Source organism: Zootoca vivipara, chromosome 1 (assembly GCF_965207765.1).
Source record: "Zootoca vivipara chromosome 1, rZooViv2.hap1.1, whole genome shotgun sequence".
Classification (NCBI taxonomy): Eukaryota; Metazoa; Chordata; class Lepidosauria; order Squamata; family Lacertidae; genus Zootoca; species Zootoca vivipara.
Window position 1 is genome coordinate 102,284,478 of NC_142582.1, and position 288,358 is coordinate 102,572,835.

The 288,358-nt window shown below is 41.7% G+C and overlaps 3 protein-coding genes and 1 pseudogene across 17 annotated transcripts; 2 read left to right on the forward strand and 2 right to left on the reverse strand.

Moving 5' to 3' along the window:
• The first annotated feature begins 1,528 nt into the window (after nt 1-1,528).
• On the forward strand, nt 1,529-5,117 carry INSM2 (INSM transcriptional repressor 2). Its single transcript, XM_035097270.3, has one exon. The coding sequence runs from the start codon at nt 1,560-1,562 to the stop codon at nt 2,901-2,903; it is 1,344 nt and encodes a 447-aa protein (XP_034953161.2). The 5' UTR covers nt 1,529-1,559; the 3' UTR covers nt 2,904-5,117.
• RALGAPA1 (Ral GTPase activating protein catalytic subunit alpha 1) lies at nt 5,071-136,460 on the reverse strand. Of its 15 annotated transcripts, none has more exons than XR_015950508.1 (43): nt 135,918-136,460; nt 116,889-116,999; nt 115,765-115,814; nt 113,682-113,739; nt 112,493-112,536; nt 112,093-112,270; nt 110,495-110,610; nt 109,265-109,403; nt 107,387-107,595; nt 105,771-106,010; nt 104,628-104,816; nt 103,222-103,359; nt 101,413-101,561; nt 100,259-100,388; nt 98,211-98,448; nt 96,127-96,288; nt 88,844-88,984; nt 82,590-84,161; nt 80,741-80,865; nt 80,208-80,424; nt 78,687-78,863; nt 77,649-77,801; nt 76,865-77,058; nt 76,650-76,748; nt 76,406-76,561; nt 73,260-73,388; nt 70,837-70,962; nt 69,286-69,344; nt 68,651-68,759; nt 59,239-59,349; nt 56,023-56,091; nt 54,981-55,115; nt 53,825-54,008; nt 44,207-45,071; nt 42,201-42,272; nt 40,462-40,585; nt 38,327-38,482; nt 30,842-31,000; nt 29,408-29,535; nt 15,769-15,893; nt 14,737-14,767; nt 8,496-8,560; nt 5,071-6,219 (listed from the first exon to the last, which is right to left on the reverse strand). XR_015950508.1 is itself a non-coding variant. In XM_088671873.1 (42 exons), the coding sequence occupies exons 1-41, from the start codon at nt 136,021-136,023 to the stop codon at nt 14,760-14,762; spliced, it is 7,650 nt and encodes a 2,549-aa protein (XP_088527999.1). In that variant the 5' UTR covers nt 136,024-136,460; the 3' UTR covers nt 5,071-6,219; nt 14,737-14,759. The 15 variants fall into 15 exon arrangements, 11 of the variants coding, with proteins under 11 accessions (XP_088527999.1, XP_088528050.1, XP_060128871.2 ...); XR_015950509.1 differs by having other exon boundaries at nt 8,446-8,560; XR_015950506.1 differs by having other exon boundaries at nt 40,462-40,600.
• LOC148687692 (short transmembrane mitochondrial protein 1 pseudogene) lies at nt 68,254-68,638 on the reverse strand (annotated as a pseudogene).
• Nucleotides 136,461-142,381: 5,921 nt separating the features above from the next.
• BRMS1L (BRMS1 like transcriptional repressor) lies at nt 142,382-167,647 on the forward strand. The gene is made up of 10 exons (XM_035109197.3): nt 142,382-142,819; nt 150,269-150,359; nt 153,433-153,560; nt 154,697-154,776; nt 158,521-158,617; nt 160,834-160,917; nt 161,864-161,928; nt 162,095-162,134; nt 162,736-162,862; nt 164,795-167,647. Exons 1-10 carry the CDS (start codon nt 142,684-142,686, stop codon nt 164,916-164,918), a joined length of 972 nt encoding a protein of 323 aa, XP_034965088.1. The 5' UTR covers nt 142,382-142,683; the 3' UTR covers nt 164,919-167,647.
• The last annotated feature ends 120,711 nt before the right edge of the window (nt 167,648-288,358 follow it).

Below are 288,358 nucleotides of genomic sequence, written 5' to 3' on the forward strand. Positions count from 1 at the left end.
CAGTAGTCAAGCTGTGAGAGAATCAGAGCAAACCGAATTCTTAAAATGACATTCTGCAGCTGAAGTTACTTGCATAGCAATTTGCTATTCTAGAATACCAAACTGTTAGTGGTGCTAGTGGTCACTTTGAAGAGAAGGAAAGAGACTTTCTACATTCCCCGAGGTCCTGCATTTGTCAAGGCTGAAACCTGGAACTGAAAACAGATTCTGAGACCCAGCTAAGTCCTGCTGGCATTCGGAGGGATGACAACTCAAGCCCATGTTGGAAGCAGTCCTTCCAACCCCCAAGAAAGAAAAGAAAAGAAAAGAAAAAAGATCCGCAGCCTTCTGTTTCTCCAGCAGCAAGCAGGGTTGCCAGAAGCACGACTGCAGCTGCATGGAAATAAATGGGCGGGGGGGGGGGGAGCCGCTGAAGAAAGATGTCGTCCCCGTTTCTTCCCTGGGCTCCAGATCCCGAAAAAGAAACCTACGGCTGCTGCTGGACAGCTCCCCGGCTGCTCCAGTTAGAAGACTCAGATTAAGTTGTCCTAGGAAGATACCCTGAGCTCCGTGGCAAAGCACCTCCTAGCAGAGTCGCGGCTGTTTCGGAGCTGGAGAAGCGGCTTCCTTATAGTTTGCCTTTTCCTGGAGAAACGGGATACCCAAACAACGGCAGCGGGTTGGTCGAGGAACTGGCAAGATACTTTCAGGGACTTCTTTTCAATAAATCGAATCAAGAGAATGATCGTTGTTATCACTAATTTTGATTGCGAAAGGGTTGCCTTGTTGTCTATTGGAGTCCCCCACCCGCACCCCCCACCCATAGGAGCCAACTCCCTCTGGCCAACACCCCCCCCCCCAAAATTGAGGGAGCCGCCTCCCCAAAGTTGAGGGCCATTGCCATTCAAGTAGTGGGTGGGGGGCTCCGTCATTATGCCCCCCCAATATTTTATTCAAGTTGGCACCCCTGCTCCCACCCCAAGAAAGGAAAAGATGGAGATTGGCCTGTTTGCTTTTTTGGGGGGGGGGAGAGAAACCAAACTACACCTCAAGCCTACCCGCTGGCGAAGAGAAGAGGCTGAGCTCCCCCCCCCTCAGCCCTTCCACGCGCGAGGAGCTGGGACCCCCTGGAGTAGCGCTTGCTGAGGAGACTTTCCCCCGCGCGTTTCCCGTCTGAGGCAAGTTCCAAAGAAGGAGGCTCTGCTTGCCCGGGAAGGTTAGGCAAAAAGGAAGGGCGCCGGGCCGAGAGGGTAGTTCGGCGCGGCCAGGCGCCTGTGAAGGCCGCTGGGTGGGAAACTCGCGGGGAGCGCTGAGGTAAACGGCCCCACCCCCACCTCCTCGCGCAGGCTGGGAAAGTAGCCTCCCTCCCCCAGCTCCGATCTCCCGCCTTTTCCAGTCCGCTCCCTCATCCCCCCTCCCCGCCCTCTCCTCTCCCCTCGCCTTCCCAACTCCTCATTGGCAGCCCTGGGCCGGAGAAAGGATGACGCGCGGACGCCCCAGAGGTGCCTGAGGTATAAACTCCCGTCGGGCACGCGGAGCCGCCGGTGGAAAGGGAGCGCTGCCGTGGGGCGTCGTGGAAGATGCCGCGGGGGTTCCTCGTCAAGCGGAGCAGGAGACCGGGGGGCTCTTATCGAGTGCGCCCTCCTCCGGGACTTCCCCCCGCACCTAGCCCCGCGGAGGAAACGCCCCGCGTCCCGGCGCCTTCGCCCGAGCCTCCTCCACAGCAACAGCTGCTGCCTCAGCCGAACGCCCCGCTGGCGGCCGTGTGGGGCGCAGGCACCTCGGACAGCGCCGCCGCCTCAGCCGCCGGAGAGTCTCAGCGCTGCGCGCGCTCTCCCGCCTCGGCGGAGTCCTTCCCTGTGGGGCCCGCCTTGGCCGCGGCGGAGAAGCTGCCTCTGCTTCCTCGCACGCCGCTGCCGTTGCCACTCTCTCTGCCGGCCACGTCGGCGCCGCCGCCTCCGCTTTACCCGGCGCTCAAGCGGGCGCCCCGCGCCAAGGCGCCTCCGGCCAAGAAGCCCAAAGCTGTGCGCAAGCTGAGCTTCGCCGACGAAGTGACCACGTCGCCCGTGCTGGGCTTGCGGATCAAGGCGGCGTCCGAGGGGGCGTCCGAGGGGCCCCGCGGGGCAGGCCCCCCGCTGCTGGGCGAGTTCGTGTGCCAGCTGTGCAAGGAGCCCTACGCCGACCCTCTGGCGCTGGCGCAGCACCGCTGCTCGAGGATCGTGCGCGTTGAGTACCGCTGCCCCGAGTGCCACAAGATCTTCAGCTGTCCGGCCAACCTGGCTTCACACCGCCGCTGGCACAAGCCGCGCCCGCCCTCGGCGCCCGGCCCCGCCCAGGACAAAGAGAACAGCCGCGGCCAGGCCGGAGCGGATCAGCACCACGGCGCCGCGGACAGCTCCTGCTGCCGGGACCCGCAGCCTCCGCCGCCGTCCCGAGCCGTCCAACAGCAGCAGCAGCAGCAGCTCTGCCCGGCCGGCGAAGCGGGCGCCGCCGACGGCTCCAGCCTGGGCGCGTCTGGCGGCGAGCTCTTCCTGTGCCCCTATTGCCACAAGACGTTTCGGCGCCAGGCGTACCTGCGGAAGCACCTGGGCACCCACCAGGCCCCCGGGGCGCTCGGCTACGGCGGGAGCCCGCCGCCTGCGCAGCAGATCACGTTCCCGTGCCACTTGTGCGGAGCGCACTTCCCTTCGGCGGACATCCGGGACAAGCACCGACTGTGGCACGCCGTGCGGGAGGAGCTGCTGCTGCCCCTGGGGCAGCCTGAGGGCAGCGTGGCGCACGGCGAGCAGCAGATCTTCTCCTGCAAACATTGCCCCTCGACTTTCTTCAGCTCGCCCGGCCTCACTCGGCACATCAACAAGTGCCACCCGTCGGAGAACAGGCAGGTGCTCCTGTTGCAGATGCCTGTCAGGCCGGGCTGCTAGATTGGGGGGGGGGGTGTCAAGTGAGGGGGTATGTGTCACCGACTCGAACTGCTTCTTTACCAGACTTGAACTATGAAATTGCCAGATGCTCAGACTGACCGATTCTCCAGTTAGCGGGAACCGATTTAGACGATAAAAGTCTTTTGTCCCCTAAACCTTGATCCTCAATCCCTGATGGTGGAGACTCGAACGAATCCTATCCGAACTGTAATTCCTATGGAAAATCGCAGTGCATAGCCCAAGGAAATCACCAGACTTTAGAAGTACGTCATGCCAAACGTTTTTAATGTATGAACACAAATTAGCCTTGCTGCCTTATGAAAGGGTAGAGTGCACTGTATATTCTGTGAATCCAGTTTCCACTTACTTAAAACTTGTCACTTCAACAAAGGGAAAGGGAAAGGAAGCCAACCGTCTATTTGAGGGGGGGGGGCGAATCACCCCTTCCACCACAGGACTGAAAAATGTGACATTGCTTTAAGTGTGGGTGTGGGGTGGAGAGACAATTTTCCGTGTACTCAAAATACTATAGCCAAACCTAGAGCCATCTGTGTGCCTGCTTGTGAGTAAAAGCTGTCTAGGGAGAATGGGGGCCTGAACGATTTCATTCCGGTCACTCCTGTCCCTAGGATCAAAGTACATTCCGACATTGTATTTAACAACAACTAAAAAATTAATTCTTCAGGAGAACTAGTTAGCCCTCATACTTAATTAGTGAAATCTGCCTCTCCAGCCTCTGAGGGTTTAGAGAGCTTAATTTGCTGTGAAGTGTTTTATTTGTTGTATCTTGTATTACAACATTGTCTGATATTTGTAGAAAGTCAGCGTGCAGTCCTATTATATATACATAGAAGTACATAAATATATATATACACACACATAATGTGCAAAGTTCCCCTTGTCTGCTCTTGCTCATTGCTGGCTATTAAATTCTGGATTGGTGATATTTTTGGTAGTTTATTCTGCCTATTTTCTGAGCATCTTGTTCCACTCTTCAAGTTTACAAAAATATGATATGCACAAGGGAGCGCATACAAAAAGAGAGAGCAGGAAGCAACTTTGAAGTCCAAAATGTTCAGCCAGAATTTCAGGATTCATGAAAATTGTTCAATTAGTCTCTTTCTTTTTAACAGCCACCCCCATCCTACATGGCAAACCAAAGAGCTTCAAAAACAGCTTGCACTAACGCATAAGGATCAGTTGTTAAATGTACAAGTCTAATAGTGTACTGGATTACTTGAGCAGACATCTTTTTGGACCCCAGCCTTCAATTCTAGTAACCTTTTTTGAGATTCTGGTAGTCAATTTACTCTCCAACTTCTTCACTGATACACTTGCTGGAAGTCCACTTTTGCAAACCTGTCTGTAGATATGGCGGAATTCTTATTAATTTTGCAGAGTCCTTTGTAAACTGATACTTATAGCTGGATTTAACTGTTGTACAGAAGTACTGATCAGTGGAAGATGAGATATGGAAAGGAAACTTCATTTTAAGTTTTATTTACCTGCTAGGGTAACATTAGTGAAATTATCTTGAAACTTGAAAAATACAGCATGCTATGTGACCAATGATTTCTACATACTTAACTTTTAGGAACTAAGTTAGATAATAATATTACCTTAATGGAAACAATTAAAAGCCATTCTTAAGAAAGTTCCAAAGACACATTTTACTGTCAGGGAATTGTCAACTGCTTCAATTTTAAGCTGCTATTATAATGTAGCTATTTGAACTTCAGTTCTACTTTGGAACCCAAACAGGCTTTCATTATTATTTTTGCAAGGATGTTTTCAGCAATATTAATTCAACATTCAATTCTTCACTTTGTACAGCATTATCAATCCACTTAAGCATAATTTATTGAGCCAAAAAGTAAGAATTTAGGCAAGCATTATCTTGGAACTACGAAGTGGGACTAAGGTGGCAATCCTATATAACTTACTTGGAAGTATCACAGAACTTAATATTTATGTGCAGGATTGCCCCGAAAAGGGACTGTCAATTAAACTGTCAATTAAGAAGCTTGCTGTAAAAGCTTTATAATCTTACAACCAATTGATGAGCCATTCCATGCCTGCGCTCCACTCTCCTCATGAAGCGAATAATACTGTGATTGAGTTAAGCAATCTTTCCAATATTTGCAGTGGAATACAGAGTATACACAGGTGGTAAGAATAATTTTATTGTATTATTAAATAGCATGTCTTTTTTCAACCATTACAAATTTGTATATACTACACGGTGAACAAATACATCAATATATATTTCTATAGTTGCCCAGGTGAAGGACAGATATTTACACATGCAGTTAGTACCGGTGCCATGCTACATTTTGTTAGAGCAGAATATGGCGAACAACATAGTTGTATTTTTTCGGTATGAAAATACGTCTGGGGGTAGTGGGGATTTGGAGTGGAATGTGTTTGTGCATACATCTGCCGCTACAAGGGCACAGTCCCTTTTTTCCTCCAGTAATGGTACATAGCTCAGAGCAAATGACTGACATGGCAAAGTGCTTGAAAGTATGCATATCTTACAGATAGACCAAGGGACAGTTTTCAGAAGAGAAAGGCTGACAGTGGCCATAACTCGCATCTGGAAAGCAAATACTAGCAGGAGAGTAGAAAGCTGTTAGCATTTCAGCACTGGGATCTTGCTGTGGTGCCTGTCCAGCAGCGAATGACAGTAAGAGAGATGGTGATGGGCCTCTGCTCACTTGAAGGGGTTTAATTCTTATCACATACATTCTCTGTACATAATTCTGTGTATCCTAGTGACCTTTGCTGAGGACTCCAAAGGTGCATCTTCATTTGAATAGTACATTCATTTGCAAATGGTACTTTTTATTTAGAGGGTTGTACAAAAAAACAGATAAACATGCCTGCAGTCTCCAGCCCCAGGTGTGGCTAGCAACAGACCCAGAGGTTAAAACAGGGTCTCAAAAGGAAAGGTAAAATGGGTGCAGAAATGACCCTACACTGACAAATTATGGAAGCAGGAAATTAGATAAAAATATTCTAACGAAAGCCAATATATTTTCAGTTTGAAATAAAATTCCAATATGATTCTCTAAAATAAACAAACAAGTGGACAAATGTGGGACAAATATTCCATACAGAGGGGAGACAAACATCTCAGGAAAAGGGGCTGCAGACTTCACCCATTCTTAGGTCTTGTTGGCTGAGCCAGAGGAGCGCCGTAGTTTCATCGACATGCGGCTCTTGCTAGTCCGGGGAGAAATGGGGAAGGCTAGATCGGGCCCGTCCATCTGCGCTGCTGTTGGAGCTTCGGACGCCTGAGTCTCTGGGTAGGAGCCTATGGGAAACAAGACGAACCCCATGTATGAGAACAATCTGCTGGTGGTTACGAAAGAGCAAGTCCCCAACAAATACTTGCCCCTTCTTTAGACATAGAAGAAACCATACTAGCTCAACTGCTACAATCATTAACAAACCCATTCCACTCTATGTGAGTGGAAGGCTGATGGGAAATCTAACTAAGCTCTGAAGGAAGGTCAGAACAAAGCAAGAGGCTGGGGAGATGCTATACAGGACTGAGGTTGGGACCCATTTTCTACTTAACACCCTCATCACATGAATTCCTACAGGATTCAACAGGGCAGAAGCGTGAATAGATCATGCTAGCTGGATGCACTGCATGGTTCGGTATCTTTGTAAAAGGAACAAGATGAATCTGAGACAAAGCCTTCCCACAGATAGCCCCCCCCCCAAATAAGTTGCAGGAACAGCAGCAAAGGAGTTAGGTTGATAAGATTTATTGCAGTGTCCAGACTTCTATGAGAGATGCAAAACAGGTCAGTGTTTTTCCCCTAAGCATGCTCCGTGTTCAGCCTTCAGCTGCCAGAAAGGAAAGACAATTCTTTCTTAAATCTACCTAATGAATGAAGCTGTGGAAAATGAATTCTTGTATTCTCTCTCTCTCTGTGTGTGATTATATATATATATGATCAGATACTTGTTGCCTATCAAATATACACTGTCAATTCCAGCCCTACATTTAGACCCCTTTAGCTATATTTTAGGAGCTACATACATTCCACTGGTTCCCTATTATAAATGAAAACAAAAAAGTCCAACCTTATTTTAGTACTATGCATGTATTTGGACATACAGTTTGTCCCCTTGCCCTCAGAGAAAAGCTTTTGTTCTAGCGGATGTCCACTAATGAAAGAGGGGAAGCAATTTTGGCTGATTCCACTTGCATCAGCTCTCACTCTGCTCTGCAGCTCTCTCTCTTCCCCCCCCCCTCCTCTGGAGCTGATTTTCAGGGAGCGCTGAGGGATGCAGAAGGGAGTGGGAATCGGCAAAAATAGCCTACCCTCTTCTATTAACATAGGCATCTGCTGGAAGTAAAGTGCTTCTATGATCACAACAGCACCAACTGGATTCCACCAGAAGCCAATTGCTTTTAAGGGACTTTACACACACAACATCAGATTCATAGCCAATGGCAGTACAGAAGTCCTACCGGGCCAAAGTTTACAACAATTTCAACAGGATTCCCAAGTAATTGAGTTAGTAAATTAGTAAGTAATTTATTATAGTATTTAAAATTAAATATTTTCCTCGAAGGACATATCCACGACATCTTCATCAGGAACGGTATTTTTCGCTCAAGAACAGTTTATTAAAATTTACACATAGGTCAGAATTCAAAGAACCCTATGTGCAAGTGGAAAGTCCCATTCACAAGGAAATAAATGGCCAACCATCCCCTTGCAGCCAACTCCCGACCTATTGCGTCAAATCTTCCTTTGAGGTGCTTCCTAACCTTCAAGAGGCATAGTTTCAGAGTCATGAAGGGCTGCAGTGGGAAGGCCCCCCTCTGAAAAATCCCTGGGGTGTTCCATGTGTGACATGTTTGGATCCTATAACATTATGAATGCTTCTGAAGCATTTGGATAAAATTACCACTTTAAAAATAACCTGAGTATTTTAGTATTACTACTACTTTGTGAAAAATGCTTTGATACAGAAAACCACTTTTAAGAAAATGTTTTCACTATCTCCAAAGTTAGAACAACAACATTCATGTCCGAGTTCCTGCTGAAGGCAGATAAATCTCAGGACACATTTCTTGCTTTCATTCAGCTAAATTTCCTAAAGAGGTTACTGCAAACCATCATGGCTGGGTCAGAAGTCTAACACTGCTTTTAAAGCACACTGCCATAAGCCTGATCTAATAACTCAAATGCTATTGCGTCTGCTTTGGCCAAACACTTTCTGAAACTGACAAAACCTCTGTTTTTTGCTCTCCAAATGTGTGTGTTTCTTTTTATGATCCAGGTATAGCAGCTCCAAACATTCTGCTAACCGTAAGAGTATAAAATTTATTGCACCTTCCAAAAAACAAAAAACCCTAAGCAAAAAAGTCCTCTTCCCTATAGGGAAAGGCTGTTTTTTTAACACACACACCCCATGTTAATAAATTCTATCTTGTTCTAGTTTTACAAGGAATCAAAGCATTTCAAATGATGAGGTAGAGCGTAAAAAATAATTGCTGATGCTCTGCATAGCATACCATTCACAGCTAGCGTGAAAGACCTTCCGTTTCAAGCCTTTGCCCTTTACCTTGAAGTGGCCAATGCTTTCTAGTGGTGGTTTGGGAAGGAGAAGAAATATCACACCATTTCTTTCTTTGTTGAGAATGAAGAAGTGATGAAGGAGAGGTGGACAGAAGTGAGGAAAAGGGGGGGAAAGATAAAAAGATAACAGGTGTGAGACGGGAGACACGGACAGCAGAGGTTGGAGGGCATTTACAGATGAGTACAGAAAGGAGAAAGTTAGAATTTGTTATGTCCTAACGGTGCATGCTAAAGGTTAAAGAGGGATGCATTAGTATGCAAAAAATGAACCTCAACAATCAGGAAGAATACTCACCGACTACAGGTTACAAAAGAAGAAGAAAAAAGGAAAAGGAAAAAAAAGAAAAGAAAAAAAATAGTTCGATAAAAATAGTTCTGATTCAGCAGGCTCATTGCTATAAATAACACAACCATAAGGGCACAAACATTTCTTTCCATTTGTGAATCATTTACACATCTCTACTAAAATTATCTGGGATAAAATACTACATGGCAACAGTTGGCTTCTCCTAGCTAGCCGGTTTCCCATGAAAAAGAAATGAAGTTCTTCCTAAAATTCTTTCCGTAGTGCTAAAGCATATTCCACTGAGCAAAACTCCACTGAACAAATTCACCAACTTGCAAAAGAAATACAGATGCTAAAGAAATACTTAGTATGGTTTCTGGACACAGAATAATTTCTTTAACTTGGCAAGTAACTGGAAATAAATGATAATGCATTTAGCTTTAGTGAAAATAGGAGCCAGGTAAGTCTGACATGTACATGCAGCACAATTCTAGGTAAGTGTACTTGGAAGAAATTCCTACAGTGTTCAGTGGGATTTACTTCAATATAAGTGTGCACAGGATTGCAGCCTTACTGTATCTGAATTTTGTTTGATAGCAATTGGTGAGTAGATTAATACTGGGTTTCTTTTTTCCTTCATAATTTTTGTTTCACGTGTAAGGCATTTTTGGTTTCTCTCATGTAATGAATGTTCACTTTAATCCCAAAGCAGGTGATACTAACGTCAATACTAATGAACATAAATACAAACAAACCTTCAATTGATGAAAATGCAGAACTAGAGCTTAAAAGTGCAGTAGTGATTAATATGGAAGTTGACAAATATATATATTTAGATCACCTGCTAGCCTTCAGTTTTAAACAAGTAGGGGAGTAAACTATTATATTTGCATTCCACCCATCTTACAAGGAGGTGATAAAATCCACTATCGGAACACTCCTGAGCTCTAATTACAAAAGGGATAAGAATAGAAAAGAAAGTATGTGAGGTTTCAGTATATCAACATTTAGAATGTTATAAACAATACAGACCAGAGCTAGGAAAGATATAAAAAGGAACTGAAATACAAAGGAGGATAGGTTCTTTTACTTAATAAAGATATACTTTGGTGCAATTTGTAAATCACTCAAGTGGTGTGGTTGCAGCTCAACCATGCCTGAATTGAACAGTGCTCTTAAAACATCTGAAATAAATAGTGCAGAGTAGCCAGGATTACATGGGCACCCATGCCATTATGATGCCTCTGTCATTATGTCATTCAAATTACTGGAATGGCTCTGGATCCAGCCACAGGGAGGCAGAAACCACTCTGCTCAGTTTATGCATGCATTTACACAAGCAGAGCTGTTTAGATAAGGGGAAAGTATGACAGCTAAGTGGCCATGATAAAGATTATAACAAGTACTGTGGAGGAGGATTGCTTAGCAAATGTTACAGAAAATCAACATCACTGAGAGGAACTTCATGTGTAACTTTTGCATTTGACATGCATACATGCAATTTCGCACTGGAGTTCACGTAACTGTCTGCAGATGCATGCCATTAGTTCATCATTTCTTGTGGCAGAAAACACCTGTTCCCCACACCATACACACAAATAAAATTTAAGACACAAACTTGAATGTGAGCAGGTTTCAAAATGAAATGTCTCTCAGATTGCATAGATTAAATATTGCTGGGGACATGGCATAAATGCAGTGCTTTCTCTCTCTCTAGAAAAATAGGTGACTGTACGCATCATGAAGTTGTGTCAGTAAGTACTGCACTTTTTAACAACAACAAAGGAGGTGCCAATACTATGTACCATTGAGTACCACCTAAAAAGCACTGCATAAATGACTTTTAAAGAGTGACCTTGAACCACGATAACCAGAAATATATTCTGTACATCTCTGATGCCAGGGACTGGGGGAACCTGCCCTATTTACGAACATCTGAGTGACCAATTACACGAGAACAGGCTGAGCTTTATGGACCTCTGCTCTGATAACACTTTTCTTATCACCATGTAATACTAAGTGGTTGCCAATTCCTTACTTAGTTGCTTCTTGCTTCGGACATGCTTGAACAATCACACTTATGAGTGATAGTAATGGGACTTCCTCTTCCTCCTTCCACTGCAGCCCCTCACACCTCCCAACCACCCAGAGCAGATTTTGGGGGCTACGCAGGGGCCTGCAGTCCTACTGTGCAAGTGGAAGTCTGTTCTACTTGTGAATTGTTGTTGTTGATGATGATGTTTAGTCGTTTAGTCGTGTCCGACTCTTCGTGATCCCATGGACCATAGCATGCCAGGCACTCCTGTCTTCCACTGCCTCCCACATCAGGGTCTTTTCCAGGGAGTCTTCTCTTCTCATGAGGTGGCCAAAGTATTGGAGCCTCAGCTTCAGGATCTGTCCTTCCAGTGAGCACTCAGGGCTGATTTCCTTCAGAATGTATAGGTTTGATCTTCTTGCAGTCCATGGGACTCTCAAGAGTCTCCTCCAGCACCATACTTGTGAATGGATAGAATTAACTGTCACCGTATATCAGAAAACATTCAGTATTGTGTTGGATGTCTAACAGCTTTTAGTTTCAGCTAGGTGGTACTTGTATGTATGTATGTATGTATGTATGTATGTATGTATGTATGTATGTATGTATAAACCCAAACCCTCAAATACATGAAATAGTTAACTTGTTCAGTGTTGTATAAGAAACTAGATGGGTTGAGGAGGACAGGTCACAAAATACAGTTTGTTAATTCACTTTTAAATACTATTTTACAAACAGTTGCTTGAATTCAAATTGCTTGAATTCAATTTATGTGATAGATAAGAAGACCATATCATCACATACAGAAGTCAACATTTTAATGATGATGATGATGATGTACTACTTATACCCCACCCACCCAACTGGGTTCACCAACAGACTGATGACTGGTGTTCAGAATCCTTATTCTTATCCATTTGTTAACATAATAGTTAAATAAATATAGTGCCAGTAAACACATTGTCTCATCCTCCCTGGTGACAGGAACTCATCAGCAGTTCCTACTCTAACCTTTGTAAATGTGTCAGCAATGTGTGCAGGCTGGCAGTCCACAGTTTATAACCACAGTTAATTACAATTAATTGTACTGAAAGTTGCAGCTCCATCTTAAAAAAAAAGGCATACAAATGCCTCTTGGATTTTGTGCATATTTACTAACGAAGGGAAAGTGATGTTTCCCTTGATAAAGTCAGCCTGCACTCCCTCCTATAATTTCATTGGTTGCAGCTCAATCTTTCAGTTTGTTCAACAATTATCTGCATACAATTTAGAAGAAATACTTAGAACTATTATGAAGTGATAATTCCTGAGGTTATTTTTGTTGCTCTTTGAAAATATGTTTACAATTATGTTTGCACCTCATTTTCTGGGGAATCTTACAAAATTATCTATGCATGCAAGTAATTTTGCCAGAATGGGAGCTCATCACTTAGCATACTCCAAAAGTAATTTAGAAGGAATAATGTCGTCTCGGTTTATTACAACCGATAGATTTAATTAAGCTGCAATCCCATACACACTTACCTAAGAGTAAACCCTATTGAATTCACAGTGAGATTTATCTTTGAACAGGACTACGTTGTTAAATCTTTTAGGGTTGCATTTTTTAACCTTTTATTTTCTGAGGAGAATAGTTCTGGCCATCCATCGTATTTTTTTAAAAAAGTATTTTATATGATAAAATCTGTCCCAGCAGCTGATTAATAATCTGCCCAAGATGTTTAACCATGAATCTATCATTAAACCAATTTCAACCTCTTATGATTTCTGAGTCACAGTTTCCCCCCACTGCTGATACCTCAATATTTGACCAGCATAGTTCTTAAATATTTGCCTTCCTTTGTTTCAGTAATTTATTTAAGTAATTTACACCTTTCGTTTAGTATATCTGAAATAGTTACACGGTCATACCAGGCTGTAATACATCTGACTGTTTTGCACAGGTTTATCACCCCAATTGACACTTGTATTTCTAATATGATGAGACAAACTTTGGGCACCTATATGTCTGGGGGGAAGAAGTGTTTGGAGATCCCTCCAGTGGGAGACTGGCATATTTCCTATTAGGTCTCATTTATATGGTCTCCAAAATAATTGGGCATATTACATAAAGGCAGGCAAATGGAAAGATGATGAAAAATATTTAAAAAATAAGAAAGCCCTTCAATAGTCAAGAACCTAAAATTTATTAGGACTATGATCTACATTACATTCTTTTTCCAACTTCCCTGTTCATGGAGAGATGTACTATCTGACAGAATATTTCTCATACATATAAAAACCATACTACCTCCAGAAGAATTTTAGCCTTATTACCCTGACATGTCAACACAAAAGAATGAAACTGAATCCACAAATTCTTTGCATCTAGAAGGCTCCACATTCAATTCCTGGCATCTCTGGTTAATGGATATTAGGTAACAAGAATGGAGAGACTACTTGAGGCCTTTACAGTTGCCGCCAAATAATACTGGACACGATGGTCACTGAGCTGACTCAGTGTAAGTACTCCATGCTCTTCGAATACCAATATTTAGCTACAGATGGCAGCTTCCAGGTATTTCTCCCATATAAAAAAACAACCAACCAAACAAGCAAAAGCCACTGTAACATTAAGATTTAAAAAACAGGATGGCAATGTCATTTTAATGCATTTTTAACAACAGCCATCATTATTACTTATCAGACAGCTGTTAAAATGTTTTTAAAAATAGTTTTTTAAAAGTGCCTCTCGAATTCAGAAGAGGAGATAGAGAGAGGATCACTCATTCATCTCTCCAACTCAGCACTTTACAACTGATCTTACTGAGAAGCTATTTCAATCCATCTCAGAAAATATGCACCTGAGCATAAATTGTGAGGTACTCTATTCACTAATGGAGGAAGGCAAAAGCTTATGAAAACATATTTCTGTCTCTTATACACAAAGAAGCAGGTACCATAAAATTAGCTCTGCAGTAGAAGTGCTACATACCACTTGGTCAGAAGCCTTTGCAATCGCTAAAACACAGATATGCAATTTTGCCTGTTTAAAATCAATTGGTGGATTTAATTAAGACAAAATAAGATATTAAAAATTACCATTAGGACCTTTTTGCATGACTTTTGTATTTTTAACTACTGCCTTAATTTTATTTTTATTCATGAATGCTGTTGTTGCTTTTCACTCAGGCATTCATTTTATTGTGCTCCTCTGTTTCTATTTCCTTTCCTGTTCACATTCAGGTAAAAATGATCAGCACTGGAAGGAAGTAAAAACATATGGATTTGGAGCCAAAACATATTTATTTATTTATTTCCTCTAAATCATATGTGCAAGTCCAAATATAGCTTCATCAATCCTCTTCTATTGGTGTCATTAGATTTCAATCTATTTTTTCTGAAGAAAACTGCTCTGAGTTTTTGTCTCTATTGCAAGTAGGTGAGTAATATCAGTGGTAATATTCTAATTTCTACTTCAAGACAGCGTAACAGTTTGTCAGCAACAGTTATTTCTCCCTTTCCTTTCTCTGTTATATTGAATTCTAAAAGTATGTGCTAACATCAAAGAAAAGCAGTACAGGGTACAAGGCACACCACTGTCATCCAGTACTATTTGTTCATGCTGAGAAACAAAAGGTCAGACACAATCGAGTGTTACTAGCTCAACAGATGTCTCTCCCATTAGTTACCTTAATCCCAGAACCACAGTGTTAGTGTTTCATGCAGACCTGGGGTTAGTAAAGGCTAAAACTTGGGGGAAAAATGTAGTGGGAATTTCTCAATCAGTGTGAATTTCTCTTTCTTTTAATGGTAGAAAATAAGGGCAATCAGGAAAGTTTGCAAACAACGTGGTTACAAGCTTAGAGCTTTAGTAAAAGATTAATAAGAACAGAGGGTTTTTTTTGTGTGGACACTTTGTCTTACCTTCTGATAAACAGAACTGATATTTAATGATCTAAAGAGGGGAAATAAAATAAATGATATAATCATCAGGAGTTCAAGAAATTATTTGTACAGGTAGGCCTTGAGTTATTCTAGATACCTTCAGTGATTATTCTAGATTCTTAAGGGGCAATCCTATGGCAAGAGTCACTGGGATGAGTAGCTTCAGGTACAGCAGATCTCTGGCTCAGCCGACTGCTTCCCAGTTCAGACAGGCTCAGCTGGCAATAAGCCCCCAACCTTGGCTCAGCAGAAAATATGCTGTTACGTAACTCGCTCATCCTGGTTCAGTTGGGGCTCAAATAGCTGAGATGACTTTGGCTGAGCCAAGGCTGATATAAGTCCCCCCAAAGGGGCATTGCGGGGGTGGGACCAAAGAGCTCCAAATCCTTAGTCTGTTCAGCTCTGTCATGTGACTTTTGCAACCTGGCATAAAGCACAATGGTTTTCCTACTGTCTTCTGTTGAATGGCATTTGGATCTGCTGTAACTTTATGTCGGCTTAACTTACACCGACTTGCTTTTATGCTATCTTCTTGTGCATAGGATTGCTCCCTGTGTGATTGTTTTATTAGTAAATGAAAATGCAGCATTGTATATAGAAGATTTTAAAAAAATTATAGGGGAAAACGACTATGTAACCATTCAAAGTTTAAAATTAGAAAGTGGATGATAACAGCAAAGCTTTCATGGTCCCCAAATGAAGACTAAAATCAACCTTTCTTGAAGATAAAGTGCATCAACTAGGCTTAAATATCAGTCTTTAGATTGAGGAATCAAAGGCATCTAGGAACATTCATAAATAAAATGATGGTTTATTATAGATCAACAACTGAATAGTTGTATGTGAGGGCTCTAATTTGATAGATGAAGGATAGAATTGTATTCGCCCAACATGCAGCTTCCTAAGCATGGAAATCTAAATAATAGTATTTTTAAATATCTGTAGTTTGACTAGAAATACTGCATTTTAAGTGTTATCAAACAGAAATCTAGGTATTTATTGCATTCTTACCGGTTTCAGAGGGCAAATGGTGGCAAGGTGCTGGACAGAAAACCTGAGCTGCATAGTCCTCAAAAGTTGAAGGATCAAGATGGTGCTGGACAATTGTTTGCAGATATCGTGCTCTTTCCTCGTAGCTAATTTTATCCAAAAGTTAAGGATCAATTTAAAGTTCAGAATCAAGCAACTAGCATGACATTCTGGTCAATGACACAACCATGTTGTTTCCTTTTAACCAATCTATTTATGCATATATTAATTTTATGATTCTAATTCAGAGGGTTATCCCTACCTATTCTGAAGGCTGATATATAAGAGAGACCCCCTGTAATTATACAATATTTTAAATGAATATGTTCAAAGGATCCCAATACTCCACCCTAAGTTCTTGCCTCTCACTTGAGTGTGCATGTGCAGTATCACACCATCTTTCTGTACTGATCTACCCATCCTCTTGAACCTAGAATACATTCGTTAAAACTCTTTATTGAGTTTGACCGAGTTCAAGGTTCCCCAGAAGTTCTTCCTATATGACTAATAACCTAATATATCACCCTTCTGAAGCTGCCCAAAAGAGAGTGAACCCTTATATAGGTTCTGGAAGGGCTAAGCCACTGTCCAATGGAGATCAGAGTCACAGCAGAAACTAGAACAGCATCTTCAGCTCATGCAGAAGACTTTAACAGGTATTATTCAACTTCCCATTGCTCATACAAGAGCAGCTGAATAAAAATGCTGGAGAGGCATATCTCCAATCCCAATGGTGGTCATGGTTCTTGCTGGAAGCAACCTCCACTATCAAAGATAACACTTTGATAGTAATTACACAGAACTGAAATGTGAAAAACCTTCTGGATGCACCTCTGGTCAAAGGAAGCAAAGTAATTAAAACAAGTGACCGTGCTTCTCATACTTCCTCAAATGGGTTGCATGTTATCTCATAAACATGGGTTGTTGTTTTTTATGAAGGGTTTTTTAAGATAACATGCAATGATTTGAGGAAGTATGAGAGAAGAAGCAAGGTTTCAGTAAATACATGTTACAAAATAAAATCCCCAGAACAGCACCCAACAGGGTCTTAAAAAAAAATCAGTGCTCTCAATGTTAGATTTTAATATCGAAATCTTAGTACTAAAAAAAATATCGATTCAGTACAAAAAGTCCATTTTGATTTTCACTTAAAAACAGCCTTCCCCATAATTCTCAAACAAATTAAACTGTTCAGATAAACACCTAGCTAAATCTGTGTATTAGGAAAAATAACTGGTCAATTATACTATTGAAACAAGTAGGTATATTTGCAAAATGGCCATAGCATCCCTGTACCAGCTAAGAAAGTGTCTGCGGGACATCGACAGCAAAGCATTGTACTTCTTCCTTTTCCCCTACATCCTCTTTTGCTGATAATATTGACAAGAGACCAGTATCTTGAAGTGTTGTTGCTTTTGAAGAACCCTCTCCAGGCTTCTTGTTCCAGAGGGCCTGATTTTACCGTTAGCACAGAGAGAGTGAGAAAGGGAGAGAATATTTCTGCTGTTCATGAAAGCAACTATGGAAATGGTTGTCAAAATGTAGAACAGCAGGCAGCAACATACAATTATCAAGAAAAAAATACCATGCTGACTTTGTGTCATAGGCTGATTTAGTGGGATTCGAAATCAGTTACTTTCCTCATACAATTTGTAGAAGTTGTCTTGCTGTATTCATTGGATTATTAATCTTTCTAAAAAACGGATTTATTTATTTATTGCATGCTGCTCTTTCAGCTCTTTCTATTGAAGCTATGTCTTCTAATGTCATTTAAATGCATTTCTTTCAGAAGGTGAGAAACACTTTGCAGGAGTTCCATTTACTTATTTTTCTTTTTACAAATGAGACCTATGAAAACTCAACAAAGAATATTCCCCTCTTTAGAGGAGGAGGAGGGGCTGAGCTCCCCTTCCTGGAAACTATCAGGTGTGTGTACCCACATGTGTTCAAGAACCATGGAACACAATTTCTGTCCGCCTTGGGGGAGGAGACAGCAATCCACTTTATAAGGATGCCTGGCATCAGTGGCAGCAGGAAGGGGAAAACTGGACTTTGAGCACATGCACCCAATCCTTTTGGTGACATAAATAAATAAATAAATAAATAAATAAATAAATAAATAAATAATAATTTGGCTGATGGATGGGCAGCATGGTTTGGCAGCAAAGGGGCAACTTCCTTTCATCACTAAAAGGCACTTGAAAGGAAGGTGGGGAAATCTGGCTGCAGGAAGACATGCCTGTTCACCTGCAGAACATAATTCATCTCTGCTCACAAATCCCAGTGGGTGGGGGCTAACATCTGCACTCTACCCCACCCTTTTCATTGTTAGGGACATTTCCTGGTGATATGAAGAAAGCATGCATGAGCAATAAATACAGTACCTGTGCTGGCTTTCAGAGAAAGGTCAGAGATGTTTGTGCTCATTTTTCTGCACAGATAGAGTGTCACTAAAAGATGGGTAGCTACCCTATCTTACCTTGCTTCTCTCCCTTCGCCCCTCACAGACTTGTGACTTTGGAAATGGGTCCATGATTTTTTATGGTACAATTTGAGCCCCCTTGGCTTAAAGCAAATCATCCCCAATAAAGCAGCGTACTCATTCACTACATATCAACTCTTTCTTATGCACCATAGCCAAATATTCTTCCTACCATTGACCTTTCTTGCAACCAAATGAGCAATTCCTCCCTTTTCCACCTTGAAAAATACCCTTCTTTGATTCATATACCCCCATTTGAAAAGCCTTGACTTATCTTTGGAATGGGGAACTAACAATGGGTTGTAAGGAATAGTATAAACATATTAGCTTCTTACTGATGTACAAATATTAAAACTAATAAAGATTCTCTCATGATTATATATTTTTAAAGAAGAAAACATACTAAACCCACACTTTTGTCCATTGTATTTCAGTAATTAAGTGGACTGTGCAGTGACAATCATTGTCACACCTAGGATGCAAGTGTGCAAAAAAAGAAAAAAGAAAGAAAGCAGCTTTGACTTACAATAGGTAGCCAAACCCAAGCTACTTCTATTATAGATCTTCATCAGATTCATTGCTTATGCTCATCTGTCCCCTTAAAACAGGGTTGCAGTCCAAAAATTGCTTTTGAAAACACCATAAATAGCAACATTAGGACACGGAGGAATAGAAAACCCCTTTGTTGTGAAGGTTCTTAGGTTGTGGGACATACACAAGATTGAGCCTTAACACAGGAGAGTAATATAGCACAGTTTTTAAGAGGCTGTATATAAGTGGTAGAGGATGAAACTGATGGTTGAAGTCTAAATAATACTACATATCTCACAACTTGTTGAAAAGCACTTTTTTCCATTGGGGGAGATTCACAGCTGCTGAATTTTCTGCAGTTAATAGAGTCCTTTGATTCACAGCAGTGCCCCTTGCACAAAAAATACTGGCCTTTGTGTATTACCAGAAACTAATTTTCTATTTGGCTGAAAAGGGAAAAATTGGGTTATTGCTTCTCCCTCCTACAGAGCTTTTCATTATGCCTGATGCACTCAACTTCTAAGCTCTTCTGAGAAAAAAAAATAACTGAAGAGGCAAGAGGTAGAAAAATGAGCTTGTTAGCACATTAGAAGTGAAGTATCTTGGTGGGCCCCAGAAATTCCCAGTGGTGTGTTAACTTATCACTCTATGCATGCTGGCACTGATAGTCTCCCAATTGAGCACTCTCTTTTCGCACCAAAGGTGCTGCCAGGAAGCAAAGGCTGAAGGCCCACAGGAGAACAGCCTGCTATCAAAACAAGCTGTTTTTAAAAGTCTGTTTGAATGGGTAAAACGCTTTATGAAAAGCAGGGTGGAGACACCTACCTACCTTTAAAATGCTCCTGTTTCAGAGGTCTCTAAATGAAACCTTTTGGGTTATATATATATATATATATATATATATATATATATATATATATATATATAGTACGTACACACAAATAGGACAGAAGTGAAGTTATTATTAATATTAGTATTATTATTATTTTTTAAATTTCTATTCTGTCCTTCACTCGGAAGACGATAGGGCGGTTTACAACGTGAAAATACAAAATGAGAACATAAAATGCATAATAAAACCAAAACTAATAACCTCCCTCCCAGAAATATATCTGAAAGGCCAATGCCCTTTCAAAGTCAATGCCTTTGATGTGATTGTGTTTGCACCTTGAGCTCCAAAGAAAGGATGTACACAGCCCCTTGGGAGTTGCTGACTATCTTCTCTTACAGAGCAAAAATGCTTTGGAAAGCTTATCTTAAGAGAAGACAAAATACAATGCTTCCTTTCTAGCATTCAGGAAAAATGGGCAAGAAATTTGCAACTTCTCCCCTCATAAGTTTCTGGGCACTCTGTTGGTCCAACAAAACCCTTGCATACTGGAAAACCTCCATTTAAGCACCCAAAACACCATGGCCTTGAAGTACATACCGGTATGAAGGTAGCCAAAGTCAATCTTATCCTTATTCCACACACTTCACATACTACAACCTGAACAACAAAGTGGGTAGCATTACAGATTCTACAAGCCATCTGTCTTGTGACCTTAAGTTCAGAGCTTGACTTCATGTGCTGCTTTGGGATGCTCTTTTAGCTTGTAGCTGGTATAGAAAGGCCTGTTTATCAGCTGATGGGGAAGAAGCATATTTTTGCTTTATAGTGTGGGGTTGCATTTAATTTAAACTACCGCATTGGTTTATTGTCTGCTACAAGCACAAGACGTGCTGAAAACACCATCTCAACAATACCACCCGTGCTATACATTTTAAAAAGCAGAAGCTGGCATATAAGGATGTCCAGGAGGAAAATAACAGAGGAATTTTCAGGAACCACTTCCAACCAGTGACATTTTCTTTTCCAAAGATTTTCCAGTTCCTGAGTATCTTCCAAAAGTGGGACTGACCCAAAATATTTTGCTGCCTGATGTGGTGAAGCAGTTACTACTCACCCCCACCTCCCCTGCATCAATGCACACAATACCCAATCAAATTACTTTGGCCCCTGAGGTAGAAAATCACCAAAGGACTCCGCTCCTTCCATAGCAGTAAAAATACAACAATAAATTAATTAAACTAACAATTTGCTGCCATTTCATGATATCCAAAATCAGGTGAGATGGTCGCCTCACTCTGACTAATAGTACGACTGGCTCTGAGTTTGGGTATAATAGCAACTTGTGAAAGAAGTAACTTGTTAAACAATGCTTGTACGGTAATAATTCACATCTCTCTTTCTATCCTCTGCTTCTTTTCCATACAAGTGATATACACCAAATTTTATTTGTTTTAGACATTTCTAAAACTCTCTTCATAAAATTAATTCAAATACAATTTAAAATCCAAAATGCAATGATAAAATATACAAGAGGAAATCTTTTGCATCCAATCAACAGGTGATATTTTTTTTTTTATTTAAAACAATACTAAATTATATATACACAGGCTGCAATCCTATACATACTCACCTCAGGATAAGTCTAATTAAATTTAATGGGACCTCTTAGTAGACACATGCATAACTGCGCTATTATACTTGAAAGCAGATGGCCTGGCTATTTCATTTTTGCTAAGTGTTTAATTATGCATTTTCAGCTTCAGGAATCCTATTGACTGAATAGATGCTGAAATAATTGCAATACTAAATTTAACAAATCAGGAAGCAAACCAAAATCCTATCCAATGTTTTTTTTAAAAAAACACAATACTTCTGTGATTGTTTTAGAAATGTAAATATTATGCACACTTACCAGGGAAGAAGCTCACTGAACTCAGTGGGCGTTACTTTTGACTAAACTTGCATACGAGTGGGCTTAAAGATAGTGCTCCTAAACGAATTTTAATTCTTGCCTCCCAGAGAAATTTGTCAGAAAATGATTCACTGTAGTGGGTAGCATTACAGTGCTAAGAACCTAAGTTTTGAGATGAATTCTTTTAAGAATAGCCTGACATCATACAACAATGACAAGTGTAGTTCTGTTTTGTTTCATCAGGCTAAATAGCTAAATCCTTCAGGCAGGGTTTGTTACCATCCACGAATGAAAGTTTTAACCCAACTGTTTCTAACCAACTCAACTGCTGGGCTGCAATCCATTCCTACAACCGTATTACTAACTTTATATTGTTTACACTGAGTCTCAATTAAGATACAAGCCTGACACCTGGTACTTCTTCATTTTAGTCCCACGGGCTGTGAGATAATTCAAAATCCATAACAGGTGCCATGGCAGTACAAATGGAGTCCCATTAATAGATGCTGGTGTCAGATAAAAATCAGAACATATTAAGACGTAGCTACTTGACACATATTTGTGAGGGGGGAGGTGGTAGTAAAAATATTCCAGTATGTTTCACAGTTCCTTTTTAAAATTAACTTCTTTTATCACAATAGGTTTTATAACCACAGAACCTAATCCCATGCCCTACATTATTATCTCTATGAACCAATTTGGGCTGCAATCTGAAATAACAAATTAGCAAGTAGTTCTATTGATTTAATTAATATGAATCACATGAGTATAAGTGATTTTAGGACTGCATCCTAAGAAAACAAAAGATGCACACAAGGTTACATAAACCATTGAAATATAAATTGAAATAGAAATTGTTTTCATTTAATAGATTTGTTAGCCACTGTAGACACTTGCAGCATCCCATAAATTAAAGGCCATGAGGTGAAGGAGATTGGCAATGCTACCAACTGAGCCTGCTTTGTCAGTAAGGACTAAAGGCAGAAGAAAAATGTGCTACCCAAGCCCAACCTGTCAAGCTAACACAAAAAGATACCATGACCAATGGTACTGAAAGCTGCTGACAGCAGAATCAAGGCTGTTCCTACCCTATAAACAGGTCAGAAACCACACTGAAATGGATCTAAAGAATCTATTTCATGACTGCCTGCACCTGACTTTGCTTAAGAATGGTACAAAAGAAACTGGACACTAAGGGTTGCAATCCAAGAAAGTCATCCTGTTCATGCAAGTACTTCCATAACAGAAGTTCCCCTCCCTCTCCTCACCCAGGCACCCCAAATCTGCTACAAAGAGTTTGGCGACGCCTCAGAAGAGATATTGGGGTGGCCATAAAGATACAATAATAAATATCAAGGGCCATAGGGCCCAATTTTGATTTCTTCAATATAGGTCCTTTTCAAAAAATACCTTTTTCAAGGCAGTAGGAACTACTCCTTCCTTCAAGGAAACAATGATATCTAAGGTCTATAGAACAGGTGTGGGGAACTGGATCCTTACCCCTGCCCCATGGGCTAAGTTTTGCAGTTGGGTGGGGCTGCCTCCCTGTCAGTCACTTAACATCAAAGTGACACCAGCTGACCCATTCCATACACATCCCTGCATTTTACAAGCCCTGACATGATGCAAAGAGTTGTGCATGAGGCTTTTCAGGTGCTGCTGGTAAACTTCCTATTATTATTATTTCCATTTCTATAGCACTTTAAATTTTAAAGGTGGAAAAAACTCAAAGCAGTTTACTACGTACATTAAACTATTAAACAAAACAACCCAGAATGAAAAATTACGGAAGAAAGTCAAATATAAAGTTTTGGCCCAGCTGCACCTGTTGAGCAGGTGAGTGTGGCTCACCCAAAACAGCCTCATGGGCCAAACTAGAAGATCTGGTGTGCCGAATTAAGCTTGGGGCTAAAGCAGGCATGGCCAAAGACAGCCCTCCAGATGTTTTGGGACTACAACTCGAATCATCCCCAGCTAACAGGACCAGTGGTTAGGGATGATGGGAACTGTAGTCCCAAAACATCTGGAGGGCCAAGTTTGGCCATGCCTGGGCTAGAGGTTTCCAACTGCTGCCATAGAAGAAGCTCAGTGACTCTTTCTTCCCCCAACTTCCCATCTGGGTGAGCTTGGCTGATTTTCCCCACAAGAGCCTAGGTAGAGCTGAAGGCTGCACTGTGAAGAGGAAACTTCTCCCATGGCTCAGACATTTGTAGGGCAGTTATTGGCCTTCACATAAGGCAGAAGTGTGCGTTTGTGTGAGTGAGAGAGCGAGTGAGAGAAGGGGAAATATGGCTTGAAGAGTTTAAAGTAGGTAAAAAATGAGGATTAAAAAGAAGACTTGAAGAGATTTTGCTTCAACTAATCCAAGCCACACAAGTATTCTATTTTATTGAATATGCACACTGACAGAAGACCTTATTTGTGGGGGGGAGGGATCAAAAATTTTACAGTGGGCAATTACTTAAGAGCTATCTGTATCTAAATGTGCAATAATTTGATTACATTTCTATTTAATATTGTAATGATCAAGAATACAAAATAGTGATTTTATTAGGAGAGAAAGCAGTAACAATGCACAGCAAACCATCATTTAGGACTGTGTCACAGTATCTATGATAAGCTGCATATTGGTTTAAACTAATGCACTATATGCCTCCAGGGAACGGCAGGTTCAGAGACTGGATTTTAACATCAGAATCTATCCATTAATCTTGACTTAAATATAATCTACCCTGCTGTAAAAGGAAGAATGGGCATTCAATGAATTACCATTATGAAATACAGCATTAATATATTTTCTCAATAATTTGAGCAGAAACTGTACTTTGACCACTGCTTACTCTTTCTAACCCTCTAAAATATGGATGACTAACCTGTGGATGTTGTTGGACTAGAGTTCCCACACCACTGGCCATGCCAATGGGCCATGAGGCTAATGGAAACTGGAGTTTAACAATATCTAGCAGGTTCCAGGTTAGCTACCCCAGTTTAAACCAAACAGATGGAGTGGATGTGAAACGTGAATATTAGCACAGACTATCCAAGCTCTGCCACTAAGCATAAAACCGTATGAATTACAGTTAAACATGAGTAAATCTATGTAGGCTTAATCAGATGATAACTTTGAACATCTGTGCTTCTCCCAAAATATGTTTAAGGATCTTGTGTGAGCCAACTCCAGAGGACCATTCCCTCTACCACAAATATTTTATTGTTTTCACTTATTTCTGCAAGAAGCAACAATCAGTATTCAACATTTTCACATGAAACTGAAGAGCTGGGAGATTAAAGACCAACGTAAGAACATAATTAATATTCTACAGCTATAGATTCAGAACTTCGCAACAGTATTTGCGTTTAACAGGTAGCACTCTATGGATCCTTCTGTAGGTAATGCAATGGCAAAACCAGAGTGTAAACATTTAAAGGTTAATCTACATTTAATTATAAGGCTATTAATGGAACTTTGCTCCACTCACAAAATCCTTATGCCCTGTGTCCTTTTATGATTATTGTAATTGGTTATTATCGTTTATGTGTGTATGTGTATGTATAAAACGATTAACATACTTTAAAAGCCTTATCAGGCAGCTGTTGAAGTATTGCGCTTTTTTTTTTTAAATTAAAAACTGGTAGCCTCTATGGAAGAACAGTGTAAATATATCAACTCGAGATATTTCCCCATCTTCCTTGGAGCACCAATTAGCAAAGCGACCCCCTTTCCCCCTCCTCCCTAAAGCTGTCAAGCTGTTCAGAATAGTTTGTAACATGACAATAGTACTATTGTGAACAGGGTCTGGGCTTCCTTCCCACAGAGAGTTAAAACGGGCAGTTCCCGTTGCCCATGATTGGTGTCCAGTGAAACAATACACAGCCAGGTTTTATCAGCTCCACGCCAAAAAAGTGAAGCCAGGGAACCCAAGCCTTCATATCATGCTGAAACATATGCCAACCCGGCTGGCCCCAAAGGTTTATCGCTGAGAATCAGGATCCATCATGTCCCCTGTGAAATTTCACCTCACATACCTTCTGTGAAATGCATGGCTTTGCTGAAAATTGAACCTTTTCACAATTAGCAAGAACAGATGGATGGATGGAAACTGTGGTTTGACAACCAGAATTAAAAGATTTTAAAAGCCCATACTGGTAATAAGTAGAACTGCTTCAAGCAAAAGGGGTGAATCTGTGACCTTTGTCCTTTTTTTAAAATATATGATTATGTTAAAAGAAATACACTTTTAAAAAACAAACATCAAGTTCTAACAGCAATATTAAAAGGCAATAACAGTATTAAAGCATCCTATATTTTGCTGAAGTTTTCATGTGAAAAGTAAAATGAGCACCAATGCACATTTTAGATTATTCAAATGCTCTTAAAATGGTGCACTAAAATGCAGCACATTCATAATACATTATTTAGAAAATGTTCTATTCTGTTTTCTCTAAGCAACACTGGGGCAAAGCAGGTGTAATGATTTCTCATACAGTCAGTATTTTCCAAATATTGTGCCATTCCACCCTCAAAAAGATTTAAAACTAATCTAGTACAACCTTCAGTCTCGCACATTTCACTTTAGAAAAACCCTTGGTAATTGTAGGGATATTTGGATGTGGTGTTTAAGAAGAATAAACATTACAAAAACATGTTGAAATAAGGTTGTTGCTTTTTACACACACACAGACACACAATGCTTAGCAATGGAGCAAAGATTGCAGATCTCTACTTTGTGAATGGCAAATTAGATGAGTACAACGAATCAATTTTACTTCATTTTTTTATTCTTTAAAATATTTTGCTTTCTCAATTGAAAAACAAACAAACAGATTTTCTGCTTGTACAGCGGGGAGCACTCTGTGATTACTTTATTTATTTCTACCTATCTAAAATGTTTCATTCTGAGCACGAGCCATGGGAGACTGGGGGGGCGGGGGGCAGCAGAGGGGAGAGAATACAAAGCATAAAACATTTACGGGGCCCTTACCCAACAGTGCAGCAAGCACACACATACGGATAATCAATGTAGAAATCCCTAAATAATTGTAACAAGGCATAGGTGGACAATCTATATGGCAAGCATTAATACAAGAGTTTAAACCAATCACAAATGTCTACTCAATCAGTAGTCTAGTGCTTAAAATCAAAGGCATTTAAAGTGATGCTTAGGAATTAGTCATTATTAAAAACAAACAAAAAACCCTGCTCTTTCAACAGGTAACTAATAAATGGCTGAGACCAAGCCTACACTACACCTAAGGACCAATTGTTAGGCAGAACACTGCCTACCCATGCTCCCTAGTGCTGTATTTTACCTCTAATTGCATGATCAAGCCAATAAATTGGTCTCGAGGGACAAAAAAAAGGACTATAAAGTACCTACCATGACAAAACTGGAGGCTGCAAGAAAATGCACTTCAGAAACAAGTAAGGCATGACAAGACAAATGAAGAAGCGGTTTCAGAGCCTGAAAGACAGTCATCAATACTGACAGATTACTGTAATTCTGGCTGTCAGGGCGATCAATTTAGGCAGCATATGCCAATCAATATACTCTTGTAATTTACTGAACAGCATTAGGTACATAGTTAGCCAAGATGTGCCCAAGATAAGTCTCATACTACTTTTAATGAGCATAAATCACACAATTTATGCTTTGGAATCTCAGAACTATTTAGTGGGTATAAAATAGCTGACAGATCTATATAATTATTGGCACAAAGTAAGTCTAAATCTTTTTAGAATTTTCATTATTCTGAGGCTTACTATGATCACCTGTGATTCTATTTTCCCAAATTATCTCTATTTCTAGGTAACTGTGAAAAAGATATTGGTTATCAGTGTTTAAAATATATGTTTACAACTGCTTCATCTGCCCATAGTATTAAAAACCCACAGTGTTTCAATATCTGTTTTATAATCATAATCAGATGTAGAAATTAAAGCAAAAGAAAAGGAATAAATTAGATGAGTCGCTCAGCAAAAGCTGCAAGTAAAAACTCTTGCATGTGACAATCAATTATCAGGATGGCCACATATTAGGTATCACATTATGTTTAAAAAGATAAAGGTAAGGACCCCTGAAAGTTAAGTCCAGTTGCGAACGACTCTGGGGTTGTGGCGCTCATCTCACTTTACTGGCTGAGGGAGCCGACGTTTGTCCAGGTCATGTGGCCAGCATGGCTAAGCCGCTTCTAGCAAAATCAGAGCAGCGCACGGAAACACCATTTACCTTTCCGCCGGAGCGATACCTATTTATCTATTTGCACTTTGACGTGTTTTTTCGAACTGCTGGGTTGGCAGGAGCAGGGACCGAGCAACGGGAGCTCACCCCGTGACAGGGATTCGAACTACTGACCTTTTGATCATTGCTTTTGTTTTTTTTACGCATTTTGTGCTCTCATTTTGTATTTTTATGTTGTGAGCCGCCTTGTGATCTTTGGATGAAGGGCGGTATACAAATTTAATAAATAAAATAAATAAAATTGTGGGGGGAAATTAGCTTATTAGCAAAATTACTTGAGTTTTAATAAGATAAATGAAGTTGAGCAGATTTACCAAACTATTTTATGTGGCATTACTAAGGCATAGACAGGTTCCTCTAAGAAGGTAGGTAGAAGGAAAAACACAACTCCACAGATAAGCAGATACATGCAGGTGTATTTTATAATGTATGTTGGTTATTTCTAAGCAACTTTCTCTTATGTTTTAGCTCAGCAAGAAGAAGAAGAAGCACATCCTGGCCTCCCTTTACCCATCTCATTCATCAACAACATGGCAGATAATGTCCTCCCATACCCATTTTCCTGGAGTCACCAAGTGAAATCCAACAGCGTTTGTGCGCGCGCAGATAAGCTTCTGCTGATGCACTAGGAATTCTTCTTCCTCTCCTGCCCTGTGCAGTCTTTTGAATGCATCTGAAATCTGCTCTGAAGATCAGGAGTTGGATGCAGATTTGGGGGAGGGGATGCTGTGGGGTCTGTGTGTGTAGATTTTTGTTTGGGGGCAAGAAGGATGATGAAGTTCCATTGTGAGAGTGGAAGTCTTCTCACTTGAGACCAGATTTCTCCCATTAATGTGAATGCAGTCTTACTGCTGTACATAGGGTGCAAGACACCTGCCTATTTTAATCAACATTTCCTTTACAAAGTATACGGTATTGGTTTTAAATGAACTGACCTCATGCTTTCATTTCAATGTATGCTGATTTGCTATTGAACACTTCCTGAACAAAATAGTACCACTGTTTCCAGACTTCTCTACAAAAAATATGCAGTCATGTTGGTGTTATAACAGCTTAACATCCCATGTGTGTCAAACAATCATGCACAGACCTCTCCTCGGTCAACAAAAGTACAGTTTAGAATTATGAGAATGAGTGTAGTCTTCCCTAGTAACCTTGTTACTCTGGCATGGGTGTGAGGAGTTTAGTGGTACATCTAAACCAGTTCACTCTTTCTTTGGTGGGTGGGAAAACACTGCAATTCCTTTTGCATCAGAGAATTAAAATGGCACAATCTTTTCCCCCAATGACAATTTGCCTAACAAAAGGAGAAGGCTATTGTTATAAAATTAGTATTACAGGACAAAATATGTCAACAGTACTTCTACTACAAACCTATCTTTAAGTACTGTTAATGCATTAATCCAGTTGAGCTCTATATTTTATTTCGACTGAATATTTTGTTACCCTTGTGCTTTTGCTTTTTGTTTTCTTCACAAATCCCCTGCACTTATTGAACTCTTCAATATCAATCATGGGGTGAAGAATAATCCTTGATGGATTTATTGAAAATAAGTCCCACTGTGTTCGTGGGGTCTACTTCCGGGTAGATGTGCACAGGATTGTAGTCTTACTTAAAAGGATACAAGTTTTGGTATAATGGAATGAGTGACTTCAGTGCTCTGCTTGCGTTTATAGCTGTTGCACGAACCATAATAGGAAGAATTTTTCCATTCACAATAGCACCATCAAACAATGGACCAAAGAATGGGACCTGAATCATGAAATTGAGAAAGCCGGCCATTAAACCATTCTTTTCTACAACAATTAGCAATCAGCATTAACAAAGGATTGCTCAGCTAGATCATTCGTCTCACCTTCAGTTAATCATAGTAGTTATTCAAAATACTCTAAGAGTTGCTGCACCTTATAAAAGTATACCGATATGATCACTTGATATTATCAGCAAGAAATAATCCTTCTCCTTATTTTGCTTTAATAACCATTTGAATAATTTACCTCATTCAGGCTTAGTTTAATGCCAAAACCAAATAATGATCACGAATGCCATGTTCTTGAAGGTCAAAGTCTGAGTGAGACTAGAGAAGGGGAACATTTGCTGAAGGGATATGATTAGTTTGAAAGAAAATTGCTAATATAAGTTTACGGCCCGATGTTCATTAGAGCAATCTTAACATACAACTAATGAGCAAGCAATCACAATCACCTGTTGGGATATAGATGCATGATGTAAAAAAAGAGTCCTGATTTAGCATGGTATGGCACACATTTATGCTGTATGCATCTGCTAAGTATATAGGTTCTGACCCAGGAATATACCCAACCAGCACTGGATTGGATCTATCCGGTCACCGAAACGATGGTAGGTGCTATCATGTTACAGCCCAAACCATTTGTTGAATACTGTGCCAAGAATCCTTCTCGTCTTTAACATTCCTGCACAAATCTCTGACATCTATGCACAGAAGCCTGGTTTAGACATACATTTCTCAGCTGGCTAAACAATAGTGTAGCAGCAAGGAGTGAGCATTTGGGCACCGTGCTCTCCTTTTACTTCTTCCCCTGCCTCCTCCTTTCATCGGTGCACTGGTCCTGGTTAGTTTAAACTAAAGTCTCCCATGATGTCTGAAATGGGAAACTCTAATTGTAAATTTACTAACCAGGACCTTAAAGCACTATTTGAATGCAGTTCCCCTTTCTACTTCTTACACAGGCCTAACACACCGCTCGCTATATACTAAATGGCGTAGTACATAATTCTAGAAGCTACTATCCCCTTGGGTTATAGCCATTTGGCTCTGCTGAGACACCAGCTCCTTTGGGCTTCTCCTCCATGAACTGTTTCCATCTAAGTTGATAATTTTGTAACACTAACAACTAGGGCAAGAAATTGCTTATTTTCCTTTTCTCTCCCCATCTCCTTTTCCTCTTTTGCCATTTTTAAAAATATTGTAAAAGTCTAGGCACTGCCTTGTTTGTTTTTGCTCTTATATAAACCACTCAAGAGATTATCCTGAAGAGCAGGGTAAAACTACATTGAATAATAAAAAAAAGCTTACTTCTGGTTTTTTCATAATCTGGATACTGAACATATAATTCTTCATTGGATATATAACAATGAGCACATCTCCGAACTCAGTAGGAATTATTCCTCTTCTGTAATCTCGCGTATGTTCTGACCAGACAATGTGAACTTCATCATTTCCTAAATGTCTTAGCTGAAACAAGAAAAGTAATAAACTCATAAATACAGAATACTTTAGGTGGTAAATTATATTGCAAAAGTATGTAAGAATCTGAAAAATCACTAAACTAAGAGTATGGAACCCATTTTAGATTGAAATCAGACTCATTTTAAAACTGGAACAAAAAACTATTTCAAGATGAGGAGAGACCTTTAAAAATCAGACGTGTCAGTTTTAAACAATCTAGTTGCTCACAAGTTCTTCAGCTAAATATCTCATTCATTCAGTTTAATTTGTCAGCTTTCACTGTTTACCTATCATGAACTAATGGAGAAAATACTTCTCATAGACAAAACCTTTGAACCTTAACTCTAGCAGTGAAATCCTACACATATTTACTAATAATTTACTAATAAGGAAACCACATTCTCTCATCAATGGGATATTCTCCAAAGTAAGGATTCCAGCCTAGAGCAGTTTGCATTAAATATTGTATTTTAGAATGTTGCCGTTTAATTGATTTCACACTCACAAGAATCATAACTGATTGTCACCTATTCTAAGAAAGTCTCCAGCGCATACAATTGATTTCCTAAGGTCCTCTAATGACTGACATAAGACAGTTTCTTGCCTTAACAATTACAAAACTTTGCAAGAGTTATTAGGTTTGTTATGAGCATTCTTATCCAAAATATGGAAGTGAAACAATTTTGAATAACAATGATTTGTGAGTTGAACTTTGCTTCTAAGAATTAAAATTTTACTAGTCTCTCTCCCTCTCACGCATAACGTGTGTGTGTGTGTGCGTGTGTGTGTGTGATCTCATGAAACCAAATGTTGGAACATTCAGGTTACACAAAAGAAAGTACCTTTTCACAAACAGCATAGTTGGAATTGATCCTTGCCAGCTGCATTCAATGTAGAATTTGCATGTTTATATAATAGGGGATGAGCCCCACTTGTACCGCTCAGCAACTCTGCCTACCCGCCAACGCCTCCCTTTACACCAGGGGTCAGCAACCTTTTTCAGCCGTGGGCCGGTCCACCGTCCCTCAGACCATGTGGTGGGCCGGACTATATTGTGTGTCTGTGTGTGTGGGGGGAATGAACGAATTCCTATGCCCCACAAAAAACCCAGAGACACATTTTAAATAAAAGGACACATTCTACTCATGTAAAAACATGCTGATCCCTGGACTGTCCGTGGGCCGGATTGAAAAGGCGATTGGGCTGCATCCGGCCCATGGGCCTAAGGTTGCCTACCCCTGCTTTACACCTTGCCCAATCCTTTCTCGTGTTATAACTCGCTCGCTCGCACAACCCTTAAACTTTCTCTCCTTCATTCCCCTCCACAACTAGTGACGAGGATGACAGTGCTGGCAGTGTGGGGAAGATGCGGGTGAAAGGAAGACACGTGGAGGCAGCGATAGGGAGAGAGCATGACTGGTGCTCTGGGAAAGAAACAAAGAAAAGCTGCATTCTAAAAAGCAACCTCTTTTCTCTCTGCCTCTTATCAGCAGCCGACTCCTTCACCCTCTGGCCTGACCACCCTCTGGCTGGTGCTGGCAGGGGGAGCAGAGGAAGAACCTGTCTCCCCTTCATTCTCTCCCCCCCCCCCGCTGGTGGCAACAGGGTGAACAGCAGCACAGAAGAGCAGGATGTTTGCTGGGGAATTGCCCTGGACTGTCTTGGCTGTTCCATTGGGATCCTGGTGCTGGGGGTAGGGAGATTTAACCCTTTGACCTTCCTGTGCTCCTGATCTCAGTCGAGCCCCCTTTACCCGCTATTTGCATTAGAAAAAAAAAGCCTTCCACTGGAATTTTCCCGATGCAAATATCAGGCACAGGTTCCCTATATGGACTGGGACTGCAGGGAGGAACAAATGCTAAAAGCCCCCTTACCCTGGGTTCCAAGGTAAGATTTAAGGTAGCAAATGGAATTTTATCAGCCCAGGCCAAAGGGTACCTCCAGAAACTTAAGAGGAAGAGAAGGAAACAATTGTGGAACTTTCTGCCCCAGGAGGTTCACCAGTTGCCCTATTTACTAGTTTTCAGAAAGCAGGTTTTATTTCACTTTGTTTTTATATGATGCTGGTGGATGTTTCAATCTGCAGTTATTTAGTCTAAATCTGACTTGTATGATACACAAGTTTTTGTGTAGCTGTTGTCACATTACTAAGTTTTTGTTTTTATTCTGTGGCAATTTTATTGATTCTGTAAAATCAACAACACTTAATAGCAACATCAGCAACAAGAAACAAAAACACAAGCATCTTACAAGATGTTCAGATGTTGAAATACTCAGTGTTTGGGGAAGATTGTTGAATTTGTTGTATTTGTCTTCTGGACTGCGGCTGGGTACTATCTAATTGTGGTTGTAGTCAATGCCTCTTTGCCCTGACTAAGTACAATTTGGCAACAAAACAGGGCTGCCTCTGCCACCACCACTACTACTTTTCTTTTATAACTTCTCTTTTCACCATTCATAGTTCTTTCTGCAGGAAGGGTTGCTACCATAATGTCCAGTGTCTGTGACTATTGTAGGTAGAATGGTAATATACAACAATGAAGATTAGTTTAACTATTTCTTCTGCTACAGCACAGGGTTACAATTTCTACTCCATCACTGAACAAACCAACAAATTGGAAAAGCAGAGATATCTGAAATTTCATTTTAAAAAATCGAAATACTTTAAAACATTCTTACTTTATAGCCATCACCATGTGTCAGCTTTCCTAATAAGTTTATGTTAACTGAATACAAAAGAAATGTGAAATAAATATAACCAGAAGGGACGATCAAATCTAATTTGATACATTAATGTCATATGCTGTACATGTTACAATACCAGCCAGAGTTAATACTAAGCTGCAGGCTATACTGAGATTTCCAAATGGCAGATTGTTCTAAGTGATACGAAGTATAATTGAAGTAATAAACGATAGTAAAAGCAAAGAACACTGGCAGGAAGAATTCAAGTATTTACTTAAAAAAATTAAACAAGTTAGTTTTGGAAAGAGAAGACAACTGAAATAATGCAGGGCTCAATTTACAGAAAGTTCCTTTTATTTATCTATTGCATTAACCCTTGAACTCTTGCCAGAATTACCAGTAATGTGTAGAACCTACTGATCTAAAGAACGGATGAGAAAAGACATTACAACTTCCTGAAGGCCCTGAACTAGCTAAGGGTTTTGCTTTTGTAATTCCAGTTCTGACTTCAGGAAGCCTTTCCCGTGCTAAATTGCCAATCTCCTTTTAATACCAGGGTAAAAGGTAAAGGTAAAGGACCCCTGGCAGTTAAGTCCAGTCGTGAACGACTATGGGGTTGCAGCGCTCATCTTGCTTTACTGGCCAAGGGAGCCGACGTTTGTCTGCAGGCAGTTTTTACGGGTCATGCGGCCAGCATGACTAAGCCACTTCTGGCGAAACCAGAGCAGCACACGAAAACGCCGTTTACCTTCCCGCCGGAGCGTTACCTATTTATCTACTTGCACTTTGACATGCTCAGATATGCAAGGCATGTAGTTTACTTCTAAAGATAAAATCGCTTATACTCAAGGGTGGTATTCATTTAAGTTTTACTCGTAAGAGGCCCATTAAAATCAATGAATAAGGTTCATTAATTTCACTGGGTCTACTCTTAAAAAAACTTAGTTGAGTACCATCCCAAGTGTGCATGATTTGAACCAGAGGTCCTGATTCTCCACTCAAGGTGTGTGCAGACTGATTGTGAATATTCAGCAACTAGGGAAGCAATTTTTTACATGAATGATTCTGTCTTCACTTGTACCCTGTTATTCAAATCTGATAACTAGGCTGTCTAGAATTCAGCCCCATCGAGTCTCTAAAACCTGAAATGTACATTCAATCACAGAGTCCTCTTAAGAGTCACCATTTGACTGTACCTGAGTAAGTTTTATCCATGCACCTTGGAAACAAGATATTGCTTATGCAGCTTCACTAGCTCCTTGTCTTTAGCTGTGTGAGCAGTGAAAAAGGCTCCAGCTTCAGAAATGAAGCTATGCTTTCATAACCTTGTGTAAGGAATTTGGAGTGGATGATGCAGTGTATAGAAAAGATTACGGGCTTGGATGGCTAGGCAGCAAACACACCCATGCTCCTAAATTGCAGCTGATATGACTGAGATGGATAGTCTTACGGTTTTTGGCTGCCTCGTGTGGTGAGCCACTAAACCACAGGTTGGAGCATCTACATGGGCAGTGAACTATAGAACTAGTTTGCCTACCTAGTATGGCCACTGGATCCTCATGGACAAGAAAGCAGGAAAGATGTTTCCTGCTCCAGTTAAACCTTGCAGAAATAACAATGTATTTGATGGGTTTCTGTATTCTTTGGTTGTTTTTTTGATCCTGTCTTGTTCTTTGAGTCTTATCTTCTGGCTTCAACATTTAACTGTGAATTCCTTTCTCCTGGTTCATGACTCTGAGATGAGTCATGAACCACTACTTATGGCTCAGCCTTGACACAATAATTTTCACAGGAGAGTATCATATATGAGATGATATACGAAAACCCGGCCTGTGGTGTTAGATCTGTGATGGCTGTTCCACAGAATGAAAGGAAGGGGAGAAAGACAATTCCATCCTTATTCAAAGATGAAGCTCACTAGAAACTACTTTATTATTACTATTTTAAGGAAAAGTTTGACTGAAAATGTTTCAAAAGAACAAATATGGAAGCAAGAATGCTTCTATATCTATGTTATTTCTTAAAAATAAGGACTGATTTTGCAGGCAGAAAAAAATATAAGAGCATAACCTAGAGTGCACTGAAATCAATGTTATACTGAAATTAATAGAACTTATGCCTTGGATTAAGTCCCATTTATTTCATGAAGAATTAAGTTTCACCCCCAGTTCAGAATTGCTAGCTACAAGTAGAAGCTGTGACCTACACACAGTCATAGGCCACTGTCTACAACTTAGCTCCAAAATGTGGAAAATAACCTACATGAACATCTAGTACATGGGGAAAAGGGGCCAAAAGTAAAAGCTTGGCTTCATTTATGGTAGCCCATTCATGAAGTGTTGCACAACAGAAGCTGCACAGGACTGGTTTGGATTATAAGAAAGAGCCACAGTGAGCCTCAGGCTTGTATGCTTCCTCCTCCTCTGGCACAACAGTTTGAAAGAGTTTGTAAGTTTTCTCCTCAGTGTTAGACTGACCCTTGACAAACTGGTTAAACTTAACTATGATTAGTTGAAACAAGCCAGATTCAAGCCATTGTTCCAACTAACCAGAGTGAAGGTTGATCACAGCTTAGGGTTTGGATGACATGTTGAACAGAGGTCATTTTGAAACACAGAAATGTAAAATCATCTAATGGCTATGCCAGAGGAAGATGGTGCAAACATACAGCAAACTGAGGCTTGTTCTTGTAAGGTTAAACCATGGTTTACTGTTTCATATCTTAATGCCAACCAAGGCCTGAATGTACTTTATGAAGTGTTGCCTAGATTGGAGAAGGTCATTTTGAACAGTTTAAAAAAAATATTTCAGGATACCAATGAAAATTTTTAAAGAACGAAGTCTATAAAAAATAATAATACAGAAAATTATTTACAAGATGAACATAAAATGAAGAGTCATCAATAATTGAAGCTAGCCAGAGGCATAGCTATTTCTCTACACTAACTGTTGACGATCTAATTCAATTACAAGTATTAAACTCCACGCTGAGGTCAACTGGCCTCACTTCCTCCAATATTACACTTCAACCAGCGCCCATTAATGTGTCTGCTGAATGGATTAGCACATCTGAAGATATATGTACAGAATAGAGGGGGCACAGTTTAATGATAGCCAATTGTTCATTTGTAATAGGGCAAATGTTCAAGGTCTCAACTTATTACCACTAATGTGGAATTTATTAAATTTAAACAAGAAAAAAAATACCAATGGTGCAGAGCAGTTTATTCTTAGGGGGTTTGAAGATAGCTGGTACTTGCTGATCATAGAGGTTGGATGCAAAGACATTTAATTATTGCATACCTATATATTTAAATGTTTCACGTTACACATTAGATGTTAAGGATGAAGGATGCTTCCTCTGGCTACTCTGTGGGACATCAATTTCTAAATATCCTGGATTTTCCAGTTTTATGATACCTTGGAGGTCGATAAAGAAATGGGTGGATAGTCTGGAAACAGTTCTCTTTCATACCTTTAAACATATGTTGCTTCAAGCAAGTTATACTGACCAACTTAGCATATGACCCCCTCAGCTGACAGGTATAATTAACTTGTTGAATCCTATCCATGATCAACATAGGGGATTGCAATTATTCCTCATGAAAATTCAATTCAGAATGGGGGGGGGGTTAATGTTTCTGCTTGTTATTATGCTATGTATCTCTGTATTTTTATACTGCAAACTGCCCCATGATCCTCGGATGAAGGGAGGTCTAGTACATTTCTATACCACCCTTCATCTGAGGATCACATGGTGGTTTACAGAATAAAAACTGTGTGTATGATAAAGTCTGAGTTGATTAAGACCCAACCTTGTCCTTTGTACATATTCCCTATCACTACGACAAATAGCTGAGCGAAATCTTTAGATGGGCCCCAATAGATCACTGAGATGGTTGAACTTAACTGTAGCCCTATCCTAGAATCTCATGAATTGAGGAGTAGGGCTGTGCTTGCAGGACATTCCCCCTCTTTTGCATTGCTATCATTCAGCACTGCCACCCTCCATATATTGGGGGTGGGATCTGAAGAAGAAAGCCTGCTCTGCAGCACATGTGTAGACTCTCCTATGTGATTTAGAACTCTAAGTCATTGTGGTGGCAAATAGGGCAGGAAACAATATTCATACCACCCTTCTTTCGTCTTCCAATATATGTGGAAGTCTTACACTGCTAAGAGCAGCAGTGTGTGTGTGTGTGTGTGTGTGTGTGTGTGTGTGTGTGTGTATCTTACATATATCTTACACATATCTCTCTCACACACATTAGGAATTCATGTGTGAAAGAATAAATTCATGTATGCATGCTCAGGGTAGAAAGAAAGGACATCCTTTCAGTGTAATAGCTACAATGCACTACAGGGGCCTCTCTTATTGAAATGATCAGCTGAAACATGTAGGATCTTTGTACCAAAGCTCCTTTATGATAGGAAGCATCCTTTAAATTTATATCAGACTAGTATACTTCTTATCTAGAAGCACCAAGATACTGTATTGACTGTGATGAAATGTGACAGAATTGATTTGCCAACAGGTATGAACAGCCAAAAGGGCAGTAGGATCTCGAACCCTTGAAGAAATTATTTGTTCTTTATTCCCTGGTCTTATTATCAACCTAAAGAATAAGGTAATTTCAAAACACCTACCTTTTTTGTTAAGGAGTCATCTGAATCAGAAGGCATTCTAGTTGATACATGAAACATTACTTCTACAGTAGAGGTAGCAAAATATGGAGTGGTCAATCCAGTGCTTTTGTTTTTTTGCAACCCTCCCATAAAACCACAATGGTTTGTGAGGTTCACCTAAAAAGCACAGAAATCACCATCACATTAGAAAAAGCTTAATATCATGTCCCACACGTGCCTCTCAGAAAAGCATATAAAGCACTCAGATGTGAACTGATCCATTGTTACCACTTTACTGAGTTGAAGTACCAAAGGATCCTAATTAACCAGAAATAAATAGAAAGCCAACCAACTCTATACAAGCACAAGAGCACCCCAACATACTTGACACATTAGTACTTTCAATTTCAGAGCCTAGAGGAAAGAGGTTTTAGGAAGGAGGATGGCAAAGTTGTGGAAACACTATTCTATGGCATGTTTTAAATGTGAATTCTATGGTGCCAAATGATTATTCCTATTTGCACCATTAACACATGTATAGAGACAGAAAATAGATGGCATGAGGCCTGCCTGATGGTTTAATATATCCCATTTGGCAAGAAGACAAGACCTAAGAGGCCAATGAAAGGATCACCTCCATGTGCCCGCAACAGGGCATGCCGTCACCTCATTCCGAAGGAAAAAGAATATATCTTATTTTAATACTGAACATATACACAGAAAAAGAAGAAATGGGAAGAAGAAATCCTTGGGAGCCATTGACTAGAACTGAACCTAATATTTGTTCAGCAGGCATGCTACTAGTTGAAGACTTGCCGTGTAATTTTTAAGGTTCTGTTGGTGGACTCTTTACAAGGCACCAAATGCAAATTGCATGCCTGGGTAAGGGACCTTGATTTCCCCCAGCATGCACTGACATAGCACTCTTGGTCAGGCCCAAACACTTAATGTAGATTACTACACTATATGGTGCAGATACACATTTGTGTGTCAACCTGTGTAGATGGGATCTGTGTGGGATGCAGATGTGGTTTGCCACAAAGAGCAGGGGACACTTCTTGGACACTCAGGCAGCTCTTGCGTGGCCACTGCAGAGTGTTTTTGCATCATTGATTTGTTTACTCTTTTTCTCTCTCCTAAGGCATGTTCCTAGCCATGCTCCTGATTACAGAGTCTGTATAATTCTGGCAAACCTTCAAATACACAATCACCCTGTATCTAGTTCTTCCAGGATTCATTTGGCCAGTAAATAAGGTTTCAGTTTAACTATCTGAGAACTTGGATGATTAAAACTATTAAGCTTTGAGGAACTTGAAAGAAACAAGGGGGGGGGTAGGGGACGGGACATGACACTGTAACCCTAGAGTACTGAAGAGGACTTTCCTCTGGTCTAATCTCCTCTGCAGTTAATTCCATCGCCACATCAACATACACTCAATTAAGTGTTCTAATGGCTGCGTTCAACTCTCTGGCTGTTGCCCTGCTGGTTCTTTCGTTCATGGCATGCAGTGTGCTACCTCAGGTTGCACTAGCACTTCTAGGTGCCAGAGATCCCAGCTGGAGGATAGCTACCCTTCAGCTATCCTCTTGTTACCCTATCTAGGGATAATGGTAAGATAGAGCAGATTTTCTTCCTACAATTACATGATGTTTTGGTCCTAGATTCTGAACAATCAGGACCAGTAAGCCAATCAGATACTATCTTCCCACCACTGGACATGAACTGGCAGATTTCACAGACACAATTGCTGGAAGTTACAGCATATTTCTGAGAGATTGTTAGAATGTTTGTGAAACCAACTTCCTCCTATCCCCAATTTCTCATATCCCACCATCCAATCAATAATTTTAAGGGGAAAGTGATCTGGGGAAGACTATGCATTCTTCCTTTTATATCACTTGGAGAGTCCTAATGGAGGGGGGGGGGGAATCCCACTTGGATAGCAACTGGCTGGTATCCTCGACTTTCCATTCTCCTGAAAGCTCTATAAACAACTTGTGAACCAGGCAGAATATCAACTCCTGGACAAATGTTCTAGCCTGCAGGCCACAAGAGTTCTTTCTCACCAGTCTTCGGATGAATTCCTCAGTTGGTACTATTACAATGGTAACATACAGTCAACCTGAATTAATACAAAGAACAATAAAAAAGGTACCTCCCAACCAAGGCCTGCTACAAAATCCTCATAGGCTTGGCTTCCTCCAGTATTAGTAAGGATGGAGTGTTTATCCTCTTGTCCCTCAGCAACATAAAATACTGCAATTTTGTGCGTCTCTCGGCTGTAAGACACAGGACTGCAATTACATAAGAATGCACTCTGAAGTCACTAAAAGGGGGCGATAACTGCGAAAAAAGCAGTGCTAGTAAGTCTTAAATGCTTTTTCTTCTAATATTTTTACACATCACTTCCTTTTTTCATTGAAGGTAGGTATGCTTATTAGATAGGTTTCCTGTAAATGCCTGCCTATATACAGCAAGCCTGCAACTTACAACGTGGTTACGTTCCAGGGATCACACCTAATGCCAAAATTGTGTATAATCAAAACACACTGGATTCAATGGTGGGTGGGACTGTTAAAGTCTTTCCCCCTGGGTGCATGCCCCCTTTCAATTTTTTTGCCAAGTTCATAAAACTGAACACTCATGTTAAATGTACTGTATTTTTCCGTGTATAAGAAGATGTTTTTTGCTTTAAAAAAAAAGAGGCAAAAATTGGGTGTCGTCTTATACATGAATGCAGAAGGGGGATGTGTGATTAATGGCAGCAGCAAGCAGGAGATTAGCAGCGGCGATTGGACGGGTGATTGGTGGCTGCAGCAAGGCCTGCTGATGATTGGCTGTGGCAAATGGGTAGGCGATTGGCGGCTGTGGCGAGGTGTGAGATCAGCAGTGGTTGTGGCAATAATTGGCAGTGGTGGGCAGGTGGGTGAGTGATTGGTGGAAGTGACCTCCCCCCCCCAAGCTAAACAACTTAATTTCTAAATTTTGAGTTAAAAAAATAGGGGTCATCTTATACCCGTACATGTGGGCGTCTTATACACGGAAAAATACGGTACTTAAGTTCATGTCTCAGAATAATGGTTCATATGCAGTTGCAATAGACAAATTAGAGGGTAACAGAGGTGTAAGGAAAATGCTGAGAAAGTTAAGAACTCTCTGAATTTACTCTTACCCAGGTTTCCTCAAACTCGGCCTTCCAGATGTTTTTGGCCTACAACTCCCATTATCCCTAGCTAGCAGGACCAGTGGTCAGGAATGATGGGAATTGTAGTCTCAAAACATCTGGAGGGCCGAGTTTGAGGAATCTAGTTGGCAGATATGAACACACAGATTTCAAAAGCAATTCCCCATGCATAGTAATTATCATTGAAGATATGAGTAGCCAATATGCTGAAATGCTACCTGTTTTGTTTATTGGTAAATTGTTCAATAAAAGTAGACTCTTAAAATAAAATAAAAACCTTTAGTACTCCTTAATTTGAGCAACTGCTCTCCAAAGGAATTATTCAGTCCTGAGGGAAATAGTTCTTCCATCGCTTCTTGGAATACTTCACCTGCAGTCAGCTCCATTCCCTTTAGAGCAATGATGACTTAAGCAATGACTTTATTCCACAGCTAAGAAATTAACTACTTTTAACTCTTTTTACAGCTATATGGCTTAGACCACCAATAAACTGAATTGAATTAAAATTAACTACAGTGCTAGAGGCATTGGCACCTCAATCCTAAAGACAATTGTTTAACAGTAAATCCTGATTTAAATGGAAATTGATAGACTTCGCACCCTGATCACAAACACCATTTCTTGAAACACATTTCTTGAAACTACAAAAGCATTTTCAACAATGAGATGATTTAACACAGATTAAAAAGAGTTCATAGCAGGTAACTTGCCATTGTCTTGAATCCAAATTTCTAAGTTCTCGAAGCAGCTTTTCATTTTTTTTCAGAAGATGAAAGCTTCTCCTAGATAAGGAAATATAACAAATGTTTTCATTGCCTGTGCAATGACAGATATAGGACAGCACAAGGCATTTTCAATTCCATTCATGCAATCTCCTACGGTTTTCTTGCCTTTTGTAAGACATTTTCCATATCAAAGATGAATAGATCTTTTAAAAATAATATATACATATAGTTATTTTTTTATCCCAGGTGGTCTTCTGCATCCTTGTTAGTGACTTGAACATAATCCCCACTTCATTCCCCTTCTTCCCATTTAATCTGGAGGGCTGAACAGGACTCCCTTTGGAGCACATAAAACCTGCTCTTTAGTAGGCCAGGCGATAACTGCTTAGTGATAAAAAGGTACTTCCATGCCAGCCAAAAAACACAACAAAAAACACTGAACTGTAGGCTGCAATATAACAGAGTAAGCAAAGCCGAGAGGTTCCCCCAGATTAGCTATAGAATTTTAAAAGCCTAATGATGTTACTGTAAAATAGCTATCTTCCACTTACTATTTGTACTTCTGGCACTGCTCATAAAACCTGTGAGCGGAGGACTCCTAAGAACAGTGCCAACAAAAGAGAATAGTCTGCTTTGACAAAAATAACATGTCAAGGAAAAGGAAAAGAAAGCGGTGGATCTGCTGCAGAAATTTTAGCTCACTCTCTCATAAAAAACAGTATGTTTTTAAATTGAGATTTCTAGATTTTTGTTCATACACTGATCCCCCAGGGAAATATTGTCCACAATAGATGGTTTAATAGATGGTTTAATTAAGTATCTGCTAACTGTAGTAAAACTCTTTCATTTTGGAACCTATGCAAAAGTACATAATTGTAAATGGAAAAAATGCTTTAAAATGTTTATTAGCTCTTGATTCATAGTCAAGATAACTATAAATCAAACAGAAGAAATGGCTGTTTTTTGTCTGCTGTGTGATTTCTGCATTCAAGGAACAGTCTGCAAAATTTTCTTATGCCATGATTTTACATATTGTTCCAGAAGCTAACACATAACCCCTCCTTAAAAATAATGACCATAAAAACAAACTGCTGACCCAAACTTTGAAATACGATCAGTCTTGACTAAGAATAAAATATGTTAAAGGTGCCATATAGGAGTTCAGACTAAGAACAAAGAAGGCAGTCCTCTATATAAATCCTAACCAAACTCTGTGAGGGGGGAATCAGTGCAACACAAAAAGCAAAATGATCTTCCTTCCTCTGCTGTCTATAGGGAGGCATGAAAATGATTTTCTGCCAGTCTGTTGCAAGTTTATCAGAACACTTAACTAAATTAAGCATTGTCAGAACATTTAATATCACTAAAAGCAATTATAAGCTGCCCTTTAACAAGACAAAACACAGTTAAATTTTAATGCGACAACTGTGGTGATGGTCACAACTTAAGATACCTTTAAAAGGAGATTAAATAAATTAATGGAGGAAAATGCTATCAGTGGCTACTAGGCATGACGGCCATTATGCTCCGTCCAGAATCAGAGGCAGCAGTTGCTGGAGAATAGCAGCAGCAGAAGGTCCTCATGCCCAGATCGGTTGACCACTGTGTGAAACAAGATGCCAGAATAGATAGGACTTTGGTCTCATCCTGCAACGCATTTCTGTTTTCTTCTTAAGACATTATGAGGCTACAGTACTTCAAAAAAAGGCAGCCCTGTATCTCCTTCTCCTTCTCCGCCCAGCAGCCCCCGCCCCAAGGTAACCTCTCATAATACAAAACATGCCGTCTTTGATTTACGCTACCCTTGCTCATTAGCATGGGAAAAGTCGGTGGGGTCAGGGAAGTGATGCTCTGTATTAGTTGAGGAGAACAAATGTGCTGCTGCTCTTTTCAGCAGCCACCACGTTTCTCTTATAACGTCAACTTCAGTTCTGAACAGTACAAACGAATGAGTAACTAGTCTTTAACAGTGAATAATGTTATCTTTTTACCTTTTATCCCAAGAATTCATTCCCAGAATACTAAGAAGCAATCTGCAATAGTAAAATGATGAAGAGGGCTTCTGTGGAGTTGGCTCATCCTGCTCCATAGCCTTCATATTTAAGTCATTGAAGTGCTTTTCAACAAAATCTCTCTCTTCCGTATGTTGCTTAAGGATTGCATTAATTACATCATGTTCCTGCTTCTCTGAAACACACAGAGGTTGAAGGGCAGGAACATTGAGCGATACACCTGTCCTCTGTAAGCACTCCGGGCTAGTGATTCCTACATATTGCAAGAGCTCATCAAGGACATCCTCTTCGTCCCTAATTGTGTCCCATGTTGGTACAGTCTCTCTACATCTTTTTTTTACCTGGAGTGCAATTCCATCCTTTACGCATACTTCTTCTACATACACAGTAGGTTCTGACACATCTTCTGGATTCTCTTGATGGGGTAGTGAGAGGACAAAAGAAGTTGGTTCAGATAAACCACAAAGAGGTGGAGGTCCATACAGAATGGCAGAATCCCAGGAATATTTGCCAGAGAGATCACGCACTATAATTCTAACATTTGAATTAGCTGATGCAAGCCCAGCAGACAAACCGCCTCCAGGCATGTTTTCTTCTGCTCGGATTTGTATACAGGAAACTAAAGTTGTTCTGTTTAACACAAAGAACTGCAGGTTGGGATTCTCAAAGAGCTCAGGAGAAAGTTCAAGGCTTTCACTGTAAGGATTGTCGTTGTTTTCACACACTTGACTCGTGAGCATAGCAGGTCCTCCACTCATGGGATAATGGCCTAAATGGTTTACCAAATGAGTGATCACAGTGCGAGCTGCCACAGAGATCAGTCCTTGTTGCATATGAGATTTTACTGAAAAACAAAGGGCAATAGATTAAGTTATATAGATTTTTTTTTAAAAAAAATGCTGGTTATGCAGAAAAGGAAACATTTCAGTCCGAGGAGTTCTGAGATGACCTGCGTGAAACCAGAGAACAATCACAGTGAAAAACACATTCCCCTTGGGATCATGTGCACTCTCAAGCAACAGGAACAAAGAAGAAAAGAAACACTTCGATGATCCAGTCTTAGGATTTCTGTGGCAAACAATAAATGCAAAACAGGCAGTGTTATGTCAATGATGCTGTTATTATTTATCATTTCAGAAGTGCCTAAACTTTACTAAATACCATACTCAGTCCCTGCTCAAGGATTACAACTGAAAATGCACAGCACAAAAAGAGAATGGAATGGAGAGAGAGAGAAAATCCACGCCCCAATTCTTAAAGTTACATAGCTGTTCTTATAATGGTTGGTTGGAATAGAAACAGTTCGAGGAAATGAAGCGCCAAATGGCAGCTGGTCTCTCACCCGAGCCAATTTCAATTGCCAGGATGTTTGTGTTATGACAACACAACTTTGGGAATGGTCACGGTTAATACATGTAGCGTAATTATCACCGTCTGTTCTCTCTACATTTCCTTTCCTTCTGGCTTAGGAATGGGTGGTGTGGTAAAGCGGCAGCCTCCTGGCAGCAGCACCACTGCCACATACCAGGACAGGGGTGGGGCAGAGGGGCAGTGAAGTTGGGGCAGTGCAGGTGCACCTGATAGGCTTGATGCCTTGCACTGATGCCTGCTTTTGCTTTTACCGTGCCCACACTTGCACCACCAGCAACTCAGGATAACATTTCAAATATCTGATGAAATGGACTCTTTCCCATGAAGTCTTATGCCGTAATAAATTGAGCGATCTTTAAGGTGCCACAAGACATGTTTTCCTGCAACGCTCCTAACGCTTCAGAATATCACTCTGCTGGTACCATCCACTTGCAGAAGACTTTTAATGGCACCAGACCATTTCCCAAAGGTTCCATACAATGCCTATTTAGATGACCATAAAAAATGCATCTAAATGATTATTAAACTACTGATGTGATGAAAACAATGTTATTTATACAGAGACCAAATTCTATTATTTTATTGTTTAATGACTTTATATGTTGCCCTTCAGGGCAAAGCCCTCCCAAAGAGATAGAGAAAAGAGAATTAGTTTCCTATACATAATAATAATAATAATAATAATAATAATAATAATAATAATAATAATAATAATTTATTATTTATACCCCGCCCATCTGGCCGGGTTCCCCCAGCCACTCTGGGCGGCTTCCAAAAAAACAGAAATTCTAAAATACAGAAATCCATCAAACATTAAAAGCTTCCCTAAACAGGGCTGCCTTGACATAGCAGGATAATTCACTTTATACACAAAAGCAGGGACATTATGCTTCCATATAATTTACAGAACAACCCACCAGGCAATGCTTCTAGTAAAGACCCCCAGTGACCTTCCTTTTACCCATCTACCTGTGAACCATTCTGCCATGCCTACATACCAATATTGTTTTTGGCACCTAGGTCACCCTACCCTGGCTCCACCTCCCTCCAGGAATATTCTGATGTCTCAGTCTATGTAACTTTATTCTAATGGATGGAAACATTTTGGAATTTCAACAGCACTTTCTTAGCCAGTGTTTAGACTAACTGACTTTCTGTTATCCAGAGCCCTTCCCATCTACACAACACACAGTAATCCAAGAGGCCATGGAGAATTATCTAAGAACAACAGAGGGGCTTCTTCATCCTTTCCCTCCGATGGCCTCAGTAATGATAGTTGTTAGCTAGAGGGAAGGAGGCTCTCAGCTGGAGCTGTACCAAAGAATGCTTCTTTTCCTTACGGTAGCCCCCAGCATTCCTGCAAATCGCTTTCAGAGAGTTGGGGAATCATTCCGAAAAGATTCTGCACACAAATAAAACAGCTGAGGCTTTGTGCAGAGAGTTCAGGAGGAGGAGTGGGACCTGGATTCAGCTCTTGTCCCTGACAAACAGCTGATTCACAGGATTTTAATATTGCTGAAGGGACACTGCATGCATGTGCTCCTATGGATTCAGATAAGGTTATGCCAAGCAATTCCCACTTTTTGGAAATTTTAATTTAAAACTTTGTCAAACATTTAAGCAGGAGTAACCAATTTGATACTCTCCAGAATCTATGGACTACAACTCCCATCATCCCTGGCTGAGGTTGATGGGAGTTGTAGTAAAAAACAGCTGGAGCGCTCCATGTTGCTTACTCCGATGTAAGATATTTGAATTTAACAATTAACTGTAACACAGAGATTATACTAATGGTACACTTCTAGGTTTCACAAACAGCTGTTTGAACCCTTGAATCCAAATGCATGGTGCCTTGAAAAGCACTGCCCATACTTCCATTTTTATGTACATTCTAATAGCAGACCTCTTGTTCAGAGGTCCCCAGATTATGGCCAGTGGGCCAGATACAGCCCGATGGACTGATTTATCCGGCCCATGGCGCCCCCCGCCGCCTGCTCTTAGCAGCGCAGCACAGCGCGTCGGCACACTTCTGGGTCGCTGGAGCACCGGAAATAGCTTGTGCATATGCGCAAGCATCATTTCCGGTTCACTTCCCAGTTGGAGGGGGCCTGTGCGCATGCGCACAAGCAATTTCTGGTGCTCCGGCGACCCGGAAGTGCGCCGGAAATAGTGTGTGCAGAGGCGCATGGGCACACGCTCCTGCGTGCTCCCCCGCCCCGCTGCGGAATCGGCGCTTCGGGCTCCGGCCCGAAGCGCGGTAAGTCTGGGGACCCCTGATCTTGTTGATTTTCTCCAATGATAATTTCCAAAAACTATGGGTGGCAAATTGCAACAAGGTTTCTTGCTTTATTTGTGCAGTTTGTGCATATTGTCAATGCATGACAGCTTCATGAGTCCATCTGATTTTTACTTTTCAATTTTACTTTTCAATTGAGTATACAAGGTTATTCAGAATTTGATTAAGCAAGTTGCTATCTCCATCCCTTCCTCAGGAGACTCATCTCTGTCCATATATATATCCTGAGGTCAAACTATTATAAGGTGGTAAGACCAAAACCTCACTTGGATGACAGAAAGGCACAATTGTCAAGCCAATTCTATGATTCTTTTCTTTTCCATTTTAAGCACTGGTTTCAATCAATGGAAACTATGTACTTGGGGTGGTTCCTGGAGATCTCTGTTCTTCAGATGTCACCCACTGATTTTTTAAAAAAGTGCAGCTCAGAGAGACAGCAAACACTTTGTTGTTTGTTGTTGTTTAGTCGTTTCCGACTCTTCGTGACCTCATGGACCATAGCACGCCAGGCACTCCTGTCTTGCACTGCATCCCGAAGTTTGGTCAAACTCATGTTCGTAGCTTCGAGAACACATTCCAACCATCTCGTCCTCTGTCGTCCCCTTCTCCTAGTGCCCTCAATCTTTCCCAGCATCAGGTTCTTTTCCAGGGAGTCTTCTCTTCTCATGAGGTGGCCAAAGTATTGGAGCCTCAGCTTCACGATCTGTCCTTCCAGTGAGCACTCAGGGCTGATTTCCTTCAGAATGGAAAGGTTTGATCTTCTTGCAGTCCATGGGACTCTCAAGAGTCTCCTCCAGCACCATAATTTCAAAAGCATCAATTCTTCGGCGATCAGCCTTCTTTATGGTCCAGCTCTCACTTCCATACATCACTACTGGGAAAACCATAGCTTTAACTATACGGACCTTTGTAGGCAAGGTGATGTCTCTGCTTTTTAAGATGCTGTCTAGGTTTGTCATTGCTTTTCTCCCAAGAAGCAGGTGTCTTTTAATTTCGTGACTGCTGTCACCATCTGCAGTGATCAAGGAGCCCAAGAAAGTAAAATCTCTCACTGCCTCCATTTCTTCCCCTTCTATTTGCCAGGAGGTGATGGGACCAGTGGCCATGATCTTGGTTTTTTTGATGTTGAGCTTCAGACCATATTTTGCGCTCTCCTCTTTCACCCTCATTAAAAGGTTCTTTAATTCCTCCTCACTTTCTGCCATCAAGGTTGTGTCATCTGCATATCTGAGGTTGTTGATATTTCTTCCGGCAATCTTAATTCCGCCTTGGGATTCAGCTAGTCCAGCCTTTCGCATGATGAATTCTGCATATAAGTTAAATAAGCAGGGAGACAATATACAACCTTGTCATACTCCTTTCCCAATTTTGAACCAATCAGTTGTTCCATATCCAGTTCTAACTGTAGCTTCTTGTCCCATATAGAGATTTCTCAGGAGACAGATGAGGTGATCTGGCACTCCCATTTCTTTAAGAACTTGCCATAGTTTGCTGTGGTCGACACAGTCAAAGGCTTTTGCATAGTCAATGAAGCAGAAGTAGATGTTTTTCTGGAACTCTCTAGCTTTCTCCATAATCCAGCGCATGTTTGCTATTTGGTCTCTGGTTCCTCTGCGCATTCGAAATCCAGCTTGCACTTCGGGGAGTTCTCGGTCCACATACTGCCTAAGCCTGCCTTGTAGAATTTTAAGCATAACCTTGCTAGCGTGTGAAATGAGCGCAATTGTGCGGTAGTTGGAGCATTCTTTGGCACTGCCCTTCTTTGGAATTGGGATGTAGACCGATCTTCTCCAATCCTCTGCCCATTGCTGAGTTTTCCAAACTTGCTGGCATATTGGGTGTAGCACCTTAACAGCATCATCTTTTAAAATTTTAAATAGTTCAGCTGGAATATCATCACTTCCACTGGCCTTGTTATTAGCAGTCCTTTCTAAGGCCCATTTGACTTCACTCTCCAAGATGTCTGGCTCAAGGTCAGCAACCACACTACCTGGGGTACAGCAAACACTGTTAAGGGCTAAATGTTAAAAACCAGGGAGTAACTATCTCCGAGACTCTGGTTGACAGTGACACTGAGAGGCAGCTCAGTCACCCAACCCTCTTTTCCCCACACTGCTTAATTGCTCACTGTCTTCTCACTACATCTGCACTGGCATAGTGCTATTCATACCATTTACTCCTATGTATGACTGGCATCAGTTATAATAAGTTTCTATAACTTTTGGATTTTAAAAGTGCTTAAAGCCCATTAATATATGATGAAAATAAAGGTGCCAGGAGTCTTCCTCAGTGCTGGCTATTTAATTTTTTATAATTTTTATAATTTAAAGTTATAAAATATTACATTTTATGTAACATTAAAAATAACCGAGCACACTCAAAAAAAAGACAATCCCAACATACACAGCAGAAACACGCAAAAAATTACAGAAAGCAACACTGAAAGGCACCCAGTAAAAGAAAACAGGAGGGTAAAAACAGCATAGCCCTACACTTAGAATTCAGTTCTATGCCCATTTACTTGGGGATAAGGCCCATCAAGTTTAGAGACTTAATGGAGCAGCTCCCTGCATCTATTTGTGCTATCCAGAAAGCATGACAGCAGCACAACAAGCAGCACAACAACCCCTCCAAAGTGGCTCCTGCTTGCTGTTTATTTGGGCGCACTGGAGCACTCTGCACAGGTGGGGTTTCCTCAATAGCAGTGAAGTCCGCCACACCCCGTCCCTTCCAACGGAGGCTGGCAGATCTGGACAGGGTTGGGTGGACTGATACCTCCACCTTATCTAACCCACACCAATCAGGGGTTTGGATTGCTGTGCCTCTTCTGAGTAGACACCTGTTACATTTTTGCCATTAACCACCAGCAGACTCAAACTGCTTAATGAATCTTCTGCCATGCATGTATCATGAGTAGTATGATTTGATTTACTATCAGGTAGAATGACAGGCAGATGCAAAGTACGTATGTTCTTATTCACGTAGTTAAAAGGTAGCAAGGGCTCAAAAGCAGATGTGCACAAGCCTTTCTGTTAAAGAAGACTTGTGCATCTCTGAAGCTGGAGGACAATTCAAATGAAATGTACTTGCCAGTTTAGTAACTGACAATCTGCTATCCTTTCAAGGGTGGCTGAAATTTACTGCTTGAGGCAGCACGTTTCATGGTGGGACCAGCTCTGCTGCTGCTGTTCCATCCTTTTCGCTGATATTAACTCCTAGAGTTTCACATGTCTATCGCACCATGGGATTCAATATACCTGTTACTGGGTTTCAATGAGTTCTTAACAGTTATTCTTGGGTTTCAAGGCATACTCATCTGGAAGAAGCAACAGTATGCTTCACTTAGTACACCTACTAAAGCTCTTCCTTCTATTTGTCACCATGTCCACTTGCCCGTTTTGTAGAAAAACAGGGTAGCTGAAATTTCAGAGTAGTGCCTCTCAAAGCACTCTGCATTACAAGAGCTTTTGTCCTGGAACACTTTCTGCATAAGATAAAGCAGATACAGTACAAGCATCCAAGCCATAGCTGTCAAGTTTTCCCTTTTCTCATGAGGAAGCCTATTCAGCATAAGGGAATTTCCCTTAAGAAAGGGGAGAAGTTGACAGCTATGATCCAAGCATCAAGGAAAGTAGACAGACACAGGGAGGTGATGACAAATCCAAACTAGGATGCCTACTGCCTTGGATTCTTCAGCTTTAGTATCCTATAATGTACCTCAGTTTATTGGAAATGCAGCAAACTACCTTTCCATATGCCTGAAATCCGTACCAAAGCTCAGTCTCCTACAGGCAAGGAAGTGCTATATTGAAAAGAGAAATGAGACTGGATCTCTCTCTTTCATGACATCTTCTTCTATTACTGAATGTTGGAAATCCCAGTGGGCTTGCATCAACTGGGATGTCTTGGGACTGAGCTATCATAGAGTCAACAAGACATATATTGGACATCTGGGGTGTTGAACTGGTTCAAAGCCCTGTACCTAGCCACTATTGCCACATATCCAGGATGTGTTTCAGAATCATACATTTCTGTTGTCCAGCAATTGCAACAATTGATGCCCTGATGGACCCAGTAAATGGTCAGTCACACCAGGCAGCTACGGTAAAAATAAGGGTGGGGGGAGAAGGGCTGACCAGAAAGAGGGGAAAACAAAGAGCCAGGGCTCCATTGTGAGCCTCCAAACATCTAGGGTTGGGTCTTGCTTTCTGACATGATTTTAGCCCTGAGTACTTAAAGCTTTCTTTTCTCAATCACTCTTAAGAGTTTCAGGAACTACAGATTGATGGGGAATAGTGAAAAATACTTAGGTGATATCTAATATGAGACATACTCAGACGAGACCTATTGAAATCAATGGACTTGTGTAAGAAGTCTATTGATTTCAATGGGTGCGCTCTGAGCATGAGTAATGTTGGATATCATCCTTAATATTTAATACTGCTAAACCAGCACTAAAATCCATGGAACAGAAATCCATGGAACAGTAGCTCATTAATCTGACCCAATTTCCTTGAAAATTATTTTAAATGGAAAAAGTTAGACTACCTTATATAAAACAACACCACATACATAAATTTAGGACTTTAACAAGAAACCAGAAGCATTAGTCCTGTGGGGAAATGTACAAATGAAGGATAGCAATGCTAAGGTTTTGTGCATGAGACATTCATTTAAAGAGTGGGAGGGGGAGCTATTCAAGGTTGTCTTTTCAAATTGCCAGATTAAACAAATCACACAGCATTTGCTGCAAACCCATAATTACACATTATTATAGTATACAAAAGCAGAAAGGCACAAAAAGCTACTGCAATTCTCTACACTTGCAATGGAACATGTAGGGGAAGTTAATTTTGGCAAATACTTTAAATATTAGCTTTGCATAATATGTATAGGTGAAACTGTAATTAGGGCAGAATGAATCCTTCGATGTTTCTTTCATTCTGACCCTGCAGATGATTACTCTTTGCTAATAAGACCACAGCCATTTGACAAAAAGCCAACTACAGTACCTTGCTTCATTCTTCAGTAAATTTAATAATTACCGCTCCTCCTGCCAATAGTTCTCAAATCAGATTTGTTCAATCCAATACTGAGCTTATTAGAGGACAGCTCTGTGTTCAGAATTCTTTGGCCAAAAAAGTACTTGAAGATGATGAAGCATGCCTTAGACAAGGGCACAATGATTAGCCATTTTCTCCACATAAAAAAAACAGCACGGAGTCACTACAGACCACAAAATCACCTGCTGTTAGCACACAGCTGCTACAAAAAGGTTCTGCATTTATCTAGTCCTTAATGCCACTAAGGAAGCCTAAAGGGAACAGCTTAATACAGGAGGAGAATGACACTACACAGAATATTTGGTATCAGTATTAAAGCCTATCTTTTCCAAATTTCTGTCCGCCAGGACCATTTGATATTTGCTAAAAGAAAAAAAATTCAGCTTAAAACTTCTTGCAACCTTTATTTCAAGGTGCTATGTTTACTGAGGAAAAAAAATACTCCTAACATGGAAAGCTCTTCAGGAAACAATGAAGGTTCACAAAAAAACATTTCTTTACGAATATAAAACAAAATGTCAACTTTATATTAAATTGCTCTTATCGTAACTCAACTATTCTGTATCTGGTTGTTTGGGAAAGATTAAGATAATTCCTCTAAAACAAAAAAATATATACATAATGCTAGTTGTTTGCAATGTTGCACAGAGGGCAAAAGGACCCATTATTAAATGGATTTTTATGTACGTATTTTAGTAAACAGAGTTGCAATTGCTCAAAATTACACTTATTTATTCCACATTGATTTAGCACTATCTAGAGATTATAATGACATTAGATGCAATATAAAATCCACACTTCAGACACTTTAGTATTGGAAATCTACATTAATTGGTCAAAGGGAGGTGTTCATCAAGGCTAACAGACCTTCTGTGACTGGCTGGAGTTTTGAAGACCGTTCTGAATCTGGAGAATGTAATGGCTCTGGCTCCTTCAAACTTTCCAAATGCATAAAAGGATCATAATCAGAAGATGCCAAATCAGATAGGCTCACAGGAAAATATTTGGGGTTGCTGAAGCACTGAGATCCATAAACACACCCATGGAGGACCTAAGAATAAAAATGAAGTTTAACATAAAAGTATCAAGAAATCAATCAAACAAAAGAAATAAAAATAAACAGATTGGACACAGTAGTTAGTGTGAGATGCTTTGCTGGAAGTACAAAAACAAACATGGAAAGCTGTCATCAGTTTCATCTGAATGGGAGGAAAGGCCATAACAAACCTATAATATTCTTAGGAAGCCAAATTAAATACCCTGATAGGACCATGGAGGTCTTTTTAAATGCTCCAAATTTCTGTTTTTACTATGATGTTTCACAGGTCTGCCATTAGATGTAATTTAAAATACACACTTTAAAAAGACATTTCACTATTGTGATATGTACTATAGGTACTGACAATTATTCTACCCCAATTGCATGTGCTTAGATTTTCAAAATGCTCTTCATAAACAGAGATATGAAGCCCACATGCAGCCACTTCTCTCCTCCCTTTGTGCAAGTAAGTGAACAAACCATCTCCCATTAAGTAAGTGAACAAACCATCTCCCATTAATTCCAAAGTGGGATACTATATTCAACAGCTTCTAAACAAACAAGGATATGAAGTCAACAATAAACCATGGTTTGTTAGGGAGCCATTAACCATAGTTTCCCAGTTCAGACTTCCCCCTGGTTTGTATGAAGAGAGGAACAAGGCTGCAGTATGCAGTTACATACGGAATGGTCATCTGATTATGACCACTGAGGGAAATTTTACTGTTTATCTGAAGTGCTCTTTTTCATATTCAAACCCTTTCATGGCTAGGAGGTTGGTTCTTGGAAGGATTGTCTTTTTATGTGACAGTCTTCTGAAGCTGCATATCTGTTTGGTATTGTTAATCTGTTTTGCTTGCTTCTTCCAACCCTTTTATTCTTCTTACGTTGTTAGTAAAAACTTTAAAGATTAAATAAATAGTAACACACCTACACCATAAATCAAAGCAGGGGAAAGGGGGGGGGGAGAGCAGCAGCAGGTACCTTATATATGCAATTGAGAACAGATTTTTCCATTTTATCATTTTCAGATCCTGAAGTGTGAACAGGTTGCAACAGTGTCTTTAAAGGCAATGCCATTATCCAGTCCAACAGACAGAGAAGTAGAGAGACCACCAGCTGCAACAGAAGGATTTCTAAATTACAGCTAACCATAAAGAGCATAGCTGCCAAGTCTCCCGTATTCCCCGGGAAACCCCCGTTTTTCCAGCTGTCCCCAGCCGGAAAAACGGATTTTTTTGTTTTTCCCCGGTTTATTCTGACGCGGCGGCCATTTTGGAACTGGGCGGAGCATGCTCAGAAGCTACTTTTGATGCTGCTTTGCCCAGTTCCAAAATGGCTGCAGCGTGACTTCTGGTGCGGTGGCCATTTTGGAACAGGGCAGAGCAGCATCAAAAGTAGCTTCTGAGCATGCTCCGCCCAGTTCCAAAAAGGCAGCAGCGCTACTTCCGGTCTGCCACTTCTGGTCCAGTCCCTTATTTCTCAGACCGGAACTTGGCAGCTATGATAAAGAGGAATCCGCTTACTCTCTGTTTTCCTCCTTCCTTTCTTAGTCTCAGCATTAATCTAGCTCAATAGTAGCACAGTACTTTGTATATTATGTCCAACTGTTTTGGGGGGGGGGCATATACGCCAAACGTACATGGCATGAACACACTAAAACGTCATCTATTTGAGTGTCATTAGGAGAGTTCAGCACAACACTTTTAACTTTGAATGGAAGGCTACCTAATACTTTGCTAGACAAAGAAGAAACACAGATACATTATGTGGCAGTCTGTATATGTTTTGAACACTAAAAAAAAAGGTTATAGTTTCTTGCAGGAACCAGTCACTTCAATGAGTCTTTATAACTATTGGATGGTATCCACACTATACATGAGCAGAAAACTCCAGCAATAGGCCATCCCACTCCATTCTCTCAACTACAGCCCTTGAAAACCCTGGATACAATCCACTTTCTATTGTAAAGAAAACAAATGGCTGGGACCAGCGATATACTTAAGAAAGATGACATAATTCATACCCTCTTGTCCTGTTCATAAGAAGAAGCTTCTGTACTGGGCAAGAGATGAGTGATGGTTGCTATCAGGATCTATGGGAAATACATAAATATTTGCTGTAACATTTCTATCATTTTTAGACTTTAAATAAACCCTTTAATCCATTGGCAGGCATAAACAGTTTTTGGTAGTTTTTTTTAAGTCTTTGTATTTTAAAACTTTTTCTTAGGTTTTCAAGAATACCGGTACATACATAAGCAGAGGAAGTTATGTACTGAATAAAATAAACTGATACAATTGCATTACACTGTTATACTTCCCTCCACAAACAAACATACCCAGAACCACTATAATAAACAGACAGACAAACTAATTGAAACAGAACTAACCCCGTCCCCTGCAACCAACACTTTGGTTCCAAGTGTCATGAGAATGTCCCATTACTCTTCAGAGTAGTGTAGCAAAGAAATAATGATATACATACAATGAATACATACCAAAACATATTAAATCTATCAAAATAACAGTTTACTTCAAGATGTTTAAATCCTCCTATGAAGTCATTTGCCTTTTGATCACTATATCGGGTCACTATATTTAAATACATTTCCACATTAAGAACAGAAGAATGTGAGAACCCTGATGGTTCAAACTCAAAGCCTACTGATATAGTCCAGTTATCTGTTTCCTACACTGGCCAACCAGTTGGTCTGCAGAGACATAAGGCCTTGACCAAAATGGAGGTAGAACACACCTGCCATGACTAGTAACCACTGATAAGTCATGGCATCCCTGAATTTGTCTAACAGTTGCTGGCCATCAATACATTTTGTGGAAGTGACTTCCACTTGCACTGTGTACTTCCTTTTGTCTATCCTGAACCCCCCAGAATACAGCTTCACTGGATGACCCTGGGATCCAGTATCAAGATGAGAAAGTTTCACCTTCATTATACTACCCATAATTTTACACATCGGTCTATTCCCACTTTTCATTTTAGTTTACTGGGGTATAGAAAATGTCTATTGTGTAGGGATTTATGATGGCTGTCCTTGCAAGTAAATTAATCAATGCAAATTGTTATTTTTCAGCTGTTATACTTATTACATTAGTACAGACAAGGCAACAGTGTTTGTTCCAATTCAGAGTGTTCCCACTCCACCATCACTTAGCTAGTCATTTGTTAAGCTCTTTGAAGTCTTAGGCTGCAGTTGTGAAGCTGCTTAAGAGCCTGAGTAATTCCAGAATCGAAGCCTTTAATAGTTGCTGCTATCAGTACTGGCAGAATTGATCTTTAACCACATTTGCTCAGAAGTCAGTTCCCTTGATTTTAGCATGCACTTAGAATTGGTGTTTGCTTTATTTTATTGCCTTCAATTGCTTGGAGCAAAATCCGTTGCACTTCACTGAAATATATTGAAATATTCCTTTCTCATGCATGTTATTGTGCCCAAACATATTTATCTGTTTCTACCAGTGAGATACTTTATTTTTCAAAAAAAAAATTGCATTCTGTTATGGCACCTGCTTCATATTTCTCTTTTGGGTGAGATTTAAAATGTGAGGCCATTAGAGTAGGTGGCCGTAACAGTGTGTTTCTTATCATTTATTTATAAAATTTATACACTGCTTGATTGTAACAAACAAAGAAACCTCAAAGCACTTTACAAATATATATATATATATATATATATATATATATATATATATATATATTTAAATCAAGCAGCCCCCCCCCCCCAAATCAAGTAAATAAAAATGCTTAACTAAAAGTAGAAATTGTAGAAAGATTTTGGCAGATTTTTCTGCGCACTTGGGGGCAAAAGAGAGTAATTTAAAACAACTGTTGTTGAGACATTTCATTCCAAATCTGCTAGACTAAAGGCAGACAGAGGATGGTGACAGGTGGGTGTCCTGCCTACCCCCAACGTAAATCCTGGCTGCACCCACACTGGCAGGCTGCATAGTAGCTGAGCCTGCTATTCTCCGTGTGCACCAACAGTTACGTTAAGAAAAACTATTCCATGCCCCATCAAATTGATCAGGATTTAAATATGATAATGTAGGGCACAGACATTGGATTGAGGCCATATTGCTTAGCATCTATTTAGGTTTTCCTGGAAGGAGCTCTATGTTATTAGTATTCAAAGTGGCAATGAGGATACAGGAAGTGCTGATGAATATACAGAAAGAGTGATTTAAGGAAGCCAAAGAGCCAAACAAAACTGCTTATGAAAAGGGAGATTGAACACAAATATACCATTTAGGTGTTCACATGTTCATTCCCAAAGCTTCGGTGCTGATAAGAACAACTTTTACAAGATGATAACATTTGTTGTTTGTTGTTTAGTCGTTTAGTCGTGTCCGACCCTTCGTGACCCCATAGACCATAGCACGCCAGGCACTCCTGTCTTCCACCGCCTCCCGCAGTTTGGTCAAACTCATGTTTACCCCAGGAAATAAACTGCCTGATTAGGCCACCAAAACGGACTTTGGACATGCCTGCTCTAGGAGATCTGGATAGAAAGGATCTGTTACTTCTTGTCTGATACTTCAAGATTGTGGAATTGCCTTTAGAAAGAAGACACAATGTGCTACTGGTTATCCTGCAGCAACATTGCACCCTAGGGCAGAATTACATGTTGCATATAGTTCTGTGGTCTCTCCTCTCCTGTGGTTTCCACCAACTGGTATTCTGAAGGATACTGGCACCGTCTGTGGAGGTAGGTTACATTTCAATAATATATACTGTACAGCGGTACCGCAGGTTAAGAAGTTAATTCGTTCTAGAGGTTCGTTCTTAACCTGAAACCGTTCTTAACCTGAAACCGTTCTTAACCTGAGGTACCACTTTAGCAAATGGGGTCTCCCGCTGCCGCGCGATTTCTGTTCTCATCCTGAAGCAAAGTTCTTAACCCGAGGTACTATTTCTGGGTTAGCGTAGTCTGTAATCTGAAGCGTCTGTAACCTGAAACGCCTGTAACCCGAGGTACCACTGTATAATAAAGTTAAATCTTGTTTCATTTCATTCCTTTAGCTTTCCCCCCACATTTACCATCACCTACACTCCAAATGAAGAATTATAAACAAAACACCCCTCATTTGGGTGTTTTCGGACAACTGAAAATCTGCATGGCAAAAAAACCTGACTTTGACCATTTGAAAAATATTTTACTTCATATTTCTAAAGCGAGGATTATAAAGCTAAAGTTCCATTTTTTCTTCATGTTTATACTTACCTGAATAATTTTTAATGGTGAATCTGCTTGGTACATTTGTAGCCTCTGTACATAATGAATCAGCATATTAAGCATATTGCAAGCAACATGTGCAACCGTTTTATTTGGAAACTGTAGAAAAACAGAAAAAGTTATAAATGCATGGACTTCAGTATTAGCACACATCATGTGATGGACTAGCATCTCATGACTGTTACACATTCGGAGGAGAATTACACACACTCAAAGCATTTTTTTTATTAAAAAACCCCCAGACTTTTGTCAAGGAAGCAGCACAGCTTTAAATCTGAAACAGATTACTTTACTTGGATCAAAAACCTTAATAAAAAAAAACCCAAATACAGTCAACAATTGTGGATTGCAAACAACCAGCAAAAGGTCTGAGGTTTGTGCTGAAAAACAACAGATTTATTTGAATGAACATGTTGTATTTGCATGTGTTGTGCCAAGATTAAAGGTAAAGGTACTCCTGACCATTAGGTCTAGTTGCGGATGACTCTGGGGTTGCGGTGCTCATCTCGCTCTATAGGCCAAGGGAGCCGGCGTACAGCTTTTGGGTCATGTGGCCAGCATGACCATGCCGCTTCTAGTGCACCACAGCAGTGCACGATTCTGGCGAACCAGAGCAGCCCACGGAAACGCCGTTTACCTTCCCGCCAGAGCGGTACCTATTTATCTACTTGCACTTGACGTGCTTTCGAACTGCTAGACGGGCAGGAGCTGGGACCCAGCAATGGGAGCTCACCCTGTCGCAGGGATTTGAACCGCCAACCTTCTGATCAGCAAGCCCTAGGCTCTGTGGTTTAGACCACAGCGCCACCCACGTATCTCTGTGTCAAGATTAGTATTTCCACCCCCCCCCCAAAAAAACACCAAACCACCATGTTATGTGGCCGAATTTTATACAAAATCTGCAAAATGTAAAATATGATATAAATTAAAAAATTAACAAGTGTGGTCACAATATTTTGTTCTTTAATTGTGTAAATATGCCATATAATGGAAAACACAGGAGCTCTCGGGCATGGTACGCAAAGTGTATTTTTAATGCATATGACTGCAGGGCCACTTTTTCATGTCTTTGCAAACATGAGATTTGTTGCTGGCCATAGCCAGCACCCCTGAGGGATAGCTCAGTTGGTAGAGCATGAGTCTCTTAACGTGGGTTCAATCCCCATGTTTGGTGAAAGATTCCTGCATTGCAGGGAGTTAGGCTAGATGAACCTTGTTGTCCCTTCCAGTTCTATGGTTCTATGATTCTATGAACTTACGCTTGGGCTTGTGTAGACATTAATGGCCTCATTCACATGTCATATGAAACCACAGTTTGTGCACTGCGTCCTCCTTTTTCCTACTCCTGCACACCAGGGAGCAGTTCAGAAGCTGTTGCTTCTGCTTAACCATAATTTGTCCTAGTTACAGGTAGGTAGCCGTGTTGGTCTGAGTCGAAGCAAAATAAAAAAATTCCTTCAGTAGCACCTTAAAGACCAACTAAGTTTATATTTTGGTATAAACTTAGCAAAAGTTTATTACCAAAATATAAACTTACCAAAATATAAACTTAGTTGGTCTTTAAGGTGCTACTGAAGGAATTTTTATAATTTGTCCTATTCAACTAGACTGAAAAAGTAGGGTTAACATAAACTATGGCTAGCTGAAACAATCATAGTTAAGGTTAATCGTGGTTCTGGGCCTAGATGACATGACTAGCTATGATTGACCAAACTAAACATATTCCAGCTGTGTGAAAGAAGGGGAAGCTCACTACAGAGAGTTCCTGCTCACTTCTGTTGCACTAAACTATGGTTACACGTGGTGTGAAAACACTGCCATGGAATGAAATGGCCTTAAGTCCCCCCCCCCTCCATGGTTCTGCTGAATTTGTGAAATAGCTAAGGTAGAATTTTACTCAGGGATTTTTTTTTTAATCTATAGCTTTTGTATTGTGAACATTTCACGTTGGAGATGGCAGCAAAGGGTGATGATTAAATACTGTGGAAACTTGCTGTAAAAAAACACACCCATGCAACTTCCACCTCTTTCTGAGTTGTAAGACCATAACTGGCATCGTAAGTGCCATGCTGAAGCACTTGTCTTAACGACAAAGCCTCTTATGATCTGCCAGGGGATACTGAGGAAGTGGTAAAGCAGAATGCAGCAGGCAGAATACACATTGTCTGCTGTCTGCCTGAGGGCTTGGGTGGCTTCCAACTTATTATGATGAACATCAAAGAAAAATTCAGACACTCCAACAAATCAAATGCAGATAGCTGGAGGTGTTCTTTGAAAACAGGCTTTACAAAAAAGCCAGACCCTGTACATGACAGACAATAAGCGAAGTAGTTGGAAATGTTCTATTGTTGGATTTATAGGTAAGTACCACAAATAGTAAAAGGGACGCAGGTGGCACTGTGGGTTAAACCACTGAGCCTAGAGCTTGCCAATCAGAAGGTCGGCGGTTCGAATCCCCACAACGGAGTGAGCTTCCGTTGCTCGGTTCCTGCTCTTGCCAACCTAGCAGTTCGAAAGCACATCAAAGTGCAAGTAGATAAATAGGTACCGCTCCGGCGGGAAGGTAAACGGCGTTTCCGTGCGCTGTTCTCGTTTGCCAGAAGTGGCTCAGTCATACTGGCCACATGACCCAGAAGCTGTACGCCGGCTCCCTTGGCCAATAACGTGAGATGAGCGCCGCAACCCCAGAGTTGTCTGCGACTGGACCTAACGGTCAGGAGTATCTTTACCTTTACCACAAATATGGACCTTGGAAGCAGACTTACATACACAAATTGTCAGCAATTACATGCCACCAATTTGTGGGAAGGATGTTTCATTCTGTGGGAAGCTCAAACTGCATGCAAGAGGCAAATGTATTTTCTGGTAACAAACAGTAGCAACATTTACTATGTTACTTATATGCTCTGAATTTAATAGCTACTCCTTTGCACAAAAATATTCAGGAATTATTCAAGGCAAATATTATCAGGTTAAGCAATAATTTTATTTTATGGAAATGATTCTCATTCAGAAAAAAGAGGGGGCAGATTTGAAGTACCCAAGAACTGCCTAAAACAGGGTTTCTCAAGCTTTCTACCCCAGGGTCAACTGAGATGGTTGAAAACTACAAAGGCCCATCAATCACAAAATAGTGGCAGATGCAAGTAGTATGACATAATTAGCTGGCAATTACTTGTTATAAGAATTTTTAGGTCTTAAAGGTAAAGGTAAAGGGACCCCTGACCATTAGGTCCAGTCGTGACCGACTCTGGGGTTGCGCGCTCATCTCGCATTATTGGCCGAGGGAGCCGGCGTATAGCTTCCAGGTCATGTGGCCAGCATGACAAAGCCGCTTCTGGCAAACCAGAGCAGCACATGGAAACGCTGTTTACCTTCCCGCTGTAGCGGTTCCTATTTATCTACTTGCATTTTGACATGGTTTCGAACTGCTAGGTTGGCAGGTCTTATATATTTATAATAAATGTTCATAAATGTAACAAGCAAACACACACCATATATAAATATATAAACCACATGTCTAAAATGCACAGGAAAAGTCCTAAAGCCATTCTGACTCTTTCAGTCACCTCAAATATTTCTCTACAAGGTCGAAGGAAATGCAGAAACCTCCCCATTGCGGGCACACGTGCTAAACTCTGTCTGTAGCGCCTGCCCTTTCCCCCAAAGAATGAGACAAGAGACCAGAGTATGGGTTCAAATTGGACACAACTTTACTGAGCCTCAGAAGTGGGAAACTTGGCATATGTCTTGGCAGGGAAGCCTCTCAGCCCGTCTGGCTGAGGATATGCAGGCTGATGAGGTGCAGTGGGAGGGGACTGTAAAGCACAAACTTACACAGCATGCCCTTCCACTAACCTCATCCCGTGAGTTTGACCTACATGCCGCTGCTCTAGGGCCGGGGACTCCTGGTTTTGCCCTTTAACAGGCCCTGCAAGCGTCACCGCATGGGAAGGGAGCATGAATGCACCCCCCCCACACACACACAACTTGATGATAGACTAAAGGATACATTGCCAAGGCCTAAAACTGCCACCCGAGGCCCCTAAGGGCCTCGTCGCCAAGAGTCCCACAACTGAGAAACATTCACCCATGCTCTGCCATCAAACCTTGCTGTCTACCTAGTCCCTGAGGACTTGCCGCAAGTCGTGCAGCCAGAGGTCATTACCAAATGGTGTCAGGTGCACTCCATCCGCCCTGAATATGCCGGCTGCATCTGCCCTGATGGTGGGGTGTGGGATAGAGAACCCGCCAATCAGCCGCATGGGATTTCGCATGACCCTGTTGATTTTTTCCACCACATAATTGATGCGAGAGGGATTGGAAACCCCTCTCCAGTGCAGGCAGGGGAGGAGATTGGACCAGCCGTTGGTCATTGCTGGGTACAAGGCAATGCCTTTTTGTTCAACTAGATCATTTCCCCCCAGGTGCAAAATCAAGACTCTCGGGGGGCCATGCGCTGCTGCGGCATTACTCAGCATGGGCATCAAGCCCAGCCAATGCATGCCCCAGTGGCCCATCCAATAAATGCGTACCTTGGGGTGAATGTTAAGGTTAGGACCCCCATTGTGTGACCAGGCATGCTCCGCTGCCCAATGGGCAATGCTGTGCCCCACAATCCAGATCTTCCTGGAGAGAAGAAACCATGTGAGGCCTGGCTGAAAGGCTCAGCCTCTTTTCTTTGGCCTTAAGCTCCTCCCTGGCCGAGGGTGGGTTGAAGGCCAACCTAAGGAGGTGGGAGGCACCTGTCCAGGTAAGCCCCCACTTGGTGCCGCAAACCCCGCCCACCTGTGGTGAAGGGAGGGTGGAAACTGTCTCTGTCCTCACAAATCCTGCCTCAATGGCACATTTAAGGTGTGAACAGGGTGAGCCTGTGACCTGGCTCAGGAATTAAGTATTATCATTACAAAAGAATGGCCAGGCTCCTAGATAATCCAGTCAAGTGACCATTAACAGGTAACCTGGCAGACAGGGTAAAAACAACGCACTCAGATTTCTGTTGTAGATCGCCTTTTCTGTAATGTAGGTATGATGTATCTGGGAGGTGGTCTTGGGCTACACCCCTTCTGTGATGTAAGTATGATGTTTCTGGGGGTGGTCTTGGACTCCAGAGCAGGCAATTTAAAATGTCTATGTAAGGGCGGGCACACCTTTGTTCTGGGTCCTCCTCCTCTTTCCTGCGTGTGGGAGAGCACCCTGTTGCAACAGTTAATAAAGATCAGGCTTTCTGGCTGTTTTGCTTCCCAATATTCTCTGGTTGGTCTATGTTATTTTCTCCTAATGATAGAGAACCTACAAAATGACTCTATATGGGCTCTTGGGTACCCCATAAGGGGAAAGGAGCAGTTTTATTACTTATAGCGTACTGATGTGACTTTCTACTGATACGTAATCCATTTTTGGAAAATAGCTAAATTATTTGCCACAAGTGTTTTCCCTGTAGCAAGAAGTTCCATAGCTTAGCATTCCTCGAGCCAAGTACTGTACAGAAATTTGCTCTGGAGGTACTGTGACTCAACCTCCCAATTTTAGACAGAAGTTGCTGGTCCAGAGGACTTAAGTGGGGAAGGCTTTTTCCTTCACATGCCTCTTGAAGTATTTTTACCCATCTCCTGTAATTTCTCCCTATTCTCTTCTCACTGCACCTTATTTCCCCACACCATATGAGTTTCTTTCATCCCTCTTCCCTGGTCCTTTTACACTCACTTATTCCTCCTATAACAACCTTCCTCTTTTCTTCACTTGCCTTCTATTTCCAGTTAAATGTTTTATTAACTATTAACCTTTTATCTCACTTTCTAATTTCCCTCCACACTTCCTCTGACTTTCTTCCCTTCTCCCCACTGAATGTCTCTTCTCTCCTGGCCATCTTTACCCAGCATGCAAAGAGCTGCTGGGGCTGCCGTTAGTATAGTCAAAGGCAATGACATGTCTAAGGGACAGGCAGGGAAGTGAGGAGGCACTGGGCAAGCTGTGGCTTTAAGACCCAGGCTCCGGTGGGCCCTAGATCACTGTCTGAGAAACAGTGGTCTAAAAGAGTAAGCAGTGTGAATAAGTAAGTAAGATTGGGGGCGGGGCTTAGTGCATATTAAGCACTTATATGCGTTCACCTACAAAAAAATTAATTTCCTAAATTATAGCTACAACTGAGGAATCATAATCTTAAAAATCAGGCTGCTCATATAAGCTTGGTTTGCACCACCGTGATGGGACTTGAATAGTTCAGCAACATCTGAAGAGCCAAAGTTTAGCCATTCCTGCCTCAGACAACATATAGGGCTATGCTAAGTTCTTGCTCTTAGAATACATTGCACTTGCACTGAAGCTGCACATTTTTACTTTGCTGCAGGTGTGATGTCAAGTTGCATAATATATGGGGAGTTTTATTCAGGGAGGGGACATGTTTTGACCCTAATCTTAAGGTAAAGTAAAGGTACCCCTGACCGTTAGGTCCAGTCACGGAGGACTCTGGGGTTGTGGCGCTCATCTCGCTCTATAGGCCGAGGGAGCCAGCGTTTGTCCGCAGACAGTTTCCGGGTCATGTGGCCAGCATGACTAAGCCACTTCTGGCGAACCAGAGCAGCGCACAGAAATGCCGTTTACCTTCCCGCCGGAGCGGTACCTATTTATCTACTTGCACTTTGACGTGCTTTCGAACTGCTAGGTGGGCAGGAGCTGGGACCGAGCAACGGGAGCTCACTCCGTTGCGGGGATTCAAACCACCGACCTGATCGGCAAGCCCTAGGCTCTGTGGTTTACTGCAAATCTCCATGATGGAAGGTTTCTGAAAGTTCTGAATAACCTGCCTTTAACATCCAAATCAGATAATCATTTAGCTAGAAACGTTCAACTTCCTGCTCAATAAAGGAAATCTAACTACAGCATCAAGCTATAGTTGGAGCATCCCCAACAGATGGCAATCCAACCATTGCTTCCAGTGAGGGAGGTAACACTCCCTAGGTAATTAGTCCCTATGTCTAACTGCTCTTACTGTTAAAAGCTTCTCCTAATGTCCAACCAAAATCTAGCTTTTGCACCTGTATTTGTGACTCTTTGTATTATGAACCTATTCAGTGGGTTCAGCAGAGAGAAGTTAAAGAACTTACTTTCTTGATAATGGTGACTTTTTGTCAACGGTCCCTTTAAAAAAGCCTCATGTTAAAATACTATGCTCTGTTCTATTATAAAGGATTTCTTTTATTAGACACCAATTCAAGCTCCATGTTGGTCCACTGGAGTCAATCCATAGAGCCAGTGTGCCTTTCTCTAGCCTAAACTTTCAACAGTGGTTCAGCTTCACCCGTTGCTTAAAAAAATGGTTTGAGCAATAGAGTTTTTCTGTAGCATGGATGAGGTTTTGTAGTCACTTAGAACCTGAGCTATTTTGGAGCGGCACATAACACAGTCTCTAACTGCAGGGGTTGAGAAGAGCAATTAGGATCTTTGTACTAAGGCTTTCAAGGTGGTTGAGAGACAAAAGTTGTGACTTCACACTGTCTAGAGGAAATAAACACTGCCTATACTTTGATAGAGCAGCTTGGTTGGAGTTCAGAAAGTGTTGCTGCATCTGTGTTATAAGCCTGCAATTTGCTTTTGTCCAGTTCAATAGTGTGCGTACTGCACTTGTCAATACAACTGACAAGAAACATAGTATCTGGTATCTATACTCAATTCATGTCTCTCTGCAAGAAAAATAGCCAGCTCCAAGAGTCTTTGAATAATGTGTGATCTGGTTTCCAAATAAGAGTCTCAATGTGTGATTCTTCTGGGCACAAAACTGTATTTGTGAACTTTAAATCTCTGTTAAAAAGAAAAAAAATGGCATCAATTATTCCCCCTTACTCTGAAGCACCTAAAAGAAGTGTGCTGTATTAAGGTACTACACTTTATATTTTAAGCATTCATACCGGTATTTAAAATTACTTTAAATTAAACCATTGCTTTGTAACAGCCATGAGACCTGGAAATTTTGGATAAAAATTGGCACAGTTTTAGGTCCACCCCCACCAAGCATGTAAAAGTAATTGGGATGCTTTTGTTGAATACTATTGTTGGAAAGGGAATTGAAGAGGCTGATGTAGAATCTTACTTATATTCTAATCTTTGGCTGTAATTTTATGCGCACTCACCTGAAAGTAAACCCCACAGAACATGTTGGGAATTACTTCTAAGTAAACAAGTGTTACAATGTAGGTAACCTGCATATGAATGTGATGTTAATATGCTTTAACACACTTCCACACAGTTCAGAAGGACTTACTGTCAAGTGAGTGTGCACAGGACTGAAACCTTAGTAGTTATGAGCAGAAACCAGCCAACTTTTTTTGGGGGGGGGTTGGGTGGGAAGAGAGGAGGATTTTTATCTGTGATTTAGTATGTTACAAATAGGTTGTACAAAAAATACTGAATTAATTTTAAAAATACCATTAAAAATCTTTGGACGCTAATTTCTGACGCATTTCAATTTCTTTCATGAGTCATTGCTACAGCCAGACCATTACTGATTGTCACACTGGAATAATTAATTTCATTACTCTACTCCAAAATCAAATTAATACCAAATAGAAAATATTATTGAAAACAAACACTGAGAACAACAGTCCAATCTCTCAGTCTCTCCCTGCATGGTTCTTCTTATTACACATGGGGTAAAAAGAAAAGAAAGAAAGAAAAAGAAGTCAAATATCCAGAAAGTGCTAGAAGGTCCCTTGGATGTGGTGACACTTCAGCATGAGGGCAACTTGGTTTTTCAAGACTACACATCTGGAGGAAATCCAGAAAAGCCACATGAAGGTTTGGCATCTGCGGCCTAGGGGCAAAACTACATGATCTTCATTTAGGGTTGCCAGACTCAATAGAGGACAGGACTTCTGTGCCTTTAATTGCCCTGCTCTCTTTTGAGTCTGGAAACCTTAAAGAGAAACCAGCAGACCCTTTGTTTAATTTCCAAGCAAAGGGTCTGCTGGTTTCTCTTTAAGGTTTCCAGACTCAAAAGAGAGCAGGGCAATTAAAGGCACAGAAGTCCTGTCCTCTATTGAGTCTGGCAACCCGATTTTCATTTAATACAGAGACGGCTAGGTAAAGATCATTTGCCGTTCAGAGACACCTTTCCAGCTTCCATGTCTCTCTTGATGTCTTCAATCTTCTTTGAAATGTTTGGAACATCATAGTTCTGTGCCAGATACATCTCAACTACATTGCCAAGTGCAAAACCAACCAAAAACTGAAACATGGTGCCTGCGCGCAGCTGCCTTTTTCCGCCAGCCAGCATTTATCTATGTGAGCCCTAGCGCCGCCTAGAGATCCTTCTATGAAAATGAGAAAAGAAGGCCGGAAAAGCCACAGGGTGCACATGAAACACTGCACAGGGTTCTTTAAATCCTAATGGTTACATGCTTACTTTTAATGATGCACAGATCACATTCAGAGCTTCCTTGATCTGAGGATGATGAGATTCATGCACCAGTTCCTCACATATCCATATGCCAAGGCTACAAAGAGCAACACATCTGCAAAACAATGTTAGATAGCAATGTAAGCACCGACTTTAGCCAAGCTAAAACTAATGTCAAGGGAGTAGAAAACCTGTGGTATATTGAGAGTTTGTTGAGGTAGGATAACAGTGCAACCCTATGGTCATCTAATTAGATGTAAACTCCACTGAGTTCAATTGAACTTATTCCCAGGTAAGCCTGTTTAGGATTGCAGCCTTAGAGAAGCCATCTCTTAATGTCTAAACTAATATATATGGTGCATGCCACTGCTTTTTCACTGGTTTGCTTCATTAACCATAATCTACTGCTACTTCCTTTTAAAAGGAATTTAAAAGGATTTTAAGAATGCTTATCTATCTCCTTCTCAGATATATTCTCTGGATAACGCATAATGCAGTTGAGCAAAAGCAAATTTGAAAGAAAACCATGATTCAAATTAACACCAAAAGTCAACCCATATTGTGCTATTTAAATAATTTAGCTGAACACACAAATTGACCTATTTGCTTGAGGATCTGCAGTGATCCTTCTTTATTCATACCTTGCCGGTCCAGATGGCTCCTCTCTGGCAGAACTTAATACCGTTTTGATGATCAGTTCCTAAAGTAAGAATGTTCAAAGTCAGTCATCCAAAAACCCCTTAAATTTAAAATAAAGCTTTATTATATGATAGGAAAAGTTCACAGAAAAAGGAGAGTTACAAAACTCTCTACATTTGTTCATACTATCATACTATTTGTTCATACTATTTGATCATACTGTTTCCTTAGAGACAGTATCCAATGGAACAAGGAATCCAAAGTTGTTTCAGCCATACATCCCTGCTGATTGCCTTGAATCATCCAGCTTTGGGTACCATATCATGCCTAGGTGCACAAACATCCACTCCCTTACAGTGAGGAGCTGCTACTAGCCGCTACTTTATCAATACATGAATTGACATTGGGTATGTGCACTTCCCTCTTTTCAGAACAGAAAGGAGATCAGAATCCTTTGCTGCTGTTTTTAACTAACCACAGGGCAAATTGTGGTTAAAAGGTAAAGGGACCCCTGACCATTAGGTCCAGTTGTGACTGACTCTGGGGTTGCAGCGCTCATCTCGCATTACTGGCCGAGGAAGCCGACGTACAGCTTCCAGGTCATGTGGCCAGCATGACAAAGCTGCTTCTGGCGAACCAGAGCAGCACACGGAAATGCCGTTTACCTTCCCGCCGAAGCGGTACCTATTTATCTACTTGCACTTTGACGTGCTTTCGAACTGCTAGGTTGGCAGGAGCTGGCACTGAGCAACGGGAGCTCACCCCGTTGCAGGGATTCGAACTGCTGAACTTCTGATCAGCAAGCCCTAGGCCCTGTGATTTAACCCACAGCGCCACCTGCGTCCCAAATTGTGGTTAGTCTTAAGCAATTAACTGAAATTAACTCGGAGGACCAGTTTCAAAAATGGTGCTGAAGGTCCCCTCCTCATGCAGCCTTCCCAAAGCCAACTGAGCGAGGCTCTGGGCTTTGGGAAGGAGGCACAAGGCTAGCAGGGTTCTAGTGCCTCACTTACCCAGCTCTGGGAAGGCAGCGTGAGGGCTTGGGTTGGAAGCATCAAATGTTGCTGAGGGCCACCAAAAAGGCCTTGAGGGCTGCATGTGGCCCTCAGGCCATGCATGGACTATTCTGCTCTACAGAGAGAGTCTGCTCCCAGCATTTGGAACTCCTTATCAAGGGACATCTAGCTAGTCCCATATTTGATGACCTTTTGCACGCAAATACATTGTTTATTTACATATGTCTTTTAGCCCATTAGCTAACATACATGTTGAAATTGGTTCTTTTTGTTGCTTTTACAGATGTTTTTTACCTGCTTTGTTCTTATGGGTTTTTTTAAAAAATCAGGCACTATTTTCACTGGATCTGTTAGCTGCCTTGACTATGGAAAGGTAGGATGCAAATTCAGCAAGCAAACCGATAATTATTAACAACAACAACAACAACAACAACAATAAATAAGGCACGCATAGGATTGTGCTAGGAGCTGCTACTCAGCTGAAAACAGTTAAACAAGAGAAAATATATGCAGACTACACAGTATTTCAAAACCTACCTTAACATCTGTAAACGGAGAAACAACTATGTCAGGAGTGCTTGGGTGTAGAGCTGGGAGTTCACAATATAAATTGGGAAAGCAAACCAGAGAGCCTAAGAGAACTTGTGCTTCTACTCTTGGTGCCTGAGAAAAAGGGAAAGATACAAACAGATGATAAAGTTTAGTCTTCATCTTGAAATGAAATGTTTTAAGCACAGGTCTCTTGGGGTATTGCAGTCATGAACGGACAACATGAGTTGCAAAAGGGCCATGTAGCCCTGGCAGGATTTTGAATTACACAAGGAGCCCTTACAGCAGCCGCAGCCGCAGCCGCAGCAGCAGCTTATTACTTGTGCCTTACCCATCTGGCTGGGTTTCCCCAGCCACTCTGGGTGGATCCCAACCAAATATTAAAAACACAATACAGCATTAAACATTAAAAACTTCCCTAAACTAGAAGAGACTTCCTGCTGCAGAACGTTCCCTGGGGTTGAGAAAGCTGGCCAGAGCCATGAGCCATGAGCCAGTGGGATGGGGTAAAGCCCTGTTCTACTTGTATTGCCATTCAATCACCCAAGGACCAGAATGATGATGAGCTGGTTGCAGTGCTTCGTTGGCTCATATGCTGGTGATGTGTTTGACCTGCTGGGTACGCCTCCGAGTTACTTTTTTGAGAATGAAATTGCACTGGGCTGCCTTCAGGTATTACAGCTTATTGTTATTTGTTAGCTATTCAGTTTGATAGTTTACCTTATGCATAGCAGTTTCTAGGTAACTAGGTAACTAGTTAAAAGCATGCACAACATAACAGCACCATTTTCTTACGTTCGTCCCTTATGCTTGCCTTTCACAGACCTTTCCTCTTTTATTATTATTATTTATTCAATTTATACATCACCCTATACCCAGAGCTCACAGGGTGGTTTCTGATGTTTGATACCCTTACCTCTCCCTTTCCTATCTGCATGTAATATTTAAATTTAGATTGCACGCTCCCTAAGGCAAAGGAGCACAGTGTAAGGCAGGCAAATTTGCAAGTAATTGGATGTATAAAACACCGTGTCAAGAATGTAAACAACCTGTACATCATCTAATATACAGCTTTATAATAATACACTTTTTTAGTAAATAAATATAATATGCTAAGTTGCTTTTAAGGTGACAAACTCCCTACTGAGAGAGACTTTAATTGGTAAACTTTGTACCCAACATCCTAGTAACAAAAAATCATAGCTATATACAAAATTAAGCTGTATATAAATGGACTGTTGGACTCACCCAAATGGGGCTTTTAGCTAGTGTCCATCCATTAGGTGGGATCTAGCACCACCTCATGGCTAAAGGTGAGTGGGATAGCAAGAGTGGAAAAAAGACTCACAGACCCCAGGAAGTGGGGATACAAGCAAGAAAATAGACCTCCTTCCCTCTTTTTAATTATAGCAAAGGAAGGCTAAATACAGACATCCCCCCACGTGTGTTCTACTCATGTGCAACTACATGGTGCCGGGAAATAAATTTAAAACAGAATGCCAGGAAATGGCGGGAGAGAGCCTAAAAAGGCTGTCAATGAGGTCAGAGGAAGTCCCAAAGAGATTGAAGGCACAGTGGGGATTTGTTTAGGCTGTCCAGCCTCCCCACCTAACAGCTGGCACATAGGGTAGCACAGCCGCCGCCGCAGCCACTTTGCTGCATGGCCTCCAGCTGACCCTAGAACTTCAACTCTAGTTGAAAAAAAGAGTTGTGTGGAGAGACAGCAGGGGGGAAATAGGTGTTTGGAGGCTTTTTAGAGGATGCTCCCCACTTTGGGCAATTTTCGCTTATGTGCATGGGGCCCTGGAATGTAACCCACACATAAGTAGGGGGACGCCTGTCCTGGAGACCAAAAGGAAAAACACTCATAGTGAACACAAGGAAAAATCCAAAAGGAGAGCTAAGACCACAAATCCATCGCAGACAAAGGCAGGAAATGGACAGGAATCAGCACCGGAAGGGGTTATATATGCCTCGACTCTGAGTTGCACATCCTGTTTCTGGATACCAGGTGGTACTAGATCCTACCTGATGGATGGACAGACACCTACAGAAAATCTAACAGCAATTGCTGAATATAATTAACCTGGGCAACAGCTTAGGACCAGGCTATCTGAGAGAGCACTTCCTTCTGTACAAACCAGCCCAGTCATACAACAAAAAGAGGGCCTTCTCTGTGGTGACCCTCCCACTGTGGAATGACCTCCTAGAGATATGTCAGGCACCTATGTCATACCAGGGTTTTGAAGCACCAATCCTTAGTACTGACTTTAGTGAACTCTGGTATATATTTTATTGTTACTTTGTTGTACTGGTTTTATTTTGCAAACTGTGTTGCTATTTTTCACAATGAAATGTGGTCTGTAAATAATTTTAAACAGCAGCAATAATTTTTGTTAAAAGAAACTCACATTGAGAAAAGAGGATGCTGCCACTCTACCAGCTGCGACAATGAAGTCCATGATCAGCGTGGTGGCACCAGGTAAACCAAGTGAAAAAAACTGAGGAGAACAGTGCTTGATGATTGTATTGACGATATCCTTGGAGGAAAAGAGACACAGAACTGTTTAATAGACAGATTGCTTGCAACTTCCATTATGGATACTCTGTTAAATAAAAAGACTAACGGAAGGGCGAAATAAATAGTATGAAACCCCGTTTTGAGAATGTCAGTGGCAGCATTTGGAGATTGTGATAATCTATGTTTTATTCTGATGGGAATAAATCACAGCAAATATTGGGTTTCCATGCCCCCACTTTCCCCTTTGGTGTGGTTGCTTCTGTTTTGAATTAATCACAGTTTAGTGTGTTGTCTCCATTCTAAACTGTTTACACAGTATAGGTATGAAGGAGTTTATTTGAAACAAACCAGTGTTAAGATTTAGTCACAGGTTGTTGGGTTGGGATGAAACAACAAGCTGTGTTCAACTAAAAACGGAAGCAAACGCTTCCTTCAGGAGCAGGAAGGGTTTGCGTGCTACACAAGCCCAAGGCTTGCCTACGCTCGTATTCTTAATGATAAACCATGGAGGAAATCATCATGATGTCCAAGTGCAGCCAGGGAGTCAAACTGAACCTGAATGAAAAATAATTTCCCAGTGAACTAGAATAAAACTATTACCCAAATCTAGCCACATTTATTCATAGGATTTGCAGCTACATTGGAACTTGTCAAGATGTGAACATTCTCTCAAAAATATATATTCATAAATATATTTATTATTTATACCCCACCCATCTGGCTGGGTTTCCCCAGCCACTCTGGGCGGTTTCCAACATAAATATTAAAATACACTAATTTCTTAAAGATTAAAAGCTTCCCTAAACAGGGCTGCCTTCAGATGTCCTCTAAAAGTTTGGTAGTTGTTTTTCACTTTGACATCTGGTGGGAGGGCGTTCCACAGGGCGGGTGCCACTACTGAGAAGGCCCTCTGCCTGGTTCCCTGTAACTCATTTTTCACATGGTCGAGTCCTTCCCCTGCCCACTTCCCTAAGATTCTTAAGAGGGTCTCTTCTCCAGTCTTCAGAGAGTAAGTAGCTGGAAGTGGGGAGGCAGAAAAAGGTCCTCCTTTTCCTTCCACTCTGCAGTTTTAATCTGAAATCTTATGCGCAGTACTGCACACAGAGCTCAGAAACTGCTCACGCTAATGAAATTCCCTGTCACAAAATGTGCCCCAGGACATTGGGAGTTTCGAACACTGGTCGTTCCTAGTTGTTGGCTTTAAATCAGGATTTATTCTGTCAGAAGGATACTGACAAGCTGGAACATGTCCAGAGGAGGGCAACCAAAATGGTCAAAGGCCTGGAAACGATGCCTTATGAGGAATGGCTTAGGGAGCTGGGTATGTTTAGCCTGGAGAAGAGAAGGTTAAGGGGTGATATGATAGCCATGTTCAAATATATTAAAGGATGCCATATAGAGGAGGGAGAAATGTTGTTTTCTGCTGCTCCAGAGAAGCGGACACGGAGCAATGGATTCAAACGACAAGAAGGAAGATTCCACCTAAACATTAGGAAGAACTTCCTGACAGAGCTGTTCGACAGTGGAATTTGCTGCCAAGGAGTGTGGTGGAGTCTCCCTCTTTGGAGGTCTTTAAGCAGAGGCTTGACAGGCATATGTCAGGAATGCTTTGATGGTGTTTCCTGCTTGGCAGGGGGTTGGACTGGGTGGCCCTTGTGGTCTCTTCCAACTCTATGATTCTACTGCTTTTATTGTGCTTTAAATCTGGTGCTCATGTTTTACTATACTTTTACATTTTACTGTCTTTTTGGTGTTAATTGCCCAGAGAACTTTTTTTATTAGGTGGCTTTCACAAATGTGCATGATGGGAATAAAACCCAAATTTGTCTTGAGGGTGCAAAATGATTAGTCAGAAATGCCTCCAAGTTAGAACTGACCATCAGAGAAAGAAGAAAATGAAAGACAGTAAAAAGCAGTACAAAATATTTAACAAATGGGAGTAGAGTTTCCTTCTAAAGTATTTGCTAACTCTAAGAGAAGATGAGTAAGATTACTGGAACCAATGTCTCCTTATTTGCCAATGACCCTTAGATTTCAGGGAAGGTATCTTATTCAGCAGTATGACAGATTCTTGGCAATTATACCCAAAAGGCATAGCTTTACCAGAACTATTATAAATTGGTAATTAGATTGTTTTGCAAGGAGTTGAAACTGTGAGTATGAGACAAAATCTTGCATGAATAGTCACTTAAGATACAGCAAGACTGCCTATATTCAGGTTTGCTGAACAAAGACTCTGGGCTAGTTCTCATGAACAGCATATGAGGTGGCAAACCTGAGTATAGGCTCTACTACTTTAGACTGTAGGTGTGACTCTTATGATTGGTTTTTAATTATTTCTGGAGGAGCATTCAATCACAAAAAAGGGAGATGTCAACAAAAAAAATTTTTTTAGAACACTGCACCCTGATAGCTCATTGGTGTTTTTTTTGTGTGTGTGTGTGGTTTTTTTTTTTTGAGTGAAGGGGTATGGACCCACCTACAATCCAAAAGAGTGCAGCTCAAACACAGATCTACCATGTCATCTTCTGTTTGCAAGAGCTAAGTCTCTGTCTCTAAAGCAATCGTTTTCAAAATACAGTATTCTTCAAAAAAACCTGTGCTTTCCTTGGAAGCTTATCAATGAAGAGATCAAAAGTGGCAGGCAAGGGTCCTGAAACGCAGCTTGATCAACACTAGTGATCTTTCCCTGAAACATGTAGCTACAAGAACTAGTTAGTGCATTCTAAGTTTACTCAAGAAAGGCCCAGCCAGTAGCCTGATACTATGTACACTGTAACACTCCCCAGCTTCTTGTACAACATACAGAGTTTTCTTGCCAGAGGCAAGAAGCATGTAGAAATGGTTTTCCGATATTAGAAAGTTTGAAAACCACTTCTTTAAAACATAATTTACAATGAATGAAAAAAACTCCAAGTGAGGATTACATTTGCAAATTCTCAAAGGCATACTCTGCAACACGCTTTTAATTTTCTGGGTTCACGACTGCTCATAAATGCGCTTCAGAATAAAGTTTACATTATTGAGGCCCCTTACCTGATCAACATGAAGTAGTCCACAGTGCATTATATTGTAGAAATGAGTTAAAAAGTCCCTGTTTGGAGAAACGTCTTGTCTCCGCTTCATTGTATTACATATGAGTTTATAAGCATGTAACTTGCCTTGTTTGTACTTATCAGTCAACATGGTTGCCTAATATTAAAGAATGAAACCACAATATTAATACTTTCATAAGCTACCCCAATTTTCAATTTCACAGAATTGGCTACACTGTGTTTACCTTGAATAGCCATGGAGTCAGAATTCGCAATGGAGGAATTAGAACTGGTGGAGAAGGTGATGTCATGTTATCAGCTGAAATGCCAAGATTGTCTCTAATCTGAAATTATTTAGAAATACAATGCAAACTTGTGTGAAGATGAATTTGCTGCTTCAATTCTACCTTAAAATACTTTTTTAGGCTGAGCGGCTAAAAATATTCAGTTCTCCAAATACCTTAGCAAGATTTTGCCAGAGTTCACAAAGGTAATCAAAAACTTGAGCATGTATTTCAGGGTCCATAATGGAATTGACATCTCCTAAAATTCCTAACATTCGTCTCCACATTACAGTAGCTACATCTGCATGCCATCCAGTGACTGTTCCTCCTGCCATCACACTGCAGCATTCAGATGGAAAATCACTAGTTTCTGTAAAAGAAGGAAAAACAAACAAAACTTCAGGCCAACTATTATTTGGAGGTAGATTAAGAAGTTAAGGGGGGAAATGATGCGAGGTGTGCAAGAACTTCCATTTGTGCAGTGAGGCTTTCCTCCTTCCTCATGGCCCCCTGGCTCTAAAGGGGTCAGGAAAACCCCCAGAGAACCACATGTGGGGAAGGAGGAGGAATCATTCCATCTGGCAAGCTGAAATGCTTGTGTTGACAGAATGACCACAACAGCAAGATGTTGAATTCCTCCCAAGAAAAACCCATTAATATGTTGCATCAAAATATATGATAGCCAGGTAGAACAGAGCAGTTATGGTCCCTCAATCCCCCACTGTGCCACATTTACCCAGCTTATTTAATGTATAAATAGTCCATGCTCCTGCTTTAATCCAACAGGAGAAATTTACTTTCTCCCAGGAGTTAGAAACATAATTAGTAAGACAAATTTAAAGAACGGCAAACAGAAAATACAAGTACTCTTCTCTGAGACTACCCGATAGTGAAAACAGTGAGCACTGTATAGGAAATGAAATAAAAGCTATTCTTAAACTTTTCTATCTAAGATATTGCCTAGGTCATCTGGTGTCTGTAAAACAGAGTGGTGGAGCTTCTCATCCAGCTGTAGATCTTTCTGTTCGTTGTGATCTGCACTCAGAGTGGCAGGTGATGGTGTCTGCGACCGTGATCCAAGAGCAGACTGGATTGGTGATGCACTTTCAGAACCTACAAATGAGATTTTAGTTCTCAGAATAAAAAATGCATTTACTCAGCCTTCATTCTGATTTGCAAGTAGCATACAAAGCTCAACAACAACACAACACACATCTAAAAATATGTTATTAGTAGCACTTTGGACACCTATACAGTCAAATTTAAGTTGCTGGTACTGGTAAATCCATAATTTTATCTGTTATAGGAATTTCCAAATAGCCTATGCATCAAAAGTGGGGCCAGCAACAAAATATCAAGCCCCTGGATGCTTACTATATATGCTGCTGAGGTCTTCAGCAGGCTGATTTCCTGCTCAACTTTGGGGAAATTTAAAAGCTGTTTGATGGTTTATAGGGGTGACAGATGAAGAGAGAAAAAAGGCTGGTATGTAGTTTTGCCATGCGCAGACCTCTGGATCATGGCTACAAACTCTACTTGATATGAAGAGGTCTATTATTCCAGAAAACAATATTCTGGGATTTATTAAAAATTAAATTTAACTGGCAAAATGTGCCCCATAAATTATTTTATTCAGATCAACTTTATAGGCTATATCTTTCACCATTTCTAAGAGGAAGGCTGTGAAAATGAATGTCTTTAAATTGTTTAAGGTACTCCAACTCGTCTTATTGCTGCCACAGAATAAAATGGCTAATCTTCTAGAAATGAGTTAAATACTCAGAAATTTCACTCCTCTGCTTTGCAGAGGATTTCTGTATTTTAGTGTTTTGTTGGAAGCCGCCCAGAGTGGCTGGGGGAACCCGGCCAGATGGGCGGGGTATAAATAAATAAATAATAATAATAATAATAATAATTATTATTATTATTATTATTGCAGCAGAGGAATAACCCAGTCAGATGGAAGGGATACAAATAATACATTATTATTACTATTACCTGTAATAGTTGCTGCATCAGCAGATAGTGGTTGTTGATTAAGACTGCTGGTCTCAGAATCAATATGGAGTGTAGTTAGACTAGCAACTTCCTGTTCTTCAGCACTCTGCTGAAGTCCTGAACCTGCATCAGACTCTGCAGAAGTTATTGTGCCACCTTCAGGGCCAAAGCTGAAATCTACAGAGAGAAATATATACATATCTGAAGGGCCTAACTAAACGCATATAGGTAAAGGGACCCCTGACCGTTAAGCCCAGTCACGAACAAGTCTGGGGTTGCGGCGCTCATCTCGCTCTATAGGCCGAGGGAGCCGGCGTTTGTCCGCAGGCAGCTTCTGGGTCATGTGGCCAGCATGACAAAGCCGCTCCTGGCGAACCAGAGCAGTGCACGGAAACGCTGTTTACCATCCCGCCAGAGTGGTACCTATTTATCTACTTGCACTTTGACGTGTTTTCGAACTGCTAGGTTAGCAGGAGCAGGGACTGAGCAAGGGGAGCTCACCCTGTTGCGGCGATTCGAACTGCTGACCTTCTGATTGGCAAGCCCCAGGCTCTGTGGTTTAGACCACAGCGCTACCCGTGCCCCTTTTAAAAGCATAGACCTTATCAATTTCAAAAACATAGGATTTCCCTACAAAGGGCATTCTTGCTACCTTTCATCTTGTGTTTAATGCAAGTGAGTTGTGCAATCATGTGCAGATTCCAACAAATCTAAGCAACATGATCTAGTGTTTTGGGATCTTATGACTAAACAATGAGGCAGAAGAAATTCTGGAGAAAACGTTTCTCCTTCCTAGAAAATAATAATCTTCTACTTTGCAAAGGCTTTGGCAGCATGCATCACACACCCTCCTGAGAGGCTTTTATCTGTGTGTGCAAAAATAATATGATCAGGGTTTAGCCACCAACTGGGGTTGAACTGTTATTGGACAACTTGGACAGGAATCTCAACTAGCGAATCAAGTTGATGCAAGCTATTACAGCCCTTTGTAGCTTTACTAGGTATATAGTCTAAAGTGCTAAAGAGTTCTTATTCTGCCTGTCCTAAAACAGGGAGATCTTCCCCACAGCCACATCAAAGATCAATTATGAAGGTCTGGATCTGCTAAACTAAATGCAATGAGATCTTGTTGATGATGCATCCAAGTTGTTGTAGGGAGAACAGCGTGAGGGACATATTCATGACCCTGAGGAAACCATCACAGTGGAAAAGAAGGATTGCAAAGTGGAGAAGTTCCTTCCCACCAGCGTACATATAGGGCCAGGGTTGCTAGAAGGTTGTACTGTTGTCTGTTGTTTCTTTCACGGATCTAGGTCTACAAAAATACCTGCTCCCAAAGTTGTGTGCTCTTATAAAGTGGATGATAAGCCAAACACATTCCTTGTGGACTTTGCTCCAGATCACTTACAGAACCTGTGCACATTCACTGTTCTCATTTTTTCTGCATAAAGCTGTCTATCACAAAAAAAAAGTAGGGGAGGTATTATGATTTTAGGGGAAGCTGGATGTGGGAATACTTGCTTTCAAATTTTTGGCCATCGTACTGGAAGGCGCTGAAGGAGTCTGAATGGCTGTCGGAACTGACAAGGTCACTGCTGCCTGCACTCGCAGGAGATGTCCACTCAGAAGGCACACCTGGGTCATCTGCAGGGCGCATTTGGCTCTGCTTGTTCAGTATATCGGGAAGGTCTTTTGGAACTTCTAAGCTTCCTGGACTGCTCCCTCTTCTGGTCACATTCTAATTGAAGAAATATTACAATTGGAGAAAGAGTTTTAGAAAACACTTTTACAGCCAGAAAAGGTTTTCATGTTTGCTATTTCAGAGGCAAGGGCTGTACAAAACTAAATGATCCAGCTACTATTGATTTTTAAGTCTAGCTCTGTTTCCATAAAATAACATTCACTGCAGCCATTTTCATTTGAGGTTATCAAACTAAGAAACATCACTAACTATTAACATTTTTACAGTCATAATTAACTGGTGATCTTGTAAATTGCTTAGCATTAGAATTATATCTTATATTTCAGGACAAAAGAAAATTGCAAAAGCTTACCAGAGCACTACCACTGCGCAGTCTTTCAGCTATAAACTCATCCATGAGGTCAGGAATATTTGCATTACTACTGCCATTATCACTACCAAGAGGGTTCTGCTTTGGGCTCATATCCTCTCTATTGGCTAAAAGCAAATGAATGACTGTATATAGTAAAGAACAGTTTAAATAACAAAATATTTTTTAAAAGCACAGAAATAAACCAGTAAATACAAAATAATGCCATGCAGTTAAAAACACCTTCTCCCATAAAATAAATTTAGTTTTAGGAATTAGTAAGTCTATCCTCACCCTTCAACGCCCCCCACCCCTACCCATCACCACTGAGCAAGTGTTAGTCAATTTCCAGTGTGACGTTTAAAAGAGCAAGAAAGCTTACAGATAAGCACTACTTAAAGTTGTTAATGCTTGCTTTAAGCACACATTCTTCATTCCTCCATATCACCAGATGCATACCCCCCCCCCCCAAATTCTGCGGGTGTATGCTAATGAGAAACATATAAGTAGAATGTATCAATGAAATATGTTTCAATGCAGTACTGTAGACACAGAGTACACTTAAATAAATTAATAAACAATGAAAGATGACATGATTCAAAAATTAACAGAAGACTTAAAATGGTCAGTGGTTTATGATCAATATTGCACATAATTACAGTGTTTTAATTCTGTTACACTATTGTGTTATTTTACCTTGAAGGTTTTATTTTTCTTGTTTATCTGAGGTATAACATGGTCTTGATATTAAAACCTTGAACTATTAAATTTCAAATTTTCATTCTATATACTCCTAGAATCCAGACTGCACATTGCTTTTAAAGAGAAACTTTTACTAAATAGCATATTGAAACAAATTAGCCAGAAAGAATCTACATTACTACCCAGTCTACTGTGATATGCTTACAAAGACTGCCCTCAGATGGCATTAACATCTCAATGCAGGATGCATTACAGAACATTCTGTTAATCATGCCAGCATACCATGTAAAAAAACAAAAAAAGCACAAAAAACCTACCTCACTGCTGAAAGTTAATTTATTGTTCTTTTAAAAGTTACTGAACACATGAACTAAGATGGTGATATTAGGATGACAGCCAGCCTTGCCCATTTTGGTTAATACATAGAGGCTCACAGTTAGCTCAAGGAGAACTATCATGGTACCTTTATGCAATTCCATGACCCCAGGGGGGGGGAAGGAAAGCAGTGATAGATGTTGCTAGGAAGTCAGTGCATCCATTCCAGTGAATGCACACAGAAAGCACTGAAGCATATTTTGAAATAGCTCAAATAAAAATGACAAAAATCCACACCAGATTGTTTTAAGAAGATAGTCCAAACATTAAATTTTGAAACCTACTTGTCTCATTTTCAGGAGGAGGAGGAAGAAAAATTAACTGAACCTACAATTGGCTCAACAGCAAGAACTGATCACTAGGAAGATAAATTGGAGATATCAAAACCAATTTTTTCCCCTTATTGGAAAGCATACAAATGCCAAATATATATTGAAGACTGGCTTTCAAGGCTTGCCAAAAGTACATGATAAAGATAGGATCCATTGGTAGGTCATTTACTATCTCTTCCTCTTCCCTACTCTTAAAGTGTTCAGCAGCAAAGTGGTTCACTATTATTTTAAGAAAAGGATAATTAGTAATTTAACGTTTATCAAAGTAACTTATGCTGGAGGGGGGAAATTCAGCTGGCCATATGCGCATGCAAAACCAAACAGGAAAAGCACTGATCATCCCAAAGCCTTTTGATTTGCTTTATAAGAGCTTGCTTCAGGTGCATCAAGCCAAACTGGTGCTGCCTTTCTCCTATTGTGCTCTGCACACTGTTAGTGCTCACCTGCAGCTTTCTTTCCAAAATAGCCCATTACATGACTGTACAGATCCCTCAGTGGAGCCTCTGCTGGCACTCTGCTCTGCCTCTGTGGGGAAACATTTGCCTTCGGCTTCGAAAGAGCATGTACAACAGATTTATAAACACCACCCAGGGAGCCCTGCTGTTGTCCCGACTCCTGACTCGGTGGCTTAGGTGGGCTACGGTTTGACATTTGATTTATTCCAATATTTTCCTTCTGCAACATGAATGCTGGAACATCTCCTGATTCTTTAATTTGCCTACTATAAGCAGAAGTTGTACCGGCTGTATCTAGAGGCCTATATATTCCAGGTTTGACCAGCACAGCCATTGTGGATGAGCTGGTGCTTGTGTTGCTGCTGCTGCTGCTGCTGCTGCTGCTGTTGCTACTGCTCCCGCTACTGAAACCACTGAGTTTACGAAGTCTTGCTTTCCAGGGGGCCTCCTTGTTTTCTAGAGGATTATAAAACTGAACTGATTCAGTAGATGGCCTAAAAGTAACATGGACACTGTTTCGCTTTTTAGCTGCTATTTTCATTATTTTAGCCTTATGGGTTACCGTTTCAGATATGCTTCTCTTAGTCGGTGACAGTTTGCTCATGCCAGTAATGTGAAGCATTTCAGGGTTAACTAAGGCTTTATGTGGCATTTTCTTTGCATGCATAACACTTGTGTTGGTTATTTTTTCATTAAAGAGGGCACTTCTATGCTTTTCAGCTAGCACTGCTTCCACAGATACATCTACATCAGTGGCAATTTGTCTCAACAAATACCTCTTCGTTTCCTTTTCTCTAGGGCTACTTGACCTGGGATCAGGCAGATTTTGGATGGGCTTATCAATGTTTAAATGTTTAGCTTTATCAGCTTGGCTTCCTGTAGAACTGTCTACTTGTGTAGGTGCAATATTACTTATAAAGCCACTTTGGTTTTGCTCCAATTGCAGTTCTGCATTATCGGCACTTTCTGCCACAGTGGTACTACTTGCACATGTAACAGTCTGGTCTGTATGCTCTACTCCATCCAATGGCAATTTATCATTCCTACTTATTCCTGCATCAACTTCATGAGAAGAAGGCTCATGCTTATCTATCTCAATGCTACTGCAAAGTTCTTCGTTTTCCTTAAGATATTCTCTCAGAGAGGAAAGAAGATCATCTTCACCTTCAAGGTCAACATACTGGTTTTGTTCAAAGGCTGTATCTGCAAGTTCTACTGGGCCTACCAAATGACAGAGATGGTCATAAATACTATCCCCAACTTCCAGAGAGGACTCTCTGCTATTTGTATCAGTAACATGACTTTCAGTGGATCTACATATTGAAGAGGCCTCTGTGGAACTCTGTAAGCTTGGAGCATGATGGGATGAATCGTCAATGACAGGAACTGCACCTTTGACTCGCTCAACTGTGAATGGTTCCAGGATGTCAGATGTGCTGCTACTTCGTGGAAGTGTCTGCTCCTCATTCAATGCATCAAAAACTTCACTGGGCGTTTCCTCACTCTGTGAAAAATGTCTGACGCGAGGTGGGCGTGGGAGGATTTGAGCATCATCCATGTCTGTAGAAAAAGTATGTATTTAGGAAATCAAATAAATAAATCTAATATATATACTTTGTTTGTTCACTACTGCAAGGTAGTGATATGCTTTAAAAAGAAGTCCTTAAGAACCATAAAATATTCTCCACCAAAAACTAAAATGTTGTTAAACACATATACACACACACACACACACACGTGCACATACGTGCACACATATTGCTATCTAGTACAGTGTGAGATATGAGTTAGACCATCAGAACAGTCTTAAAATATTAACATGCATGGAAACAGAGCAAGTTCATGGGAGATATGGAAATGCTGTTAAAGCTAGGGCTGTGCCAATAAATTATACTAATTCATGGAATCAGAAATAATGACTTATAATATAGCCTATTTGGGAAAATATGTAACCCAAGAACTGACAATATTTCTAGCCACAAGTTGACTCAATATATTGAGGGAGCTGCATCATCTTTAATTATTAAGTAGATATTTCTCTCTCTCTCTCTCTCTCTCTCTCTCTCTCTCTCTCTCTCTCTCTCTCTCACACACACACACACACACACACACACACCTATGTCCATAATGGGTGATCCCTCATTCAAGTGAAAGAAAGCAGATGGTTCCCTAACTCTAAAAGGCTAGCAACTACAAATGAACAAACAAACAAACAAACAAACAAACAAACAAACAAACAAACACATATTTTAGTCTCCAATTGGGATCTTCTGAAGCACCTCTTAAAATTGGATACTAGTTTCTTATAAGAACCAGAAAAATCTAATATGATGATCCAGAGGAAGTCTGACAATTACGAATCCTACAGCTGACTTATCTTTATTTTTTAATGATCAAAATGACAAAAAATGAATCCTATCGAAGGATCCATTGTTCCCTCAGGATGAGCTGAACTAGCACTAAGAATGGGGGCGGGGGCGGGAATACTTACAGGTAAGAGCCCAGTTCACCTTTTCCCTTGGTGTTTTAGAATTCTGCTGAAAGCAGTATACCCTCTTAGGAGGTGAGGTGAGAGAAGAGAACAAAAGCTAGTTGTGTTAAAATTTACACACTTACAAAACACTTTAAAACCAAAGGAAATCTTGTTCATAATTTCCTGCAGAAGCCCCACTGATATAAGGTCTAGAGACTCTAATGCACAACAAAGAGGTTAATGGAAGCTCTTATAGCAACCCTTCATATTTCCTTTCGAGTGGATCTGGACCACAGCTCCAGGGGGACAAACTGCAAAATGAGTTCTAAATATTCACAGAAGCATCTCTGCACCCTTTTAAACACTGAGGATGCAAACACTGAAGATGACATTAAATTAAAATGTGATGCTCTTATTAACCTATTTTATTTCAGCAATTCTTCATAGAATACCATTCTCTTCTAGTACATTTTAAAACATTGTGTGCTGCTTTATTTCTCTGTTTTTGTTGTTTTACTTTGGTTGTAAGGTTGAGTATTTCACGGAAAGGTAGAGCAAAGATACCAAACACAAACACACAAGGCTAAAATAATCCTGTCTCACATATTTTTGCTGCAGAATCTATGTGTAGGATTGTTCTACTACTATGCAATGTACGCAGTTTAGTTGGGATGGGAAAGCTGCTCCACGGAGAAAACAAGATTGCACCCACAAATGTTAAACTACATGTTGTTTCCTGTGCAGCCATGTGTTACTGTTCTGGGTACCCAAATACACAAAGTGCCTCCAAACACAGTCTTCTTAGGAATGTCAGAAGCTGTCTTATTCTGTTAGGCCACTGACCCATCTCAACGCCTCCCCAAAATTTATAAGCACAAAACTTCCACAATGTATCTGAAGTGTATCTGAAGAAGTGTGCACGCACATGAAAGCTCATACCTATGGCAAACTTAGTTGGTCTCTAAGGTGCTGCTGGAAGGAATTTTTTAAAAATTTTGTTTCTTCCACAATCCTGTTTAGGATTAAAGGTAAAGGGACCCCTGACCATTAGGTCCAGTCGTGACCAACTCTGGGGTTGTGGCGCTCATCTCATGTTATTGGCCGAGGGAGCTGGCGTACAGCTTCCAGGTCATGTGGCCAGCATGACAAGCAGCTTCTGGCAAACCAGAGCAGCGCACGGAAACGCCGTTTACCTTCCCGCTTGGAGTGGTAACTATTTATCTACTTGCACTTTGACGTGCTTTCGAACTGCTAGGTTGGCAGGAGCTGGCACTGAGCAACGGGAGCTCACCCCGTTGCAGGGATTCGAACTGCTGAACTTCTGATCAGCAAGCCCTAGGCTCTGTGGTTTAACCCACAGCGCCACCTGGTCTAACTATGATTATATGCAAGGATCCCAAGGTTTTCTACACTTCTTCATTTCCAATTTGTCAAAAAATCCTAAATAACCAGATCTATTTTCCTGCATTGGGCTGACAAGTCATGTTAACAGATTCTTAAGACAAAATAATTGTTTTGTCTCAAAAAACAGTAATCATAATACACAAAGCTGCACTGACAACTGATTAGAGATATTAGCTGTACTGATAAGTCACAGAAAATGACTTCCTAAGTAACAGATAACATAATCTTGTCATAGTCAACATATCCTGATATAAAACACAGATTATTCCATTTTTTTGAAACCTACAAAAATAGCCTGTGGAATAAGGCGAGCAGGTCTTAAAATGTGGGATGAACTTGGTGGAGAAATCGAAGCATGACATTGTAAAATCATTAGTTTTACCAGTGACAATGGCAACTACAATTCTTTGATAGCAATAGTCCAAGTGATAAATGATTAGGACTAGATTATTAATTGATGAAGTTTAAACACAGTTATATAGCATCAATGAAGGTGCCACTTTGAGGAACCTAAAGAAGAAACACATAGATTTTCTGAACTGTTTAATAATTTACAAGACAATATTTTCTTTTAGCTCGAACTGGGAATGTTCCATATTAGAATAGCAAATCATGATAACTTTTTTTTTTAATCAAGTGGTGTCAAGACTGTCTGAAAAATATACTCTACTCATTTCAAATTAACATGCTTTTTTTTTTTTTAGTTGATGGCTACACTTAAAAGGAAAGCATTTGTACTGTTGTTCTGAAGGGTGAACACAGACAGCCCATCCTTTCAAAGGTCCTGTGCCTGTCTGGACATGTTGCTGGGGATAGGGGAAGAAAGGGATGGGAGTCTAGGAAAAAAATTAACAGAACTACAAGAAAAAGCTTTTTTACAAATTATTTCCTCTAGCCATTATGGAGCTTCACTGATACTCAGCTACAGGTCTAAGGGAGAATGACTGGAGTATGCTTGAAGACAACAAAGTCGCCTGGCTGGCCCCCTCAACAGGAGCACTCCACACAGCAATACTTTGCTGTCCATCTCACTTCTGTTTAAAATTTTATTAAGGTTTTTTTATAATACCATACAATTAAAAACAAACTAATCTAAATAAAAACAGAAACAAAAAGAAAAGGTGGAGTCCTCTCTCAAAGTTGGCTCTTAACCCTTGTCTCACAAAGGAAGTTTTAGACCCTCCCAGCTCTTACCTGGGAGCATCCCTTTCTTCTCCCAGCCTCTCACCCTGGGATCTCTTTCCTTCCCTGCCTCTCACCCAGGGTCCTTCATCAACCATCCATCACCTTCATGTGTGCATAACCCCCCCCCCCAAGACCCAGAGCCAAGGACACCAAGGAAAACAAAAGAAAGAATGAATAAGGCAGAAAAATGGAAGAGAGGAACAGAAGAGAAAAAGCAAGAAAGAAAATGCACACTCCGCTTCCGAAATAGCTACTACAAATATCATCTCTGAACAAGCCTTTGAAACGGATTGGCATTATTAAACAACAAATCACAGTATACAATGCATGATTCAGCATATTTGAAATGTGAACAAAAACATAATACATTTATAGCTTGGGATTCAATGGCACAGGAGATAAAATGTGGTTGCTTCAGCAGAAAATCCACTATAGCTGTGAAGCATTTCTTGAGGCTGTCTAGCACTGACACAGAACCCAATATGGTTCATTGGGGGGGCTTCAAAAATGTTGTTTTTCTAGAGATGGGTCAAGGGTTTTGTTAGCAGAAGAACAGCTAGTTGCGTCTTTTAAAAGAAACATATACAGCAGTTAGCACTAAGTGTTTATAATACTTGTAATACTTTTTCTGGGTCTATTGATGAGTTTTTAATGTGGTATTTACTAATGTCAACCCCTCTTTAGTAATTTGTATGCATGACATAGTCAACAAGACATTGATTATAATAACAATCAAAAGGAGAAGACTATGATGCCGGTAAATTAATACAATGAGCAAACAGCGATGATAGAAAAATATCCTCAACCTCTCCATGCTGAAGACTATCAATGAGAAACCTTTTCTTCTTCCTTCTGCCCTGCCATTTGATGGAGAAAACCTAGTTCAACAATATATCTCAGATATTTGTGTCAAATAAACTTTTTAAAAAAATCAGCTGCACAAAGCAGAACATTGCATTACTTCTATAGAAATTGGCACAGCGCTAGCTTCTCACAGTTCCAGAATGAGCTGTAAACATAGCATACCACAAAACTCAAAATATCCACTCTCATCTCTTCCCCATTTCCTCCCCACCCCTAAATATTTTACTTTGAAAAATGTAGTGATTATGCAGTTTTTGAAAGAAGAAGGGTTAAAAAAGTGAAAAGGGGGTGCAGAAATTAGCAGAGGTGGCACTACCTGAAAGCTCATCAGAAAGGGGAGTGAGAACAATATCAGGCAAGAAGGGTTTGGAAGTATGGATCAGAACAGGAGCACTTTTAGCACTGCGTATATAGGCCGATGGCAGAGCACATTCACCAATGGATCGGCTTCTCATGGCTTTAAAAAAGGAAAAGAAAGAAGTGGGGAAGGAAAAAAAAGAAGAGTGACTATAATGAAAGGCTGTGTCACAGAAAAAGCAGCAACAGAGAAAACAAAGATAAAAAGGAATAAAATTTAAATTAAAACATTTCAGCACAGCAGATATTGGCAGAGCTGTAAGGAAAAAAATAATCAGTGGGCACATAAAACATTTTGAGCTGATTTTTAAAAAAATGCTAGACAGCAATAATGCCTATATTTTGACAACTACAATTACTGTGTATTCAAAGCAAAATACTAACAGGTGTGTATTCTCAGAAGCGCCACTGAGCTCAATAGAACTTCTTCCCAAGTTGAAAAATGTCAACAAGTTGAAGGCCATGGCATGAACACTAAAGAGTGTATACAATTGTGCACTGATAAAGCACATGTCTTGCACTTGCTCTGATCTAACTTTTTTTTTAAAGTAAGCATCTTTTGTAGTCTGAAGAGCTTCTGGTTATAATTCGAATAATTAAAACAAACTAGGTTCCTTTCTGGTCATAGGAGCTTCATGAACAGGTCAGACATTTACAAATATGTCCTCACTTGCACTCTATCCCTGTCAAAGTATCTGTAAAGGGAATGTAACATTTGACTAATATGCTTTGGATTCAGACTCACAGTACAATACTATACACATCTACTCAGAAGCAAGTCCCATGAGTTCCAATGGGGCTTACACTCAGGTGAGCAGCTGTAGCATTGTAGCCTAAGTTACCTTAACATAGGTTCCATTTGGTCGAGTTACTCATGACTTAAGTTTCATTTATTTCAATGGGAACTAAGTGCAACTAGCTTAAAGTGGACCAAACACAGTTTACTAGCGGCAATTTCAAAGCAGCACATTTTTCAGCCAGTATGTTTATGGGATCACTTCCCAATACAGTAGCTGCAACTGTATCAAGCTAGTTACATATTATTTTCTCCATGTAAATAAATCATTGACTTGAATAGCTTAAGAGTGTGTATGTATATATCCTCAAACAATGAGTTGTACTGATTTCCTAATAGCATTTATTTTAAGTAATTGCTGGAATTACTTTAGAAATTAAATTTAGAACATTAAACAATTCAGTTTTTTAAGCAAACAAAAATCAAATATGTCTTAAATTGTAAAAGTCTGAGGAAGCATAACATTTAACTAAAATATACCAATACAACAAAAAAGGATGCAAAACATGCCATCTAAATGGAAACATTAAAACATGGAGGCAGAAAAACAAAGCAAGTGTTTTTAAACACAAGGTGAGAATCCAACTTTCCTGCCTAACATATGCCCTCCTTGGATCTAAGTTACTACACTGGTATTATCCCCTGGTATCTACCGTATTCTAAGCAATGGCTTCGTAGTTCAACGCCTTACAAGATTATAAATTGCAGTACAGACCACTGCTCCTAATTGCATCATAATCTTTTTTTAAAGTGTTTTTATTAAAGATTTTCTGGGGTTACAAAAGTGTAAACATCGTCTCTATTTTCAGATCATAAAGTTCTGCATCATAATCTTAAAATGTAAAATCAGACTACATTGTTAACTTCAGGGTTTTAACGCATCCAACTTAGTACAATCCAGACTCCACCATCCCCAATAACTTTCTGAGTTTAGCACTGCTCATTCCATTTGAATCTGAAGGAAATTCTCAGCCCAGATTCTTCCTTAATTTAAAGCACTGAAGCACCTTTTTATAAATGGATTTTTTAAAAATAAATGGACTGATTACATAGCTGAAGTGAGCGAATGACTTTCATGTGCCCAATGCATCTGAAGAGCCTACTAACTATATTCATGTTATCTGAGTTCTATCCACAATATTAGCTTTATATAACCAAGTTAACACTCAATAGTTTTTGGTGATAATCAGACTCACTATGCAATCCCAAACCCAGACTCATCAGGCTGGAGTGAGTTAGGATATGGCAGAGCCATCCACACCAGTGAAATATCCCTTTGCCGGCAGACCTTTCCCCTGCCGGCAGAACTATTATTATTTATTAAATTTGTCTCCCGCCCTTCATTCACAGATCTCAGGGCAGTTCACAACATAAAATTACAACACCAATAGCCCTCCCTCCCCAAACACATTTAAAAGGGGTATAAGATGTTAATCAGCCAAAGGTGTAGTTGAAGAGGAACTAAATCCTACCACTATTATTATTATTATTATTATTATTATTATTATTATTATTATTATTATTTCTACCACTGAACCACCTGGCAGAATGCCCCCAAATGGAAGATGTTGAGGGCAAGAAAGAGGTTTGCTGGGGCTGAGGGTGCCTGGCTGTCACATTCACTCCCCTCAGACCATGACAAACAGATGGGACACCCACTAATCAAATGGCTGGCCCAAGAAAGACCCGTCCCATAGAAAACAATGGGGCAGGACCAATCTGGTAAAATTGAGCTGCTTCCCCTTACCAGCTACACCCATGGCAGCATGGAAGAGCTCCTGGTACTGAGGAGGCCTGTAGCAAATCAGCACACAGCACCAGCATGCATCAAACGCAAACAACATGACACCTTGCATGGCGCAGGGATATCCTCACATACTCTTCATGTAGGGAATTTGGGTTCTAGAGGCGGGCTCTGGAGAATGGGCACCAAGGAGGAAGGACACTCTGCACCCCCCCCCCCAGGAATACTGAGCACAGACTACTATGCAAAGACAGAAACAAGAGAACTTTTAGCTGCACTTTCAGCAAAACCCACCTCCCCAGCATAGGGGAGAGAATGCAGCTATTGCTCACACCTCTCCCCTGAGCTTCACTCTCAGACAGGCACTTGGAACCAGCCATCTAGCAAGCAAGGAACCCTCACACAGAAAAGCCTTCATGGAGCCCACCTACCCCTAAGATCAGCCTGGGAAATTGGAGAGCCGTCTGGGAACCAACCATGCCACCCTGCAAACTCTCATACACGAGGGCTGAGAACACCCTCCAACAAGTAACTGCAGGGCTTGGCCAGCAGAAAGCCTCACCTTTGACCCTCGGCTCATGGTGCATGTGCAAACATACTGCAGCTCCAAAAAACAAATGCTTGTACCTTACAAGGCAGTGTGCGGTATGGGAGTGGAGTCCCTCACAGCTGGGCCTCTTGGACTGGACCAGGGGCCTGGACGGAGGAGATCCTATGTTTATACTGACCATGCCTGCTCTTACTTTTGTGCAGGTCTGGCCCGATCCTCCTACTCCTGCAGAGGATGTGGATGACAGCCAAGAAGCACTGGTGGCCCACCTATGCCCATGAGCAGGTTGAAACTCGACTGTGGCAACAATTGAGCTATTCTGCCCTCAAAGTGTATGTTATTTGTATACAAATCTCAGGAAAAAAATGATGACATTTCCCCTAACTCCTTTTGTTCACTTTTCTTCTCTCTCTCATTAGGCTTCATATATATTTATATCTGTTGCAGCCTCACCCATGGATAAATATTCTTATTATTCTTATGCTCATTATTTTTGTTTACTCTGCATATTACTGGGTCTCAGGGTTCTCTGAACAATGATGGTGCCAAGTTTAAAGGAAAGCAACACAAGAAAATACCTCCCATTTGCTTCATGTATGGTCTACTCCTTTTGCTCTAGTCTAGAACTTACCAAACGCTTCCGTGTTCTTTTGGAATGCACCTGGGGAACACCCATAAGCAAAGGACAAAGGTAGGGATATATAATGTATGTGCAGAACTTATGTTCTTACTCCAGAGGTGGATCAACCAACTATAGGGCCAACACCAATGCGTCCTGACAACCACTAGGTTGACTGCCACCTGTGTCTCTATTGCCAGGTGAGGGCATTGGTCTCATAATCCGAGGAGGAACGAAGGAAAGCTCCCCAAAACTCAGAAAGATGGGCCATGTGGAGAAAATTCCAAGAGTACCTGAATCAGACTGTGATGGCTGAAACAGCTATAGAGTGATAGTTTTGTTCACAGCCTATACAAAAGTGACCAAGAATAAATAATGTGTTGTCATCTCTAGTCCTTTGAAGGAGCCCATACTGTGGTGATGCAGAAAGAAATCAGAATTTAAACTGGATCTGCCTCTGGTTGCCAATGTAACCCAGATTTCAAACACAGTCTCTACTTTCTGCAGAAATATGTGTGGAAAGGGGAAGAATCATTTCATGGTGCCAGATTTCCCCAAAGTTCAATGCAATAAACTGTTATGCCTGGAAAGCAGATTGTGTTTGTACAACATCTGCCAGCACATCATTCATCATTTTGTCTCCACTGAGTTCACGCCTGTGTTTAAGCCTTCGTTGTGGACATGCAGTTTTCAGTGGCTTTGATGCAACATACTTTGGTAAACAAACTGAGGCTGAATTTGACTGTCATCAATCTTTCTAGAATCTGTTAATGCTATGTAGAAATGGTAGCTAAGAAACTTGCCTATCATATGTTCACCACCACTAGTGGAGGACAGCTATTGTGAGGAATGTTTATGAGGATCTGGCACAAGGGTATACATGCTTGGGTAAACTGCTTACCCAACTGAGTAGCTGAGAAAAAGGAGGATGCTAATAAGGAATAACAGCAGCCTCAAACATGATACATAGTTTCTATGGCTGTACAATTACCTCAGTTACAAACTGCTATGCTGACATTTGGTATACAATCAGAGTTAATACCGTGTTTCTCCAAAAATAAGCCATACCCTGAAAATAAGCCATAGTGATAGGCAGTTTAACCTTGTAGGTTAAACTGTACCATACTTAATAATAATAAAAAAGACATCCCCTGAAAATAAGCCACCGTTGTTGTTGTTTTGAGGAAAAATAAATATAAGACGGTGTCTTATTTTTGGAGAAACACGGTAGATGCACACTGGGAAATAAAGTCATATGAGCTTCAGGTTAAGCTCAAATAAGTCCGTAACAATGTTTATTGTCTCACATCTTGGTTTCCCTTTAGTGAAACACTCTACATCAAATGTGGGGAACCTTCTCGGTTCCATGGGCCAGATCTTTATCAAGATTGGCCTCATGGGCCAAATTAGATAGGTGTGAGGGGCCTGCCCACCTGTCAATCACACAGTAACATTATGATATCACACGACTGACATAGGGGCAGTCCCTGCACACCTCTAGCAGTTGGGCACTGGGGAACCTGTGAAGTGCTCTAAGACAGTCGCCACACTCCAGTCTGAGCCATTCAGGACAGGAGCATGTGGACTGCCTAAAAGCACTTGACAAAAGCACCCTTTGAAGCAGCTCCATGTTTTTCCTTTAAGCGGGTGGCAAGGAGAGGAGGCAGAAGCCAGCATTGGCCAGGCTCCTTTGTCTCACTTGCCTATTATTTTAAAGCAGACATCCCAAAACTGCGGCCCTCCAGATGTTTTGGCCTACAACTCCCATCATCCCTAGTTAACAGGACCAGTGGTCAGGGATGATGGGAATTGTAGTCCAAAACATCTGGAGGGCCGAAGTTTGGGGATGCGTGGTTTAAAGGATGGGTCCTGCTCATGAGCTGCAGACACCAGTGACATCAGCTGATGAGTGGGTGTGCAGGACTTGGGGGGGGGGAGAAACACTTTGAAAATTGGAATGAAAAAAGGAAACCCATACATTTATCATAAAAAACTTAAAGACAGAATGGGAAAGGAATTTACACTAAGTGGTACAACTGAATACATGTGAATGGTATCAAATTAAATAGAGGGATTCCATTTGGAGAATGAATTTGAGGTTTAATAGTGTCCTACACTTGGGACAGGACAGCAAAAGAGGTAAGGACTAAGGGACAGTTCATTAAGAAAAGCACACAACATTCTTGGTAGGAAACTCTTCATGGTTGAGCCCGACTAACACCAGGATATTAAGTCTTGCACTGCACCCAATTGCTGCAACTGTGGGGGTCCAGATAGTTTGGTATTAATGCAATTGTAGTATATGTGCGTGCTATGAAGGCGCTGAGTCAACTAAGGAAAGAAATTACTGTATTTGAGAGATCAATAAGTCTGAGGGGAGCGCTTTGGGAATTAATACAAAACTCTGTCACAAGTGACAGCAAGCAATAAAGAGGAGGGGCTTGTTAGAGATTCAGATATGCCTAATTATTAATAATCAATTTGCTCTCATATCAAATGCTTTCTTAAAGTATTAATGCCAAGGGTTGTATGTCTGGGGGAAAGTAGCTACAGGAACATTCCAAGATCAATAGGGGAAAGTCAGGTACTGTATTAAAAAATCTCAGCTAGCACTGGAAATGTGAGAACAGATTACATGTTTATGCCGGGTGGCTAAGCTGCTGGCTGGCCGATTGTAGCATTGTATTATTTTATACTGCCAAAGCTGTGAGTGACAGCTTTGAAAAATTGGGGAAGTAAAATGAAATGATATAAAATACTGTATATTCCTGTGTATGAGACTACTTTTTAACCCAGGAAAATATTCTCAAAAGTCGGGGGTCGTCTTATACGCCAGGTCGTATTTCTTATACAGTGAGTATATCCCAAACTCTGTATTTTAACTGGAAAAGTTGAGGGTCAATCTTATACACCCAGTCGTCTTATATGCCGGAATATACAGTATGTATGTCAGAGATGGTCTCAGGTTGTCTGGGATCCTTCCAAGGTCGGTTGCCACCTCAGAGATATCATACAAGCTGTGTGCAAGTAACATCTTAGCTATAGCTCTTTCTTTTTGTAACAGGTGTACTAGAACGCAAAGCCAGCTAATTCTAGTTTGAAACACACAGAAACACTTGCTACTAGAAAAGATCTTGCCAGTTTTCCTTACATCCTAGGATGGTATGCTCTAGTCCATAGCAGATGTCTTAACAGCTGTAGATGCTGTGGTTGCAATGGGTCTATGATGAAATCTACACAAAATTTCAGTTGTATAAGACAAATTCTTATGTGGTACATATATAATGGATCACAGGATCAGAGCATAGTGACCACGTGTTTGAGTACATCTGTAAAAATAATTTGCATCTAACAGTCAAAGGGCAATTACTTCTTCATCTCACACCACACAAGACTGCCTAGACTTAGATACAAAAATGTATTACTAGTTGTGACACACCCAAAGCATATGTAGAAAGTTATTTATGTGCATTCGGTCTATTAATTTTCCTTCTGACTTTGTTTGTGTAACAGCTATGTTCTCTATTACATACCAACTGTTTTTTGTCGCACAATACTTCTGGCCTTTTCTGTTCCTGGAGATCCAGTAGTTGTTGCACTGCGCTGTCTCATTGGGGCTTGTCCAGGCTGATCACGGCTCCAGCCTCTTGAAAACGACTTATCAACAGAAGTCTTTTGAAACTCATGCCCAACTCCTGAAGAGTAGAGGGGAGAGAGAACATATCAATGAATACGTATCTGTCCACCCCACAGAAACCTAGCCAGATGGGAAGGATATAAATGAAATGAAATAATAATAATTACTAATGAAGATCATTATATTTTCCACTCAGCTTTAAATTGAGTTACTCAATACATATTACTACCAAAACAGTATTTAAATAATAATTGTATTTTTGGTCTCAACTCAAACCTATATCGACAGATCTACAATATAAGCAAGCTGTAGATAACTATCTAAATAAATAAATAAATAAATAAATAAATAAATAAAAAGGTATGTTGATCACAATTTATGCTGTGTATCATTCCGGTAAATAAGCAAAGGCTTCCCCATGGAGAGTATGTGTATGTGTGTATATATATATATATATATGTATGTATGTACAGTGGTGCCTCGCTAGACGAATTTAATTCGTTCCACGGGTCTTTTCTTATAACGAAAAATTCGTCTAGCGAATCCCATAGGAATGTATAGAATTTTTTTTTGCCCATAGGAACGCATTAATTGAATTTCAATGCATTCCTATGGGAAACCGCGATTCGCTAGACGAATTTTTCATAAAACGAATTCGTGTAGCGAGGCAACCTCCGCTCGAAAAATCCTTTCGTTAAGCGGAAATTTCGTTAAGCAGGGCATTCGTTAAGCGAGGCACCACTGTATATATATGTGTGTGTTTGTATGTATTCCGTCTTCTTTAATTTAAATCTGACTACTAAAGCCACACCCAATTATACCAACCAGTTATTTAATCTATTGGGAGGAATTCGATATTGTGCTAAGGCAATCTTTCCATCAGGGCAAGCATTTTGGCTTCCCAGATGGAGTGATCTCCCCTCGTGTGTTCTGGGGGTGTTCCCACCACTTCAAGCCAATTTCAGGAGTGTAGATAGAGGAGCGGGGAAAGCCCCATCGCATAAGTGGAAGTCCTTGCGCAGGGACTCATTAATTGAAACCTGCATATTGCTCTTCACTTTCTGTTACAAGCCACCACTACTACTGTTGTGTTGAACATTTAGGCTTATAAACCTTCCCTATAATTTGACAGAACTATGCCTGCTATGAGCCAACACAAGTTGTTACTTTATTTACTACTATTAATCATTCACCTGTGGGCTTCTGGGCACTATCTAAGTTCGGTTCAAATTTTTTTAAAAAAATGTTAGTATGCCGTCTGCACTTTCAAAGAGCAAAAGACAGTAAGCACCCCCAGTCTGGCATATGCAGTAGCAACAGCAACCTCATGTTAAGAGTGCTCACTCATGAGTAGGTCTGCAGGTGGCAAGGGTTCCAGCCTCACACTCAAAACAGAACAGTTTCCTGGCACTAGGTCTATTTTAATTGTTTACTAAGAGCAGATTTGCTGCTTAAGGAGGACTCCACATTAAGTTGTAAACTGCAGTCCTGTAGACTATTTATTTCATGAGTATATGAGCCTGTTGCTTCGCATAACAGGTCAAAGTATATTTTCATAAAGAGATCCAATGCTCCTCAGAATTGCAGGCATTGTGACAATATGGGCAAATTCCACTCTAATGAGGAATTTATTTGCCTATAACCAAACCAGAAACTGAAGCCATAATCAGCAACTGCACTGGGTGTTGGGCATATGTGCACGAACTCTTCAAAAGATTCATCTGGATTTTTAAAAATGAACTGAAGGATGATAAAACTGGCCTTCAAGTATGATTACTGTACCACATCCTAATGTAGTTTGTACTTAAATGTAAGCATTGTTAAGGATATTTCAGTATCTCTCTCACACCTATTTTTAAAGGATGCGTGCAGTTTCGACCTCCCCTCTTATGCAATGATCATTTGTATATACTTCCTTTCATACAAGACATTAACAGACATTTTTAAATTAGATTAGTTTCTGAAGCCTGTCTGCCTTACCTTTGCCTTTATGTTTCTTTTGTTTCTGTTCACTTAGTTTATCCAGTGGGAGGTCACTGAGATCCAAGCTGTATAAGTTTCTAGCTAATACTTTTGTTAGAGTCTCCATAGTCAGTGACCACTCTGTGGCCAGCTCTTCCCAATATGTCAATGATGACAATACTGACAAAAGGTCATCCCAAAGTTCTCGGGAGATGTACACATTTAGATTTGCCTTGATCCAAGCTACTATGAGAGTCTACAAACAAACATGCAGATAGTGAATATAGTAATATTTATCACATGGCAACATAAGAGAGGTAGGGAACTCAAATAATTCTAAGACATGGTAAAAACGTAAGAGAGCAGCATAGCTATGTTAACAGTGGAGAATACATTTTAACTAAAGTGTTTGTTTTCAATCCTTTCTTTGTTAAAAACTGATAAACCTGGATGGGCCTTGGGGATTTAAACTAAGTTGTAAGAAACAGCCTCCATCAATTAGAACAGAGGAACATATATAGGACCAGATGCTTCAATCAGCCTTATGTTGTGCTGGCCTGAAATTCTAAATGGAACATTCAGCCATAAGCAACTTCATTCAATAAAAACATCCCCATCTGCCACAGAACATCTGACATTACTTTTTACATGTATTTTCTTTTTAAAAAAATCCTTGCTTGTACACCCCCTCAAAAAAGAAAGAAATATAACAAAAGAAAACAAAGAATTGAAAATGTAAAACACAAAGTGCCAGAGCCTGGAAGGACAAAAGTACAAAAATAAATCCAAAGGAATGATGAAGTATAAAAATAAAGGATTCTCCATCTGCAAGTTCTGTCATTATTGGGATTAAAGGTTGTACACTGTCTTAAATGAGCTCCCATGTATTTTCATGTAGGGGTATTCACTCCAAGTTCATTACATTCATTCCCCTAGTCACCAAAGTACATTAACAAAGTGATCTGATTGAGAACCCACGTCAAATGCATGACTGATTCATTTTCATTGTATTATTTATTAGCAGAGTTTGTTAATGTTATCCAAACAGGATTTTAAGAAGCTTCACAGCTTATCACCACTATAGGTGACCTAACCTCATATATTAGAAGAACTTTTATCACCTAATTTAGGGAGAAAACCATTTTACAAATGTGTGTAATAAAAATCTGATGGCTACTTCTATTAGGTTCAAACTGCTTTGGGAGTGGAGAAATGGTGATGAGGAGGAAGTTGCTTATCCCTTTCTCTACCCTTGAGTTTCTGCTGTACCTGATTTCAGAAATGTATTTACTTTTAAAAACAAGTGTTCTAATCCTTGTGGAAGAAAACAGCCTGCAAGAAAGAGCTACAGCAGAAAAATAATAGAACAGATAAGCACTATTATCCCTCCACGTCTCTGCTCTAAATCATCTTCCCAAATCTAAATTTCCCTATCAAAAGTAGCCATACAGCTTCTGTTACACACGTGTATGCAACTTACTGTTCTGCCATAACACCACACATTCTCTCCCTCCCTCTTTCTATTTGGATGTTACCAATTCCTCATCTTTCTAGAACAGCTTTAAATGTCAGACTCAAGATATAAGATGTGTTTACCTTGCACATCCATCTCCTTCACTTACTTACACTGATAGTGACTCTCAAGAATCACAATAGTATTCCAAATCTCCATGGATCACATAATATATTTTGCAAAAATAATAAGCTAAGGATACAGACAGGGAGAAATCCAGCCTTAGCTGCATGAAATCCTCAAGTTATTACTAGTACAAAATCAATGCAATGTTCAAAGTGGGATGTCTATATATTTAGTAGTGATTCTTGCGTGCAACTGAACTTCACATGCATAATGATTTATTGTCTGGTTTGTAATTTATGGCATTTTTTAAAGGAAAAAAATATATGCCATCTTGAAAGAGCTTGCACTGTAAGGTGGCTTATGAAAATGTAAGTAAACAAACAGGTATCTCATCTTAGCGCAGTGCTGAGTGAAAGTCACCTTAGGTGAGCTGAATGCAACCTGATAAGACTTAGAACAATAATAAAATTAATATTTATTCATTTGCCTGGAAAAGAGGTCCAGCAAGCCTTCCTGCTAATGTTGAATTCTTCCTTCCTTGATACTGCAGAAAAATTTGAGATGGTATTTTCAGTACCGATTCTGTGACCCTGAGCAGCACAAGCAGCATCTGTTCCCTGAAAAGCAACATCAGACTCTGTATAATATGTGGACTCATATACATTTTTCTTAAGCATCTCAAGCACCTTTTAGCATTATCCATGAGAAGCACTTTGGTGGCAAAGGCAGTCTTTTAACTGATCCCTCTGAAGTTATGGCCTTTACCATTTGTTGCTACTTTCCTCCTGACCTCTTACTCAAACCAGATCCAGTGAAACGGAAGTCGAAGAGGATTCTGGAAATGTATCCCACTCTCAGTCTCCTAGCATCCACAGAAAGACAGTGAAGGAACTTGACACATACCACTATGCAGCTGCATTGACTATATCAGGGGTAGTCAACTTTTTTATACCTACCGCTCACTAATGCATCTTTCTTGATGGTAAAATTTCCATACTGCCCACCAGTGCTCGATGGAAGGATTCAGCTTGTGCTGTAGAACCCCCTACTGCCCACCTTGAATCCTGAAATGCCCACTAGTGGGCAGTAGGGACCAGGTTGACAACCCCTGGACTATATGAAGGTTATTAATTCACGATCATTATGAACTAAGTTTTCAACTTCTTTAATTTTCTATGCACTGCTGGGGGGGGGGGGGCTTAACTCAAACAATGCAGACTTTGCACACCAGTAAATTGGGATAAGGTTACCAGATACCCCATTTCCCAGGGGGAAAGTCCCCGGATTTACAAATCAGTCCCCAGACAAAATCCATTGAAGTTGAAAAGTGTCCCTGGATTCATTGAAAAAAATCTGGTAACCTTAATTTAGGAGATATTGCTTAATAGTTACATTATAGTTACCTTATGTATTCATCCTATTTGCATCTCAATGCCCTTCCTCCAAACCAACTCATAATGACATACATGACACACATTTTGCCCTTACAAGAAACTGTTGCGAATACCGCAGATAAATTAGGTTGAGCACAAGTAATTTGCTGAAGACCATCTAGTAAGCTTCCTGGCCATGGAGAGATAACCCATATATATTACTTGAATGAATAATAATAAACCCCATTATAAAAAACAAACACTTTACCAAGTCTTCTTGTCCATGGTAACTTGCACTACCATGTAACGGTAGATATTAAGAATGCGTTTACACATATCCGTATGTTCATCCAGCAGTGTTTTAATCTCATTTGCTGGCTCAAGAAGAAATATATTTGAGGAATTTGTTATGAAAACCTGTGATTAAAGGGAAATAAGAACCATTATTTTGAGAATTGAGCTAAACTTGGCTGCATTGATTAATCATATTACTACCGCAGAAGAACTGGGATGTCATCAGGGTTAGTTGAATAAAGTCTAATTTGGCATACTTTAATGAGTGGAAAAACACTTCAAACACAAGTACAAATCACAGGGTTGTGGTTTTGTTTTTTTACATTTTAGAAGCTCAGAATGGGGCCCTGAAAGATACTCAAATGTCTCCATAAAGTGATACTTAACATAAATGCAAACATTAGATTTAATTTAAAATCGTCTGAAACTTGCCGAGAAAAATGTGAGTGGTTTCGACACCTGCTTGCTATCACAGTCGGAATAAAATGCATTGAAGAACATTTAGACTTACTAGACACTCAAAGTTAGAGCCAACAGAATTCTATGGAACATGCCGAAGTGATCCCAAAATTATACTCTGTTCCAGGAACAGAGGTTATAACTTCATTTGGACAGATATTTCTAACAAATGACTACTGCAAACTGTAAACAGAGCTGAACAGAAATGCAATAAATCAGTCCACAATAAAACATGACATGAACTAAAGCAAAATCTTTGGGGTTATGAAACATTGCACTAAATTGGCATTGGGTAGACACTATCTACTCTTCTTTCTTCTTCTTCATAGGTGATTACCCGTAGCCGAGTAAGATTGTCTTCCATAAACACGATTTTAACAATGGGTCTGTAAGTGACTGTGGAGGTCAATTCTGGATCCACACGTCCTTCCACAGTGGGGACATTGGTTTCCAGGCGGGAGTTGATCACGGTGTGGATTTGCCAAGCGTGCCTTCCTCTTAGCATGTTTCTCCCTTGGGTCCTGAGATCGAGTTTCTTCAAAGCCCATGACACCTTTGGTAAAGGCTGTTCTCCAACTGGAGTGCTCGCAGGCTAGTGTTTCCCAGTTGTCAGTATTTATACTAGTTTTAATGATTTGCCTTGAGACAGTCTTTAAACCTCTTTTGTTGAAGACCAGCATTACGCTTTCCATTTTTAAGTTTGGAGTAGAGTAGTTGCTTTGGAAGACGATAATCAGGCATCCGCACAACATGACCAGTCCAACGAAGTTGATGTTGAAGAATCATTGCTTCAACACTGGTGATCTTTGCTTCTTCCAGTACACTGATATTAGTTTGCCTGTCTTCCCAAGTGATGTGTAAAAATGTTTGGAGACACCAGGGAGTGTTTTTTGTGGGACGTGCAAAATGTTGCTGTCTTAAAAGGAAGCTGCACAGTCCAAGTGCACAACATATACACTCCCTCTGAAATCTTGTCAATAGCATTAAATGTTCATGTATAGCTTAATATAGTCTGGCCTGGATTCACCAGCAACATCCTAGAAATCACAATGCATTTTGATACATGTGTGAAAACCTACGGATATCAGAACTTCAGTGGAAGAAAATCAAAAGTGGAAAACAGTGTTTTATTAACTCAATAAACCAACTTTGCTAAAAATGGAGATAATGTATAGGATTATACCATTAGCACTGCAACGCACGTTCATTTACATCTATATTCAGAAGAAAATATTATGCAAGCGTTACAGGGCATGCAACAGTATATATATTTGGAAAATGTTCACCGTGAGATGGAAAAATGAAATGAGAATATATCCCTTACCTGCAGTACTGCTTGGACCCCAGCTCGTATACCTTGTTCTATGACATCCAAGTCAGCTATTTTATGGGGAATCTCCTGATAACAACCATTTTTTGTCCAGCTTGGATTTCGAACAGGACCAGAATTACCCATGATTTCCTAAAACATACAGGAGGGAATTTTTTATTTCCAACTTCCCCTAGATATGGTTTCAGTCTCATACATTAACCCAGCTTTATGAGGCATGGCATACAGAAAGGGTGCTGCACATTTGGTTCCCCTTCCCACTAATAAAGCTGCAGGGAAGCTTGTGCAGCCCTTGAAAAAGCCTAAGGACCAGCTATTTGGAGGGGCAGCAGGAAGCTCTATGTTCCCCCTTCCCCTCCGCTCCTCCACCATACTGAACAAGCAATTGGTGGAATGGAACATTTCCTAGCAGAAATTTAGGCACACAATTTTCTGCCTAGAGCAAGTGGCCTGGTTAACCCATACTAGGATGGCTCATATTCTGTTTGGAAAGTTTCAGCTTCATCTTTTAAAAACATTCACAGTTCAGCATTCTCTCTGTTCAAACAGAGCCAAAAATGAGAATACTCTCATTTCCTCGCTCTCTTTTTATTTTTTGAAGGCATGACATTCTTCATCCTTTGGAAACACTTTCTTTTATTATAAGGTGGAACAAAACTTCCACTAACTCCAGTCGGAGTATCTGCGTTTAATCTAAGTGCCAGCACAGCTACACTACAGATCTCTTCTAGACAAGTGGTGAGCGGCTTTTGGGTAGGATATTTAGATCTGGGTTCCCATTCCTGTTTTAAAGTTTGAACTTCCTTCTCTACTAATCTTTTGACCTAGCAATTTAGAAGGTTGGTTTCCCCCCTCTGTGGGGGACCTCTGTTGGCTTCAGGTTTTGATTACTTGTCAACTCTTTTTTCTTATGGTTGCAGAAGTCAGTTCCCACTGACGCGTGGGTTGTCTCTTTCCAGGAATTCTTGTAACTTTTACTACTGCTATAGCTGCAATCCTTAAACTCCCAGCAATCATTTTCCAGATGATGAAGAATGCCATATAGACACCACGAGAGAGAGAAAAGCCTGGATTCAAGTAAATCGTCATGGTGCAGCTTGATTCCCAACAAAAGGTGAAAGTGCACTTAATCCTGACAAAGCATTAAAAAGTAACATCTGTTTAGAAAGCCAAAACCAAAAAGTGTTTGATGGAATATCATTTGATATGTCCTAGCATATTTAAGTCAAATCAAATATGATTGACACTAGATTGTTTTAAGTCTACATCTCATTGTTCGCTAATCGGTTTTCCAAAATCGGCAATGTAAGAAAATGCTGCTGTGTGGAGATATGGGAAGTACACTTGCTACTTTGTAAAAACAGAAACTGAACAACTTGAAGAAATTCTGATATGTTTACCTCCTCCCTTTCTTTTCCCTTCTCTGATGAATTATGTTCTGTAATATTTTCATCACAGTCTATACTGGATGACACAACTTCTTCTGGTTCTTTCATAAATAAGGGCTTCTCTTCTTGTTGGATCCACTCCTGATATACTTTTACCACCTTCCTCATAGCTGCTGCTTCACATATTGGCAGTAAAAATGCCTAGAGGAGGGGGGGAAAGCTCATAGCATTTATCACAGAACATTAGTGCCCCCTACAACAATTCTAGTATTCATGCACTTCATCTTAAATAATTGATTTAAAAGCTACCCAACTGGTTTTCATGTTAAAGTATTTTTTACTACCTGAATAGATATACGGACAAATATATAAACAGAAGAAATACAGTGCATAAAAATATAAAGAGAAGAAAATATACTATTTGCATATCCATTTACCAACAGCAATAGATGGAAAATTGTACTATATAAAATGGCTAGGTCCTTTGGAAGACTTAATAGTTCAACAAAATGTCATCAAAATATCAGCTGGTGCTAACAATGCTGGTCTGCATCTATTCCAAAATTGTACAAATGGAATTCAGCTCTTCTGAAAAGTTTCTTTCAAGGCGTTTCTCTTTTTTTTAAAAAAGTATTATAGACAAATTTGGTTTGAACAAATACAGGACTTTCAAATGTACATCTGGAAGGGCAGCCAAGGGCAAGGAAGGAAAAACACAAAGCACAAAAACATGCGAGTTCAAGTGTACAGAACACAGAGAGTTGTAAACATGGGCTGCTACCCAGTCTGCCAACAGGCCCTTTCTACATGTTTTTGTAGAGGTTGCTAGGAATCGTAAGAGCAATGGACGTCAGGTGAGCTTAACTGACAATTAGCAAGGCCAACCTGCGGATGCTTGACACTTTCACATTAATCTACGCCAAGTTACGTGCAAATATTTATCCTCAATATTTGAAGAACGATGATGGTGAACACATTGATATTACAGGGGAGAGCATTTCTTTAAATAAAATCAGAAGCAAACTTGTAAATAGGCAAATGCCTAGTGGGTTATGACAACTAGTAATTGTCTCTGGTTGAGTATGGTAGAGAGGTTTATGCATGGATACAGCTGGGGGACAAGATGTTTTTTTCAGAAATAGAGGAATTATTTACCTGACGAAAGATTTCTGTAAGAAAATTAACGTTACTTCTCTTTGAAGAAAACACTTTGCGAACTATTTCAATATCCGTTAGATGTTCTTCATCAATACTGCAAAGACTGGAGGAACTAGGTTCTCTTTCAGTTAGTGTGCTTGTGTTGGAATGAGACTGTTCTGGCTCTGCATTTCTATCAGGTCTGTCACTACTGTCGTTTTTGCTGTCTTCTCTAGAAACCAGGCTAGCAGCTGCTCTCTGAAACCAGAAATGAAAATATACTTATGACAGCCTGACCTTCTAGGTTAAACGGTTCTACTGCGAGAAAGCACTGCTGAGAGGTAGTGTGGTGTACTGGCTAAAGTATGAAATAAGAAGTTTAATTTCTCCCCAAACAATAATTGCAATGGATTATTGCAGTGTGCTCCACGTGGAGCTGCCCTTGGGCCTGATCTGGAAGTACCAGGGCCAGTAGAATGCAGTGGCTAGACTGCTGGCGGGGACAGATAGCTGACAGCACGCAACACCTCTATTAAAATATCTACACTGGTTGCCCATATGCCATCAAGCCTGTTTCAAGGTTCTTGGTTTGGTATACAAAGTTCTCTACAACTTGAATTCAGGATACAGTGGTGCCTTGCTAGACGAATTTAATTCGTTCCAACGGTCAATTCGTCCTACGAAAAATTCGTCTTGAGAGGCACTGTTTCCCATAGGAACACGCTGTGGTTAAACCACTGAGCCTAGGGCTTGCTGATCAGAAGGTCGGCGGTTCAAATCCCTGTGACGGGGTGAGCTCCCGTTGCTTGGTCCCAGCTCCTGCCAACCTAGCAGTTCGAAAGCACATCAAAATGCAAGTAGATAAATAGGAACCGCTATAGCGGGAAGATAAACAGTGTTTCCATGTGCTGCTCTGGTTTGCCAGAAGCGGCTTTGTCATGCTGGCCACATGACCTGGAAGCTATACGCCGGCTCCCTCGGCCAATAATGCGAGATGAGCGCGCAACCCCAGAGTCGGTCACAACTGGACCTAATGGTCAGGGGTCCCTTTACCTTTTACAGCGGGAAGGTAAACGGTGTTTCCATGTGCTGCTCTGGTTTGTCAGAAGCGGCTTTGTCATGCTGGCCACATGACCTGGAAGCTATACGCCGGCTCCCTTGGCCAATAATGCGAGATGAGCGCGCAACCCCAGAGTCGGTCACGACTGGACCTAATGGTCAGGGGTCCCTTTACCTTTGCCTATGGGCTCCGGGGGATTGGCAGCGGCCACGGCGCTTGCTTGCTTGGCTCGTGGAAGGCAGGCAGGCGGCAACAGCCCCGAGCAAGCGCCGCGGCCGCCGCCAGTCCTCCGAGCCGAAGCACAGCGGGCGCTTGGCTTGGGAAAGGCAAGCGCCGCTGCCACTGGCAGTCCCCCGACCCAAGCGCTGCGCCCACTGTGCTTCGGCTCGGGGGATTGGCGATGGCAGCGGCGCTTGCCTTCCCCGAGCCAGCTGTGTGCCAAGCGGCGGCGTGGAGAAACGGAGCATAAGATCAGTCCTCCGCTTCTCCCTCCCCCCGCCCAACATCTCCCGCTTCTCCCTCCCCCCCCCCCCATCCCTATTCAGTCCCACCCAAATCACCTTTTTGGCTCTACCTGAATATTCTTTGGCACAGTTTCACCCTCCATTCCAGGAATCTGAGGTCCTGCGTGAGGTTTTGGCTCAAGCCAGAAAGACACCAACCATCGGATGACAATAACCCGGGCCTTAAGGAAGGGTTCCTTTGTGCAATATATTGCTTCATTGGTTTCAGCATCTTTCTTTATCATTACATAATGTGGCTTTGGTCTCATCTGTGGTATCTCTATAGAGAAGAAAACAATTTCTAAATAATAAGGGGATAGAAAGCATCCAATCAAAGCTAATATACCCATTTCTGGGTACATAAAAAAAAAGTTATGATGAAGGAATTTTTACTTAAAAAGTAGTTAGCCACTATACAACTAGATAGGAGTTACACCAGGCATTACTAACATGTAATACATTTTGCAATAAAACCCATCCAAACAAATCAATTCTCTCTCTCTCTCTCATATATATATATATATATATGAGAAAGAGAAAGATATTACATGGAATTTGCCTCAAAAGTTTGAAACAGTACATAAGAGTTACAGAAATTTAATTGCACAAGAGCAAATAATTTCAAATGCCATGCTTCCACCCCCACCCCCATATAAAGTATGACTATAAATGTTTCACATTAATTTCAAACAGTATTATTAAACACTATATTATTAAAGAATGAGGCTTTAAACACTGTTAGAAAATGTAGCAAAGCAAACTAAAGCTGAAACTCTTTATGCACACTTACTTAGAAATAATCTGTTGAAATCAAGAGAACTTACTTCCAAGTAAACGTGCTGAGGTTCAGGGCCTAATATAGCAGCCTTAAATTTCCTCAGGATTAAACTCATTTTATTAGAATGTAGTCATATGTGGCATGTGCTAAGATGTTGCTGAATATTGATCAACTTGCCACAAGAGGGCCACCACTTAGGAAAGCAGCTGCGTACATGATTAACAGTCTAGGTACTTCTGGGATCTCTAGCATAGTCTGTAATAAAGCTGGGTAGTGGAGTAGATATGGATTCTATCACTTTCTACCTTGTACAAAGAAAACCACAATTACAAATACTACGCAGACAAAGAAGAGTTTACCCAAAGATAGGCAAAAATGGCTTAGTTTAAGAATTATTGTTCTATCAACCAGCGTTATGGAAATCAAGGGTTGCACCCAATGATGTCTTCCTGTTTCTGCGAGAACCTCTGCTTTTGGAAAGAATTTCCAATTCCTCTCATCCCCCAGTGTACTCCCCAAATGTGTTCTGGTTTCTCTGCAACCCTCGGCAGCAGATGTGCAGGACAACATGCAGGCACATGAGAAAAGGAAGCCCTTGCAGAAATGGGACAACTTTGCTGGATACAACCCAAAGTTTATGCAGTCTACAACAAAGTGGGTCAGATTAAGATGAATAGTTGTACTAGCAGGGGCCAGAGCAACAAGTCCTATTAACATAAAGGGGCTTTCAACCTCTCCTCCATCAGCATTCACCCCCCCCTAAATTGGCTTTGAGGGTCCAGGACAAAATCCACAACAGTGTGCAGGGGGAGGAGAGGGGAGACGGTTCCATCTGGAAAGCAGAAATGCTTGCGCTAATGGAACAATCGTAATATTGCAGCACTGAATTCCTCTCAATGCAAAGAAAGTGACATTTGTATTCAAAAGATGCTGAAGAATATGTCACTAAACCAGCTAAAGTTTTTCCATTCGAATCCTAGTAAGAATACAGATACAAGAGGGTAGAGCTGCTAGTTTAGGTATAGGCAAAGCTAGGCATAGGATGTCTGCAATGTTACCATTATGTAAGACCTGATCCTGCAGAAGAAGAGCACAGAAGTACTGTGCCCCTGTGTCAAACATTGTATTACAAATGGCGAAGGCTGCTAAGAGATACAGAAATAATGCTTACCAAGTACAGGGTTATACAAGCTGCTCTCCTTACACATGTTTGGGAAAATATAAGGCAAGTAGTATTTCTTAAAATGTGAAAATAAGAATGAAAATCCCTTTTCTTGGTTTTCTTTGTTCTTCCATTCCAGGCTTTTGACCTACAAAAATGAATTTTAGATTATTTACAGGTATTTAGGAGGCCAAAAGAGTGTAGCAGTACATCCCAAAGTAACAGGTATGTGGAATCAATATTATTTATATTCAACTACACAATCTCCATCAGTTTCTCTCTGCATGTTAATGTGTTCCTATTTAAAAAATGTGCAGAAATAGTGCAGTAATTATAATTTAATTTCTGCCCAGCTTCCAGATCCTTCATTGTACAAGATTTTAGCATGTGTCTTTTCATATGACTGAGTTCCATGCAAGATGGAACAGAGGAATTGATACTCTGCTGCCACTACATTTTTCCTGAAACAGAAGAGAGGAGCCAAGGGAGAGACAGCTAGAAGGAGACAAGGGAAGAAGCTTCTGCACCTTATACACTCATCTTCCTGTTTCTTACCTGCTGCAAGGACAAAAACATGAACTGAAAAGACTTAGAAAACTGCACTGTACTCTCATATCTGCCTTTCAATACTGGAGAGTAAATAAGGAAAAAAAAGAGAAGACAAAGCTTGCTTTGTGCCAGATTCACCCATATAAATTATGAAGGCACTGGGAGAGACATTTATGTGCATTAGAATACTCTAACAGGGAAGTAAGGACCATTAGTTCTTGAAGTGTTTTAAGTTAATCTAACAATATATTCACTGTAAGTGGTTCTGAGTCATGAAGGTAAATATAATAAGTTGGATTCAAAGTTGCAAAGAACAGAAATGTGCAAAATGGATGCTCACACAGGATGGAAGGAAAATTTTAAATTATTCCCTTTCCCGCCTGCAACTCCCTAAGAACCAAATTTATTCTCTAGAACAGTGTGGGATGTGATCTGGGGATGCAGAACAGGAACCTCTGGTGGATGCAACCCTTTTGGGGATGGAAAGAGCTCTTCTCTTCTCGGAACAGCAGGTCCAATTTATACTAAACTTAAAGCATTTCCAACCCGCAATTAGGCTGTAAAAATGGCTTTAAACAGATTACCATTATTCAGCAAGAGAAAGAAATTGGAATAGAGTGGATCTCCTGCAGTCGACAATAATAAAATTACATATCAGTTTTTCAAGTAAATGCAGGAAACACAACATACCTGAATTACTATGTATTTCAAAAGTGCTTCTAAAAAATAGCTTGTTAGATCATCCTGTCCTTTATCTCCTGATTGTGGGGGGACAAGTGGAGTGATTTCTTCTACAGTCACTTGTGCTGCTCAAACAATAAATATTCAGGTTGTCAGGTTGGGTATGTTACAGTGTATACATGTCTTAAATTCAAATAAATAAATAAAATGAATACGGTACATTATGAAAGCTAATGCATGATTGTTTTCAGTTTATGTTCATAAGCACATAGCTTCCTTTGTTTAATGCAGGGAGTGTTCTTCAATCAGTGAACACAAAACTACGCAAAGAAGAACAATACAGTAAAGGAATATTATTTCTATCTTAAGGAACTATTTTAACACCGTGCTCAACTATGAATCAACCAACCTTCTGGGATATGAATGAATTGCAACATAACATCCATTATGTAGATAAGTGCATGTCACTTCTAGCAATCCCGCCTTCCCCCAGAGCTCCAGGTATTGAGTTACAGTACTTCTGATTCAGGTAGAAATAACTTGGAAAAACCAGGAGTCCAGCAAGGGCTGGATCATCAAAAAGGACATGCTCCCTCCTCCTACCCAATCGCTAACAGGCTGCAGTTTTGGGACACACAAGGCAGAAGGTGGGAAAGAGGATCCACTAAGTTCAATGGTAATTCTTTCCAAGGGTGCAGAAAAACAAGTGGAAGACTGCAATATGCTCTCCATCTCAGTCATTAAACTCAATAATAAACTCAGAAGGCCTTACTTCTGAGTAAATATGCTTAGGACTGCATTACTAATGACAAGGGGAATGTGGGGAGTGTAAGGAAAGGGTAGTAATTCTGGTGGGGGACAAGTCATGCTCCTTCTTGGGTATTGTGTACAATTTTGGTCCCGACGCCCCACTCAGCTTTCACTTGTGGCTCCTAGAAGCTGTCAGCATGTGACAGTGGCCATACTCTGGGAACAACTTTGATTGGCTGGTTAAACCAGGTGAGGGTCGCTTATGGGTCTCAAACCCTCGGTGAGCTAGGGACTTCCCCTGCATGCGAAGACAGCCTCCGGCGGATTGAGCAGTTGAGACCAACTGTGAGTCCAATGGTCAAGAAGGCAGTTTCTGCACATGCTGTAGAGGGAAGTGAGGGGCAGATGGGGCTCAACAACGTGGGAAGGTAGCCCATCCAGGAGAAGGAAAGCTCTGATCCTAAACCTACACTACTTTGTGTGTCATCTTCAGGAGAAGTAAAGGCTAAGGAGCAAACCCTACACAAATCTGGAGTGGAGTCCCTAAGATGGTTGGGTGGTGCCTTGTACACGTCCCTCTGGCAACTACTGCAGCCAAGTTGGTGTCAAAGTATTGCTCTGTTTTCCTTTGGGCCACACCAGCGAGGCCAAAAGTGGAGTCTTCTTGTCTGGGCAGCCCTGGATGTCCATACATACTACCTAGGCTTGCACCCTGGCGAAGGGGGGGGTCACTTCTGAACTGCTAACACAGTGGTTTGACTTCACCCCTGGAGGTACACTTCACTGTCTTTTGAGACAGTCAGGTGCCAACAACTAATGACAAATATACTGTATGCATATGACCATTACATACTTACTTTCTTGAACACTGAGCACAGGATTAATGAGATTATCTAGTGTTCGAGGCCCGTGTTCAGACTGTGGTGATGGAAATCCAGGAATTAAACAAGAAAACATACATAGCTGCTCTTTGCTACAATTATTTTGAAGTGCTTGCAACCACAAGAGGAAGAGACGTACACCCTCACGACGAATCTTGAAGAACAAAGTGATAAAATGTTTTAATTTCACATTTATAGGTAAAATTTACAATTTCAACAGTTACTTGAGCCCAATGCTAATACAACTCTTAGATTAATCCAATTACAGTCAATGAGACACCTTTAAATAGCTTTCTAAAGATCTGACCCAACATTACAAATACTCTTTACCCCCTCCCCTTCTTTGACAAAGAAAAAACAAGGTTATCCGTCATACCTTTAAAGAATTCCCAGTGTGAAGTAATTTCTTTAAAATCAATCCTGAAAAGAAAAAACAACACATTCAGTATTTGTTGTTTCATTGCCAATTTAAGGTGTGAGAGCCCTCGGTCGGACTTAATAAAGTCTTCATAACAAGTCCTTGGCAAACTCTTGATTCATCTTGGTGAGCCTTCATGCCCTCTGGCAACAAACTTAATGCCAGAAGTGAGAAAAGTTCACCTTCTCTATCTGTTTAATCAAACTGGACCTATACTTTTCTCCATACAAACAATAAAATAATTCCAAATATCACATTCAGCAAAAGTAATAGCTAGTTTGCCATCAAAGAAATAAAGACGACACTGCAGCATTGGATGGATTCTGCGGGAGTACGAAACATGCATAATTCATGTTGATTATAATTTAAAGTATATGTATGTTAATTATATTTTAATTTCAATTCCAATCATGAATTTCCCATCAATTAATGAATTCATTGTGCCTTTGTAACATGCTATGCAGAGGCATTAAACATGACTACCGTAATATATGCAGCATTTGCTAGAAATTTTACATACTAATGTGTGCATGAGTTAGCAAAGTAGCAAACGCATGGAATTTTCCTTAACTTATCTTAATCAGTGACAAAACAAAAGAAACATTTTGAATTGGGTTCGCTAAGCCCCAGGTGGCCAACTTCTGTATTGCGGCTCTGTTTCTCATGTGGATCGGAAGTGCATTTTGCCCCACAAACTAGGCCCTCCCCACCCAGTCAAGTGTCCACATTTCTGTTGCAGTCATAGAGGATAAGCCCTCAACTTTAGATATAAAATCCAAAATGAGATGTTTCACATCACTAATTTTACAAGAGATGTAAGATATCTCTAATCTTTGAACATGCAAATATTTCTGCCCCCTACAACTGAAACACATTGATCAAACTCTTTAAATCAGACCCTAATTAAAGTTTATCAGAATGCCAGTGGGGGAATAATTTTACTTTGAGGTCTGGTCTAGCTCCCAGGCCATCAATTCAGCCACTCCTCCTTCAATCCATGACATTTATATTTTTCTCTCCAAGAGCACTAATTAGACATGACAGCAGATAACACTGTATAAAGCTGTGTGAGCGTTTGTTTGATGCTTGAGAATACTAATTACATTAATAAAAATGATAATGCCATTACCATATTACCAATACATACCAATACTGTGAAACTGCCATCTTTGATGAATTCTTTCTGGAAGAAGTTGTAAAATTTTCTACAAAAGCAGAAGTCAATAAATACATGGAGCAATCATTAGGGCACAATGGCACAAATTACTTATTTAATAAAATTCTTATACAGCTTCATTGAAATAAAACTTCTATGAGGATTACAAAATAAAAGCAAAAATAAAAGTTAAAATTATCAATAAAAGACCGTTAGAAACAGGTATTTAAAAACATTCAAAAATAACAAAATTCAGAAGACCACCATCACTAGAAGTGAAAACAAAATAATCTACTATGACAAGAAGGGTTAACAAAGTGAATTTAAAGCTATTTATGTATAATTTTGAATTTAAACAAACAAACAAACAAACTGGTTTGCATAGTTTTATGTTAGGTATGTCATTTAACACATTTGTGTATTGTCTCAAAGTTACTGAAGGTGGCCCTGGTTTTCATTACAGGACTTTAATTACAGGACCTCAGAGGCTTTCAGATCAGATCTTCATAAGTTTTACAACTACTTTTTTCATTTCAGATTTTTTTCCCTTGTCGGCATTAGACATCCACTTGAACTGCTAACAAATGCAAGCAAGAACAACGTTGCCATAAAAGAAATGTGCTTTGGAATTAAAACAAAAAAGCTGCACTGTAATTTCTTATCCCCAGCCCACAAGTGTCTGCATGGGATATTCTAACGTCACCTGAGAAGTGGAGATAAATTGGCACATCAATTTACTATTGACTCAGTTTTCTTTTGTGAAATGATCAAAGCTGACACAATTCATTGGTTTAATTTAAAGAACAGCAACAAAAATCCTTAGCTGATGTTTATATCAAACATCAAATTGGGAAGTTCCAGCTATACAGACCAAGCTGCAAGCAAGGGTCTACATGTGCCTTTTTCAATTGTCTATACAATTGGAAATCATGACTAAAATTCAAAGAAAAGAAGAATTTGGGACTCCCCCCAACCCTAGTTTTAAGTACCCACACATGACACTTAAGATTCCTCTCCAATCTGAATTAGCAGCTTTTTACAATATGACATGGAATTATATCAAATGCATCACTTCCTTGGAATTACCTCGTTGAAATCAGTTATCAAGGATTTATTATCGTGTATACCCTCTGGATGAATGGATTTTTGTTTGTTTGGGACAAATGAGTTATATAATTCTAAACTGAATTTGGTAGATTTTCTTTAGAAAGGTGGGAGGAAGAGAGTTTTTAATAAATGTAAATTTGGTGTATGTGTTAAGGGGTATGTAATATGAAACCTAATCAAAAGTCCTTCCGGATACTTAAAAGCAGTTTTCTGGTTTACGGTCAATGAAAACTACCCCCAAAGTCTTCTACCTTCTGCCATTTGACCGAGTCCTACTTGTAGTTGGGATAGCTCATTCAGTAGAGCATAAGACTTTTAATCTCAGGGTTGTGGGTTTGAGCCCCATGTTGAGCAAAAGATTCCTGCATTGCAGAGAGTGGAGTAGATGACCCTTATGATCTCTTCCAACTATGGAATTCTATTATTTTACTACTAATAAAAAATAAAAAACCAACAGGTAATTAAAATCCACAAATGGATTATATGGAACCGTTAAAGCAGGGATGAAGAGCCCATGTAGTGTTGCTGCACTACAATTCATTATCTCTGACTACAGTCACACCTCGAGTTACAGACGCTTCAGGTTGTGCGTTTTCGAGTTGCGCACCGCGCCGAACCTGGAAGTACCAAAGAGGGGTTACTTGCGGGTTTCGGTGCTTCTGTGCATGTGCAAAGCGAATCGTGACCCGCACATGCGCAGGCGCGGCGCTGCGGGTTGCAAACGCTGCAGGTTGCGAACGTGCCTGCCACACGGATCACGTTCGCAACCTGAGCATCCACTGTACTGGCCATATTGACAAGGAGTGTTAAGAGTCCAGCTAACTATCCCTTCATCAGAGACTAATTCTTGACTTTCCAGCTTAACCTTTACAAGCTACCACTTGCATTACAAGAATGTGTATTAAAAAAAGCGATCAGAATAAAAGACCTAGACGACAGCAGAATTTCTACATTGGAAGAATCTTACCTCAAAAATAAAAAGTATTGCATCTAGTTCTTCTCTCTGTGACTTGTGACCTAAATTCAATAACAGGATTGTTTTCAGCAACTAAATATAGTGAAAATAACTACAGTTTTGTAATAATTAACTATCACCGTTTTATTTTATTTTACCCAGCTGCCTAAGAGGGAGAAATTTATCATATTTATAGCCTGCCCTTCAACCCACAGGTACAAGGTGGGTGGGTACACAAATATGTGATTAAAATACAACACAAATACAAAATCATAAAACAGATTATTTTAATCATAAAACAGTAAGTTCAGAAATAAGTTATTGAAATCAGCCATCTCCAGAGTCTTGAATGCAAAAATACACTTTCATGACATATAAAATAGATAACATGGGAGATGCCCATATATCTAGTGGGAGGGAGTTCCAGGGGTCATAAGGGAGAAGTTACTCCTCCACAGCATCACACAACAAACTACTATTGATAGAACTACAAACAGAGCCTGTCCTTCACACTTTAAGGCCCAGGTTACCAGAAGTACTCTTTCAAATGCTGGGGTCCCAAGCTGTTAAGGACTTTATAGGCCAGACTCAACTCTTTAAATCAGCCCCGCTGGCAAACAGACAGCTAGGCAGCGACACATGATTTCACTTTGTGGCACCAGTAAGTAACCTGACAACTGCATTCTGCACCAGCTACAGTTTGTGGACTGTCTTCAAGGGCAGTCCCCTGCAGAATGCACTGCAGCAGCCTAAACAATGAATCATCAGAACATCTAATAATATAGCTTGGTGTTGTGGGTTTTCCAAAATTTTTAATAATTTGCAACGTAAATTTTCCTGATGCCCAAGAGAAGGGGCAGCCAATATGCTGCCCTCTATCCGACTGCCATCATTTCTGACAACTGGCTGGGGCTGCAGCATCTAGAAGATATCACACTGGCTATCCCTGCTCTAGAGAGTGATATAGCTTAGCATGTTTATTTTACTTCTTTTTAGTAAACCAAACTAAAAACTTTGAACCTATGAGAACCAGCACACTGCAGAAGAAACTGAAGCACTGGCTGGTAATTCTAATGAAATGAGTGCAAAATGTAAAAATTAAAATCAAAGTCAAACATTTTAATAAAAATTCTTACCTTTCTGTTTAAGACTAATTTCAATAGTCACAAAATTTTCAAAGAAGATGTAATATATATGTGAAAAATGTAGGTCAAAAAACTGCTTAAGATCGATAGATTCTGCATTCTCTGCAAAACAAACAAAAGATAATTTCATTATTACCCAGCACTACAAAACACTTCACACTGCTGAATGACAATAGAAAAAACAGTTAATAATTACATTACAAAACATGAGTAACCAGTTCTATAACCTTCTATACCCCCTTATATTTTTACAGAGATAGCTTAGGGGTTTTATGTCACAGCTGCAGCTAGTCCATATTAACTGAGAAAAGGAGGCATATTTGGGGAAAATAATTCGTTTTTTTAAACTCACTATATGAACTATTTAATCACATTTTAATCCCCCCTCCACACCAAGTATAAATGCCCCTTGTGTAATTTATTGATGATCCAAACACAATCTCTTTAATTGATGGTCTATCCCTCACCCTCTCAAATTCTATTATACTTTTGGTACCTGCAGTGGTACCAATTTCTTAAGGAGGACTCAACAGGTTCATAGCTTAAGCCTGCACTCCTACACACTGGTAGGGAACTGGATCCACTCTGTCATGTGGAAGAATACATAGTTTTTCCTTGGAAGTTCTAAGCATGGTCCCAGTTCTTCCTTTCGAGTCCACCTTGATTTCAAGCTGGTCATGCAAAGGAAGGTAGGAAGTAAATCACAGTGTCCAGAGTGTCCCGGTAATAACCTTAGCAACAGATACCAGACACTGTGAAGAGTACCATTTTTAAATGCTGCCGAAGGGACCTCCAAAATAAACCCATGCCACACAGAAAGTGGTGATGGAAGGAGAAATTGAAGTAGGAAGTGCCATGGTCAGATGGAAAGCTACAAAAATTGTGATTTAAAGACAGAGTGGCGGAAGAGATTGATAGGTGGTAGCAGATAACATTACCCAAGTGGATGTGGTCTAAAGAAGATGGACTTGCAAGTTATTTGGAGAGACTGGAGTGCATAATTAAGCCCGCAAGCCAAAGATTCCCCACTGCTGCTATGTACACTTACCTAAAAGTAACTCTCCACTTAACTCAATTGGACTTACTTATCAGAAGACAGGCACAGAGTTTAATATGCAATTATTTCCTACATCAATACATAGCAAAACACTTAACTGTCACCTTTAGAGAATTCTCTAATCTGGATTCTGTGTTTACCCATGCTATGTATATTTGCCCAATGTAAATGCCATATAGAAGTTCATCAGTGAAGAAGAGGGTAGCTTTTGCAGTACAATGCAAGAGCATAATACTAGGAACGATCTGTTCACATAATGAAAAGATATACAGAAGATCAAATCAAATTAAAAGTTAGCAAAGTTGACCTGTGGGATCCGTAACCAGGGAGAGACAAAGTTCCAAAAGAAATGGAGTAAATTCATTTAATATATAGAGAAGAACTGTAGCAGTACGACACTTGCAGGACTGAAATAAATCCTACGAACTGATTTAAAATGTGGGTAAAAAGGAACTGCGAGATAAGAGTGAGAAATAAAGCCGAATGACGGGAGGAAGGGAAGTCACAGCTCGGCAGAGCGAAATGAACTGAGATGGGTGAATATAAGATGAATTGTATAAAAAAATTGTTTTTGTTTTGTTTGTTTATTTGGAAAAAGTTAATAAAAAATAGTTTTTTTAAAAAAAAAACTAGTGAAAAATGTCTCCCTCTTCCCAATTTCCTGCTGCAAAACCTTGACTGCTCACCGCAAGCCATTCCTATAAGTTGGAGGACCCTCCAGAATAGCATGGGATGTAGCTTTTGGGGCTGCAGATGGGGGTGGAATAAAATCTGCACAAGCAGAAGTGCCTTCAAGTCATACAAGGGCTTAAAGCACTGTCCTGATTTTGCAAACTATGACAACAATTTCCAAAAGGTGACATAGGAACTATGATATATGGAACCCTATGCAAATCCACAGGTCCTATTGAAAGTTTGATAGATCGTAAAAACTATAACCACTTTCATAAATATACATTCAGAAGATGACAAACCAGACTGGATCTCCTAAATGCACTTCTTTGTGTTAATGTGGGCACCTGTAACTGTCTTCAGTCAGGCATACTTTCATGAACTGCACACACTTTTTAACTTTTAGCTAGACCTTCTGTTTGAATTCCTATTCAAATCAATCAGAAAAAGCAAACATTTAGGCAGTAGCCCAGTTTCAGTAATTTGTAGCTAAGGATAAAACTAAGTGAAACCATTTGCCTGTATTTACACTAGGGAAGTTATGGGGGAGCTGAATTTCAGAAAACAGGTGAATGGAAGGTTGCTATAGATTCCCCTGCAATTTACTTCCCCACAGTCTGTGCACCCCCCACCCCCACCGTACCAATTCCCCACAGTTCATATAAAAAGTTTGGAAGCAAATAATACATTTATTCTTGTGCTGTCTCTTTGGGTAATATAAAAAGTTCAATTCTAACAACTCATACAAAGAATATGAAAATTAGCATGTTACAGCCTTGGTAATATCACAATTGATTTTTCTAAGACCTGCTATTTAGTGTTATTGTGCCAAAAACTTTCATGGACCAGAACTCACTCATCAGATGCATGAAACATTGCTGTCAGTTTGCAAAGATAGGTGTAATGTGTGCATGAACACAAGGAGAGAGAAGAAAATGTTAACTTTAGGCCCAAAGGCAATGAGATGCAAGCATGACAGATCTCTGCAAAGCTCAAAAGTATGTAAGGTTAAGTTGTTGTTGTTGTTGTTTAGTCATTTAGTCGTGTCCGACTCTTCGTGACCCCATGGACCATAGCATGCCAGGCACTCCTGTCTTGCACTGCCTCCCGCAGTTTGGTCAAACTCATGTTCGTAGCTTCGAGAACACTGTCCAACCATCTTGTCCTCTGTCGTCCCCTTCTCCTAGTGCCCTCAATCTTTCCCAACATCAGGGTCTTTTCCAAGGATTCTTCTCTTCTCATGAGGTGGCCAAAGTATTGGAGCCTCAGCTTCAGGATCTGTCCTTCCAGTGAGCACTAAGGGCTGATTTCCTTCAGAATGGACAGGTTTGATATTCTTGCAGTCCATGGGACTCTCAAGAGTCTCCTCCAGCACCATAATTCAAAAGCATCAATTCTTCGGCGATCAGCCTTCTTTATGGTCCAGCTCTCACTTCCATACATCACTACTGGGAAAACCATAGCTTTAACTATACGGACCTTTGTCAGCAAGGTGATGTCTCTGCTTTTTAAGATGCTGTCTAGGTTTGTCATCGCTTTTCTCCCAAGAAGCAGGCGTCTTTTAATTTCGTGACTGCTGTCACCATCTGCAGTGATCAAGGAGCCCAAGAAAGTAAAATCTCTCACTGCCTCCATTTCTTCCCCTTCTATTTGCCAGGAGGTGATGGGACCAGTGGCCATGATCTTGGTTTTTTTGATGTTGAGCTTCAGACCATATTTTGCGCTCTCCTCTTTCACCCTCATTAAAAGGTTCTTTAATTCCTCCTCGCTTTCTGCCATCAAGGTTGTGTCATCTGCATATCTGAGGTTGTTGATATTTCTTCCGGCAATCTTAATTCCGGCTTGGGATTCATCTAGTCCAGCCTTTCGCATGATGAATTCTGCATATAAGTTAAATAAGCAGGGAGACAATATACAACCTTGTCGTACTCCTTTCCCAATTTTGAACCAATCAGTTGTTCCATATCCAGTTCTAACTGTAGCTTCTTGTCCCACATAGAGATTTCTCAGGAGACAGATGAGGTGATCAGGCACTCCCATTTCTTTAAGAACTTGCCATAGTTTGCTGTGGTCAACACAGTCAAAGGCTTTTGCATAGTCAATGAAGCAGAAGTAGACGTTTCTCTGGAACTCTCTAGCTTTCTCCATAATCCAGCACATGTTTGCTATTTGGTCTCTGGTTCCTCTGCCCCTTCGAAATCCAGCTTGCACTTCTGGGAGTTCTCGGTCCATATACTGCCTAAGCCTGCCTTGTAGAATTTTAAGCATAACCTTGCTAGCATGCGAAATGAGCGCAATTGTGCAGTAGTTGGGACATTCTTTGGCACTGCCCTTCTTTGGAATTGGGATGTAGACTGATCTTCTCCAATCCTCTGGCCATTGCTGAGTTTTCCAAACTTGCTGGCATATTGGGTGTAGCACCTTAACAGCATCATCTTTTAAAATTTTAAATAGTTCAGCTGGGATATCATCACTTCCACTGGCCTTGTTATTAGCAGTGCTTTCTAAGGCCCATTTGACTTCACTCTACCTGGGGTGTACGAGACCTCCATATCTTTCTGGTATAATTCCTCTGTGTATTCTTGCCACCTCTTCTTGATGTCTTCTGCTTCTGTTAGGTCCTTACCACTAACCACTTACTTAACCTTAAGGTTAAGTAGTAGTGACTATTAACAGCAGCAAAATCTCTTCCCGCTCGGGGGGAGGAGATGTTATGGGCACACGAGGACTTCACGTGGTGGGGGAATGGCTAGCATTCCCCCCAGCCCATTGGTTGACTCCCCGCCGCGGCGCGCCCTCGGCACATCCAATCTGGATTCCTCGCGGGGGCGTGGCCTGTGCATTTAAGCAGGCCCGCGGGGGGAATCGGCCTCTTTTTCTTCGACCCGGCTCCTGCTTTTCCCACCCACCCACCCTCTTTTTAGGCAGGGTTCCTCTATGACGCTGCTGCGGACTTCGGTTGGTCGCCGTTAAGGGTCCTGGTAGGACTTTTTCCCACTTGGCAAATTGGCTCAGGCCTGGTGGTTTTTCGCCTACCTCGTAGCAATTCATCACAACTTGGGGGTTGGCAGTAGGCATTGGATTCTCTTGAAGGTACAGGTGCGGGGGGGGGGGGAGGTTGCTGCCATCACCTCCCCCGAAATGCGGAAGGGTACTCCCTTAAGGAGTCCGGGGTGTTGCCAAGTCCGAAACCGTGGAAGGTGAGGGCCAGTGGGCACGCCCATAATGGTGGCCCCGGACCTTGTGGACCTCTCGCTCGGTGTCTGTCTGCGCAGCAGCAGCAGCCTCTCCGTCGTCGTCCTCTTCCTCCCCCCCCCCACCCGCAATCACTCACCGGCAGGCTGGAAACGAGCGGGGGGTGGGTGGGAGGAGGGAGGGGGAAGGCTGACCTCTCGCGAGAACAAATCACAGCCGTCGCGGGAATTTTCAAATTCTTGAGCTCTTGCTGTTGTTTCTTTTAAATTACGGCACGCACAGACCCCAGGCGGGCAGACGATAAGGGCAATTTGCATTGTCCTTTCCGGCGGGTCAGCGACGTGACAATGCAAATCACCCTTCTCATCGCGGCACACCAGCCAGCGTCTCGCGGCACAGTAGTGTGCCGCGGAACACCGGTTGAGAAACGCTGCTATAGAGGACCAAGAATGGGTGGTAGAATTAGTACATAAATTGGGTGTGAGTCACAGTTGACAAGATATTCTATATCTTGTCATAACTCTAAGGAGACTTTCTGTTAAAACGTTATCTTTACTTGGTCACTGCACTTAGGCTGTAACATCACTGCTGTACTCAATAGAGCAGGGGTGTCAAACTCAAATTCATTGGGGGCCGCATCAGCAGTTTGGTCACCCTCAAAGGGCCGGTTCTATCTGTAGGACTATGTGTCCACTCTTTATTATCATAAATTATTGTCACTGCATTCAATTATTACTGTTTTTTGTAATAATGTAAGTAATAACTAGCTCTGAAAGCAGAAACATAGTCAGAATAATGGCAAGTAGATATTCAAATGTACAATTATTGTAAAATGATTTTTGGTAACGGACTGTAATTTTTTTTTAAAAAAAATATACAAATATTGCCAATCACTGTTTATTACACATATGGCAAACACAAGGCATTAACTTTTTTTTAATTTTTCTGAAAGAAGAGTCCCACAGGAGGAGGCATCAATGGTACTGGCAAAGGGGCTCCCCAGAGTGAAATTTGGTGGAAGGAGCACCTTCCAGTGGTCTGCGCCTATGAACTTTTTACAAGTACAGCAGGAAAACAAATGCGAAGGGAAACGGCAGGCGGGCAGGCGCCCCCTTTTGGGCCCGGAGGTGCGAGGGCGCAAAGCGCCTTTCTCCTGTGTTGTGGGAACTTGCGCGGAGCGCGAGAAGCGCACGCGGAGTTGGCGCTCGTACTGCTGCGGCGGAGGCGGCGTCTCCCGGCTGCACATCCGAGCGAAGCGCTCGCCGCTTGCTCGCTCCCCCTCCCCTAGCGCTGCGCTCCTCCTGCTCACCTGGCTGCTGCTACCGCCCTCCCTCGCCGTCTCCCGCATCAAACTTCAGGAGCCAGAAAAAAGCCTTGCCGCCCACACAGCAAAACGCGCCCAGCAGCTGCGGCGGGCACCCCCGACCCACGAGGCCCCGCATCCCGCCTTACCTGCGGGGAGTTTTTCCAGCCCCGTGCCGCTGCCAGGGCTCAGGCAAGGCTCGCCGGCGCTCCGCTCACTGCCTCATATCCAATATGGCTCGATCGGCCCAGGCGCACGCGCCCGCCATCTCCCTCCCCGCTCCCTCCCCTCGCTCCGGAGGCTTTTTGGGCGCTCACAACGCACTCCCGCGCGCTGAGCCCTGGCGCCGGCCAGCGGCTGTGGACGGACAGGAGTCCGCGGAAGGGCTCAGTCTGACCCTCCCCCCTTCAGCGGCTACGCGGGCCACATGACGAGGTCTCGCGGGCCGGATTTGGCCCGCGGACCTTGTGTTTGACACCCGTGCAATAGAGTCTACTCTACTGCAATAGAGCTTTAAGCCAATTCTTGATATATTTCTGTAGCACAGAATAGCAATTACTAAACACTGCCCCCAGGAGGCCCTAGTCCTTGCAGCCAAAGTTTAAGTGGCCCCTGAAGACTTGTTTATTTGGCCACGTTTGTTGTTACTGTGTTTTGTTGGTCCATAGCATTTGATTTTATCTGATGTTGTTTTCATCATGTATTGTTTATCAGCTGCTTTATTTTGAGCATTTTTCACCCAAAGATAGCATGGCAGAAATTTATTTAAAACAGTTTGGCTAAGAAAAAAGGATTGTCAGGAAGTGATTTCAAGCAACCTAAACAATAGAAAGGATAGGCCTAACCTTCAGAGTTGGAGGGTTTTTGCATTAGGGAGCTGTTTGCGAGATCAGACACCGTACTTGGCAGGAGCTTTTGTTTATGCTAACATTCGGGAGGCATATGTAGATATTAATAACTGTTCCTTTATTGTTGCCATGCAATGTGAGGCAGACTTCTGCCTAGATTTCAATACAATCTCCAGTTTAGCAGCCTCATATGGACTTGATAATGATGGTGATTAAAACCGCTGTGCCAAATGCCAAGTAACACAATAAAGAAGCAAAAACTTTGGTATTTGATTAAATCCATTTTTAGGGTGTGTTCAGACATTTAGACTTTTTTTCAAAACAAACACCTCAACATTTAATGCCTAGCTCATAAATACTTTGTTGTAGTCCTGTCATGTGCATTTGGACTGATCTAGGTTCTCCTAAAGCTATGACATATCAATAGATTGATAAATACCTGAAGGACCACCTCTCTATATATGGACCTACTCAGACCCCAAGATCATCCTCTGAGGCATGTTTGTGTGTGCCTCCTCCAGGAGAGGCTCAGAGAGTGGCAATGGGCCTTTTCTGCAGCGGCTCCGTTTGTGGAATGTTCTGCCCAGGGAGGTTTGGCTGGCACCTTCATTATACACCTTTAGGTGTCAGGCGAAAATGTGCCTCTTTAACCAGGCCTTGGGCTGATTGACATCTAATGCCCTTTTAAATGTGTTGTGGGAGGGGGGTTATTGGGTTGTCTTAATTTTATTTTTATTGCTTATTTTGTGTTTTTTATACTGTAATTTTATGTTGTGAACCACCCTGAGGTCTACAGGTATAGGGCAATATACAAATTTAATGAACAACAAACAAAATAGAAAAGTGAACTGAAGATTGTTTTTTGCGACACTGTGATGTCAACTCATACAAGCATAAACTGCCTTTTCCCAAATCTCTCGTTCAGAATTTTGAGCACTCCAGGGTTTCAGACTGGGATATTTTCCAGTCCTATCTGGAGATGGTAGAAGTTGAACCTGGACCCTCCTGCATACAAAATATGTGCTATGGCTCTTTCCTGCTCATTTTGTGTGTGAATATCAATCACTGTGCATTATGGGCCCACTCCTTCAGCCTATTCCATGGGTAGGCAAACTAAGGCCCGGGGGCCAGATCTGGCCCAATCGCCTTCTAAATCCGGCCCGCAGACGGTCCGGGAATCAGCAAGCACAATAGGTCTAGGTGCCACTTGATAAGCCGTCTTTAAAGTAGGAAATATTAAAAGCAGTTTCTAATGCAGTTCTTGAGTAGGAGAGAAGCACATGCTCACAGGTGTTCTCTGGATCACAGCGTATCTAAATATTTTTTGGTACCAGAGTGCTATAGTGGATGGAGTGTTTTATTTGAAAGTGTAGGGCTATATAAAAAAGATCCAGTCTCACTCAGTTATTTGAACTCTTTAGTGACATTATCCCTAAGGCTTTGAATGGGTTACAGCAGGGGTGCCCAAACTAAGGCCCATGGGGGCCGGATGCGGCCCAATCGCCTTCTCAATCCGGCCCCCAGACGGTCCAGGAGTCAGCATGTTTTTACATGAGTAGAATGTGTGCTTTTATTTAAAATGCATCTCTGGGTTATTTGTGGGGCATAGGAATTTTTTTTCTCTTTCTTTTCAAAATATAGTCCGGCCCCCCACAAGGTCTGAGGGTCAGTGGACCGGCCCACTGCTGAAAAAGTTTGCTGGCCCCTATTCTCTTACCCGCTCCTTTTTCTAACACCAACAGCACTGTGCTATAACTAATGCATTATTTTTTAAAAAAATATTGGGGTAAGTGACACAAGATAAGAGTGACACACACACACACACACACACAGAGAGAGAGAGAGAGAGAGAGAGAGAGAGAAACCATCCCTAGACATGGCATTTTACATAGCAAAAGACATAGGGTTGTAGGCAACAGCATTATTCAGCTGATGGTAGCCTTTTGTCAATGTGTTGTTGTTGTTTAGTCGTTTAGTCGTGTCTGACTCTTCGTGACCCCATGGACCATAGCACGGTAGTCAATGTAAGGAAGAGGAAAACAATTTTCAGCTATTCTTCCTCTCTCTGAAGCCAACACCCCCCCCCCCGCAAAAAATAAATAAATAAAGATCAGCTCTGGATGGTCCCTGGAAGTAAAGGGGAAGAGAGAAGCACTAACAGTTTGCAGGGTCAGGGGCTGCAAAAATTGCTTTCATCTGCATTCCGGTGATGGAACCCTTACCATCAGCTATACTATCCATTCAATACAACCATTGCTCTCTCCTAGCACCACATCAAACTGAATACTTGTAAACAGATTTCCACAACAATGCTATTTTAATCAGTTGGCCGGGTGTGTGTGAGAGGGGGGTATTACAGCATTTAAACATCTGGACAAACCTAAAGCACTCATTTAGATAAATGCTAAAAATCTAATTTGTGCATAAAAAGGTAAAGGTAAAGGACCCCTGACATTTAAGTCCAGTCGCAAATGACTCTGGGGTTGCAGTGCTCATCTCGCTTTACTAGCCGAGGGAGCCGACATTTGTCCACAGACAGTTTTTCCGGGTCATGTGGCCAGCATGACTAAGCCGCTTCTGGCGAAACCAGAGCAGCACACGGAAACGCCATTTACCTTCCTGCTGGAGAGGTAACTATTTATCTACTTGCACTTTGACGTGCTTTCGAACTGCTAGGTTGGCAGGAGCAGGGACCGAGCAACGGGAGCTCACCCCATCGTGGGGATTCAAACTGCCAACCTTCTGGTCAGCAAGCCCTAGGCTCAGTGGTTTAGACCACAGCACCACCCGCGTCCCAATTTGTGCATAGAATTATTATTATTACTGTAATTCATACAGCACCATGAATATGCATGGCACCTTACAGAGTAACACCACAAAGACAGATCTTTTACAATATAGAATTCAAGATACGGGAGGCAACAGGGGAAGGAAGGGAAATTAAGACAACGGTAAACAAAGAAGTTAAGTTCTTCCATTTGCTATATGGAGCAGAATATTGTGATGACATCCATTATAGAAACCTGGATAATGCATTTATATATAGATATATTTATCCTCAAGCATATGTGGCTTTATTGCTCATTTCATTGACACGGGTAAGACAGAAGTAAACAACTTGGTGAAAGCAAACAGCAAACAACCTTAATGCATAATTTTAAGCATTTCCTTTCCACTGGTGTGTCTGTTTATATTTAGTAAGCCCCCTGCAATACACTATAATGATCTTTGAACAGATGGTGGTTGTTTTTTTTAAAAAAAATGTGGGGAGGTGTGGAAATTTTTATTTGGAGCAGTATCATAATGTAATGAGAATTCTCTGTCAGCGCAGGAGCAACCAAAAGGTTTCATACAGTATGCTTTTGACACAAGTGCTTGTCATGTGGCTTCACTCTGACATGCAGATATAGCACAAAATACAGGCATGTGCACACTCACTAGCACTACAAGGTCACTATCTCAAATGTAGTTTATCTACATCACTTGTAAGTTGTTGTTTTTTGCTTAAACAGTTTAGATTTTGTTCTAAATAAAATAAAATTCAAGGAGCTGGGGAAGCAGCTACATTCCCATGTTGAAGCAACAGAGGGCTTTGCCTACTTTTGCAATGCCAGGGGAATCTGCCACACAGATGTCCATCTGTGAACGTCTACTTATCTACGGCAGCAAATATCAGTTTGGGTTAGTATGAGCATTTTCCTCTACCATGATGTGGATGTGGAAGTATGCTGTTATGCAGATGTGGTCTCTCACGTGTGTGTGTTTTTGTATGTTTGTATGTTTGTGTGTGTTTTAAATGGATTGGCTGTCTTGCAGTTTGATTCCCTCCCCACTGTAACTCTTGTCATGCACCTACTTGGCAAATTCACATTTTAGGTAAAGAGTGCAAGTAAGTATGGAAATGATGCTTCTGATTCTTCAAGATAAAATGGTCCTGGGAGATATTTGCAATGTTTCATAATGCACTGCCATCCACATATACACTTGGAACTTGGAGGGGGGGGCTTCACTCTGCAGTAAGTATAACATTGTCCTGTTTTCAAAATTCTGAAGCTACTTCATCAGAGAATAATACTGGGAAGTTAAGTCACCCACAGTTTCTGGAAAATCATTTTCCTAATCTCATTTCAGGTTTGCTGCATCTTATTATACAAGCAGACCTTCCGTATTTGCCCTTCCCAGACGATCCTGCAGGCCAGAAATTAGACCAGATGGAGGAAATTGAAGGATGATCTCTAGGTACAACAATAAATAAGTAGTCCTTTCCTTTTTCATACCCTTGAGACCCCCTTCAGAAGAAGCAATAAAATATTGCTTAAAAAACCAGGATGGTAAATACTTTCCTGCTCTTTCACTTATGTCTGGGCAAGCTCTACGCCCTAGCCTAGATAGTTTCAACCTTGTTGATATACAAGGCAAGTATGAGAATACCGAGTAACTTTGCTGCATGGCTTACTCAGCAGGGTCAGCAAGTGCAGCCCCACTGCCTGCTGCACACAACTGTGAATCATGTGAGGTAGAATGACCAAAGAGGGCTTCTTAGCTTCTCAGATGGTTATGTTCCAGTATACTAGCCTGTGTTGACAAAGGGGTGGTATCGCTTTCATGCTCATGTGTAAAATCAGCAACTATTATACAACCATGGTCAAATATTTCCAAATATTCTATAAAGCCACTGGGGAGGCAGCAGTTTATCTTCCTGTCTCCTACATCACCTTCTTTTTAAAAAAATCCTTTGTCATGTTATTTGTTGGCAAGGGCAGGGGTGAGAGCTGCTTGCCTCATAAGCAGTCAGCAGCAAGCCAAACAGCAGGAAGCATTGTGTCCAACACTCTCCAACATTCATATCCAGATTTTATTTCTCTCCAGTGGATTCCATGTGATTTGCCCAAATGGAAGGTAAAAGAAACAACATATTCCCATACAGGCTACAATTGCTCCATTACTATTAGTTTAAGACAAGCAGGAGAAGGTGACTAGAGCTACAAGGTTTAATTGAAACAAAATAAAAAAATTCCTTCCAGTAGCACCCTAGATAAGTATCGTAGATAAGTATCTGAAGAAGTGTGCATGCACACGAAAGCTCATACCAATAACAAACTTAGTTGGTCTCTAAGGTGCTACTGGAAGGAATTTTTTTTATTTTGTTTCGACTACAGCAGACCAACACGGCTACCTACCTGTAACAAGGTTTAATTGATTAATCATATACTTCTTGCTTCAGAAATATTATCTTTACCCATATACAAATTGAATTGATTACTCAACTAAAAATTGTTTTAAATGGGTTGAAGATCTAGAAGAAACTAATTTTCTTGTGGCAGAAATGGTTCAAAGAAAAACCCCAAAGAGATCAAATTCTCAAAGTGCCAATATGTTCTACAGTGCACAATACATTTCTGATTTAAGATATCCTTTCATTGGGGTAACTTACACTTCTTATTAGCTATCCAGAAAAATAAACTTATTCAGCTTTCTCCTCTGCTGAATTCTACTATGGTTCCAACTCAGGAATGTTCCAGGTAAGCAGGAATAGTCAGCAAAATTTGCCTAATTAAATAATACAGTATATGGCTTTTAAAATTGTGGGGTGTGTATGGACTGTTTTTGTTTGTTATTATGTTATGTATTTTTGTGTTTTTATATTGTAAACTGCCCTGTTTCCCACAGATGAGGGGCAGTATAGAAAGTTAATAAAAGGTAAAGGTAAAGGGACCCCTGACCATTAGGTCCAGTCGTGACCGACTCTGGGGTTGCGCGCTCATCTCGCATTATTGGCCGAGGGAGCCGGCGTTTAAAAATAAAATACAGTAAGACCAGTGATGTGGGGTGGCAAATACTAGAAAATGTAAAATACTAGAAGATAATGCAACTCAAATCTAAAATCAAAGTTGGAAAATGTGGCATTTTCAGTGTCTCCATAAACCCTTAACATCTAAAAAAAGTGGGGACATACTATTCCTTAGGCTGCAATTCTATGTGGCTTACATGGAAGAAAGGATTAAAGTGGGTTTCTTCTGAGTACACACGTTTAATACTGCGCTGTTAGCATTCCAATAAAAACAGTTTCCAAGTAAAACTTTGGATTTATTTGGGTAGTATCTACCAGCAGTGCTCAGTTGATGGTATGACTGCCATCAGTGGATTGGAAAGACAGCCTGTGTGGTGTAATGGTAAGTGTTGGACTAGGGTTCAAATTCCTACTCAGTCATGAAGCTCACTGGGTGACCTTGGACCAGTGACTGCCTCTCAGCCTAACATACCTCACAGGGTTGTTTTAGGGATTAAATGAGGAGGTGGAAGTACAGCTTGAGCTCCTTGGAGAAAAAGGTGGGATGCGAATGCAATAAATAAATAAATACCCTGTTTCTCATATTTTAAGACATACCCATAAAATAAGCCATAGCAGGATTTTTAAGCATTCAAGGAATATAAGACATACCCCGAAAATAAGACATAGTGATAGGCACAGCAGCAATGCCGGCCGCGGCAGGAGGAGAAGGAAAAAAATAAGACATCCCTTGAAAATAAGCCATAGTGTGTGTTTTTGAGGAAAAAATAAATATAAGACATGTCTTATAATATGAGAAACACGGTAAATAAGCAAGCAAGCAATTCTCTCTCAGTCCTGCTCCTGAGGATCCCCAACCACCTGGAGAAGATTTAAGAGACACTGCCAAAACTTCTCCCTTCCCTGTTTCACTTACAAAAGCTGAGCAACCCCATTGATGCAGCCCTTTGAATATAACATTTAAAAACACACTTAATAGCAAAACTCTAATATGTTTATGCAGAAGAAAAGCAATTTAGTTTCAACTGGACTTATTCCCATGCAAGTTTACATAGGATTGCAACCTAAATAAATTTTACTGCTCTGCCTCCCAACCCCCAACAAATCACATATAGGAGTTCCAATACTTTTAGCCATTCGGGAAAAATGTGAAATGTTTAGATATTTTTCAGCATGCAAAATTAACATGACATTGTATTTTTGTAGTACGCCAGTCTTTGTAGCCAAACTAATGCCAGTTCAACATTTTTCAGAAGACTCACAGAATTCTATAGGACTACAGTCTGATCATACATTATAACACTGCAATGAGCAACTTTTCAAAACACTGACAGAAAGGGTCAGGTGTCCCTATTGCTACTTTTCAGAGAAGTCTCTGTTTAAATCATGGATCAACTTATCACCTCCAAATTAAACCTCTGATACTGTGGATCCAATTTCAAAGGCTAGGAATGTACATACTGGTACTTCCTGAAAGCCACAAATAAAATTAAAAGTAACAGGTGGTGGTACTACCTGAATACACAATATATATTTCATACACAACACATACAGCATTTCAAAATAGTATGTAGCAAATTCTTTGCAATGCAAAGGTGACAAAAAGTACTTAATGTTTCAGTCATGAAACAATGAATTTCTGTATAATAAATATATTTAAAATAATTTTGTTTTAAGCACACAGTTCTTTCATCAGGAATAATACAATGCATAGTTAACATCCATGCGTTTCAAAACAGTAGACAATGTAACAACTGGAAACATCTTTACAAACTTACTCTTCTGAGAAGTGTAACTTCCAATTGATCTGATCACTATGCATAAAATGAAACATGATAATTGTTGTGGGCACAGAGAAATGTTCTCATTGGAGGTTTCACAATAAAGTAAACACTGTTCCTTCAGAGTCTTGTTAAAATCCAAGCATGTGTCAAAAGCCTTCTGCTTTTGGTAGCCAGCATTAAGCCAGCATTAAGCCTCTAACTGGGAATGAGATTTAAAAAGCAGGCTTTTTAAAATCTTGATTTTTTTAAAAAATAGAAATTTGATTGTATGTTTCTAACACTGTAACCCATTCAAAGCCTTAGGGATAGTGTCACTAAATAGTTCAGATAACTGAGTGAGACTGGATCTTTTTTTATATAGCCCCACACTTTCAAATAAAACACTCCATCCACTATAGCACTCTGGTACCAAAAAATATTTAGATACGCTGTGATCCAGAGAACACCTGTGAGCATGTGCTTCTCTCCTACTCAAGAACTGCATTAGAAACTGCTTTTAATATTTCCTACTTTAAAGACAGCTTATCAAGTGGCACCTAGACCTATTGTGCTTGCTGTGCTGAAAGGTTTTATCTAAAGAGCAGGACAGAAACTGCTTTAAAATATATCATACAAAGAAGTATTTCTGGGCAAACAGAGGTCAATTCTATGGTATCCTTTGAAATGCAGCTACAATCAATGGGTTTGATCCAGCGATGCTGCTCTGTGAGCAAAAGGGCTTTTCCTGACTTAGCACAAAAAAGCGAAGTGCTTCTTGTAGTGCTAACCATTCTACAATCTGTTCCACAATGTCTGAAAAAGGTGCTAGTGCAATGACTCGTGCCATCTCTTACATAGAGCCACAAAAAAATCTCAAGATGCATGCAAGCACAAGGCATTGTGTATTCTCTTACACAACATCTCAAGATGTGTTTTTTATATCTCAATTTTATGTCATGAACCACCCTGAGATCTATGAATAAAGGGTGTTATACAGATTTAATAAACATTAATAAAGAAGATATATCCTGAAACCAAGTCCCCTTTCCACAAAATCTCCAAGGAACTTTTCTACAACAATTTGAAGAACAGTGCCAACATGAGAATTTCTGCTGCAGGCATATATCTGAATCCCAGAACTGAAATTTTACCCACAATACAAATGATAATACAATCTTGGCATTTTCAAGGTACCTTTCTAGCAAAACAACTTTTTAATGTATTGGTTTATGCACAATGATGGGATAAGTGACCTCCTGTGTAATGTTTTATTGTGAAATATTTAAAATAATATTTTGGTTTCCTGTTAATTATGTTGCTTTGAATGTATACTTAATATTTGACTTTCTTCAGTAATGTTTTAAGGCCTTCGACACTGTAAAACGTACTGCCCTTCTGAAAATCAGCTGCCCAGATAAATGCAGATAGCAACTGCTCTCAAAGTGAATCATTCACAGTGGAATCAGGTGTTAAACAGGGATGTGTTATCGCCCCAACTGTATCGCCATTGTCGAAGGGAAACTCCCCACTGGGGTAGAAATCATATATCAAACACATGGAAAGCTATTTAATCTGAGTAGGCTGAAAGCAAAGAGTAATATACCGTAGCTTCCATCACAAAGCTTCAGTATACTGATGACAATGTAGTGTGTGCACACTCAGAGGATGACCTCCAAATCATCCTAAATATCTTTGCAGCAGCTTATGGAAAACTTGGTCTATCGCTCAATATCCAAAAAACCAAAATGCTGCACCAACAAGCACAAAACGACCCCTCTACAGCATCACAAATCCAACTTAATGGTGAAACGTTGGAAAGTGCTGATCACTTTTCCTACCTGGGCAGTCATGTTTCAAAAAGAGCAGACATAAATGCTGAAATCCAGCATAGTCTGAGCTGTGTGAGTCTCCTGATTGAAGCACAGGGTGTTTGAGGGCCAGGACATTTGCAGGGAAAACAAAATGCTTGTTTACAAAGCTATTGTACTACCAACTTTACATTTGTGAAACATGGACCACTTATAAACGCAATCTACAACTCCATGAAAGATTCCATCAATGGTGTTTCCAAAAAAAATTACACATCACTTGGGAAGACAGGTCAGAGTACTGGAAGAAGTAAAGATCACTAATGTCAAAGCAATGATTCTTCAACATCAACTTTGTTGGACTGGTCATGTTGTTCGGATGCCTGATTATCGTCTTCCAAATCAACTACTCCATTCTAATTCAAGAATGGAAAGCGAAATACCGATGGACAACAAAAGAGGTTTAAAGATGCTCTCAAGGCAAATCCTTAAAAATGTAACAAACACTGGTAACTGGGAGACACTGGCCTGCGAGCGCTCCAACTGGAAAACAGCCTTTACCAAAGGTGTCATGGACATTGAAGAAGCATAAACTCAGGGCAAAAAGGAGGGACGAGTTAAGAGGAAGGCATGTTTCGCAAACTCTCACTGTGATCAACTCCCACCCAGAAACCTATGTCCCCACTGTGGAAGGACATGTGGATCCAGAATTGGCCTCTACAGTCACTTACAGACGCACTGTTAAGACCGTTACAAGTAGGTAGCCGTGTTGGTTTGACGTAGTCAAAACAAAAATGGAAGACAATCTTACAGCTACAAGTGATTGCCAAAGAAGAAGATGATTCTGGATTGTTTTATATGATGCTCTAATGTGTTGAAAACCACTTTGAGATTTTTTCTTATCTATATAAAGAATAGATATATAAAGAAAGTATAGAAATGAAAATAAATAAAAATAAATGCAAAGATTAGAATACTGAATACTAGTAGGGTTCTTTCCAGTAGATACCCTAACACACACACACACACACACACACACACACGTACGTGTGTGTGTGTGTGTGTGTGTGTGTGTGTGTGTATCACCAGCTGGTGATTCTGTTAATTGTAAGCTGATATACAAGCTTGCATATGCAAGCTTCAGGATACAATTCAACTCTCATTTTCCTGGGAGTAAGGCCCAATGGATGAGGTGTGGTTTAGTTTCGAGTAAACATGCATAGGACTGCAACTCTGATGAAGACTCAAGTAATTTGAAACATTTTTGATTCTGCATTTTATCATACACTTGTCATAAAGTACTCATCTTAAATAAGCTGACACCTGCAAAACCAACAGAATGAAAACTCATCATGAAAACATGTGGAATAATGCACTTCAATCAAGCATGAGTGAGTAACAAGTTTGTAGAAAAAAAGCAGTCAGATTCAATGCTATCAAACCCTTGGGCTTACAAGGTCAAAACAAGTATCTGAGTTCCTGTCTCAGGGATTAGTTAATTTAGATTAGTTAATTTATGCTGCCCCTTCCAACACCCCAATACTAGAACTATATAATATGCTGTGTTTATTTTAATGAATGTCACCAACCAAAGACAACAATTCCAATACATATTTTCATCAAACTGGACCACAAATAGATACAAGTAAGGGGCACCTCGCACCAATGAATCTCCCGTATCAGAGCCCATCCAAGAGTTCACTTCCTGAAACTTTCCATAGTCCTAGGCAGGTGCTGGAATGCACTAGTAGAAAAGCGGGAAGCTTCCTGGGGCATATTTGCCCGAAAACACTCTTGAGCTAAACACAAGATCCCAAACTGCATAGATAGAACAATTTGTGTCCCTAACTTTCAGCTTTGTGTTCTCAGAGACTGCACAGCCTGAACTAAGTCCTACTCTGGGCAGTAAGCATAAGAAGACAAGAAACCCTACACCAGATTCCACGAAGTTAAGACATTCTAGACATGCCCAAACACAAACTCAAAGCACAGGGTTGACAACCATCCCCAATCACACCTATGAAAGCCTGTTCCAATTTATCCAGCAGTCAACAACCCCCAAAACATTATCGCAACACAGGGCAATAATGTTGCTTCATCTTAATATATGCAACGCAAGTCAGGCATGGGTGTGTGACCGTGTGTAAATAGCATGGGCGTGTGTAAAAACAGGCAGTTGGTGCATATTTTCATCTCTCCAGGTATTCCTCGCCTGTCATTTCCCACAGTGCCATCAGTGTCAGGGTTGTCATGCCAACAAAAGAGTTGAGTTGGGATGGAGCTTCTCCCCCCTCTCCTCACCTCTCGGCAAAAACGCAGCTGCTCCCCAACTTCAAAGCACCCCAGCACCGTCCAACCTCTCTTTCCTACCCACCTCTAGCAAAGATAAGGCAGGGAGGGGAGGAGGAGAAAGCTCTCGGGACGGCCTCCCCCCCCCTCCGCTCGGGCACCAGCCCAGCCCAGCCCAGCAAGGGGTTCTCAAACCCGGCCTCTTTCCTTGCAACCGAGACCCCCCCTCTCCCCGCCCCCTCCAGACCCTCAGCAGCTAGCAGGGCCTCGGGGCCCCCGCTTCCCCTTCCTCACCGATAACGACGCGCAAGTGCTTGAGACGGGTGAGCGGGTCCTTGCGGGTGTCCAGCACCTTCTGCGTGGATTTCCGCACATCGCCGTGAGGCTTCTTGGAGAACATCCCGCCTGCGGGGGCCCCCGGGGCTGGCAGCCGCGCTGTTGTCCTCGCCGACGCCCTCCTCCTCGTACAGTCGACGCCGCCGAGACCCCCGGCGAAACCTGAGGTGCGCTGCGGCCTCCGGATCCGTGCCCCCGGTCAGCGCAGCCTACATAGCAGGCGGCGGCGGCGGCGCTCCGAGGCTCCGAAGGGGCGGGTGCGGCCGGCGCACTCGAAGCTCTCGGGCGCGCGGGGTTGGTGAAGGGAGGGTTGGCGGCGGCTGTGGCGAGGTAGGCAGGGCTGACTTAGGGCTTCTCGCTCCGCAGCACCGCGTTACTCCTCCTCTCTCCTCCTCCTCCTCCTCCTTCTCCCTTACTCTCCGAGCACTGCCCCCTCACCAACGTTTCACGACAGCCGTCAGGTGCGAATTCCAGGCTTCCCATGGCAACCGCCTTTGCTTTGACGTCATAGCCGGGGGACTCAAAGGGAAGGCGGTTCTTCCGGCGTCGCTCGGCTTCCTCCGTTTACGTGCTGGGGGAGCCTTTATTAATGGGGTCTCTTGAGGGCAGAGGAGTGTGGCGTGATTTATTTGAGCTCGGACGTCGACCACCTGCAGCCGAGTGTCTTGTGGCACCCTGAAAACTTGTCGAACTTCCTATGGCGTGATCTGCAATACATTTGTTGGTCTTTTGGGTGCCGCCAAGCCTCTTCTTGGCAGTTCTTGCTACTAACGTGGGGGAGAAGATTCATGGGAATAAGCCACTTTGGTCTTATTAGAATTTACTCCTGAGTAAGCATGCTTAGTTAGATTTGTACAAGCAAAGGGTGGTGCGTGTCCGGTGAGGAAATCATTTTTGCTACTTTAGGTGTTTTGTACATTGCTTTTAGAAATAAAATTTCTGGCAAAAGCTAGAGCTATAAAATCTAGGGATTCAGAAATACAGAAATTCTTAAGCTAAGAAACTGAAAGGAAAAGTCTGGAACCCTCTTGTCTGTAATTGTTTTAAGAAAAGGCCGCAAATCTGCATGCAGTGTATCTACTGAGTTTAGTGGCCCTTCTATAGTTGGCTCTTATGGCTCAATGCTTGAAATCATGTTCATTGTCAGGACTTGGAAGAACCTCTGCACCAAGTTCATGCACTTTTAATTAATTTTAATTAATTTGTTTTATATGTCCATTCACTTGGGTATTTTATTCTGAAAGGAGACAAGTCCTCTTTTCCACTTGCACATTTTCCTGTCACTGATACATTCTAGGATTGTGCAAGAATGCAATTACCTATCCTAGAGGTCAGTCCCCACTATGAAAAAAACACCCTTTCCTTCAGCTATATATATTTGGCTGAGTTCACTTGCATAGCTAGCAAAACAGAAGGAAAGGAAAAACCTACAATTTCAGTGTTTAATTTAAGCTCAGGTGTGCAAGTGTCAATCCCTAGAATCAATCTCAGAGGTAAGGTCATTTGTCTCCCATTTCACACATTCAGTGTAGCATTCTGTCTGCAAGCAAAGTTGCAAAAAAAGTGCCATTCTCATACCACTGAAACATTTCTACACAGGAGCAGCCTGTCCTCTGGGAACTTGTCCCACATAATTTAGCTTCAGTGCCGCTATTCAGCAGTTTACATAGTCTCTTCAGGAGAACAAAGAAGGGCATTAAAGTAATAAACTTGAAAATAAAAGAGGGGTATTTCCATCTTCTCTAACTGCTCAAGTTTTGACTCCTGACTCCCTGTAAAAGTGCACATACTGACCTGTCCCCAGTTGCCACACTCTGAATCTGTCATATGAAAGCCACTCCCATGCACATTTATTGTAGATAGTTTTTTCCACATTGCTTTAAGTACTTGTAGTGGGGGTGGGACTTTTAACATTTATACCTACCATTAGTACTCAAGGTAGATTGCAAACAATAAAAACATCAAAACTATATGAAAAGAATACAATATGCTTTGTATTCTTCATGTGGCATTGTCTTTCAGGTATTTTAGGGCATAGTAGGTAGAGATGTGAATCGGCAGTGTGGTGTCTGCAATACCAGAAGGTACCATGGGAGTAGGTCATGGAATGAGTTAAAAAGAACAGTATCAAACAGTTGTGCCTACACCTGGACATCTTAACCTATCCAGTGGCATCACACTTAATATTAACTCCTCCTCCCTTGACCTAACAGTGTGGACTTAGTAGGCAAAACAAAAATTGGGTAGTGGTGGTAAAATCCTACTTGGCCAGATGTGGCCAGTTAAACTTGCGCTACAATCAGGACAGGTGAATGGGTACTGGAGCAAACTTAAGAACTGCACAAATGCAGGGAGAGAGCAAGGGTTCTCATCTGCTTTCATTGGCTGCATGCAATGTCTCTCCCCCCATTCACTTTTAGTTGCAAGGGGACAAGGAAACAGAATCATAGAATGAAGTTAATTAGCAACTTTATATTTTTCAGGATTATGAATTATTGACTCACTATAAAAATAACATCTTCCCTTTCCTTGTGTTTAATATGCATTACCAATAGTTAGAATGTCACATTGCCTTGTTTTCATATAGACTAGGTGCATCAATAACCAACGGTGTGTTTTGTATTCATGTTAGCTTTAGTTTTTATCTTAAGTTATCCTGAACTGAATCTGAGCTCCAACGAAAACAAATATTGTAATAAACTAGCTAGTCTCTAAAGCACCACTTCTTGTGGTTACAGATTAACATACCTGGAATTTAGATTAACAGGCACCAGATATGTACATTTGTTTTCTGGCCTGTACCTTTCCCTCTTTGTACGTGACCTCCTGCCTGTTCTGTTCACCTTCACCGCTTTATGCTCAGTTATCCTTTATTCTCAGTTACTATTTGTTGCGCTTTGCTTCATTTTGCCCCCCAAATTACCTTTTCATATCAAGTCCTGCCTGAATGTTCTCTAAACACTCACTCCCCACAGTTGTGCTGCAAGACAGCACATATTAAAGAATACAACTACCTATACCCAAGATACTACCTTGATACTATATTCTACAGATCAGTGACTACCTAAATCTGAAGTGGGTCTCCCTAGGGATTTTTCTGCCCTCCTTGTAACTGGTTCTAGTGTTTTGGAATAGGATAGAGAACTAACTTCATATTGTCCTCATCAACACAAGAGATACTCATGTAGTGTGAATCTATATTTACTTGTAAGAAAGTCTTACTGTCTTCAGAGGTTTTTCTTTTATTCTTACATAAATGTGCAGAGGATCACTGCTTTATTTTTCATTGTCTGCAAACCAACATTACTTGTACTCAAGTTTTAAAAATCTGTTTACCCCACAGCTATAGGTCAACATTGGGCTCCTTGGACACATTTCTTTTTCTATTCTTTCATTGTTTTTCTGTGGAATGGACTCATATTTTGTTTCTGTACTTAATATGCAGGGAAAGCAAGACATTCTGTATTTGATGCTTAATCCTTATATACTTTGAACTCTGTTGGAATTTCGTGATAGGCTTTGTGCAGGTTCCCATACTTAGTGGTGAAAACAGAAAAAAAATTAGTGTGCCTTTTGTGCGCTGCATAATGTTGCACAATTATCAAATTCAGTTTCTCTTATAACCTCCTCTTCTTCCCTTTCCTGGTTAAATGTCTCCAGCATTGTTGTAAAATATTATACATTATCATCATTAAAACTTTCTGTTGTATTTGTGGTTTTGTCATATATCTACACAAATGCCAACTCTGGCAGTTGGGATCAATACATAAATGCTGAAAGTGTTGTGAGGGTTCTGGCGTGTATACTGCACTTTTTGTACATTAGCACGAAAATAAATTGTTTAATTTTTTAAATGCTATATTTGTACCGGAAAATGAACCTTTAACTTTTCTCTCTGTTCACTTGTACTCTTTTATGGGTGTCAGAATTTCCCCCCATGCAATGGGATTATAGTATACCTTACAGGCATTAAAAAGTTAAAAGAACCATAGAATTATAGAGTTGGAAGGGACCCCAAGGCCCCTGCAATGCAGGAATCTCAACTAGCTCATACATGACAGGTGGCCATCCAACCTCTGCTTAAAAACCTCCAATGAAGGAGATTCCACAGCCTCCCAAGGGAGTCTGTTCCACTGTCAAACAGCTTACTGTCAGATAGTTCTTTGTGATGTTTAGTTGGAATCTCCTTTCTATAGCTTCAGGTTCTAGCCTGGAGAAAACAAGCTTGCTCCATCCTCCATGTGGAAACCCTTGAGATATTTGAAATTAGTTTTCATATCTCCTCTCAGTCTTCTCTTTACCAGTCTAAACATACGCAGTTCCTCAAACCATTCCTCACAAGGCTTGGTTTCCAGACCCTTTCTCATCTTAATTGCCCCTCTGTGCACACATTCCAGATTGTTTGCAGCATGTACTTTTAGATTAGCTTGCGATCAAATGACACGCTGAAATAGAAACAAGTGAAAAATGTTGAAGAAAGCATATCACACAAGAACTATTTCATCATACATAAAGGCAGCTTTAAAGATTGAGACAAAAGACTATACAGTTAAGTATGAAATTGATTATTAACAAAAATATGTCACTAAAATTGGCTTGCTTCATGGAGTATTTGAAGTGTCTCTTTTGTTTTCATTATTCTGATTAATTTGGAATCATATACAACTTTGGCAATCTTGTCACTCACCCTTGACTCACTATCATATAAATTAAATGGTACAGTTCAAGTGCAGACCCTACTGCCCGTTTTTGTGAAAAATATATTGTCTTGACCCTTGCTTCCTTTTGTTTAGCCAATTTTCAATCCACAGGACTCTCCTTTTGCCTCTGATAACTGTTTCTTCAAGATGCCATTACACGCTTAATGATTCTAACTTTCATTTTACTTGCCACTATTTTGGGGATAGCTATAAAATAAGCTGGCCTGTCATGTGCTTGCTCTCTGAGCTTCTATAAACACATTAGCAGGGTGGGGACATGGTGGGGTAAGGTTCCTTACTGTTCTATGACATCTGAGCCCAGAAATTCCTGGATGAGAAGGCACTACACAGTTGCTGCAGAACAAAATTAGGAGGAAGATAAATCCTCAAATTGTTGCCTAGTGAAGGTTAGCTGAATCATGAATTGCTTTTCAGACATCGGCTCCTTCCCAAACACTGTTTATACTCATTGCTATCACTCATTTGGCACAAAACTTTTTGTGGCAGGAGGTCCTCTTCCATTTGCACTCCATGGGAACTATGCTGGTCTCTGAAGCTAATAACTCTTTCCAAACAGGGAAAGAGTGCAACCAAAAGGGTTTCTTCTAACAACAGATAACAAAATGGCAAATGAGATTAGGGTCACATTCATACCATACATTTAAACAACATTTTAAGCATATTGCTTCCCCCAGAGCATCTTGGGAACTGATAAGGGTTCTGAGAATTCTAGCTCTGTGATTGGTAAAGTTCAGTTCACAAGATAGATGTCTGTTAAACAGTGTTTCTCTTCTAGAAAAATGGTGCCTGTACTCACCATGAAGTTGTTACAGTAAGTGCCACACTTTAAACCAGTGCTTTCCTTCTTTAAAAAAGTGCTGGTACTACATACCCTTGAGTACCCCCAGAAAAAGACACTGCTGTGAGAAGTGCTATAAAGGTGCTTTAAATGTATGGTGTGAATGTGACCTCAGTGCAAGTAAATTTTTGGCATGATATTCTAACTTCACATACAGTATGAACAGACGACTTATCCATGAAAATAGACTTGCAAATGTAGCGGACAGCTCAGCTGAAGCAGCAAAGATTATGCAACAATGAAGGCAAACTCCATGTTTCCCCCCCCACAATTCGTCTTCAGAATGGATTGAAAATGAAGCACCCCGTCTTGCAATGCCTTTATTTAAAAAATTCAGTACGTACAGTAGTTCTCGCCAGCTCATTTTATCCTTGGAAGCAAAGTAGTTTAGACTGAGTTATAGGGACCATCCTAATGCAGCTAAGTGGGAATTTGAAGCCATGTAACTCCGATCCCTAACCAGGATGGCTCTCGCTCTAAATGGGACCCTTAGTCCGATCAAGCAGAAATGTTAAAAGAGTGCCATCCTGCGCAAAAGCGGCGAGGACTCTAGAGGTTGGGACTCCAACTCCCATCAGCCCCAGCAAGCATGGCCAATGTCCAAGGATAGTGGGAGCTGTAGTCCGGGCAGCATTTGGGCGCCCACAAATTTCTCCTCAATAAACCCGCATAGTTCCCTTTCCTAAATCCACCATCTTCATCATCGGCTCTCAGAATTTCGAGGTTTTGTTGCGGATCTTTTGGCAGGCTGCCTGCCATCCTGGGAAACACATTTCCACTTCGGCGCGCCTTCCCCCACCCACTGCGGGGCGGGCGGGCGGTTAGGTGGAGTGAAGCCTTACTTCCGAGAGACTACATGTCCCGAGATCCTCCGCGCCGCAGCGAAGCTCCGCCACGCGCCGCGCCGCTCCGGCTCCGACGCCCGCCCCGCCACCCTCCCGCGCGCCACGCCCGTCGGCGGGTCATCCGCCAATGAGCGGCGGAGCGGAGCGTGAGGCTGTGCGGGGCTAAGGTGGATGGCGGGGTTTCTCTGAGGCGGAGCTTCGGCGCGTTGGGGAGGCAGGCGGGCAGGCGGCCAGGGAGGGCTGGGCAGCCGAGGGCTGTTGTCCCCCGGTCCCTAGGAGCCAGCGACGCCGAGCGCCTGCGGGCTGGGCTGGGCGGCGCGATGCCGGTCCACTCGCGGGAGAAGAAGGAGAACAACCACGACGAGATGGAGGTGGACTACGGGGAGAACGAGGGCAGCAGCTCCGAGGAGGAGGAGTCCGAGAGCTCGTCCGTGTCCGAGGAGGGTGACAGCTCAGGTGAAGCCGGCGAGGCAGCGGGGCGCCCTCTCTCCTGCCCGCTCGGGCTGGGCCGGTGGGTGGGAAAAGGAGGACTCAGCCCCGCCCCTTCCCCCGTCCGCCCCGCCCCCTTCCCCCGCCCGGTGCTACCCCCATGCACCCCCTTGGCTGTGGGGCGGAGGGCAGGGCAGCTCGCCCTAGGCGTCGCCCGGGGTAACAATAGACAGGCAAGATGCTTGCTTTCGTCCAGGGCTGCAAAACCCCGTGCATGCTGGCATGGGAGTAGGGCCCTTGGAACTCAGTGGAGATCCTTTCCGAGCAGCATCCCTCTTGCTTGTCAGCGCCTTCCGGATGCAAAAAACAAAACAAAACAAAAACAGGGCTCCTGCCCGTTAGTTGTGTTCAACAGAGATGGCTTCTCTCCCCCCACCCCTTTCTGTAAACCAATAAAGTTGCGGGAGACACCTGCCCTCTCTTGCATTTGGCAACCCACTACACACCCACATCCACCCACACATACTTCTTCATCTGTCCTCCCCCCCTTTCATATTGCAACCCTGATAAAAAAAAAACATAATGAAAGATGCAGGCATGAATGGATGAGTGAGGAGATGCTTCCAGAGTAGATTAAGGTACCCTATATTAGCTTCCAAGAAGGAGGCGATTGATTGATTGATTGATTGAGGAGACAGATAAGACTGATCTGACTGACAAAATTATGCCCCTCACAAGTCTTGGAGGAGAGATTTTCAAAGTCTCTCAAAAGCACTTGCTTCACCTTTTCATTCTTGGCACTTGTTATAGTGCCATAAAAATCTCTTACCTACTCTCATTTCTTTTCTTCACTGAACTATACTAATAGTGCATTTTCTCCATTTTATGTGCACATCCTCCATCACTTATCCCAACATTACAAAAGCAACAGAGGAAGTAAGTTTCTTTCCCTTCATTTGAGGAGTGAATTGCTTGGCAGAGCAATTAAGTGAACCATCAAAATGGTGTATGATGAACACTATCCTGGCAGAACTGGAGATCTGCCTAGGCATTTTCAGAGAGGCAGACGTTTTCATCAGTTGCAGCAAAACCAATAGTCTTGTAGCATCTTAAAAACAACAATACATTTATTAAGGCATAAGCTGTCATGGACCAGAGTCCACTTTATCAGATGCATTTATTTTTATTTTCAATTTGCCAAACAGTTGTTTAGTTTCTGTGGCCAGATGCCTCTCTTGGATAAACTGCTCTTGAGCCAGTAGTGGCCTTGTGCTAGTAGCTCTACTCTAGGCTTATGACCCATGGAAATCTGGCTGGAACCCAGAAAAAATATTATTTATTTTATTTATTTCACCAATTTATGTGCCACTTAATTAGAATTGTCTTGAAGTGGTGTACAAGTAAATCAACACAAAAAAGCTAAACATCAATTAAAGTCATAAAATGAGAGTTTGCCTGTACTGTAATATGCTTTATTACAAAGAGGACAGGCTTTTTTGCTCTTTTCTTTCACCAGCCCCCTCCAATATATGGAGCATTAAAACACTAAACTTTGTGCTCGTCCTTCTTCTTTCAAATACTTTTTTAAAAAACATTTAAGGGTAACATGCATTCTGTAAGCAGACTGATCTTGTGAGTTCAGTCTTGGACAGTTTCGAAAACACAGTATTACGGTAAGAACCTCTAAGTATTTTTAAGGGGAAAAAAACTCTTTATGGAACTGTAGTATATGTGTACATTATTTTAAACTCAAATAGAAGTTGCATTAAGCTTTTAAAATAAACTGAGTGTGAATCAGGATTTCTTGCTGTAGTAAGCCGAGTGTTAACACACTGCAGTGTGCAAGAAAGAGGCTGGATGAAGAGCTGGCACAGAACAAACTCCTTATTCTGTAGTCTGGCAGTTGCACTCAGGTCCAGGCTTGCAGGCTTCCCAGAGGCATTTGGTTGGCCTCTGTGAGAACAGGATGTTGGGTTAGATGGGCCCTTGGCCTGATCCAGCAGGGCTCTTTTTATGATCTGACACGAGGATTTCACACGTCGAAATATTTGACTTCGCGTATCAATCTTTCTAACTTGAAGTCCAAATATTGGGGGGGGGGTGCAAACCCTAGGAAAAAGTGAACTATGTTTCCCAGGAGACTTTCCGTCAGACAACTCCCCAGTGCTGTTCACTATTTTAATAGTGGCTGGGATTCATCCTCACTTTTTGAAGACGTACTGTATGGTATCAGTAAAAAACAACCCAGCAGGGATTATGCCAAGTTTCATCCGAACCACACAGAGTGGATCTAGTGGATTTAGGTAGCAAGCCTACCTAGAAAAGCACTAAAGAATTCGCAGCCAGACTTTTGGGGCAAGTACGCCACATGTTGAGGAAAAGGCATTTATGTATTTATTGCATTTAGACACCACCAAGGAGCACAAGGAGGTTCTCCACCTCTCCATATTATCCTCACAACAATCCTGTGAGGTAGGTTAGCTGCTGCTTGCCACAAAAGCTGCTGCTTGCCTTCTATCACTGTGCCATACAGAGCGTGCTCACGTACGGTTTATGTGTGTGGTACGGAAGCTGTACTTCCCAGGACAGAGCAGGGCTGTGTAGAATTATTAAAACAGCAGAGAGCATTATTGGCTGCTCACTCACCACCTTAGAACAAATTTATACCACCAGGTGCCATAGAAAAGCACTAGATATATCAAGAGATCCAACGCACCCTGGTCACCATTTCTTTCAGCTCCTGCCATCGGGACAGAGATATAGAACAATGCAGGCAAGAACGAGCCGTCTCAGGAACAGTTTCTTCTTTAGAGTGATTTTGGCCTTAAATGGAAAGCCTGGACTTTGAAGTCATCTTATTTTACTTGTTATTTTGTATTATATTTACTGTTTTTAATTAGGTTTTTGTAATTTTGGATTATGCGGAATGCTTTATCGGAGTGGATGTAGCAACCGAGTAATTTCGTTGTTCCCGCAAGGGGACAATGACAATAAAGATATCTATCTATAGGTTAGGCCGAAAGACAGTGACTAGCCCAATGTTACTCAGTGAGCTTCATGCTAAGTGGAAATTCGAACCCTGGTCTCTCAGGTCCTAGTCTGACACTCTAATGTGCCCTGCAGGCTACGTGCAGCTCCTTGCTCCTTGGTGTTACTGAACCAAGCAGCACTGTTGGGCAGGAGTGCAGGCCTAGGTATGTCATGACTAGGCTGTCCTCTTCCTGCCTAGGTACACCAGAAAGTCTGATTCTTTGCTATTTGCGGTGCAGTGCTATAGGTTGCCATCCATTGATCAAACCTTCACATTTCAGACTCTTCCCCCCCCCCAAATAATTTTTATTCATTTTCCAAATACAAAATCACAAAAAACCAAACTAAAAAAAATAACAAAGAAAAACATCTCAATTCTTGTATTATTTACTTAACATTGTTGACTTCCTCGATTCCCCCCTCACTGGGTCCGTTTTAAAATTCCAATTAAGCAGTTTTCATCTTATGTCTTAAATTTTTCTAACACATTTTATCATTAACACTCAAATATTCTATTCTAAAAACATCATCTATTCTCCACCAATAATTAATCAATTTATCCAAATCAAAAATTATTTTCCCTTCCTTCTATCTTCTATTTCTCCCCTTAGCCTAAAATTTTTTACCAAGAACTTTCCATAAATTTAAATGTTAATTCTTCTATCATACTAACATTTAAACACATTAAAACAAATTTGCCCCCCCCTTCCCCTGGACTCAGGGTATCCCAGATTCTTCAGCGAGTTCCATAAGTCTTTCTAATTTCGGACCATCTAAATCAATCAAGAAAATTGCATCCATTATTACCCCTCACCCCACTCCCACCCTGTCCCAGCCTACCCACCATTCTTCCTCAATCATCCCCTGATGCCTCCCCAATTCTTTGAATACTGTAGTACAAAACCATCCAGCAATAATTCCACTTTCCAGCCCTTTCTCAGTTTTTATTCCCTTTAGGTTCTGACCCCAGTATGGATCCTGCCCTCTCTCTCTCACTGGGAGGATATTATTCCATGCTGGTTCTTCTTTGGGGACTCCTTGGATCAAACAGATGTTCTGTTCCCCCCCTCTCACTAGGGGAACAATGTTCCATGTATCTTCCTCCTCTTTTTTAAATTCAATTACACTGTCCAAGACTGATGATTGTTCCTCTTGCTTGACTTCATTCCCTGTTAGAGTTAATCATTTTTCTCTGTCCAGCAATTCTGGTTCCTTTCACACCATTCACACAACTGTATATTACTTTCACGCAACAATATATTATTTTGCCGCAATTCATTTCTCAAGTCCAAAAGCAATTCCAAAAGTTCCTTCTGAAAGTCCAGGCCATCAGGTGATGTAGCCATCAGGCTACAGGCATCCTGTTCATCTCAGATTTCATGGGAACAGAACTGAACAGGAGATGGTGCGATTCAAATTTTCAAAAGCACCATAAACCAAGTTTATATCCAATCTGGTTATAGTCTCATTTTTAATTCTTCTTCATGACTTAAAAATATTGTGTCCATTTATGAAGAGCATTTGTCAAACTTCTTATACACAGCCTTATATTTTGCACTCTCTTCACAATTGACAGTTCTCAGCCTCGAAGAGGTAAACAAATTCCTTTCTATTGTGATGTCATAATGGCGGCTTGCTGATCCCTCCAGGAACCTGACCCCAGCTTCCAGGGAGACTTTCCCCAGTCCAAATTAAAAAATTTTTGCAGGGATTTTAATAAATTTTACCCTTCTCCCCTTTACCCTGTCTCAGGGGGGAGGTTTTAAGCCCAATCCTTGGTAATTAATAGGTTCCTTTCAGTCTTTCCGGCTACAGGCAAATTAACTGCATTACAGTTATCTCAATGGGGGTAGACCAACTTCCTCCTTAAATCTCCTTCTGTGACCAATTCTTTTCAATTAATTTTTTTTATTTTACTCACGGTGTCCAATATCTTCAAATCCTTAAAAAAAAAAAATCCACCGCTCTCCACTGTCGGCTTGGAGCTTCACTCTGTGAGGGTAGCAGTAGACTTGAAAATGGTGCCCGCGACTGCAACTCCGCTCTATCTTGGAGCTCTCAAAGAGAGCTTGCCGGTGAGCAGAGGAGTCACCTTTGGGCACAGCCGAGCTCTCATGCCCCCAGAAAGCTCAATCTGGGATTCTTTTTGGGGGCCGCGTTGCTCTCGCGGCTCTTCCCCTCCCTCACAGCACCAGGAACCTCGGAGCTCGAGGGTTCCTCACTGATCAGCGCTGGCAGTAGACCGGAAGTCCACATTTCAGACTCTTAATATGTCGAAATGTCAAGCACTTAAATTACAGTATTTACTTCGATGAGCAAATTCTAACCTGGGTTTCTTAGGTGGGGAAGTCTCTTGATGCCTTGGGACAAGCAGTAGCCATACTACCCCAGCATATTAAACATTGTCAAAAGCCATTCTTTTTAGGCCTCTTCAATATTTCACAGAGCACTTTTGTCACTTGTGCTTTCAGTGGAATGTGGTAAATAAAACACTAGTATGTGCTGTTCTCCCCCCCTCCCCCCAATTGCTTTTTGATTGGATGGGACTTCTGGAAATACCAAATCTGATTTTGAAATGACAAAGCAAGTAGCATGGTGGCAGAGGTAAGCTTCATTCAGAAATCATGAGGAGATTCTTGGCACAGATTTTATTCATTGCTAGTATAGGTAAAAGTAAAGGACCCCGGACGGTTAAGTCTAGTCAAAGACAACTATGGGGTTGCGGCACTCATCTCGCTTTCAGGCCAAGGGAGCTGGCATTTGTCCACAGACAGCTTTCCGGCTCATGTGGCCATCATGACTAAACCACTTCTGGTGCAACGGAACACCATGACGGAAACCAGAGCGCACAGAAATGCCATTTACCTTCCCGTCACAGCAGTACCTATTTATCTGGCGTCCTTTCGAAGTGCTAGGTTGGCAGGAGCTGGGACTGAGCAACAGGAGCTCACCCCGTCACACCCTTCTGATTGGCAAGCCCAAGATGCCCTGGTTTAGACCACAGCACCACTTGCTAGTATGGTACGTGGCTGACTATCTTGCTTCTGAATTGGACAAACAATTAAGTTTTTGTTCATCTGTCTCATCCCAAGAATAATGTCAACAGAAAACTGTTGACAGACATGCATTGATTCTTAGGAATGCATCTGTACCAGTTAGTACGCAATGGACTTTCTCATGCTGTATAATTTATACTGCTGTTGGTCATTGTTTGTCAGCCCAGAATTGACTCTGCAAACTCATAAACAAAATCCTGGAGGATTGTTATTGTGAAATATTCCAAAAGAGCCGGTGCACTGTAGTGTCAAAAGGAGCAACATGTCAACAGGAGATTGTCTCTAGTTAAAACCTCACCTCCTCAATGTACTCTCCCTGTCCAAAGCCATCATAGCCTTAGCCTTCCATGTGCAGTATGGAAATAATACTGATAGGTTGGGATGCAGTTAAGAGGATTCTTAAAATATGTGCACTTTTGTGAAGCATCTGTAATGCTTAAAGCTGCTACTTAAATTAGGAAGTATCGCTTCTCTGATTTGTCAAGTAAGTGTTGTGTATTCCCCCGAAATAACTGAAGTACAGAAAGTCATAAATCTGCTATTAGATTTTCTATTTGATTTATGCCTCCATAATAAAACACAGAACAATAAAGCAAGATAAAATGTTAGTATGAAACCTTAGAAACTTAAAACACCCGAGCAAATAAAAAGGAGGTATACCTGATAAGAAAAAGAGAATAAGGGTTGTGTCAGGTGCAACTTTCACAGGAGGAAATTTCAGAAATAGGGTGCCACAATAGAACAGGCTCTGTCTTGTCATGGACATTTACTTTCCATCTTGTGGAAAAACCATTCCCAGTAACTACCAGCCCTTGTGTCCATATATTTAGCTTTGAGGAAGATGATCTTGATCAGCATCCTAACATGTAGACAGAGAACGCAACAGACCCCCCCCTCCCAATTTCTAAGCAGGTATAATTCTGCAGTACATGCCATCCACATGTTCATGAAACACATTAATATAAAAAGAGATTATTTTAAATTGCCTTGATATAAAGCCAGGACCACATCTCCTGGTGATACTGGCAAGGTTACTTGCCGTATTGTGAAGAGCTCCAAAAGGGCCTTTCCAAATCCAAAGTCAGTGAATGAGCGGTAGAATGGCAAGTGTAAACAGGTGTAAAGGGATGCACGTTGGGGGGGGGATCTCAATTTCACATACATGCTCAAGTGAGTCTGAACTAGTGATGGATAATCCAGTTTGGTTATGTTCCAAGATGAATTGTGGAGCAGGGGAAAAAAAGCATTAATTCCTCTTGAAACTTCATCTTTTGGAATATTAACTTTTATATTTTAAAAAACGAACTGCTTGGGTATTAATTCTATAAAATAGACTGGAGGAAAACCAGTTGCTGTTCTGTATTTTTAAAGTGAATAATTCTGTTCTCAGAAATGGACGATGAGGACTGTGAAAGAAGAAGAATGGAGTGTTTGGATGAGATGTCCAATCTTGAAAAACAATTTACAGACCTCAAAGACCAGTAAGTAAACTACAGATTTGAATTTCCTTTGGATTCTAGTCCTCTCACATCCTGAGTTAGCTTTGTATTTTGTAAAGCAACAGAAGGCATAAAATATATTGGGATCTACTGGTACGAATTTGGGTGAATTGCAGTAGATTCACAAGGTTCTTTGATGTGATTATGTGACAATAGCTACAATGGAAAGGCTTTTTTCCTTAATTAGATTGCTGAAGTGTAGGATGCTTGGGAGAAGGCATGAGTAGGTTTTATGGGTAAAAAAAATTGTGAGCTTAGTTGTGCTATCAAAACAAATCCCTGGGCTGAGACCTCTTCCTTAATTCTCAGTATGTACCGTGTTTCTCATATTTTAAGACATGTCTTATATATTTTTTTTCCGAAGAAAATAAGCCTATGGCTTATTTTCGGGGGTGTCTAATTTTTTGCCGAGCCACGACTGAGCGGGAACCAGCAAAGGCAGCAGCCCGCCGCCGGCTTGGAGCTCGGCAACGTGCGCGCTGCTGCCTTTGCCAGCTCCCGCTCTGTTGGAGCTCGGCAAAGCGCCGCTGCTACGGTACCTTTGCCGGCTCGAGCTCCAAGCCGGCGGCGGGCTGCTGCTTCGTGGCTTCTCCTCCTCCTCCTTCTCCTCACTGCCGCCTTTTTCGGGCTCCAGCTCCTTCTTCCCCACAGGCTCCTCCGCGGAAGGCCCGTCCAGCAGCTCGGCCTCTGAGTCGCCGCTGCTGCTGCCGCCTCTTTCTCCTTCTCCTCCGCCGCCGCCGGGCTCTCCTCCTCCGGGCCCCTCGTCCTGGGCGGGAAGAGCGGTGGCGGGATTCTCGGCGGCCGCCAGGCTCTCCTGGGTCTCCTGCCTTCCCGCTCGCCTCACACGCGCGGCACACGAACAGGCAAGGCGGCGCGCTGGGCCGAAAAGGGGGAGGGAGGGGGGAGGGTGAGCGCAGACGCGCGCGCAGGGGAGGCTCCCTCTCACCGGGCCATGTGCGCGAGAGCGGACCCGGCGGCGAGTCTCGCGAGAGGGGGCAGGGAAATTGAGCGGGACAGCAGCAGCCCGCCGCCGGCTTGGAGCTCGGCAAAGCGCGCACTGCTGCCTTTGCCGGGTCCTGCTCATGTCTTATTTTTGGGGTATGCCTTATATTTCGCAAGGTCTTGAAAATCCTGCCATGCCTTATTTTTTAGGGATGCCTTAAAATATGAGAAACACGGTATTTCCTCACCCCTGCCACCATTCTGCACCTGTCTCTAGTTGATGGATTTTGGGGTTGTAGTAAAACTAAAAGGTAGGTGGAGCTCAGGAAGCTGCTGTATGTGGAATCAGACCATCCGAACATCTGCCTCTGTCTGCACTGGCTGGATGTGGTGCCTCAAGGTTTCAAATGAGGGTCTTTCCAAGCCTAATCTGGAATTGCCAGGGATTGAACTGATTGTCTTTTGCATGCAAAGCATATGCTCTGCTAATAGACTACAGACCTTCCCCAAGCCTGAAGTCTGCCTATCCCTGATCCAAAGGTCTGTGGAGCAACGTTACGATTGTTTATGCTGAAAGATTAATGTATGCTGGTGAAATTTATTGTATTTTACATGGTTGTGATCTGTGTTGGGACCTCCTTGTGAAGCACGGATAATAAATATGATGATGATTAGAGATCGTGTAGTTACCATGGAATGTTATATTCCTGTACATCTGAAATGGAAGAATTCACCCTTGTCTGCCTAGACCTTATATGCAAAGGGAGAAGCAACTTTTGCCCTCTGCTAGGGTGGGACATTCTAAAAGGCCATTCTAATTGTGATAGCACAGCCACTTGCATTTTATGTCCATGCCTGCTCCCATTCAAGCACAAAGCGGGGAAATGGGGTCTTCTCTATACAGTCATACCTTGGTTCTCTAACAGAATCTGTTCGACTTCCGAAAACATTGGCTGCAGGAGCTTCCTGCACTCAATCAGAAGCTGCATAAGCCACGTCAGACATTCAGGTTCCAAAGAACGTTTGCAAACTGGAACACTCACTTCCAGGTTTGCGGCGTTTGGGATTCCCAAACATTCGAGTCGCAAGGCGTTCGAGAACCAAGGTACAGCTGCATATGAGAAGGATCATGCTGTAGAAGTGAACCAACTTCCCCACCCCTCGCCTTACCTAGCTACAATCCACTGCACTTTAAGCAGTTTTTACCAGGCTTGACTCCCAACTCTGGAAGTGATCTGGGCAGTGACAAAACTCTAGGTAGCAATGGATGCTACAAGGTAAGGCTGTGAAAGTGTGTTCACTCCCCTGCACATTCTGCTTCAAATAAAGACCAGGCTGGTCCTGTTTTATATTTGAATATGGCAGATCTAGGTGCATGGCTGCCCTGTAAACTGCAAGTCAGGAAACATGGTTTTACTTTCTGGTGCAGAGTGTGAAATTCTTTGAGTTGCTGAAATGGAAGTATTTGGTAGCACCGTAGTGAGGACTCTTGAAACATTCAGTTGCTGTGAAACAATACTCACTTGTGCTAAACCAGTTTAAGCCATAAGAAGTCCTTAGTCCACCCTCATTAAAAAAAAAATACTTCATTGTGTTTTATCTACAGCTGCTGTGCTGTTTTTACTGAGTTATTAATATTGTTAGCTGCCCTGAGAGCAGGATATGCATTTCATCATTTTAAAAAAATAGCAATAAAGGATTGGTCTTTTTTTTTTAAAGTGAGGGTTCTGTTCTGCACATTTCCCAGACTAAGACTTGGAATAAATACTGTAAATAGTTTGCAAAGAGTTCCAATTCATATAGCTGTATGTATGTGTTGGGTACTAGGAGACAGTCTTAAATGGATGTCTGATCTTCATCTGCGGGGGCTAAAATCAGGAAGCATAATGTAAAGATCCAGCACTGTATAAGCATTGTGTAATTGATAATTTTTCTGTACAGTTTAGTCTGTTTTTAAGTCCTCTTAATTTCTGCAAGGTTGGCAGGCTCAGTGGGTTTCTAGGTTCTGGCCATTGGTGGTTGTGGAAAAGGTATTCTTAGTAATGTTAATATACAGTATTCTCTTCGCTACTTTAATACAATGCACTCCATATTTCATCTGCATTATGTTAAGACTTTACAAAGAGAGATTAAGCCAAGTGGATGCAAAACTGCAGGAGGTCATTGCGGGAAAGGCACCAGAGTACTTGGAACCGCTGGCAGCTCTGCAAGAAAACATGCAAATCCGAACAAAAGTGGCAGGTAAGTGTGCGAAGGGGTTGTTGTTGACTCAGCTAGGTATAACCAGCAGGGTTTAGGTAGAAGTAAAATACTAACAAAAACATTTAAATCTGCTCCTTTTTAACTATCAGGTGCTTAATTTTGAAACTCCCACTAAAGCTTTTGGCCCCGGGTCTGGATGGTTGTAGAACACGGAAGCCTTCACCAGATTGGATCCTTGATCTGTGTCCCAAATAAGTGCTTGTTTCCAGTTGCTCTCATAGCTGTAATACCCCTTAGAGGGCCAATTCAGATGCAATCACAATTTTTGGAGCTGGTAATGAATGTCAAGCTTGCCCTCCTCTTCCCCCCCCCCGCCCCCTTTCTTGCACTCTTCGGCACTTCTGTCTTCGTTGGTGAAAGATTCAAGGAGGGCATTGTATAAGAATGCCCAGAGTAGATGAAATCAAGCTCTCATCTGCTTGGCCTCCAAGGCATTCTCTTATTTACGGTGTTTTTAGCAAGGCAGAGTTAGGCTCTCCTCTCTTCCTCCCACCCCTTCTCCCACTAGCATAGGAAGCAAACAATAGCAGAGCCTGGGTACATGAGGAAACCGGGGAGCACTTTAGCTGCTTTCCCATACACTTCTATGGCCACTTCTAAGATAGAAAGTGGGCAGTTATGTGGGAAAGTGATGAGATATTATCAAGCTTTTACCACATTTAACATTCAAGAATCAAGAGGAGCAGAGGAGCAAACGGTCCGCACTCAGAGCTAGGAAAAAGACAGGACAAGCAGCTTTATTTCTAGCCTGCTTTCCCGGTATCACAGCCCTAATGTGTTTTTTGGAAGGGGAAATGTGAAAAGGGCACATGAGGAGAAATTTTGTTTGTGTTTACTGGGCACAGGGTGGGCAGTGGAGCAAAGGGAGCCTTGTGCTTGGGTTGAATAGGTTGATCTGAAAAGGGGCCTTTTACTGGTGGGGAATTTTAGAATTCACTTGTGGAGAATTCAGGAGGGCCAGGTACGATTGGGATTTCATCGCTGTTTAAAATGCCCCATTCCTTAGGGCTTGGCAAGTTGCAGCTTGTGGGAAAATGCATTGGTAGGTTAAATGAGACCTGTAGGCCCTACAGAAGGTTTAAACAAATAAAAATAATAATAATGTTTGTTTGTAGGTATCTACAGAGAGCTCTGTTTAGAGTCCGTGAAAAACAAATATGAATGTGAAATCCAAGCTTCCCGCCAGCACTGTGAGGTACCGTTCTTGGCTGAAGAGAGTTTTCATTTGTCTGTAACTGTTGGGGCTTCTTGCTTCTGGGGAAACATGCACACAATCAGGTTGTGCAGCTGACAAGTTATTTTTGGACGTAGAATATTACAGCATTTTCATCTACAGAAAAGAGAACAATGATTTTAATTACTGGGCTTTCTTGAAAATCATGTTGAAGCTCTTGGTAGCATGTCTAATCAGCCGTGTAAAATCTTAATCTCAAAAGGAAACCAGCGTGCCACCTGAGGGGTGGACTGGGAACACAAAATGAAGCAAATTACTTCAGCTAAGTTTTGTATGTTTCAAGTTTGCGTAAACAAGTGGTTGGTAGGCCAAGTCACTGCCACGTGATTTGTATCAGTTCTGCGAGGCTACCTGAACCTCATTTTTGACTGCATCTCTTGCGTGTGGTGTCGTTTTCAAAGAACTTTTCCGAGATATGTGGCATATTTATGTTTTGCCTGGAGGGGAAACCAAGAACTCAGGCATTGTTTTGGTTCAGGAGAAGGTTCATGCAGCACTAAAAATCATTGAGAGGCACTGAAAATCCTTGAATGAGCTCTGGGTGGGAATGATTCAATTCAGACTCGCAGTTCTGTAGTTTCTGGCTTTCCCCCTGAAAACCATAGGCATACTAACTGGTTACTGTAATAATCAAAACTTTAGTTTGCGATGAAGCAGAGACTTCTTGCTACCTTAAGAGCATAATAGCAAAAATGTTGGTCATGTAGCTCAGTCGATCCATATATGCCTAAAAACACCAGGTGTAATTGTTAGAGGAATGGCTCTCTTTGGCTTTAACCTGTAAATGGTTAAAAACCCTAACGCCTGAATCAAGCAAAATTAACAGGACAAGAAATTCCACTGGATCAACATTGAAGCCTTGCATGAACCTTGCAGCCCTTTGGATCCTGGCTGCAGTGCCCTTAGCTTTTCAGAAGTACCGGGTGCTATATTGTACACCTGGACAATACAGTGTTTCTTTATGAGACAAAAAGCAATGCCCTGCTGTTTCATAGTTATAGTTTCCCACAATAAGAAATGCAATAATCACTCCCTTTTAATAGCAGACTCAGATGGTTAGTGTCATCAGAAATGGAGCCAAGAGGGAAGTACGAGTGTGCTTGGGGAAGCCCTGAGGATGGTGGAGATATAAAAATAAATATGTTTTGAGAATTACACAAACATTCTGAAGGGCCCAAACAGTGCAGATTGATAATGCTGAATGCCACTTGGAGAAGAACAAGGGGTGTGGTAACAGGTGAAGAGCAAAAGTGTCCTCCTTCAGCCCTTGTATTCCAGAGGATGTGCTGTGTGGCTGGGACTCTGAACAGCAACATTCTTGTTAGAGTGCTGCGACATTTTGTTGCATGTTCCACTTGCAAGTAATGCACTTGTACATGGTTTCCCATTAGTATGTGGAAGGTCAAACACAATAGTTCTGATCCAAGACTAGTCCTGTGCAGCTAATTGCATGAAATACCTTGTGGCCTTTGATAGGAATTCCCATCTGTGTGTGTGTGTGTGTGTGTGTGTGTGTGTGTGTGTGTGTGTGTGTAAGTGTGTGTAAGAAACCCTATCAACTGGTTCAAAGAGGCTTGTATGACAAAAATGTGTCCATATCCATTGTTTGCATGGAAACTTGATTCTGCATCAAGATATCCTAGGATGGACTGGTGTTTCCAAAGAGCTAAGGTGTTGTACCAGTTTCTTCCTCTCTATTTTATTCTCACAACAACCTGTGAGGTAGGTTAGGCTGAGAGACAGTGACTGGCCAAAGGACACATTATCATCATCATCATCATCATCAAAATTTGTATACTGCCCAATACCCGTAGGTCTTGGGGCATTTCATAACACAAAGTTACAATATACCGTACAAAGCAAAAAATACATATTAAAAATAATCAAAACAATTAACAATACCAATGTATGTACAACAATACTAATGTATAAACAATACACTCCCCAGCAAAGGCCCTTAACGATACCCCAACTCACAAATACAAAATCCAAATTAACATACAACATTTAACAACAATTTAAAACCACGCCCCCCAATAACCATGCACCCACCCAAGTTAAAATCCCATTCCTGTTAAAACAATAACTGGGTGCAGTGGTGGGTGGGATTGGCAAAGATTTTTGCCCCCTTTTATATTATTTTTATTTTTACTGAAGATGAATGAGCAGAAGTTAAATGCACGTAATTGTGAGTTACCTGAGTAAGTGTAGATGTTGCATGTTTTGAATTCAGAATTCAATTTAAACCGTATTACAGTATTTCCATGAATATCTGTGTTTAATATGCATAATGATCAGAACCCAAAGATCTAGTTCAGGCATGCTGAAGGGTTTGATTGCACCATTTGGGATTCTTGATTTTGAACATATTGATAGCCCGCCCATAAGTTCCAAACATGATGTGCTGTGTGGCCAGTGGGGAAGGAAGTGAGGCTACCTTTGCAGGGGTACACAAGCTAAAAATTCTTAAAGCATCTCCAAGCACACAGGACTAGTTGCATAGTCATCGTATTCCAGCTGCATTGCTTCTTTTACAGTGGTACCTTGGTTCTCAAACTTAATCTGTTCCGGAAGTCCGTTCCAAAACCAAAGTGTTCCAAAACCAAGGCACGCTTTCCCATAGAAAGTAATGCAAAACGGATTAATCCGTTCCAGACTTTTAAAAACAACCCCTAAAACAGCAATTTAACATGAATTTTACTATCTAACAAGACCATTGATCCATAAAATGAAAGCAATAATCAATGTACTGTACTATAAAATAAATAAGACAATATTGTAGGTGATATAATTTTTTTTCTTACCTGCACTGATGATAGTCATTGTTTGGATGGGGGCGGGGGGGGGGCTTTTATCCATTTCCGCAGTCACACAATCAATCAGTAGCTGAACTGGGTTCCACGCAGTCGCAAAAACAAATTAACCAAAAAGCCTCAAAAACAAAAACGCAAAATAAATAGCAAAAACAAAAGCGCCAGACTTAATCCGTTCCAGCAGTCCGTTTGGCAGCTTCTGTTTGGTGCAGGCGCCCCGGGAACAATAGCTGACAGCCACATTGGATGTTCGGCTTCCGAAAACCGTTCAAAAACTGGAACACTTACTTCTGGGTTTTCGGCCTTTGAGTACCAAGGCGTTTGAGAACCAAGGTACCACTGTACTTCCCCTCAAGATGACTTGAAATTCCCCCCTGTGTTCCTACAGGTTGCTTGTCCTGAGCCCTTTGCAAGTAGCTACATACAGATCATAACATATTTAGAAGGAAAATGAGGTCTTGGGTTTCTCCTTTTTTAAGAGTAGTGTGTTTATATAATTCCCCACTGTTTGGAAAATATGGGTAAAACCCTTCACATTTATCAGGCTAGGCTTGGTGCTTTGTAGATTCAAAACACTTATTGGAAGACGAAAACCCCTTTTAACCCCTCTCTTTTGTTATGTCGTGCACCCACTTGAATGTTCTGCAGGATGTTAACCCCTCCGTGCACTATTGCGCCTGCCTAACACAACTGAGACTACCTTTCTCAAGATCAGATGACAGCCTTTTTGCATTGCCTCTGGCACTCTGAACCCAGCGAGAGAACGGTTCTTATACATCAGGTCTCTTTGTCGGAAGCTTCTTCCGTTGCTCTTGCTCTCCAGTAGAAGATGATGTGCTGGCTGCTTTTCGTTGGCTAATGTTTGACTACATTGTTAACTTTTTCCTTTCAGAGTGAAAAGCTCTTGTTGTATGACACAGTTCAAAGTGAACTGGAAGAGAAAATCAGACGACTTGAAGAAGACCGACATAGCATTGACATTACCTCAGGTAACTAAGAGCTCCCAGTTCTTGGAAGACAAAGATTTGAAGAAAGATTCTTTCCAAAGGCTTTAATGTATAGATTACTGCTGCACATATGCAGGTTACTGGTTTAAGGCACTTCAGGCAATCCTAAACACAGCTATATGAAAGGCAGGTACTCTAACTACCAAAGTTTTAGACATTGATCCTACACTGTCACACCCCTTTTGCTGTCCTATATAAATAGGAATGGGGTGGGCCCATCTTAGGGCAGTAAGCATTTCTGAAATCTCTCACTAAGCCTAGTGTGTGGAATCTACTGTTCTCTTGCTGTTCTCTGGCCTCAGCCCAGTATACATGAAGGAGCGTCTCCACCCCCATCATTCAGCCCAGACACTGATGTCCAGCTCCAAGGGCCTTCTGGCAGTTCCCTCACTGAGAGAAGTGAAGCAAAATAAAAAAATTCCTTCAGTAGCACCTTAAAGACCAACTAAGTTTATATTTTGGTATGAGCTTTCGTGTGCATGCACACTTCTTCAGATACACTAGAAACAGAAGTGTCAGACCCTATATATACACTTCTGTTTCTAGTGTATCTGAAGAAGTGTGCATGCACACGAAAGCTCATACCAAAATATAAACTTAGTTGGTCTTTTAGGTGCTACTGAAGGAATTTTTTTATTTTGCTTCGACTCAGACCAACACGGCTACCTACCTGTAACTGAGAGAAGTGAAGTTATAGGGAACCAGGCAGAGGGCCTTCTCAATAGTGGCACCTGCCCTGTGGAATGCCCTCCCATCACATGTCAAGGAAATACACAACTATCTGACTTTTAGAAGACATCTGAAGGCAGCCCTGTTTAGGGAAGTTCTTAATGTTTGATGTTTTACTGTGTTTTTTAATGTATTTAAATGTAGTTAATGTATTTTGCTATTTGTTGGAAGCCGCCCAGAGTGACGGGGAAAATCCAGCCAGATGGGCGGGGTAATAATAATAATAATTTAATATTATGTTGGGAGCCGTCCAGAGTGGCTGGAGAAACCCAGCCAGATGGGTAGGGTATACAGTAAATAATAAAATATTATTATTATCATTATTACTGTTGTATGGCTTCGAATAGACCTAGGTGACGAGGGAAGTGTCTCTGCCTCCTGAGAGGTGGCTGGGACCAGTGAAACATCCCCTTCTGGATAGGCAGAGCTACTCCCAGTAACTGGCGGCGCTGGGGTGGGCGATGCAGTGAGCACCAAGGGCGTGTCAGAGAGAGGCTCTGACTACTTTGGAAAGAGAGGCAGGAATTTTGGCTCTTATCGTGGGGGCAAATGAGATGGAAGAGTAGGTTGGGGGAAACTCCCTCCCCCAGGGTCTTCGCTAGTATACTGCTGCACTGCCAGCAGTGGCTCCCACATTCCACTGGAGCCTTCTGCTGGCACCTTGGGCAGTCGTCCATCTGCATGGTCTTGACTCATCCAGCCCATAACATAAAGGTAAAAAGGTAAAGGTAAAGGGACCCCTGACCGTTAGGTCCAGTCGTGACCGACTCTGGGGTTGCGGCACTCCTCTCGCGTTATTGGCCGAGGGAGCCGGCGTACAGCTTCCAGGTCATGTGGTCAGCATGACAAAGCTGCTTCTGGCGAACTAGAGCAGCACATGGAAACGCCGTTTACCTTCCCGCTGTAGCGGTACCTATTTATCTACTTGCACTTTGACGTGCTTTCGAACTGCTAGGTTGGCAGGAGCTGGCACCGAGCAACGGGAGCTCACCCCGTCACAGGGATTCGAACCGCCGACCTTCTGATCAGCAAGCCCTAGGCTCAGTGGTTTAACCACAGCGCCACCTGGGTCCCAACATAAAGGTAGCTGCACAGAAATGGAAAGGAGGAGTGTACATGAAGTGATCAAATACTTGTGTCAAGTTGGAGTTGGTCACAGGCATGGTTTATAACAATCAAATGCAAGGCGCTCTCTCTCTCTCTCTCTCTCTCTCTCTCTCTCTCTCTCTCTCTCTCTCTCTCTTTCTCTCTCGGTGTGTGTGTGCGTCAGCCTAATGCCATAAAGAACAATCTATTCTAAATGTTAATAAGACGGGATAATCAAGTGTAAGCGGCAGTTCCAGTTCCAAGAGCAGCTTTATAGATGAGGTTGGAAACAAATGTGCTATGGGGGGAAATTAGTTCTTCTTATTACTATTATTATTAATTGAATTTATATATTTAACTGCCACATTCTTACATTTCCTCAGAGTTATGGAATGATGAACTTCAGTCTAGGAAAAAAAGGAAGGATCCCTTCAGTCCCGATAAGAAGAAACCGGTTGTTGTATCAGATATCCTTTTCATGGTTGCCAACTGGATATAATATTCGCTGAATTACAGTGCTTCTGGTTGTTAACACTTCATAAAACTTTCATTAAGAAACTTAGTGGGGTGAAACACAAGACAATGGTTTGAAAGCTGAGAATTTAGAACAATATTTTTATTGGGGACTAAGAGCTGGTCTGTCCATTAGGATTGTCACTCCTTTTTTTTGCACAGTATGTGGTATGGTTATAGTAACAGGATGATGTTCAAAACCTTGGGTGATATTCAGCTAAGTCATACTCAATGTAGACCCATTAAAATGAGTGGACGGTTCCATTGCTTTCAGTGGCTGTAGTCTGATTATGAATAATGTTGGATGTCGCCCTCCTGATTATAATGTTATTATATTATATTATATTATATTATATTATATTATATTATATTATATTATATTATAATGTTATTATATATATATATTATATTAAAGAGAAGATGGCAGGTGGTACAGCATCAAATCTCCATCTAGTGATAACCCAGCATTCCTATTCTCCAACCCCCACAGCTTTTTTTTTTTTAAAAAAAAACAACCTAAGAGTTTGCAGAAATTTTGGCAACAGTTGTAATGAGATGTCTTTTGTTTTTCTGTGCATTTGTCCAGAGGAATTTCTGTGCATTTCTGTGCATTTGTCCTGCCACAACCGCACCTTTTCATTCTTTAGAACCCGAAAGGATATGTAGCCACACAATTATCCCTTTTGAAAACAAGGAAATGAAGCAATGCTGCTTCTCTGATAAATTTGTGTCGGCGCTTCAAGGCATACACAAAAAATGTGTATGCCCTGCCCTTGGGGTCTGTCTTGGCACAGATTTTAGTTGCGTTATACCAAGCATACTTCAAAGTGATCTGCTAGAACCTTTAAACAAACAAACTTGACCCTCTTTGGAAATGTGCAAGTCCCTTAACATAGTAACGACCCTATATAGTGTACATGCTACAAGATCTTGATATACTTGAAGACTGGACCACAATAAGAAAGGTATCGTTGAATGTTGCTGTCTGTATTCCTTTTTCTTTTAAACAAAATGGCATATGAATGGGCATGGGTTAGGTTCCAAGAGGGATGCTCTTTAAAGCAAAGCTCCAAAGCTGATTTGCCGAAATGATGACTAACTTACCATTCTTATTATTATTTTTAATTTCAGGCAATGGCTACTTTGGGGCCACACAGAGTGAAAACAGAACGTAAGGACAATCTGCTTTATACTTGTTTAATCCTGCCCTGTATAATAGCTCAGGATTTCTCAGCCACAGATGCTAAGAGTTTACTATGGGGAGTTCTTAATTGTGTACGGAGTAGGGAGCAAGACACTTTTTTTTCCCTCAAGTGGATCCCTTCTGTAGTAGGGAGTGGAGAACCTTGTAGGAAACCTTCCAAGGGCCACATGGCAGTAACTAGGGTGGGAGTGGGGGGTGGTAGAAGCAAAAGTCGGTGGAGCACCAGGTGTTGATCTACTCACACATCCCTCTTCATCCTTCATCCATGCATTTAAGAGCATTATCAGAGTTCAAGGACATTCTAACCTGGCAAAAATACTCAAGTAGGGTGCAATGCAGAGCCAGTTACGGGTGTAGTTTTTGGAAATAGGGAGTGGCTGGAGAGGCTCCAGGCCCAGGGGGAAAGGTCTGGGGAGCCGCATTCAGTCCCTGCGGCTGAGGCTCCCCATTCCTGTTCTATAGCTGTAGGAGGCATTCCAAGCAAAAAGGCAAACTCAGTAGAGGTGAGGTAGACAGAAATTGCCTTCTTAAATCTAGTGTTCTGTTTTGTCTGCACTGATTCTTTCAGCCCCTGTCAAGTTGGAAAAACACGTACACAATGCAAGATCTGAAGATGGAAGGCTGTACTATAATGGGGAGTGGTACGGACGTGGACAAGCGATATGTATCGATAGGAAAGATGAATGTCCTGTAAGGTAAAGATAGCGGGCAGGATTCACCTAGCGAACCTGTCTCTGGTTGGAGGAATCTCGAGAGTTTTAGTTAAAAGAATAAACAAAGTAGATCCCACCAGACTCAAGTCTACCCACCATCTGCTATAGCCTAAGGGAAAGGACAGCAAAAGCCATGCTTCCAGCTCCAGCATTCTGATCTGACGCAGTAATAGGACAGAAAGCAGATCATAATTAATGCACAGGCAGATACAAAGTGGCAGCAATTCGTCAGGTATGTGGTTTCCAGCTTGTGTAGGACCTCTGTGTCTCATGTGCTCCAGTTGCCCATGATAGAAGTGCGACGGGCTTAGGGAAAGAGGACAGTAGTATGCATTTGTGTTAGTCTGTGAATAAATTTATATTATATACTGAATAATGTCCTTGTATGGGGAAAGTACATAGTACATACCAGGCATAGGCAAACTCCGGCCCTCCAGATGTTTGGACTACAATTCCCATCATCCCTAGCTAACAGGACCAGTGGTCAGGGATGATGGGAATTGTAGTCCCAAACATCTGGAGGGCCGGAGTTTGCCTATGCCTGGTAAATACAGACAATATACCGTATTTTTCGCTCCATAAGATGCCCTTTTTCCCTCCTAAAAAGTAAGAGGAAATGTCTGTGCGTCTTATGGAGCGAATGCATGGTCCCTGGAGCCAAATTGCCCAGGGGTGAAAATCAGATCAGGCTTTTCTTTTCTTTTTTAGAAAACACTAAAGGCTAACAAGAGGCAAAGGAAGCTGCTCAGTAGCTGATGGCAAAAGATCAGGGAGAGAGATAAGGGACGCTAGCTCCCTTCCCGGCCCCGCCCCCTTGCCCAGGCCTCCATTGTTGAATGTTCTGCAGAGGGAGGCTGTTTCCCCAGTGGCATGTGAATGACTGATTAGATTATCTGTCTGGAAACTGTAGAAATGGCTCCCTTTCCTTCCCTAAAGAAGCTGCAGAACTGTGAGCTGAACCCCATAAAAACAGGATTTTTTCCCATTGCAAAGAAAGCTCAACAATTTTGAGCTGATCCTCAAGAATGGAGCTTTCCCCATTTGCAAAAGAAGCTGCACAACTTTGAGCTGATCCTCAAAAGAATGGAGCTTTCCCCCTTTCCTCCTCTAAAAATTAGGTGCATTTTATGGTCAGGTGCGTCTTATGGAGTGAAAAATGAGTTAAATCACAGCAGGACTAGAGAAGCTTGCCTATGCATCACTCAATGAGAACTTTTGTCAACATGGAGTCAACAGCAGAATGACTAGCTGGCAACGTTGTAGCTACAGTAGCATCCTATCAGTAGCAATCCCACAACGAATCGAGCTTCCATCAGTGTTACTTACAGTAGTTAGATGTTATTGTAGGATTCCTACTGATAGGCATTGTAAAACATACTATACAGATGGCAGCCGTTTTGCACAGGGATTCCATTCCTAGTCCCTGTATTTGTCAGTGTTTGTAAGCCCCCGCCCCGTTACTCCCTGCCCCTGTTATGCCCTCTTCACGGTCCAAAAGGACTGACGTGTCGACAGCCGCACCTCAATTGGACATTCTTAGAATGGTCTCCACCTGTACAAAAGCAAACTCTACTATAGGATACTGACTTCAGTATTCTATAGAGCGCTGCTATCGCTACATCATTGCCAGCCAGTCACTCTGCTGTTTTACATACGCACGTGCCCGTCTCTCTTTCCCCCGTCCTTAACAAAGGGTGGCTATTAAAGATGTGAACGGTTAGTAAACAGACATAGTAATGTTTAGTACACTTCCTGTATTTTATTAACTACCCTTAATTTAATGAGGCACTTGTTATAATGCTTGTGTGTTCTATTACCAATAATTACAGTACCGTTTATAAATGGCAGTGAAGGTGATCCTGTAGTTTTATATGGACACTAATATGCTCCTGATTCCCCCTCCTTTCTTTTCAGTGCCATAATTACAACAATTAACCACGATGAAGTGTGGTTTAAGAGGCCTGATGGAAGCAAATCCAAACTGTACATTTCTCAGCTACAGAAAGGAAAATATTCAATCAAGCATAATCACAACTGACCATTAAACCAACCAGACAGTGTTACCCTGCTAGATGTGCCATGAGATGGAAGATGTATTTACTATTTGTTCTCATCTATTTTGTGTGGCAGTATCTGTGTATTTGTGTAGTAGTGTCCGTAATCTTCATACAAATGTCTTAGAATAAGTGACACATAATCATGTCGACCATGACGTCTTGCCTCTAATTTGGCTCCAGCGTCTCAGATAGAAAACGTTAACCTTTTGGAGAGCCTGAGGACATCTGACTAAGCCTGCAGTCCTACAAAGCTATGTGCATGCATGGGGGGAGAATGGCGCATGCAGCTGCTTGGGGTCTTTTAAGTTTCTTTTGCAGCTGCTTGCCTGGCTCAGTGTGTGAGCCAATTTTAAAGCTGCCTATTGAGCTACTGGGGGAAGTGAGAGGATGCTGCAGAAAGAAACCACCTGGGCACATGTTTGGTTCTTCACCACGTGGCACACTAGCTTCTAAGACTGTAGTCTAAATCCACTTGTATAAAATGGGAAAGAAGTGCTATTTATATATATATATAAATTAATGGATCATGTGATAATTGTGATGTCTATCACTACATATATAAGAACCCCTTGAATTTTAGAAAACATGTCATGTTTGTCTTGCAAACCTATGTAAGCTTGTGCAAATGTTACTTTGATGTAGCCTAATGGAAAAGTATACTTAGATGGGCAACTGGAAAAAAGTGGAGGACCCCCCCCCCAAATAGTTATTCTAGCTGGGTTACTTCAGAGAAACTGTTACTGATTTCTATTAAAACTAGCACCAAGCAAGGAGTTTGTTTGGGGGGGGGGGGCAGGAGAGAAATCAGTGCAAAAGCAAATGAGACTGTTTCCGTTTCTGCTAGTATTAAGTCCCCTCTCCAAAGGTCAAGAGTGCCTGTTCTGAAAATGGTAAACCAATAACCAAAAGTATTGCTGCATATAGCTCTGTAATTAAATGTATCTGTAGTCCAATGATGTGTAATCCTTTAAAATTGGCAGAAACAATTGTGTTTGCTGCTTCACAACCTCAAAAAGTCAGCGTTTGTAAGCTTAGCATCAGGAGTAAGATCTTTTAGTTTTACCTTACGTGTTCGACAGTGGAACAGACTTCCTCAGAAGGTGGTGGACTCTCCTTCCTTGGAGGTTTTTTTTAAAAGCAGGGGTTGGGTGACCACCTGTTATGGGTGTTTTAGTTGAGATTCCTGTATTGCTGGGGATTTGACCCCAGGGTCCCATCCAGCTCTGCAATTCTATGATTCTGTGTTGGAGGCATGAACTGTGGTTGGGTGGAAGGAGGAGGAGATGTTACTTGGTGGTTTTGTGCACTTTACTATCCATTGAGATGAGCCTTTGAAGGAAGTCTGCATCTGATGGAAAAGGCTGCCAAAAGTGTTTTTATGTTCTAGGTTGGACTGGTGCTAAATCTGGAATCTTAACATGCAACCCCTCTCCATTTCAAGTCCTGAATTAAAACCCCTATGTGTAAAATGAATTAATCAGTGTGTTTGCAGTACTCCAATCTCATCCCAGCAAGCAAATATCATGGTGGGCCTGGATGGGCAGCTCAGGGGAGCCTGCTCCACTTGAAAATAGCATCCCGTGGAAAAATCAACTCTTAGACCCAGAAGTTTGCCTGAATAAACTGCTCAGCCAAAGGAAAAGGGTGATATCCAAAGCAGCGCTAAGCAGTAACTTACTCCATCAGCAAAGGGATTTCTGCTTGAGTGGAACTTCCCCCACAGCCCTCCCATCTGTTCTAGGAGTTCTCACAACCCTCTGGAGCGGATTTGCAGGGGTGGGGTGGTTCTGCTGCACAAGCAGAAATCCTTGTGCTGATGGGATGCATTAGTTGGATGCTACCCCAAGTATTTTTTATGTCTCATTGTTTAAATTTGAGCTTAAAGTGTATTGGAAGTGAGGAGCCCTGTAGCTGGATTCAATGGGCAGGATTGTAACAATCTGCTCTTCTTGTAAATTTTTATCCTGTCACCTCTTTTTGTACCCAGAGCAGTTTCAGCTCAGCCTAGCAGCAAGAGCCTGCCTGAGCTCAGAGCAATGTACACTGATACTATTGTCTTCTTATTGAAAATAAAAAATGAAGGATTGGCAGCATTGGCCTTTGCACACTTCTGCAGGTTGGAATCTCAACTGTCCTTCAGTATCCAGGTGTGTGTTTTGAACGTGTGTGTGTGTACATACATGTACACACTAACCTTGCAGCAATCTGCATTACCGTCCAAGCGTGGGCACTTGAGCATTGCTGCATGGAACCATGGGATGCCAGCCATTGCTGCTTAAATAACTATTTCTTGTGTTCATGTTACCACGCTTCCATTATGGCTGGTAATACGACACATCTCCTCTGTGTTGGAATTGTCTCTCACTTGCCACTTTGATTGATTCTATTTGCTGGGGCTCAGAATAAAGTCTTATCCTGGTTTATAAACTGCTTTCATGTTTATGTGAAAATGTATTTACTGATTATGTGAAACCCATTTGACTGTTGTCAAAAGTCTATAATCCCAGGCTTCTGAAATTGGCCTGCAACAGTTTTCTACTTACTCTGCATGTCACACATATTAGCCAAATGTATATAAAGTAATTCTGACAGGTTGGCTTTTGACAAAACCTACTGTATGTACACAGTTTGATAAAGCTTTTTTTGTAATGAGATATTTGTATTTTTTAACCTAGTGTATAAATAAATGACCTGTCATGGAGAATCTGAATAGTTGTACAGCTCGTGAATGTGGTTTCTGTAGTGTAAACCTTTTTTAAAAAAAAAATGTAAAAATTGCAGTGTATTCAAGCACCTCGGAGGAGGAAATATTTTAAAATTTTATTGTCCAATATAATGGACTAATAGTTCTGATATGCAAACAACTGAAGTAGCTGCTATTATCAAGCCATTTGTTTCTAAGACAACAAGAGCCTGTGAACTGACGCTATATACAGAGAAGCCACTGGCTAGCTACACCAACACTGTGACTGGCTGTAATCATTGCAGCAATGAGGCTGGCTGTGAGCAAAGGTAATGGTCGTGGATCAATGGTAGAGCTGATGCTGTGAATGCAAAGGTTCCAAATTCAATCCCCAGCACCTCCAGGTTAGGACTGGGAAAAACTCCTGCCTGAAACCCTGGAGAGTTGCTGCGAGTCAGTGCAGACAGTACTGAGACTGGCCAATGGTCTGACTCAGCAGAAGGTCGTTTCCTGCATCTTCAAAATGAGCTTTGACAAATTCTTACAGAGATCACGTCTGGAGTCCTGTCACCAGTGCTAGCACTACTACTACTATATGTGCTTTGACCGCCTCAGACAGTTTCTGTCCTCTGGCAATAGAAAAGGCAAGGGAATATGTTGCTGCTGCAGAGCAATATGACTATTGGGGAAAATATGGTCGAGAAGGCTGGAACAGAGCGCTCTAGCAACTCATTCAGTAGCTGCTACAGGTGGGCAGAGGCTTCTGTACACACAAAATATTCACATGCTTCTGTATGAATCAGCTGTACATTTATCCATTTGCCCTCATTCTTAGACTATAGGTGTTTGTTAACTTGAAAATTAAAAATTCAGTGTTTGAGTTGAATAATTCCTGGCACGCACAGGAAATTGGGGATCCCATTCATGAAACGCTTTCCCCAGGAGATTTGCCCGGTAGCCTGCATTGCATATTTTCAGTGCCAGGCAAGGACTTTCCGCACAGGCTATTAACACCTGATTGCTTCTTCTAGGGTATTCTTTAGTTGGTTAACATGAAAGGTGATTGTGCTTATATGGTGGTGAGGGGGTGAGTTTAAATAAATATTTCATGGAGGATCTTTGTATAATCACCTTTAAAGGTAAAGGGACCCCTAACCATTAGGTCCAATCGTGACCGACTCTGGGTTTGCGGCGCTCATCTTGCATTATTGGGCGAGGGAGCCGGCCTACAGCTTCCAGGTCATGTGCCCAGCATGACAAAGCTGCTTCTGGCAAACCAGAGCAGCACACGGAAACACCGTTTACCTTCCCGCCGGAGCTGTACCTATTTATCTACTTGCACTTTGACGTGCTTTCGAACTGCTAGGTTGACAGGAGCTGGGACCGAGCAACAAGAGCTCACCCTGTCGCAGAGATTCAAACCGCCGACCTTCTGATCGGCAAGCCCTAGGCTCTGTGGTTTAACCCACAGCGCCACCCGCGTCCCATGATCACCTTTAGTGTTCTTTAAATGTTTAGTGTTTTTAATTTTATATGTGTTTTCTTTGCGCTTACATTGTATTGCTTCTTTTTGCAAGTCTTTTTTTGTATAACGCAAGTAAGTACACAGGTATGCCACAGTGGAAAACATACAATTCACCTTTTTAGTGATTATAGTTTTAAAAAACCCTGTAAAAATGTTAATTGAGCCTGAAAATGCTGTTCTTTAAACCAACGGATGACTTTCTGTTTTTAGACCTATCTTCATATAATATGAAGAACACCATTTTCCTTGACCTTGTTCTGTGTTTGTGTATAAAGCATAGAATTATTTAAAAGCTGGTAAAGTATTTCTGTGCTCTACCACTGAGCTATTACCCTTCCCATGTATTTATGTCCACATAACTGTACAGTGGAACCTCGGTTTATGAACACCTCGGTTTATGAATTTTCGGTTTATGAACACCGTGGACCCATCTGGAACGGATCAATTCATTTTCCATTACTTTCAATGGGAAAGTTTGCTTCAGTTTATGAACACTTCAGTTTATGAACAAACTTCCGGAACCAATTACACCCATGCTTCAGTTTATGAACGCTTCAGTTTAAGTACTCCGCGGACCCATCTGGAACGGATTAATCCACTTTCCATTACTTTCAATGGGAAAGTTCGCTTCAGTTTATGAACGCTTCAGTTTAAGTACTCTGCAGACCGTCTGGAACGGATTAATCCACTTTCCATTACTTTCAATGGAAAAGTTCGCTTCTGTTTATGAACGCTTCAGTTTATGAACAGACTTCCGGAACCAATTGTGTTCATAAACCGAGGTACCACTGTACTTCACAGTGCCCACTATGGACATGGTAAGTATCTGGTTAATTACGAATTGCATAATGATGACTTCCCTCGATACTGAAATATGTTTAAGATCTGGGTGTATTGTACAGTCATACGTCTGTTTAAGTACGCCTTGGTTTGAGTATTTTCAGTTTAAGTACTTCGTGGACCTGTCTGGAACGGATTAATCCACTTTCCATTACTTTCAATGGGAAAGTTCGCTTCAGGTTAAGTATGGACTTCCGGAACCAATTACACTCATACCTCGGGTTAAGTATGCTTCAAGTTGAGTACTCCGCCATGGGCAGTTGCCCCCCCTAGAAGCAGGGCCGCTGGCCAGCCTGCCCCACTGCCTGCCGTCGCCCGGTGCCGCTCCTTTTCTTTTACGTCTCCCTTCTCCCTGGCTGGCTGTGGGGCGGGTGGAGGGAAAGTTGGCCAAACGCTTTGTGCGGCTTTCCCTCCGCCCACCCCACAGCCAGCTGGATAGAAGGGACGTCTCCCTTCTCCCTGGCTGGCTGTGGTGGGGTGGGCAGAGGGAAAGTTGGCCAAACGCTTTGCGCAGCTCTGGGGCTTTCCCTCCGCCCACCCCGGCGATCGTGGAGGAGGAGGGGATCAGAACAGCCCGATTTCGGGCTGATCCTGGCGCCCCCTCGCCCCTGCCGATCGCGGAGGGGGAGGAGGGGGTCGGAGCAGCCCAAGAATAAATAGTTGATGCCCAAGATAGAAATGATGGAAGTTATGATTGACATTAGGAAAATAAAGTACGGTACGCCTTCCACTTCTAATAAAAAGATGGGGTATGACACGTTAAAAGTACACACTGTTGCTATGCAGAGCATCAGATACGGTGTTAGCCATCACCACTGCCGTCTTTATGGATGCTGGCTTGATCACTGAAGAAGATAAGAGACTTGCACTTGATCACAATAAAGTGAGGAGGGTCTAAGGACAAGTTATGAAATCTCTGGATCTTTGTAAGAAGGGTGAAATGGGTTGCATCTTCTTTGATGGTTGTGAAGATCATAGAATTGCAGAGTTCGAAGGGAGCCCAAGGGTCATTAGTCCAACCCCCTGCAATGCAGGAATCTCAGCTAAAGCATCCATGACACATGCCATCCAACCTCTGCTTTAAAAGCTCTAAGGAAGGAGAGTCCACCACTTCTCCTTCATGGGAGACTGTTCCACTGCCCAACAGCTCTTACTGTCAGAAAGTTTTTTCGAATGTTTGGTCAAAATCTCCTTTCTTGTAACTTGAAGGCATTGGCTCGAATCCTACTCTCAAGAGCAGGAGAAAACAAGCATGCTCCCTCCTCCATGTGACAGCCCTTAAGATATTTGAAGATGGCTATCATATCTCCTCTCAGTGTCCTCTTTTCCAGGCTAAACATAACCAGCTCCTTCAAGCGTTCCTCATAAGGCTTAGTTTCCAGACCCTTGATAATCTTGGTGCCCTCCTCTGCACACGTTCCAGCTTGTCAACATCCTTCTTAAATTGTGGTGCCCAGAATTGGACACAGTATCCCAGACGAATTCTGACCAAGGCAGAATAGAGTGCTACTATAACTTCCCTTGTTCTAGAGACACTATACGTCTGTTGATGCAGCCTAGAATACCACTAGCTTTTTTTACTGCTGCATCACACTGCTGACTCATGTTAGGCTTGTGGTCCACTAAGACCCCTAGATCCTTTTCACATGTACCCCTACTAAGCCAGGTGTTCCCCATCCTATATTCGTGCACCTGGTTCTTCCTGCCTAAGTGCAGAACTTTACATTTGCCCCTGTTGAAATTCATTTTGTTTGCTTGAGCCCAGTTCTCCAATCTGTTAAGGTCAGTTTGAATTCTGATTCTGTCTTCTGCGGCATTAGCTACCCCTCCCAGTTTGATGTCATCTGCAAATTTGATAACAATCCCCTCAATTCCTTCATCCAAGTCATTTATAAAGACGTTGAACAACAATGGGCCCAGGACAGAACCTTGCGGTGCGGCACCCCACGTCACTTTTTTCCAGGATGACGAGGAACCATTAATGAATACTCTTTGGAGTACCTTAAATTATGCTGATTTACCACCTTTAGGCTGAAATCATAACCATGGCTACTCAGAAGAAAGTCTGAATTCAATGGGACTTACTCTCAGGAAGCATTAATCTGTTGAGCACTGCTGCTGTTGTCTGAAATCAGTGGGAGGTATCTTGCAGAAATGCTTTGTGAATGGCATGCTTAGAATTAAATTTGCTCTAATATATGCACAAAATGTGAGTTATTCTAACTATGGAAATAAGGCATATGGCTGTGGTTGCTGTTTTATTCTTGCTTGTTTTATTATGTTTTGGGAGTAAGAAAATTACATTTGCTAATCTTCTTCCATGAAGATAATCTGAAGAACAAGGTGTGCATTTTGGGGATTGCAAAATCCATTTTGCGGAAAGCCTGAAGATGGCAGCAAATTCCTACCAGAGTGGTTAAGCAGCAGACTTGAGATTTTACACCCCTCCTTGTCCCTTCCCCCAAATCTGTTCAATATTAGTTATTTGGTTTCTTGTAGTTGCAAAAGAGTTATAACTGGATCTAATCCTATGGCATACTAATTAAGGGATATTCAGGAGAGAAAAAGTCCAGAGTTCTAAAGAAGGATTATTTTTACTGCTCTTTGCTGAAAGGAAATCACTATGATGAAGCTTAAGAACGGAGAGTAATTATATTTATAGTTGCCATAGTTACAAGCATGTAATTAAAAAGAAACATATTTCAACAGTTATACTGATGAACTAAGAAAAGTATAGAATGAGCTTCTCCTAAGATCTGAGATATTATTTATCTAATCTCTCAAGTCCCTAAATAGCCACTCTTTGAGAGTCAGTTCTTAGCTACTATCTGAAATAAAACAAATAAATTTCAAGGCAAACTTATCAAATTCACATTTTGCAAAACAATACACAAACCAAGACATAGCCATCCTTTGAAATTTGCGTTTCTCTGAATTTTGCGATGCAGTTCTCAAGTAAAGCAATGCATACAAGAAAATTAATGAACTGTGCATAAAAATGCACATTTTAGTGAAAAAAACACACAAAAATGCACTACATTAGGGGAAATTGTTTTGCCATAATGTTTATTGGGAGAAAGTCACACTAAAAACGTGAACTGAATTTAAGATGGGAAAAATGAGAAACTAAGAAAAACCGAAACTGACAGGTCCATCCACTCCTTCTTGATAGCTAATTGTCAGCCAGTGAGTTCTTTCAACAGCAGGGTAACAAAGTGGTAATATTATGCCCCAGTCAAGTCAATGTATTTTACACAAGCTGCAGCTTCTGGGTCAACTTCAGAGGCAATTCCCTGGATAGTGTGCATTTCAGCAATCCAATCTGGAGGTTACCAGGGCACAGGCAACAGTAGACAGGCTATCCCACTTCAGAAAGGGTTAAAAGTGTCTTACCAGCCAAAGCTAGTAAAGCTAGCTAGCCACTCTGCCTTATGACAAAGATGGATCCAGGAGCACCTGCAGATACGAAGCTGCTCCTTTAGGGGATGCAACACCATTCAAAGCAGGCAACTGACCAATTATCTAGACCAGGGAACTGCTCCCCCGCAGAACCTCCAGTTTGCCAGGATTCATCCATTCTTCTATTGGATTCCCCCACCGTCCCAAGGCATGAAGAGCAATCACACGTCTTGAGGTTATGAAATATCACAAATCATTGGTGTTTGTTATGTGACCATGCAGCAATCCAAAATAGAACATATATGGGAATCCCAAGCATTTTAGTAAATGCTATAATTCTATGCTAGTTGCCTTCATATTTGCCTAATTTTTAACTTTTCAAAAGGTTTTGAATTATTATTTTTTCTTAGTGATAAATGTTACTGTTTTATCATATTTGTAAACTGTTTTGAGGTTTTATTTACAATCAAGCAGTGTATAAATTTTATGAAATAAATAAGTAATAAAAGTAGTTTTGATTCAATTGAAGAACATTGTGTGAGAATGTTGTACAAGCTCAATACCTTGTTATGGGCTGCTAGAGGTTTTTTCCTAGGTGACTAACCTGTGACCTTCCAAATGTTAGCTTCCAAACCCCCTTCGTTGACTATAGCCCATAGTCAGGTTCATGCGAGTACACTGAGAGTTGTAGCCCACTTGCAAGACCAAAAATTAGCCCTGGTTTTAAACACTACTGCCTGCATATTCCCCATTCATTGTTTCTTAAACTGTAAGGCAATTTCAGAAGGTTGAAATTTTGTACACATTTAGTAGTAGTAAAATCTGAAAATGGCGCATTATTATGTGTCTTGCTCAGCGCTCCATAATAGTAGCTATCTATCCAGAAGAGAGCCATGTAAGTGATAGAATGAAGGGATGTAAGGTATTACAGTCGTACCTTGGATCTTGAACGCCTTGGCTCCCAAACAATTTGGCTCCCAAATGATCGAAACCCGGAAGTGAGTGTTCTGGTTTTCAAACGTTCTTTTGGCACCCAAACGTTCGATGGTGCTTCCTGCAGCCAGTTGGAAGCCACACTTTGGAAGTCAAGTGTTTTGGAAGTCGAACAGACTTCTGGAACGGATTCCGTTTGACTTCCAAGGTACGACTGTGCATGGTTGGAGAAATATTTTTGTTCCCCACCTCCACCAACCCCAGATACATTTAGGCATTTATGTGTACAGCAGGCTAGCTATATCTACAATAAATAAATAAATAAATAAATATGCATCCACCTAGCAAGAATTAACTGGTAAATTCTATCTATTAAGATGACTGTACTGTTACATGACACCATACAAAGTAACTTTCAACAATCAAGTCAAATTTACTAGCAGTTATTACTAGCTGCCAGAAGAGGGCACTTTGAGTTTTCCCCTCTTAACTTTTTGACAGCTTTTCTTCTGACTAAACATTACCTACATGACAGGTTTTTAACAATATTTTTGTTCATTTAAACAAGAACATATGCTTCAATGGAATACAAGAATAAAGAAATGGAAATAAAGTTGAATGAAAATTAAAATTAACCACGCACACAAATTCCAAATTAGAGTAATTTCATTCACAGTGCCTGGAAAAAAATATTATTACTGGTGTTGGGGGGTAGTAACATTTTTAAAGGTATATTTACTTATAAATATCAGGATACTGTCCTCAAGCCCTTATGATATTCTCACTCAAAGCCGAGTAGCATATTTCACTGCAGGGATTTGGTCATTGTTATTGTCATTAATGTATAAAAGATTTTTTTGACCACATAAATGAAAATAAAATGAAAATGTTTGTCCTCTAGTATCCCTTAATTTTTGAGTTACTTTTTCAGCAATAACTATGGACTAGATTTGACTATGCCATAAATTATTGTTTTAATCACTCTGAATATTTCCAGTTTCTTTTGATGGTCATCTGGCACCTAACAATAAATATAGACTCAATTCATTATCTAAACCATCTTAGAATCATAGAATCATAGAGTTGGAAGAGACCACAAGGGCCATCCAGTCCAACCCCCTGCCAAGCAGGAAACACCATCAAAGCATTATTGACATGTGCCTGTCAAGCCTCTGCTTAAAGACCTCCAAAGAAGGAGACTCCACCACACTCCTTGGTAGCAAATTCCACTGCCGAACAGCTCTTACTGTCAGGAAGTTCTTCCTAATGTTTAGGTGGAATCTTCTTTCTTGTAGTTTGAATCCATTGCTCCGTGTCCGCTTCTCTAGAGCAGCAGAAAACAATCTTTCTCCCTCCTCCATATGACATCCTTTCATATATTTGAACATGGCTATCATATCACCCCTTAACATTTGGCCCATCTCATATCCCCAGTAATGTTAACAAAGGGATTGGTATCAATTCTTGTTTTACAGTATTATGAAATTAATTCATATGGACATAATCTCTCCAAATGCTGCCAATGGGTGACACTCCCACTAAGTAGAAATGTGTTGTGCCCCCCCCCCCCGCACCAGCATTTTGGGATGGATTAGGGTTAATGCATGATAAAATCCCTGGAGTAGAATGCCACCTGTGATTATTTCAAGTTGAGATTCTTGAATCTTCGTCAGGCTTGATTTCATATGCACCTTGTTCCATATTCTTTCCCATTTAATGCAGTCAATATCATAACAAGTTATTTTATCAACATTTCTGTAATTCTTTTAGGTCACATGTATCTGACTCTGTTGATATTCTGTAAATGTGAGTGATCCGTCCTTTGGCACTAAAATCTCATGCCACAATCAAGTCTTCAGATGACATTCTCTTTTTATTGCTGTTTAATTATATCTTTTGCTTAAAAAAAAGAGGAACTAACCTGCCAAAGTTATAACCAAGAGTTCTCTTGTTATCGGAAATTTCTTGGAATTCTTGTTTTGTTGTAGGCAGACTATTATTATTATAGAAAGCCCTAATCCTATATAATCTGTTTATTGACTTAAAACAATAATAATAATTCTGCATTCTATCCTTGTTATAGAAAAGTAGATCATAAAAAGGGAGTAAGTGACTGGGAACCAGTTGCTTCCATCTAAATTTGAAAATTGTAATTACACCTATTCTAGATTCTAGTAATTACACCTATTCATAGCTGCCAAGTTTTCCCTTTTCTCGCGAGGAAGCCTATTCAGCATAAGGGAAAATCCCTTAAAAAAAGGGATACCTTGGCAGCTATGCACCTATTCTGGATTTTTATTAATGAAAAAAAGCTCCCACTCTCAGGATACCATATTGACAATCATTTTTCCATTCTTACCCACACTTTAACCTTTTCTTTCTTTACCGATAGCAAATTGTCTTAATTGATTTGCCTCATAATATAAATGAATATTGGGGATATGAAGAGATGTGAAACTATTCTGTTATTCTGTTCCTTCACTCTTCAAATATCTCCCTGTATATCTTTTCATTTCCAAATTCAGTTGCCACATTGCTGTAAGTACATCCCACATCCATATGAAATACGATTTCAGTAATAACATATGATAAAGATAAATATTGGCTCTGATAATGGGATAAATTCTACAAAACAGCTGCATTTCTGGGGGGGGGGAAACAAATAAAAAATTTAAATTGGATTACAAATCAGTTCTCTACAACTTTGATAATTTAGAAATGGAGCATGAAAAATCTTGCACCATCAGTGCCCCTGTCAACTGCCATTACAGTGGTACCTCAGGTTAATAACTTAATTCATTCTGGAGGTCTGTTCTTAACCTGAAACTGTTCTTAACTTGAGGTACCACTTTAGCTAATGGGGCCTCCCGCTGCCGCCGCACCACCACCGCGCGATTTCTGTTCTCATCCTGAAGCAAAGTTCTTAACCCGAGGTACTATTTCTGGGTTAGCAGAGTCTGTAACCTGAAGCATCTGTAACCTGAAGCGTCTGTAACCCGAGGTACCACGGTATATTTGATTCTTTATTTGAAAATAGACCTGCCAATATCATAATACCTTTACGACCACCACACTTGGAATACTGTGTGCAGTTGTCTAGCGAAATGCATCTCTCACAGGAACGCTGAAGTGACCATTTCTTGTGATAAAAAAGTTATGCTATATTCAACATTTATCAGATATAACAAACTTTCTGGAGTGCTTCAGCATAGAAGTGTTTTAGCACCTTTTGAGATTCACTTCACTTTGTTTGTTGGTTTTGGAAATTGGCGCTGCCCGCCTTTGCCTACACTTAAAGATCCCCAATTGTACTGGCTGTATCTCAATTACACAGCTGCCATCTTAAAGAGATGAGCACCATCTGTATGAAACCTAAAGAGACAGGTCTACTCAGTTCTTGCATCTCAAAAGTCCCTACAGGCATTGCCCTTGATAACTACTGCTTTGTTCATCCAAGGAAATCTATTACAGCTCTTTAAAACTTAAATTGCAATCTACTTAAAACTAAGTATCACTTTTAGAAGCAGAATACAATACAGAATACAGAAGTTGTGGGGAAAAGGTTAAGAGAAAAGATAGCAAACTAAGACTGAATTGTTTGTCATCCTGAGATTTATAGACATGCAAGAAAAAGAGCATATCGATTTTTCATTTCTTTCCAAATCAGAAAATGCCTTAAAGGTGAAATAGATAGCCATTTTGCATTAAAGACTACAATTTATTTTAAAAGTTCTCTGCAAAGTTTGATTCCTTCAAGCAGGGCTGGCCTTAGACATTTTGGCACCTGAGGCAAATCACAAAATGGCGCTCACTCTCCCTGAAGGGGAAGAAGGGGTGAATGAAGCTCTACATCAGAAACAAGGGATGGGAATAAAGATCTGCTGCCACCTGTCTGAGGTTACTTTCCGCCATGGGTGGGCTAGTCTTGGCTCCAATCCTAAGCAAACCTTTGATGGCATATACAGTGGGGCAGGATAGCTTTGCTTGAGCTGATCAGTGGTTCTTAGTGATGGGAGTTCAGTTTGATTCAGAATTGGGTTTGCTATAGCTCATATTGTTCTGAGGCCGATTCCACACTACCAATTATTATATCAGGAGCTTAATATGATCTGGTTACCCCCAAGCTCCTGCAAGCTCCTGAACCCTTTCCTGCCATCTTCTGGCAGTGTAAAAAGGTAGGGATGTCTTAGTCTGCAAGCATTCATTTGAGAATGTAGTTTTCTAGGCTCGCTTGACCCCTTTCTTACGGTGTTTAATAATAATAATAATAATAATAATAATAATAATAATAATAATAATAATAATAATATGCCACCCATCTGACTGGGTTGCCCCAGCCACTCTGGGTGGCTCTCAACAAAATTAAAACTCGATAAAACACCAACCATTAAAAACGTCCTTGGACAGGGCTGCCTAAAGATGTCTTCTAAAGGTTCTATCATCTCATTGACATCTGATGAGAGGACGTTCCACAGGGTGGGCACCACTACTAAGACGGCTCCCTGCCTGGTTCCCTGTAGCTTCATGTCTCACAGTGAGGGAACAGCCAGAAGACCCAGCTCATATGCTGCTATTGGTTCCAACGGGCTGTCATGGTTGTGTCAGAAATGATGCAGGCACCCAACCATATTAACACCTAATTCCAGGCCTAGACAAGCTAAAAATGCAACAATAGATTTTTCCTTCTCATATAGGAATTTTAAAAATGTACAGGCTGTTACAATAATGTTCAATCTCTGAGTGTGGAATTAGATGTTACATACAAGATGTTACAGCAAAATGCTACATTATGGAATATTCAGGTTTCCAGCCAGGCATTCACGCGCCCTCTCCCATGCATTCCTCTTCCTCCAAATTGTGGTTTTCTGCAACACACACTCAGAATATATTCTATGGTCACAGAGCACGCTCAGTCCTCACTCAGTGGATTTGGGGTGGGGTGGCTGTTCTTTGCTTCCGTAGGTTCCTTTTCTCTAAAGACGTTTTTTGGGGGAGGCTACTTCGTCTTCTAGAAATCTCAGAGTTCCTCTGTGATCTCGTTTTGGCTATAAGCACCTCAGCACTTACTCACTGAATTTGTTATTAGGAGGAGTCTTGGAAATGCAGGGCTGCCATGGAAAACAGTAGCCTCAGATCTCAGCCTCTTCCTTCCCCCCCCCTCTCTGGTTATATTTTGTAAAAGAAACTGCATATAGACAATGCTGTTTCAAGTTTCTTTGCTCCTACTCTGCTTCAGCTAGCAAAGTGCAGCAGGGTGAGGAAACCCTGAGAACAACGACACCGTGTGATGCACCATCTTTTACTAGACAATGTGTGAGAGGTGGGGCTGCTCTTTTTGGTGGCGGCAGGAAATCTTCTATAATGACTAGTTCCATCCTCAACGGACAATATCCTCTTGTACTCCATTAAGTGCCATACACATTGATGGTTATGGTGATGCTGTTGTTATTTTATTCTCACTAAAAGGAATGCAGCCTCCACTCTGGTAGGCTTTCAAGCTCAGAAACCATTAACAATGATCCTTCATCAGGGCTCTTCTCCATATAGCTCATCTGAGGAAGGGGTGGAGGGTGGCCATGCATGAACACACCTTTTCAGTGGTGGCCCCCCCTCCCCATTTGTGGAATGCTTTCTTCATGGAAACATACCTGGCACTTTCATTGTCGGTTTTTAGGCCCCAAAATAAGACATTTTAATTTGCCCAACCCTTTGGTAGTTGGGTTCGCCTCAACTATGGTGTTCGTCTTTTAGTAGAGTAGTGTGGGAATTGCCCTTATTGTGTTGTTTGATGAGCACTTTAGGGATTTTTTTATTGTTAAGTGTGTGGTTTTTAAATTGATTTTATCTGTATTTTATCTAGTAAAACCGCTTTGAGACTTCTTGTTTTGCACAGAGCGACAAATGCATGTAATAAATAGTAATTAATAATAATTGTGACAGATCCTCTAAAAGGTGAACAAATGTGGCAGCTATTAAGTTTTGGAATTAATTAGCAAAACCTCAGTAATTGCTGGCTGCCATAACCCAATAGAGAGGAATCCTTTTAATAGTGATTTACAGCTGCTATGCAGAGTGTCCAAGCATCAGTTGCCTGTGGGGTTGTGGCACATGCCATTACAGCTGCATGTTTTTGTGGGAACCAGAGCACCCATGGGTTTCCTTTCCTTCCAACCAACCACTCAACACCTGCAGCAGTAGCTGCTCCCCCCTTGCATTGCTATATCCCTCATCCAACAGCATGGATTGGACCAGGATGAGAGTGCAGGAGAGCAAGTCAGCAGGTGGCAGGTGCAAAGCTGAGTTGAATTGGTGCTACTATGCCTAGCTGAAGCCAGGCTTAGCGGAACAAGCAATGGTGGGAGGAGCCTGTAAGAACCAGTGAGATGAGGTGATGAGCAGTGGCTGTCTCCGACATTCAGAAAGGCCACTGCCATCATGCCATACCCTCTTGTTATTTTGTTGTTTGCCAAGACAGAGGCCTGGGCACATATCTGAACATATGTGCAAGGTCAAAGATGTTGACAGCTGTGGCATTTTCTATTTTCCCCAGTTGGCGAGAGACACTCTCCTGCTCGTCTGTGGTGGGTCCCCAATTTTACAAACAAATAACTTGTACTTCATAAAACTATCAAAGCAAAGGAAAGTTTGCTCCTAAAAAAAGCCACCTTTCTGCAAGATGTTATGTTCCACCCAAATCTCTGAGCGATGAGAAACTCCAAGCATTTTAAATGCTCACCCAAGGTTGGGTTTCTGTGAAGTGAAGGTCAGTGGAGACTATGAAGTAGGATATAAGGTTTTGTTCATACGTATATACAACCTGAGTATAGAATGGAGGGGCTCACAGCATTAACACCCCAACAGATCTTGCTTCAACATTTCCAAAGGAGCCCCCAGTCTAGCACTGAGGAAACTTATTTTTGTTTTTCAGTTTTGTCTCTCTCTCCTCCCCCACAGCTATTGTTTGACCTAGCAGCAGGGGGGGGCACCCTTTTGTTCTATGTCACAGAGCAACTTCTTAGGTTATGCAAAATTTTGGTACTTAGCTAGCCAGCCAAATAAAGCCATTACCACTCCCCTATGCATTCTACCTTCATAGGTATAGGACCCCAGGTTTTGAAGAGGAACCAGGGTTTCATTCAGACTGACTCTCCCAACCCATAATATTGTTTACAATAGGTGGAATATTAACTTCCCCATAGAGCAGGGGTCGGCAAGGTTTACCTCGCCTCAGCTGGTTCACTCCAGCGGAGATCCCTCCGTGGGCCGGATCGCGTGCGCACCCACAATTTCCGGTGTCTGGGTCTGCGCCTGAGCATACATGATTTTCAGTCCCCGCACTGCACTATGCTGGTTTAGTGTTGCACGCGGGGACTCACCAAGCGGGCGGCTCAGTTCTGGTGCGGCTCGTGGGCTGGTGAAATGATCCCTGTGGGCTGCTTGTGGCCCATGGGCCTTAGGTTGCCTACCCCGGTATAGAGTTATCATTATTGTAAGCATTCATCTTGGTAATAGTCTTGACATGGTGGAGGAAAATGCCTCAAAACACCTAGTAAAATGGAGACTAGTAAACCAATGTTCCTCATTCTCTTTTTCCAGATGGCATATATGCCCTTTGTCTTTTTCACTTCCCTAAGTCAGCTCCTTTGGCCTGGCCTGATGGGAGTTTTAGTTCAAAACATCTGGAGGGCACCATGTTGGCCAAGGATGCTCTAATTAAATCCACCCCGAAGCTGCTTAGTTTTGATCTTTCACAACTCTTCTACATAAAGTGTAGCAAATTCTCTCTTGAGACAAATGGATTGTTCACATTTATTGTGAACCTCCATTTCTCTCTCTCTCTTTTTGAAAAAAAATGCTTGTTACTATTTGTAATACAAAAGCTAGTCTTTTTGCTATTTCATTATTTTTCATTATTATTATTATTTTTTTAAAAAAATCTCTTCCTTTTCCAAAGTCTATATCTAAATGAAATTGAAATGAATTGCCTGATGAACAAAATGCAAGGCAGTGCCAGAAGGATCAAGTGGCATTGCCAATTATACACCATGTAGGAAATTTAAATCACAAATGTAGGATTTCTGCTACTGAGCGTTATGAATCAGTCAATGGTAAAAGGGCTTTGAACCACCGCTTGATGCTTTCACTGTCAGTTGTGAAATGAAGAGGTTTAAGATACTCTGACAATGAAAATTCAAACATAAGTCTGTTGCTTTGTATTCAGCATTTGAATGGTTCATAATGCCAAGGTTAAATACATATGGTATGTTTTAGTAAGAGCTTGGTTCTTCTGGCAATTATGTTGTGTTGCCACTGTGTAATTCACACCAATATATTAATGAATTAGATACACTGTAACTGCTATACTTACCGTATCAGTTCCCATTTTTCAAGAGATTTACCCACTAAAGCATCATTGTCTTAATTAAGTACAGTATATGCGGCCAGGCTATGTGCTTGCTTGGAACAAGGCACTCTCTCTGTGTATGTTCATTCCATGTGTATATCTGAACAACAAGGAAACTTTTAGAATTGTAACATCTGGTGTTAAAATGCAGTTTTAAAATTTTATAATGGAAAGTATGGGTGCTAGCACCATTTAATTGCATTTATCCATCTGCTGGGTTTTTACCACCATTCTGCCTGAACTATCGAGGCAGCTAGTAAATCAGTATTGAGCCAAACAGTTATAATTAAATGTTGAAAGTTGTCGTTGCTTAGGAACAGCCTGTGCATGCAGAAGGTATAAGGTCCAGTTCCTGGCATCTCCAGGTAGCGCTCAGAGAGAACCCCACCTGGAAATCTTAGTGGTTGTTGTCAGTCAGTATAGACCAGTGTTTCCCAACCTTGGGTCTCCAGCTGTTTTTGAGCTACAACTCCCATCATCCCTAGCTAGCAAGACCAGTGGTCAGAGATGATGGGAATTGTAGTCCAAAAGCAGCTGGACACGCAAATTTGGGAAACCCTGGTGTAGACAGTGCTGAGCTTCATAGACCAATGGTCTGACCGTCTGACTCTGACTTGATAGAAGACATCTTCCTATCTTCCTAATGGCATGAATTGGGTTCCATGCTATGACTGGAGAAGAACAGCGCTGTGCCACTGGCCCTGCCTCCAGCATGTGGCACACCACTGACCCCACCTCCTCAATGTCCATGCGATTGAGTGGGCATTGCAAGGTGAAAGTCTGGGTTTGAGAAGCTGCCTCTGTGTAGATTTCCATGAAGTTGGGAATACGCAGGCCTATGGCATAGCCCTTCTTTAACTGTTCTTTCCGCAGTCTCCTTTACCAAAATCTGAATGATACAATCATGGGGGAGGGGAATCAGATTCTGAAGCTCCCCCACCTCTTATGAACAAATGCACCTTTGTCATGGACTGGCTGGACACAGAGGAGTGGTGGGGAGGCACCAGCGGGGAACCCCACAAGAGGAAGAAAGCCCAGAAGCAGGGGATTGGTTCTGCTCCCATTCTGACATTTCAGTGACATCTTTATGATGTTTCCAGGTCACTTCTGGGATCGACACGATTCACGTATACACGGTCACACACACATTGAGCGTGTGTAAAGGGGGGCTGCCTCTGCAATATAGTCTCTACAATATAGTGATGCATTTGTAGCAAATCATGTGTGTTTAAGGTTGTGGCCCTCATTAGTCTCTTTATTCAGAAATGTAGCACACCTTTGCATATTGGAAAAAGTATAGGAATGGAGCATGTTCCAAATCTTTTCTTAATATAAAAGAGTAGCTTTCTATTGAAAGAAAAAGGTCAGCTGTGCAGAGCAGAAGCAGTGAGGTTCCCTCTTATTATTCAACATTGAGAAATGCACTTTAAATATTAGGTGTCACAGGAGGGAGAAATGCCTGAACCCAGATAAAGACATTATCTCCTATTCAGATTTAACCTGCATTCTATTATTATGTTAAATATTGAATGATAATGGATCAGAATCACACAGAACATGCCCAGTGTCCTTGAATTCTTAATGCTGCTTCACACATCATATTTTACCTCAACAGATATCAATTTCTTGACCTGTGTACCTAGGGCTAAAAAAGGTCCTGTATAAATGTTTGGTTAGTAGTGTGTATACATGTTGTTTTGAGTTGGGGCGGGGAGGAAGTAGGCTGTACACAAGACTCTTCTAATACCTGGATCCAGCATGGATTCAGCCTGGTTATGGCCTACTAAGTATGAATCATTAAGATAACAAAGGGAGTGGGTCCATGCCAGAGGACAAATGGGTGGGCCTCCCTCCCTCAATTGTCTGTTATTTTATGGCTACGTCTTATTTTTGGAGAAACAGGGTAGTTAGAAAGACAAAAGGCCAGAGAGGAGAATTGAGTGATATGAGCTAGAAGTTGGATGCAAAGGCTGCAGGCTGGAAATGCAGAGAGAGAACCAGGCCAGGCCTGATTTCTGTTTGAAAACAAGACTGTGGCTATGGGAGAAACAGGCAGTGGTATCGCAATGGGGGGCGGGGCGGTGGGGGCGGTACTCTCCCGGTGGCACATCTCCGGGGTGTGTGTGACAAGGCGGCGCCCCGCCAGGGCAGTGTGAGCAGCCATTGCGCCGCCTCAGCCACATGTAGAGCAGGGGTTCCCAACAAAATTTTCTTGAGGACCCCTCATCGAGCCGCTATTGTGACTAGGACCCCCATTAATTCCTAATCCTAAAATTAAAAAGTGAGAGCCAAATCAAGAGTTTTGCAAAGAGGCAGCGCCAGGGAGGAGGGAGGGGAATGGAGAAGACAGGGTACCTGCGCAGTAGCGCACAAATGAAGCCGACACGCACAAAGCATCTTGGGGAGGTGAGCGTTAGTAGAATGCGCGCGCTGCCTCTTTGCAAAACAGTAGTGTTTGTAAAGCGCCACCTAACGGCATACAGCAGAACTACTGCCTCTATCTAATTCTAGTTTTGCGCTAGACTCTGCTCATGCAGGAAGCGGCCAAAACAAAAAATCTGTTATCATACGAATTATATTTAATATATTTTTTATTCTAATAGCATCTTGCGGACCCCTCTGGCATAGCTGTTGGGAACCACTGAGTAGAGGATCCTCCGTTCATGGCTGCAGCCGCAAGCAGAGGATCCCGCCCCTCCCAACCTCCCTCCCTCCCCAGCTCGCCATAAGCAGCTTCTGCTTTGTTGCTTTACAGCGAGCCAGGGAGGGGCGGACGGGAGGCATGGCTCCCCCTCCCTCCCTCCCTCCCCGGTTTGCTGTAAAGCAGGAGCAGCTTACGGCGAGCCGTGGCTCCCAAGAGGGTGCTGCTTTGCCAGCACCCCAGCAAAGCAGCGTTGGGGTGTGTGTGTGTGACAAAAAATTATGAACCTGGCCTTGCTACGCTTCTGGAAACAGGACCTTCTAGGGAGGTTAATGCTGTAAACCCTGAACATTTGATTGAGCTTGTACGTTGATGTTAATGTTAAATGTTCCTATGAATTCTTAAATTTGTTGTCGTTGTTTGACAAGCAAGAATGTCTTGTGGCACCCTAAAAAGTAAGAAACACATTATGTAATGACATGAGCATTGGTGAGGGGCAGGGGGTGCAGACACTGAGGTCAGAAGGCAATTAAATGCATACAACACTGAAAGGCAATTGCGTCACTAATATGCTGGCTGTTCACAAGAGCAGTTCACAACAGGCATAGTCAGTGTTATGATCCAGCAAGTGTTAAAATATTAGTCAGGCTAGCTTCCTTATGAGGCGGTCACCTATATGATGGGCCATTAAAAGAACAATGGATTAAGGGGGGTGGGTGTGAGATGCCCCCCCCAACTCCCAGTTAGTTAAGAGGTCAAAGCCAGAGTTAGAGTTGAGTTGCAGTGATGTGACCTAGAAGTGAAGCAGAAAGCTGGAGAGAGAGCCAGAGCAACGTTTGAGAGCAACTTTTGAATTCTGTTTGATTTCTGGCTTGAATCAAAGGCTACAGCTATGGGAGAAACAATATCCTTTTGGGGTGTTAATGCTGTGAACCCCTCCATTTCAGACTCAGGCTGTTGTTGTTTAGTCGTTTAGTCGTGGCCGACTCTTCGTGACCCCATATATGTGTAAATAACTCACAGACACCACAGTCTCTGCTGTGCCTCTTCCTGAAGGAAACGCAAACATTGGGTAAGCGCCTGGAACACCTGGAATCTCGCACCGCTCGGAGATTCAGGTGGCATGCAACAATATTTTCCCCTTTTGTAAGTGGAAGTATATGTGATTCTGTTATATGCACAGAAAGTTGCTTTGTATCCTGTTGAGACTCGCTTCCTTGCAGTTTATCTTTGGGAGACGAAAAGACTGAGGAGTAAACCCTACACAAATCCAGAGTGGGGTCCCTATGGCAGTTGGATGGCATCTTGTAAGTTTCCTATTGGCAACTCCTGCAGCCAAGCTGGTTCCAGATGTATTGTTCTGCTTTCCTTTGGACCATATCAGCAAGGCTGGGGGGGGGGGATCTTATTGTCTGGAAAGCCGAGGACTTTCATATACACTGCATAGGCTTGTGCCACAGAGATATCACTTGGGTGCTGCTAGCACAGCAAAAACAATGCAGGAGGCAGATGGAATATGCATGCACATTCAACTGCCTGATGGTGTTCGTGTCATCCAGAAGATCACAACCACAGAGTTAAGAAAAGAACAGTCATTCCGTGGTCTGTAGAAGTTGCTTCCTGGTTCGCATGGAGAAGCTGCTGGAGTCCAGCAACAGAAGCGCACAGCTGTATTGAGGCAGCACCGGGTGTTGAGATTTTGCACCCCCTAACAATTTTGCACCCGGGGCAACCGCCCCTGTGGCCCTCCCACGCTGCCCCACTGTGTCAGTGATGGTGAACCTATGACAGTGATGGTGAACCTATGACACGCGTGTCAGATGTGACACACAGAGCCCTCACTGCTGGCACGCGCCCCATCGGCCCATTCGCGTTGTTGTTGATGGTTCCCCCCATTTGTTCTCCCACTCCTTCTATAGCTTATCTCTGCTGTTGCTGGTAGCCAGAGATTGGTTTTTAACCCTTTCTGTGGTGTTTTTTCTGGCGCTTTGGCAGACTATGATTGGGTGTAACAGCGTTTGTTTTTTAACCTGTTCTGTGCTGGGTTTTTTGTTTTTTTTGGCACTTTGGCAGACTATGTCGGTGCTGCGTGTTAGTTCCAGCGAAGGTATTATTCGTCATTTATTTCTGTTCTCTTCCTCCCCCCCAAAATGCAGCAGTTTTGGGGCATCCCCCCAAAAGCAAAACAACTTTTGCACCCCCCCAAAAAACCTCCAAAACTTTGGTTAGCAGCTCCCCCCAAAAAGCTCAACAACTCTGGGCACTTTGTGATAAATAAGGGTTTTTTGGTTTGGTTTGGTTAAATAATTAGTTTTTGGTTTATTAAATACAGTTACTGTATATATTACAATTATACATTTTTGTTATTTAAACTATAAATATCGCGAAATTATTGTTTTTTCTCTCGAAGTGACACACCACCTGAGTTATGCTCGGTTTTTTGGTGAATTTTGACACACCAAGCTCAAAAGGTTGCCCATCACTGTAGTAGCTTGCACTGCAAACACAAGATAGCATTAAGTGATCCTACACTAGGTTGGTTTCCAGCACTTAATGGACTGCATCTCACTTAATGAGCAGATTTCATGTTCAGTGACAGACAGACACCTTCAGATTGAGGCAAAAGGCACATCCCAACTCTCTGTTTTAAAGTTTGCTTCTTAGAATTGGGGAGGTTGGAGGGGTAAAGGGGTCAGCATCCAATCAGAAATGTTCATGAAGTGTTTGCCAGTCCAGCTTGTATGAAAGAAACAGTACTAAATGCTTAGTCATCTAGAAAAGGTGCTAACTTGAGGAGATTTCTCTGTCCCTCCTTGACAGACAGGAGTGTATTCAGGCAGAAAAAACAGCCCTATCCCCAGTGTGCTAGCTCACTCTGTAGGCCACAGATAGTAAGAGCCTTCCTCACCTTGCCGAATGGTAGGGAAAAGTGCCCATGGCAGACCACAGATTTGTCAGAGGGAGAGGAGATGCTTTGCTCTGTGACAATTACATTTAATGAAATTTGCATATCATCAAACCCTTACTATGGATACCTTTTAAAATATATTGAATGAAGTGGGATAATGTACAGTTTTATGAACAAAATACCACTCAGTGTTAGATATAAAGGCCATCTTTAACATTATCTTTTTCCCATTACAGTAACACACTACAATCCAATTAGCCTCGAAAAATACACAAGTGTGCCCTTAACATTCAACCCTATCAATTAAAATTTGTCCATGCTGATTAAAATTGGCCCTTTAGGAGGTAATAATTGTGCTATTTGACATCTTGAGTATTCTTACAGACATTGGTTTGGTAAGAAACATCGTTTTACCTGTATGTATCTTTTATTCTCTGGGACTAAACACACCAAACTATGTCTTACTCCCTTTGTATGGTGAATTTCCAAAATTTGGTGAGTGATGTCTTTTGCAGATAAATGCTGACAATCCCAGGTGAATTTTGTGAACCTTCTAAAAATCAGAGATACGTCAGTGAACGCTTATAGTCACCTACATGACCTCAATGGAGTCTCTGCTCCGTGGCCAGTAAAGGAAACATTTTTTTAGGACATTTACATTGTAAATGTAAGTTTAATTTCAGCATAGGCAGGTGGGGTATAAAAGTCCAAACAAACTAAGACAAAGAAAAAGAAAATCTATTAGACAAATTCATGGAGGAGAGAGTTGGTAAAGACTCCTCGCCGTGATGGTTATGCTCTGTCTCCATGGCCAGAAGTACTGTAATGCTTATGAAAACCAGTTGCTGAAAATTGCAGGAAAGGAGAGGGCTTTTGCTGGGATCCTGCTTGCGGGTTCCCCATTGGCATCTGCTGGACTGGATGGGTCATTGGCCTGATCCAGCAGGCTCTTTTTTTAAAAATTTTTTTTTATTGCTTTCATTTATTTAACAAAAACTGAAATACACAAACAATAGTTGTATCATATAGCAAAATAATATGTACATTTCTCAAATAAAGCAAAAATATTTTACAAATATTGCGCTGTGTCATACCTTATTTACCTCTCTTCTCTTACTTACAAAGTTCCTTCTTTATACTTGTTCTTTCGAACTCGGCTTCCACTTTCCTCTCTCTTGGTTTTATTTTCTCATCTTTCAAGTTTCGGTACTTTGTTCTTTCTCGCCTGTCCTAATCTTACAACAATTTTACATATACCTTTGTGACAATGGCTAAATAAAATCTTGTTGTATTTTGTAATAAAAACCTACTGGTGTTTTCAGGTTTTACAAAATTCTTTCAAATATTCTACATATTTATTCCACACTTTTTGATACCTTTGTTCTTTTTTGGTCTCATATTCTTCCTGTCAGCCTTGCCAACTCTGAGTATTCTGTCATTTTCTCCCTCCACTCCTCTACAGTTGGGATTTCTGGTGTTTTCCACCTTTGGGCCAGTATAACTCTCACAGTTGCCAGTATAACTCTCACAATGCGAGATCCAGCAGGCTCTTATCTTCTTATGTTAAACTTCACTTGAGACTCATGGGCTGGGCTTGGGCTGGAGGTTTGTTGCTGCTATTGGTATCAAAAACCTTTGTATCTTTATTTTTAGATCACATAATGATTTATGTGGAAATGGTTTCAGTTATGGTTGTTGTGACCAGGGGTGGCCAACATGGCAGTCTCCATATTATTGTGGAATTCAACTGCCATCCGCTGCAGCCAGAATGGCGAATGGTCGGGGATGTGATGGATTTAATTTATTTAAGACTTTTATATACTGCTTAATTATTTGCATTTCTGAGCAGTGCACATAAAAACAATCCACAGAAAATAGGGACAATAAAGCAATAATCATAACACCAAAGGCTACCTTGAAATGCCTACTGGGATAAGAAAGTCTTTCTCATAAACCTGAAGTTCAGCAAGAAGGGTGCCTGTCTAATCACAAGTGGGTTGGAGTTCCACAGATTTGACACCACTGCACTGAATGCATAGCTCATAGTGGTTAGCAGGCCATGCATCTGAGCCATGGAGAGGGGGCAACAATAGAGACTCCCCCAAAGATCTCAGTGATTGGGCTAGGAGATAATGGATCAGGAGATCCTTAAGATATCCTGGACCCTCATTGTTAAGGGCCTTTAGTAGAAGAACTCTGGCCCAGCAGGGTACCAAATTGGATATCCCTAGAGAAGGGCAGAGAAACATAGGAGAACATACTGTGCCGGACCATTGGCCCATCCAACTTAGCACTGTCTATACTGACTGGATATGGAAAAACTGATTGGTTCAAAATTGGGAAAACAGTATGACAAGGCTGTATATTGTCTCCCTGCTTGTTTAATTTATATGCAGAATTCATCATGTGAAAGGCTGGACTGGATGAATCCCAAACAGGAATTAAGATTAATAAAAAAATTCCTTCAGTAGCACCTTAAAGACCAACTAAGTTTTTATTTCGGTATGAGCTTTCGTGTGCATGCACACTTCTTCAGATACACTGCCGGAAGAAATATCAACAACCTCAGATATGCAGATGACACAACCTTGATGGCAGAAAGTGAGGCAGAATTAAAGAACCTTTTAATGAGGGTGAAAGAGGAGAGCGCAAAATATGGTCTGAAGCTCAACATAAAAAAACTAAGATCATGGCCACTGGTCCCATCACCTCCTGGCAAATAGAAGGGGAAGAAATGGAGGCAGTCAGTGATTTTACTTTCTTGGGTTCCATGATCACTGCAGATGGTGACAGCAGTCACAAAATTAAAAGATGCCTGCTTCTTGGGAGAAAAGCAATGACAAACCTAGACAGCATCTTAAAAAGCAGAGACATCACCTTGCCGACAAAGGTCCGTACAGATAAAGCTATGATTTTACCAGTAGTGATGTATGGAAGTGACAGCTGGACCATAAAGAAGGCTGATCGCCGAAGAATTGATGCTTTTGAATTATGGTGCTGGAGGAGACTCTTGAGAGTCCCATGGACTGCAAGAATATCAAACCTGTCCATTCTGAAGGAAATCAGCCCTGAGTGCTCACTGGAAGGACAGATCCTGAAGCTGAGGCTCCAATACTTTGGCCACCTCATGAGAAGAGAAGACTCTCTGGAAAAGTCCCTGATGTTGGGAAAGATTGAGGGCACTAGGAGAAGGGGACGACAGAGGACGAGATGGTTGGGCAGTGTTCTCGAAGCTACGAACATGAGTTTGACCAAACTGCGGGAGGCAGTGGAAGACAGGAGTGCCTGGCGTGCTCTGGTTCATGGGGTCACGAAGAGTCGGACATGACTAAACAACTAAACATACTGACTGGCAGCAGCTCTCCAAGGTTTCAGGCAGGAGACGTTCCCAGATTTCCAGAGTTTCTCACACCAATGAGCTACAACCCTTCCCATGTACTAAGTCGATGGATCAGTGGTTTCACTTGGGACAAGACAGCTTCATGTGTTCAGCTTACAAGATTTCCCTGCCTGGAGTCAGTTCTGAGTTACTGCATGGAATCAGTGAGAAGATATTTGTAAACGTTACATAGAAGGACCTTCTATGGGCAGAGCCTGTGCTTTCTAAACCAAGCAGGAATGTTGCTGAAGCTAAGCAGGTCCAAGTCTGGTCTGGGTGCTTGGATGAGATATATGGTATTCTCCCACCTCCGTTTTCTAAGTCAAAGCTGTACATGCTGCAGCTGCAGCCATAATAAAAAGAATGTTCCAGCGTCAGTAACGTTTAACGAATTTGACTTACGTGTGTTGTCTCCAAAACACCCGATTCATAGTTTTCCTTCAGCAGTCTTCTGTGCAATTACTTTTTCATTACCTTCGAACACTCTCACTCCATTTAATGTCAATTCTTTATTCAGAAGTGCAGCAAATATGTCATTGTTTGTATATAAAGGGTATTTTAAAGTTGCATTATACAGTTATTGTGCTGGGTGACCTCTGCCACACTTTATTTGTTGGATGTCACCTTTTCATTTGTATTGCAGCCGTGCTTTAGAGTAGTTTCATTTTTCTATGAAGGGCAATGAATGCACGAAACCTTCAAACATGGAGCAGTAATTAGTGTAGGAAAGATCAAAGTATGTTCTTCTAAATCCAGCCAATTTGCTGTGGTTGTGCAAAACCAATAGTCTTTCTTTTGCCTTGGTCTCTTATTAATTTTCACTCTCATTTGTTGCTGTGCAGCTGCTTTTCTGTCAATCCACTGTACTACTTTTTTATTTTATTTTAAAGAAATTCATTTTGAAGTCACAAATGCAATTTCAATGGGCCTTAGGAATAATAACTAGCTTTCTAAAGATTCCATCTTTTTGAAATGGAAAGTAAAAATGAAGAAATTCTGTGCTTTATATATTTCCTTCGGCATGGAAAAATTCTTACACCTGATAAAGACAATATGCAGATTTTAAATTCTGCCTCTCCTCCTCCTCCTCCTCCTTCTCTATCACTTTCTTGGTTGAGAACAAAACCCCTTCTATCTGTTGAAATTCCCCAGGGATCTGTTCTTGGCTCCTTGCTATTCTTCCTCTACACCAGTGGTTCCCAACTTTTTTTTGGCCATGCCCCACCTAAACATTTCTAAATCCCGGATGCCCCCTGTGACATCATATAATTCTTATTATAGCGTCTCCTCTTTCTTATAAAAGCCCTATATAACGGAACCAAACTGCAGGTCCGATGCGGTCAGCAGGGACAGCTATCAAATAATATCGAAATGAGTAGGGGGGTTCGACAGGGTTGTGTCCTGGCCCCAACATTGTTTTGCTTATTCCTAAATGATCTAGAAGAGTGCCTAATGGATGCAGATGGTCACCTTCCAAAAATAGGTATAAGAAGGACCCCCTTGCTGCTTTATGCTGATGACGCGGCCATAATTTCACGCACCAGACCGGGTTTGAAACACCTGTTGATGAAATTTTCTGAATATTGTCTTGGAAATGGCTTAACAATAAATTATGAAAAATCAAAAATCTTAGTATTTGAAAGAAGCTTTTCCCGGTTAAACTGGTCGCTGGATGGCCATGAACTTGAACAGATTAAACATTTCAGCTATTTAGGACTAACATTCCACCATACAAGATCATGGAAGTACCACTGGCAAACCTCCCTTCAAAAGGCGGAGATTACAAAACTAGCCATACTCCGATTCTTCCATACAAAGGGCGGCAAGTATGTACCGGCAGCTCTAAAAGTATTCAATGCAAAAACTGTCCCCCAAATCCTGTACGCAGCAAATGTCTGGCAGAATGGGGACCTGCCTCCAAGCACAATTTATTCGATCCTTGCTTCAGGTGCCCAATTGTGTGCGAAATTCCATACTCCTGCTAGAAACGGGTGAATGCCCAATTTCAACAAAGGCATGGTGGGCTGCACTAAAACATTGGCTCAAGATTGTAGTATTTGAACTTGGGGAGGGACTGTATAAATACCTGAACAATGAGGAATACATCAGCCAATGGCAGAAAACCATGGCGAGAAAAGCCACTGCTTTAGGTCTGTCACCCACCCAACTCTATTGCCTGGGATATGAAGGTGCCCTAAAGACCTTAAAGCAAAGACTTTGGGATAATTCACACAGTGATCTACGACATCAATCACTTGCGATCTGCAGTCCATTGGCAGTAGGAGTACAATATGGGCATGTCTTTAAGCCAGCAGCCTATATTCAAAACTTGACAGTGCCAAACTACCGAAGGCTGTTCACAAAAGCAAGACTGAATGTTTTCCCCTCTGCAGTGCTGGAGGGCAGGATGAGAGGAGTACCCTACCAGGAAAGACTGTGCTCGTGCACCCATGATGTAGATTCTATAAAACACATTGTGCTGCACTGTGGGAAGTTTGAGCAAGCTAGGGCTGAAGTGATTTCACCCCTGCTAGCCTTGCTCCCAGGAAAATCAGAGGATTTCTATATCAGGTTCCTATTGGAAGACCGGTCAAATGCCAGAACACTAGCAGTGGCAAAGTTTTTATCGGTGGTCACAAGAACTAATGTTTCCTATTCCGAATTTGAGTAAGATGTCTGAGTGGTGTCCCAGCTGTGTATCGCTTGGTAACGAATTGATGGGTCTATGGACCGTAATAAAGATTGTTGTTGTTAATTCTTATTATTCAAAAAGTGAACTCCTATTCACGTAAAGGAAGCCTAAAAGGCCATTAACTGCTAATAACTCATTCTTAAATTGCCCCCCTTAAAAATCAAATTGCCCCCCTGTGGGGCGTGTGCCCCACGTTGGGAACCATGGCGCTACACCATGGATAGGGAGTCTGTAGCCCTCAAGTTGCTGGTATGTTACAACTGCCACGAACTGCATGTGGCAGATATTCCCACTTCTACACCAATTTGGGCTAGTTCCAGAGACATAGGAACAGGTGCTAGCCCGTTTTCCTCACTCCAGTGCAACACAATTGAACTTACTAAAACAGGAATAGGTAACCCTGACCATTAGGTCCAGTCGTGACGGACTCTGGGGTTGCACGCTCATCTCGCATTATTGGCCGAGGGAGCCGGCGTACAGCTTCCAGGTCATGTGGCCAGCATGACAAAGATGCTTCTGGCAAACCAGAGCAGCACACGGAAACGTAGTTTACCTTCCTGCTTGGAGTGGTACCTATTTATCTACTTGCACTTTGACGTGCTTTTGAACTGCTAGGTTGGCAGGAGCTGGGACCGAGGAACCGGAGCTCACCCCATCACAGGGATTTGAACCGCCGACCTTCTGATCAGCAAGCCCTAGGCTCTGTGGTTTAACCCACAGCGCCACCTGCATCCCTCAAAACAGGAATAAAAGACATCTATTTTTGTGATGATAGCTTAGTTAAGTAAGTTGTGTTCACAGTGAATGCTGTTTTTAATACTGACACTTTTACCATGCTCAGATGTGGACTGGATATGCTGTTGTATTATTTAGGCTTTGATAATATGTTTATGTATTTGTATACTTTTTTAAAAAATTGTTTTTGTTAGTATTTGATGGAGTTTTATCGGCTGTTGATAAAACTATTTTGCTTTGATGACAGCAAACTATGTCGAATCAATTTTTGTGTGTGTGCAAAAGTTGTGTTGTATGTATTTTGGATATGTGGTTCATTGAATTCTTTCATGTAGTTGGATATTTTGTAAAATGTCTTGTTTTTCTTTGAAATTTATCTCCTTCAAAGGAAAAAAACCCTGGTAAAAATATCTGAGCATCTTTCACTCATTTAGGAGGCCCATATCACATTTTGCTTGCTGCCTAATTCTAGCCTTGCTGATTCAGGTAATCATGATTTAATTAGGGTTTCTCAACTCTGCATCTATAACTTTGCCCCACCTAATTTATTTGAAATGCTAGTGTTTTAGAAGGTTCATTTTTTAAAATCCTAAACCTCATTTATCTTTCCCCCCTCTAATGCTCAAGTTCTACTAAGGAAGGAAATGAATTTGCCATTTGCCTCAAGAACCATCCTTGATCCTTCAATTCCCTGTGTGCTGATATGAAAGGGGCTTAACACTCCCTCTTAATGTGGCAGTTGCAGAGGGGACTTAGGTGAAAAACTTGGCTGTCAGTGTCTGTTACACAGAAGCCCAGGCTTAGATTTTCCCTCTGAACAGAAGAAAATTGCCTGTGCTGACAGGAGATGGAGTCTAGCAGCATCTCAGGGGCACAGCTTCCCAACCACACTCTTTCCCGTGGCTTTCAAATGTACCTCACATGGCTTTCACATCTGCCTGGCTGATATTTCCACTTGCATGTTTCATCACCATCCAAACCTAACATTATTGTAAATTATTATAATAAAACTACTTACACATTGTAACTTCCTAAATACCAATTTATTGTACAACAAATATCTACATACGCACACACATTTAAAACTGCATAAAAACCAAATCACAGATCAGTGGTCACTTGTAACTGATCTCCCCCCCCCTTTAATTGCCTGTATAAGCCTGGCAGCATAGAGGGGTTTTCAGCAAATACAGAAATAAAAATAATATTTAAGCTGCTGAATTTCTGGTGGAAGAGCATTCCCGAAGACTGGAACAATAACAAGGAAGCCTCACCAACTTGGGGAACAACCAAAGATGCTCCTACAGATGATCTGAGGAATCAAGTTGGGATATTATTATTATTATTATTATTATTATTATTATTATTATTATTCATCGCCCATCTGACTGGGTTGCCCCAGCCATTCTAGGCGTCTTCCAGGAAATTATAAAACCACAGCAAAACATCAAACATTAAAAGCCTCCCTGTATGGGGCTGCCTTTCAGATGTCTTCTAAAAGGCAAAGTTGTTTATTTCCTTGACATCTGACAGGAGGCCGTTCCACAGGGCAGGCGCAAGAAAGCCCTGTTCAGACAGTCCCTGATCGTCAAGGCTGATCTTCTCTTTTTCCACACACAAGCCTTTCTCTCCTTACATATTCTTCATATATTCCCCTTGTATATTCTCAGCCTTATTGATCAGGCATGAGCACTGCAGGCCTCTTTCACTACCCACTTCCCAGTGTTTAATCTATCACCAAGCCAAGATGCTTCTCCGTGTGCAAAACTGTATAACTACAGACCTGCTAAGAAAACTATGGTTGATGCTTTGACTGAGTTCTACCTTGACTACTGCAACGTTTTCCTGCATGATCTTCCACTGTAGCAATCAGTCGTGTGTGTGTGTCGATAATTTTAGGCCTTGGTATTAATGGTTTTAGGGCACCTGCTTTTGAGGCGGCCGTGTGTATTACTTCCGTTATGAAGCATATAATTAACATTTCTCTTTCCACCACTATCCCATCCTTTGCAACTGCTACATTCCTGGTATGTTAGAGTAACAACAATAACAAAACAGTTTGCAAACCCTGCTTTAAAAAAAAAGGAAAGGAATGCTATGCATGTGTGCAAGTTCACTTTTAATTTTACCTAAAGCATAGCACCATCATGGCTGCAGAAATAAAATGGAGTTTTATTTGTCTTAATTGGTTTAAGAATAAGCACCATTGTGTTGGAGGATATATATATATATATATATATATATATATATATATATATATATATATATATATATAGCAACAAAATCAGCTTTCAAAAAATAGTGGAGGAGTAAACAAATAACTCAGGCTCATTTTTTTTAAAAAAGTAAAATGGTCTTCCCTGATAACCAGATGAGTGTGTTTCTCTACTGTCTGCGTGAATAGCCAGAGAAACAAAAAAGTCTTTAGGGATTCAGTTGAAGGAGGCTGACAGAATGTGGGAGAGGGAGGGAGGCAGGCAGGCAGGCAGAGGACATCTGTATGCTGGAACTGGAAAGAGGATAGAATTACCCGTAAATGTTGGCCTGCAGTTTTTGCTCTGAAGTGGCTGCATCTGGGCCACCTGTTGATGGCATGATTGGAGCATTAGTTCTTCCTCTGCCTCTGCACTATTGATAACTCTGCTTCACATCGCCACAGGGGAGGCTTTGTTGAAACCTGCAGTCACTTTGCCTGAGCAATGGTGTACATTGGCTCCTCCATTCAAGTCTTTCCCCCCTGACATTAGAGCATTTGAATGGGCCACCAGTGAAGCCATTCAGTGAGAACATGCACCAGGGCTTCTGGGTGGCCCGGGGCTGAGCTGAAAATGCTTGTTAATGGACTGTGAGTCTCAGCCTATTGATGTACATGAACTCAGTGACCAAAGAAAAGTGAGACAAAGATGTCCCTCACAGGAACATGGAGGTCACAATTAGACAAAGGCAGACTTTGACCAGTCAGAGCTATTTGACTATTGAATGACAAACGGGATACCTATAAATATGAGAGAGCTGCCACTGGATTGGCTTTGTAGAGTTGTCCTGCAGCATTTACCTGTATGCTTAGGAATTTCTCCCTTATCAGGCATTCCTTTAATTGGATTTTTAAATCCACAAAAAACTCAGTACAGATTTCTATCCTTACTACCCAGACATTTATCTGTTAGTTAGCTTCTCATTCTAAAAGGATGCACACTGTTTTTTTATTCCAGTCTGTCTCTTTGTACATTTGTTTCAGCACAATTACATATAATAATGATTTAAACATCAAATGAAGGAAGATAAAGTGTCCAGGCAATGCAAGAATCTTGTGCCCTATTAAGCACATTTAAGCACATTTTTCTTCTCTGGGGTTTTGACTATATTTGCCTGTATAATAGATGATAACAACCTTCCCCAACCTGGTGCCCTCAAGTTGTTTTGGAACAACTCCCATCAGCAGGGTTGGACAATGCTGAAGTAGAATATAAGAAGAAGAACAAGATCCTTGCCAAATGAGACCAAAGGCCCTTTTCCTGTTTCCAGCACTAACCAGCCAAATACTTCTGGAAGTTCCCAGCCTCTTGAACTGAGTTCTATCGGTCTTGATTTATAGGAATTGATAAGTAGGTCCTGAAGGAAATGTTGCAGTGTGGGTTGCTCCTGCTCAATGTTCCAGCCATCCACCCCCTTTTGCAGGGCACTCTATTCCATTCTGTATTCCCTATGGTTTTCTGTTCCCACCCCAAAAGAAAATCTGCTAGGGTTGCCATATTTCAAAAACTGAAAATCCAGACTGAAAGGTTGTTGAGCTTTTTCCGTCAAAGTTGTTGAGGGTTTTTTTTTGCAAAGAATTTGGACATTTTTGAGCTATTTCTGAGCCTTTTGTGACCAGTCCACATTGGGCTGTTTTGGGCCTTGGTCCCCCTTAAGGGTTCCCTCCCCTAAATATTTTTTGGGGAGTGCTGTAGACCTTGAGGTTACTCTAAGCTCACAGTTCCCTCTTGTGTGTGGATGGTGCTGTATGGGCTACATAACAAAAGGCACTTGAAGAATGAGTTCACTATTAGTGTATACGGCGCCAACAGCCCTATACATGGAAAGTAATTCCATACAACTTTAAACAGTCATGGCTTCCCCCAAAGATCCTGGCAAGTGTAATTTGGCAAAGCTAGTGAGAGTTGCTGGGAGACTCCCATTCCCTTCACAGAGCTACAATTCCTAGAGGGATTTAACAACCACCCCCTCTTCTCAGAGAGCTCTGAAAACCATTCCTCACAAGCAGAGGCATACCTAGGCTCCCTTGCACCCTTGGCAAGGAGATGTATCGCTGCACCCTGCTTTGTGTGCCCTTGCCAGAGGAGCCTGCACATCCCACCTGGCCACCCAGAGCAGTGGAGGGGCAGCCCAGGGAGTGTGCGGCTTCTAGCCACTCTAAGCCGAGAAGTGAGTCATTATTTTTGTGCCCCCCTGGGCGTTCTTGGCAGGGCTGACCTAACCTGGCCAACCCCCTGGTGCGCCTCTGCTCATAAGGCTTGGTTTCCAGACCCTATATCATATTGACTGACCTTCTCTGCACACAATCCTTCTTAAATTGTGGTGGTCAGAACTGAACACAGGACTCGAAGTGTGGCCTGACCAAGGGAGAATAGGGTACTATTACTTCCCTTGATCTGGACCCTGTACTTCTGTTGATGCAGCCTAGAATTGCATTATCATTCCCCACCCCCTTGCTGCATCAACCTGTTGAAACGTATTAAGCTTCTGGTCTACTAATACTCTCTACCCTTTTCACATGCACTGTTGTCAAGCCACATGTCTCCCATCCTATATTTGGGCAGAAACATGTATTTCTCCCTACTGAAATTAATGAACTTTGCCTTTTAATTACAGGTAGGTAGCTGTGTTGGTCTGACGTAGTCGAAACAAACAAACAAACAAACAAACAAACAAACAAATTCCTTCCAGTAGCACCTTAGAGACCAACTAAGTTTGTCATTGGTATGACCTTTCGTGTGCATGCACACTTCTGTATCTGAAGAACTGTGCATGCACACGAAAGCTCATACCAATGACAAACTTAGTTGGTCTCTAAGGTGCTACTGGAAGGAATTTTTTTTGCCTTTTAAGAAAGCCAAGCAAACCAGGAGAACTGGATATGTTTTATTCTTCCTGTTATTATTCGGTCTGTTACAATGTCTCTCCCGCGCCCCTTGCTCATTGCCATCTTTTATACCTGGTTCAATAGACCAGAAGCCTGCATTTATAAAACCAGTTAGCCCCCTTGGAACCTTTGCTCTCAAAACATAACATAACCTAACATAAACATGTACAGTGTTGGTTCTATGACTACAGGGAGAATTATATTGCTTTAGGAATGTGTGGCATTGAAATCAGTAGGGACCTCAAAACATTTCTTTGCATCTGGAACAGACACTGGGATAGAGTTCTCTTTTTTAAAAAAAAAATGATACAAAAGGCTGGAGATGACCGAGTTAGTAACCTGATGCTCCTCTTGAATCTGTTCCCTAGAGTGAATTGATTTGTGAATCACGTTGCTTCGCAATGAGGCCAGAGCTGGGCGAAAGAGCCAACACTCAGCAGGCAAAGCTACAGACATACCACTCCTATCAAAAAAGTACTTTGGGCCAAAATTATGAACATCAGATATACTTTATTCCAAGAGCAATGAAAATTACATATATAAACATACCGCAAACCTGCTGCTGTTCAGGCATAACCATCAAAACAAATATATACTTTGGCAGTCTTGAAAGCTGTGGGAAAGCGCGAGTTTCGCCATTTTACTTCTGCTGCTAAACATTAGGACTTTGATATCTTAGGGCAGCAGCATGCAGCCTATGGCGAGGCATATGCCACCTCCTACTGTCTCTGATTATAACAGTTACTTCAGAAAAAGTGGTCGATTTCACCGTTAATTCTGGAAACATACTGGATTTTAAAAACCCATTATATTCACTTATTTCTGAACAGCTCCACTCTCCCCTCCTCTCTCCATTTGCTCTATGCACATAAGCCATTGTCCCAGCCCACCACTTTGCCCTGCTTAATGCATTCAAGAGCAGTCGGCTGAGGGCTTTTGAATATTGGGGCATAAAGAAAAGATGTTGTTGGGAGCGGTGAGCCAACTAATGCGGCAGCCTGAGACACAATTCTTTGGGAGGAAGTACAAGCGCCTCAGAACTGGTTCCAGGGGTTCTGAGGATCCACCTTCTTCTCACTGCTGGCCATTCATTTCTCTTTCCTTCTGGAACTATGGCAATCCATGCGGCCACTTAGAGGTGAGCAGAAGCTGCTGGTCCTTCCCCTCTGTCACTCCTCACTCAGAGATGGTAGGTGAACAGGCAACGGTAAGAGGAGCAGCAGCAGCAGGGCCAGAACTGTGCAACTTCCGGGCTCAGCAATGAGCTGTTTGCTGAGTTGTCAGCCTCAGAAGATGCCCAGTGATGGAAGCTCTGGTACACATTCATCTACATCAGTAACAGGAAACCTTTTCGATCTGATGGCTTATTCCTTTCTGGACAACCACTGCAGGTGGCAGGGTGGGTCTGGGAGAAACAATGAGTACAAATTTTACATTTTGTACAATAGGCTAGTTTTTGCACACTCACATATCCCTCTCTAGTCTCCATCCAAGGACGGTAGAAGCATGACCAGAATTCAAAGATATATTTTAGCCATTAAAGAAAGGCCAAGAAGGGGGACAAAGCACTGCTGGTAAGCGGTTTGGTCTGGGAGGAAGTGTGAACTGCATATCCTCCAACATGTCTCAATGAAAACCTAGGACATCATCGCATGTCCATGCAAATTATGTTACCCATGCAAGAATGTGGCCCTGGAAAAACACTTTTTTCAGGCATCGCACCCCAAAGCACCTGTTTTGTGGTGCTGCAGATGATTGTAGCCCCCAAACAGTGTGAAATTGAGCTAGATCAAGGTGCCCAAAATGGCCACTGTCCTCTCACAAGAAAAAATGGGATGTCGCAGTTTTACCAGGAGAGTTGAGGGATATACAACTGGGGTGACTCCTGAGCTCCATTTGGCCTCTGGGCCTGAGGTTCCTCATCTCTGACATGATGGTGAATGAATATTCCATGTGGATCATTTGATATTTCATTGCTCATTTCAGTGCTCTGTTTCCCCCATGGATGGTATGTTTGTGTTCTTTTCCTGCCAACCTGCATTTGGTCTGTTCTGATTTTGGTCTGTCAGCCTATCTTGACATCCCTTGAGATTGTTTGTTTCTATAATGTTCTATTCAGACTTTGCCAGTAGCAAAGAATGACACAGAGCTATGTGCTTGATTAAAATTAGGCCACAACTTTAATAATAGGTTTTCTGTAGACACTGGGCACAGATCCCTTAATCACACAGCCTGCCACTTAGTGATCTGTTGTCAGCCAAGTGATGGGGTTTGGTCAATGTTGCGGCTGCCTATTGCATGGACTGCTCCTGGTAGATCCCATTCAGGGCGCTGGTAGGGGGAACTATGGCCCATCAGTCCCTGACTGGGCTTCTGGACAGAAAGCACCACCCTCTGGAACCCCTTAAGGGATCCCCCTATGGGATGGGGCAAGGTGTTCATTCCTTGCCTCTCCCTTCTAAGGATCCAGCCCAATGCCTCTTTCACCATCATAAGTTGTGATGATTCCAATGAGGTAGGCAAAAACCCACAGGACCAAAGCCAATCTGCCTGTGGGCAAAATTTGTGCCCAGACCTGAAACCAGCGACCAACGGCTGTTCATAGCAGTTGGGCAGCAAATCCATACCTGCAAAGCTGTAAGAATTAATGCAAGCATTAAAGGATGGACATTACAGGTGTCCATACTGACTGAAGTGAGGTGGGCAGCAAAGGTCAGCCTTTTATATCCCCAGGAGTGGACAAGTCAGAGCAGTCTTCTGTCTGGTCTGTTCCTGAGACACCACACACAGGAAGAAGAAGAAGAAGAAGAAGAAGAAGAAGAAGAAGAAGAAGAAGAAGAAGAAGAAGAAGAAGAAGAAGAAGAGTAGTTTGGATTTGATATCCCGCTTTATCACTACCCGAAGGAGTCTCAAAGCGGCTAACAATCTCCTTTCCCCTCCTCCCCCACAACAGACACCCTGTGAGGTGGGTGGGGCTGAGAGACTTCAGAGAAGTGTGACTAGCCCAAGGTCACCCAGCAGCTGCATGTGGAGGAGCAGAGACACGAACCCGGTTCCCCAGATTAGGAGTCTACCTCTCTTAACCACTACACCACACTGGCTGCTGATTGGCATCACCCTGTCTGTTGGTGCTTCTGTAATATTTTGTTTAAAGAATAAAAGGAGAATTGTCCAGATGCCTAGATCTAATTTGGAGCAAGTACTCTTTGGTGAGAGAACCCCAGCAGATATTAAAATCACAAAGCAAAGCAAAGCTAAGTGTGGTTATAGGCTATTACACCTTTAAAATATTCCCTTCTAAGCAGCTTCTAAAGCTACCACATGTTTGGTAAGTTATAAATGGTTTACATGCATACCCGTCAAAGGTCAGATTCTGTTGCAAAACCTGCCGGCTGCTGTTACAAATAAGGCCTCAATGGAATGGCAAAAAGTAAGAGCCACATTTATTTGCTAAGGAGCAAAGACCAAGCGGGAACCATCACTTGAAGAGAAAGCAGAAGGCTGGGAATCCCAGTTGTAGATCTCCTATTCTGAGTCACACCATAGTTCCAAAAAGCAAAGCAAGTATTAGGCCTCCAGGAGTAAGAACAGATATAACCAATTTACTGTGGATGTCCAGAAAGGGTATTAAGAAATGGTATGATGGACCAGGCAATATCATTCATGTTTGCATGAAGGCGTGGGGCAAATATAAAACTTTCTAACACCATGCATATCAGGCATGTGCAATAGAAGATTTTATCTAGACACCCTTAGTCATGCAATAGCATTTTGGATGACTGGACACTAGTGCCAGCAGCAACCCAAAAAGAGTAGAAATTAAATAGAGATGAAGAGCATAAAAGAAGGAATCTGTTATAGGAGGGAAAAGTGAATGTAAAAGGAGGTGGGAGGATGGATTAAAGAAGTAGGCAGTTAGGCATGGGCATTGGTAGAAGTTAAGCAGGAAGAGAAAAGAGAAGAAATACTTTGAGAGGCATGGGGAGGGAAGATATTAAAGAAAAACCCTTCTCCATGTAGAGGCTCTGGATCAACAAATGGCACCCTACTCTTTCATTTCGTTACATTTTGCACTGTTATTTTGTTACTGGTGGGATTCAGTAATTTTTAGCCCGGGATGTGTGTGTGCAGAAGGTTTGAGAACCATTTGTTAGAGGTGGCTCCATCCTAGGCACCAGCTATCTTTATTAACATCCCATAAATACATGGTTAAATAAGTATGCTTTAAGTTGGAGTTGAAAGGACTCATAAAAAACTCAGCACGAACTTGGCACCCTGGTGCCCCGTGCCCTTTCTGTGAACACCCCATACTTCTGCTGCTGCAACAAGTAGGCAGGGGGAAGAGGCTATTTAAGTGACTGCTATTGCTAATAGCAAACAGACAGACAGGAGGCAAGCAGTTGTGGCATTCCTGAACGGAACTGGGGTGAAGGAGGTGGGGAGAAACCTTACCTCCCACGTCCTTAATTAGCACACCCCCTTTCAGATTTGCAATGAGCAAAATGCACGCCACCAGGAAATACTCGTATTTAGACTCTATTTGTGCTGAGAAGTTGTTTTTGCCCATCTTCTTCCCACCACTTCGCTTTCGCAGTCATACATAGCCTTTTCAAATGTTGCTTACAGGATTGTTAGCCAGTTCAGAGTTTACTTCGGTGTGAGGTTTCCAAATGCGGAGGGAGAGAAATCAATTATGATGGCAAAAGTGTTTCAGTGACCCAAAGGGACACACTTCAGACACGCTTCATATTACTTCTGGGTGGCTAGAGATCGCACGAGTGACTGCTCCCATATCTGAGTGTGTGTGTGTTTTTTACTAGATCTTACATTGATTCTGAAATAATATTTGATTAGTTGGCTAGAGAATGGTGTGTGTGTGTGTGTGTGTTTATTTTATCACTATTCCAGAAAGAAAGAAAGAAAGAAAGAAAGAAAGAAAGAAAGAAAGAAAGAAAGAGAAAGAAGGAAGGAAGGAAGGAAGGAAGGAAGGAAGGAAGGAAGGAAGGAAGGAAGGAAGGAAAGAAAGAAAGAAAGAAGTGCTAACATGTCAGCGTTCTGAGAGGCTGAAGCTACAACCCAACATCTACTTTCAATGGGACTTGAAAGTCCCATTGAACTAACTAGGGTTTACTTCAGAGTAGACGTGCATAGGATTGCACCATAAATGTGCCATAGTGAAATAGTAAAAATCAAACAAAAAAACACTACCACACACTCACGCCAAGGTTGCATTTGATTCTGAATAATGTCATGAAACTCAACTATTCATCTTTCTTCACAAAGAGGTCATACCCTTACCTGTTTCTTTGAATTTGCAGGATGCATCCACAGTGCAACTCTATAAAAGAGAAATATTTCCATTTTAGCATTCAACTTCTGTAACCTTTGGCAACATGTGTTATCAATGGCTCTTTGTTGTTAAAAAAAAGAGAGAGTAAAACTGTAAGCTATCCACAAGGATATGCAGGGCATTGCTATAGCAACACAGTCTGCCTTCCAGCACCACGAGAAAGGCTATGAATAAAAGATGGGGGTCTGAAGACAGCCAAATAGAAAAAGGGTGTTTCAGTCCTTCTAATACCTGACATTTGCAGTTATTTCGTTAAATGCAAAAACACAAAATCTTGGGACAAGACAGAGGATGATTAGACGTGAGTGTTGGCACAATGGAAAATGTCACTGCACAGTTTTGTACAGTTAGCATACTAAAGAAAGCAAAATACACCAATAACTGTATCAGTCAGTATGCAGTTATGATCAGGAAGAACAGAGAATTTGTTTAGACCAGATCTGAAAAATCTTGGAGCTTTACTATCATATATATATATATATATATATATATATATATATATATATATATATAATGATTTGGTGAACATTAAATAGTATTCATTGCATACATAAAAACCTGTTTCAAATTACATGGCTTGTAAGACTTCACTCTTTTGTGTGTGTGCGTGAGGGTGTCATATGAAAGGTGTGTGTGTGTGTGTTTATCAATTTAAAGTTAATGTATGTTGTTGTACAGGGACATATTTACTTCATCAACTAAGCTCTATAGCTTTAAATGGGTTTCTTTTAACTAATTGGCTATTGCCTCTGAGGCCTCCCATCAAAATTTACTCTTTGTGTGTAAAATTATAATAAAGTCAGATGATGGTTCGGTATCAAGAGTGCCTCCTAACACCAACTTTTCCTAGGATACAATTTATTTTATTCTCTTACCATGGCAATGGCATCTACCTGAGAAGGTGCCGGAACTGAGTTCCAATGAGTTCCGGCTGGAAAAAAATCCCTGCTGCTTAAACACGTGTAATCTCTCAGTGGATTACATGAAACATAAAATGTTCATGAAAAAATACGGATAAAATCAAACATTAAAAGCAAGTTGACTTGAAATTTAATAAAATAAATGTAAATCTAGCAGATAAATGAAAAAAAACCCACACATACTGTATAATAAAATTACCTGTTAAAATTACATGTTTGGGTACACTGGCCTAAACAAAAACATATTTAGCAAGTACTATACAAATAGTAACACACTGAATTTGGCCCAAAAACAAATTGGCAGCCAATGTAGATCTCTGAGCAGGAATGGTATATACTGGCAGGATCTTGTTTTTTGAGGGATTCTGCACTAACTGCGGTATCCGGATCAAGCACAAGTATGCATTACAGTAATCAAATTTTGAAGTTACCAGTGCCTAGACTATTGTGTTCAAGCTATTATAATGTTTAATATAGACTGCTATGGGCATTTGCTATATCCTGTTAATTCTTTGGAAAATAGTGTGTTTTTCATTGCTAGTAACAAACTATAATTGTGTAATCAGAGCAAGTATCAGTTCCGATAGCTGTCCTTCTCCCTCGCCTTCCCTTCATTGAACCATTGGATAATTTGTTGGTGTTTATAACCTCAAATGTATCATTTGCCTTACATATTTAAATACTATTTCCCCCTCCACATTAAAACAGAAATGAATTGAAGTCATGTTGCGCCATTTTTACAATCTGTTGTTGTTGTTAAATTATTAATTTCTTTAATCACTTCCTACAAGGCATCCTGAAGTGATTTGCAGCATATTTAAAATGTACCTATATAAAACAGTTATATATACAAAACCAGTTAAAACAAATGCACATACAAGAGAGATTTGGAGAAACGTGATTGCCTTACTCAGGGGTGCCCAAACTTTTTCCAAAGAGGGCCAGATTTGATGAAGTGAGGGCCGACCAAGTTGTTGAGTTTTTTTTACTTTCAATTTCCCCCCACAGTTGTTGAATAGATATTTGTATGTTATTTCCACTAAAATATGCAATTTATACATAGGCTACACATTTCCATGCATATTACTTGGATGGAAAACTCACTGCAAACTCCAGAAGAATGTGAATGCAGTCATGTCAGGAGCTGGCGTCAGAACTAGGTCAGCCATAAAACATCCGGTACCAGTGAAGTTGGGACCCAGGTGGCGCTGTGGTTAAACCACAGAGCCTAGGGCTTGCTGATCAGAAGGTCGGCGGTTCGAATCCCTGTGACGGGGTGAGCTCCCGTTGCTTGGTCCCAGCTCCTGCCAACCTAGCAGTTCGAAAGCACGTCAGAATGCAAGTAGATAAATAGGAACTGCTACAGCGGGAAGGTAAACAGCGTTTCCATGTGCTGCTCTGGTTTGCCAGAAGCGGCTTTGCCATGCTGGCCACATGACCTGGAAGCTGTACGCCGGCTCCCTCGGCCAATAATGCGAGATGAGCGCGCAACCCCAGAGTCGGTCACGACTGGACCTAATGGTCAGGGGTCCCTTTACCTTTACCTTACCAGTGAAGTTAACTCTTTCTTAAAACAAAAACAAAACAGTGTAAGCCTAGTGATCACAACAACGCTTCTCGGTACGTCTTGCCCCAGTGAGACATTTGCGAGGCCTGAGGGGTGCACACCTTGATATTATGCTCCAGAGAAGGTGCCTCTCCTGCTGCCTCAGTCCAAAAACAAATCGTGGCCTGATATCATCAGGGTAGGTCAGTTGAACGTGCGTTGTGTTATTTATTTATTTCATATAATTTATATACCGCTTCAGTGTAGACAAACAAACAAACAAACCTCAATGTGGTTTACAAAAAGATTTTAAAAACCCAATAAAACAAATATTTACAACCATACAGTGGTACCTTGGGTTACAAACACTTCAGGTTTCAGACTCCGCTAACCCGGAAATAGTATCTTGGGTTAAGAACTTTACCTCAGGATGAGGAGAAGATATAGGGGAAGGATTAAAATAAACAAGGTAAATAAGGAATTAGGAATATAGTTGAAGCGTATGCTGATCTCATGATTTCGGACATGATTGAATAATTGAATGAGTGTTTATTTTTCTTTGCTGATTGTATTGCCTTTATTTATTATGTTTATGATTATTATAGTTATTATCATTTACATTATATTATTTGTAGTAGAAGCTATACGGTATTATTTTATGTTTTATTATGGTTATTATTTATATATGATTTTGTATATTATGTTTTTTACATTATTGTTTGGCTTTTTTGTACGTCATTATTTTTATATATGGTTTTTTTGGTGTTTTGTTTTTGTTTTTGTGTGTGAACGTATTTTAATTTAAATTCCAATAAAGTTAAAAAATTTTTTAAAAAAAATTAAAAAGAACTTTACCTCAGGATGAGAACAGAAGTTGCGCAGCGGTGGCGCGGCAGCAGTGGGAGGCCCCCATTAGCTAAGGTGCTACCTCAGGTTAAGAACGGTTTCAGGACATCCAGAACGAATTAAGTTCGTAACCCGAGGTACCACTGTACTTTAAAACATACAAAAGTTAAAATAATAAAATAGATTAAAATTACCTCAACTTTCTAGGCACCTGGGTAGGCTTGTCTAAACAGGAATGGTTTGGTCATGCGGGCGGCGACAAGAGTACAGTGAAGGTGCTTGCTTGGTCTCAGGAGGCAGGGAGTTCCAAAGTGCGGATGCTGCCACACTAAACAACTGAGGTCTTACCAATGCAGAACGGGTATTACATGGCACATGTTGTATCAGTGCCAATTCCGACGATTGAAGCTGTTAAGTGGGCACATGTGGTGTAAGGAGATATTGTAGGTAAACTGGTCCCATTTTGTTACATTGTTTTAGTAATGTTTTATGAAATGTATTGTTTGTTGTATACCCTATTTCTGTATCCCACCTAAATCTTCTCCGAATGTAGAGAGGTTTATAAATTCTGAAATGAAGAAACAAATACACAAATGATTTTTATGAGAGGGAGAGATTCTCAGGAAGCTGAAGCACGTTCAAAGCACTTCACTTCCCCCCATCCCCACCCACCACTCTCAGAATTGCAATAGTGGTCACATCCACACTGAACATTTAAAACACTCCTATACCACTTTAACAGTCATCCTAGGAACAGCCAAGTAATCATAGGAGCTGTGGAGACCCCTCACAGAGTGACCATTCTCAGCACCCATAATAAACTACAGTTCCCAGAATTCTTCGGGGGAAGAATGCTTTAAATGTCTGATCTGGATGTGACTCACAGGGACCTGAGTGTGATTAATGTGGGATTTGTTGTCACAAGTTGTGAGGATGGCCAGGAGCTTGGCTGGCTTAAACAAATAAACAAACAAAAAACAAAAGAGGAGAGGAGAGGCCCAGGAATGGTCATGAGCCATGGAAACTAAAAGTGGAGTCTCACAATTCAGAGCTAGTAGATCTCTGATTATAATAATAATTTCATTACAGTATTTATATGCCGCTCATCTGACTGAGTAGCCCTACTCACTCTGGGTGTCTCCCAACAAAATATTAAAAACACAATAAAACATCAATCATTAAAAACTTCCATGAAAAGGACTGCCTTCAGATGCCTTCTAAAAGTCAAATAGTTGTTTACCTGTTACAGGTATCAGAAGTGTGCATGCACACGAAAGCTCATACCTATGACAAACTTAGTTGGTCTCTAAGGTGCTACTGGAAGGATTTTTTTAATTAGTTGTTTACCTGTTTGACATCTGATGGGAGGGCGTTCCACAAGGCGGGCGCCACTACTAAAAGGCCCTCTTCCTGGTTCCCTGTAGCTTCACATCTTGTGTCTGGGCTGGATGATAGATTACTTAATGCCAGGCAAAAACAGTAGCAAGAAAGAAAGCTGTCTTGACCACTACTATTTATTCTGACCACCAGTAGCTGCCAGGGTCTCAGGCAGAGGTCTTGCCCATCACCTGGTACCTGGTCCTTTTAACTGGAGACTTTCTGCCTGAAAAATGAAAGCTGAACAACTGCTCTACAGCCCCTACTTGAGGGGCTCTGTCATGCTTTACTTGTGACCTTCCCACCTGCTTCTGAGTGCCCTATTTTGGAGCAAAAGTGCTGGACTGCATGGACCTTTGATCTGATCCAAACCAATTCTCAACCTGCTTATCGACTTGACTCCCCATCACTTTCCTCAGCTAATGATGTCTGTCCTAGTTGAACTGCCTCTTCCATCAAGAACTCCCTTCCCCTTTTACCAGTGCTCTGTTCAAATGTGACCTTAAACCATTCTCTTTTCTTTTAGCCCATAGCTGACACTGTCTGTGAAGTGCTTTCGGAAGCTCTATAAATAATGCTACTTCAAAAATTAAATGAGATGTATAACATGACACAAGTGATGATGGTGTGTCATAAAAGTGAATTCAATTGGGGCTGTAAGGGATGGGGTAGGAATTTAAAAAAACAAAACACAAATGTATATTTATATCCCCAATGTCATCTAATAGTCCTAAGATATGATCCAAAGTCAAGTGATTAATTTTGTTCCTGCAGAGCCGAGGATCATCCTTATAAATTGCTCTGCTGACCTTGATCATTGTCACTACGACCTTCACTAATTTAGGATGAGATATAAAATGATATTCAATATGCACATAAAATTGAAGTTTATTAAACTTTTGACCTTCTTCCATCATTTAATGAAATAGCAGGGGCTATGGATTGAAACATATGCTGCCAAAATGCAGCATTTTGAATTGTGTTACATCTGTAGGTCTTTGTGCTCCTGCAAATCCATCTAAATTGACTTTTGTCATGCTCATGCATGGCTCAGTGTTTTCAAATGACTTGCAATCAGCCACAGTTGTTGGTTGAAACCAGCCGAAGGAGATTGATATTGTGCTGCAGTTTGTGTATATAAGAAATTCCTATGATCAACGGAGAAAAGACTGTCATTCAGTCTAATTGTGGCCGGTACAATGTGACAATTACCGGAATGTGGGGGAGATAAATTAGTATAGTAATTTCTTTTAGGTTATTTTGTCTTCTGGGAAGCTTTAGAAAGGAAGAATGCAAAGATAAGTTATTTCTGACAAAAAAGCACTAGATTTTCCAAAGAATACCCAATGCACAAACACAAATTGCTGATAGATTAAAATAATTCCCATGGCGTCACTAATGTCAGCAGTAACTTTCCAAATTTCCATGTTTGGAACTAGAACATTTTGTCAGGACATTTCTGCATATATGAATACCAAGACGGTCTTCTTCCTTTTCTACCCAAGCCCTTTTCTCTTTTAGACTTATATTGCTTGCGCTTATAAAACCGTTCAAGGCAGAAATAGTATGGGGGTTGGAGATGTGGCTTAATGGAGTTCCATTTGGAAGGCTTGGCTGGACTGTCTCCAGTGAAGAGGAGAGGGAGCAAAAATGACCCCAAGGTGCAGCCAACTCTGCCATGTTAGCCTGACTGGACAAACGCAGCAGAGCTGGCTGCTGCCTTTCTTTATATATCCCTTTCCACTTGTTAAATAGAGTACGCAAGTCCAGCCCACCCGCTTGCAAACACCTCCTCTTCATGTTTGTTTATTAAAAGATGCTCGTCTGTTGTGTAATATGCGTGGTTGCTTCCTTGTAACTATAAAAAATGCATCCAAAAAGATAACTATGGCTCTAAAGCAGTGGTTCTCAAACTTTTTTCTCTGGGCCACACTTTGCTCGCACCACACCATAGCTGCCAAGTTTTCCCTTTTCTCGCGAGGAAGCCTATTCAGCACAAGGGAATTTCCCTTAAAAAAAGGGAGAACTTGGCAGCTATGCACCACACCGATTTTTTTTAATTGATAAGAAAGACATTGGAAAACAAAAAGAGACAAATCTAAGCAATGTCTGATTTATAGCATAGAACACAACTGCTTTACAATATAAATATGCAACATCCAGAAAGTATTAAAGAACGCAGCTACACAAGAACATGAATCATTCCCAAAATGTAATTGTTAATGAGCCTCTTACATAAGTGCCTTAAGTACCTAAGAGAGGTGTGAGCTTGCTTGCGCTGGGGAATCTCATCTATAGGTCTAATTTGAATCAAACAAACTCTCATCTCCTCATCAACACAAAGAAGCTGTTCTCTTTTCTGATCTTTCATATCTGTCAGAGTTTAAAATTCCTGTTCACAACAATGTGTCATGGAGAACCGTAGAAGAATAGCCAATGCTCTTGAATATCCTTTCATATTCTGCAAATTAAAATATATATATTGATACTATACTATGCTGTACTGTATTGTACTGTACTGAAATATTAAAATGTTTCTTTGATTGTCCTTGGATCTTTCTGCCACACTTGGCATCCTCTCCTGCTACACCAGTGTGGCACACCGCACCCTTTGAGAACCACTGCCCTAAAGTATAGTCTAATCTGAGAGCAGCTGATGAGGTACTCACTAGATAGCATAGGACTACAACTCCCATCAGCCCCAGCCAGCACAACAAATGGTAGTTCTGCAACATCTGAAGGGCATTATGTTGGCTAACCTGGGCTAAACAATAAACAAGAGTGGAATTTTGGATTGTAAGCTCCTTAGGACAGAGACTTTCGATTTTGTTTATCTGTATTTGCGGTAGTATTTATGTTGAAGAACTGTGTTTGTTATGCCATGTCCTCACACCCTCATGGAGGTAGCAAATGCTTTAAAGATCGCCTTAGGAAAGAAAAGCTAGTAACCATGTGAGAAACCATTGGCAATTTCCAATATCTTTGATCTGCTCTAAAGTGGCATATACCACAAAGCTGTTTTTGTACAGTATGTGAAACCAGAATTTTACATTTATCGCAAGAGCAGAACCAAGCTAAATGTGTGGTTTCTGTGGGAACAGAAAGCAGTGTGTTCTGACTGACCTTTTGTGGATAGGCCTGCAAGAAAACTTGACATAAATAATAGCAAAAATTATTACATTGAAAGACTGCAAAAGCCCCAAGAGAAGGCCTTAGTCATTGCAAAGTGAAGCAGCAGCATTGGGATCAAACTTATGGAGTAGGAGAAATTCACAAACGATGATAGTGAGTAGAAGGAAGACGGGTGGTTTAAGTTTGCTAACGGTAAGTAATTTTAAGGAGTTAGTGTGGCGGGAGAGGAATCTGACTAGGGAGTTCATTCCATCTACACAATGGAAGGAAAAGAAGCAGCTGTTATATAATCAGAATTCTGTTTAAATGCCTGCTGGAAAATGCCCGTGTGAACTCAATTAAAACGGAGTTCTTCATTACTGGTCACACAACACTGAACTCCTGGTGGATATGAGCTAACCATGTGGGACCACTAACAGTGACTCCTCTGAAAACCTCCGTGATTGGGCAGAGATGTAAAAGGGTCAGGTGGTCCTTGAGCAAAATAAAATAAAATAAAATAAAATAAAAAACTAATCCCCAAAAGAAAACCCCAACACAAAAATAAAGGAAGAAAAGGAATAACAAGCAAATACAAATGGCTCTCCCCTCCTCTGCCATTCCCCCCCTCAAAACAACAACCTTGTGGGATAGGTTAGGCTGAAATGACATCACAGTGGCTCACCCATGGCCGTCCAGCTTCACAGCTGAATAAGGATTTAAACCCGAGTGTTCTTGCCCTTAGGTATCTGACGAAGTGTGCATGCACACGAAAGCTCATACCAAAATATAAACTTAGTTGGTCTTTAAGGTGCTACTGAAGGAATTTTCTTATTTTGCTTGCCCTTAGTGATTGTGTAGGATGTAGGATTGTGTAGGATGTAGGTGACATCTGTTCACATACCATTTTGGGTAGAGGGCACATATGGGCTCACTTCTGGTTTCAGTTTCTGTAAAATGGGAAGATAATTAGGCACCAGGGACTAATGGAGAAACTATGAATAAAAAGTGAGAAATTCTAATCAGAATATTTTTGAGGCTCTGAATAGTTATTGTACAAAAACAGCATCAGTTGTTCCTTGTTTTGCATCCATAAAACACCAGAATAATTATTTAATAACCTTTAGGACCAACAAGCAAGCTCATGAGTTATTCTCTGTTACCTTCCACTTTGTAAGGTGACTTTGGAATCAAAAAGTCAAGCAGCTACTATTTGCTCTCCATTATACCTGCTCTGTTACTATGTACCTTGACCCAAATGAGGTAGAGTCTCGAGGTGAAGGAAAGGTGTAACTGAAGCACATATTCCCAAGGCCAGATAGAGATTATTTACAATTCTACCATCAATGTGTAGGCAGCAGATAGAGAATCTTCCACCTATTAGCTGTGTTAGATCTGAAGTCCTGAAATTAGTTAAAAATGAGTAGAAAGTAGTAAAGCTTTGACCCAAAAATTGTCATTAGCCTTAGGCAGACAATTCTTTATTTATTTCTTAGCCATTTTTCAGTCCCACCCCCCACTGAAATATTGGAATGCAAGAAACAAGATTGCATACCTTAAATGATTTTTAGGGTATGCAATCTTGTTAGATCCTCTTTTAAATTTTCTAAACAGTAGAAATGGCTGTCTCAGTTAATCACACAAAGTAATAGCATCCCTTGTGATATTTACCGCTACAGCACTATATGCAAAAAAATATGGAAATTAAAAATAACACCTTTTCTAAAAGACTGGATAAACAAAATGTGGGAATATACACTGATGGCAGAATTAACACACTATCTTAAAAAGAAACAAGGAAGACTAAAGAACAGACGAGTTCAGAAAAAGCTGGTTATGCTTATTGCAAAAGCTCAAGGCAGAACATTTGCTTTGTTTTAATTTAGCACTATGATATGAAGAAAATAACGGTAGAATAATTCTGTGAAAAACTCACTTTTCTTAAGATACAAGAACCTGTTTTGTAGAAATACTTGGAAACAATTATTTCCAGAATGTAGAAAAAGAAACTTAAAAAGAAACAAACAAGCCACCAGTATGACCGGTTTAATTAGTGGCGCTTGCAGTCTCTAATTTGCATTATTTTGTACTGCAGTCATACCTTGGAATTTGAACAGAATCCATTCCGGAAGTCTGTTCGACTTCCGAAACATTTGATTTCCAAAGTGCGGCTTCTGATTGGCTGCAGGAACCTCCAAGCCCTGTCGGACGTTCGGCTTCCAAAAGAACGTTCGAAAACCGGAACACTCACTTCTGGTTTTTGATCGTTTGGGAGCCAAAACGTTCGACTCCCAAGGCGTTTGGGAGCCGAGGTATGACTGTACATTAATCTGTAATTTTCTTCTTCTTCGTGTTTCATTAGAATGAAAATCATTTCACATTTTAAGGATAGTTAAAACAACGGAGGGCAGCAGGCTAGTTTAAGATGTGCAGGCCACATGACACAGCTTCATCACCTCTGTCTGCCACCACTCCTCGCCACCCAGAAGCAGGAATCTTGCTACTGCTTGGCACAGAATATGGGTGTTGCCCAACCTCTGTAAGGCAAAATGTCCCGCTGCCACTTCATCCTCCATTGCAGGTACACTCTGCCCCACATTGCCTCCACCACAATGAGTGTGGTGGGGGCATGGTGCAGGGGCAGACTCCTCAGGCCCAGATCTGCTTCCTGAGGCGACCCCCTCACTTCGTCTCATGAGCGATCTGGCCTTGGACATAACCCTGAGGACAGTGCATCCAAGCATACATAGAGTGCTTCTGTCACGACGGAGCAACTGCAGCATCCCCACGTTCAGAATCAAGAACCTGGGCTTATAAAGTGATGCCATTTCTTCCAACAATGATAGTCGCAGTGCACCTCTCTTTAGAAATTATGTCCTGACACCACCTCCTTTGCCAGCAAAATATCTTTTGAAAAGTAGAAAAGGAATAAAAAAAATATAAAGCAAAATATAAAGAGTCCACCATTCCATTAAGAAATGTCAAGGTGAATCCCTCAAAATGCTTGAAATTGTGTTTTCATTGCTAACTGCAAAATTCAATTTCCTTGTTGCTTGCTGTTGAACTTGATCAGATAATAGACTGTTTGTACTTTGCTTGGCATTTCTGATAGATTTGGTATTCGTTAAATATAAACATTTCTTACTTTTGTAGGATCATGTATTTTGATGGTAACTTCTGAGGACAAGACATTATTATTATTTGTATACTTTCCGTTCATGTATTAAAATGTATATGCTGCCCTTTAAAGAACAATGAAAAATGAAAACAGTTAAAAGCATCATGAAAGCAGCAGAGAAAACTGAGTGTTTAAAAGCCATACATTCTTTTGCTGCAGTTTTTGTTTTCTTTTGAAAACAAAAGATTCTTCTTTATTCTTTCGGGCCAGGCATATCTTTGCTGCAGTATATTATTTAAATTTAGTTTCTTTTCTGTCAAATTATACTCAAAGTAATATAACCAGTTACTAATTAAACATATAATAAAAACCCCAAAACCACATACAAGTAATATCTCAGTGGTTTAAATTTCTTTAAAATGATAAAAGAAGTATTTCCTTAGTGGTAGAAGGAGCCAAGGAATGTGTGCCACTGTAGAAAAGTCCCTACTCCCCTGAAATCCATTTCTGTGTAGACTATCCATTTCTGCTTCACAGGCATACTTGTCCAGGCAGAAGCCAAATCACTGCAGTTCAGTGATTTTCAACTGTTCCAGATGGTTCTAGCACAGTAGGCTATCTGGACAGGGATAGCCTAACTTCTGTTGTCTATGCTCAGATAACCTCTAGGTTAGATTACCACAATGTGTTAGATCTAGGGCTGCCTCTGAAGATGGTTCTGAAACTTCAGCTGGTGCAGAATTTGGCAGTCAGGTTGCTCACTGGGGCCAGACAGTTGGAGCATATTGCACTGATCCTGGCCTGACTGCACTGGTAACCAGTTAGTTTCTGTGTCCAATTCACAGTGCTGGTTTTGACCTATAAAGCATTGAACAGCCCAGGACAGCAGGACCTCAGAGTACCGCCTCTTCCCATCTGAACCAACTTGGACCCTACAGTCATTCTCTGAGGCCCTTATTTGGCCTCTCCACAAAAGGTCCAGAGGGTGGCAGCACAAGAATGGGCATTTTCTGCAGTGGCTCCCTCTTGTGGAATGCTCTCCCCAGGGAGGCTCACCTGGTGCCTTCATTGCATATTTTTTAGGTACCAGGCAATAATGTTTCTCTTCAACCAGGCTTTTGTCTGATTACCATTCCATGGCTTTTAACATGTGTTTGTAGGAGGGTGGGGGGTTATTGGCATGTTTTTATTTTATTATGTATTTTGCGTTCTCATTTTGTATTTTTGTGTTGTGCACCGATCTGTGATTTTTGGATGAAGAGCAGTATACTTTTTTCTTTTTCTTTTGAAGAACATAGGGATATAGGAAGCTGTCTAATGCAAAATCAGACCATTGGTCCATGTAGCCCAGTACTGTCTACACTTATGTGAAGCAGCTCTCCAAGGTATCAGACAGGAGTCTCTCTCAGCCCTACTTGGAGCTACAGTCATACCTCGGTTTAAGTACGCTTCGGTTTGAGTACTTTCAGTTTAAGTACTCCGCGGACCTGGAAGTGTTTACTTCCGGGTTCCACCGCACGCGCATGCGCAGAAGCAATCTGTGTGCTTCACGCATGTGCAGAAGCGCTCTGTCGGCGTTTCGCGCACGCGTGCTATAGCTGCTCGGATTAAGTACTTTTCGGGGTGCGAATGGTACCCCGGAACTAATTAAGTACTTAACCCGAGGTACCACAGTAAATGTTAATTTTTTTCATCTACAATACTGTCTTATTTATTTTATAGTACAGTACATCGATTATTGCCTTCATTTTATGGATCAATGGTCTCATTATACAGTAAAATTCGTGTTAAATTGCTGTTTTAGGGGGCGTTTTTTCATCGTCTGGAACGGATTAATCCACTTTCCATTACTTTCAATGGGAAAGTTCGCTTCAGTTTAAGAACGCTTCAATTAAGTACTTAACCCGAGGTACCACTGTACTGGGGATTGAACCTGAGATTTACTGTACCACTGAGCTATGGCCCTTCCCATGGAAGGGGGAAGAGAAATTGTTGCACCTTATGAAATAGTACAGGCATACCGAATTTCTGTTCCATACCTGCTACCGACAGCAGCAGGGGTTACACTAGAACTACTGAACTATTATTTTCCAGACTGAACCCTGGTCTGAATACGCAGTACTAAGATGCTAAATATAAAAATAGGATATGGAAGTGATTTGAGTATTCTTGAACTCCTGTCCTGACCTTTTTTTACAATTACCACACTAAATGATTTAATTTTCTCTAATTATGCCAAATTATATGACACACAGAGTAAGTTTTCATTAGTATCTGTCACACAGAGAAAGCTGTTCTTTATTTTCCCACCTCAATTGGCAATAAATAGTCATTTCCACATGAGAATGACGTCTCTCTTGTGAGTGTTTTAAATAGTTCCCTTTATGTATGTGAATTTTATGACGTTTAGTAAAATAGATTTATTTATTTTTTGCAAAGGGCAAAGTATGTCAGAGAATGAATTAGTTTAAAAGATGTACATTCTAGTATGTAGGAATAACAAAAATGTTGGCAGTGTACAGATTTACGAACAACCCCCCCCCCCATAAAACAGTAAAAGCTGTTCGACAGTGGAATGGACTCCTTCAGGAGGTGGTGGAACTCTCATTCCTTGGAGAGGTTAGACAGCCACCTGCCATATATAATCTAGTTGAGATTCCTGAATTGCAGGGGGTTGGACTAGATGACCCTCGGGGTCCCTTCCAACGCTACAATTCTATGATTCTATGAAAGGCTTCCACAGGATGCTTACTGTCAGGAATCCTGACACATGCAACTGCTTGGGATCCCGCGCAGCCTCCAAGTACAGAGGGCAGTAGAGAGAGTTAGTACACCTTTTTGTTGTGATTATTCCAGTTTTGTTGTAAACTTCAGGCAGAAGGATTCTCCTGTGACAGCCAATAACTTTCCACTTCCCTGGCTTTAATCATTACGACATCAACAAAATTGTTGGCCAGTGAGCTTGTCAACAAGGTCTGGTTGTGGGGTGGCATGGCAGCTGTCGTGGCCGGAGGGTGGGAGGAGATTCCGTCCTCACGAGATCACTGCAGGCGCTAGGCCACATATGGCCTGGCAAGGGGCAGGGGGCGCAGACCTTTAAAAGGACTTGCCCTACTCATCTTCCTTCATGCCTTTCCTCAAGTGGAGGAAAAACGTTCCCAAACCACACTCCCTTGATGACTGTCTAGAATAGGGGTAGTCAACCTTTTTATACCTACCACCCACTAATGCATCTTTCTTGATGGTAAAATTTTCTTACCGCCCACCAGTGCTTGATGGGAGGAGGATTCATGCTTGTGCCGTAGAACCCCCTACCGCCCACCTAGAATCCTGAAACGCCCACTAGTGGGCGGAGGGGACCAGGTGGACAACCCCTGGCCTAGGAGCTTCGGCTAGCAAAAAATGTTGCAGCCCAGCATCTGAAGGAACGTGTTGAAGGAACCTTGCTGATGCCCTGCAAGCCTCCCCTTACCTGCGTTGCGTGGCAGCACCTGCAAAGCACCTGCAGCAGTGCTGCTTCTTCATGGAAACTGGTGACACTTCTCCAATGGAAGCGATGGGAGGGGGGACATAAAGGCACATCTCTTGGACATAAAGGCACATCTCTGCTGCTCGAAGTGGCTGCCACACTCAGGGCTGTCTTAAGCCTATCTGGCGCCGTGGTGAAGGGATCCCTCGGGCGCCCCCCACCCTTCCCTCCCATCCGCCTCCTCGGTGGAGTGCAACAGGAGGTCCCCACTGTGACAGAGCTTCGTCAGCGGAGCATGAGGCTCTTAATCTCGGGGTCGCGGGTTCGAGCCCCATGCGGAGCAAAAGATTCCTGCATTGCAGGGGGTTGGACTAGATGACCCGCTGCCTGAGGAGAAAGCAACTCACTCAACCTTCACTACTGCGGGGAGCTGCTGGAGCCTCTTCATCAAGGTCCTCTCCTCTTCTTGCAGAATCAGCGAGACTCCTGCCTAGAGTGGCAGCAGGCGCCTGCTGCCACTCTAGGCAGGAGTCTCGCTGGTTCTGCAACTCGCTGCTACTGCCGTCACTTTTGCCGCCTTGCATGGAGCACCTGGCCGCCGCGCTCAGCTGGACACCAGCCGTTCGGCGCCCCTGGTGGCCAGGCGCCCTGGTGCATCGCACCACCCAGCCCAGGCCTAGAGATGGCCCTGGCCACACTCCACCTCATGGGTGGGCCCAGAGGCACGGCGTGGGTGGGGCAAGGGGGGGTCATTGCCCCAGGCACAGTTTTCTTGAGGGCGCATTTGGCTCCTCACACCGCCCCTGCCAGCCCCAAGCTGCTTTGCGAGTCTGATCCCACAGCCTCGCAAAGCAGCATGGGGCTGGCAGGGTGTCGTCAAGAGGACGCAACAGGAATGTGGCCTTCAAATCACACTGATTGGAAGAGCACGTGCCTGTCCTGTTGGGTCTTCCTCATGTTGCCCTACACACCATGCCCCCCCCCCAGGTGCGCCCGCCCCAGGCACCATGAAGACACACTCCACTGCTGGATGGGCATTGGGCCAGTCCTGTTTAATACAGTCGTACCTCGGAAGTCGAAAGGGATCCGTTCCAGAAGTCCGTTTGACTTCCAAAACATTCGGAAACTAAATTGCGGCTTCTGCAGCCAATCAGAAGCAGCAGAAACCCCTTTGGAGGTTCGGGTTCCAAAAGAGCATTTGCAAACTGGAACACTCACTTCCGTGTTTGCGGAGTTTGGGAGCCAAAACGTCTGAGTTCCAGGACATTTGGGTTCCAAGGTACGACTGCAGTGAACTCTTAGGGACATTGTGTGGCAATACCCCGATCCCTCCCAGAGTAAATAAAGACACTGGACAAATTGCATAGGGTTAATGGGTGTTAAAAGGCCACAACTTTATTGATTACGGATGTAGAGAGGTATTGGCTTAGGCATCTAACCATCTATATCCGACTCCAGCCCGCTCTGCTGGCAGTCTGTGAAGGGTTTACCACCGTTGCGTGAGTCCTGCGATGCACATCAACTAGGCCTCACCCTGGGGCCACCGCTAGGGGGCGTGCCTTTTGGCCCTCACCTACCATGGCTTCGGACTTGGCCACGCCCCGGACTCCTTAAGGGAGTACCCTTCAGCATTTTGGGGGAGGTGATGGCAGCAACCTCCCCCCCCCACCTGTAACCTTTCAGAGATAATCCAATGCCTACTGCCAAAAACCAAAGTTGTGACGAGTTGCTACGAGGTAGGCGAAAACCACCAGGCCAGAGCCAATTCACCAAGTGGGAAAATTCCTACCAGGCCCCTCAACGGCGACCAACTGAGGTCCATAGCAATGTCAAAAAGAAGGGCCCTGCCTAAAGGGAGGGTGGGCAGGAAAAACAAAGCGGCTGGGGGTCAGGAAAGAGAATGAATCCCAGCTGCACGCTCACTTAAATTAGCGAGCCACGCCCCTTGGAGTGTCCTGATTGGACACGCCAAGGGAGCACCGCGTCTGGGAGCCAGCCAATGGGCTGGGAGAATGACAGCCATTCTCCCAGCACGTGCTCAGGCTCGTGGTTGCCCACAATCTCCCCTCCTTCTACGGCGGAAGGGACTGAAGCTGATCACAACAATTGTTTTCTTTAAACTATAAACATGAAAAGTCCCACTTCAGCAAATCTCTCCCCTCCTTTCTCTTTTCACACACAAACAGAGTAAAGGGAGGGACCACTGTCACTTCTGGGCAGTGTTTTTTTGGGGGGTGGGGTGGGGTACTCAAAGGTATGCAGTAATTGCCCCTTTTTCTCTGAGAAGAAAAGCATTACTTCTGAGTGTGATGTCACGCTAGTGGCTACTGATTCTAGCATGAGAATAAAATCTGGTTTTATTAATTGTCTGGAAAGCCCTGCATTGGCTTCATATTGTGAATGTTTTAAGTCTAGAAACAGGCAATGGGCTTAACAAGTGTTTTCTCCTTGAATGCGTATGCAAAGAATGTCAGGCATGCAATGTCTACACATATAATTGCTTTACAGATTATATTAATTTTCTTTTATTTAGCTGGAAAGTGCAGAGTTCAGTGTAGTTCAAGGAAAGCACTGTTGTAAACAGCTAGCTTAAATGCAAGCAGTGTAAAGAGCAGCCGCTTACAGAAATCTAGCTATAGATACTAAGGCCTTATGCTGCTTTGCTATGGATCACACATAATTGAATCATGCTCAATAGAAGGCCATTACAAAACGGGGATGATTTGCAATGCTAATGTGGCAAAGACAGCTGTCACTGGGAATTAAATATGTTTATTGAAAGCCTGAATAAATGAGGTGTCTATTATCTTCTGGCTCCACTGCTGCCCGCTTAAGAACACAAATATATGTTACTGTCTCAATAATCAGCTCTGTTTTCTCTTTAACTCATAGAAATATGAAGAAGATTGAAAGCAGAGTGGAGGGCATATAAAAAAACAACAACAGTGGAATGACTAGCGGCTACATAAAGGGAAACAGACAAACCAGAGCTGTAAAAGTCTACTGTTGGGGGAAATGGTTTTTAATTACTAATATTTTTGTTTAAAAAACATTCTTTTTGCGAAAACATGCCAACTTCATTTATATGAACCAGAACAATCACTTGTGAAATTCCATGAATAAGATCAGTGATATTTGGGGATGGGAACTCCAGCCTTCCCCCATCCAGCACTCTTTCTCTGCTAGGGACACGGGATAAATTTATTTGATTTGCATTTTAACACAAACCTTCCTAGTTCACACTTCCTTAAGCCAAGGTGTGAACCAAAAGGCAGCTATCCCTCTGAACTGAACTCTGGGTTTGTGGTCCAGCAACAATGGCGGCACCCAAAAATGTGTGTGCTCAGGGAAAGTGCACACTCAGGAAATGTGCACAGTGGTGAAAACAACATACAAAACCACACCAAATTAGGGGCGATTCCTTGCAGAAATATACATATCAGGTAAAATTGGATTTTTGTGCAGCCAAATAATAATAATCAATCCTTCTCCCGCCCCCAGATGCAGGTACAGTGGTACCTCGGTTTTTGAGCATCTCAGAAGCTGAACATTTCGATTTTCGAATGCCGAAAACCCAGAAGTAATTGCTTCCGTTTTCAAACAGGCCTTGGAAGTCGAACGGCTTCCGTTGTGTGTCCCCCCCCCCCAAATTTTTTTCCTCCATTGACTTTGCAGACCGCCATTTGCGCCTTGGTTCTTGAATGTTTCAGAAGTCGAACGGTCTTCCAGAATGGATTATGTTTGACAACCGAGGTACCACTGTATAGGTAAACTGTTCTTAAGAAACATAAGAAATGTAAATAAACTCAACTCAACAGGTTTAACCTGCCCCCAATTTCTTCTACCACCCCGAACCTTACTCTACTTCCTGCCACCTCGCTCCTCAACTTTACCTCCCTTGCCTGCCCTGCAACTCTTGCACACTCCTTTTACTGCCCTCATCTACTCATCCCCACAACTTTTTCATGCTGGGTAGTATAAGGCAGAGCTTGTTCTGATAAAGTTCAGTCTCTGCCCTTTTCTTCACCTGCAGCAGCAGTCTCTGTGAGGGGAAAGCGAGGCAGAATCCACCCATTCTTTCCTGAGGAGGGCGGAAGGGTGGGATTAAAAACAAACCAGAAAGTGAGCAAAACCAAAGACTGTAAATTCCTGGAGTGTCTTGCTGCAATGGCTTTACCGTCCTGTTGGTTATGTTGACATGCACAGTTCACTGGTTTGCATCACATCCATTAGAACCTTGGACACATCACCACCATACATTTAAAGGACCATTACACCGTTTTAACAGTCATGGCTGTTAACAGTCATGGCTGTTATGAATCTTGGGAACTGTAATTCGTGAAGGGTGCTGAAGGTGTGGATATGGGCTTTGATTGTGCATGTTGAGTCTTGTTTCATGCCTTGCCTTGTTCCTTCTTTCTTTGCCAGGAACGTGAAGTTCAGAGTTCATGGTGCTCTGCTTTCCGAATTCCTGATCCTTGTTTTGTCCGTATACTATACCCATTCCTGCTTTGAATCCTGTTTCCACCTGTATTCCTTTTTTATATTGTAAGTTGCTTAGAGCTACTTTGGTAAGGAAGCCACCAATTAATAAACTAGGTCAGGTTTTCACATTCCACTGCATTGTATGAGTCTTGTTAACCTGCTTTACTAATGGACCCCTCTATTTCTACTCCTGTTTTCTAGCCCAGCATCCTGTTCTCACAGTGGACAACCAGATGCCTATGGGAACCCTGAAAGCTGGACATGAACACAAGAGCATTCTGCCCACCTGCTATTTCCAGCAACTGGCATTCAGAGGCATACTGCCTCTGAAAATGGAAGTAGAAAATAGCCTATCATGGCTAGTAGTCATGAATTTTTCTAATTCTCTTTTAAAGTCATCCAAGTTGGTGGCCATCACTGCCTCCTGTGGAAACATGTTCCACATTTTAACTATGTGCTGCATGAAGAAGGACTTCATTTCTTTTGTCTTGAATCTTCCAACAATTGGCTTCATGTGCATCAGTTCCTGGAGAGGGAGAAAAACTTTTCTCTATCCACTTTCTCCATGCCATGCATCATTTTATCATGTCATCTCTTACTTGTCTTTTCTCTGAACTGAAAGCTGCAACCTTTCCTGGTTAGGGGCGTTGCTCCTTCCCCTTACATTTTGGTTGCCCTTTTCTGAATCTTTTCCAGCTCAACAATATCCTTTTTGAGGTAAGGCAACCAGAACTGTACATTATGTTAACTGGATCACTTCTTTAAGCTTGTTGACCCTCTCAAAGAACTCTAACAGGTTTGGGATACAGAACTTGTCTTGCAGAAGCCATGCTGGCTCGGCTTCAGTAAGACTTGTTCTTCTATATGCTTGGTTATTTTAATTTTAACAATACTTTACACCATTTTTCCTGAGACAGACATTAAGCCAACTGGCATTTCATTTCCACAATATCCACTGGATCCCTTCTTTAAAAATTGGTGTTACATTGGCTACTTTCCAGTCAAGTTACAGAGACTGATCTGAGGGACAAGTTACATCTCTTTGCTACTAGATTAGCAATTTCACCTTTGAATTCTTTGAGAACCCTCGGGTGGATGCCATCCAGACCTGGCAATTTTTCAGTTTTCATTGTGTCTAATAGGCCTGCTTCATCTCTCACTACTACTATCTGCCTAAAATTTCCCAGAATCCCTTCCTTCAAAAGATAGTTCAGGCACTGAGATCTGTCCTTTATCTTTCACTGTGAAGACAGATGCAAAGAATTCATCCAGCTTCTCCTCAACCTCCTCATCTTCCTTGAATCCACCTTTGACTGGCTTTTCATCTAAGGGTCTCACTATCTCACTAGATGGTCTCCTGCTACTAATGTGTTCAAAGAACTTCTTATTGATGGCCTTAATTATTTTAGCAATATTATCCTCAATTTTTTTTGAAGCATCTATCTCAAATCATGTCCCACACTGGGAGATCCAAATAAAAATATTAGGCTTGTGCTATTTTGCTGTCACAGACATTTTGAGATAAACTTGGGAAATAAACTAAACTTCAACAAGGTCAATATTTTAAGTTTTCTTGTCTATAATTTGGCTGCTATATGATTTGAAAGCTATTTAGCTGGCAACAGCTAAATAGAAGGCGTGCTGTGAATTTCTACTAGAATGCCTTTAATGGATTCAATATTTCCTTGGCTCCATTTATGGATCTATGGAGGGTCCCCCCCCCTCCATTTTTTAAAACATAGAAAAGAAAGCATTTCATTCTTTGCTTTTAGGATTGTGTGGGTGACGGATGCCACCTATATAGTTATTCTGTTCAAAAATGATTGTGTAAAACTGCCTTAGGTGCATTGCTTAAGCCTTTTGCTTCAGAGGAGTCTTCTTGTCTTCAATGACCCTGTTCCTGGGTTATAGATTTAGAAACTATAACTATGTTATACTTCCTCAGGCGCAAGTGTTCCTGATAGACGTTTTATAACATGTTTAAACATAAAGTGACCCCCCCTTCTCTTTGCATGTTGTTTTCACACTTTTATTGTATTTAAGGAGTTTGACTGACACTGGAAATTATAGTTTGTTCACAAAACTCCATTGAGGAATGCATATGGTGCTGAAACTGAAAACTAATGGCTCCACAGGATGAAGTTTCCTTGATTTCTGCTCCCCTGCCCCCAACGCAAGAAAGTTTGTTGCACCCCTGAAAAAATGGATGTGATTCAAACGCTAATGGTGTCTCATGCAATTTTGCACATGCATGCTATTTCCTGTTTCTGCTATGTTGTGGAATGTTCTGAGCATGCCATGCGGATGTGTGCAACAAATGTCATAGAATCATAGAGTTGGAAGAGACCACAAGGGCCATCCAGTCCAACCCCCTGCCGAGATGTCAGAGATGTGCAGTGGGAGCCACTGGGTCAGAGTGAGTTAATGGATTTATTTTTAATTGGGAGTGATCAGACTTTAGCCAGACTCTGCAATTTGCAAATACAAAATGTTTGCCATATGCCATTTTCCACACTGCAGTTCCTTAAGGGAAATGGCATGTGGGGAACTTTATCTCTGCAAGTTGCAGATTTCCCAAACCTGTGCCATCTTTTCCATCCCTTCTGCTGAATGCATGCTCAAGAGAAGGAAGTGTAAAGACAAAGTCAGGCTCATGGAAGACTACTTGCTAGCTTTGTCCAGATATCATAGAGACTGAATGAAGAATTAAAACTCTTCCAGGTCCCTGATCAACACCTTGCCCACTGGATCATTATGGCTCCCATTTCATGGCATGGTTCAGACATAATGGGAAACCATTGTTTTCCAATTCATAACTCAGCCATGATGAGTCTGAGGCCTGCATGCTCCCTTCACCTTCTCCTTTGTGCGCTGGAGGAAGAAACGGGGCCATTTTAAAACTAAACACTGGTTCCCCTCCTTTCTCTATGAAATCACGCCAAGTTGCTTTTCAACTGACAGAGGGAAATATATGGGGGCTCTGCAAAAGGAGAGGTAAACATATGCGGACCTTGGAGAGGGAAAAACAGTTTTGGGGTGTTTTTAGCCAACAAATGGCAGAAAGAAAAGTTAGATAGTGCCTCCTTCTCTGTTCCCCTTCCTCCAATCACAGGGTCCCCACAGATGCTTTTCACCGAAAATCAAGACCATTGAAACCGCACAGGCTTCCTGGGTCTAATGTCTACTTTGGCCCAAAGTCCATTGGGATCAGTGAAAGAGATGGTTCTTGAATCTGCATTGGGTTTTCTCATATAGGTTTCACTCATCTCAGTGCTGTTAAAAAGAGGAAACTCCCATGAGAAATTTTGTGAATCTAATTGAGATCATTTTAATTTCCATCAAAATGCCTGTGCAGGTTTTACCTGAGCAGGGCCATTTAAACCCCCTCAAGATGTAGGGTTTTTTTGGGGGGGGGGAATCAGTTGAGATATGGAAAAAGAACAAGCAAACCCAAATAAACAACCTGAAAACTGTTTGCTAATCTTATTGGCACTCACTCACAACAAATGTTTTGCGAGAGTAGAACTCTCCAAAGCCATTCAAACTAACTTCAGACAAAACCTTGTATAGATTGTCGCCTTTACATTGTGTCATTTGTGTGTGTGCATGTATTCTTTTGCTTTTTATTTTGTTAGTATATTTGTAAAATTAATTGTTTATTTATTTATTGGAAGCATTTTTTTACCCTGCTCTTCATCCAAAAAGGCGCACAGCATTGCTTGACACCAGACCCTGCTTGCAGGCTTACAGCTCAAATCACACAACTCTAAAGGAAAAAGGGGTGAGGTGAAGAAGCAAATTCTGGCACCAATCCTTAAAGTTAAATATAATGACCATTATATTGTTTAGATTTTTTTAAATTACATATATAAGATGTCCTGAATGTTTCATTCCAAAAATGAAAAGGGAAATACAAATCCTTCAGCATAATTGAAAGGTTGTATGCATTTCCTGCCAACCTAGCAGTTCGAAAGCACGTCAAAGTGCAAGTAGATAAATAGGTACCGCTACAGCGGGAAGGTAAATGGCGTTTCCGTGTGTTGCTCTGCTTCACCAGAAGCGGCTTTGTCATGCTGGCCACATGACCTGGAAGATGTACGCCGGCTCCCTCGGCCAATAACGCGAGATGAGCACTGCAACCCCAGAGTCGGTCCCTTTACCTTTACCTTTATGCATTTGATTAAAGGTGATGGGTATTTCATTCCATGGGAATAAGATATTTTTGCACATTAAGAGAGACACGATTCATATCTATATCTATATCTATATCTACCGTGTTTCTCATATTATAAGACACGTCTTATATTTATTTTTTCCTCAAAAAAACACACTATGGCTTATTTTCAAGGGATGTCTTATTTTTTTCCTCCTCCTCCTGCCGCGGCCGGCATTGCTGCTGCTCCTATCACTATGTCTTATTTTCGGGGTATGGCTTATATTCCTCGAATGCTTAAAAATCCTGCTATGGCTTATTTTATGGGGATGCCTTAAAATATGAGAAACAGGGTATATCTATATCTATATCTATATCTATATCTATATCTATATCTATATCTATATCTATATCTATATCTATATCTATCATCTATCATCTATCTATCTATCATCTATCATCTATCTATCATCTATCTATCTCATCTAATTTCTGTGGAGGTATAGACAAAAAGAAAATATCTGCACAGAACTAGAGTTAGCCGCTTGCCCCAGGGAGCGATGGAACAGGCTGGGGTGTTGAATGATACTTAATTGCGAGGCATCATTTGTGAAGCATGTAGGAAAGACCTAGACAATTTGGTCCCATATAATGCTAAATGCGTCCAAAAGGCCACATGATAATTTACTAACTGGTACAAGACTTTGCTGGTGCTCACAAGTTCTGGATCACCCTTGTACAAACATTCTTCAAAGGCGAGTCGGATCATGGACCAACCTAGCCCAGTTTGGTCAATACTGTAGTGACTGGCGGCAGCAGCAGCAGCAATCCAGGGCTTCAGGCAGGAGAAGTGTTACCTGGAGATGCTGGGGATTGAACCAGGGACCTTTGCATGCAAATCATGCGAAGTCCAACAAACATGTGCTCTGCTGGGCCTGAGCTGCAAGTTGAAAGTTCTCACGTGCCAGAGAGTTAGTTTGGACGGGAAGTGCTGTTCCTTCAGCACAGGAAGTAAGGACAGCTCCTTGCTGCAGTAGGTGGGTCATTTCAGCAGTAGAATATATGGCTAGGGTTGCCAGACTCAATAGAGGACAGGACTTCTGTGCCTTTAATTGCCCTGCTCTCTTTTGAGTCTGGAAACCTTAAAGAGAAACCAGCAGACCCTTTGTTTAATTTCCAAGCAAAGGGTCTGCTAGTTTCTCTTTAAGGTTTCCAGACTCAAAAGAGAGCACGGCAATTAAAGGCACAGAAGTCCTGTCCTCTGTTGAGTCTGGCAAACCTATATATGGCCAGCCTCTGCTATTTTGCCTGTGAATTAAAGGAATAATGCTTGCAATTGTCAGGCAAGCTCTACGGACTGTAACGTGATATCTTATTCTAAGCTTCAGAACGAAATGTATTTAGGCACAAACCCTATTTTAGTAAAGTTGCTATAAAAAAATCCCTTGGCTTTTCCCAAGCATGTGTGTAAATCGAGTGCATTCCCCCTCTCCCCATTCCACAAACAACCAGCCATCCTCAATATGTGTATAGAAACATGCTAATATAAATTAATGCCTTTTAAAATCACTGTAAACTCTGTTTTCTGTAATTATAACGAGCCCTAGAGTTCTAACCATGCAAGAGTAATTTTTTTTAGTCTGTTTGCCATTATTGTCCTTTTGATGTGTTTTTTTTTATTTCAAAAACTACATCTAACTTGAGCAAACAATGTTAAGTGGGGAAACAGATGTGATTAAATAGCCTGTAATTATGTCTTTAGTCATCTGTTAGCATCACAAGGCTTCTCCTGCTAGTATGACCAGAAAAAATGACCTAACTGATTTCCCCAGCAGCTTTGCCAGAGACTGATGTAGAATAGATGGCCTTATTAAGCAATCAAAAAAAAAATTCCAGCCATTACAGTGGAATAGTAATCAGCACTGTTTATACTATTCACACACTTGCCCCACAATACACAATCAGGCCCATGAATTCTGCTAATTGGGTACCTTCTGCATCCAGAGGTGCCTACTATAGGAGACAAAAGGGACGAGGAAATTAGTGTTTGCGGCAATTAGTTTTTCTGTCTAAAGGCTTAGCCCAGTTGAGGGAAGCCCTGCTTCAGACATAGATTACTTTAGCAACTGTGGCATTCAAACGTCCTGCCACAAACCTAATTTGTACTTTCGAGGTGTGTGTGTGTGTGTGTGCTTATTTTGAATCTGCGTGTTTCAATCTCAAGCCGACATCTATTTATTTCATGTTTCCAATACTAAATGTTTCTCTTCTATGGTTTTTCAGGAAACCAGCTGTGAGGGTTGAGAGGAATATGCTTGTTGTTGTGGAAAGGATTGCTAAAAACAATACAACTGGGGTGTATTTTGCCATTACGGTTCTTTAAATAGTCTCTGGCATGGCACAGAGGCGTTAACAGCATCATTAAACACAGACACAGACAGACAGACAGACAGACACACACAATGAAGGACCAAAAGCATCTTGTCTCCACTAGCATAAAAATACTGGGGAGAAATGTAGGTATGAATGCATTTTTATCTGAGTAAACTTACAACATATTTACAAATGGGTGTCCTTGAATGCTCAGTGGATTATGTTAAATTGGTTACCAAAAGCTATTTGCCCTTCCATTGCTTTCAATCTTTAGCATTTCTGACATAATAATCTGATAGGCAAATCTCCTTGCATGGCTTCTTGCCATTATAGACTCCCTGCTGTAGCTGCTTAAAGGGCAAATTAACAGTAGCACAATTCAAGTCACCTCTTCACCTCTAATACAAAGCATCAGCTGCACGTTCTTGCTCTGCTAAAGCTCTCCATATGGTTGCTGCAGGACCTTAACAAAAGGATTTTTTTTAAAAAAGCGCTTAGAACCCAGAATGAAGACTGAATAAATAGGAAGAGGGAAGCAAAAAAGTCTTTAAGTCAAATCGCAGCTCCCATTTCTGTTATTTGAAGGTTATGTTGGAAAATAGAGAGGTACCATCTGCAATTTATTAATACGTTGTAATCTTCATTAGTTAATTTTTGCTCAGTGCAAATGTGATTAAGGATGTGACCTTCAGATGATGATTATTAATACCAAATATTGCATTATGAAACTATTAAATTGTAGGCAAATATTGGTACTTTGCAGACAATCAGAATGATAAGTGTGATAGTTTGTAGAGATACTGTACCAACATTTCCCTCTGACTGATTGCATTGCATATTGATATTAGCAAGTATCAGTATGTAGTGCAATCAGTCAGCAGAAAATGAGTGAAATGTAAACTAATGAGAGCTAATTGTCTCTTATAATAGCAAGGACACAGAATTCTATCAATTAAATTAGGCTAAGTTGAAACAGCGATCAATGTAATAATGTTGTGATATCAACCAAATTAGATGCAGTAATGAAATGGATGATGTGCTAGGGTGACAACATAAGTAAAGTGAAACTTTTGATTGGGTTTTAAAATCAGTGAACCCACCTGCCCCTACCTTGCCTTAACCCAATGCAATATTCCCTTTAGCTACAAGCTCAGGACTGCGTAGGTAGTGTAGTTATTATTATTATTATTATTATTATTATTATTATTATTATTATTATTATTTATACCCCGTCCATCTGGCTGGGTTTCCCCAGCCACTCTGGGCAGCTTCCAACAGAAATATTAAAATACACTAATTTCTTAAATATCAAAAGCTTCCCTAAACAGGGCTGCCTTCAGATGTCCTCTAAAAGTCTGGTAGTTGGTTTTCTTTTTGACATCTGGTGGGAGGGCGTTCCACAGGGCGGCTGCCGCTACCGAGAAGGCCCTCTGCCTGGTTCCCTGTAACTTGGCTTCTCGCAACAAGGGAACTGCCAGAAGGCCCTCAGCACTGGACCTCAGTGTCCGGGCAGAGCGATGGAGGTGGAGACGCTCCTTCAGGTATACTGGACCGAGGCATTAGGTATAGGGTTACATTCAGACCATTAATCCATCTAGTTCAGCACTGTCTCTATACTGCAGACTATCCCAACCCGATTCCTTCCAGAACTTGCTGGACTACAACTCACATCATCCCTGCCCTTTGGCCATGCTGACTGGGGCTGATGGAAGTTGTAGTCCAAAACATCTGGAAGACACCAGACTCGGGGAGGATGAGGATGAATTCTCAATAGAAAGTAGCAATAGCTCTCTAGGACTAGAGATACCAGGAAGTGAATCTTTTGGAGGAAAAGTGATGCAAACAGAAAATACCAAAGGGAAAAGACATGTGAGCTTACAGGAATGGAGTTAGTGAAGAACTCTGGCTACTGGAGTATCCATCAGAAGCGGCTGAAAGCAGATCACCAGTGCTAAAAACAGGTTGGTGTATGACAAGGGAATAGCTGGAGCAGGCATAGGCAAACTTTGCCCTCCAGATGTTTTGAGACTACAGGTCCCATCATCCCTGACCACTGGTCCTGTTAGCTAGGGATGATGGGAGTTGTAGTCCCAAAACATCTGGAGGGCTGAGTTTGCCTATGTCTGAGCTGGAGGGAAACCTCCAAATGTCAAAGGCAAATTTGAAATGCCTAAGAAGCATATTTTGGTTCGTTTTCTCCTCTCCGCTATTTGAATTTTTAAGCCGCAGGGGTAGAACACAGATGGGAAATTGCTCACTCTTCATTTCTGGTGTGAGAGCAGCTGAGGCTGTCAGGTCTGCATGTGTCTTCAAGGAATCTCCAAGTGGAGCAAATGACCTAAGGGAAAAGCTACAGCCCTGATAAACACTGTTGACCACTGACATATATGTACAATTATTTCAAATGTGCTTGCGGGTGAGGAGGAAATTTGATTCGGTGTGCTTTTAAAGGGGAACCTATCTAATTTGCACTTTCTGAAGCAGTATGAGACCCAAAGCATAGCCATCCTTTGAAAATAACATTGCTCTGAATTTTGCAATGCAGCTCACCTGTGTAGAAAAATGTATACGGGGGAATCCCCACTTATGTGGCAGTTCCATTTTGGGCTGTTGTACATGTCACTGGGACCCACGCAAGTGGGGATTTCCCCATTCCAATCCTGCCCCAGCCCCTTTGGGCGCCATTTTCAGTGTTTGCGTCAGTGGGAGTGTGCGTACTGATTGCACACAAGTGGAGAGACACCTGTATGCTAAGGCAAAGTGTGTGCGAAAAACACATTATCAGTGAAAGTAGCATACAAAAATACATTATATTAGGGGCAATGGATTTGCATATATATATATATATATATATATATATATATATATATATATATGCTAGCTGGCCCTGCACGCGTTGCTGTGCGTTAGTCTGTGAAATGGAGGGTAATAGCCCCCCTTCAGATACCCCTGAGTCTCAGAGTCCCCCTGAGTCGAGGCGAGATACTGTGGAGAGGGCAGGTTTCATCCCTGTGTTCCCCCCCCCCTGTTCTGACCCATTATGTATCCCTGCCCTCTATTCGGGGCCCCACCTCCACTTGGCCTAGTCTGGAAAGCGGCCTAGTCTGCAAAGCCGAGGTGAGATATTGTGGAGAGGGCAGGTTTCATCCCTGTGTCTCCCCCCACCCTCTTCTGACCCATTACCTATCCCTGCCCTCTATTCGCCCCCCCTACCTCCACTTGGCCTAGTCTGGAAAGCAGCCTAGTCTGTTTGATAATGGCCGCCTTGGGGTTTCAGTTGCTTGGTTGATGATGTTATTTGGTTTGTGGGTGTGGCTTAGATTTCACAGGAAGGGAAGGGGTGGAGGACGGTACTACGCCACTTGAGGGCGCTGTTTGACTTGGTGGAAAACCAGGTCTACACCTGCCCAGGTGTGTGATTTGAGGGATTTTTGCCCCCAACAACGCTCAGGGAGTGGCCTGTCAAAATTTCAGGACGATCGGTCAAGCGGTTACGGAGAAAAGTGTAGAACGCAGTTTCACGATTTTTACATTTATATATATATATATAGGTATATGTATGAAAAAATGCACACTTAAATGAAATTAGAAGAAATGGACTACATTTCCAATGACAAGAGAGGGAGTGAAAATTATTCTGGTGGTTTACTTCTGATATGTGCATTTTCTTTTTAAATTATATGTCTCTGACCATGCAATCCTATGTGCATGTCTACTCAGAAGTAAGCTCCAATGAGTTCAATGGCTCAATCGGTAGAGCATGAGATTCTTAATCTCAGGATCATGGGTTTGAGCCTCATGTTGGGCAAAGGATTCCTGCATTGCAGGGGCTTGGACTAGATGAACCTAGTGGTCCCTTCCCACCATAGCTGCCAAGTTATCCCTTTTTTTAAGGGATTTTCCCTTATGCTGAATAGGCTTCCTTGCAAGAAAAGGGAAAACTTGGCAGCTATGCTTCCCACGCCACGCTTCTATGATTCTACTCCCAGGTTAAGTGTGTATAGGATCTGGTAAGGCTGAACATGGCAGTCTATTGGTCTAATTCATATCCTGTTTTGAACGTGCTCCTCCCCAGCATTAGGCTTTAATCCTGTGTCCACTTATAATCTACGAAACAAAATAAACAACATTAACAAAATAGCAGCCAAAAAATGAACTAAGCACTCTCAAGTTCATACACAAGCCCATGACTCATAATCTTTTACTCTATTTAGCTCATTAAAATACACATACAGTACACTGAATACAACGAGGGCTGGCTCTAGGGGTAGGCTGGGTGGTGCGGGGCGCCAGAGCCGCGTGGAAGCCGTGCTGCGCCCTGCGCCCGCCCACCAGCCGCGACAAGAAAGCGGGGGCGCCGGAGCGATCTCTGCACCACGGCGCCCGGGCGCCCAACATGGTTGAGACGGCCCTGAATACAACTCCTTGTGAGGGCAGGAGCTCTGAAAGGCAGGTTAAAATCTGGGGAGGAATTCAACGGTCATACTCTTCTGATTGTTCTGCCAGCACAAGGTATATGATGATTAGACCAGGGCCTCCTCAACATATCTTTTTTTAGTGTGCATTCATGGTGATTGTATCGGGGCATGATAATAAATTTCCCAACCCCCTCAGATTTAGTGTAATTGCTTTTAAACTAGCCATTCTGTTTGTCTAATTCAGGCATCCCCAAACTTCGGCCCTCCAATTGTTTTGGCCTACAATTCCCATTATCCCTAGCTAACAGGACCAGTGGTTGGGGAAGATGGGAATTGTAGTCCAAAACATCTGGAGGGCCGAAGTTTGGGGATGCTTGGTCTAATTTATAGGATGATTCGCTGCCAACCCATCTGGGTTGTCCTGTGTCTCTCACCTTATAATGTCTATCAAACCTATTGTGTTGCATTAACATAAAGTGTGATGGGTGGGGGGAGAGGGGGGTTAGAGTTAGATTTGGGTTAAATAGTGGGGGGTAGCCTATATGTAGTTAGGTGTTAGATTGGAGTTTGTTTGTTTGGAGTAACTTGGACCATCTGGCTTCCAACCGATTGGTCCTGGGTCTCAGCTGGCATGGAGGGCCTTGTTTAAGAACAAGCTATCCTCTCTTCTTAATTCACCTTACTGTTATTGCTATTGTTATTTTTCTTTTCTTTTTTCCTTTCTTGTTCCCCCCTTTGTTTTCTGTTTTTAAAGAATACACACACACACACACACACACACACACACACACACATGTAATGAAACAAATAAGTAAATATATTTTTTCGTCTCATTCTCTCAAAGGAGTCCTTTTTTTCTGGGGATACTCAAGGATATGCAGTACTGGCATATCCAGTAGAAAAGCACTGCAGAAGAACTTCCACTTGCAGAAGGACATCAGGGTGAATACTGAATAAACAGGTCACCTGGTGGAGTCCAAATTTTGCTATAACTTCTCAGTTAATTTCACTCACTTTCTTAACCAAAATAAAGTGTCTAAATATGGGTGTGGCTGCCCCAGTGGCCTCATGGGCCAATAGTGGGAGGGAGGAGGAGAATTCACTACAGCAGCCACGGACAGTGTCCCCTTGCTCTGAAAGAGGAGGTGGTACAGCTCCAGAACAGCCTCTCCCGAAACAGAGAGCTAGAAATAATAATCCCAGCACAGGATGGGTATGAAGTAAGGAGTCTACTGTGAGAATATCTAGATATATACCATGTTAGCATAAATCCTATACATGGAACTACTGCTGCATGTGACTGATTGTTTATATATGACTGCTGTTCTTTCCCATGCAGGAGCCCGGATGTAATCCGACTCCTGTCATGTGGTGTTCTTTGTTCTCACTCTGCTTTCTCTATAATAAAGCATCTCTCTATAATAAAGTAGTTTAGCAACTACAGAATGTGTGCTGTCTTCTTTAACCGGAGGGCAGTCGCAGTAGAAGAATACTGGGCTATGGCCCTAGTATTCTAACATACCGTTGTATCATGAAGTTCAATCAGTGGGTTAAATGGCACACAATGGGACATGTGGAGCATTTGCGTATATTGTAATTAGGATGTGTGATCTGTATTTTAACCTATTTTGTGTTTAACTTGTATTGATTTTTACTGTTCATGGCTTAAATGCATCACTTGAAGATATACATGGATAAAGAAATGATGGGAGATTCTGGTGGGGTGGAGACCTTGAGCAGTGTTGCAGGATCTCGCAGCACTGCTGTAATGTGGTCCTAGTGACAGCCACCCTAGACGTCTTTTGCTATGTTTTGAATGAGCTGCATCTCACAGAGTTTCTAAGAGGATCACCACATATGATAACGATAGATACTTGATGTTATTCCAGGCAGCAACAAGATATTGTCTCAACTCAGTTTGCTTACCTGCTTCTACTCTCAAACCATGAACAGACACAGAAAAAGCAAATAGGTTTCGGGACAATGATTAGGCAAGAGACTGTTGGCATTAGAGAAGAGATGGGAGCCATTCACAGACTGAAAGTACATTAGTGTGAAATTGGACCTTCCTAATGAACAGCTGTTCTTAGTTTCACCTAATATCGTATGTGCAGCAGTGGGCTCAGAAGGGTCCCAAGTAACAAACTTTTGGTGACAATAGGAGGCTGAGCTCTAGGGATGCTGAGAGTTAGATACTCTTACATCTAACATGGAGTACAGGGCAATGGAAAGGTTGAGGACATGTTCTGAAAGCAGAAGGTCCGTGGTACAATTCCTGGCATCTCTAGCTAAGCAAAAAGTATCACATAGCAGGTGATAAAGACCACTGCTAATTGGACAATATAGGGCTAGATAGAGAAATAGTCTGTTTGGTATAAGGTCACATTCCTCTTCTTCATCTCTTTATTTGCATGCCACTTTTCCTAGAAAATTGTGCCCAATTTTCTCACAACATATAAAATGAACAGTAAATAGAACATTTTTTATTTTTTAAAAAATAGGAATGGAAAATAATCCTGTTGTCCATAAATACAGAAAATAAATCCACACAACATTATATAAAGCAACACACAAATAAGCTAAGCTAACCAAACAGCTTAAAATGAAGCAGGAGGCACATAATGCCTAACACAGAAATAAAATGATAGTATACAAATTGGGAGGGGGTGGGATCATTATTCCAAAACGACATTCCATTGAAGCTCACCACAGTTGACTTACCAGCATTAGATTACATTAGATTACATTAGATTACAGCTCCCACTTGTGGTAGCCTTCCTTCTCAGCTCTTACTGAGTCTCCTCTGTCAGTTACTTTTCCATCCCTCACATGGGGAAGGTAAAGCTAGCCACCCCTCCTTCAAACCCCAAATATTCTCATAGCTTTTTCGGTTTTGCTTACTGTGATACATGAAGCGGAGGTGTGTTTTACTAAATCAGCAGATATTGTTAGGTCAGTAGATATAATCTGCAGATATGTATGGGATATTTTCTAGTGTTTAAGATTACTCACATAGAAAATTATCTCTACAATATATGGGGTATATTTGTAAGCCATCTGTGTTGTTATGCACACTGTTTCCTAAGCTTTTACAAAAATTGGTTGAAAAAAGTAATGGGATGTTACAAGTTAGTTATTACACTTGTAAAAGGTTATGGATTAAGTCCTGCTGGGTTTTGTGGCAGATTTGGGATGTGTGATTAGAACAAGGAAAACAAACATTATTTATTTATTTATTTATTTATTTATTTATTTATTTATTTATTTATTTGCACCCTGCCCATCCAGCTGGGTTTCCTCAGCCACTCTGGGTGGCTTCCAACAAAGATTAAAATACATTAAAATGTCACACATTAAAAACTTCCCTAAACAGAAAGATTGAAAATGCCACTAACCTTTATTGGGCCTTGAGAATCTCTGAGTCTGCATGACAGGAGGCTTCCCTGTTTTCAACGGGATAAAGGAGACTGAAACAAAACAGCACAGATTCTGGCTGCTTGCATCTTTTAATGAATACTCCTCACGTTTGGGCCCCTTTGTCAATCTCTCAGTTTTCAGGGGTTTAGCTGTGAAAAGTGTGCATAGCACTGCATGCCCTCATAAACCATGGAGTAGACATTTGTCTAGGTCCTAGGATGTCCCCCCCCCCCCGCTAAATTATGCCCATGTCGGACACAACTAAACAAGTAAACAACAAGAAGTCAGAATTGCCAGCTCTTTCTCTGCCCATTCCAACTTCCAGGCTGCTGTTTCTGTGTGTGCTCTCTCGCTCTCGCTCTCCTTCGTTGGGTATCTCATTCAAAAAACACAGAGAATCTCTGCTGCTATCCAGACACTGTCTCCTAACCATTAACAAGTGAATGATCAGCCAGCAGCTAAATGCAGCATAATATTTCATTCTTCTCTATAAATAAGACCTATTTGGTTGTGATGTCAATGCAGGTATCTCTCAGCTTATGTGGGGGTTATATTCCAGGGGTTCCACCAAAATCACATTGTCAAAACATATTTGGCGCAATGGCAGATGAGATTGCAAAAGTCTTTTCCCCCAGGACATCTGCCCCCCCCTTTTATTTTATATATTTTGCCAAGTGTGTAAAGTTGAATGTGCACAAGTTACGAGCTTACTGAACACTGATGTTACCTTGGACTGAGCAGCTTGGAGTTGTATCCTGTTTGTGGCCTCTGTTGCACTTAAGAAACATCCTTTGACCTTCTGTATCTTCTGCAACTATATAAATGGCCCTCTCATTATTTTCTGCTATTTGCTTTCTGATTTATTGCTTATTTTTATGATAGAAGAACTTCATCAACATTTATTATTTTTTATATTTTGCTGGAAGCCGCCCACAGTGGCTGGGGAAGGGCAGGGTAAAAAATATTATTATTATTATTGTTGTTGTTATTATTATTATTATTATTATCACCACCACATAATAATAATAATATAATCATCATAAAGTAGGGACGCGAGTGGCGCTGTGGTCTAAACCACTGAGCCTCTTGGGCTTGCCAATCAGAAGGTCGGTGGTTCGAATCCCCGCAACGGGGATCCTGTTGCTTGGTCCCAGCTCCTGTCAACCTAGCAGTTTGAAAGCACGTCAAAAGTGCAAGTAGATAAATAGGTACTCCTCCGGCGGGAAGGTAAAAGGTGTTTCCATGCACTGTTCTGGTTTCGCCAGAAGCGGCTTAGTCATGCTGGCTGCAAGACCTGGAAAAACTGTCTGCAGACAAACGCCGGCTCCCTCAGCCAGTAAAGCGAGATGAGCGCCGCAACCCCAGAGTCATCTGCAACTGGACTTAACTGTCAGGGGTCCTTTACCTTTTACCTTTTATCATCATCATCATTAAAGGGGCTCAGCTCCAGCTCAATTGCTTCTGCGGCAAGGAGTGCCCATCCCAATGCTTAAAGCAAATGGGATGGGCAGGTCTATGTGTGTCTGGGGAGGAGAACAGTGGCAACAACTCCTCTCCACTCATGGCTTATCCTTTGGTAGCTCAGGGGTGGGGAACCTCAGGCCCAGGGGAGAAATGTGTCCCTCCAGAACTTTCTCTCTGGCCCTGGTGACTTTCTTCAGGCCACCTCTCATCCCTAAGCACACCGCCTCTCTCCCTGTCACACTCCTCGCTAGCTCTGCTTCTCATTTTCCTGGAGTTTTTTTGCCCATCTGGAATGTGTCCTTGAATTCTGATAATGTATCTTGCTTGCCCAGGTAGAGAACAGAGAAGGATGCATGAGTAGATGTAGAAATTAGCATACTGTACAAAGGTAAAATTTACATACATTGTTCCATCCACTTTGGCTAGATGGATCAAGGATAACTGATAGTAAGGAAATAGTAAATTTAATTATTAGAGTATTAAAAGAATACAAAACACAAAATCCGGAGGGGAGGGACGTTAAAGAATATGTTGCATAAAGGTAAAGGGACCGCTGACCATTAGGTCCAGTTGTGACTGACTCTGGGGTTGCAGTGCTCATCTCGCTTTACTGGCCAAGGGAGCCAGTGTACAGCTTCCAGGTCATGTGGCCAGCATGGCTAAGCCGCTTCTGGTGAACCAGAGCAGCAAACGGAAACACCGTTTACCTTCCCGCTGTAGCGGTCCCTATTTATCTACTTGCACTTTGAGGTGCTTTCGAACTGCTAAGTTGGCAGGAGCAGGGACCGAGCAATGGGAGCTCACCCCATCACAGGGATTCGAACCACCGACTTTCTGATCGGCAAGCCCTAAGCTCTGTGGTTTAACTCACAGCGCCACCCGTGTCCCATAATGTAGCATAAACTGAAATTAAAACCTTAAATTAAATAGATAAATTATGGCTGGACCAAAATTGTACTAAAATGCAGCAGACCATCAAATAATTAAAGATAGGAGAGCCACCTGGATCAGATGATTTTTATCATAGAGTACAATAAGCAATTTATAAATATTATCCAAGACCCAATAACAGCAGCTCAAATTAAGTATGTACTCTAAACCATCTACCTCAAGAATTGGGGAAATAATTTGAAATATAATTATAATATAAATACATATACTAAAGGAAAAGACCAAGATGTAGCACCATACATACACTTATTGAATTTTGACTATAAAATCTTTATGACAATTCTAATGAACAGAGTAAATAAAACAATTCCTATTAATATGGATTCAAAGTGCATTAAATAATATCCACAAAGTTCAAGCCAGTTTTTTTAAAAGGTAAATCTAGGAACACTGATGGACATAACAGATTACAACAGAAAAAATAAACTGTCAGCTGTGTGTGTTTTTGGACACTGAGAAGGTGTCTGACAGGTTTAAAATGGCCCTTCTTAAAGGACTGTATGCCATGTTATTGTTTTGGGAATAACTTCTGTGAATGGGTCAATATTACTTACAAGTCTCGTGCCTAAATGCCAAACATCAGGTTTCCCAGCTTTTCATTTACTGAGAGGTGCAAGACAAGCGTGGCCTTGCCGGAAGTATTGTTTAGACGGTCCTTAGAGCTTTTGGCAGAAAGCATCAGATAGCAGAATAAGATTTCACATACACACCCAGGACAAACAGAACTAAAAGTATGTGTGCTGATGATATGGCAGCTTTATTTGACGAATGGAGGAATTAGAAAAGTTCCTGCAGAAATATGCAAAAGTAGCTGGATGCAAAGTCAGTGTTACAAAACTGAAGTGCTTCCTCTAAAAATATTGAGGTCTTGATAAAATTCAGGATGCTAACTGGTTAACAAATAAGACTCTGCTCTAAAGCAAAATATCTGGGCTTGAGTATTAGCACAGAATTGCAAGACTTGTATAACATCAATCAAATTACTTTACAACATCAAGCACAAAAAGATTTAGAGAGATCAGGGCCAGCTGTAAGGGAAGGCAGGGTGGTGCAGGGCGTGCCGCACGGCAGAGCAGCGCAACAGACACACTGCGCCCACCCACCAGCCGCACCGAGAAACAGGGCGGGGGCGCTGGAGAGATCTCTGCACCACGGCGCCCGGGCGCCCAACATGCTTAGGACGGCCCTGAGAGAGATGGAGGAGGAGTGCATCCAGGTCTCTGCTGGGGAGCACAAGGAAAAGCCTTGCTGGATCAGACAAGGAGCATCCAGACAACAGGTTGTCCATGGGAAGCCTGCAAACAGGACCTGAGTGGTTTCCAGGAACTGAGAAGGATACTGCCTCCAACTGTGAAGGCAGCATATAGCCATTGTAGCTAGTCACCATTGACAGCATTACATAAGGTGCTTATATAAGATCCGAATCTGCTTTTCTGCTTACAGAAGTACCTGGTTCCCATAAAGCCTTGATGCAGGATGATAAAATGTATTATTCATTAAGTGGCAAGAATCAATATTGAGAGAACAGATTCAGAGATTTTAAAAGTCTTTTTTTTCAGATCCACTGAATTATTATGTTAGTTTTCCAAAGCAAAATATGTTTTATTGCACGTTGATTGTGTTGAAATGCATGTAAAAATGATGACATCGGAAACAGTTTCTTACAGACAATGTATTCACAGACTGAAAAATATATTAAAGAAACTATTCCCCCCCCCCATTTAGCATGAAAAATAGCCAGTCATGTTTGACAACTAGCAGGCTCCAGTATGCTGGGCACAGAGCCATTCGTGGAGGGGACCCCACTGCAAATAGCAGAGCCCCGTTCTCCCTCAACCCCTGCAAACACACGGGGCCATTACATGGAATAGTAGACTTGCGTGCACCTCCATAAGAGCTGCTGGATCTGGGAAATGATTTATAATGAGTTGAAGAAAATGTTGAAGATAACCTTTGTTTAAAAAAAACCCAGAGGCCTTTTTATTAGGAATAACAGGTGAAGACATAGCAAGAAATATTAAAAGACTATTTATGTATGCAACTACAGCCGCCAGGATGCTACTTGCCCAGAAATGGGAAGAAGAGAAAGTACCAATGAAGGGAGGAATGGATAACTAAGATAGACGATGCCGAAATGGCAAAGATGACTGTGAAAATCTGGGACCAAGATGAATAAAGTTACACAAGACTGGATTAAATTTATAGGATATTTTAAGGTCCACTGTAAAGACTTTAAAACACGAGCAGGATTGATATAGCATCTATGAAGTATTGTGAATTAGGGTTATCAATGGCCTTGTGACCAAATGAAAAACTAAGGATGTGTAAGGTAATAAAGGGGATAAATTGGAAACCAGGGGGTGGGGTGAGTCTAGGAGGGATGAATAAGTTATTTGGATGTTAAATGGTTAAATTTAATATGAAAATTTAATATGAAAAAAGAGCTACTGGATGAGGCCAGTAACCCATCTAGTCCAGCATCCTGTTCTCACAGTGGCCAACCATATGCAAGTGGGAAATGCACAAGGAGGACTTCAGCACAAGAGCACCCCCCCCCCCCGGACTGCTGGTAGTGCCTCCATATTGCAGACTCACTTCATTTGGGCAAGGAATACAAGATCTGATTTATTAACTTCATGATTTTGTATGAATACCATAAAAAAAGCTCTGCTGGATCAAGCCAGTGGCCCACCTAGTCCAGAACAGCCAACATTTTCAAACTGGGACGCATGTCTTCCAGGAAACGCTCCTGGGTGAGTCACATGACCTCGCCCTGGGAAAAAATGCTTTTGGGGGTGCAGCGTGAGAGCATGAGAGATCACGGCACCCAAAATGGCTACCAAGATCTCACGTGAAAAAATGGGATTTCCCCTTTTTCCAGGGCACTTGGGAGGCACACTAGTCCATTTTCCTATTCTCATGCTGGCCAACCACATGCCCCTGGGAAGCTGGCAAGCAGGACGTCGAATATAGTGGAAGTTATATAGCCGTTATTGCTCATAGTTATTGATAGCCTTATCCTCCATAGAATAAGAAAAGTTGTAACAGAACACAAGGGTCATCTAGTCCAACCTCCTGCAATGCAGGAATCTCAACATGTGGTCCTCCATCCAATTTGAAACCAGACCAGACCCTGTTTGGCTTTGCAGATATGCTAGCAGTTTTATTGCTGCATCGCTAGGAGGGCATGAATTTGTCTGATCTTATTTTAAAGCCATCTATGTTGGTGGCAACAACTGCCTCTTGTGGGAGCAAATTTCATAATTTAACTATGTGCCGTGGGAAGAAATACTTTCTTTTGTCCAGTCCAAAATAGGTCACTGAGCTAGGGAGGTGCTTGGTATGATCCTGCAGGACTCATATGTTCTTAGTTTGCATCCCAAAAGGTTGCTGTGTTAGTCCATTGTGTGAAAAACATTGGAGAGCTCTCTGGCCTCTGAAAGGCTAATATTTTTTGCCACAAGCTTTAGTTTGCTGTAGCCCACTTTGCCAGATTTGTGTTTTTTTTGCCATTTAATCTAACAATTGGCTGTAAACCTGCTGAAGATGTCAATCTACTGGGAATAAATTTATGTAAGAAGTTGTTTTCTGGAGACCACAGCTGACTGAATTTCTTCTTGAATACAAGAGTTAGAAGGAGTGACTGGGGTTCTGGCTTTAACAATTTTAAAAGCTTTTTGCATGAGTTATTTGTAGGATTCCAAATGGCCTTTAAAATCTTTTATTTTTCTAAGGGAAAAGTGGAATGTTTCTTTGATCAAAATATTTTCTTCCAAAAGCATACAATGAGAAGATATTGCGGCATTCCTTCCAAATCCACTCCATTTATTTTTTTAAAAAAAATGTTTCTGTAAAAGAGGGCTGGCAATAGAAACACAATTTTTTAACATCAAAACGCCAGGAGGGAAAGGTGTATTCCTCACATCATCTAAAAGAGCAGTTTTGTCCTTTTGACCGTTTCTTCACAGCCTGCCTACTTGCCACATCTGTTTGGCAGGTAGGTAATAAATGGTGAATTCACCTGATGGCTCGGCAGCTTCCTTTGGTGGGGAGGGGAGGAGGGAAGGAAATCAAGTAAAGTGCTCCTGCGAAAAGGATGGCAATAATTTTCACATCGCTGCAAGCCATTCTGCGAGTCATTCCCGTTCCAAGGAGTGCACCAAAGCACCCCAGTTAATTCCCCACAATTGCCACAGCTACTGTACCTTTGTGACTCTACGCGTCATTTGCCCACTCGTAATCAGCAGCCTGGTAATCACTCCTTTCACAGTGAAATGGGTTTGTTTATTTATTTATTTGTACCTGCCCTCCCTCTTTCTCTCCCCCCCCCCCATCTCCCATTTTGACTTAATTTTGACCTTCAGCTGCCAGGCAAGATTCCTGCCTCCACAACTGGCGGCAGGTCGCTTCCGTCCGTGAGCGTAAAAAGAGAAGTATAATGGTATGCATTTATTTCACAACCAGGCATTTGGATACTGTACTTCCAAAGACAATGCTATTTTGGCCTGGCTCAAAGCGACAGCAGCAGCAGCAGCAATTTCAAAGAAACAAAGCTACCTCCAGCTTATTCATTGAAAGTGGGCAAGGCATGGGCACAGCTGCAGAGAATCTTGCCCAAATAATTATCGTAGCTTCTTCGTGTACATTGCTGCCCAGCCCATTTCCTTTCAAGAACTCGAGAGTAGGCAAAATGAAAATCAAAGCTATTTAATACACCAAATTAAACATTGGGGGGGGGGGCAGAAATCATTTTAAGGTTCCAAACTTTACAGTACAGGTAACTTGCATCTTACATGGGAGTTGGGTTCCTGGGAAAATCACATAAAACCAGGAACTCCTGGAGCCAGATGTGCGAGGTTGCCCCAAAGGGTTCAGTGTGTGTGACACATGCGTGACGTGTGATGTCGTGTGTGCTGCATGCCACACAGGGGCGTAGGAAGGGAGGTGCGGTCTGCCCCATGTGTCATCCCTGAAGGGGTGACAAAATGGCACACCGCAGGGGGCAGCATTACTGTGGGGCCTGGCCTGCAGTACGCCTGAGCCACGGGTCTCTCCTGGGAGGGATGCGGTGGCTCCGGGCCCCACACTGCCCGAAACGAGGGTGTGGGGCTTGTCTGCCAGGCGGACTCCATGGGCAGATTGCCGTGCCACCCCTGTGCACGGGTCATCCCTCTGCCCCCATGGGCAACTCACCCCGCCCCTGCCGCTCCGGGTGCCCTCAACAGCGATGGAGCCCAGGCCCCTTCCAACAAATATTGAGGGGACCAAAGACACCTCAACCCCCTAGAGCTGGCATGCCTGCCTGCCAGGAACTACCCCCTCCCGCAGAGGCAAGAGGGCTCTGACAGGGCCCTGTGACCACAGCTTTGTGCAGAGGCTAAAAAAGCCAATGCAATTCTGGGCTGCATCAATAGGAGTATAGCATCTAGATCAAGGGAAGTAATAGTACCATTGTATTCTTCTCTGGTCAGACCTCACCTGGAGTACTGTGTCCAGTTCTGGGCACCACAGTTCAAGAAGGATACTGACAAGCTGTGACGTGTCCAGAAGAGGGAAACCAAAATGGTCAAAGGCCTGGAAACAATGCCTTATGAGGAACGGCTTAGGGAGCTGGGTATGTTTATCCTGGAGAAGAGAAGGTTAAGGGGTGAGATGAAAGCCATGTTCAAATATATAAAAGGATGTCATATAGAGGAGGGAGAAAGGTTGTTTTCTGCTGCTCCAGAGAAGCGGACACGGAGCAATGGATTCAAACTACAAGAAAGAAGATTCCACCTAAACATTAGGAAGAACTTCCTGACAGTAAGAGCTGTTCGGCAGTGGAATTTGCTACCAAGGAGTGTGGTGGAGTCTCCTTTTTTGGAGGTCTTTAAGCAGAGGCTTGACAGGCATATGTCAAGAATGCTTTGATGGTGTTTCCTGCTTGGCAGGGGGTTGGACTGGATGGCCCTTGTAGTCTCTTCCAACTCTACGATTCTATGATTCTATGAATTGCTCCTGATAACAATAGGAGAGGAGGAGAACCTTCACAGATGGGGCTGAAAAGCTAGCAGTGCTAATTGTCAAATTTCACATGGTTTTTCTGATCGGAGACACATAGGAAGGACCTCCTTGCCATATCTATACCTTTGGATTAGAAAAGGAGATTGAAAGAAATGTCTCCGCAAGTTCATAGAAGTATAAAAAGTGCATGGGACAGGAAAGAGTGTGTGGCTTTGATTTTTTTTTTTTTAAAAAAACTTTCTTAACATTCTCACTGGGAGATCCTTTACCTGTATGAGACTGCAGGAAAACAAAGGAAAAAGAAACCAAGTTAAGTAGGTTTCCTGTTAACAGGTGGAATTCAGAGTTATAATTATTTCATTTTGAAAAACCGTTTTTTCCATTAACTTCTGATTTAAATTTTAATGCTTAATTTGTTTTGATTGAGTTTTTAATGTTAGTTAGTGAGGATGACACAATTAAAGGCATCAAGAGTATATAATTATGTTCCTTATAATTATGCCATAATTGTTTTAGTATGTTAAATAATCTGGCTAATCGATTCCCCCCCCCCCGCCGCCTTTCCCGGTTAAACAGCAGCTTTACACCCATCCCTGTTTTGGGAAATGGCACACATTGTGGGGTTGTGGGAGTATATTTACAAGCATCTCCATTAAAGTTCCAATGGAAATTCACTAACTAGTGAAACATTCATGCATTGAATCTCTCTCTTTCCAAGTGACTTTTGCCAAAGTGCTGAATGCTTGGCTTGCTTACACAAATACAGCATTCAATCAAACTAATGGGTACCTTGGAGTACTCTTGTGCTGGATATTATTAAATCAACCACCCCCTTGACAAATATTGAGCTGTGATGATAAACACTATTTCTAACATGATGCCCAGGTAACAAGGCAATGCAGTTCTTTGGAAATAACATTAACATTAGGACAAGCCGTTGTATGATTAAGGTGAATGGCCAAATAAATCTTCCTATTCCTTAATCTTCAGAAGATTATTGCACAAACACATCTACTGTTTTCCCCAACTGTGTTGTCTGCATATTAAAATAGTGATGTGCAAGTCTAACTACTTGAGTCGAATTGGTGCTGTTTCACTCAAATTGGCTGCTAGGGAACATGCTTAAATTAACTCGGGGAGAATGGCTGCTGTTTTTTCCACAGCTATTATTTTTGCTTGTAAGCAATGGAGCAAAAACAAGTAAGAGTCCTGTGGCACCTTAAAGGCTGACAAATTCAGACAAACAAAATTAGGGATGGGAACATCTGTCAATTTTTGGTTCTCATTTTTCCAATCTTAAATTCAGCTCTCCAGATTTTTCCACAACAAATCCTCATGGAATATTCACCATCATTTTGGTGTGAATGGCTCCTAACAATCAGATTATTATTTTTAATGCAGGTTTTTTTTGCAAGCAATTTTTCCTTATATAATTTATGTGTGTTTTAAATGTTATTTTCACCCATTTCTTCACTTTTATGCACAAGTTCATTCCCCTGATATATGACTTTTTGGGAAACACTGATTGGTTGGAGGACTGTATTGCAAAATTCAGATAAGTGCAGATTTTTGAAAGATGGCTGTGCTTCACAAACTGCGAATTGATCGATTCACCTTTAAATGCAAACTGAATCCATTTCCTCCCCATCACGACAGAAGACTAATTGGCCAATGTGTAGATATAGGTTGGCTTTAGTTTTAGTACTGTAGTACCAAATACTGACATGTATGCTTAAAACTGGATTATATTCCTGCAAAAAAGAAAAAGGAGAAAAAAGAGGTAGGCTCAACTGATTCATTTGATGGGCACACATTGGCCAGAGCTCCTGGGAAGCTCAAAGGCTTGTTCAATGCTACGGCTAGGCTCAAAACTACGAAGAGTCAAAACTACCAAGGCTCATATATAGCCCAATTGTCTTTCCCAGAGGTGAAAAGGGGACAAGCAGGGTTGGAAGCAGCAACAGTGCCACTCCTTAGGCAAGCTCTAGAAAGTGGATCACATTTTTTTTTAAATTTAAAATTTTATTTATTTTACAGTATGTTCCAACAAATACGTATAAATACAGAAAACTTTCCAGCTGAAATACAAAGTCAACTTATGAAATACATCAACTTATAACTACCCCATGTCCCCCCCATTCCCCAACCCCCCTCTTCCCCTCTCACTTTTTTCTACCTTCAATACCCCCCCAATGAAATGGTTTGATACCAACATTAACTTAAATGTAATAAACAATAAATTGAATGCAATAAACAATATGTTGTTGTTGTTGTTTAGTCGTTTAGTCGTGTCCAACTCTTTGTGACCCCATGGACCATAGCACGCCAGCCACTCCTGTCTTGCACTGCCTCCCGCAGTTTGGTCAAACTCATGTTCGTAGCTTCGAGAACACTGTCCAACCATCTTGTCCTCTGTCGTCCCCTTCTCCTAGTGCCCTCAATCTTTCCCAACATCAGGGTCTTTTCCAGGGAGTCTTCTCTTCTCATGAGGTGGCCAAAGTATTGGAGCCTCAGCTTCACGATCTGTCCTTCCAGTGAGCACCCAGGGCTGATTTCCTTCAGAATGGATAGGTTTGATCTTCTTGCAGTCCATGGGATTCTCAATATAAACAATATATTTTTACTAAATCCAAATATCTGTGTCAATTTTTCTTTTAATTTTTCCTCTACAGTGAGAGTAGGAAAAGAAGGAGAGCACATTCAATATCGTCTATACTTATTTTTAATTCACCTAACGGACTTCCTGTCAATTCCTGATGTATATCTTTGTTCTAAATATGAACATACATAAAATAGTATAAATCTCTGTAGCAATTTTCTAATACGTTCTTATCTCTTAATGTACCAATGTTCGATTCTATATCTTACCTTTTTCCGCTATTCTTCAAATTCAGTCGAATATTAACATAGGCAGTACACCTTTGCTGTACTTTTGGACATATAACTTATACTTTTTCCAGTTTTCTGCAAATTTTTGTTTTGATTTGCCCCTCAAATTGTTTGTTAGGTAAGCCATTTCTTCTAATTCTTGCAGTTTGCCCTGCCACTCCATTACTGTAGGGACCTCAGTTTCCTTCCCTCCTTTAACAAACAATAACCTTGCCGCAGCTGTTGCATATAGGAATACTTCTTTCTTTGAATTTGGTATTTCTTTTCCAACGATACTTAGTAAGAACGCCTCTGGGTATTTTTTTTGGAAATGTGATTTCTAATATTTGTTTGATTTCGTCGAAACTGGATCACAATATCTGGAGGGATAAGAAATGAGGTACATGGTCCCACATACATCTGAGAAACACAATTGGGCTTTGATGCTGTGACCATTACCTGTTTTATTTATTCAACTTTATCTATTGTGTACTCCCATCAGATGTCAAGGAAATAAACAACTATTTGACTTTTAGAAGACATCTGAAGGCAGCCCTGTTTATGGAAGTTCTTAATGTTTGATGCTTTATCGTGTTTTTAATATTCTGTTGGGAGCCGCCCAGAGTGGCTGGGGAAACCAAGCCAGATAGGCGAGGTATACATCATCATCATCATCATCATCAATAATTTTCTACTCCAAGGCAGATAAGAACTTATTTGGAATAACTGGTTTCTGCTGTGGCTTTGTGCCCCATGGCTATGCTATTCCATACTCCTCACTCCTGGTTCTCTGTATCATTTTTATGCTGCCACCACAACTTAAAGAGTTGGGCATGTTCTCAAGATGATGGCATCAAGTGCCGGCCACTTCCCCCTCCTTCAATTATCCCCTCCCAAGGAACTTTATACGGTCAGGAGAGAATTTTGAATTGTGTTGTGAAAAACTCTCTAATAATGGGGCTGCTTTTCATTCTGTCACCTCTTTTGTCACACCTCCCTCAAAAGAGCCCACATCCTGGAGAATGATCTCCCCCCCTCTTACACTCTCCTACTGGAGTTTTGTGGCCCTTTCACACCATTAACATTTTGCTTGAGAAAAGTGCTGTTAATGCATGGCAATGGCATGGAGACTACCTTTAAGAACAGTTAAAGAGTGACCCTGTCGGGAGGAAATGTTTGTTGTGCATTTTGGCCTTGGAGCACAAGTCTTTTAAAGGTTTCCATTAAGTACTGGGCGTGTATATTTAAAGGCAGCACAAAGCCCCTGGGAAAGCACTGGTGTACTTCATGAAGGCAGGGTTGCTGTGGTAAACACTCTTTTCTCCTCGAATGCTCCAGCAGTCCCACGAAATCCCATGTAAGTGGCCAGAGGAGAAGTAGGAGCTGCCTGTGGGTAGGTCTTATCCTATTCATGAGCTCCTTCCCCACTTTTTAAAAATACTGTTTTTGGCAAACACTCGATACTTGAAATATAAAATGTATGGCTCGCCCACTGGGTTACGCACAGTGTGTAGCTTATTGAATTTAGCTAAATTGTGAGTCATCCATCAATAGTCTTCCTGGTGAACATACTTGTAATAATTTCACACATTACAAACAAAAGTAGGTATGATTTTCAAGATTTTTGAAGCATTTTCACCCTTGGGGATTTTATTCATTTTTTTTATTATTATTATGCTTGATTTGCTGCTGAAAGAATCTGTCAACCTGGGAGACGGAGCCAGATGCTACGAGAAAAGACAATGATTATCGGTCACTTCAAGCCACCTGGAACACTCATGTGCTGACTGCATCGCAAAACAACTATTGATTCATTTAGTTAGGTTGCAATCCTAAGCATACTTACTGGGGGGCGGGGCGTCTCATTGAACTAAACAGGACTTACTTAGGAGTAAGCATGCTTAGGATCATGTTATCAGTGCCTTTATGTTTTGTATTATGTTTGCTTTAATAAATGTATTATCTACCTTTCTCACCGGGATGTCAAATCAGGGATGGGCAAATATTTCACTTTCACTTTTTTCCTGTCTTCAGTTCTCCATATATCCACATCAGTTTGCTTTTTTTAAAAAAGTCCTCATAAAAATTCACCAGAATTTTAGCACAGATTTCTTCTAATATGCACACATTTACTATGCAGTTTTGCTAATATACACATTTTTTTTGCAAAGCGATTTCTCTAAATAGAATCCATCTTTATGCTATTTTCGTCATCGTCATTTTATTTGTGTGCCACCTTTCCGTAGTTCAAGGCGGCGTACAGCATGAAAATACTTGCATAATTACAAACATAACAAAATTTCTCATAAACAATAATAAATAAAAGACATCAAAAAGTACAAAAGAAAACTGAAGCATTTTGACACAAATCATAATATATAAAAATAAAGACACAAAACCCCCTAAACAAAACCCCTGCCCCAAAATCTGTCCTGAAGCGTGCTGGGCAAGAAGTTTTTTCCAACGCTTCTACAACACAGCTAATAGTTGTGTTTATTGTTGTTTACCAATTCCTTAATTGAACAACATTCTACAGTTACAATAATTTGCTGTACAATAATAATAAGCACAAATTGATTAAATCAAACCAACCATTTCACCCAACCGACATAAAGACTGAAGCAGGCCACTATGAACAAAATGAAGCCAAACATACTCCTTTATTTGAAAGTAATCCAAAAGAGAAATGCTTTAAAGTCTTGCCTAAATGACAAGGAAGAGGCTGATTGTATTGTAGAGGCCCCGTCTCTCTCGCCTGCCAGCCTCGCTTCCAGGTGGGCATATGAACAATACTCTGGCAGGCTTGTATGAATGCAGCTAGCCCTTAAGGTAACATGGTCCCAAACCATTTGGGACTTTAAAGTCATCCCTAGCAATTTGAATTAGGCCCAGAGGCAAACAGGTAACCAGTGCAGCAAATCCACAACTGACGTGATATGGCCTAAGCATTGAGTCTCTATCTATAGAAGAACTTAGGATTCCTGCCAGATCAGACCAAAAGCCTGTCTAGTCCAGCATTTTGTTCTCATAGTGATCAACCAGCTGCTTATGGGAAGCCTGAGGACTTGAGTGCAGCAACACTGCCATCACCCATGACCGCTAGAAAATGGCATTCAGAGATCTAATCCCTCTATCACTGAAAGTTTAATATAACTGTCATGCTTAGGCCTTTTCCCGCCATGAATATGTCTAATCTGCTTGTTGGTGGCCAGTGCTACATATTGCAGGAGCAAATGCTGTAGTTGAACTAAGTCTGAAGCACTTTCTTTTGTCTGTCTTGACTCTTCCAACATTCACCTTAATTGGATGCTCATATTGAAGGGGGGCAGAGCCCGAAGCAGCCTGAGAGAGGAGCTCTAACAGACACCAACATATTGACTTTTTCTTTGTGTGGAAGAGTGGATGAATCTGGAGAAGCACTGGACTATTATTTAACCAATAAAATATTAGAAGTCACATGTCAAATGCTGTTGACTGACAAAGCATCAAATACAGTCATTTAACAAATATTACACGCCAAAGTCGTAAGTTGAACACTGGAAGTTGTCTCACATACCAGCATACTGCATATCAAATGCTGCAAATTGTTGGCCAAAGACTCCATGTCAATATTTGCAGAGAACAATTTTAGCAAATTGGTTTATTCAAAGAAGGAGAAGGAGAAATGTGACTAAGTTGCGTACCACCTATAAATAATATTGTTAATAAAACTGGGAGCAACAGCAAGCTCCTAAAACAATTTTAAAACTGAGAAGATAATAAAGGTATTTGCCTAGCATATAAATGAAAAGTAGATGAGCCTCACAGGTGAGAGAATTCCAGGAGTGGGTGGCCACCATAGAAAAGGCCCTGTACCCAAATCACTTCTCATAGCAGGGCCCCTCAGAAGAACACCTTTTGTGACGATATCGTTCTGCCCGGACACTGAGGTCCAGTACCAAGGGCCTTCTGGTGGTTCCCTCGTTGTGAGAAGCCAAGTTGCAGGGAACCAGGCAGAGGGCCTTCTCGGTAGTGCCGCCCGCCCTGTGGAATGCCCTCCCATCAGATGTCAAAGAGAAAAACAGCTACCAGATTTTTAGAAGACATCTGAAGGCAGCCCTGTTTAGGGAGGCTTTTAATGTTTAATAGATTATTTTATTTCATTTTTCTGTTGGAAGCCGCCCAAAGTGGCTGGGGAATAAATAAATTATTATTATTATTATTATTATTATTATTATTATTATTATGCACAGACATAGGTGTATGAAAGCAGGCATTCCTTTGGAACCCCAGACCTTAAGTAGAGCTTTAAGGTGAAGATGTTTAATCTCTGGATCAAAGATCTTCCACCTGTGCTTTAAATACACTGAAGTTTGCAAACAAAGGCAGCCCTGTGTACATTGTACTGCATTATTCTGAGTCAGGGGTTCCCAAACTAAGGCCCGGGGGCCGAATGCGGCCCAATCACCTTCTAAATCCGGCCCACGGACGGTCCAGGAATCAGTGTGTTTTTACATGAGTAGAATGTGTCCTTTTATTTAAAATGCATCTCTGGGTTATTTGTGGGGCAAAGGAATTCATTCATTTTATTTTTTTCAAAATATAGTCCGGCCCCCCACAAGGTCTGAGGGACAGTGGACTGGCCCCCTGCTGAAAAAGTTTGCTGACCCCTGTTCTGAGTAGTAGGGTCATGTCCATTTTGGTTCTCTCAGTTTCTTATTTCCCCAGTCTTCAGTTTTCTACATTTCTATATCTGTTGGTTTTTGTTTTTTCCCAATGTCGTGACAATTTGTCAGGATTTTTGTGTGAATTTCACTTACTATACACATTTAGCCTAACATGCACATAACTGTGAAGCAATTTCGACCGATATAGTCCATTTCTGTATCTTCTTTTCCAAAAAACACATGCATTTATATGAACACGTTACCAGAGAATGTGCATTTTTGGGGTGCAAATCACTTGGCTGCAGAACTGATATGCCATAGTATGCAATAGTTGGTGTGCCTTGCAGGTGAGAGAATTTCATGTGGGTGGAACCGCCATTGAGAAGGCCCTCTATCTTCTCTTATGAGTGGGGAAGGGTTGTAGTTCAATAGTAGAATATCTGCTTTGCATACAGAAAATCCTGGTTTCAATCCCTGGTATCTCCAGGTAGGGCTGGATAAGATCTCCACCTGAATTCCTGGAGAACCACTGCCAATCGGTGTAGACTCTGAGACTGGTGGACTAATGCTCTGTCCCAGTATAAGTCAGGTCCCTAGGCTAATGTATGCAAAATAGAAGGTTTTCACCAATTTATAACCTTGACTGAAATCGGCATGGAAGTGTAGATAATTGTGTTTACTCAACTTCTCGATGAGGCTTCACATTCAAGTATTAAAGAACAGCAACAATGGAATACAGCAATAGCTACCTCAATATGTTTGGAAGGTAAAGTATCTATTCAGAACAGAGTACTCCTAATAAGGACTAAGTCCCCCCTTTTTATATGCCTAATGCATTTTGAAAAGAAGTATGAATATATTAACTTTTTAAACCTTGGAGCAGGCAAAGTTGGAGTAGCTAGGCAGCTTCTAGCCTAGCAGTGCTGAGATGGAGGGTTCCTTGTCTCCTTCTCCCATCAAGCTCTTAGCAATGGGTGGGGGGTCACAGCTCAGTGGTGGAACTCCAGCTTTGCTTGAATAATAATAATAATAATAATAATAATAATAATAATAATAATTTATTATTTATATCCCACCCATTTGGCTGAGTTTCCCCAGCCACTCTGGGCGGCTTCCAAATGAAGTCTTAAAATACAATAATTTATGTAGACCAAGTTTGGTCATAAGAATGTGGGAAGAGGATCAGACCACATGCCCATCTCACCCTGCATCCTGTTTCTTGCAACGGCCAACCGGATGGCTAAAGGAAGCCCACAAGCAGGACAGGAGGGTAATGGCCATCTCTTGCTGCTGTTCTGCAGCATGACCGTCCCAAGACATTGCGCTGCTCGAGGTGAAGGGCAAAACTCTCTCACCCAATTCATGTAAGTGTCATGGGCTGGCTGGATGCTGAGAAGTGGTCAAGGGGGGCACCAAGGGGACCCCTAGGGGAAGATGCCCCAGGGATTGTTTGTGGGATGATGACAAGTTATCAGAGAGAGAAGAGGGAGCAGGCGGGGGTGGTGGTGGAGGAGGTGTCAGAAGCTGAAGAGGCAACAGGTTTGAGGGAGCAAAAAGAAGCTGTGGCAGAGAGCAGTGTGGAATCAGAGGCCGAAGTGGAAGCTGGAGAGGAGAGGGGTCAAGAGGCAGAGCGGAGGCAGGCTGCTGAAGAAGCCAGGGAGTCTCCTGCTCCTGCTGTGACCAAGAGGAATGAAGAGGGCAGAGCAAGGAGAGACAAGGCAAAGGAGCCTCAGGTTGCTGGGAAAGGAATGGGGAGAGAAGCCTTAGACAGCAGTGGGAAGATGGGGACCTTTAGTCCTCACAATTGCCTTATTGGGGCAAGACCTCCTGGGAAGAGTTGCTGCGATCACTAGGCCTAAGACGCCAAAATGGCTGTCTCCAATTGAGATATTAACAGTGAAAAGATTAAACAATGATGGAAATTGGGTAAAATATAAAGAATTAATAGAGGAAGAAAAAGGGGTATTTAAATTAAAAAAGTATGAGGATATCAAGCAATACCTAACAGGATGGCTTCAGTATTATCAATTAAATAGTAGATTCCAAGAAGATCTGAAGAAAAAAGGGTTTATGTCCAAACCATCACTATTGGAAAAGAATCTATTACAAAGTAATCAGAAAATTATCTCCAAAATGTATAACGTCATCTTAGAATGGGAAGTAAAAGATGAAAGCATCAAAGAAACAATGACGAAATGGGCAATGGAATTGGGAAAGACAATAGATATGGATAAGTGGGAAAGACTATGGAGTGTAACGTGGAGGTTTACGGCATCAGAGACAATTAGAGAAAATTCAATTAAAATGTTTTATAGGTAGTATTTGACTCCAGTTAAAATTTGCAAAATGTATAAAAATAAAAATAATCAGTGCTGGAGGTGCCAAAAAGAAATAGGGTCATTCATACATATATGGTGGCACTGTGTTAAGATAAAACCGTTTTGGATTGGGGTGCTAGAAGAGCTCAAGAAAATATTTAAATATAATATAAAGAAAACTCCAGAGTCTTTCCTTCTAGGAATGGTTGATAAAGAAGTGGACAAAAAGGATGAGAATATATCTTTATACTCAGTGGAGGCAGCAAGAATTTTAATTGCTAAATTATGGAGAAGCCAGGAAGTCCCAACCATAAGAGAATGGCAAGAGAAAGTAATCAGCTACATAGATTTGGCCAAATTGACAAATTCAATAAGGGATAGTTCAAATAAAAAAATTAAGGAAAATTGGGAAAAATTTGGAATATATATAAAAGAACTTGGGTTTAAAACAAATATCTTGTAAAGCTCCCAGGACGAAAATAAATGGAAGCAGTGGGAATGGAAATGAATCTGAAGCCAGGGAGGAAGAGAAGGGGAAGCCGAATTGTATAAGAAGATGTAAATATGTGAACATGAGAATGTAAGATAGATTGAAATAATATTGTAGAAGATAGGGTAAAAGGTGTGTGAATCTATATGATTGATCATCTGTATACTTATTCTGTTTTATTCCAATTGGATGTTTTGTTTTATTTCTATTATTTTATTGTTTTATTTTAAAATCAATAAAGATTATTTTAAAACAGAAAAAAGGCCTGCTTCCTTTTGGTTTCTTTGAATAAAGAGTAGACTTCACTGATACTAGGAGTTTTATTGCTGACCTCCAGCTCCTTACAGTAAGATGTTGAGTGGCAGCTGAATCATATTTTGACCCTGACAATGATCCCCTGTCCTGATTCATGAATGAGCCCAGGAAAGATGGGAGGAATGAAAATTGCGGCCTCCGAAACGAGAGGGACAAAAGCACCGGTAAGGTTGAAAATGGTGGAAAGGGCATCCATTCTCCTTTTGTCTCACCTGTTAATGGCATTGCCTTCTTTTTATCTTTTGTCTCCACCAAAATGTGGAGATAAGTTAATCAATGGCTATACAGCTCAGAATCACGCTGCTTAAGAAGACCACCTTATCCTTTATACACCCAGTAGATACCTGCAGTCTGTGGAAAGTTTCTGCTGCAAGTTCCAAGGATTTCAGAAACACACCCTGCAGTAATTCAGAGTAGGGCTTTTAGTGTTGCTGCCTTTGTTCTGTGGAATAGCATCCCTGTTAAGATATGACAGGCACCCACTCACTATGTGCACTTTTCAGGAACAGCGGAAAACATTTTTGGCCCAATAGACTTTCCTAGCTGAAAGGGGGGGGGCTTTGCCACGAGTGTCTATCTTGTATGGTTTTTAACGTCATTTTGAATGTATCCATTTTTTGTGTATTTTCACCTTTTTTGCTGGTTTTATTGTACACCGCCTTGAGATTGTTGTGTTGAAGGAGATTAATAAATTAAGGATGGTGATGATAACAACAACAACAAGAATGATGATAATAAATAATTAGGGAAGTTATTCTGACTTGAGAGCCAGTGCGGTGTAGTGGTTAAGAGCGGTGGACTCGTAATCTGGTGAATCGGGTTCGATTCCCCACTCCTCCACATGCAGCTGCTGGGTGACCTTGGGCTAGTCACACTTCTTTGAAGTCTCTCAGCCTCACACACCTCACAGAGTGTTTGTTGTGGGGGAGGAAGGGAAAGGAGATTATTAGCTGCTATACACCTATGTCTGTGCATAATAATAATAATAATAATAATAATAATAATAATAATAATAATTTATTTATACCCCACCCATCTGGCTGGGTTTTCCCAGCCACTCTGGGCGGCTTCCAACTGAAAAATAAAATACAATACTCTATTAAACATTAAAAGCTTCCCTAAACAGGGCTGCCTTCAGATGTCTTCTAAAAATCTGGTAGCTGTTTTTCTCTTTGAGATCTGATGGGAGGGCGTTTCACAGGGCGGGCGCCACTACCGAGATGGCCCTCTGCCTGGTTCCCTGCAACTTGGCTTCTTGCAATGAGGGAACCACCAGAAGGCCCTTGGTCCTGGAACTCAGTGTCCGGGCAGAACGATGGGGGTGGAAACGTTCCTTTAAAGGTCACCACCAACACTTTGAATTGTGCTCGGAAACATACTTGGAGTCAATGTAGATCTTTCAAGACCGGTGTTATGTGGTCTCGGCAGCCGCTCCCAGTCACCAGTCTAGCTGCTGCATTCTGGAATAGTTGTATTTTCTGGGTCACCTTCAAAGGTAGCCCCACGTAGAGTGCATTACAGTAGTCCAAGTGAGAGATAACTAGAGCATGCACCACTCTAGCGAGACAGTCTGCAGGCAGGTAGGATCTCAGCCTGCATACCAGATGGAGCTGATAGACAGCTGCCCTGGACACAAAATTGACCTGTGCCTCCATGGACAGCTGTGAGTCCAGAATGGCTCCCAGGCTGCGCACCTGGTCCTTCAGGGGCACGGTTACCCCATTCAGGATCAGGGAGTCCTCCACATCTGCCCACCTCCTGTCCCCCACAACAGTACTTCTGTCTTCTCAGGATTTATCCTCCAACCGCCTCCGGACACTCACACAGGACCTTCACTGCCTTCACTGGTTCTGATTTGAAAGAGAGGTAGAGCTGGGTATCATCCGCATACTGATGAACATCCAGCCCAAACCCCATGATGATCTCTCCCAGCGGCTGCATGTAGACGTTAAAAAGCATGGGGGAGAGGACAGGATATCAAATCCAAACTACTCTTCTTCTTCTTCTTCTTCTTCTTCTTCTTCTTCTTCTTCTTCTTCTTCTTCTTCTTCTTCTTCTTCTGGAGACATCTGGAGGCAGCCCTGTTAAGGGAAGTTTTTAATATTTGATGAATTATTGGATTTTAATCTTTTGTTGGAAGCCGCCCAGAGTGGCTGGGAAAACCCAGCCAAATGGGCAGGGTATAAATAAATAAATAAATAAATAATAATTATTATTATTCCTCAATGTAGGATTTGGAAATCTGTCTGTCCATGTAGATGATAGTGAGTTAGATGGACCAATGATTTGATTCTGTAAAATGTCAGCTACTGAATAGACTTGGCTGGGGAAGTTTAGGGTGTACTCTTCACATAAAGGATGGAGACCAACAAACTTTTAAAAGAACAAACTCAACCACACATTAAAGGTAAAGGGCCCCTGACCATCAGGTCCAGTCGTGTCCGACTCTGGGGTTGCAGCGCTCATCTCGCTCTATAGGCCGAGGGAGCCAGCGTTTGTCCGCAGACAGCTTCCGGGTCATGTGGCCAGCATGACAAATCTGCTTCTGGCGAACCAGAGCAGCGCACGGAAACGCTGTTTACCTTCCCGCCGGAGCGGTCCCTATATATCAACTTGCACTTTGACACTAGGTGTGCGCAAAGGCTGCTAGAAATCTGTGGGCAATATTCAATGAACGAGTTTTATCAGCAAATGCCCTGTGCAATAACTCTCATTCATCTTCCTCTGTGCAACCCCAAAAATTGACCCCAGGGGTGTATGTATCAAGAGCACCCACAGAACAGCACAGGGAGGAGGGGGTGATCATTTCATCTGGCAAGCTGATTGCCTTAGCCCAGTATTAAATTCCTCCCCGCATTCTCATTTGCCCCAGTGACTGGTGTCTAGAGTTCCCAAACTTTGCATAAAACCTGTATTGGAACCACTCCAGACTCTGGTGGTCAGGAATAAGTAAGACGCAGGCTGCATTCCTTAACATTACAAGGCGGAGAATTTTGCTGAGGACTGTCTACTTCAAAGCGACTTTTGTCACTTTAAAGCATGGGCAGGCAAACTAAGGCCCGGGGGCCGGATGCAGCCCAATCGCCTTCTAAATCCGGCCTGCGGTCAGTCTGGGAATCAGCGTGTTTTTACATGAGTAGAATGTGTCCTTTTCATAGCTGCCAAAATGCGGGATCATCAGCGGTGCGGCACCGGAAGTTGCTTCTACGCATGTCTGGACATGCATAGAAGCAACTTCCGGTGCCGGCGCTGCCCGATTTCTGGTGCCCAGACATGGGCAGAGCGGCACCCGAAATGGAGCCTCCCTGGCAGGTAGGAAATCCAGGGGATTTCCGATTTTTTTTTCTATTTGAGATAACAGCAGGAAACGGATTAAAATCCGGGTGTTTCCCGCGAAAAACGGGAGACTTGGCAGCTATGGTCCTTTCATTTAAAATGAATCTCTGGGTTATTTGTGGGGCCTGCCTGGTGTAGAATGTGTGCTTTTATTTAAAATGGATCCTTGGGTTATTTGTGCGGCATATGAATTTGTTCTCCCCCCCCCAAAAAAATATAGTCTGGCCCCCCCACAAGGTCTGACCAGCCACTTGCTGAGAAAGTTTGCTGATCCCTGCTTTAAAGCATGCAATCCACAGCTCCGTCCCCAGTGTGTTTCCTTGGCATGGTGCTTGTCCAGCAAAGGGAGACTGTGAATGCTTTCTTTTTAAAGCGCTCATACAGAATGCTTATTGCAATCCCTCCCCCTCTCTTGGCAAATGCATTATCAAGAGAGTGGAACGTTTTGATTTCACAGTAAAAGGCGACTTTCCACCCTTTGGAAGTGCTGCTCTTTCAAAGAGTATTTCACATCACACGCAAATGGCACATTTCATTGTTAAAAAAATGAACCCCACAAAAATTTGGCGGAGGCCTAGATTATTTAATAAAAATACAGAGCCGTCTGGAATACATGATTTTGACCAGCAGATGGCACACTTGCACAATTGACTTTGCTCCTAAACCCCAGCAGACACTCGGGGAGTCTAGAGGGCAGCAGCTACTTCTAAGAACAAACGGCAGTGTTTTCCCAAGCTCTTGCCAATAAAAACTAGAGGACTGAGACTGTCTTGCTGGCAGAGGAAACTATGTGCTTGTGCTGTAAACGGTGGGTGCTCAACTCAACTGCTGCAAATATGGAAAGCTGGATTGGGCCCATGATGTTTCAGACCATCCTATCATTACTACCAGTACTGTATTTGTTTCACTCTTTCCCCAATGAAACTCCATCCACTTTCAGTATTTGAAAAATAAGGCTGAATTTGATCATCGTCAAAGCTTCAGAGCTTGTCCATTATGCACTGATATTTAAGGGGAAATTCACATTTCTTTTTTAAAAAACCCCAATACCCCCCCCCAAAAAAACCCAAATGCTATTGCATTCAGGTCCTGTTTGCGGGTCTCCCACAGGCGACTGTTTGTCCACAGTGAGAGAAAAGGATGCTCAGCCAAATGAGTATAACATATGCTTATGGTATAACAAGTTTGCAAGTCTAATTGACAAAACTTTTTTTTTTTTAACTTCAGGAGAAATCGACTTTTAACATGGCAAATATACAGTACTGAATATAACCATAATTTTGTAATGAAACAGTTATAAAACAGTCAAATTAACTTTTGGGTGTTTTTTTGGTTTTTTTTAAGTGTTTCCAAATTTTCACCTACTTTGACGGGTTCTTTCAAAAGCAAAAACAAGTTAGTTTTTTTTATTAAAAAAAAAGTTCAGTTTGTGGTTGGTGGTACCCCAGTGTGTTAATGAACTAAATCACTGACTACCCTTTTCGCTTTGTGTCATCTTAAATGTAATGGGCCATACAAGGCAGATGACACCAGATTAGTCTGAAGAAATCAATACTTGGGACGGAGGGGGGGGGTAATGCCACTCTTCAAGTTCCTGATGGGAGGTCACATATCAGTGGGCAAAGACTTTCTTTTTGCTGCCCCTGAGTTAGGGATGTCAGAGAATTCCGATGGAAGGGGAAATTGCCAGTGTTCGTTTAGTCACCTGGACCAGAAACCTATCCAGGAAATGCAATCGTTGTTTGCCGTGGTTGTTCATTCTGCAAACGATACATAACTGATGACTCCCCCTGGCCCGTTTGCATTGAAATGAATAGTGTGAAATAATAATGCTGTAATGAATTATGTTTAGGGAAGCTTTTAATATTTAATGCTGTATTGTTTTAATATTCGATTGGGAGCCACCCAGAGTGGCTGGGGAGACTCAGCCAGATGGGTGGGGTATAAATAATAAATGATGATGATGATGTAAAATTTTGCTATAGTGGACCACAAGACAAATAACATGTTGGAAGCTGAACCACTGCCTGTGATGAATACAGGGCAGAATGGAAAGTGATTCTGCCTTTCATCCATACCGGGGGGGGGGGGGGCATGATTTAATGTGGTCAAGTTACATTTTGAGACAAGTCTGTGGCATAGCTGCCAAGTTTTCCCTTTTCTCGCGAGGAAGCCTATTCAGCATAAGGGAAAATCCCTTTAAAAAAGGGATAACTTGGCAGCTATGGTCTGTGGTGTCACAAGGACACCCTGCCCCCAATGCTCCCTATGTGTGCTGCCCAATGCACTCAGACTCTAACCTTCCCCGTGTTGAGTTAGGGCAGCTCTTCAGGGACCTTATACTCACATTCACTTTGAGATGAATGGGACTCTGCTTGATTGGGGGCCCTGATGAAACCGGATCCTTGATTGCATGAGGTGGTCAACTTGCATTCAAGTAAACATGAGCAAAAGCTCCTGGCAGACCCATGCTGCTCAGCACGGAGGCACAATGCACATGGGGACAGGGCATTGCGGGTGGGCTTCTGTGCGTGTTCAAGCAAATGCCTGAATGCACCTCTGGATTGAACGTTAGGAGAAGCCTCTTGGTGGCAAGAGTAGCTAATACAATGGAACAACAAATTGCCTAGAGGGGTGATGGGCTCGCCCTCACTGGGGGTCTACAAGCACAGCCTGGGGAGCCACCTGTTAGAGTGCATCTGCTAGACTGTATTTGTGGTCTTCTGAACTTCTCCCTTGGGGACAACACTGCTGGGGTGGTGGGAGACTAAATTCTGGGCATGTTGGCTGGGCATTTTCATAGGATTTCATCTTTAATTGGAATGCCACTGTTTAACTGAACTATTTAAATTTTAGTTCTATCCTGGTATTGCTCCACAAAGCTGATGACTTCTGATGGTCATTTGGAAGCCTTGCTTTGGGTGGTTGTTGAAAACACCCAACCACCCATACAGATAGACAAATCTGGCCATTTGGGTTTCTCTCAGCTTCTCATTTTTTCAATCTTAAGTTCTCCAGATTTCCACATCAGTTTGCAATGTTTCTTTTTAAAAAAAATTAATCCGCCTGAAAATTCACCAGCATTTTAATGTGAATTTATCCTAATAAACACATCTTTCTGCACCATTTTACCTAATATGCCATTCCCCCATCCAGATCCATTTCCCATAATATAATGCATTTTTGTATGTTACTTTCACTAATATATTTGCTTTTATCTGCAACTTACTCCAATATATGCATTTTTGTTCACATTACTTGGCGGGACAACTGCACTGCAAAATTAAAAGAAGCAGCATTTTTAAATAATACCTATGTCTCAGTTCACGTCTTGGTTTGGAAAGGGCAAATTTGGTAGGTTTGCCTCTAAATGTGAAATGGAATTAAATTTCTCCTCTATCCCTTTTCCTGAACTACAGTGGCTTCTGGGGTGTGGGGGGAAGAAAGATGTGAATCTATTTTGCACAGCCAATCATGTTCATTTTGGAAAGCTGGCTTTCCTATACACACTTATCTTGAAGCAAATCCAATTGAACTCAATTGGAACATGCCTAGGATTGCACTATAAGGAACTACATAGCAGAGATTTATAAATTTATGAATGGTGCAGAGAAACAGAAAGGTAGGCTCCCCCTCACCTTTCTGCCATAATACAAATCACCCAGTGGAACTGATTGGCAGAAGATTCAGGACAGGCAAAAGGTGTGAGTGGGGGGGGTGTCTTTGAAGTCACTTCCTTAAATAGGTTTAAAAGGAGATCAGGAACTGGTCTATCAATGGATATTTGCCACAGTAACTACATGGAACCTCCAGCTTCAGAGTCCTCCTCATCAGTAAAAGTGTAAGCTTTTCTGTGTAATGCAAGACTCAATAGTATATGAATCTTTAGTATCAAATTAAATCCAAAGCAAGATACCAGCCACTACTATGATCAGGGGGGGGGGGGCAATGCATACTTTCATACTACAGGCATCTTCTTGAGATCAGTCAATGTGAACTAGCTATTGCAAAATTACCTGAGCCAGTCTCACCCTACGTTTCCAAATCCCTTTTCTGCATCTGAATAACAAGGTTTTTTTGGAATGTAAGAATTTAATTATGTGTGAGAGAGCCCCGACTGTGATAAAGTTTTGCCTGATCAACACAACCTGAGGTTAAACTAATCCCATTAAGTGAGACACTTGGCCCATTTTTACACTTAATACATTGTTAAGAAACTCCATTTTATTCCCATAGTCACGATGACGCTATGATTTGTATGAGTTCAAAATGCAAAACTGCACATGCTATGTCTTTTTTCCATTATTTTTAATTGTTGTTGTTGTTTAGTCGTTTAGTTGTGTCCGACTCTTCGTGACCCCATGGACCATAGCACGCCAGGCACTCCTGTCTTCCACTGCCTCCCGCAGTTTGGTCAAACTCATGTTCGTAGCTTCAAGAACACTGTCCAACCATCTCGTCCTCTGTCGTCCCCTTCTCCTTGTGCCCTCAATCTTTCCCAACATCAGGGTCTTTTCCAAGGAGTCTTCTCTTCTCATGAGGTGGCCAAAGTATTGGAGCCTCAGCTTCACGATCTGTCCTTCCAGTGAGCGCTCAGGGCTGATTTCCTTCAGAATGGATAGGTTTGATCTTCTTGCAGTCCATGGGACTCTCAAGAGTCTCCTCCAGCACCATAATTCAAAAGCATCAATTCTTCGGCGATCGGCCTTCTTTATGGTCCAGCTCTCACTTCCATACATCACTACTGGGAAAACCATAGCTTTAACTATACGGACCTTTGTCGGCAAGGTGATGTCTCTGCTTTTTAAGATGCTGTCTAGGTTTCTCATTGCTTTTCTCCCAAGAAGCAGGCGTCTTTTAATTTCATGACTGCTGTCACCATCTGCAGTAATCAAGGAGCCCAAGAAAGTAAAATCTCTCACTGCCTCCATTTCTTCCCCTTCTATTTGCCAGGAGGTGATGGGACCAGTGGCCATGATCTTGGTTTTTTTGATGTTGAGCTTCAGACCATATTTTGCGCTCTCCTCTTTCACCCTCATTAAAAGGTTCTTTAATTCCTCCTCACTTTCTGCCATCAAGGTTGTGTCATCTGTATATCTGAGGTTGTTAATATTTCTTCCGGCAATCTTAATTCCGGTTTGGGATTCATCTAGTCCAGCCTTTCGCATGATGAATTTTGCATATAAGTTAAATAAGCAGGGAGACAATATACAACCTTGTCGTACTACTTTCCCAATTTTGAACCAATCAGTTGTTCCATATCCAGTTCTAACTGTAGCTTCTTGTCCCACATAGAAATTTCTCAGGAGACAGATGAGGTGATCAGGCAGTCCCATTTCTTTAAGAACTTGCCATAGTTTGCTGTGGTCGACACAGTCAAAAGCTTTTGCATAGTCAATGAAGCAGAAGTAGACGTTTTTCTGGAACTCTCTAGCTTTCTCCATAATCCAGAGCATGTTTGGTATTTGGTCTCTGGTTCCTCTGCCCCTTCGAATATTATTTTTAATAAGAGTTAGCAAACTGACAACTACTGGCAGAAGCAGCAGTAAAGCATAACATTGGAGGGGGAGGGGAGGAATCAATGTTAAGTATGTGTTTCAGGAATGAAGCAATACACACAGTCTAGGGTCTACTCTAAAACTACCTAGCTTCACCACTGTTCAGAAGCATAGTCTGAAATTAACCAACAGCCTCAATAGGCTTCTCAAAGCTGTGTGTGGTTTGCCTTGGAGTCTTCGTAAAAAAACGTTTCTGGTGACTCACCTTTTTGTTTTGCAACAGTCCGTGGCAGTCTTTTTTCAAAAAACACACAACAGCAGCTTCTCTGACTGATGTATTGAAGAGCAAGGCTATATTATACACTCAATGTATATTATACACTCAGTGTCTTGTCAGGAACTATGCATCCTGGAGGATCCTTAACATCTGGAGAATCTGAAGATGTCTGGTCCGTGCTCATTCATTACTGCATCACAGGAGGTGATAGAGCAGGCATTTTATGCAAAGGCTGTTGACTAAGTTATTTTTTCTTGCTTTGGCTAAGGGCTTCACATAAGAAGCTATATATATATATATATATATATATATATATATATATATATATATATGAAAAGAAAAGAAGAAGCTGCACTCCATTCTCTGACAATGCCGGTTCTTGAGGACAAAAACCAATCACAACTATGCTGTAGCAGGTCTCAATTGTCACCAACAGGGGGAAAAAAGGTAGGTCCAAGCGAGCTTATAACGTAAAAGAATGGCTGGGGGGGGGGGAGTTCAAGCTTGCAACATCAACTTTGATTTTTTTCCTTAGGCCTTGTAGCCCACCAAGTGCAAATTAGTAGCTTAGAAAGCGTGGGGATGGGAGACATTGTACACTTAGAAGTAAGGAAGAGGATGTTTCTGAGTGTACTGGATCCCAAGAATTTGTTTTCAGTACACGAGGCAACCATTTCATGCGTTCAACTGACGCATGATGGCTGATGCATGGGTCCATTTGGACCTGGAAGAGGGCCGAACAAGGTTCTCTGCAGTGGCTCCCCATCTATGGAATGCTCACCCCAGGGAAGTTCACCTGACACCTTCATTATACACCTTTGGGTGCCAGGCAAAAACGTTCCTTTTTAACCAGGCCCTTGGTTGATCTTATTAACATCCAACACCCTTTTAGAATGTGGCTTTTAGCGGGGGTGGGGGTGGGTATTGGGTTACTGCTTTTGGTTTGATTTCATATGTTGTGGTCTTGTTGTGAACCGCCCTGAGACCTCTGGGTATAGGATGTTGTATAAGTTGAAACAACAACAACAACAACAACAACAACAACAACAACAACAACAACAACAACAACAACAACAGGGGTGGGGCGGGCTTATGTGTACTCTGCTGAACCAGGCGGGGGCCAGGAAAAATGGTTGCTGCCTGTTCTAGACCTGATCTCACAGCCCTTTCACACAAAGCCAGACCTGAGCTTGCAGTCCTTCCACACCCCGCCTAATTTTGGAGGGGAAGTTGTTGCTATGAAGTGTGAAATCCTTGGTGATCGAGTGCAAATCACCCAGAGATCTACCAGTAGATCCTGTTCAAGTTTCTGCCTACATTGAGCAGTAATCTCAAGCTAGGACTCAGATGACTACCAGAGCATGAATGAGAGATTTATCTGAGTGGGAGAAAGAGATAGGGCCAGGTGGGTTTTTACAATGCCGTTCAGAGAGGGATGTGACTTGCCGATTGATTGAATATGGGGAGCAAAGCAGAGAAGAAGAATCAAATATGCATGTCCCATCAACAGTGTGAACCTGAGGATAGGAAGGCTGACATAGATGAGTCTGAGGTGGCTCTGAGACATCCAAGTGAACAGGTACTAAAGACAGGGGGAAATGTCTGTACTAATAAAACCCTTGACCATTTACTAAGCAAGCCCAGCATTGCTCGGTTCTTGCAATTACTTGTCATGTAGCAATCATTATTTTATGAAAAATCACTTCTTTTAAAATTGCTATAGTGTGCCAGATATGCTTAGGTTGGATATGTAAGACTGGATGGAAGTTAGCAATCTATCCCTTTTGATAGTGGGTACGTGCGGATATTCAGTGACTTTCAGGGAGAGGTGTCTTTCCTGGGAGAATAATTATTATTATTTTTATTATTATTAATAATAATAATAATTTATTATTTGTACCCCGCAAATCTGGCTGGGTTTCCCCAGCCACTCTGGGCGGCTTCCAACAAAGATTAAAAATACATTAAAATGTCACACATTAAAAACTTCCCTGAACAGGGCTGCCTTCAGATGTCTTCTAAATGTCAAGTAGTTATTTATCTCTTTGACATCTGATGTTTGACATTGTGTCCCGGAAATGCAGCCAGTGTAGCCAATGCACCTCGTGAAAAAAAGGAAGGAAGGAAGGAAGGAAGGAAGGAAGGAGAAATAAAAAACATAAATAACTACTTAATATTTAAGATAAGATTTAAAAAATACCGAAATTCACTCCCCACCTCCTCCAAAGCAGTAAGTGCAACAAAACCCCTCTGAAAATATCACACAACTGATTTACTTCCAGGTAAATGGATGTGCTTCAGCAGGAAGGGCATTTGAAGGAAGATTGGGTGTTTGAATCCTGTTCGTCTGTCTCAATCTTTCAGTACGAGATCCAGTTTGTACTTACCCATGACCAAACTGCGGGAGGCAGTGGAAGACAGGAGTGCCTGGCGTGCTATGGTCCATGGGGTCACGAAGAGTCGGACACGACTAAACAACTAAACAACACAACACATCCATAAACACCTTGTAGTCTATGCAATGATAGCTGTGCCTTGGTGCTCTTCCTCTTTGGGCCTGTCTCCACACTCATGCACAAGCTTCACAAATTTGTTGGCCTTGAGAGTGTTCGCATCTGTTTGCGCTCATACTTGAGGGGCAGCAATATATATATATTCCCCTTCACGCAAGAGCAGCAGATTAGAACATCAAGGGCCAGCGGATGTTCAACCCCATAGAAGCCACACACCATGCACTTGGCCAAATGTTTCAGGGCTATGGAGACTTTGGAAGCAATGTATTGATCTCCCCTTAGTACTTCCATTTGTATTTGTAGGCCAAACTGTTGCAGCAGCAGAAAATTTACTTATTCATTGGTTCTGAGGAGAGGTACAAAGATTCTCTCTGTAAATGAGCGCAATACGGCCAGTGGTGGAGCAAGCCGACTGGGTGCCTGGGGCAGCCCGTGCACCCTGTACCCTGCACCCATAGGTGGGGCCAACCACTTGCAGGGTCGGGACCAGCCGCCCATGGGGCGGGGCGAGCCGGGGCAGGACGCTCCACAGGGACTCTGAGGAGTTTGCCTGCCTCCTTCCACTCAGCCACCCTACAGCCGAGGGAGAGGCGGCGGGCGGATTGTTTGGGGCAGCGTGGAGCCTGCGGGCACCCAAGCCACCGCGTCACACCCAGGAGTGGGTGCAGGCCACACGGTGAGTGCCGCTCGGCATTTTGTCACCCCCCCCGTGGTGACACCTGGGCCGGCCCACCTCCACCGCACCCCCTTTCTCCGCCCTTGAATATGGCTGATGTAGTTCCCTTCCCTGCCCCCCCCATTGTCTCCTGATTGGAGGGGGCATGCACTGTGTTGTGGTCCTGTGTCATCTTTTGTTCTCTTAGATATGGGTCATTATGCCTTGCCCTCACATCAGTCTTTGGTCATTTTGTGCTACGCTGTGCTCTCACAGCAGCCATTTTGTAACTGGTCCCCATGGTCATTTCTCAAAATTCGAAATTTGCCCCCAAAGGTAGAGAACCATGTATTTATCACGAAATAAACCATAAAGAAGGTGTCATGTGAGTGTCTCTGAGGAGGCTATTCAACAGTTGGGGTGTCACCACTGAGCAGCCCACCTCATTTTATAAGGTACTTTCAAAGAAGATCTTAAAATCTGGCTAGGCATTTACAGGAGAAGGCTTCCCCCCTCCCCCAAACAACCCGATCCCAAGCTGCTCAACATTTCCAAGTGGACCTCAAAATGGAATAGGAGCCAGCACAGTTGAGAAAGCACTGGTAAAATATGATCAAAATGTCCAGAACCAGTTAATAATCTAGTGGCCTTGTTTCTGGACCATCTTCAACGTCAGCCCTGCAAATGGTGCATTCCAATGTGGAAGGTTACAACAAAAGCATCTACCGTGAGCCCTTCATGTCTAAAACAGATATTTTGTCCAGCAGAACAGGAGTTTCATATTTAACCTGCAGTGAGTTTGAAAAAGATATAATTTGTTTACATTTCTCACATCCTCAAGGCTAAAATGCAAAAGGAATGGAGCAACAAAGAAAATCATGAATAGTACATTCTGTAAGACAGAAATGCTAAAGAAGAACGCATTGTAGCATGTATAAAGAACCAGGGAGGAAGGCCACATTTCAAGGTGAGATCAAGTGAAAAGAGTTCAGACATGCTACATAAGCTGAAAAGAGGGCTTGACCCCTTAAGTTCATCACAAAATGCCTTATTGCATCAAAATTTAAATACAGTCATACCTCATGTTGCGTCCGCTTCAGGTTGCATCTTTTCAAGTTAAGAACGCGGCAAACCCAGAAGTGTTTACTTCCGGGTTTTGACACACGCAGAAGCGTTCTGCGTGGTTCGAGCATGCGCAGAAGCACCGCTCTGGTTGCGGACTTTTCGAGGTGCGAACAGCACCTCGGAACAGATCGTGTCCGCAACCAGAGGTACCACTGTAAATGTATTTTACATGCTGTGAAATGTACCTTTGAACAGAGTTTTATCTACATCTAGAACAGCAAACTCATAAACTACTGACTGTGGGGTTGGTGTATGATAGTAGCGTGGCAAACCCGCTAATCCTTAGGCTTAGCTAGAGTAATACTGGCAAACCAGTACAGTGTGAGAGATAGGAAGGTGAGGTATGGGTCAACTCTGCTGGGGGAGGCTAGATGCACCTGGAAAGGTTTGGTTCATACTGGTTGGATCTAGCCTGACAGGGAGAGATCGGGATGGGTCATGCTGAGGTGAGAAGAGCACAATGAATCCTTATGGGGAGTTTGGAAAGTTACTGAGGATCACAAGACTGAGAGGAGGGGGATGTTTGATGAGAGGGACATGTGACAGGTATGGGGTGTGAGAGATGTGCCACTAGCCACTTCCTCTATGGCGGAGAAGTTAGGGTGTTGGCAGGAAGTGACCTGTACCTGTACATGTTTATGCATGAGGTTTGCTCTGTGATTGGCTGGAAGTTACATCGTGAGTTAATGTTTACCTGTCAAAGCTGCTGCTAATAAATACAGACCCCCAAGCTTTGCCTGGGGTTGGTCTTTTGGAACTCAGCCTTGTCTTATGTCTCATTGTTGGATCTAACCATTGCTACAACTGACAAAAGGAACAAAGAGGGGTGAAAGACTTCAGGAGAATCATGGCAGACACTTAACGGAAGCATTTTCTATTGAAAAGGATTAAGCCTAGTTTTCACAGAAGGCCACCATCTCGCTGACATTTTGTTTTTTCTGTGGAGAAGTATTCAGTGATGTGAGTCCTGAACTGCAGTCTGAAGTGGTATAGTGGACACTTCCTGTCTGGCTGCCATGGCGAACGGCTGTCCCCATGCCAGCGGAGTAATTATCCTCCCCCCAAAAAAGCTTCACCCGCAGATTGTCCGATACCTGTCGCCCGTTCTGAAGGAATGCGGGGGGCAGGGGGCACTGGGTGCAATGCACCATGCATTTCGGCAACTCCCCAAAGCTATTGCCATGAGCAGAGGACACCTGTTTTATGAGATAAAATTTGGACTTGCCTAACAGGCATGCTCCGAACTAGGGGAGATAAAGTACTCTGGTAACTGATTCAGCCAGTGGGTGCCAAGGATTCGACCTGGAGAAGGACTTTCGCTGTAACTATCAGTACGTTGGGGGAGGTGAGCCTCCTTTATTTTCTCTTGATATATTTTGCATTTGCTGCTTTATTCGGCAAATCTCCCCCAAAGGACTGTCTGTTTGAAATATGCAAGCGGGACTGAAAGAGTATCTTGCTATCATTATTGTTATGGTTTAACTACAAAATTGACTGTGTGAAGTTTTGACTATGATTCTGGCAATGACCCTTAATGGAATGACAAAAAGAATTTATGATGGGAGCTATGGCGTTTTTACTGAGGCATCAGCTTGTTAGCAGCTGGAACAAGATCACAGAAGGGAATTTTGGATATCTGTCCGGCGCTAACGCGGAAGGCACATCTCCCTCTGTCTTGGATGTGATGCACTTAGAATTGCCTTTGTGTGCAGAAAGCGAAAGTGTGTCAATGAGACACCGGATTACAACAGGACAATAAAGAAGAAGGAAATTAAAATATTTCACACAGAACTACAAAGGATTAACCCACTTATTAAACGAACTCAGAGGCTGTTAAAAATAAATGAAGGATCAACATCGGAAATGTTTATTGGGACTATTTGGACTAATTAAGGAATGCAGTACAATATTAGATCATCACTCCCCAAACCTCAGAGCATGGGAAGTCACCCAAAGATATATAATTTGGCATGATTATTCGGCTTTTTTGTTGCATTATAATTTGGAATGTTTTAATGTGGTTTTTTATTGGACTGTTGAATTGGAAAACTTAATAAATATCTGCCAGTTTAATGCAGCGCGTGGGGGACTCACCGAGCAGGTGGCTTGGTTCGGGGGTGGCTCGTGGGCTGGTAAAATGGTCTTCATGGGCCGCATCTGGCCCATAAGCTGCATATTGCTGACCCCTGGCTTAGGGCAAGGAAACTAACTGGGAGGCGGCTCAAATGTGAGTGGAGGAAAACTCCGGTAGAATGCAATCAAACACTGGTGAGAACTCTCATCAAGTCTACCTATTGGCAGTGAAGGCAACAAAGAAGGCATACTTTGTTGCCTCCATTGCATCCTCACTATGCCGTCTGGCAGAGCTTTCCCAAGTGGTGTGGGACCTTTTACACAGTCTGGCCCAAAGGTGGTGGTAGAACCGACAGCAGCTTGCTGTGACTTGTTTGCAAAGCATTTTGATGACAAAATCACTTGTGACAACCGAGGTATTCACTCCGCTATTACAACGGTTGAATTCTCAAGGGATTTCCAGAGCACTGCCTAGTTATGTTCTGTTGGGTGAGTTCCAGTTAGTAAGGCTCAAGGATGTGGATCACGTGGTAGGATCGGTCATGACAACCACTTGCACTCTGGACCCATGCCCCTCTTGGCTGATAAAAACTGGCAGGGAGGGGACAGCTGGCTGGGCTAGGGAAGTGTTTCATGCCTCCTTGCGAGAGGGGGTGGTCCCTGCCTGCTTGAAGGAGGCAGTGGTAAAACCACTCCTCAAGAAACCCTCCCTGGATTTGAAAAATCTAAGTAACTACCAGCCAGTTGCCAATGTATTTGTGGGAAAGGGGTTATATTTTATTATTTCATTTTATTTTATTATTATTTTATTTTATTTTATTTATTATTTGTATTTTTCTGTCATGAACTGCCCTGTGATCTTCAAATGCAGGGTGGTATACAAATTTAATTAATTAATCAATTGTAAATAAATAAATAATGATTAGAGAGGACACCTAAAAAGTCTGACCTCAGACCTGCCTTGCTTTGAATTATCCCCATCACTAGTAACTTTAGAAAGGGAATTCCTTCATTAGGCTGATTGACATGGTTGAATTTTTGCAGACTTCTGGATGTATTTACAGTATATTGACCCTGTCTATAATCTGAATTTTCAATATTGCCATACAGTATTTATTTTCTCGCACTTATATCCCTCCTTTCTTCTGCCACAGAGCTCATGGCAGTACTTGCAGTTTGCAGAAAGTCACCTGCTTAGGTGTTTACCAGACCCAGACCTGCTTAGCTCATCAAGTTAAGTGGCCTCATGTGTCTTCAGCCTGTATCTTGGGCCATATTCTTTAAACATTGCCTTCTCCCTTTCCGCCCACCCCCAACGCCTTCTTTGTTTAATGAAAACACAAGATAAAAATTAAAAAGCCATCTTCTCAGTGGCTGAAGATTTTGCTACAAATATCAAGTGTTTGGGTAGCTTCTCTTGCGCTACAAAATGTCCAGAATCTCCAGAAAATATTTTAAAAAACTACAAAAACCTATGAAAAGTAAACAAAAAGCTCAAATGTGATAAAGACTGCAAAACCACAGGAGAGAGAAAAAACACCACTTCTTGCCAGTGGACTCCATTAGGAATAAAATCAGAGTTCAAGGCCTCCTCCGAAGGATCAAAGAGATCAGATAACCAACAGGAATAAAAATGAGGATTAGAAGCGGCAGGCAGAAACCTAGACAGGAAAGCAAACTGAAGCAGCTCTCAGAAAAATATAAAATCATTATGGACATTGAAACTTTCATGCATAGTGAAGTTGAAATCATGTGCACAAAAATTAAAATTATTATTATTATTTGTTTTTTTTATAAAATCTTCACAATTGCCCGGATAAGCCATTTGAATGCTTTACAAATAATGGCTGAATGATTAAGCTTTATTTGACAATGCAGCTGTTATTCAATGCGGGAACTTTGAATTTAAGCTTTGAGTATCTGTTTTGCTTTGATGGGTTTTATTTTATTTAAATCGCTAAATCTAAAGTGATGGCAGATACTGTCTAGTGCAGGCATCCTCAAACTGCGGCCCTCCAGATGTTTTGGCCTACAACTCCCATGATCCCTATCTAACAGGACCACTGGTCAGGGAAGATGGGAATTGTAGTCCAAAACATCTGGAGGGCCAAAGTTTGGGGGTGCCTGGTCTAGTGCAAGAGGTTGAACTCTTCATACATGCAACCAAAATCATGTTGACTGCCACCTCCTCAAATCAATAGTTTGGGTACATGATTAGTGCCTGGAGGTGGCAGTCAGTCGATTTGTATCATTTGAAATAGACCAGCGTGTATTTTGTTAGATCTGTTGAGGTTCTAACAGACTTGGCACTCAGAATGCATTCAAGGCACAAACTTACATCACACTTTCTTTCAGTTTGTCTGGAGGTATTATTTTCTGCATTGGCCTACCTAGCTCAGGGGACGCAGGTGGTGCCTGGAGGCGGTTGGAGGATGGATGGCGGCTAACAGATTGAGATTGAATCCTGACAAGACAGAAGTACTGTTTGTGGGGGACAGTAGGCGGGCAGGTGTGGAGGACTCCTTGGTCCTGAATGGGGTAACTGTGTCCCTGAAGGACCAGGTGTGCAACCTGGGGGTCATTTTGGACTCACAGCTGTCCATGGAGGCGCAGGTCAACGCTGTGTCCAGGGCAGCTGTCTATCAGCTCCATCTGGTACGCAGGCTGAGACCCTACCTGCCCGTGGACTGTCTCGCCAGAGTGGCGCATGCTCTAGTTATCTCTCGCTTGGACTACTGTAATGCGCTCTACGTGGGGCTACCTTTGAAGGTGACCCGGAAACTACAACTAATCCAGAATGCGGCAGCTAAACTGGTGACTGGGAGCGGCCGCTGAGACCACATAACACCGGTCCTGAAAGACCTACATTGGCTCCGAGCACAGTTTCCGAGCACAGTTCAAAGTGCTGGTGCTGACCTTTAAAGCCCTAAACGGCCTCGGTCCAGTATACCTGAAGGAGCGTCTCCACCCCCATCATTCTGCCCGGACACTAAGGTCCAGCGCCAAGGGCCTTCTGGTGGTTCCCTTGCTACGAGAAGCCAAGTTACAGGGAACCAGGCAGAGGGCCTTCTCGGTAGTGGCACCCACCCTGTGGAAAGCCCTCCCACCAGAGGTCAAAGAGAATACCAATTACCAGACCTTTAGAAGGCATCTTAAGGCAGCCCTGTTTAGGGAAGCTGTTAATGTTTGATGGATTTCTGTATTTTAATATTTTGTTGGAAGCCGCCCAGAGTGGCTGGGGGAACCCGGCCAGATGGGCGGGATATAAATAATAAATAATTATTATTATTATTATTATTATTATTATTATTATTATTATTATTATTATGACCCAGAAGCTGTCTATGGACAAATACTGGCTCCCTTGGCCTGTAGAGCGAGATGAGCACGCAACCCGAGTCGTTTGCGACTGGACTTAACTGTCAGGGGTATCTTTACCTTTACCTTGCTCAGAGAGTCTGCTAGATCTAGCAGCTGTCGGTCTGGAAGCCTCCCTGAGAAAGTGCTGGGGCCTGCCCTGTGACATCTGTTAAACTGAGAAAGAACTGAGTAAGTAAATCACTACCGTGAGAATTTAGAGGAAGGATCAAGCAAGAAGAAACTAGAGGGAAGAGGAGAACTGTAGCTGCAGGGGACAGTTTTTGGAGTCCTTGCTGGCTAAGACAAGAACAAGCCAAGGTCTGACACTGTACAGGGATGTTTTGAGCCTAGCATGGGGGTGCGGGAGGTTTTTCCTTTTTTGTTTTCTTTTTTCCCATACGTATGCCCCACACCCCCTGAGCCCACAAATACTCAAACAATAATACCGTATCATGTCAAGAGTTGTCTTATTTCCTCTGTGAGCTAAGTGCAGTCAGTACTGAAAGTCTGCACTTTAACAATTTATTTTGTGCTTTTATCCTGTATTTTTATCTTGTGCAACACCTGAGATCTTCGGGTGCAGGATGATGATGATGAAACTGCAACTGATACAGTGTGTCTGTCAGCAAAGAGCACAGCAATCTTTGTGTTCATTTGGCCTTTTTTTATTTTAGTGTGGGGTGGAATTTGTGCATTTGGAAAAACTGCTTTCAAAAAACCCCAGAGTGGATTTGCGGATGGCACAGAATTTCAGCGATGCAGGCTTCTTTCCAAAGTTGAATGTCTTGGATCATAAAACTATCCTAAATGTGTGGGTTTCGTGCAGTGAAATAGTTAAACTCTAAAGTCAAAACTTCCAAATGCACAGCATCTTGAAAGTTCTGCATTCTTCCATGCTGACCTAACCTCTTCTCCGCCTCTTGTGTTGTGTGTTTTCTGACGTCAATCTTAGATAACTCTTGAGAATTAGGAATAAGTTTAAACAAGACACAAATAGAAATACGGCACTTCCAGATTGGGTTCCTTCTTCCCTTTGCACATTCCATTTCTATGGCTGGCTTTTTGGATAGAGGAATTGCTGGGCAGTTAGAGTTATGGGTGGAGTTCAGATAATATGAGTTGGACCAACCCAGTACCATTGACCTCTTTGTAATCATTTGGGATTTCATAAAGCATTTCAAAGGAGAGGTTTGAAGTGAACTTGCCACGTGACAAGATTAGGGTTGCCAGACTCAATAGAGGACAGGACTTCTGTGCTTTTAATTGCCCTGCTCTCTTTTGAGTCTGGAAACCTTAAAGAGAAACCAGCAGACCCTTTGTTTAATTTCCAAGCAAAGGGTCTGCTGGTTTCTCTTTAAGGTTTCCAGACTCAAAAGAGAGCAGGGCAATTAAAGGCACAGAAGTCCTGTCCTCTATTGAGTCTGGCAACCCTAGCAAGATTGCCATGTTCAAATTCTGAATCAAACTGTAACACCTGTGTACCCCCTTACACTATTAACAGCTCCAATGAAGCACCATCTTTGAGCAGGGCCAAAAGCCTTTCTAATTCCCATTTAATTTCAGCAGGAGAGGTAAGCAGGTGTTTCCTCTGTCTCCTCAAAATCACTGGGACTTGGAAGTGGCTGGGTGGTGTCCTTTGTCTTTATGGTGTTCCCCTCAAATTCACATGAGGTTCACAGGCTCCTTTTCTCTCTCTGTCCCTGACTAGTGCCAGGAACAGTGCAGCGTCGTTCGTGGCTTCCGATTATTGTTAGGATCTTCTGGAAGATTTCCCTGGGAGCTCTCCAATAAGCAAAGCAAGCCTTTTCCCATTCAAAATGGAACATCTGTTCAGCTTTGTTTTATCATTTGCCATTTGCATTGCACTTTCAGAAACAAAAAGGAAGTCAACCACTCCAATCCAGCAGGGAATTCATGGATGAAAAAGGAATATTCTCCACCCACACATATCGGCTATAATCAGAGTGCAACAGGTCGCATCTCATGATAGTAGACTGCATACGAAATCTTGTGTGTTATCCGATCTGAATCCTGCATGACCGCTAACGTAACAGCGTGTGCATCTGTGCTCATGATTCCCAGAACCGAAGCAAATGACTCATTCTCTTGTGTGCAATATTCTTGCTTTCATTAGCAGTTATCTCAGAAAATAATCTTGATGGCATGGTAACTACAGTGGTGTGTGTGTGGGGGGGGGGAACCCCATAGAATTCTGTATAATTCCCTCTGGTGATGTTCAGCAGTGAGCACTGATCTTTAAGTAGCCCAAATGGCATGACCCATGCACATCAAAAGGCCCAAGGGAACCCCAAAGTTTGCAGAAGGACAAAAAATGCTTAGTGGGGAGACAATCTCTCAGATGGAAGACCAAACGTTGTTTTCTGGCAACTGGGCCAGGGTGGTGTAGTGGTTAAGAGCGGTAGACTTGTAATCTGGGGAACCGGGTTTGCGTCTCCGCTCCTCCACATGCAGCTGCTGGGTGACCTTGGGCTAGTCACATTTCTTTGAAGTCTCTCAGCCCCACCCACCTCACAGGGTGTCTGTTGTGGGGGAGGAGGGGAAAGGAGATTGTTAGCCGCTTTGAGACTCCTTCGGGTAGTGATAAAGTGGGATATCAAATCCAAACTCCTCCACTTCTTCTTCTTCTTCTTCTTCTTCTTCTTCTTCTTCTTCTTCTTCTTCTTCTTCTTCTTCTTCTTCTTCTTCTTCTTCTTCTTCTTCATCTTCTCTCTTCCTGTTCTCCCCACCACCACCTTCCCTGCTGCCTCCAGCTTGGGTATCATGATAGGGGAAACGTTAAATGAAGGCTCCGAGTTCTGTCATATCCTGACAGTTCTGCAGGTTTTTGAACAATTCAGCAATTAGAGCTGTTAGCTAAAAGGTAAAGGACCCTTGACAGTTACTGTAAGTCCAGTCGCAGACGACTCTGGGTTGCTGCGCTCATCTCGCTCTATAGGCCGAGGAGCTGGCGTTTGTCCGCAAACAGTTTTTCCGGGTCATGTGGCCAGCATGACTAACCTGCTTCTGCTGCAACAGAACACCAAAACTAGAGCAGCACACGGAAACGCCATTTACCTTCCCGTCAGAGCGGTACCTATTTATCTACTTGCACTTTTTGGCATGCTTTCGAACTGCTGGGTTGACAGGAGCTGGGACCGAGCAACGGGAGCTCACCCTGTCATGGGGCCTCGAACCAACAACCTTCTGATCGGCAAGCCCAAGAGGCTCAGTGGTTTAGACCACAGCGCCACCCGCTGTTAGCTAGGCAAGCAAAAATGTCTATCAGCCTCTACCACCAAAACGCAAAGCAAGGGTGCAGATTTTCTTGCGAGCAAACTAGCAGGATGCCCCCATATTGGATATGCTGTAGCCTGATCGAGAAAGCATGTTATTTTGTTTCGGAACTATTGGCTGTTGTTGTTGTTTAGTTGTTTAGTCGTGTCCGACTCTTCGTGACCCCATGGACCATAGCACGCCAGGCACTCCTGTCTTGCACTGCCTCCTGCAGTTTGGTCAAACTCATGTTCGTAGCTTCGAGAACACTGTCCAACCATCTCGTCCTCTGTCGTCCCCTTCTCCTAGTGCCCTCAACCTTTCCCAACATCAGGGTCTTTTCCAAGGATTCTTCTCTTCTCATGAGGTGGCCAAAGTATTGGAGCCTCAGCTTCAGGATCTGTCCTTCCAGTGAGCACTCAGGGCTGATTTCCTTCAGAATGGATAGGCTAGATCTTCTTGCAGTCCATGGGACTCTCAAGAGCAAATAATTTTTTTAAAAAAATATCAAGGGATAGTCACGATCTTATATCTCAGTTTTCAACAGTGTTTCAAGTCTGTGCTGGGAAATGTGCTGTGCCATGTGGAACTTCTCAGTTTGTCAGTGTTTCTTATAAAAAGCAGTGTAGCGCTGGAACAATCTGTTTGTTTGGGTTCTGATAAATGCCTGCCTCTGTCTAAAACAGAGATGTAATGCTATCGCTTACAGTTAATATACACCCTGTGGTACTTCCCACCTACATTAAAAGGCTCTCTGCTATGACACTTTTTTCCCTTTCTTTTTGCTTGAAGGCCATTGTGTATTGTTCCTTACCTAGTCTCCCCCTCATCATAATCACCATCATTATAAAAGCTCTTCATACATCTCAAAATGATTGGCTCCCAAAGATGAGGTTGCACAGACGCTCAAATGAATGGATTTATTTGTTTCTGGCATAATATAGTCAGTGTGCTTTTCTTTTTAATCTAATTTTGGAATGAGCTGGGTACAATGTTACACTGAAATTCTAGTTATATTCAACAGATGGTGCTGTTAAAAGGAGTTCAATGTCGATAAAAACATACAAGATCTCAGGCTAAAGTCATAACTGGAATACAAACTGGTTTGCTTTGTTGATGTTTGTTATTGCTTTGTGGTAAGGGGGAGGATCCAGAAATTAAAATGAAATGGCTCAAATGATTCCCAATTTTATTCTATGGTACGGAAAAGATATTGGAGAAGGTAAGAGACAAAAGTGGGAGCATAAATTGACCACTGAATCTTATTTTTGTTGCTAGCACACACGGTCAAGGATCAAAGGATGAGTGCCAAATTTTATGTCTAGATTTAGGGAGGCTTTTTAATGTTTAATTATTTTATTTCATTTTTCTGTTGTAAGCCGCCCAGAGTGGCTGGGGAAACCCAGCCAGATGGGCGGGGTATAAATAATAAATTATTATTATTATTATTATTATTATTATTATTATTATTATTATTATTACACTTCAGGTGAAATGTTGGGAAGAACAGCCTCCAGGTGTCTTTTTAAAGACTGTAGCTGGCTGTCCCAGCCAGTTTATATGGGATAAGTTTTAATGGGTAGGAGAGGATATATGAATTGCAATTAATTACAATTTTATCCCTCCAGGTGCCCACGTGTGTGGGTTGAACCAGCTTCAGGCATATGTCTGCATCTATCACTGGCCAAAGAGAGAAAGGAACTAGAAGTGCTATATGCTTCTTCCTTTCCAGGAAGGGAGGGGAAATGACATCACACTGAGACCTCTCTACCAATTGTAGTTCTATGGTCTGAGTATCGGTCTATCAGCATTACAGCTCTGTGGACTTAGCCCCTTCTCATGCTAACTTGCAAGAATATGCATTTGTTAGGTTTGGCTGCTAATCTCCCCTAATTTAGTAGCATTACAGATGTATATCTGAACCCACATACTTGTTCACCTCATATATAGACCAGGGTGGATTTGATTTAAATCAAATCGATTTAAATCACGATTTAAATCACTAGTCAGTAAGACTTGATTTAAATCACTTTTTTTTACAGAAAGACTCATTCTTGTTGGTATAATCTTAATATTTACAACCAGGTGAAGGTTTCATTTTTGGAATAATAAATTTTCAGAGTAGTTTTTACAGTTATCTCAGAAATTACTGCTTTGGTTATACTATTAGAAATACATAGGCAGATAATTATGAAATTATTGTGAGGTTTAATAAACCAACTGTTTATCTTTGGACAACTTTTCTGCTGTACTTTCTTGGAAGGAGAAAAATAACCATTTCCTTAATAACAACTTAAACAATTTATTTAACTAAAGCAATAACATTGTAGCATATGTAGCCATGTTTGTTAACTGATGTGGCTAAACATTTTTTTTAAAAAAAACTTAAACTTAAAACTTCTGTATTTCCACCACCACCACCCAACCCTTTAGATTAGCTTCTACATTCAAGTGCCTATTCTGTACAGTTAAGTGCTAGTGCAGTTGTTGGAACCTAGTGGGATTGGGAAGAGGTTACCAGCCCTAAAGTGCCTTCAGCACCAGAGCCGTCTTTCCCATTGGGCATAGTGGTGCATTGTGCCAGGGCGCCGGCCTCTCAGGGGTGCCCCAGCGAGTGGGGGAGCTGCACGGCTTTGCTGGCGGCCTCTCTTTTCCCTGCACGCCCACCAGCTGCACCCCATCCACCATATGGCTGGCAGGCGTGCAGCTTCCTTCCCAAGCCTCCGCAGGAGAAGAGCGATCCCCACAGAGGCTTGGGGAAAGGTCGAAGACTCTGGGAAATGGGGGGGGGGGCAGAGGGATCTTTGCACCACAGCGCCGGATATGCTTAAGACGGCCCTGTTCAGCACTTGAATCAAGTCTGAGTTGCACAGACATGCAACTGACTTGAACAAAGATCCCAAGACTTGTGGAGTACAGTCATACCTTGGCCTTGGTTGTCAAATTTAATCTGTTCCGGGAGTCCGTTTGACTCCCAGAACCGTTCAAAAACCAAGGTGCGGCTTCCGATTGGCTGCAGGAGCTTCCTGCACTCAATTGGAAGCCGTGGAAGCCATGTTGGACATTCAGCTTCCCAAAATCATTCAAAAACCGGAACAGTCACTTCCAGGTTTCGATCATTCACGAGTCGAAATGTACGAGTACCAAGGCATTCGGCAACCAAGGTACAACTGTATTCTGCTCACAAGGTTGCGCTTTCATTTTTACTGTTTCACACTTGGCTACTTGTGCAGATATATTCCACTCCAGACAATCTATTCATCGAACCTCTCGGAACTTAGCATTTAAGATGTATGGGGTTGATTCTGTGTATATAAAATTTGCAAAGAAACAATGGTATTAAGATTTTCCCCTCAACTATGTATGTTTATTTTATAACATTTTTCCTGCGAAGAAAAGGCATGTTATCTCTGCAGACACAAATGCACACTTTTGAGAACTGCAAAAACAAGCATCTCTGATAGTATCTTCTCGTTAGAAAAAAACTGCCCCCCAAAATCTTACAGAAACCTCTGGAAGACTATGACATTGTGAATGGATTGATGGAATTCATTTACCAAAAAATTTAAACGTTGCATATAAAGCCTTATGCTACACAGTTAAAAACAAACCCTTATTTCCTGATGAATAGCCTATAATGTAACTTAAACAGAAATATTTTTGCTCCAAAAGCATTTTATTTTACAAAATCCATTTTTAAAAAAATCCAATTCAACTTTTTAAAAATCTGATTTTTTTAAAATTTAGTTTTTAAGTCATTAATTTTATCCATCCTGATATAGACCCAGTGTGTGCTCTTGAGAGGAATGGAAGCTTTCATGTGGAGTCAGGACATGTGTCCGTTTAAAGTATGCATGCCTAAGAAAGAACTTGTTGCACCAGGAAGCAGAAAAAGATTGCTTTAATGCACAAAAATGAAAGAGACAGTGTGGGGATGCCGCTTTAAACAGGGCTGCAAATAATCAGAACATACACAAGCCTTAGTCCTAAAGAGTAAAAGAATCCCCAACTACCCAAAAGACAAAAGAAATTGGCGGCAGCGATGTGCCGCAGTACTCACACCGAAAGAAAGGAAAATAGAGGAAGGGGCCGTAAATCTTGGAGAATGCATGGAATGCAGAGTCAGGGATTTGAGATTTGTGCCTTCTGCAAGAGCTAACCTCTCCCTTTCAAAACCCTATGACAGCCCTGGTGTGCTAGAATGGCAGCACGGGATCATTTGTGAAAAATTCTATCCTTAGGTTCTATCACCTTTCCTACTCATGAGCAATGTAGAGCGTTGCATCTGGAAATTTGATACCACTACACTTCCCTCTATTGCTGACAATGCCCTTTTAAAATTGCGATAGTTTATGCAATTTTATGTAGCCACAGTGGCGGAGCTTCATGCTCTGGCACCGGGGGCGGGAGCAGGTGGGGCGGGGCTGGCATGCATCCTGGGGGCGTGGCACACCGCCTGCGGGGGAGTGGCACCCAGTGCAGGCAGGGGGCAGCCACGATGGCACCCCACCGGGATCGCGATGCCGGGGGCGGTACGCTCCCCCCGCACTCCTCTTCCTCCACCACTGTGTAGCCAGGTCCAGGATCAACAGGTTCAATCCTTGGCATCTCCAAAAGGGACAGGGAGAGGCCCCTACCTGAGCTGCTGCCAGTCAGTTTAAACAATATTGTCCTAGATGGATCAGTGGCATAAGGTAGCTTGCTTTCCTTGTTCCTGTGAGTTCCTGGTACCTTTCAACAGCAGTCGGGGCTCTCTAGCACTGAGGTACTGGGCTGCCAACCCTCCAACTGCACTTCTGCAGGGAATTTATCCCTTGCTCTCTAGATCAGGGGTCCGCAAACTAAGGCCCGGGGGCCGGATGCAGCCGAATCGCCTTCTAAATCAGGCCCGTGGACAGTCCAGGAATCAGCATGTTTTTACATGAGTAGAATGTGTCCTTTTATTTAAAATGCATCTCTGGGTTATTTGTGGGGCAGAGGAATTAGTTCATACTTTTTTTCAAAATATAGTCCGGCCCCCTACAAGGTCTGAGGGACAGTGGACCGGCCCCCTGCTGAAAAAGTTTGCTGACCCCTGCTCTAGATCTCCTTGCCTTCACTGCACTGTACTGTTTTTGACATATGCCAAAACCTTTTTTTTTTGTTTCAGCAAACCTGCCTAGATATGTAATTTTATTGCATATATTTGCTGCAAAACGGTGCATTTTTATCTGTATTTTGAAGAATTTCATTATGGCTACTTGGTGTTGGGTTGCTATTTTTTAAAGGTTTAACAGAAGCTTTATTTTATGCCCTCCCTTCCATTTTCATTAATTTTTATGTAGACAATACACATGAAAGTAGAATGCAACCAACCAAATGACAAAGAACCAAATATTTCAGGTATTTCATTAGGAACACTTATGAAAAGAGTGCATCGGTTCCAAGAGCATGAAATCACCTACTATTTTTTTCATATTTGCAAGGATACCAAAGAAAAAAAGATAACATGCCTTGCAGGTAAGTACACATCAAATGAAAAGTGGAATGACAAGGAGCAAATTATAAAATGGAAGTGCTAGGAATTCCAAAGTCTTGCATACTGGGAGGTGGGGATAGTGGGATGTTGTTTTTTTTAAAAAAAATCGCTATTTTCTTATGAATATTTTATATTGTTTTATGCAGCTTAGCGGTTTTTCTGATTAAGTGCCATATTAATCTTGTTAAATAAATAAAATAACCTCCTCTGCTCACCCTGTTCTAGTACAGTGACATTTCTTCTCACATTTCAGAGCTGCAGCCTTCCTTCTGTTCAGGGGGCCTTGGGCAAATCAGCCTCTGGCAAGCCCTCTCGTCTATCAGTCGCCCTTGCTGGTAGCACTCCAAGTGGCTCTAAGACAACCTTTTAATTCCTTACGCTCCCCCAGAGCAATGCAGCCACATGGTCCAAGGCTGGCTACTAGAAGCAACTATGTGGTCCTGCTTACAGGACCAGACCACAGAAGTAACTACGTTGGGGTCAAAGCAGGGATCAGCAGTGCTCCCTGCCAGCTTCCCAAGAACACCAGCCGGCCCTGCTTACTCCAGAGCAACCTATCTGGTTTTAATGGTACTACGGTGGAGAAAACAAATTCCAGTCAGAATGTGTACCTGGCAATTTGTGTTAGGTTCATTGCCAATTTGGTAGAGAAAGAGACCACACTGTTTCCTTTCTTTTCCCTTTACAACAGGTACTACTAGATAGTTCAGTTTTCTCAGCTGAATATAGAAGGGCTTTCCATTGCTGACAGTAGATTTTTCCTGAAGACCAATTCAGACAACTTTTTATTCATAGACACACATGAGTTAAGTGGTCCCACCCAGCCGCTGCTCTGTATGTGCAGTTAAGCAGTCAACGGATTGCTATACACACACATTTACCATACACTTAAATTTCTCTTAAGTGTGTCACAGCCCTCCGTCACCTCTGATGAAATGGGATTTGTAAAGAAGCAACATGGGCAAGCCCGTTGACCTGTGTGTGTGTGTGTGTGTGTGTGTGTGTGTGTGTGTGTGTGAGAGAGAGAGAGAGAGAGAGAGAGAGAGAGAGAGAGAGAGAGAGAGAAACTGCAAAGTTGAAGGCTGAGGCTAACATATTTTCAAGTTCAAATGTTCTGACTTGAGGGTGGATTAGAAACTAGAAAAAGTTGAGGAAGTTACAGAAGTTGTACCGGTGTAATTTATTAGTTAACCAAAAAGGTTTTATAGGTTATTCTATTAATAGGGCAAAAATACCATTTCTAATTAAAAATTAGTTTATGGATGAAAATAGATTTAAGCAACAGGGTTACTTCGTTGGCATATCAATCATGATTTATTTTGAGTGCAAATCTATCAATATTTCATTCATTCATTTATTAAATGTATATTCCACTCTTCCCGCCAAAGGAGCACAGGGTAGTAAACACATCTGTTATTAAAAAGCAAAGCAAAATAAATAGATAAAACATATTTTAAAATTGTTTAAAACATCTAAAACCAATAAAACACAATAAAGATCTAAAAAAATAAAAATAAAGTTCAAATATAACCAAATCAAGTGTCTGGATAGGCCTGCTGAAACAGAGATGTTTTCAGCTCAATCTCAATAGGCCGGGAGTTCCAATGTTTAGGTGCTGCCACACGAAAGGAATGACTCCTCACAACATGTATCCATAAACCTATTTATTTATGAAGCTTATATTCCCTTTTGATTTTTTAAAACAACAACAATTTGTACAGCAAAAGTTAAGTTGGTCTGGCCAATAAAATAAGAAACCAATTATATATGTACATAGTTCCAGGAGGTATGTTGTGACGCTTTAATGGACTTCACCCTTAGATTGGATGGATGGATGGATGGATGGAACACACACACACACACACACACATCTATACACAGAAAACAACAGTGCTAAACTTAGAACAAATCACTGTGCAAGGAAACATTGAGGTCTAGTCTCATTATCTGTCAACTGTTGATTGTACGCTGGTGATTTATTTTTAAATAGAATAATGTGCATTTCTACACTGTAAGAATCAGTTCTACTAAAATATATGGTACAGTTCTGAATCAAAATAATTTCCACCACTACCCATTTTCTTTTCCAGCATTGAATTGCATCTCTCCTGTGGTTTTTTTTTTAAGTAACACATTTAATGCCCTGCCCATCAAGGCTGTCATCTTAGTTGGTTTATGTGTATGTAGACCAGAAATCATCCTATTGCCTTTGAATCAGAATATGTAGGACTATCCCACAAAAAGATAATATTCCATACAAGGATGAAATCCAGAAAAAGCTGAAATACGTTTTGGCCAATCATCTCAGAAAGTCTTAAGGCTTCTCTCATTACGCTGATTGTCGTACGTACGTACTCAGTGTTTATTTTGAACTGGCCACTGTGTGGGTAAAACGTAGGAATGGAAAGAAGACTTGAGAGGTGTGCATTTTTAAACAAAAGGTTAAGGATAACTTCTTTAATTATATAGTCAAAGAAATAAAAAAAATAACTGGAGTGGGCATTGCAGTTGAACAGTGAAGAACAAACTTAAAAGACAAGACAGTTTAAGATGGATAGTTGCTACTTCAGTCTTACCACTTCTTGCTGATGTAAACCAACTTTTTGAAGAAGTTGATGTAAGATTATATGATCCGTCCCCTAACCCCCAAACTGGCCTAACTAAATGACTTTAAATGGATTTGAATAATATAAAGTTTTAATTAAGACTCTTTTTTGTATTTTGTAGCAATAGTTAAATAAGTATATTGCAACATTTCAGTAATGAGGAAGCAAGAAGAGTTCTAGGGGGGAGGAGGAATGAGCTTTGGACAAATACTTTATTAACTGGACAAATACAAATATCAAAAATATTTTTAATTTACTTGGATTTTC

Bases quoted from the DNA above. Each gene is read 5' to 3' on its own strand.
- RALGAPA1 (XM_088671924.1), bottom strand. From the start codon at position 136,023: ATGTTCTCCAAGAAGCCTCACGGCGATGTGCGGAAATCCACGCAGAAG. The intron at 78,864-80,207 runs GCAAGTATTCCC...TTCTCTCTGTAG, and splicing joins CGATGGCCAAAAATTTGAAA to ATTTCAGCTTTGGCCCTGAA. The intron at 70,963-73,259 runs GTGAGTTTCTTT...CCTTTTTCTCAG, and splicing joins CAGCATCCTCTTTTCTCAAT to GCACCAAGAGTAGAAGCACA.
- BRMS1L (XM_035109197.3), top strand. From the start codon at position 142,684: ATGCCGGTCCACTCGCGGGAGAAGAAGGAGAACAACCACGACGAGATG. The intron at 150,360-153,432 runs GTAAGTAAACTA...CATTATGTTAAG, and splicing joins TTTACAGACCTCAAAGACCA to ACTTTACAAAGAGAGATTAA. The intron at 161,929-162,094 runs GTATCGTTGAAT...TTTTAATTTCAG, and splicing joins ACTGGACCACAATAAGAAAG to GCAATGGCTACTTTGGGGCC.
- INSM2 (XM_035097270.3), top strand. From the start codon at position 1,560: ATGCCGCGGGGGTTCCTCGTCAAGCGGAGCAGGAGACCGGGGGGCTCT.